The sequence below is a fragment of the Euleptes europaea genome, chromosome 13 (assembly GCF_029931775.1).
Source record: "Euleptes europaea isolate rEulEur1 chromosome 13, rEulEur1.hap1, whole genome shotgun sequence".
NCBI classification, from domain to species: Eukaryota; Metazoa; Chordata; class Lepidosauria; order Squamata; family Sphaerodactylidae; genus Euleptes; species Euleptes europaea.
In genome coordinates, this window is record NC_079324.1 from 49,124,262 (window position 1) to 49,389,471 (window position 265,210).

The 265,210-nt window shown below is 46.2% G+C and overlaps 4 protein-coding genes and 1 non-coding gene across 5 annotated transcripts; 2 read left to right on the plus strand and 3 right to left on the minus strand.

Moving 5' to 3' along the window:
• Positions 1-11,815: 11,815 nt before the first annotated feature.
• Positions 11,816-34,175, minus strand: HRK (harakiri, BCL2 interacting protein). Its single transcript, XM_056859845.1, has 2 exons — positions 33,841-34,175; positions 11,816-11,921 (listed from the first exon to the last, which is right to left on the minus strand). Exon 1 carries the CDS (start codon positions 34,173-34,175, stop codon positions 33,906-33,908), a length of 270 nt encoding a protein of 89 aa, XP_056715823.1. The 3' UTR covers positions 11,816-11,921; positions 33,841-33,905.
• Positions 34,176-45,089: 10,914 nt separating this feature from the next.
• On the plus strand, positions 45,090-147,235 carry FBXW8 (F-box and WD repeat domain containing 8). The gene is made up of 11 exons (XM_056859593.1): positions 45,090-45,422; positions 52,025-52,129; positions 60,510-60,674; positions 62,509-62,597; positions 88,023-88,180; positions 108,750-108,946; positions 110,778-110,987; positions 128,509-128,636; positions 141,545-141,718; positions 144,912-145,028; positions 147,087-147,235. Exons 1-11 carry the CDS (start codon positions 45,090-45,092, stop codon positions 147,229-147,231), a joined length of 1,821 nt encoding a protein of 606 aa, XP_056715571.1. The 3' UTR covers positions 147,232-147,235.
• On the plus strand, positions 56,729-56,800 carry TRNAV-GAC (transfer RNA valine (anticodon GAC)). The gene has a single exon. It is a non-coding gene; the product is annotated as a tRNA-Val (tRNA).
• A 3,049-nt stretch (positions 147,236-150,284) lies between the features above and the next one.
• Positions 150,285-188,229, minus strand: TESC (tescalcin). Its single transcript, XM_056859635.1, has 8 exons — positions 188,178-188,229; positions 163,737-163,806; positions 157,061-157,141; positions 156,020-156,159; positions 153,867-153,928; positions 153,662-153,769; positions 152,449-152,496; positions 150,285-150,433 (listed from the first exon to the last, which is right to left on the minus strand). The coding sequence occupies exons 1-8, from the start codon at positions 188,215-188,217 to the stop codon at positions 150,356-150,358; spliced, it is 627 nt and encodes a 208-aa protein (XP_056715613.1). The 5' UTR covers positions 188,218-188,229; the 3' UTR covers positions 150,285-150,355.
• A 30,014-nt stretch (positions 188,230-218,243) lies between these two features.
• Positions 218,244-251,524, minus strand: FBXO21 (F-box protein 21). The gene is made up of 12 exons (XM_056859485.1): positions 251,298-251,524; positions 238,946-239,081; positions 237,220-237,314; positions 233,492-233,613; positions 232,168-232,314; positions 231,192-231,331; positions 230,734-230,870; positions 229,346-229,522; positions 227,297-227,429; positions 225,510-225,700; positions 221,537-221,694; positions 218,244-218,422 (listed from the first exon to the last, which is right to left on the minus strand). The coding sequence occupies exons 1-12, from the start codon at positions 251,522-251,524 to the stop codon at positions 218,244-218,246; spliced, it is 1,842 nt and encodes a 613-aa protein (XP_056715463.1).
• Between the last annotated feature and the right edge of the window lie 13,686 nt (positions 251,525-265,210).

The following is a 265,210-nucleotide window of genomic DNA, read 5'->3' on the forward strand; positions in this document are numbered from 1 at the left end:
CTTTTCCTTGCTGCTCAAAGCGGTACACTGTGTTAAATTGTGGAACTCCCTGCCCCAGGATGTGGTGATGGCTGCCAACTTGGAAAGCTTTAAGAGGGGAGTAGACATGTTCATGGAGGAGAGGGGTATTCATGGCTACTAGTAGAAATGGAAACTAGTCATGATGCATACTTATTCTCTCTAGTATCAGAGGAACATGCGTATTATATTAGGTTCTGTTGTACACAGGCAGGATGGTGCTGATGCAGTCTTTTTGTTGGTGGTCTTCCTAGAGGCACCTGGTCGGCCACTGTGTGAACAGACTGCTGGACTTGCTGGATCCAGCATGGCCTTTCTTATGTTCTTATGTTACTGCTACTCAAAGCGGTAAATGTGCGTGTTCCCTCTGACTTTTATTATTTTGTTCTTTTGTTGTCAAAGTCTGTTCTCACTTCCTCTTTCACCTTTTCCTTTCAGTTTTAAACCTTTCCTCAGTTCTCATGCTCTCCTTTCTTCCTCTGATTTAAAGATGACCATATCATCTTAAAGGCAGAGAACAAAAGGAAGCAATCCTTCCACAGGACAACATGTGGATCTGTTGTAGAAAGGTGTAAATAAACAAAAACTCTGGTCAATGAAGAAAACAGAATTTTTAAAAACTCAGATGGATCCAGCTCCTCCCACACATCTTATCATGGAGAAGGTGCCTTGAAGGAGACACAGAGATCTGTGGTAATTTCAACCACAGTTTAAAAGATATACATAGGAAGGCACTTATACACATTCCTAGGTCATGTGAAGTTGAGCAGACCAAGAGGTTGAACGTGTAAAGTGGCTTGCGGTGAAGTGTTGCGTTTGGAGAGTTGCACACTCCCAGCCGGTTAGGTTGTACGTGGGCTGCTTTCTGGAAGCTTATCAGAAGCTTGTCCATGAATATAATTCCCTGTATGTCAGTGGTATTCATGATGTCTCTGTGCTGACATTTCAGAGGGGTGGCTGTGTTAATCTGCCACAGCAAAAGCAGCAGAGTTTTGTGGCACCTTAAAGGCAAGCGTGTATATTATGACAGAACCTTCTGTGGGCCAGAGCCCACTTCATTAGATGCATGAAGTGTTACCTTCTGTTGGCCAGTATATATGTATGTGTGTGTGTGTATACAGACACACCTGGTAGACAGAAGAGGAGGAAGATGCCCTTGCAAAGTGTGGCCAAGAAACCTTAGTACATGACAGAGTTTGTCATATTAGTCTGCTGAACATAAAAGGAAAGCAAGATACAGTCCAAAAAGGTCCAACGGAGGTGAACTTGCAGTCAGGCTTCACTTTTAAGCAACATTAAGCTGGAGTGTACACAGACACAGCTTGCTGTGGGGCTTGTGCACGTGCCCCCCTTTCCTCCCTCCCTTCTTGTGCAGAGAATACCAGTCAGAGCCCTGACTCTGCTTACACACAATGCATAAATGTCGGTGTGCAAGTTACCTGGAGTTAGTTCCCTTCCCACAAACACTCATGTGCAAACTGGGATGCTAAAGCAGACATTTAGGATGCTAGTTGGTCTGCATAACCAGCATGCATACATTGTGGATACGCAGAGTTAATTTCTCATCTGGGTTCCTCAGTGGTGTGTGTCCTGTATGAAGAGGGAAGTGCGAAGCATACAAACACACACACACATCAGATTTAAACAATCTGTTAAATGTGATGTCTGAATGCAGCCTGGGTATGAGCCACTCCCAAATGGCGATAAATTGGCAAAGCAAGGTGAACTGTATGTATACTTATCCCACTAACGGGGCACAATTACCTTCCGTAGTGAGCCAGCCAGTCCCTGCTGAGCCCAAGTACGGTGGTGTCAGATCTCCATCTGAATAGGTGTTAATGTTGTGCTATCTTCTGAGAAAACAGTGTTGTGTGCCAGGGCTTCATGTATTCCCTACCGTGGTCAGTAGTACTTATCAGAAACCCGTTGCTCCGTTATTAACCCATGGTGATGAAATCCCATTTTAAGTAAATGGTAACTTCCTTGGATTCAGGGAAAGTGTTTCCTGTTTAAGAGTTCCTAGCTGAATACTCAGGTCACTTACGGCTAATCCAGACATTACCCTTTGTAGCTGGGGAGCCACTTCCTTGATGAGAGCCAGTGTAAGAAGAAGAGTTGGTTTTTACATGCTGACTTTCTTCACCACTTAAGGCAGAATCAAACCGGCTTACAATCCCCTTCCCTTCCCCTCCCCACAACAGACACTCTGTGAGGTAGGTGGAGCTGAGGGAGCTCTAACAGAGCTGTAACTTACCCAAGGTCACCCAGCTGGTTTCATGTGTAGGAGTGGGGAAACCAATCCAGTTCACCAGATTAGCCTCCGCCGCTCATGCAGAGGAGTGGGGAATCAAACCTGGTTCTCCAGATCAGACTCCACCACTCCAAACCACCACCCCATGCTGTCGTGGTTACAGTGTCGGATTAGCGAGGTGGCGCCTGGGTTCAAATCCAGGGCCAAAGCATGGGGGGTAGTGGTAGGAATGGGTATGCTTTACCAGTGCTCAGTCCAAGGTGAGGCCATTACCATAATATGGACTATTTATGTCATTTCAGAGATAAAAAAAGATTCCCCCCTCTTTTGTTATGGATGAGGTTGTATATACAGCGTAGGATGAGTGCAGCAAGCTTGTCCCAGGCCCAAGAAATGATCCTCAAGCGCTGTTTAAACCCCTGCCACAGAGCTCAGTGGGTGGCTTTGGCATGTTACTGGCTGGCCTACCTTACAGGGTTGCTGTAACAATAAAAATGGAGGGAGGGGAGGTATATATGCCACCTTGGACCTGTTTGAGGAAGGGTAGATTTTAAAAAAAATACTTTTAACGTTAGTAAATTAATTCTCAGACTCCCCGCAATGCTGGTAACATCTTACAACTGTAGGCGATGGATTAATGATGAGGCTGTTTGTTTCCCAAACCAGTGTGGGGAAAAGATGAGTTGCTGTGAAGAGGCACAGCATTGGCTCTGAACGCTCAGAATCCTGGCTTTTAAAAAAACACAAGTATTGAGTCCTCATGGGTCTGGAGAGAGGTGTGAAAACATGCTGGCTCATGTTTACTAATGTTTTCAAATGCTCTAATAGATGCATGGACTCTTCCCACCCAAGTTATGTTGTCCATCACATACTCAATCTTTCCCTCGCCATAGTTTCTTTTAGCCCCCCTCAATCACAGTTGTTCAAAAACATTGAGGCCTAGATAAAGCATACACATTACAAACATTTATGCAAAATAAATACACTGACTGCTAGAATTTGTTCTCGGTTCAAGAAGTGTGTTTGTGCCATGACTTTTAAGAAAACTGTAATCTTCATTTGCATTGTCTTATCTAAATGCCAATAAAACCAGATTTATAAATTATTTTGTTTCCAGCCATATTTAAAGACTTAGACAAGGTCCAACAGAATTGCAAAACAAGGGTGGGGGAAGTAGATATCATTTGCCGAGTTCAGTCTGAATTTGTCTGTGACATTCTTTCCTTGGTGCAAAGTAATGGGTGACGTTGGCACTGGGATGGATTACAACCAGCCAGGGTACCAAGGAAAGGGCAAATTGAAGAAGAAGAAGAGTTGGTTTTTATATGCTGATTTTCTCTACTTTTTAAGGGGAATCAAGCCGGCTTACAATCTCCTTCCCTTCCTCTCCCTACAACAGGCACCTTGTGAGGTAGATGAGGCTGAGAGAGCTCGAAGAGAACTGACTAGCCCAAGGTCACCCAGCAGGCTTTACGTGTAGGAGTGGGGAAACCAACCCAGTTTACCAGATTAGAGTCCGCCATTCATGTGGACGAGTGGGGAATCAAGACCGCTTCTCCAGATTAGTCCACCGCTCTTAACCACTATACCATACATCTAAGCTTGAATGCGTGGCTGATCCAGCAAGCAACATGCATGTGAAACTGTGTGTCTATACAGTGCTGGTTTTCCTCAATCCGGTCACAGCAATTTGCTGAGGCAGGGGGAAATTTGCCACAGTGGATCTTATACACGTCGGAGAGAAAACACACACATGCACACAGAATGACAACTTTAATTTTTCTTTTTTTTAATAAAGTCATTATAAATATGTACAAAGTCTCCAGCATAGGAAGTTCTTTTACAAAAGGCTGAGAAAAAAAGCCCCATCAAATGGCAAATTGAAAGCTAAAAGGTTTTGTCGGCAGTAAGTCAGGAAGGACTTTTTGTATACCAGCTCCCACTGGGTGTGGAACTGAACAATCAGCGGGAGACTCCATGCATACCACATTTTTGCGTTTCTAACCTAAATAACTGCAGGAATAGCTCCTGTGTTTGTTGAATGTTCTCCAGTATGAGAATTCAAGAGCCCCAGCCAAGCCCAGAGTTTGCTTTCTCATGATGACTGAGAGCAACTTTACATGATACTGATTTACTATGTGGAAGTTGCTGTCCTAAACAGCACAAAATTTATGTATCGTAGCCCATCACAATGAGAAAGCATCATGTCTAGTAGATAGAGCAAAGGTGCCCATGGGCATCGTGGCACCTGCTGACACCTTTTCTGGTGCCTGCCAGGTGATTTTAGGAAGTAGGTGGAGCCAGGTAGGGCTTTTGCTCAGCAAGGCTTCTGATTGACTTGGAGATTTGATTGGCTGTGCAGATTGTTTAAAATGCTGTTTTGGCAGCAGCTGCTAGCGCAGCACAAGGAGCTACACTGTGTTACTGAGGTTAAGCTGTGGCCGCTATTTTGTGGCTGGCTCCACCTCCTGTGGAAGCCATTTTGTTGCTGTGCCCACCACGCCGTGTCGGAATTCCAGATGTGCCTGCGGGGTCAAAAAGGTTGGGGAAGAGAGACAGTTCAAATTGCTGCACTGCCGTGAAATGCACTGGATGGCCTCAGGGCAGTCATATTCTCTCAGACTGAGCTGCCTTATTGGGTTGTTGTGGGTTTACCGTATAAAGGGGGCATTCTGAACTTCTTGGAGGAAAGACCGAATATTTTTAAGTTCATCGTAAGACCCAGGGAGCAGTTTGCTCCATTCACTTGGAAGCTGCAATTGGCCATCTCCCCAGGTATTTACATTATGTACCTTTTTTTTTTTTAAGCCCCAATGGTCAGTAAGCATGAAAGGTATAACTAGCGATGTGCAGATTTTGTGCAATTTCCAAGCAATAAAAATGCATTGCATGAAGCTGCTCTCAAGACTTGAGGTCAGCAACTGGCAGCCTTGGGCCAAATCTAGCCCTGAGTGTTACCATTGCCTCCCAATGAGTAAAAGGGGAATGTGGATTCACAGTACCCTTGGTGGCAGGAATTGGCAGCAAGCCATGGGGTTACTGAGCATGAGTCCTCTTGTATCCCCACAGCCAGCTGAAGGGTTTTTTCTGGGCTTTTGGCCAGCGGGCATCCACAGGCATACCTCGATCGCCCCACCAATCATGGCCACCTGTGGCTCTGCTGCCCGTCCCACAATCCTACATCCCTTCCCTCCTCGAATTGTAACTACAGCCAAGGGAGCAGAGCTGGATTTGCTTGTGCTCCAGGGACGCCTGATGCCGAAGCACCTGTAAAAATCTGCTGCCAGCCCTTGGGGATATCAGAGCTGGCAGATCTAAAAGAAGCAAGGCAGAATCATGGTGGTATTGCAGGAGGCTCTGGGCTGGTGGGGGGGTGTCCCTGGGGGAGGCAGCAAATCCACTTGTGCACCTCTTTCTCCACTGTCTTCTACCCCTGGGAAATGGGAGATCGACCCAGTAACTCCGGTTTGCAGCTGGAGGCCTCAGCGGCTGCCTACCTGCACCACCCCCTCCCATGTTGATCCAGCATGATCCCCATAATCCCTTGTTTAAAGGAGCCCTCTGGTAGGTCAGCCGCTGACCAGGATCTTGGACATTTTCTTTGAAAACTAGCATTTGAGCCCTTGAATTAAAACCGTTTTCATTATCAACCATGACACATGTGATTGTGGTCGAGCCCCCACCCTTGCCAGTGTTCTGTAAATGCTTTTATAAAAGCGGGGGGGGGGGAGAGAGAGAAAGCCAGGAATTTGCTTTGATCTAGCCACCAATTGCAATTTCTTACTTTGGAAACACTTTTCTCAGAACTACTGCTGCAGTCTCCAGGCATCACATGCTCACAGATCTCATTTGATCTCAGATGCTAGGCAGACCTGACTAGTACCTTAGTTGGGAGCACTGCTACACAGGTATGCCCAGCTATCAGACAACATAACAGAACAATTGTCTGAGGATGAGTACAGTCCCTTCTACTACTTTAGAAAGCCCCAAGTTTGCCATATAATTTCTTACAGCATAATTGAGCAACGCGATGGTTGCAACCTGAAACTCCCAGAATGAATTAAATAATCACGGGTCAATGCTGTTAACTCCAATGCATTTCTGTTGAAGCTGCAGATATGATAATTACTCTAAAGAAGGTGGAAGTTGCTGTTAAATGAATGGGAACCTGCTCTCTGTACCCTCCCCCCCCATTGCAAAACAGCCCTCCAAATGAATGGTGGTCACTCAGTTCTACAGGTGCATTATTATGGGTACTCTCCTCCACTGATCTGGGCAGCTCCAGGACTCCTTGTGATCTATAGGTCTTCCTCCTCTCATCATATGCCTTGTCTATCATAGTTATGTAGTAGGAATCAAAATGCAGTCAGTCTGACCACCTTCTTTGTTGTGAATAGTTTTGCCTAAAGTGTTCAGTGGTTAGTCAGGGATTCAATAAGGTACACATGAAGCTGCCTTATACTGAATCAGACCCTTGGGCCATCGAAGTCAGTATTGTCTACTCAGACGGGCAGCGGCTCTCCAGGGTCTCAGGTTGAGGTCTTTCATTTCCCCTACTTGCCTAGTCCCTTTAACTGGAGATGCCGGGGATTGAACCTGGGACCTTCTGCATGCCAAGCAGAGGGTCTACCACTGAACCCAGCCCCTCCCCAGGGGTGGCGCGACTGTCCTCTTCAGCTTTGGAATGTAATACTAGCCAGGAAGGCAATATTCTCCAGCTACCAGGAAGAATCTGAAAGTTTGGAGCCTCTTTGCAGTTTGAATGGAGAGGGGATGGGGCAGATAGGGAGCTAACGTTTTCTAGATGGAGCTAGCTGTTATATGAAGTATCTGTGGGATTTGGAAGCTCCTTTTGGGGAGCGGAATTCGCACCTATGCTGCCTACTCGAAGACGGCTACTTGCCTCCGTTTGGTTCTGCTGGGATGTTTGTAAACTAAGCAGCTATGATAAAGATGCCATCATTTCCACTGCTGTCTCATCCAAAGGAAACTGCCTGTTAGGAATTTCTGACTGCTTGGGAAATTTGGGAGAGCAAATTACGATAATGAGAAGCGTCCCAAGGAGAAGACAGAAGCCTGGAATTGCCCTGTGTCCGCAAGCACAGAGAAGAGCGTTAGCAGAGTTCTTCCCTTGAATCTCCTAGAGCCACACCAGTTTCTTCTAGTGGCTTGGTACATGGGAGTGGGGCATGTAGTGTGTGCTTCAACAGCTGCTTTTAAAAAATTAATTAGATCTTTCTTCCAAAGTCACATTATGGAGTGCTGTGGGCAGACTATGATCTCATAACCTCTTCTGTCAGCTTGGGCATATGGCGTCTGCTGTAGCTCCTCAAGACGATGTCTTTGGGTTAAAGAACCTGGATTGTATGGCTCAGCTGCTCTGAAAACCTGGAGGGGCAGGGCAAGGATGTTGCAGCGAAGTACAACATGCAGCCCCACCGCCCGGCCCCCCAAATCCTACATTGCAACAGGAATGATGGGTGGAAGGGGTAGACAACGTGGACCCACATCTGTTGCAAGCACCAGCTTCAAAGGAAGCTGGTAGTTTTTCATTTCATTGTTTTTTTGGGTGTTTTTTTGGGGTGTTTTTGGGTGTTTTTTTGTTTTAAAGGAGATTGAACCTGGCACCTTCTGCATGCAAAGCAAATGCTCTACCACTGAGCCACAACCCTTTATCTTGTTTCATAGCTTTAGGTTGTCTCAGCGCTTCTGAAGGGCAAAAGTAGCCCTTTTCCTTCCCTAACAAGACATACTGTTTTTTTAAGGACATAAGCAACAACACCTTAAAGTCTTCTCAAAGGGTGGGGCACAGATTCTGGGATATGGAAGATCAATTAGAGCTTCCACCAAATTCTAGATCTCTTTCAGCTCATTAACGGAGTGATTATCAATAGATTAATTGCCTACATCTGTTTTTTTTAAAAAATACACATTGTGGTACCTTAATGTTGGTGTTTTCCTGAGGATCTTTGCCAGGCTGGAGCTTCTAAGTTGTTCAAAATATTGTCGAAGGCTTTCACGGTCAGAGTTCATTGGTTCTTGTAGGTTATCCGGGCTGTGTGACCGTGGCCTTGGTATTTTCTTTCCTGACGTTTCGCCAGCAGCTGTGGCAGGCAACTTCAGAGGAGTAACACTGAGTGTTACTCCTCTGAAGATGCCTGCCACAGCTGCTGGCGAAACGTCAGGAAAGAAAATACCAGCACCACGGTCACACAGCCCGGATAACCTACAAGAACCAACTTCTAAGTTGTTGATTTTTTTTAGAGAGATGGGCTTAATTCGGCACCTTTGCCTTTCATGGGGAAGATGTGCATTCCGTACACATATAAGCACGCTCAAGGAGAGGAAGAGGAGATCAGCTATTACTTGGGACATTAAAGTGGGCAGCTTGAGAACATAAGGAAAACCCTGCTGGATCGGACCAACAGGCTACTAGTCCAATATCCTGTTTTCCCAAGGTGGACAACCCCATGATCCAGAAGGCTGACCAACAGAGTCACAAGAGGCCAAAGCTTTCCTCTGTTGTTACCCCCTCCCCTCCTGCAACTGGTATTTCTTAATATTGTGCCTCTGAACATGGAGATTCCCTATAACCATGACGGCACAACAAACATGGCTAGACCAGGCCCATCTAGTGCCTTCTGTTACCAACAATGGCTAGTCTCCAAGATGCTCATGATCAGGGTATGAAGGCGCCAACTGGTATTCAAGGGGTACACTGCCCCTGAACATGGAGGATCTATCTGGTTTAATAGCAGCCGTACAAATGCTTTCTGAAAGCTCACAAGCAGGATGGGAAGGTCACAGCCATCTGCTCTTCTTCTCTCTCTTACACTCCTCTCCCCGGGCATCTGGTGTTTGCAGCTTCATGGCCATTTTTGTCTTCCGCCAATGTACACCTGCAGTGTTCCGCACCATATTGGTGAAGTAACGTAGAGATTGCATGCATGAGAATCGCAGCAACATTTCTTTCAGCAAACAGCCTCCAGGGATTATATTTGGAAGCATGCCAGCAAAGACTCAGTGCTCCGTTTGGGGACCTATTTTTTTTCTGGGGGGGAGAATGCTGGTGGGATTTACACCCACCATTCCTACTCTCCCTCTTCCCCAATACATCCCTCCCCCACTCCTGGCCAAAATATTCAAAATTCTGCCAAGAACAAAAGCAGGGTTCAGATGATGAAAACCAGGCACCTTAAGATGGCGACAAGAACAAAAAGGCCCTTTTCATGTTGCCAAGAGCGAGATATTAATTTATTCTGTGCCGTTTTACAAACAGCCCTGCCATTTGAAGTCCCAATCTGAAAAGCAGTTGCTATGGCTTGTTCATCCACAGCTTCATCCCGCACGCGGCGGAGATGTATTTCAAGTGTACTATTGGTCACACAATGGGGCTGGCCAAGGATTCACAAAAGGTTGCACACTCTCTGAAGCTGGCCCTTTTGTTCTCCTTGAGAACCCTTCCCTATTAGGAAGCGTTTGAAACCAAGACCAAGATACGATTCGACCTGTGGAACTGCACAGGATTTAAACACTGCAAACATTTGAAATTCAAGCCGCTGTAGATGGAGACTGTCCGCTGAACATATCTGCGCTACTGAAAAGCACAAGGCAGAGATAGGATGTTGTGACACCTGTTAAGGTTGGTGACACAAATGCCTTAAAATACAACCTCCTTTTAATTTTAATTTTTTTCCCCAAAGCTGGCTTGAGCAGCTATTTTCTGCTGCCTACAAGAAAATCAGTACAAAACCTTTCACTAAAAAAAATCACATCAGTATTCCCAGTATCATTGTTCCTGTGGAAGGCACCACATGTGGCAATGAATACATATTTGTGCAAGTGAAACTGGCCTTAGATCCATTACATAATTTCTGTCTGGATGTGTGTGTCCTGTGTTCGAATCCCATAGTAGCAATGTACAGGTTTCTTTCTAAGAGGGAAATACAAGGCCACATGGTGTGGAGGCTGGCTGAGGTTGCTCATGGTGAAGAAATGAACTCCCCCTATGCTCAGAGGTGCTCTTGAAATTCTACTACATTCTCCTAAGGTTACAAAGCTCAACACAACTGAAACATGGGCAGCAGGACTTGTTTTGGTTTACAGCCAGTGTGTCCACAGCGAACCTTTTAGAAATTCATCCTTAAGACTGACTTATCTGCACAGCGCAGATGTGAATGACTGTTTTTCTGTCATTTGGGAAAGAAGCAGTTTGCAGTGCAGCTTTCAAATGGGGAGATGCTAAAGGGGATGTCCGAAATAAGCCCACAATACCTTCCGAGACATACGTGCCACTTCGACCCTTGTGTTTCTAATCTACACCTTAAGCACTCAAAAGACCCGTGGTGCACAGAAATTAAAAGTCAGCCAGCCTCTGTTGACACCGAATAATAAAATCTGTCTTTCTGGAATGGCTGTTCCTATGGTTTACACTGCATCTTTTCATGTGCTCATACGGTAAAGTATCAGCTGAGCACACTGTGGATTTTGTACACTTGAAATGGTGACATTGTGGCTTCCGTCAGCCTTCGCATGGACCGCACTGGTCACTCCCATGCTAAAAGAAGAGCTCAGGCAAAGGAAACCTCTGTTTTCATAGTTTTTGGCGAAGAAGACCTTCCTCGCCATACATGAAACCAACCCTCATAACTCTTGTCTTCATCCAGAAAGGATTCCCATCTCCAGATACAATCGAAAAAAAATGGATTGGAATTGCCCTTGAGCCAATACGTGGGCTCACCTGACGGGGTGGGAAAGAATCCCTGCCCTTATTTCACTGCCCACTGGAAGTACAACCTAGGAGTTGAAGAGATGTTACGGAATAACTAGTAAGTGATCCTTCAACAAGCACCCTCAAATTGCACTTCATACAGCTTAGGGGCTAAGCTAAAATAAAGCTATTGAACGGTCAGAAAAGGATGGGAGTAATGACAAAAAGCAGCCTTCCCTTACCTATAAATATAAATTATCAAAATACGCATCTTCCAGTTCCACATTTTAGACAACGATCATTTTTAAAAAACCAAAACAAAATAGCACCAAGGAGACTCTTTAGCTCCAGGCAAATCTTGTTTGTAGCACCAGAAAACAAAAAGTCTAGATAACTCTTATTTTGCCCTCCCTGCACCTTTAGACTGAGATATGTACACGCCACCTCTCTATATATATAATATATATATATATACACACGCACATACACAGACTGCTTCTCCCCAGGGCTGAGCAAACCCCACCCCATGACCAGCTGATGCCCGTAGCAGCTCAAAGGAGCTCCCAGTCATGCCAAACTCAGTGCAATGCCCCTCTGCTATGGGGAAAGGGGAAGCAACACCCCACAGTCTAAGGGGAGCTGTGCGGGAGGGGACCACTAACCCAGCGACTCACGCCACTCAGACCTCTGCTGTACAAGGCATGCATGGATGGACGTTTGACCACGGGAGGGTTTACATTCTTCTTCTGTACAAAAGCACGTTTGGACGCCGGTCTCCTTTCCGCTTCTGGACCGTACTGCAGCTCCTTCCATCCGTGTTACACAGGGGTTTCTTCCAGCATCCTTCTGCCTCCTCTACCCCACTCTTCACATCTGCTGTTCAGGCGCGGTAATCCTGCAGGAACAGGGGGAACTTCCCAAGTACCTAGATCTTCCTTCAGCCTACGAAAGAAGAAGATGGGGAAAGTCTTGTTTAAAATTACATGCATGCAGGGCCGATGCCAGTCATTTTTGTACCCTAGCCAACCCTACGGGGTCGCCATAAGTCGGCTGCGACTTGACAGCACTTTACACACACAGAGGCAAGGCTAACTATTTGTGCCCCCCACCCCCATTGCTAACCAATTTTCAAAAACAGATGTCTTGTAGAAAACATAAAAGCACAAACCTTTTTATAAGATGTTATAATTAATTATATTCCATAGCTAGGGTTGCCAACCTCCAGGTAATAGCAGAAGATCTCCTGCTATTACAACTGATCTCCAGCCGATAGAGCTCAGTTCCCCTGGAGAAAATGGCCGCCCTGGCCATTGGACTCTATGACATTGAAGACTCTCCCCTTCCCAAACCCCTCCCTCCTCAGGTTCTGCCCCCAAAACCTCCCACCGATGGCGGACCTGGCAATCCTATCAATAGCGCTGTTGTGGTACTTATCTTAAAGTTAAAAATATAAATTGTCAGTTGCATTTTTTCCCAAGAAACGAATCTGTTTAAAACTGTGCCCCTCAGGCCAGTTCTGCGCCCCTCTGAGGTCTGCGCCCTAGGCGACCGCCGAGTTCGCCTTAATGGTAGCACTGTCCCTGCATGCAGGGCAAGAAGAATTCCAATTCCGTGATGGTAATGCCCTAAGCACCAAATGCACTGGAAAGCAACTGTTTGGCTCGTTCAGTATGCTACCAAGTACCAATCACTCCCTGGATCCTTAAATATTATTTCGGTATGGTGTAAAGAAGAAACAGTTGGAAATTGTGGTTTTAGATTTATTTATCAAATGGAACATTTCAAAAACACTTCCCCTAAGTTCAGGGTAGGGTTGCCAACCTCCAGGTACTAGCTGGAGAGGTCGTGCTATGACAACTGGTCTCCAGCTGATAGAGATCAGGGGAGGGGAAGGGAAGGTGATTGTAGGCCGGTTTGATTCTTCCTTAAATGGTAGAGTAAGTCGACATACAAAAACCAACTCTTCTTCTTCTTGGGGGGTGGGGGGATGAGATTGCATTACACTGACCCAACCAGCAGAAATTAACTAGATGAACAATGACTTCCCAGGACATCTGCCAGGGTATGGGGAAAACTAGAAGCTAGAGTAGCTCTAAAAGTAGGCTTGGGGTTGAGTCTGAGCCTTTCCGCGGGGCAAGAACAAGCAGGGACCTCTCCCCACAAGGGCTTAATCTGAGGCTCTGAGTCAACATGACCCCCTTGAAACCTCTCTGCCAATAAATTAATTTGGCCATCTTGGGCTGTGCAGCGCCATTACCAGAGTGCGCGTTGCCAGTATTTGACTCACTAATGGAACACGCTGGCAGCCAAACTCTGATCTCATTTGCAGCTCTCCGAATGGAGCCAGAAGCTGCAGCATCTCCCAACATCCCACTCCGGATCCACGGCAAGAAACCCACAGCCAAGCCTACTCTTTGAGTAGAGAGCTGGGGCCTATGTGTGGAGAAGGCACCAGACGACCACAGCTATCTAACGAAAGGAGCATCGTGCAGTCTGAAGCTTCCTTCAAAGCAGTATCTCTGCTTACCTGGGAGGACCTTTAACAAGGGAATAAAAAAAAAAACTTTTTAATTCATTTAATGGCATCAACAGGCAGGCAAGCAGCTCAGTACGACCTGATATTGGGCCTTAGCACCACGGCCCAATCCATATCTCATGAAGCTGATTTCTACTGAATGAGACCCTTGGTCCATCAAAGTCAGTGTTGTCTACTCAGACCACCAGCAGCTCTCCGGGGTCTCAGGCAGAGGTCTTTCATATCACCTACTTGCCTAGTCCCTTTTACAGGAGATGCCGGGGATTGAACCTGGGACCTTCTGCATGCCAAGCAGGTGCTCTGGAGAGCCGCTGCTCGTCTGAGTAGACATTACTGACTCTGATGGACCAAGGGTCTGATTCAGTAGAAGGCAGCTTCATGTGTTCATGTGTTCACTCCAGCGGTGTGTGTGGAAGAAACCCTGCAAAGCGGACAATAGGAGGACAGTGTCGTGTGGATGCTCTGAAAAACACCGCTCCAGCTGTGAGGGCTTGGCAGAGCAAAACGGCCTTAGATACAGTTTCATGTGAACATATGAAGCTGCCTTATACTGAATCAGACCCTTGGTCCATCAAAGTCAGTATGGTCTATTCTAACCGGCAGCTGCTCTCCAGGGTCTCAGGCAGGGGTCTTTCACATCGCCTTCTTGCCTAGTCCCTTTCCCTGGAGATGCCGGGGATTGAACCTGGGACCTTCTGCATGCCAAGCAGAGGCTCTGCCACTGAGCCACGGCCCCTCCCCTTTTGATGCTCACAATGATTTCAGTGAGTCCACATTTCCGCTCAAGAGGGCTGCCACAGGGCAGCATGAATCTTGGGCAATGAGAAAGTTTTCTTCTGCTCAGCCCCACCAGGGAGACACAACAAAACTTTGTTCTCGGTGGCAACAACTGAATCAAATGTAGCAGATGTGAGATTCGGGGCTTTTTTCTTTCTTTCTTAAAGCGTGCTCTGCTGTCTGTCGTGTAAAAACATTGCCCACTGCTGAGTCAGCTGGCCTGGTCCCATAGCTGGGGCATTGCCTCCGAGCCCTTAGCTTGTTTTTTTGGACTTCTGCACAGCTCAGTGGGAGATGCCTCCGGAAATCTTATCAGTCCAATTTGAATGCAGATAATTAACTCCGCCGAAAATTTTGACGGAGCATCTCAGCGTACGGCCGGGGAAGCTGATGGCGTGGGAAGTGACTGGCAGCGTCGTTGGCATGGGACCAGGCTGGTGGTGAGGCTGGCAGGGAAATGCAGGGTTTTAATTTAACACGCTGTGCCACATCTAGGCTGATGGAGCAAAATACAACCCGCGCTCCCATGCCAGGCTGGCACAGAACGAGCCTGGCTGGGCGTTTCAAGGTGATGTCAGATTGCATACTTAACAGCTGCAAACCGCGGAGTGCGCCCCCCCCTCCCCGCATACACCGAGTTTGCAAACCAGAGACATGACAAGCCCGGGAGTCAAGTCCCTGAGCTCCTGCAAAGGCGGGTGAGCTCCCAGATATTGAAAGGCTCTGCTAATGAGAAAGCGCAAGGAAAAAAACAGAATGAAAGAGTGCAAGGCTGTGTGTTTGCAAAACGGCACTTTTAATCTCTGAGCTAGGACGCTGCGGGGCGATTTCCCACATAATAGGCAACCTCACAGCGGCTCTCCGGCTCTCCTTTGTTGTCTGAATGCATGCATGACTGTTGTTGGGGCAAAGCAGAAAGCAAAAGAGGACAATTTTAAGCGGATCATACATTCGAGCCACTTCAGGTACAGCATTGGAGGGGGGGGGAACAATGTACAAAAAGTTCATCTGCATCAAACCAAAGATACATCAAGACCAGTGGTTCCCAAACCTTTTGGGCCACCGCCCCCTTGGCTCCACAAACTCAACCCCAGCACCCCCTACCCTATCCTATAAAAAGCATTATTCAAAATAGGGGTTTGCATGACTCACTAAAGAAGATCATAGCAATAAAATTTAAAAACAGTAACAATTAATTGCACATCTATTCAAAATAAAATAAAAACTTTTTAGTTGAAATGTATTCAACAAAACTGATGGACTTGATCCAGTGGAACCAGCTCTTCAAAGATTCTGAGAGTATCCACCAAATTTGCCAACATGGTGCCATAGCTTGATCTATTGTAACTCAGTGAATAACACAGTTGAAGGGGCCCACTTCTAACGCCCCCTTTCTGCCCCCTTGCCTCATAGTGCCCCCCTAGGTAAACCCACCACCCCTTCCAGGGGATGGGACTGCCCACTTTGGGAACCACTGATCTAGACTAACATCCTGCTTCCAACAGTGGACAGCAAAATGCTTCCAGGAAGCCCACAAATGAGATAGGAAGGCAACTGCCCTCCCCTGGTTTGCCCCCTCCCAGCAACATATTTTCAAGAGCAAACTAGATGAGAAGCTCAGAAAAACCTGGCTGGATCTTTCCAACATTTTCAAAAAGTACCTTGCAGGTATGGAAAAAGAAGAAAGAAGCATTTGTCCTTCCACCCCCTACATTGTTTGGGCGATTACAACTGATCTCTGCCCCACCACCTGATATTATTGACCCCGAGGAGATCAGTGAAAAAGCAGGCACCCACCTTTTACACATCCTTTTTTCCCCTTCCAAGACTAGTAGCAGTGCAGAAGGGTGGGTGGGTTTCGACGGAACGACTAAATGTCCTCTCACCTGTGGGTCCGTTGGCCCAATCTGAATCAGGTTTCTTTTTGAAAACACCAGGAAGATCCAAGTCACAGATCTCGGCGTTCGGTACAGCTTGACTCTCCGAAACCCTACTGTTCGATGCACACACACAAAAAGCCTCAAAAGGATCACTTTAGAAAATGACCTTGTGCTTTTCCAGTGTGCTTGCTGTTCAGTCAAATTAAATTGCTGCAAAGAATTCTAGCGATTGTTTTCCCTTCCCAGAGGGACCTGCTTTGAAAGGCAGAATGGATGGCTCTGGAGTTGGGGCTAAAGTTTAAATGAACGTAGATTGGGTTGGGGGGGAATCTTACTATCCTCACTCAAATTTGCTTACATTTATAAGTTCCCCATTATTCTCAGTTATGGACACTATTGGGTTAGGGCAGTGGTTCCCAAGCTTTTCGGGCCACCGCCCCCTTTGGTTCCTCAAGCTCAACCCCAGCGCCCCCTACCCTATGAAAAGCAGTATTCAAAATAAGGGTTTGCATGACTCACTAAAGAGGATAATAACAATAGAATTGTTGTTATTAATAAGAACAATAAAATAACAACAAAACGTCAAAGCAGTAACCATTAATTGCACATCTATTTAAACTTTTTAGTTGAAATTGATTCAACAAAATTGATGAACTTGATCTAGAGGAGCCGGCTCTTCAAAGCCTGGAAAAAAATTCTGATAGTTTCCATCAAATTTGCCAGCATGGTGCCACAGCTTGAACTACTGTAAATTAGTGAAAAACCTCTAGTGCCCCCCTGCTGCCCTCATGCCTCTTAGTGCCCCCCTAGATAATCCCACCGCCACCCAGGGGGTGGTACTGCCCACTTTGGGAACCACTGGGTTAGGGCATGATGAAGTACTAAATCTGGTTATGAAAAGGTGAATCTGCCAGGCTTTAGGCCTGCAAATACTACTTTGTCTGTTAATATACAGCAAGCAAAAATCATCAACAGGTGACCAGCCAGGGAAGCTTACAGAATCTAGGAAAGGATTGGACATCCCCCCAGTTGAACCTGAGACCATCATGTGCAAAATTCATACTGTACTACTGATCTTATGGCCACTTCCCTCCTCCTTTCTGACAACTTGTGCAGGTGGATCCATTCTGGGCCACATTCTAGCCTTTCCAAGATAAATCCTCAAACAATCCTTCTACTGCATCTTTTTCTTCCTTTGATCAAGCTGCACAAAGCATCATATCCAGTTTTGGCACATGATCTAATCTCTGAGCATTTCCCCAGGAACGGAATCGTCACGCCAACATGCATATGGTTACGTGACACACAGTTTTAGAACTGACCTACAACGCGGAGCGACCGCGCATCGTTCATCAACCCAAACGAAGCGAGAAAGAGATGGATGGCGGGGATGCGATAAGGCAGAGATGGAAGGAACGGCAGAGATTGTCACAGATGGTGAGGGAGGGGTGGGAGCCGGGCTGCGTGGGCCTTGTCTAGTTAATTATCCTAGTGTGCCGTTTTCATTTTCATCTGCATCCCAGACTTGGAAATTCACCAGAAGAGTTGGATGGCTTCATTCTCTCAGCGCGCAGCAGCCAAGACTCTGATTGCGCCTGGCGAAGCATCCTATCTGAGCACCTTCAACACCTCTCCAAGTTGTTTCAACGCATACGGAAACTTGCCTAAGGGACCCAGAAATTAGGGTCAATGAAAAGCCACACGTCGTGTTCTGTTAGGATGTGGACAGAATCGAACGGGTGCAGAGTAGACTGAAGAGGATGATCAGGGGCCTGGAGACCAAGCCCTATGAGGAACGGCCGAGGGAGTTGGGAATGTCTCGTCTGGAGAAGAGGAGGTTGGGGTGGGGGGGGAGACATGATTGCTCTCTTTAAGTATTTGAAGGGCTGTCATATAGAGGAGGGCAGGGAGCTGTTCCTGTTGGCAGCAGAGGATAGGACGGGCAACAATGGGTTTAAATTGCGGGTGGAAAGGTACCGGCTGGATATTAGGAAAACATTTTTTACAGTAAGAGTTGTTCGGCAGTGGAATCGGCTACCTAGGGAGGTGGTGAGCGCCCCTTCGCTGGGGGTCTTTAAGAAGACTGGACGAGCACTTGTCAGGGATGCTCTAGGCTGATCCTGCATTGAGCAGGGGGTTGGACTAGACGGCCTGTATGGCCCCTTCCAGCTCTATGATTCCATCTCCCTCTATGGCAAGGAGGGGATGCGGGTAACAGGGGAGGGGGTGACCTTAGTGGGGCCAGATTCCACATGACCTTGATTGAAATTTTAGGTATGCAAAAAGGAGACGCAAAGAGGAGGAGGGACAGGAGACTGGTGTGTGTGTTCATTGGTTAACGTATTGACCTCCCACTGTTCCTTCCATACAAGCAGGCTCAAGACAGCCCACAACCAGCATGAACCTTCAACAGGCCCCGAGGCAAAAATCAGTACCGAAAGACAATAGAAACTCACACACACACACACACACACACACACACACTGGAATAATCCAAGGACACTTTACAGACTAATTAAATTTGCATTGGACCCAACCAGTTTTTCTGTTGGCGGAGGGGTCCCCTCTGAGCAGCAAAAAAGGCTATGCTGGGGATCATGGGAACTTTGGGAGCAAAAGCCATGTGGGATGGAGATTGAAAAAGCTGGCTGGATCCAAGCCTTTATTCCAACATAAGCATGCATCAGGTGCGCGTGAAGTGACTAATGAAAGTTTATACTGGAATAAAAAATTTTAGTCTATAAGGTGCCACTTTTATTCTATTGGTACAGAGTTATCTGGAGTTATCCCCCTTCCCCATTTCTTGGACTGAAAACTGTCATGTCTGCCTTGGCCAGTTTAAGCACTGGTGGAAGAAAATGCGCACTTGAGACTTTTTTTTCTCCCTATTCCCCAGTGCTGTGTCCCCAATCTAGAAGAAGGAGAGCTGGTTTTTATATGCCGACTTTCTCTACCACTTAAGGGAGAATCAAATCAGCTTACAATCACCTTTCCTTCCCCTCCCTACAACAGACACCTTGTGAGGTAGGTAGGGCTGAGAGAGCTCTAAGAGAGCTGTGACTTGCCCAAGGTCACCCAGCTGGCTTCGTGTGTAGGAGCGGGGAAACAAATCCAGTTCACCAGATTAGCCTCCGCCGCTCATGTGGAGGAGTGGGGAATCAAACCCGGTTCTCCAGATCAGACTCCACCGCTTTTATCCACTACACCACGCTGGACATCTAGACATATCCTCCACCTGTGCTTGCTGTTTAAGGGCCAAATTATACATCTTGAGTTCAAATCATGGAACTCGAGCATCGTGTGCACTCTGGCCCTCAAAGCGATGATGGCCAGGAAAAGCACAACGTGCTTGGGCCTATTAACGTGCCTTCTTTCTTTTGAAAATGTACATACTACCTATCGAGAGCTGTTTGAGGGAGCTGTCAATTGTATATGATGAGGATGTGGAAACAAAAATTGGACGCAGGTTTTGGAGAGGGATACTAAGATGGAGTCAACTAGATGTCATAAAACCATAGCTCTAAACTGTGGAATGGATAAATACCTTTAGCAAGAAGAAGCCAAATTTTGTGAACGTACCAACAGAATACTATTTGTTCTGCGCCTAAGGTAATGAAGCCCAGGGTTGATCATACGTCCACTGGACTGGTTCAATCTCGTCAAAGCATTAACTTTATTAAATAACAAAAAGTAATTTTATCGTTAACAAGTTCAACCCTTATGCTAATTTCAAAAACAAATGAGTCACTGAGCAGCTATGAAATTCACTTTAAATAAAATGTAATGAACTGTAATAATGTTTAGGTATTTTCACTGACCAGTTCCTTTTGTTGGCTTTCATCTTGGAAAATCAAGGTCAGCCTACAGTTACAAAACATTTTTTTAAAATGAAATGAAAACGGATACAAAACAAAATAACAGCCAACCATTTCAAAAGCTCAGCTGCAGCCATTCTTCCTGCTTGTAGATCCCTGTAATTATTTATACTGATTTATTTGTTCAGATATTTACATATCTCTTTTCTCCCCAACGGGGACCCAAAGTAGCTTAAAACATCACTCTTCTGTTTTATTCTCACAACAACCCTTTGAGGTAGCCCCTTGAGGTAGCTCAGACTGAGAGCCACACAGCAAGCCTCCATGACGAAGTGGGGAATTGCATTCAAATCTCCCATACCTTCTCCAATGCTCTAACCACTCCACAATACTGCTAAGTGGCCAATAGGAGAGACTTTTCTAGGCTTACATGTTTGCTGCAGGGCTAGGCAGCAAGTAGCCCTCCCCTCTGCCCTTACTACCGAAATGACGCCACCATTAACACTTACAAGAATCTCTATACCTCTATGGTATCCGGTCACCACACCTAAAAAAGGATATTGCAGAGCTTGAGAAGGTGCAGGAAAGAGCAACCAAAATGATCAGGGGGCTACAGCAACTGCCCTATGAGGAGCGGTTAAAAACGCTTAGGGCTGTTTAGCTTGGAAAGAAGGCAGTTAAGGGGAGACATGATAGAGGCCTATAAAATTATGCATGGTTTGGAGAGAGTGGACAGGGAGAAGCTTTTTCCCCTCTATCATAATACTAGAATGCGGGGTCATCTGCTGAAGCTGGAGGGTGAGAGATTCAAAACAGATAAAAGGAAGTATTTCTTCACACAACGCAGAGTGAAACTGTGGAACTCCCTGCCCCAGGATGTGGTGATGGCTGCCAACTTGGAAGGCTTGAAGAGGGGAGTGGACATGTTCATGGAGGAGAGAGAGCTATTCATGGCTACTAGTAAAAATGGATACTAGTCATGATGCCTACCTATTCTCTCCAGGATCAGAGAAGCATGCCTATTATATTAGGTGCTGTGGAACACAGGCAGGATGGTGCTGCTGCACTCATCTTGTTTGTGGGCTTCCTAGAGGCACCTGGTTGGCCGCTGTGTGAACAGACTGCTGGACTTGATGGGCCTTGGTCTGATCCAGCATGGCTTTTCTTATGTTCTTATCTCTATATCTCTATAGTGACAATCTTGACGTAACAGAACATTTCACGATATCTGATGGTCCACTGAACAGTGTGCCAAGCCCATTAAAGTCTAAGTACTTAGGCGTTAGAAATGGCAACCCAAAGAAACCAGATTTTTTCAGTCCCTCAGGATATTGTATTTCTGACCACAAAGTCACTTCACACAAGCAAAAACGTCTTGCTGAAGGGACAAATAGCTCTTGATACTGCCAAACTGGAAAGCGTTGACTGATCAGATCCATTCTCTTGTAGCTTGAACTAATTTGTCCAATCGTTACAAACTGTATATGTCTTTTTCTGTGCCGACAGAGCATTAACTTCACAGTGTGGAGGTGTTCCTGGATGGGTCTATACCTAAGGCCTCTCGACCCCTTGACTGCTTCACTCCATCAACTCCCTGCTTTCTGTACGTGCCCATTTATTTTTGCATCTCCCCTTGAAAAACAATCCCCCCACAACGGGATCTGTATAATCTTTACTGTCCACTTCTGTATCTGGTGAAGTAGGCTCTTGCCTACTCCACAGTGTGGAGGTGTTCCTGGATGAGTCTATACCTAAGGCCTCTCGACCCCTTGTGACTGCTTCGCTCTATCAACTCCCTGCTTTCCGTACGTGCACATTTATTTTTGCATCTCCCCTTGAAAAACAATCCCCCCAGAACGGGATCCGTATAACCTTTACTGTCCACTTCTGTATCTGGTAAAGTAGGCTTTTGCCTACTTAAAAAAAAAAACTCCAGGAGGTTCTTAATCTTTAAAGTGTCACAAGGCATAATTCAGACATCACATCAAACCATGGTTAGAACCCCAATCGCGGTTAGATCAATTAGTAAATTCCATGTTACAGCAGCCTCTAGAGACAGTTTTCCCCGTCCAACTCAGACATCCTGCCAAACCATAATTAGCACAAAGCTATGGCTTGCAAACCCACTTCAAACCAGGGCTTAAGCGTCTAGTTTGCTGGCTGATTGCAAACCATGATATGTCAATTCAGACATCATGCCTCACCATAGTTAAGTGTTCTTAACCATGACTTATTGTTTTTACAGATTACCAGGGTATCTTTATAAAGGACAGTTTTCACATAGTTAAGTGTACTTAACCATGACTTGTTTTTACAGATTACCAGGGTATCTTTGTAATGGATGGTTTTTACTGATTACCAGGGTATCTTTATAATGGACGGTTTTCAAACGGCTCAGTTTAATTTCATGTCTTGTGTGACTTCAATGGACTTAAAAGGGCATAATTCTGCTTAGGATTGCACTGTGAGGCATACTTTTCTGTATGTAACTGTGTGTGCGGATCCACTTATCCACCCACGGCCTTGTTTACATGGCCGATGTAATCCAGACTAAATCCTCATTTACTCCAGACTCAAACTAGAAATGGACATCTGGCATTTATCAATCAAGTCAGCCTAACAACTCCCCACTGCTCTCTTTTTATTATGAAGCAACAGTCAAACCGTCAAGAAACCTGAGAAGTTCTCTCCAGGGTGGGTGAGCTCCCAAACGCCCCTTTTCAGAATAAAATACCCAATTTGTATTATGTGTTCTGTTTCCAGAGGAGCCAGTGAGTTTTTCTTTTTTAGTCAGTCATGGGGCCAGAGAAGGCAAGGAGGAAAGGACAGACATAGTAAGAACGAAGAAAAATAACTTGGGAAGCAGCGGGAGAGAAAACAACAGAGGCAGTGGGAAGGTGGCTAATAACATGCCAGCGCGGCGGGGAAACTCTGCGCAGATCTTCGCTGGGTTTCTGCGTCTTCAGCAAATACAGCCAATATATTGCAAACACCAACTCTGTGCTTGGCATCACCAGAGCTGGAAAGAAAATAAACAGAGTTTCTCAGGGTACCAAATTCCTCATCCCGTATTGGCCCCTTCCACAAGGGGTGGCTCAGTGGTAGAGCACCACTGAGTGGTAGAGCACCTGCTTGGCATACAGGTGCATACAGAAGGTCCCAGGTTCAATCCCCAGCATCTCCAGTTAAAGGGACTAGGTGATGTGAAGGACCTCTACCCGAGACCCTGGAGAGCCGCTGCCAGTCTGAGTAGACAGTACTGGCTTGGGTGGACCAAGGGTCTGATTCAGTATAAGGCAGCTTCATGTGTTCACAGTTGGGCCCTCCCCTTTTTGGCTGGAGGCAAGTCAACCACCATGGTAAAGCTAGGCGAATGGTCCCTATTTCATTTCTGCTTATATTTCTCTCGGTGGGTTCATTTCACTGCTTTTCACTGCTGGGGTTTGATTAAAAAAAACAAAAAAAAACACCATTGCTCATGAGTGTGTGAACGGTGTCAGTTGCGGAGGAAACAGAAGCCCCCACTGGGCCTAGGCCAAAGCAAACATTGCTAGTGGATTTCATTGAAAACAGCCTCCCAGTCCCAACTCATGCCCATCCCGGACGTAGCAGAATGACACCCTTCTAAACCCACTGGTGTCAATGGATTTAGAAGGGTGTATCGCTCCTTAGGATGGCACTGGACAACATGAGGCAGGCCATGGACAGAGAAAGGTCTTTCCTGCTAACTGAGTTGCTTGAAACGGAGGTGAATCATGAATTGGGACTCCCCCCCCAAAAAAAAACCCTACTCTTATATAGTACTAATATCCCCATCAGCCAGCGTGGTGTAGTGGTTAAGAGCGGTGGTTTGGAGTGGTAGACTCTGATCTGGAGAACCGAGTTTGATTCCCCACTCCTCCACATGAGCGGCGGAGGCTAATCTGGTGAACCAGGTTAGTTTCCCAGCCCTTCACATAAAGGCAGCTGGGTGACCTTGGGCTAGTCACAGCTCTGAGAGCTCTCTCAGCCCCACCTACCTCACGGGGTGTCTGTTGTGGGGAGGGGAAGGGGACTGTAAGCCGGTTTGATTCTTCCTTAAGTGGTAGAGAAAGTCGGTATAAAAACCAACTCCATCTTCTTCTCCAAACGTTCAACTGAGGATTAGTGAAGACTGGGCTTTGCTCATATTAATCTATATATCTAATAGCGACGTGTGGCTTCCATCTGTGGATATCAGATCCACAGACGCGGATGTGCCGCATATCAGGGCCACAAGGACACTAAACAGATCTTCCTACAAACTCACTCCCCGCCCCCCGGTTTACATAAAATATCTGAAATCTTTAAAAAAAAAAAAAAAACCTTTGGAGTTTAAATTCCTCCCAAATAAAGAAGCATCATCTGTGCATGCAGACATCTATTTTGATTCTAAAGAGCTGGAAATGGCAGACTCTTGGAGCCAATCTGGGCCCGGCTGCAGCAACGGGTGAAGCCGGGAACTGCTCCGGACCTGGCCGCTGTAGACGCCAGGAGTTGTTCTAGGTTTGGCTGCAGCGGCAGCAGATGCCAGAGCCACTCCAGGCTCGGAGCGGCTCCCAGACACCACCACCACTGCGGCTGAGCTCAAATGTGGGTGGTGGAGCCTCGAGTCACACCAGGGTTAGAGATGGGGGGATGGAATCCCCCCTGCAAGTCTCACGGGCTTTATAATGTATTATAACCTATAGTGCATTATAATGACTGGACTGATGGCCCTCTACCTTAAGTCTTGCAAGGAGGGATTATTAACACAAACCCCAAAGTAGTTGTTCCTAGTAGTTATAACTACTATGTTTGCACACGAGAATCTCCCATGACCAGAATGTGATTATATAACAGCACAGTCTTGCAACAGAAAACAAGGAACTCGCAGAGCAATCCTAAAATGTTCTACATGGAAATGAGCCCCATTTTATTCAGTGGGGCTGACTCCCAGGAAAGAGCTTGTAGGGTTGCAGCCTGGGTCGAATGAAAGGTCCCCTTTACTCCAGTATCCAGTTTCCAATAGTGGCTACCTAGATTTTTCTGGGAACCCAAAAAGCAGGGAACGAAAGCTAATCTGTTTTGAAAGACATTTCAACCACATATTGTAGCAGTGAGTTCCATTTGCTAATTATGTATAACTGTGCACAATTATAAGTGCATGATGCATTTTCTTTAGTCTATCAAGAATCTACACCAGTCAGTTTCATGGGATGACCCTAAATTGTAGTATTGTGAGAGAAAGGGGGGGATCTCTCTATTCACTTTCTCTAAAACAGTTCACAAAAAGTATTAGCCTACAACATGCTGTACCAACCCACATGACCCTACACCTGTTGTCCTCATTGACGGTGTGCCAACAATAAGAAAAAGAAAAATAATTAACTCCCTTCTGAGACTATGTCTGGTCACTTGGGGGCAATTCTGACTCACTATAGGTGACCATGCAAGTGGTCATTTACACAGCTGAAACCGTAACATCAACATACTTGCAATTGAAAGGAGCTGTAGGTCAGCGACTGAGCAGTCAGTTTGCATACAGAAGGTTCAAGGTTCAATCTCAGGTATCAGGAAATGGGAAAGCCCTTTTCTGTCTGAGACCCTGACAAGCCACTATTACGTCTAACTACTGTGGATCAATGGTCCGAGTCATTAAATTTATTTAACAAGAAAAGTGTGCTGGATGGATGGAACAGACAGGAGCTCATTCCTATAATCCTAACAAGTCCCTGGCAGTAAAAATTTATTGCTGGTTCGCGCCGCACCACTTGAGCCTCCATCAGCATTCTGCACACCATCCATCGCAACTGCTTAAAAAGTTCCAGCGGCATTGGCATGCAGAGGTTCGTTTCTCGTAAGTGTGGTAAAAGTACTGTTTGCATTTCCCTGGCCCACTTTCTAAACGTATTTGGGGGGCACCAGGAGAAGTGTCGGTGGGCTGTGACAGACTACACAGGCCCAAATGGAGCAGGGACTACCGGGGCATTGGCCGGGTCGGCCAGATAGACAAGAAGCGAGGGATCCTGTCAAGGGCTAACAGGGAGGGATGTCCTGGTTGGGCACATCTGGCCTGACATGGAATGTTGTTTACCGAATAGTATAAATACCCAGTAGCTTATCATCATATTGAGAGAGAGACCTGTTTTAGACTGTTACCATCTCTCTCCCATCTGCAGATGTACTTGTTTGTCTTTGTATGTTTAACTGTGATGTCTTTTTCTGAATATGCATTGTTTCTTTTATTAAAGCTGTATCCCTAAACTTCAGGGTTTCTCCGAGTCCATTCTTAAATACAATTAGGTTCAGCCTGGAGAAAACCCATCTCAACATGCACTCTGTAGGTCGCTGACCTCAGCTGCTCTAAGTGGGGATGAGAGGACCGGAGTGGGTCCAGGGAAACTCAGGAACAAGGCCCGCGGGGCAGAGTCAGATGCTGGGAAGGGCATTAAAGGCTGTGGTGTGGCACTCCTGGGGGTGGCCATGAGAGAAAAGGGGCTTTTGCCACTCTGTGGTGAAGTTAGCCCCAGCACCGCAGCGCTAATGAAGTTGGAATGCTGAAATGAGCAACGGAGTCTATGGCCATTTACGCAGGGTCAATTTTGATGCTTGCTCAAAACTCTTTTTTTAAATGCGACCTTTAAAATGCCTATGCACGGTCATGACGCAAAAGGAGAAATTCCACCACCCCACTTGCTTGCTCCTTTGTTCCTTCCACTAGCAACCTCCGTTTGCATAGCTAACGCGCGGCTATGATTCTGCATGCTTCCTTGAGGGGATTCTTCGAGGCAGGGGCGGAGCAAACACAAAAGGTCGCGTTAAAGGGGCTCTTAAGAAATGTGAAGCAGGTATGTGTCGGCTTTGCAGTCACTTCCTGAATGATGGTTCAGTGAGAAAAACTCAAAAAAAATATATGCAGGGCAATTCAGCCTGGAACGTGCTGCTAATTACCAAGCATAAATGGCCTGTATGATCCTTTCCTCACCGTGGAACTCCGCCCTCTTCCAAACCTACTACATCCATCTACACTCCAGGTGAGCAGGGAAACACCAAGCCCCAAAACACCTGCTCTAAGCCCTAACAGCTGACTAGAACGCACTTTTGATTTGTCTAGAAGTCTCCCTTTCACTATCTACCTTCTAAAGGGAACAGCCGTGGCAGCAACAAAGAGTCCTTAAAGACCCAAGAAATTCATTGCGGCATAAAGCAACATGAACTAGAGCCCAACTCTGTCAGATGCATGTCGTATTTTGCTTAGCAGGTGGTTTTTAAAGTTCCTGACACATACTCGTATATATTACACACGCCAGTATAGAAAGAACTGTAAACAGTAGAACCAAAAGATGACGAAATGCGAGAGGTATATTCTGTGACATTTCTATACACAGCTCAAATGGACGCAGGATAAGCATTGGAACCATTTGCAACAGCAGTAATTGGCGCTAACAAAGGCCATTTATGCAGGGCTGTTTCCCCGCAGTCACCCCCACCGAATGCTTCAGGGCTTCCTGTTGATTATGCATGCCTTTCCCAACCATCAGAGGTCACCTCGCACTGCCTGCACATTTATGTTCATTTTGCCCATGTATTCCTGATTCTGGCTAAAACAGCATCAACAAAACACAGGCAAAAATGAGCAGGGAGAGGCGACCTCTGACCATTGGGAATTGCATGCTTAATCAAAAGGAAGCCCCGAAGCAGTCAGCGGGGGTGGCCGCGGGTTAACAGCCCTGCATAAATGTCCATAATCACCCTTACATCTGTGCTATGCTTATTTAATACATGTAGAGAGGAACCCCCGCCCCTAAATGGTCCTGACTAAGTCCACAGCAAACAGAAACTAACTTCCTGACATATTCCAGTTCAGCAATTTCATGCCAAACTCTTCCTTGAATTGGCGTGTAGAATACCGGTGACTTCTAAGTCAGCTGCAAAGCAGCCTGGAAAATGGTTCCCGTCCCCAGTTTCTGAATGTATATGAACGGGAAAATAACATGTTATGCATCTTTATGTTTTGTTACGGTAATTAATTGTTTGTTATCTGATGTTCGTATCATATTTGGGTGTTTTACACCCGTGTGCTCTTTCGAAACAGAAAGGTGGGAAATAAGCAAACAAACAAACAAATAAATCCAATGCAGCGGGCTCTACTCCATAAAAGCTTTCACCGCAACCATTCTGTGAGTTTTCAGCTGCCACGAAGACTCTTTTGTTGTTTCTGTTCTACCTTCACAACATTCTCACTATTTGTGCATCTTAAATGCATCACGTATAAATAATAATAATAGTAATAATAACAATAATAAATCCCACAAAGGGCAAGCCCAAAAGACTTCAAACTGAGATACTGCTTTTTAGGACTCTCGATCCCTGCTGTTCAGACACACACAGTGCTTCAGCCTACACCTGCCTTGCAAAAATAAGCATGGTCTTCTGGCACCTTCAAGACAAACAGATTTATTGAAGCATGAGGTTTCGTAGGCAACAGAAGCAACTTATCCCTCGCTGGTCTACACAGCTGCCTTCCCACACAGAGCGCACGAGAACTCTGTGGGGGGAAGCGATCTGCCTTTTCCCAGGACACTTTTCATGCGCCAATTCATACACACACACACACACTCAGGAGAGAGGGAAGCTGCTACCTGGATCAAGACAGCCGAGAATCGCCCTAAGAGCTGGGGAACTTTCCGAAGCGTCCCCAAAGCGAGCCGTTCTGGGGAAAGCAATGCAAAAAGGAATCTCACGCCTGGTTTGCACCGATACCAACAGGAGCAGCAACCTTCCGCAGGCTTTGCCTTTCAGTGGATTAGCCCAAGAATTATATGAACACACAAAGCTGCTTTATGCTGGGTCAGATCAGTGATTCATGGAGCCCAGTAACTGTCAGCACTGACTGGCACTGGCTCTCTGGGCAGCAGGCATAGACTGGCCTTTCCCAACACCTGTTACCTGAGTTCTTTTGAACTGGAGGTGCCAGGGATTGAACCCAGGACCTTATGCATACAAAACATGTGCTCTGCTGCTGAGCCATGGGCTTAACGTCCAGTGACGGGGATGTCAGAGGCTGCCTTAGTACAAGACACAAAATCTATGTTATACCTTTTAGTCGCACTGACGAGGGCAAGGCACAACAAGTGCAAGCTAGTACAATGTTTTGTTATTGGGGAGGGGCCGTGGCTCAGTGGTAGAGCATCTGCTTGGCATGCAGAAGGTCCCAGGTTCAATCCCTGGCATCTCCAGTTAAAAGGACCAGGCAAGTAGGTGATGTGAAAGACCTCTGCCTGAGACCCTGGAGAGCCGCTGCCCGTCTGAGTAGACAATACTGACTTTGATGGACCAAGGGTCTGATTCAGTATAAGGCAGCTTCATGTATGTTCATGTATTATTGTTTTGGTCGGCTCTAATAAAAGGTACGGCATGGATTTTGTATCTTGTTCTGGATTTTGGGGGGGGGGCATCATGGCTGTTTACAACCTTTTCCTGCCTTATCAGAAGTCAGATGGCTAGTCCCGTCTAGCTAAGTATTGCCTGCTCTGACTGACAGCAGCTCTGAAGCAGAGAAGGGTCTTCCCCAGCGCTGGCTGGCCACAATCCTCCTAAATGACAGGGGACAGCAGGGACTGAATGCAGGACCTGTTCCTCGCAATGCACATGCCTACCATTGAGCTGAATCGTTTCAAAACACCGATCAACACAAGCAAGATGCCCATGTGGGGACACTGTTATTTGAAGACAACCCAAAGTTAGGGGAAAAGATCTTACTCTAGTTTTGCAGTGCCAGAGATCTTCACTCCAGCACATTTCTTGATGAAAGCCAAACAGCTTTCTACCAGACTGGTTTTGAAAAGGCCTGGTGTCAGAAGCTGGAGAAATGTAGCTTCAAGGCAATATTCTAACTCTGGTGAATTCAAGAAGGCTAATTTCTGGTGTCAATAAGGTTTCTGCCTTACCGTCTCCTGAGCACGCACAGCTCTCTGCTCTGTTCCTCTGTGCCACATTAAAGTATGGCGCTGGGTGCCAGAGGACACACCTGCCTGGGAGAGCTTGGGTACCACATTTACCTCCCGCCTCCTCTGCCAACGGAGCCAACTGGGAATTTGCACTTTAAAAAGGGCAGCCGCGGGCAGCCAAAATGGTTGGATCACACTCCTGGCTCTGGGTCGGGAAGCTTCCAGCGATGCCAGCTACTGACGGCAAGCGCTTGCATCTCTCCTCCAAAAGTGGCATCCACGATGGCCCCTCGCTGCAACTGGTTCCTTCCAACCCAAATGTGCCTCCTGTGTTCTTAAGATAGAAAATCAGGGGCAAGAAGGAACTCCTCGAAGGTGCCATCTTTGGGACACAAAGATGTCACCGATGCTCACACATGAAGCTGCCTCATACTGAATCAGACCCTTGGTCCATCGAAGTCAGTATTGTCTACTCAGACTGGCAGTGGCTCTCCAGGGTCTCAGGCACAGGTCTTTTGCATCACCTACTTGCCTAGTCCCTTTAACTGGAGATGCCGGGGATTGAACCTGGGGCCTTCTGAGTGCCAAGCAGAGGCTCTACCACTGAGCCACGGCCCCTCCCCATACCCAGCTTGGGATTCAGTCATTTCTCTTTGGTGGCAAGGGCTCTAAATGTAACTTCTGATGGCTACATCGCCCATGACAAAGTTAGCAAGTAAACGCCTGCACATTACATATACTGAAGATGCCCCATGAGCCCTGCATACATTCTATGTACATTATGGGGCTGCCTAAACTTACTGTGATGCGCTTGGCTGGAAGACCACCACCTTAGGGCAAAACCCTAAGCCTAAATCACAAAGAGTTTTATCTGGTTGTGATGGTCTAAGGGTTTTTCTCTCAGCATCTCCTACACATGGATGGAGTATCTCAGGTCCCTTCCTCTGTGCCCCACTGAAGTTTTGCACTGGCTGCCATGGGCTCGGCTGCCTGAGAGAACCTGCGCCCTCCTGCTCTGTGATTCACAAGCTTGAAAACAAATGTGTGGGGGGGGGGGAAAGGAGGGGAGAAAGGAAGGACTGTCCCTCGTGCATTTCACAAGATGTGAAGCGGCCCCAGAGACCCCTTCTGTAGGCACGCCAAAAAAGGTGCCGAAGATCACTTGGGCACTTCACCCCATCGCCTCTCTCCATCTACCCAGCGCTCCAGGCGGAAACTCAGGAACTGCCCCCTCCATGGGTACCCAGACCCACACTTTCTCCCTGGCTGCCCCTAACGCTTGGAAACTGCCTTCTGGAACTCCCTTCTCTCCCTCCTCATGCCTTCAAGAAGAGGAGGAGCTGGTTTTTATAATGCCGACTTTCTCTACCACTTAAGGGAGACTCAAACCGGCTTACAATCCCCTTCCCTTCCCCACAACAGACTCCCTGTGAGGTAGGTGAGGCTGAGAGAGAGTGACTTGCTCAAAGTCGCCCAGCTGGCGTCGTGCGGAGGAGTGGGGAAACCAACCCTGTTCACCAGATTAGAGCCCGCCACTCATGCAGAGGAGGGGGGAATCCAACCCGGCTCTCCAGAATAGACTCCACCGCTCCGAAGCACCGCTCTTAACCACTACGCCACGCTGTCTTCAGAAGTCACTTTGCCCGTCAACCGCAACCCCTTCGTCTCTTCATGCCCCCGCTGGATCTAAGCCTAAAGCCGTAGAGTAAATATTCTCCCCCCCCCCTTCATCCTCCTCCCTTCCCTTCGAAGCGAATTCGAGATTGCACGCTCCTCGGGGCAGAGACCGCTGCCGCTCCGCGCAGCGCCAGGCGCAAAGGCGGCTAAGAACGAGGATGCCGGGGATAGAAAAGAGCAAGAGTCCAGCAGCACCTTGTCAGCCTGTCTGCAGTAGTAGAAAAGAGCAAGAGCCCAGTAGCACCTTCAAGACTAACACAGCAGCACCTTCAAGACTAGCTCAAATATCTTCTGGCAGGGTGTGAGCTTTCGTGAACCGCAGCTCACTTCGAAGCGAATTCGAGACTGCACGCTCCTCGGGGCAGATACTGCTGCTGCTCTGCGCAGCGCCAGGCGCAACAGTGGCTAAGGATGATGATGATGGGGATAGAAAGGAGCAAGAGTCCAGGAGCACCTTCAAGACTAACACAAATATTTTCTGGCAGGGTATGAGCTTTCGTGAGCCACAGCTCACTTCTTCTTTAAGGTGCTACTGGACTCTTGCCCTTTTCTACTACTGCAGACAGACTAACACGGCTCCCCAGTGTGATGATGGTGATGATCTCCCGGGGGTCCCCTCGAGCTGGGGAGATCACCACCATCCTCCGAAGCACCGCTATTAACCACTACGCCACGCTGTCTTCAGAAGTCACTTTGCCCGTCAACCGCAACCCTTTAGTCTCTTCATGCCCCCGCTGGATCGCTGGATCGAAGCCTAAAGCCGTAGAGTAAATATTCTCCCCCCTCCCTTCATCCTCCTCTCTTCCCTTCGAAGTGAATTCGAGATTGCACGGTCCTCGGGGCAGAGACCGCTGCTGCTCTGCGCAGTGCCAGGCGCAACGGCGGCTAAGAACGAGGATGCCGGGGATAGAAAAGAGCAAGAGTCCAGCAGCACCTTGTTAGTCTGTCTGCAGTAGTAGAAAAGAGCAAGAGTCCAGGAGCACCTCCGCTCCTCGGGCAGAGACCGCTGCTGCTCTGCGCAGCGCCAGGCGCAACGGTGGCTAAGGATGATGATGATGATGGGGATAGATGATGACGGATAGATGATGATGGGGATAGAAAGGAGCAAGAGTCCAGGAGCACCTCTGCTCCTCGGGGCAGAGACCGCTGCTGCTCTGCGCAGCGCCAGGCGCAACGGTGGCTAAGGATGATGATGATGATGGGGATAGATGATGATGGATAGATGATGATGGGGATAGAAAGGAGCAAGAGTCCAGGAGCACCTCTGCTCCTCGGGGCAGAGACCGCTGCTGCTCTGCGCAGCGCCAGGCGCAACGGTGGCTAAGGATGATGATGATGGGGATAGATGATGATGGATAGATGATGATGGGGATAGAAAGGAGCAAGAGTCCAGTAGCACCTCTGCTCCTCGGGGCAGAGACCGCTGCTGCTCTGCGCAGCGCCAGGCGCAACGGTGGCTAAGGATGATGATGATGATGGGGATAGATGATGATGGATAGATGATGATGGGGATAGAAAGGAGCAAGAGTCCAGGAGCACCTCTGCTCCTCGGGGCAGAGACCGCTGCTGCTCTGCGCAGCGCCAGGCGCAACGGTGGCTAAGGATGATGATGATGATGGGGATAGATGATGATGGATAGATGATGATGGGGATAGAAAAGAGCAAGAGTCCAGGAGCACCTCTGCTCCTCGGGGCAGAGACCGCTGCTGCTCTGCGCAGCGCCAGGCGCAACGGTGGCTAAGGATGATGATGATGATGGGGATAGATGATGATGGATAGATGATGATGGGGATAGAAAAGAGCAAGAGTCCAGGAGCACCTCTGCTCCTCGGGGCAGAGACCGCTGCTGCTCTGCGCAGCGCCAGGCGCAACGGTGGCTAAGGATGATGATGATGATGGGGATAGATGATGATGGATAGATGATGGATAGATGATGATAGATGGATAGATGATGATGGATAGATAGATGATGGATAGATGATGATGGGGATAGAAAGGAGCAAGAGTCCAGGAGCACCTTCAAGACTAACGCGAATATTTTTTGGCAGGGTAGGAGCTTTCGTGAGCCGCTGGCTCACGAAAGCTCCTACCCTGCCAGAAAATATTCGCGTTAGTCTTGAAGGTGCTCCTGGACTCTTGCTCCTTTCTACTACTGCAGGCAGACTGACCCGGCTCCCCAGTGTGACGATCTCCCGGGGGGTCCCCTCGATCCCCCCCCCCTCTCACCTGCCGCCGGTGCCACTGACTCTCCGGGCCGCCCGTCGAGGCGCCGCCGCTCCGTCCGCCCGCCCCTACGCGCGCCCCCGGCGGCTCAGCCAGGCCAGGGCGGCCAGCAGCGCCAGGGAGGTGGCCAGGCCGGGTCCGGCGGCGGTCCGGCGGCGGCGCGGGGGGCGCGCGGCCCCGGCGGCCGTCCGGGCGTGCAGCTCATCGCCGATGGCCTTGAGGCGCGCCGCCGTGCGCTGCGCCGCCGAGCCGCGCGCCCGGCCCGGGTCGCCGCCGGGGAGAGCGGTGGCGCAGACGCACGCGGCCGGGGGGCGGCCGGGCAGGGCGCAGGGGCACATGGCCAGGACCCCCGACGCACCCGCCGGGCCGACGCCGCCGCCGCCGCCGCCTCCGGCCAGCCCAGCGCCGATCGCCAGCCCGCCGCCGACGCCGACGCCGCTTCGCCCAGCCGCCGCCGTCCGTCTGGCGCGGAGCGAGCCGCGCTCGGGCGTCACATGCTGGCTGAGATCATCCTCCCCGACGGGGCGGCCGCAAGACGGCGGCGAGGGAGGGAGGGAGAGAGGGGAGGGGGAAGGGGAAGGGGGAGAGAGGGGGAAGGGGGAGAGAGGGGGAAGGGGGAGAGAGGGGGAAGGGGGGGCTTAACTCTTTCGCCCCGGCCCTCGTCTCCCCCGCGGACACATGAAGCTGCCTTCTACTGAACCAGACTCTTGGTCCACCCCAGTCAGTATGGTCTACTCAGGCGGCTCTCCAGGGTCTCAGGCAGGGGTCTTTCGCATCACCTGCTTGCCCAGTCCCTTTAACTGCAGGTGCTGGGGATTGAACCTGGGACATTCGGCATGCCAAGCAGATGCTCTACCACTCTCCATGGCTGTCCAGGGTCTCAGGCAGGGGTCTTTCACATCACCGCCTTGCCGGGTCCCTTTAACTGGAGGTGCTGGGGATTGAACCTGGGACATTCAGCATGCCAAGCAGATGCTCTACCACTCTCCATGGCTCTCCAGGGTCTCAGGCAGGGGTCTTTCACATCACCGCCTTGCCTGGTCCCTTTAACTGGAGGTGCTGGGGATTGAACCTGGGACATTCGGCATGCCAAGCAGATGCTCTACCACTCTCCATGGCTGTCCAGGGTCTCAGGCAGGGGTCTTTCACATCACCGCCTTGCCTGGTCCCTTTAACTGGAGGTGCTGGGGATTGAACCTGGGACATTCAGCATGCCAAGCAGATGCTCTACCACTCTCCATGGCTCTCCAGGGTCTCAGGCAGGGGTCTTTCACATCACCGCCTTGCCTGGTCCCTTTAACTGGAGGTGCTGGGGATTGAACCTGGGACATTCGGCATGCCAAGCAGATGCTCTACCACTCTCCATGGCTCTCCAGGGTCTCAGGCAGGGGTCTTTCACATCACCGCCTTGCCTGGTCCTTTTAACTGGAGGTGCTGGGGATTGAACCTGGGACATTCGGCATACCAAGCAGATGCTCTACCACTCTCCATGGCTCTCCAGGGTCTCAGGCAGGGGTCTTTCACATCACCTACTTGCCTGGTCCCTTTAACTGCAGGTGCCGGGGATTGAACCTGGGACCGTCTGCATGCCAAGCAGAGGCTCTACCACTGAGCCACGGCCCCTCCACATATTATGAACACATGAAGCTGCCTTACACTGAACCAGACTCTTGGTCCAGCCAAGTCAGTATGGTCTACTCAGGCTCTCCAGGGTCTCCGGCAGGGGTCTTTCGCATCACCTACTTGCCTGGTCCCTTTAACTGCAGGTGCCGGGGATTGAACTTGGGACCGTCTGCATGCCAAGCAGAGGCTCTACCACTGAGCCACGGCCCCTCCACATATTATGAACACATGAAGCTGCCTTACACTGAACCAGACTCTTGGTCCAGCCAAGTCAGTATGGTCTACTCAGGCCCTCCAGGGTCTCCGGCAGGGGTCTTTCGCATCACCACCTTGCCTGGTCCCTTGAACTGCAGGTGCCGGGGATTGAACCTGGGACCGTCTGCATGCCAAGCAGAGGCTCTACCACTGAGCCACGGCCCCTCCACATATTATGAACACATGAAGCTGCCTTCTACTGAACCAGACTCTTGGTCCAGCCAAGTCAGTATGGTCTACTCAGGCCGGCAGCGGCTCTCCAGGGTCTCAGGCAGGGGTCTTTCCCATCACCCACTTGCCTGATCCCTTTAACTGCAGGTGCCGGGGATTGAACCTGGGACCTTCTGCGTGCCAAGCAGAGGCTCTAGCACGAGCCACGGCCCCTCCTCAATGAGTGAACCGTGAGAAAAACACATGAACGCATGAAGCTGCCTGATACTGAACCAGACCCCTGGTCCATCAAAGTCAGTCTTGTCTACTCAGACCGGCAGCGGCTCTCCAGGGTCTCAGGCAGGGGTCTTTCCCATCACCTACCTGCCTAGTCCCTTTAACTGGAGAGGCCAGGGGCTGAAGCTGGGACCCTCTGCGTGCCAAGCAGAGGCTCTACCACTGAGCCACAGCCACTCTCCATGGCTCTCCAGGGTCTCAGGCAGGGGTCTTTCACATCACCTACCTGCCTAGTCCCTTGAACTGCAGGTGCCGGGGATTGAACCTGGGACCGTCTGCATGCCAAGCAGAGGCTCTACCACTGAGCCACGGCCCCTCCACATATTATGAACACATGAAGCTGCCTTGTACTGAACCAGACTCTTGGTCCAGCCAAGTCAGTCTTGTCTACCCAGACCGGCAGCGGCTCTCCAGGGTCTCAGGCAGAGGTCTTTCACATCACCTACTCGCCTAGTCCCTTTCTCTGGAGATGCCGGGGATTGAACCTGGGACCTTCTGCGTGCCAAGCAGAAGCTCTACCACTGAGCCAGGGCCCCTCTCCACGGTCTCAAGCAGCGGTCTTTCACGTCACCTAGTCGCTTTAACTGGAGATGCGGGGGAATGAACCTGGGACCTTCTGCGTGCCAAGCAGGTGCTCTACCAGTGAGCCAGGGGCCCCTCCCCATGGCTCCCCAGGGTCTCAGGCAGGGGTCTTTCACTTCACCCACCCAGTCCCTTTGACTGGAGACGCTGGGGATGGGACCTGGGACCTCCTGGATGCCAAGCGGATGCTCTACCACTGGGCCACGCCCCCTCCCCGTGGCTCTCGGGGGTCTCAGGCAGGGGTCTTTCACATCACCTACTTGCCTAGTCCCTTTAACTGGAGATGCCGGGGATTGAACCTGGGGCCTTCTGCATGCCAAGCAGATGCTCTAGCACTGAGCCACGGCCCCTCCCGGGCCAAAGGAGGAGCCTCGGAGAGGGAGTTGGGTTGGGGTCTCCGCCGCCCCTCCCTGCCCCCCTCCCCCCCCCTCGGTTATGGGTGAGTCTGTTGCCGCAGCCCAAACAACAAAGCCTCTCGCGGTAACCAGGTAAACCAGGCTACACGTGACGCTGGGGATCCGTGTGATCCTGCTGCGGGAGGGATCCGGGCTGCCGCGCTGGGCAAGGAAAGGGGTGCGCTCTCCTCCGTTCCTCGCGCCTCAAATGAAACGCACCCCCCGTTTGGTTTAAGCCCAGGAAGGGGGAGGCAGATAACCCACAAGGCGCTGCTGGCTTTTGACGGCCAGAGCTGCCCTGCTAGATCAAGGGCAAGAGTCCAGTAGCACCTTAAAGACCAACAACAATATTTTCTGGCAGGGTATGAGCTTTCGTGAGCCACAGCTCACTTGTTCAGAAGAAGTGAGCTGTGGCTCACGAAAGCTCATACCCTGCCAGAAAATATTGTTGTTAGTCTTTAAGGTGCGACTGGACTCTTGCCCTTTTCTACTACTGCAGACAGACTAACACGGCTACCCACTGTGAATGATCTGCTAGATCAAATCGTTGGTTTATCTAGTCTAGGGTTGCCAGCCTCCAGGTACTAGCTGGAGATCGCCTGCTGGTACAACTAAACTCCAGCCCATAGAGATCAACTTGAGAAAATGGCAGCTCTGGCAATTGGACTCTATGGCATTGAAGTCCCTCCCCTCCTCAGGATCCGCCCCCAAAATCTCCAGGCATTTCCCAGTCTGGAGCTGGCAAACCTAATCTAGTCCAGCATCCATTTTCGCACAGTAGCTAACCAGTTGCTCCGAGGGCGACCAGAGAGGCGAAGGCCTTCCTCTGATGTTGCCTCCTTGCGCTGGTATTATTGTGAGGTTGACTACCTCTCTTTAGTCATCTTCGGTAATAGTCACTGATGGAATTTCTTCTCCATGAATCTGTCTAAACCGTTAAATTTTGCAGTTAAACTATGCATCTGGGGACAGACCCCAGAGTCACGTCTAGTGCTATATTCTTGTTTGTAGTGGTTATGAGCTGTGGACTCTGATTCTGGGGGACAGGGTTTGATTCTCCACTCCTCCACATGAGTGGCGGAGGCTAATCTGGTGAACCGGGTTGGTTTCCCCACTCCTACACACTTGAAGCCAGCTGGGTGACCTTGGGCTAGTCACACTCTCTCAGCCTCACCTACCTCACAGGGTGTCTGTTGTGGGAAAGGGAAGGTGACTGTAAGCCGGTTTGAGTCTCCCTTAAGTGGCAGAGAAAGTCGGCATATAAAAACCAACTTCTTCTTCTTCATGCCTGATACCAGGTACCCACATTTGGTAGAAGTATACCTATGCTCAGAAGGATCTCAGGGAAGAGAGGAGATAAATTACCGCCAAGTAAGGCCAGGAAACCCACTGCCCAAGAGATGTGTGTTACAGTAGAGCACAACAGAAAACCAGAGAGCCAGCATAGTGTAGCGGTTTGGGTGTCGGACTAGGATCTGGGAGACCCAGGTTCAAATGTCTACTCTGCCATGGAAACTTGCTGAGTGACCTTGGGGCAGTCACACTCTCAGCCTAACCTACCGCACAGGGTTGGTGTAAAAATAAAAGGGAGGATATAAGGAATGATATAAACTGCTTTGGGTCCCTATTAGGGAGAAAGGTGAGATATAAATAAATTAATTTTTAAAAAACCCAAGGTCCAATCAATGAATAAAAGACCACACCCACTGCACATGAATCTCTAAAGAGAGCCAATTACTTCACTGTCAATGAGCTAACCACCTTCAGCTTCTACTGAGTATAAGCTTGACAGTGTCAATCTAGCGGCGTCACACTGGACTCTTCATTTGCCCCACTGTTGAAATCTAAATGTATGTAATCTAAATGTACTCTTATCAGTACTCATGCAGCCTCTAACAAGGCAAATTTCACCCTGGGCCATTTTGCATCAGGAAAACAGCACAGGAGGAAGGCATAAGCCCCTTCTCTGGGTGTGCCATGGCCCTGATCCAAATTGTGCTCACACACACCTGGGAACTGAGTTCTCAGCACGAACATCTGGTCGCATGGACCCAGGGGAAGACTCCTTTTTGTAGCGCAGTTATTGATTTCAGTGGGTTTAGAGTGGAGTTTGTACAGGATTGCACTGTTACATGGCAGTCATTGTGGACTGCATTTTTTAGAAGAAGAGTTGGTTTTTATATGCTCTTTCTCTACCGCTTAAGGGAGACTCAAATCGGCTTACTATCACCTTCCCTTCCCATCCCCAAAACAGTCACCCTGTGAGGTGAGTGGGGCTGAGAGAGTGTGACTAGCCCAAGGTCACCCAGCTGGCTTCATGTGTTGGAGTGGGGAAACAAATCCAGTTCACCAGATTAGCCTCCGCTGCTCATGTGGAGGAGTGGGGAATCAAACCCGGTTCACCGGATCAGAATCCACCGCTCCAACATTTTTAATGTTCAGTTTGTGCAAGAAGGAATTGCTGGTGCATGACAGCATAGCATAGACCATATTCGAGGATGGGCGGGTCAGTTTGCAAGACCTGAGCGAGGCTGTTAACTATAGGAAGTTTTGGAGGACATTGATTCATAGGGTCGCCATGAGTTGGAAGCGACTTGGTGGCACTTAACACACACACACAGGTGAATGTGGCCTTGATGGAACCAATCTGTGATAGTTGTTGAGTTCTATGATACATATACATACGTATATGGGAAGTTGGGGTCAAAAGGCGAGCGCAAAAGGTGGCACACTGAAATACTAAGCTTAGTTACACCCTTCTAAATCCATTGCAGACAACAGGCTTAGAAGGGGGTATCTCTGTTTAGGATTGCACTGATAGTGTACTATGGACTCTGGCCCCTGAAACCTTATGCCAGGACACATTTATTCTTTTATTTATTTAATATTATCTAGCTCAGCTTTTGATCCAACAAGGACCCGTCCCCCAAGGAGAGTAACAGAAACATTGGTATGAAATATATTATAAAATAAATCTGGAGGGGAAACTGTGTTAGTGTCGCACCAAAAATAAACCACAATTTTTGTGGCATCTTAAAGACTAACACAATTTTATTCTCTTGTAATTCATGAACTAGAGCTGTTTTGTTCGTCTTCAAGTGGCCATAAGAGTCCTGTTTATTTTTGGCACGAAAGACAAACACAGCCATCTTGTGGAACGATTGCTAAGAGACACACTGCATATAGCTGTTTGTATTAAAACTCCCATCACTTTGAATAAACGGATTTGTAATCCTGGCAAGATAGAAGTGCTACTGGTGAATGGTAAAACTGACCCAGGATTTAAGGTGTCTCCTTTTCTGGGTGGGATTGCACTCCTGGTGAAGGAGCAAGTCTGTAGTTTGGGAGTATTGCTGGACTCAGACCTTCTGTTGGATAAACAGGTAGCACCGGTGTCTTCTACTAGCTTTAGCTGGTTAGCCAGCTGTGGCCTTTCTTGGACAAAAAAAGACATGGCCACTTTGGCGCAGGCCCCAGGAACATCTAGATTAGATCACTGCAATGTGTTCTACATGGGGCTGCCCTTCAATAATGTTTGGAAATTTCATTTGGTACAGAATGTTGCAACCTGGATGATGACTGGAAGAGGCTGTAGATACCATATTGCTCCAGTTTTGATCCATCTTCACTGGCTCCCAATTTGTTTCAGGTCCAACTCAAGGTGCTGGTGCTGACCTTGAAAGTCTTATGTAGCCGTTCTGGCAATTGGACTCTATGGCATTGAAGTCCTTCCCCTCTCTAAACCCTGCTCTCCTTAGGCTCCAACCCTAAAATCTCCAGGTATTTCCCAACCTGGAGCTGGCAACCCTACTTGTGAGTTAGGCTGGGTTGATAGAAAGTTACTGGAAGATCATCATATAATCTTTGTGGCTGAGGGAGGATATGAACCTAGGTGTGTCTGGCCAAAGTCCATCACTCTAGCTCCTACACCCGTGTTGGCAAACCTATGGCACGCGTGCTGGACTTGGCATGCCGAGCCCTCTCTGTGGGCACGCGTGGGTAAGTTGAGCAGCCATCGCGTCTGCCTTCCCTGGACTCCCAGCGCGGAGCAGTTCAAAGCCCCCCCCCCCCCCTGGACTCCTTGCCGCCCAGCTTTGGGGCTTTGAACAAATATTAAATGCCAAATGCAAACTTTTACCTTTCAATAAAAAGTTGTTTGTATCATTGAAAGCTCTGTTATTGTGTTTTTCTTTTAAGGCAAAAAATGTTAATAATGTATGTGTTGTTTTTTTCTAAACCAAAACCTCAGTATTCAGGTTAAATTGCCGTGTTGGCACTTTGTGATAAATAAGTGGGTTTTGGGTTGCAGTTTGGGCACTCGGTCTCTAAAAGGTTCGCCATCACTGTCCTACACCATACCAGCCACTAACCTAAAACTTTAAGATGTTTTAGGTTTCACTATAATTATCATTCCTCCAAATGGGCAGGCAGCCTAATCCCATGCAGGCTTATTTGGAAGTAATTTCTACCAAATTGCGCAGAATTTGCTGTCAAGTAAGAGTGCAACAAATTTCCAGTGCAATCCAGCACTGAGTAAGAACCTTCATCTTCACTGAAATTAGAGTTGCCCAGATAGAGAAACTCCTGAAGATTTTGGGGTGGAGATTGGGGATGTGGGTTGGAGAGGGGAGGGACCTAAACGGAATAATGCCGTTGAGCCCACTCTTCAAAGCAGCCATTTTCTCCAGGTGAAATTATTTCTCCAGTTTGGAGATCAGTTGTAATCCAAGATCTCCATTCCCAACCTGGAGGCTGTCAATCCTAATTGAAATCAATGGGTTTAGAAAGGTATAATTCTGTTCAGGGCTGCATGTTAGCCAGTCTAAACCCATGGATTGCGCTGATAGTGTACTAGTGGACTCTGGGCCATGAAACCTTATGCCAGAACACATTTATTGTGTTCTGACTGGAGTAACTGCACAGGATCTAGGGTTGTCAATTCTGTGTTGGGAAATTCCTGGAGATTTGGGGGTGGAGCCTGGGGAGGGAGGAGTTTGGGGAGGGGAGTGAGCTCATTCGAGATGCGATGCTATAGAGTCCACCCTCTGAAGCTGCCGTTCTCTGTAGGGGAACTAATCTCTGTAGTCTGGAGATCAGTTGTAATTAGGGTTGCCAACTCCGGATTGAGAAATACCTGGAGATTTTTGGGGCGGAGCCTGAGGAGGGCAGGGTTTGGGGAGAGACTTCAATGCCATAGAGTCCAATTGCCAAAGCGGTCCTTTTGGTCCAGGTGAACTGATCTTGATCGGCTGGAGATCAGATATAATAGCAGGAGATCTCCACCTACTACCTGGAAGTTAGCAACCCTAGTTGTACTTCCAGAACTCCAGGCTCCACCTGGAGGTTGGCAATCCTAATGCATTGTAAGTCAGTTGTGGCAAAAACAACCACCTTTTTTCACTTTTATTAGAAAAGTAGTCTTTGAACTGCCATATTGTATGTGTGTTAAGTGCCGTCAAGTCGCTTCCAACTCATGGCGACTCTATGAATCAGTGTCCTCCAAAATGTCCTAACTTTGACAGCCTTGCTCAGATCTTGCAAGCTGATGGCCGCGGCTTCCATGATTGAGTCAATCCATCTCTTGTTGGGTCTACCTCTTTTCCTGCTGCCCTCAACTTTTCCTAGCATGACTGTCTTTTCCAGTGACTACTGTCTTCTCATAATGTGACCAAAATACGACAGCCTTAGTTTAGTCATTTTAGCTTCTAGGGTCAGTTCAGGCTTGATTTGATCTATAACCGATTTTTTTGGCAGTCCACGGTATCCGTAACACTCTCCTCCAACACCACATTTCAAAGGAGTCTACTTTCTTCCTATCAGCTTTCTTCAATGTCCAGCTTTCACATCCATACATAATAATAGGGAATACAATAGCATTAATTGATCTTGGTGGCCAGTGGCACATTCTTACACATTAGCAGCAAATAAATTATTATTAATAACAAAACAACTACCATCATCACGATCCTCACTTAACAGTGATGAGAAGAAGAAGAGTTGGTTTTTATATCCCGACTATCTCTACCACTTAAGGGAGAATCATACCGGCTTACAATCACCTTCCCTTCCCCTCCCCACAACAGACACCCTGGGAGGTAGGTGGGGCTGAGAGAGCTCTGACAGAGCTGTGACTTGCCCAAGGTCATCCAGCTGGCTTTGTGTGTAAGAGTGTGTGTGTGTTAAGTGCCGTCAAGTCGCTTCCGACTCATGGCGACCCTATGAATGAAAGTCCTCCAAAATGTCCTATCTTTGACAGCCTTGTTCAGATCTTGCAAATTGAAGGATGTGGCTTCCTTTATTGAGTCAATCGAACTCTTGTTGGGTATTCCTCTTTTCCTGCTGCCCTCAACTTTTCCTAGCATCTGAAGAAGTATCTGAAGAAGTGAGCTGTGGCTCACGAAAGCTCATACCCTGCCAGAAAATATTTTTGTTAGTCTTTAAGATGCTACTGGACTCTTGCTCTTTTCTACTTTTTCCTAGCATGACGGTCTTTTCTAGTGACTCTTACTCTTTCCAGTGTAAGAGAGGGGAAACAAATCAAGTTCACCAGATTAGCGTCCGCCGCTCATGTGGAGGAGTGGGGTATCAAACTCGGTTCTCCAGATCAGACTCCACCGTTCTTAACCACGACACCATGCTGGCTCTCATAACAATAACAATTTCCTTTTTTTAATAACATTTTTTATTGTTTTTTATTACAGTAGTTTTCATCATTCATTAAGATAATTATATGATATAAACAATATTTCTCTAGTCTATATAACTAATTAATTCATATATTTACGTTGACTTCCCCTCTCTCCTCCTCTATCTTTTTGATAACTTTATTGTCACCTTTGCATTTAATTTCTAATTCAATACAATACTTCATATATAAATCGGATCACAATTCTTAAAATCTAAATCATTAATCTTAATAATGTTTCTACCTTAATCAATTGAATTAGAACAAAACATAACCTTCAATACTTCCCAATTTAAATTCATTTTGGCAATATATTGTCCACGCCTCCCATTCTCCCACAAATTCTGTATTCTCCTTTTGATTTGTGTGTGTGTGTTAAGTGCTGTCAAGTTGCTTCTGACTCATGGCGACCCTATGAATCAATGTCCTCCAAAATGTCCTGTCTTTGACAGCCTTGCTCATGTCTTGCAAATTGAAGGTTGTGGCTTCCTTTATTGCACTGGTTCCCAAGCGGGGGTCCGTGGACCCCCAGGGGTCTGCGAGAACTAAATTAAGGTCCGCGAAATAAAGTTATAAACCCATAATAAATTAATACTTTCAATTATAATAGAGAACTTTTAATTGAAAGTATTAATTTATTATGGGTTTATAACTTTGTTTCGCGGACCTTAATTTAGTTCTCACAGACCCCTGGGGGTCCACAGATAATTCAAATATATAATTCAAATATTATTAATTCAAATAATATTCAAATATTATTCTAAGTTTAATGTTTAACAAACAGTTATGATTAAAGTTTATTTTCAAATTATCGGAGTTTTTATTTTGAACCTTGGGGTCCCTGCACCGAACAAAAAAGCCCTAGTGGTCCCTGGTCAAAAAAAGGTTGGGAACCACTGCTTTATTGAGTCAGTCCATCTCTTGTTGGGTCTTCCTCTTCTCCTGCTGCCCTCGCCTTTTCCTAGCATTCCTTTTGATTTACTAACGCTGTAAGTTTAGCCATTTCTGCTAGTGCCAACATTTTATGTATCCAGTCCATTATAATAATATTCCGACTTAGACATTATTGGCAAGTTCTGAACCTCCGCAGGCGCCTCTGCGATTCGGCCTCGCCGATTGGCTGAGGCGGGCGTCGTCTCGCTGGCCTCCTCGCAGCGGCGGAACCCTAGAGCGGCGCCCGCGGTTTCCGTTCCGGAGCTCAATCTCGTCCGGACCGCGAGCCGGAAGCGGCCGGCTCCGTCCATCCGGGTTTTGTCGGCGTTGCCATGGTGGAGGGAGCGGCGGAGCTGGAGGCCTTCCGTCGCCGTTGGAGAGCGGAATTGTCTCGGAGCCGGAGGAGCGGCAGCGATGCCCGCCCGGGGAGGAAGAGGCGGCGGCCGCAGCCGGAGCCCGAAGGGGCAGCAGCCCCGGAGCCCGTGCAGGGGTGGGGCGGCTTTGGGGGGATCCCTCGTGGAGAGCCGGTCGCGGGGCCTTGCGTGCGCCCCTGTAGCCCCAGCGCGCTGGTCCCTGGGCCGCATCCCGCGCCTGGCCCCGGCTGCACCCATGACACCCCCGGAGAAGGGAAGGAAGACTTCCTGGGGCAGCTCATCCGGGACTTGGTATGGGAAAGAGGTGGGGTGGGACCCTCCTTAGTCCCAAACCTTGCTGCCTTTCCCCTCAACCCTCATCGAGTCTTGTCTTTCCAATGGAAGAAGTAGAATAAATTCCAGCGAAATATTGTCGAAGGCTTTCACGGTCAGAGTTCGTCGGTTCTTGTAGGTTATCCGGGCTGTGTGACTGTGGTCTTGGTATTTTCTTTCCTGACGTTTCGCCAGCAGCTGCGGCAGGCATCTTCGGAGGAGTAACACTGAAGGGCGGTGTCTCTCCGTGTCAAGTGTGTAGGAAGAGTAATATATAGTCAGAAAGGGGTTGGGTTTGAGCTGAATCATTGTCCTGCAAAAAGTATCAAAGGTAATGTGCTAATCATTGTCCTGTAAGTATCAAGATAATGTGCTAATGAGGGTGTGGTATGTTAATATGGAACCCTATTAATGTGGTTACTCCTCTGAAGATGCCTGCCACAGCTGCTGGCGAAACGTCAGGAAAGAAAATACCAAGACCACGGTTACACAGCCCGGATAACCCACAAGAATCCAGCGGAATAATTTTGTGCGGCGGCTAGAGTGAAAAATAGCCAAGCCTTTCACGGAGCTTAAGAGTCAGACAGGTTAGCTTCTCCAGGAGTGGCGCCCGCTCGGTCAAGTGCAGAAACGCAGTGTGCCTGTTGAAATCAGACAAGGAAGCACGGCCTAATTGGTTCTTGTAGGTTACCCGGGCTATGTGACCGTGGTCTTGGTATTTTCTTTCCTGACGCTTCGCCAGCAGCTGGCAGGCATCTTCGGAGGAGTCACACTGAAGGACAGTGTCTCTCAGTGTCAACTGTGTAGGAAGAGTAATATATAGTCAGAAAGGGGTTGGGTTTGAGCTGAATCATTGTCCTGCAAAAAGTATCAAAGGTAATGTGCTAACCATTGTCCTGTAAGTATCAAGATAATGTGCTAATGAGGGTGTGGTATGTTAATATGGAACCATTGTATCCTGAAGTGATCTGTTAATGTGTGAAATCCAAAGCTAATCTGCATGGCTCTTGTTGACTGTAGTCTTCGTTAGTCTGGAGGTTTTCAAGACAGGAAGCCAAGCCTTATTCCTCCTCTGAAGATGCCTGCCACAGCTGTTGGCGAAATGTCAGGAAAGAAAATACCAAGACGACGGTTACACAGCCCTACAAGAACCAATGAACTCTGACCGTGAAAGCCTTCGACAATATTTTGCACAACCTAATGTTTGAGATCTGCAGCCTACTTTGTGTCATTATTTTTTTTAAAAAAGTTTTTATTATTTTCAAATTGGTTTACAATCTTAAGTATTTTTCAGTTCACAAAATACATAATATAAACGGTTTCTATCTTATCTCTAAGCAAATATATATAATTAACTTCCCCTCTCCCCTACTCAGTCCATTTAATATCCATGTTTCTCTCTTTGTATTCAGTTCTAATTCATTATACTAAACCACATCTGTCAATCCTACATTACATTTTTAACTTTGATAGTTTAATTACTTCAAACAATTTGAATTAGATCAGTTCATATCCCTTAATATTTCCCAATTTAAATTCAGTTACACAATATGTTGTCCATGCCTCCCATTCTCCCAAAAATTCAGTATTTTCTTTTTGATTTATTAATGCAGTTAATTTTGCCATTTCAGCCAGTTCCATCATTTTGTCTATCCAGACGGTCTTATCTGGTGTCTCAGATGTTTTCCATTTCATTAACCAGTCTTGCTGCAGTGGTGGCATGTATCAAAAATGACCTCTGAGTCATAGCCTACTTTGTGTCATGAGTAGCTCAGACTGGCTTACAACATTTGAAAAGTGTTTTTTCTCCTTCTTTCCTCATGGCTGCAGATCTTCTTGCCAGTGCATTTGTATCGTTGGCTTTAAAAGGGTTTTGTACAATAGAAGCTGACAACACCGGGCTAAAGAATCTAAGCAGATTATAAAAAGACTTTTTATAAACTGTTTAGATTATTTAGACTGGTGTTGTCAGTTTCTGTTTTACACTGTTATCTACAACACTATATATTTTGCTTTTAAAAGGGTTTTGGGCAGGTTATGATGGAGAGATCCATCAGTGGATATTATCCATGATGATTAGAGGGAACCTCCACATCCAGAGGCGTCAGCTTCTGAATGCTAGTGCTAGAAGGGAGCATTAGAAGAAAGGCCTTTATGCTCAGTCTGTTGGCACTCTAAGGCAATAGGTTGGCCATTGTGTGAAACAGGGTGTCAAACAAAGATTAACCACTGGCCTGGTCCAGCAGGGCATTTCTTATGCTCTTAGCCTCTGCTGGTGAGTTTGGAATGGCAAAGGTCTCTAGGAGCAAGGAAACAGAGCCTTATCTGTGATAGCTGTTTACTTTGGAACACCTCCTTCAGTTAAATAAGGGTGTAAGACATCTTTCTGGAGAGCCATCCTTGACTGATACATTGCTGGATATGTGGGCAATTGGTTTTAGGATTGAGTGATGTTACAATCAAAAAAAGTTGGAAGTAATCTCTGGTTGCTGATGGCTTTATTGATCTATTTTTAAACATTTTAGTAATCTTTTAAATTATAACTTTATGTAAGCTGCTTTGAGCTCTAGGAAATGCGGTCTATATTTTTATTATTTTTATTTGCTGCATTTGAAACTTTTCTCCCCAGTGGGGATGCAGATTGGCTTATATTGTTATCCTCTCCTTCCTTTTATCTTCACAACAACCCTTTGAGGTAGTGTAGACAGAGTGTGCATGATAAGCCCATGGTCACTTAGCAAGGTTCCATGGTAGAGTGAGGATTCAAACCTGGGTCTCTCAGTTAAATGCTAGTAACCAATTAAACAGGTATGTGTATATCTGAATAAGACCATTGGTCCATCAAGGTCAGTATCATATGGTCAGTATCATATGGTCAGACTAGCAGCAGCTCTCCAAGGTCTCAAGCAGAGGTCTTTCACAGCACCTCCTACCTGACCCTTTTAACTGGAAGTGCCAGGGACTGAATTTGGGACCTTCTACATGCCAAACAGATGCTGTACCACTGAGCTGTGGCCCTTCCCCTAAGCAGTTACACTTTTCTAAATCCATTGAAATGCATGCACACTAAGTTACACAATGCGACACCAAGAGCATAACTGTTCTTAGGATTGCACAGGTAATGCATTTAAAATGATGGTGCCCAGAGACCAGGCCATGAAGCTTACAGGGTTGGCAACCTACTTCACAGTGAGGAAAGGATAAAGATGTAAAGAAGTCGAAATTTTGAAGCCACAGGGTGAAAATTGAGTTGGGGCGGTTGAATTGAGATTTTGGGAAAAATTAAAATGTATGCAGCACATACTACTTGTCAACCTGAACATATCTACTGCAGTAACAACATAAAATATACAATGTATAACTCATGTTAACACATTGTATTGTACTGCTTGGCATATTTAGGGGGTTTGAGTATAAATGCCTCTTGTTTTCTATAAGCAGAATTGTAAGTATGTGCAATACTAGAGAGAGAGAGAGGGCTGCAAACTGTTGTACCCAGTTCTACCTTAGCACGTGTAGCTTAACTTTTGTCATATCTGAGAAGGGGGGGGGGAATAAAAGTTGAAAAAATAAAACAAATTTTGTAGTCCACAAAAGTGAATGGTTATTTGATCAGAAGCAGTATCATACTGTCACAATAAAACTAGGGAGACATAGGCCAAAAAAAAAAAGTCCTCAGGAGGAGGAAAAAAGTTTGAAAAACTTTTATGTTACCCCTCTCCAGCCTTCACTTATCTAATAGTGAATTGCCATAGGTAATCTCTATGCCAAACCCCAAAATATACAAATTAAACACAGGTACTGTCCACAACGGTAGGTTTGCTATATTAGTTGAACACCTGTAGTGGCTATTTTTGAAGACTGTTTAATTCCTTCAAAGAGCATAAACTGAATTGCATTTGAAACTTTGGTACCCAAGATCCTGGGGTAGAAATACTTTCCCTTTGGGTTAAAGTAGTTCCAGTAAGTGAATAAGTCAGCAAAGAACTCTTTTGCAAAATGGGTTTGGTCATTATCTTAATACATTCATTTCACAACCCTTTCATCAGCTGTGTTCCAATCTAAGCACCCATTTTGCAATAGCACATATTCTTAGGCTGCATTCCTGAAAGGGGGGGCGAAGCTCCTTAGGAGCCAATGTGACCCTGCACGGGTGTAAGTGCCCATTTATCCCTGGATAATAGGCATTTATGCCAGCCTGGGGGCAAAAACACTGGTTCCGGGGAGCTGCAGAGCTGTGCCAGCCCCCACTGCCAGTGCAGCCATGTCAGCAGGGAATTCACAGAAGGGAATGGGGTGGTGGTGGAGCTGCCTTTAGGCAGCTCCTAACCCCTTTGGCCCTGGGAATGCCCCCTCTCGCAGCGGCGTTGCTGCGCCACCTTTTTGGTGGCATAACCCTGTTGAAGGCGATGGGGCATTGTCCTCCTTTCTGACTTTTTAAAAGAATTAAAATTCCTCTTCGACAGCCGGGAAGCCTCTGAGGAGGCAGCACAGCTGCGCTGCTTCCAGCCACCACGGATCTACCCCCCCCTTCAGGAATAGGCTGCCCATATCAGCCATTGGGTAACTCTCTTGCCTCTAGTTGTTATTGAACTCTTTGGTTGCTATGTTAAGGCTGCTCCGTAGGTTTGATAAGGTTGAATGTAAAAGGTTGTCCTTGGAGGCCTTCACTGTATGTGATCTAACGTTTGGTAGGTGGCACCAAGGCTATGGTGCCCAAGAAGATTTGTCTCTTCCTTAGTGATATTTTACTACGTCTATGAAACTATACTTTTTCAGGACCCTTAGTTCTAATGGAAATATTTATGCTTTCTCTGTTGTTGTTTTTCCAATTCATCTATTATTTCTATTGATTCTGATTATTTTGCTCAGTCTCTGCCAATCTTTGTATCTTTGTAGTTTTAGAACAATGGGCTTTAACTGTTTTGTTGAGTATTTGGACATTGTTCCAGTTCCTTTTTTTATTTATTTTTTACTTCATCTATACCCCACCTTTTCCCCCAGTGGGGACCTAAAGCATCTTACATTTTATCCCCACAACAATCCTGTGAGGTAGGTTAGGCTGAGAGTGTGTGACTGGCCTAAGACTGCAAGCATCCATGGCAGAGTGGGGGTGGGGTGGGGTTGAAAGATCTCCCACATCTTAGTCTGACACTCTACCCAGTATACCACACTGTTGAAAGGTGAGGAATATAATAGCATTGTTAAGAAATAGTGTGTGCCTGGAGGCTGGGTCACACTGTTATTTTCCTCCATGCGATTAATCAGCCTTCGTCAGGCATACTCATGTGGACAGTCAGGAAGTGCTATCCTGCTGCTGTGGATATGGCTGGCAATAATCCCCATAAATGCAGGTATCTGTCTTCCAGTATCCTTGATCATGAGAACAGATTTATGGCAAGTTTACATGCGATAATGTTCATTTGAAAGTAAAATTCATGTAGAAGATGAACAAGCCCCAAGTACCTTTCCTGCATGATTCTGCTTCAGTTTGGCGAAACCTTCAGTTAAAAGGCCAATGCATTTTATAAATGAAGTAGATTAAAAATAATCTTTGTAATTATCTGAAGGAGTTTTTTAAAAATCGTGGTACACATTTCTGTTGTGGCCCCTGTCTATCTAAAGCTCTAATTTATGCAGTTTAGGAAAAGCTTGTTACTCTTCTCCCTAGTTAATGACACTATTTTTTAAAAAAAGACACAGATTAAATTTCTGATGGCTGTAAATTAATCCATTTACAGAATGAGAGGCTCCATTAGTGCAGTGGCGTGTAAATGTGTGTCTCCAAGGAGTGGTTGGCGGTGTTTGTGTTTTGGATCCTGTCCATCAGATGTTCAAGAAAAGCTGGGGTTGGTTTAACAAGACTGCTTTCTTCGTTTTGTTGATGCGTTCTGTGGTCTGGCGGCAGATCTTGTGCCGCTCAAGGGTCCTAAACAGAGCTAGAGAGGGCCGCCTCTCATGTTAAAGGTTCTCTCCCTCTTGTACACTTTGGGTGTTCTGATTTATGGCCCTTTATAGGATGGGGAGGATGGTGTTATTTCCAGTCACATTATCTATAGGGAAGGCAATTACTTAGTCACCTGTTTTAGTCTCATATTCTCAAATGGACTTTCCTTGTTTTTGGGTCTTATGGCCAAATGAAAAGTGATGAGGCGTGGCCACATTCGTTTTTGTTTCTGTTTGGTTCTTGCACCATGGGTGGGGTCTAGCTTTTACAACAAAAGGTGAGCACGGATGAGGGAAGCTAAACATTTCTCTGCCTGACCTCTCCACGCTGCCATCACCCTAGGTAAGGGAACCTTATTTATGAAGGCATGTTTATGACACGTACTTTATAATTCATAGATCTCAGGTATACATTCAAACACAGCCTTGTGCTTGATGGATCAGCCAACTTCTTAATATTTTATTCATATTTGCTGTGTGCTGGCTTTTTAACAGCCCGGGGGGTGAAATGTAGGATCTTGTGTTTTATCCTCAGGGCAGGATGAGATGGAATGTGAAATATGTCAAATATTACGCTGCTAACCTCCATCACCAGAAGTCTGACCATCTCGGTTTCCCTTCTTGCTTCTTTTCAGAACGAAATAAATGAAGTTCCTTTCTTTGATGTTCAGCTGCCTTATGAACTGGCATTAAAAATCTTTTGGTTCCTTGGTCGGACGGAACTTGGAAGGTGTGCTCAGGTAAGCTTCGCTTGGCTCTTCCTGCAGCTTGGAAGTAGGTTACATTGAAGTCAGTGGGCCTTTAAAAGGTAGAGGAAGTCCCCTGTACCGTTACTGACCCATGGGATGATGTCACATCACGACGTTTACTAGGCAGACTGTGATTTTATGGAGTGATTTGCCATTGCTTTCCCCACTCATCTACCCTTTACACCCTTTACACTCATTTTACCAATCTCAGAAGGATGGAAGGCTAAGTCAACCTTGAGCTGGCTACCTGAAACCAACTTCTGTCAGGATTGAACTCGGGTTGTGAGCAGAGCTTTTGACTACAGTACTACAGCTTACCTTTCTGTGCCACCGGGCTCTCTCAATGAGTCTTAGTTCCCAGTAAATATGTATGAATTATTCTTGGGGAGGGGGTTCTTCTCTCACTGTAGGTGGCAGGATGTGTAGGGTCTGGTGTTAGAAGGCATGGGACAGTTCCACTGGAGCAGTTGTGGCTCTTAGATGGCTGGGGAGCCCAAGTTTTCCTTTTGTATTGAAGGAGAATGGAATTGTGTTAAGGGTGATGGAAATGTGTTGGCTAATGGCAGTCTCTTCTCAGACCAGCCAGCTTAACGCTGTTAAGCTTATACCTGGTATGAAATGTTCCATGAGTCCATGAGAATAGTGCTAGATGAGTAAAAAGGTAAGCAAGCTGGTGTCCTTCCTGAAAACTCCATACAATAAGGATACGTAAAGTTGAAGTAAAGTATGTTGTTAGGTTGAAAGTTTGGTGCAGTACTGAGTTGTCATTGTGTAACTGAGTTGTCTTTGTGTAATTGGTACAAACGTTCTGCAAGATCCTGATGTCAATTTTCCTGTGTATGCTTATGTTTTTGTCTGTAAAGTTGTTAGTATCTTGAACTCTTAGGAATAGATGCTTTCCTTGATCATGATGAGGATGCTTTGTACTTTCACTGGGAACTGTTGAGAGATGCTACAGTAAAATAACTGCTGAAAATACTAAGGGCACTTTCACACAGCCCAAATAATGTACTTTCAATCCACTTTCAGTGCACCTTAACAATCGTTTGCAAGTGGATTTTGCCAGTTCACACAGTAAAATCTACCTTCAGAGTGGATTGAGAGTGGATTGAAAGTGCATTATTTGGGCTGTGTGAAAGTGCAGTAAGTGTCACAGTGAAATATCTAGACACCAAGGTGACCTGGCACGTGGGGTTTCAACATATGTATGATGCTACCTTGTACTGAGTTGGACCATTGGCCTTAGAACTTAGTTTGGTCCATTGTGACAGGTAACTGCTCTCCAGAGTCTCTGGCAAGAAAAGGTTTTCCCCCATCTACTTCATGAGATTCTTTAACTGAAGGTTGTATAGGAAGCATCTCATATACCTTGTCTGTGTATCTGTGATAAAAGAGGAAGCAGGAATGGAGAGTTAATTAGAGGTGCCAGTTATTTATGTTCCTCTGAGAAGATGGGGTCTATTTAATATTGCATTAATGTGGGAAGGGGCTGTATTTCCTCATGGATGGCTTATTGCTTAGACTCACGAATTCCCTGTACTGGCTAGCAGTGCTTTTGGGGTGCCTTTCACACCTTGGTTAGTTCATCGTGATGCTTCCTTTATTTTTTGGAACAGCTTTATCCCCTGTGTTTAACACGAGGCAAAATGTGGGGTTCTGAAAGGGATCTTCAGAAGCTTTCCCTTGATATTTTGAGGCAGCAAAAAATCTTAGCAAAGTTCCAGGGTTTTACAAGGCTTTTTGAATCAGATGGATAGCCAAAGCTTTTAGTCCGCTTTTTAGAGCGATCGAGTAAAAAAGCGGGGTAATAAAAAAATAAAGACCTTTCTTCATTTTTTTCTTTGTGCTTTCGATTTTGAACGAAGGAAGACCTGTTAAATGGAATGCCCCATTTCTTTTCAACGCTATTGTTGTAAGAGGGTTTTTTCTGTTATTATTACTAGCGGTGGAGCACTTTGGGAGTTGGTGAAATTGCACCAGTTAGCGGAACTGGCATCATGAGCGATGTGAGTGCCTTGAGAGAGGGAGAGAGAGGGAGTCTGTTTCCTTAACGTCTTGCTGCCAAATGGGTGACTGGCTGACAGCAAAATAGCTTGACTGTGGAGCTGCTTGAGATGAAATCACTATGCAAAACCTCTTGGAGAAGTAGAACTTTACCCTGATTCCCTGTTGGTACCCCTCCTGTTACAGTTCCATTTTGCTTTCTGGTAACTTTATAAGAAGCAGGGCAAGGGTCAGGGGAACAGTTCTATAGTGCTTAAACATTGCAGGATCGCTCATGCCATATAAACCAGCAGGGTTAGCCCTGCCTTGAGACTGACTTGTAGACTTTTTCCCTATTTCTTTTATTTTACTTCATTCATGCCCTGCCGTCAGAGCCTATTCACAGTCCCCCTGGGATTCAGTATATGCTGCAGTTCAAACAGTTCTTGCTGTGGAGAAGGAAGAAGTTGTGTTTTGTATGCCGACTTGTTGTTTTTTGTATGGAGTTGTTTTTTGTATGCTGACTTTCTCTACCGCTTAAGGAAGAATCAAACCTTCCCCTCCCCTCCCCACAATAGACACCCTGTGAGGTAGGTGTGGCTGAGAGAGCTCTAAAAGAGCTGTGACTAGCCCAAGGTCACCCAGCTGGCTTCATGCGTAGGAGTGGAGGAACCAACCCATTTCACCAGAATTAGAGTCTGCCGCTAATGTGGAGGAGTGGGGAATCAAACCCTGTTCTCCAGATTAGACTCCACCGCTCCAAACCACTGCTCTTAACCACTTCACTACACACATTTATGGGTTATTGAAGGCAGGATTACCCATGGTGCTGGGGATCCAGGATCAGGTACCTCAAGCTGCTGGAAGAGGGTGGTTAGTCAGGTCTTCAGTTTTGCAGAAGGGGGATTAATCCTGCACCCACTTCACATGAAGGTTCCCATTGGAAAATCTCTCGAGTTGATATTTGAGGTAGGGGAAAAAAGCATTGGGCCTCTCCCCCTCTTCCCCACTTGGGTCTAAAAGTTGGGGGAAATTACACATGAGGGGGGAGAGTTAAAATCCCTTCTATAGAGCTGTGGTCCTGATTCATATCTCCCTCCAACCCCCCACACACATACAATTGCTTTTTGAGTTTGATTTACATATCAGACAATCTGGTTGTGAATTTCCAGCATAACTTGCAGCAATGCTGTTAACTGCTTGCTTTTAATGAACAGTAGGACAGTTAATGTATGATCATAATGAGTATGTAGCGTCCTGCTGTATCAGACCAAAAGGTTCACTTTACCCAGCATCCTATTTATCCTACTGGCCAAGCATGAAAAGAGTTTGCTTCCAGCTTCCCAATCTTGATATCTAAAGAATGAAGGCAGCCCCTACCAAAATCTCTGTGCCACAGAGGTATGTCTCCGTGCTGTAGTATACTAATTTAGGGAATGCAGCACTTGAGTATGGGGGGGAGGGGGGAAGTACCTTCTCCAATACAAATCTGCCTGTTTTCTGGGGCCTTTGTCAGAGGCCCTACTCAGGATTCCCCTGTCTTCTAAGGTTAGTTGGGTAGTGACCAGGGGGCACCTGCACTTTGTCTGTTGGGGCACCTGTTGGGGCACCTGCACTTTGTCTGTTGTGGGGAGGGGAAGGGGAAGGTGATTGTAAGCCGGTTTGATTCTCCCTTAAGTGGTAGAGAAAGTCGGCATCTAAAAGCCAGCTCTTCTTCTTCTTCCTTGGGGTTTGGCCGGTATAGAAATGTGATTTGCTATCCATAAGCGTTGCTATCAATAAGCTTATTAAGTAGCCGCCTGAAAAATAACAACGCTTCCTGTTGACTTTTTTCCCCCCTGAGCGTGCATTTGAGCATTTCAGCCAGCTTTCATTAGCCTTCAGCTACAGGGCGAGCGGTCTGTTGTCGGCACAACTAAAGCCATGGGTGCCATCTTCCCCTTCCTCCTTTAGGGGAGGGAGGGTGCCTTTGAAATCTTTTAGGCATTCAGTTGCTCACCTGTACGCTTAACTCACACAGCGACAGTAAATTTGGGCCGAGGCCAAAATGGCATGTGTGCATGCATGTGTCTGTCTGTGTGTGTTAATGGAGCTGCTCGCGGTGGTGCTGTAAAGCAGAGTGCTTGAGTCGCTTTTATTAGCGGTTCCTTGCAGCTGAGCCCCGCTCGGTGGAGCTTTTACTGGCCTCGGCTGTGCCAGTTTCTGGTGCATTAAGGGGAGGGGGTGGTGGAGTGTGTCTCGGTTTAGAGCCTCTTTTGGAAAATCCGTGTTTGGAAGCCAACAGGGCTAGAAGTAATCTGATTAAAATCACAGTGGGATAATTTTTAAAAAAATATCACGAATGTCGAAAGAACCTTTTGGAACCTCTTTAAAACACATCCAGGGGATTATGTATTTGTAAAGAACCGCTTTAAGTCAATCTTGGCGACTTTTCTATAGATGCTCTGTACCTTGGCAAGTCTGGGATGTATCTCTTCACCACCACCTTACCCGCCCCTCCCTGGTTCATAACTATGAAGAGTTGGCAAAGTTTCATTGTATTTACTTGTCTGTTTAGTTCAAAGGTCTCATTGCGCCAACTAAAAAACCGAGAGTGGAGGAAGGGGAGGGGCTGTGGCTCAATGGTAGAGCATCTGCTTGACATGCAGAAGGTCCCAGGTTCAATCCCTGGCATCTCCAGTTAAAGGGACCAGGCAAGTAGGTGATGTGAAAGACCTCTGCCTTAGACACTGGAGAGCTGCTGCCAGTCTGAGTAGACAATACTGGCTTTGATGGACCAAGGGTCTGAATCAGTATAAGGCAGCTTCATGTGTTCATGTGTGACGGTCTGCGTTGAATCCTGTAAAGCAGCTGCCTCTTGGCCTCTGCCAGTGTCTACGTAAAAAAAAAAAAAAAGGATTTAGAAGAAGGATTTAGTAGTAGAAGTAGAGTTGGTTTTTATATGCTGACTTTCTCTACCACTTAAGGAAGAATCAAACCAGCTTACAATCACCTTCCCTTCCTCTCCCCACAACAGACACCCTGTGAGGTAGGGGGGCTGTGAGAGCTCTAAGAGAGCTGTGACTATCCCAAGGTCACCCAGCAGGCTTCATGTGGAGGAGTGGGGAATCAAACCCAGTTCTCCAGATTAGAGTCCACCGATCCAAACCACCACTCTCAACCACTACACCATGATGGTGAATAGACTTTTGCAGCATTAAGAAGTTCCCTGCTGAAATAAGATGTAGAATTGGATAAAAACATCTTTCTGGCTTACCTGACCAACCCAGTTTGGCCTCTAGTCTGATGAGGGGGAATAACTGAAATTCATCTCTCTTTTTTAAAATGATAGCAATTGAAGGATAATTCAGGCCTAGTCTACACATGAGCAGAGTAGCTGGAAGCAAAAGCAAGTGTGAACAGGTACAGAGAAACCCTCTGCACCATTATTGTTGTACTAAATTTGGTTGCAGTTGTCAAGTCAAGTTTGCTCAAGCTTGCTGTAAAAGAATTTTAAAGAGGCAGAGCAGCAAATGTCTATTATTAAATCTCTTAATAGTGTGGACGCCAGCCAGCTTAAGCACTAACAAATAAAGTTAATAAAACAAAAAGATAATGAAGCTAAAAACAAAGTACAAATACTCCGCGAAGCGGAGCACTGGTACAACGCTGTTTTCAGCTCAACCAGAACCAGAAATCCTCCCAGTTGTCAAGATTTGCTTGCAAGTGAGCACATTTCAAATGGGCACACCAGTCACAGCTACATGGAACAAGTAAACAGCATGCATTCTTGTCTTCATTAGTCAAGATGCATTATGGGTAGATCCTGGGAATAGGCATACTTACGATGCTGTAAGCACTTACCAACCTGTTCCCGGACCTCAACCCATAATGCAGTCTGCTTCAAGGGGCCACGGTTGTGTGGTGTTCTGTACTTTGGAAGGACTGCATCTGTGTTCCATATTCAGAGGCAGGGCACTGCTCAGTTCCAGATGCTGGAGACAAACAGGGGAGGACTGTTGGTGAGCTTCCAAGTGGCATCCGGCTGGCCACTGCTGGAAACAGAATGCTGGACCTTGTGGTCTGATTCAGGAGAGGTTTTATATTCTTATCTCTACGGTACAGTGCATTTTGAGCGAGGGAACGGAAAGGCGGCCGGGGCATAGTTAACAGCGGGTGGGTATTGAGGCCGCGCCAGGGTTTGCTCTGGGGGCAGAATGAAGGGAGGCCGCGGGCTTTTCCTGCCTCCAGTTGCACTTGGCCTGTAGCCTCAGGGCGCTGTGCTTTCCCTCTCCAAAACAAGTGTTTAGCAGAGGCTGCCGACTGATTTTTCAGGCGCGCCTGCTGAACCGTCAGGGCCATAACTCGAGAAGTACAAGTGTGGCCAAAGCCGCACAAGGAAAGTGTCTGGAGTTTTACTCTGCTTGAGGCATTAGATTGGCAAATCAGACTGAGGAGCTGGTACCGAGGAAGCTTGGGAGGTTTTCCGTTGATGCAGCAATCTGAACTACGATCACAGTTGGTTTTTTTGTTTAAATAAACAAAACCAACACTGCAAAATAAGCAGTGCAAAAATCTGTTCAAAAAGCCTAGTACAAATGCCACTGTATCACTGACATACAATAGATGTACTAAATACACTAAACACATATGCTACTAAAACATTTAATACACAATGAATATACTATTACAGCAGTTGTTTAACAAATTTCTTCATGTATCCAATAAGGCAAACAAAGTTCGTAGCGATCATCGCTATGAACTTTGTTTGCCTTATTGGATACATGAAAAAATTTGTTAAACAACTGCTGTAATAGTATATTCATTGTGTGCTAATGTTATAGTAGCATATATGTTTAGTGAATTTAATACATTTATTGTATGTCAGTGTATTGGGCTTTTTGAATAAATTTTTGCACTGCTTATTTTGCAATGCTGCTAGTTTTGTTTAGGTATCTGTACAGCATAGAGTATTCTTGAGTTTGGTTGTAGTTTTTTTAAATAACATTTACAGAAGCAAAAAAATGCATATAAAATGCTCTGAGTGGATGAGCATACAGATACCCATGTTAGGTGCTGTGCTCCTGTTCTCCTTTTTGCATCAGTCTTGTTTCTAAGAGGGTTTTATCGGTTTCGTCAAATAAACCTTTGCTGGCTACTTGGTAGAGCTGACCGTTAAGGGCTCACTTGCGTATATTTTGAGGCTGATTTGGTTATGAAGAAAGCAGGTAGAACTTTACAGTCTCCTTTAATGCTAGAGCCCTGATCTGCAGGGGCCGTGGCTCAGTGGTAGAGTATTCTTGGCATGCAGAAGGTCCCAGGTTCAATGCCTGGCATCTCCAGTTAAAGGGTCTAGGCAAGTAGGTGATGTGAAAGACCTCTGCCTGAGACCATGGGGAGCTGCTAGTTTTATGCATAAGTACGGAGGGTTGGTGGAAGGGAATAGAGAAGATTCCTTTGATGTTTGGTGTCTTGGGCGGGTTTTGCTACCGCAGCGTGAAGTCCGCTGGTAAAAGATGTCATGGATATGCTAAATGTTATATAGTCATATTAGCAGCAAAATGGAAAGCAAAAGAGTGTCCTTCCAGAGAAGACTGGGAAAGCAAACTGCCAGAATATGCAATAATGGCAAAATTGACAAATTATGTGAACAAAAAACCAATGAAAGAATTCCAGGACAAATTAAAAGTATATTATTCACACTATTCTTTAAAAATCACTTTGACATTTTGTATTGAAAAAGTGTCAAAAAAGGAATTAAAACTCTAATTTTTAAAATTTGGGGAATATTTTTAGAAATATATAACAATTATTATTATTATGTAACTATTATTACTATTATTGCGAGTGGTTTTATCTATTATATTTTGCAATTCATTTTATAATATTGCTAAATTTTAAGATCATCTTTAATAAGTATTATGCAGAATACTTATGATTTAAGCGAAGATTAGCAGAATGATCACTGTTCATTATCATTATATCATATAGTGCTTATAACTACTAATGCTGTTTTATGATTTATTGCTTATAATATTATCTGTTATACTTTTGTCTTCTGATGTAATGAATGCAATTATAACTGCAGTCAAATTATCGGTTTTTAATTTTTCTTTTCCTTTTCTTCTTTCTCTGTATTCTGTTTTTATATTTATCTACAAAGAACAAAAAAAACAAATATGCTAAATGTTCTGAGAAAGAGATGAGCAGAATGTCTAAATTGGAATTCACCTTTGATTATTCTCTTATTGTTCTTGTGCCTGATACAACAGAAGATATGCGTGTTTGGAAGGGGAGGGGTTGCAGGTATTTCATCCTGTAGCAAAAATTAACACAGGAAGTTCAAATGAAGATTGATTGGCGCAATGTGATTATGTTGTCTCAACGATATTTATTATTCTCCTTTTAGGTGAGCAGAGCCTGGAAAGTACTTGCAGAAGACCAAGTCCTTTGGTTCCGGTTATGCCAACAGGAAGGCTACATGCTTGACAATCAGGTCTCTGACTCTCCTTGCTGGAAAGTGACTCTCCAAGAATGCCGTGCAAAGGAGCAGGCTTTAAGAACCAACTGGAAGGTATCTTTGCAGAATTCTCCCCCAGCCATAACCTTAAAGCGAAATGTGTAGCAATTACCTTTTGATCCACAGGTTACACAAAAAATGCTTGGTTACCAGGGACCACCTTGGCAAAACGTGCAGACCTTCTGACCGCAACCACTCACTTCTTCCTCAAAGTTACATGGGGTGAGCTACTTCTAATTCTGGTGGCCACGCTCAGATGCTGACGCCAATTCCCAACAGCCTCTTTATCGTATGTGCAGAGAGAACATAGAGATGAAATGGAACCTCCAGATTCAGAAGCAGTATTACCTCTAAATACTGTCTGAATGGTGCGAAGCAAACCGCACAGGGGAGCCATTTCATTTAGGCCATTCTTGTAGACTTCCAGGGAGCATCTGGGTGGCTGCTGTTGAGGAAAAACTGCTTTTTTAGAAGGTGGACTTTTGGTCTGATCCAACTTAACAAAGGACTGAAGATACAGTTCTCTAAGGAGCTGTAGGGAGTTATGTTAGAAGACTCCTGTTGGTTTGTTAGCTTCTTGGAGGCAATTGTTGGCCATTGGTAAACAGGCAGCTGATGAATAGCACAGCTGTATAAGGGCGCGGCAGACAGTTGCCTGCATACTCTAACCCAGCGATTCTCAACCAGGGTACCCTGGAACCCTAGGGTTTCACGAGAAATCACTAGAGGTTCCGGGAGAAATAGTGAAGAACAGGCTAATCATATGTAGGTGTTCCCTGAAACATGAATATTATTTCAAGGGTTCCGCAAGGGTAAAAAGGCTGAGAAACGCTGTTCTAACCTGTTGCTTCACTATGCTCCACATCATCTGGTAGAGTACAAAGAAGTGAGAGCAACAGTCATTGTTTTTACAGCATTAATGAGTAAAGTAGAAAGCCTGTGCGAATGGTGAATTATTGCCCTCCTCTCGTTGTGTTTGTGGGGTGATGGATCAGGTAAATGGCTGAACCACAAACTGGCATAAGTGAAGTTCGTTCCTACTGGGTTTTCAGAACCACGAAGTCCCGGCTAGTTTTACACACCAGTAGGCCTGCATTTGCCGCACAGTGTCGACAGGGAGCTCTAGCCAATCCCATTTCTGAAGCAATCATAGATATAATGCATGTGTTTTGCCATGTTCATGTTTTCACATTTCTTGCTAGCTGTGTGGGACTTCTCATCTTTTTTGGTTGGGGGGAGGGAGTAGAACTCCCAAGACCTGTGAAGGTGGTCCTGCCCATGCACTGAGATCATCACCTGACTTCCTGTTCCCAGTACCCCTACTTTTGGGACCTAACTGAGTGACTATCAGGAACTGACTGTTTCAGGTTGGATTATCTTGATCATAGAACACTTTCTCCGTATTTTCTTTGCATCCATTTCAGCAACCAGATGAAAGCCAGACTGTTCCCCGAGACTTTTGTTGGGAGGAAACTGCTGGCTGTTTCTCATCCTAATTTATACTGTTAATTTTAATCTGCTTTATTTTATTCATTTACAAAATTTGTATCCCACCTTTCTGCCTCTTCAAGGTCCACCAAGCGACTCACCATTTAAAACATAAATGACAAAATCACGTTTTAAAACGATTGAAATCAGCCTCCCTAACACATATCATTAAAACAATTTTTAAAATACATGCAAAATATTTTAAAAAGCAACTAAAACATTGGTTAGGAAGGAGGGATCATTGAGGGAATGCCAAACGAAACAAAATTTTTACTGAGCCACTGATTTACTTTTGCATGGAAGTCATCTTGGTAGAAGGGTACGGTTAGAAATATTTGGAATGATTTAATAAAATGGATGGATTACTGAACTAACCGTGCTGCTCTGGCTTCCTCTGCAGAATCGCATTGGTGCTGTGAACCAGCTGCAGTATGAACTTGGGAAAGTTCTGTGTGATGTACATTCTTGTGACGGAGTGGCTATTGCTGGGTAAGCATATGGTACTTATCTGTTGAGAGCATCTTTTCCTGTCTCCTACTGACAGCCTAATTGGAGACTGTGATGGCTTGTGGGCGAGACAGTAAACCGAAGGGAACTGACAGCCTAATTGAGGCTGTGGAGAAAGGGAACTTTCAGCCGAAGTTCCATGGCAGGGTTGGGATGAGGGCTGGACTTTGGTTCTGCAAAGGAATCCCAGGCCGGATTCTCAGATCAAGTAGGAATATATTTAGATGTCAATCCTGCCCAAAGTCCGAGGTTTTATTACCCCCCCTCCCCAATATTTTTGGTGCTATTGAAAGTGATGGTATTGACCCAGTTGTGCCGAGTTGTTTTCTGTTGCCCCAGAAGGTCAGACCAGAACCAGCGGGTTGAAATTAAATCAAAAGAGTTTACGTCTAGACATTAGGAAGAATTTTCTAACAGAGCAGTTCCTTGGTGGAACAGGCTTCCTCGGGAGGTGGTAAGCTCTCCTTCCCTGGAAGTTTTTAAACAGAGGCTAGATGGCCATCTGTCCACAATGCTGATTCTATGATGTTAGGCTGATGATGAGAGGGAGGGGATCTTGGCCATCTTCTGGGCATGGAGTATGGGTCATTGGGGGTGTGGGGGGGAGGTAGTTGTGAATTTCCTGCATTGTGCAGTGGGTTGGGCTAGATGACCCTGGTGGTCCCTTCAAACTCTATGATTCTATGACCTATAAAGGATCCGATGGTCTGGGACCATAATCTCCTTCCACATGTTTAAGATCATTGGTGCCTCAGCTGGTAGAGGTCAAGCAGATGATGACTGGGGGCAAGGCCTTCTGTGTGGTGGCATCTTGGTTGTGGAGTGCCTTCCACAATTGGTGTTGTGATTACATTTCTCTTTAATTTTTTACTACTGCCTATTGCTAGTTCTTACAATTTTGTTTGTTAATTACTGGTAAGAGTTCCTGTTCATTTTGAGGGTCTTTTCTAGTAGAAGTGTTACTTGGAAATAACTAAAAATAGCAAAATTCAGAGTAGATCTAGTAAACGAAACTACATTATGCACAGAATTCCTAGATCTGTTTGAACTGAATCTTGGCCACTAAAAGCGAGCCTGAAGAAGATTTTGTAGAGCTTTTCTGCAACTGCTGAAGTTTGGGCTTTAGAGTATGAGCTTCAGAGACTGATAAGGTTTTATTTTCTTATTTAGATATTTATACCCTGCTTTTCTCCCCAATGGCAACCTGAAATAGCTTACAGCAGCATTCTCTTCTCCCCCGTTTTATCCTTACAACAACTGTCTTGCGTGGTGGGATGGGCTAAGAGAGTGACTAGCCCAAGGTCACCCACTGAGCTTCCGTAAGACTGTGGGGTCTGAACCTGGGTCTCCCAGACCCTACTGTGGCATTCAAAACACTACACCACATTGGCTCTTACTACAGCCTCTGAGCAGCTTGCAAGCATGGTGTAGTGGTTAAGAGCAGCGGACTCTAATCTGGTGAATGGGGGTTGATTCCCCACTCCTACACATGAATGGCGGACTCTAATCTGGTGATCTGGGTTTGATTCCCCACTCCTACACATGAAGTCTGCTGGGTGACCTTGGGCTAGTCACTGTTCTCTCAGAACTCTCTCAGCTCCAGCTACCTCTCAAGGGTAAGGGAAGGTGATTGTAAGCCCTTTGAGACTCCTTAAAGGTAGAGAAAAGTGGGGTATAAAAACCAACTCTTCTTCTTCCTCTGGACTGAGATAAATCGGTAGGTTTCCACAACCTAATGGGTTGGATCCAGTACAAATTTCCACAGTAGAGCTCTTGCACAAACAGAAACTCAAGAAAAGGACTTATTTATTGTATTATGGTTTTGTTATATTGTATGTCGTTTTGATAATGTCAGCCGCCCTGAGCCCAGCCTTAAGTCTGGGGATAAAGGGTGGAATATAAATTGATAAATAAATAAAATAGTAGCCACTCATGCTAAGTCGAGCCTTGTATACCTCCTTGTGTTTTTGCTTGCACAAGTTTTTGTACAACCAATTTTGGGGCACTGTCCCATATAAGGAGGAAAGTGCTACTTATTGCTCAAGATCTTTCTGAAGAGGAATTGTGCAACATCCATTTCTATTTCTGCTTCTTGCATCCTTGCTCCATGCCAATGTCTCACAGCATTCCAGTGGCTAAATAGAGTAGCTTCTGAATAAATTGCATGTATTTCGGTTTGTACCAGTTCATTGTTGTTCTAGGGGCAACCCTCTTGCAGATGCACATTTTGTGGTTCTGGGTGCACATGCCAGGCAAGTCGAAAGAGAGAAACAGTATGGAGGTGTTTCTATGCTAATGCTAGAAGCCTCCAAGAAAAAATGGCGGAGTTAGAGTGCATGGTTTTAAGGGAAAACATAGATATAGTGAACATTACAGAAACTTTGTGGAGGGGAGAGAACCAGTGGGATACAGTCATCCCTGGTTACAAACTGTATAGAAATGACAGGGAAGGGCGTATTGGAGGGGGTGTTGCTATGTATATCAAGGAAGGCATAGTGTCTAATAAGCTAGAGACCATAAAAAGGGCAGACTCGTCCACAGAATCCTTATGGGTGACGATTCCAGGCCCCAAAGGAGATTTAGTACTGGGGACGTTCTATTGGCCCCCTGACCAGATGGCTCAGGGTGATCTTGAGATGGAGAATGAAATTAGGGAAGCATGTAAAGGTAATGAAGTAGTAATAATGGGAGACTTCAACTTCCCTCATATTGATTGGATAAATGTATGCTCCAGTCAAGCCAAAGAGATAAAATTTTTAGACATCCGAAATGACTGTGCCCTCGAACAGTTGGTCATAGACCCAACCAGAGGGGAGGCGATCCTGGATTTAATACTCTGTGGTGCTGCCAGTGACTTAGTGCGGGATGTGGATGTAGTTGAGCCAGTTGGCAATAGTGATCACAATGGCATCAAATTTAATTTATATGTAAGTGGGAAAGTTACTGGGAAATCTCACACAATTACCTTTGACTTTAAAAGAGGGAACTTCTCTAAAATGAGAAAAAAAGAGGAAGTTGAAAGGCACAGTTAGGAGTTGAAAAAGCTTGGGGGTTACTCAAGTCCACATTAGTAGAGGCTCAGCTAGCTTGTATACCGCAGGTCAGGAAAGGTAGTAATAAGTCCAAGAGGTCACCACCATGGCTAACGAATAAGGTGAAGGAAGCAATTAGAGAAAAAAAGTCTTCCTTCAGAGACTGGAAGGTTTGCCCAAACGAGACGAACAGAAGCAAACACAAACTTGCACAAAGGAAATGCAAGCAGACAATGAGAGATGCAAAAAAAGATTTTGAGGGGCATAATGTAAAACACATCAAAACAAACAATAAGAAATTCTTTAAGTATATTAGGAGTAGGAAACCAGCTAGGGAAGCAGTTGGACCATTGGATGACAATGGGAGTAAAGGAACTGTAAGGGAGGATAAAGCGATTGCTGAAAAACTAAATGAATTCTTTGGTTCTTGTAGGTTATCTGGGCTGTGTGACCGTGGTCTTGATATTTTCTTTCCTGACGTTTCGCCAGCAGCTGTGGCAGGCATCTTCAGAGGAGTAACACTGAAGGACAGTGTCTCTCTTCAGTGTTACTCCTCTGAAGATGCCTGCCACAGCTGCTGGCGAAACGTCAGGAAAGAAAATACCAAGACCACAGTCACACAGCCCGGATAACCTACAAGAACCAATGAACTCTGACCGTGAAAGCCTTTGACAATATTTTAAATGAATTCTTCTCATCTGTCTTCACTGTTGAAGATACAGGGCAGATTCCTTCTCCTGAACAGAGATTTTGGAGAGGGGAAAATGAGGAGCTGAGGCAAATAGTGGTAACAAGGCAGGAAGTCCTAGAACGTCTAGACAAACTGCAAACTAACCAGTTATAGGGACCAGACGGTATTCATCCTAGAGTTCTTCAAGAACTCAAATGGGAAATTGCTGAACTTCTAACAAAGATATGTAATATGTCCCTTCGATCAGCCTCTGTACCAGAGGACTGGAGAATGGCCAATGTAACACCCATTTATAAAAAAGGTTCCAGGGGGGACCCAGGAAATTACAGGCCAGTTAGCTTAACGTCTGTTCCGGGTAAATTAGTGGACAGCATTATTAAAGATAGAATTGTCAAGCATATAGAAGGGCAAGGTCTGCTGGGCAAAACCCAACGTGGCTTCTGTAAGGGTAGGTCCTGTCTCACTAACCTATTAGAGATTTTTGAAAGTGTCAATAAGCATGTGGACAGGAATGAGCCTGTGTATATTGACAAAGTCCCCCACCAAAGACTGCTAAGCAAACTTCATAGTCACGGGATAAGAGGACAAGTCCTCTTATGGATTGAGAGTTGGCTGAAAAATAGGAAACAGAGAGTAGGAATCAATGGTCAGTTCTCCCAATGGCGGGATGTGAGCAGTGGGGTGCCTCAGGGATCTGTGTTGGGACCGGTGCTTTTCAACCTGTTCATCAATGACCTGGAGTTGGGGTTAAACAGTGAAGTAGCCAAGTTTGCAGATGACACCAAATTATTTAGGGTGGTTAAAACAAAATCGGACTGTGAAGAGCTCCAGAAGGATCTCTGCATACTGGAAGAATGGGCATTAAAATGGCAAATGAGATTCAATGTAAGTGTAAAGTGATGCATATTGGGGCAAAAAATCCCAACTTCACATATACACTGATGGGATCTGTGCTGGCAGCGACAGACCAAGAAAGGGATCTTGGGGTGGTAGTGGATAGCTCAATGAAGATGTCAACCCAGTGTGCGGCTGCTGTAACAAAGGCAAATACAATGCTGGCTATAATTAGATGAGGAATAGAGAATAAAACTGCTGATATCATACTTCCCTTGTACAAATCTATGGTGAGACCACACTTGGAATACTGTGTACAGTTCTGGTCACCACATCTAAAAAAGGATATTACGGAGCTTGAGAAGGTGCAGAAAAGAGCAACCAAAATGATTAGGGGACTAGAGCAACTGTCCTATAGGGAGCGGTTAAGACGCTCAGGGGTGTTTAGCTTGGAAAGAAGGCGGCTGAGGGGAGACATGATAGAGGTCTATAAAATTATGCATGGTTTGGAGAGAGTGGACAGGGAGAAGTTTTTCTCCCTCTCCCATAATACTAGAACACGGGGTCATCTGCTAAAGCTGGAGGGCGAGAGATTCAAAACAGATAAAAGGAAGTATTTTTTCACACAACGCATAGTTAAATTGTGGAACTCCCTGCCCCAGGATGTGGTGATGGCTGCCAGCTTGGAGGGCTTTAAGAGGGGAGTGGACGTGTTCATGGAGGAGAGGGGTATTCATGGCTGTTAGTTAGAATGGATATTAGTCATGCTGCATACCTATTCTCTCTAGTATCAGAGGAGCATGCCTATTATTTTGGGTGTGGTGGAACACAGGCAGAATGGTGCTGCTGCATTTGTCTTGTTAGTGGCTTCCTAGAGGCACCTGGTTGGCCACTGTGTGAACAGACTGCTGGACTTGATGGGCCTTGGTCTGATCCAGCAGGGCCTTTCTTATGTTCTTACCTCACTGGGTGTCTGTTGTGGGGAGGGGAAGGTAAGGTGATTGTAAGCCAGTTTGATTCTTCCTTAAGTGGTAGAGAAAGTAAGAGCAGTGGTTTGGAGCGGTGGACTCTGATCTGGTGAAGCAGGTTTTGTTTCCCCGCTCCTCCACATGAGTGGCAGAAGCTAATCTGGTGAACTGGATTTGTTTCCCCACTCCTATACATGAAGCCAGCTGGGTGATCTTAGGCTAGTCACACTCTCTCAGCCTCATCTACCTCACAGGGTGTCTGTTGTGGGGTGGGGAAGGTGATTGTAAGCCGGTTTGATTCTTTCTTAAGTGGTAGAGAAAGTCAGCATATAAAAACCAACTCTTTGTCTTCTTTGCTCTGAGCTTCTTGTGGGTGGAATTCTTGCATCGCATTAATGTGTCTTGATGTGCGTGTGTATCCTGGAAGAATCTGCTTGCAATTGAATCTCTGAAGCCCAGCAGGCTTGGCTTTGGTTAGTATGTGGACGATAACCGGAAGCTGCACATCAGCTGCTCTGAGCACACTGGAAAAAGGGCAGGGTACCAATTAAATGAACACGTTTGGAGGGGAAGGTGTGAGGCCTTCCTAAGTGTGTACGAGATGAGAAGTGTGACACATACACTATGAGTGCTATTTTAAGCATAGGTGTGGGCAACCTGATTGATGAGCTGAGGAAAGAATAAGACAGCTCTGACCCCGGTGTGTACACACGAAACTGGGCTGCATCTAGCTACTTGTTCCTTGGTTGTGGTTTGAGCTTTTCAGGAGGCTTAGATGCCATTAAAGGCAGAGAGAGAGAACTTGCGAGTGACAGCAAGTGGAGCACTCCTAATCTGCTCTCCTTAGAAGTAAGACCCATTTTATTGACGGGGGCTTACTCCCAGGAAAAGTGTTCTTAGGATCACACTGTATGAGAGCAGTGGGAGTCCGGATCTGTTGGTTACATGAAGAAGGTGTTTCTCAGCTGTCTAAATGTAATGCCACTGAAATAACAGATCTCTTGGTTGGGGTGGGGTTAAAAAGTGTATTTTTGTTATAGATGGCCATCTGTAAAACAGTATTCATTGATGTTGTGTGAAAAGGTCTTTGTCGAGGTTGGGAAAGACCAGTCACTCTGGAAGTGTCCTTCTGGTCCCTAGGATTTTCAGCGTTTCCTGCAAGGCTGGCCTCTGAAAAAGTGATCCTGACATTGTGGAGTTAGAAATCTGAGTAATAGGGGTCTAATTATGCATCCCCCCGGCCATAAAATAATTTGTGTTTTACTAGAAAGGCTACTGATAGTCGTTATTATCACGATTAACTGGAGGAACGCGTGTTGCCGTGGAGGCAGATAAAGCTATGCGGGGCGTCTTTTTAGGCTTCTCGTAGGATTTATACTGTAGCCCCAGCGCTGCTGTTTTTCTGAATAAATGGGAGAGATTTCTGTGCTCCCGTGGAGACCTAGCCTCTTTCTTTTTAATCATTGCAGCGGCTCTGTTATTTGCAATGCAGAGTTGAAAAGGTTTATTCCAGCAGCCTTTCTGGTGCCATGAACCTTATTAACCTTGTTTCTACACTAAAAAGCTTGGGGTTTTTCGAGAATGGATGTCCCACGATAATCACTAATCTTCTTGGCCTGGCCTGGCATATATGGTGTGTTGAAACATGGTTGTGAGAGAGAGGGAGGGAGGATTTCCCTCCTCCCCTCCCGGTTTTTCAGCCCCATGGCTCTTCAGAAGCCACAACATTGAATAGAAGCAAGCGGTGATGTCATTGGGACTGTGAAATTGGCTCAGTCCTGCGATAAATCAATGTATGGCATTTTACGGCAACACTTCATTTTAATGATACGTTTTTGTAGAGTAGGATTAGAGTCAATTGTCTGTAAAAGATATATCCCCCTTTCCCCATTAATGCCAGATTCTTTGAGTGGCGGAGACGAAGGCTGCCGTGAAGTAAATTCGGAGAGTAGCTCTCTCTCTCTCCTCTTTTCTGCTGGATAAAATGTCAAGAATTGATTGTCTCCCGACTAAAAGCTAAGTTGGTATCGACTGTGCTTCTTCGAGGGCCTTAATTTGGTCTTGGTTCTCAAGCCGAACATCCTGTTACAGCTGTTTGTTCGCCTGGCCTCAGGTATTGCCGGCAGAGGCTTGTGTGGTGTTTTTGACACTCCGGAGCGGCAAAAACGTTAGCTGCCGCTCCAGCCTTGGTGATGAAATATCAATTTCCGAAGAAAATCAGCTCTTGGTGGGGGAGCTGCGCGCTGTTCGACGGCAGCTCCGCCCCTGCGAGGTTCCAAGTGCTTCTGAACACATGAAGCTGCCTTATACCAAATCAGACCTTTGATCCATCAAAGTCAGTACTGTCTACTCAGACTGGCAACGGCTCTCCAGGTAGAGGTATTTCACATCACCTACTTGCCTGGCCTATTAACTGGAGATACCGGGGATTGAACCTGAGACCTTCTGCATGCCGAGCAGATGCTCTGCCACTGAGCCACAGCCCCTTCTCTTTGGCCTTGGAAGATTAAACCTGATATTAACCAATCCCCATCCGTAACAGTAGCAGCCCCTATAGCCCAAGGTCATCCGAGCTTGGAAGCTAAGCAAGGTCGGTACTTGGAGGGGAGGCCCCCAAGCAAGACGGGGGCTGCTGTGCAGAGGGAGGCAACGGCACACTACCACTGCTCATCTCTTGCCATGAGGTGGAACTTCGCGGGGTCGCCATGAGTCACTTGCAACCTGACGGCACCCTTTACCTTTGCAGCCATGATGGGTTGCCTTAGCGTTTGGTGGGACGCATAAAATCAAACATGATGACAAATCCAGTCGTCTGCTTCAGCGCAAAAGCCAGTGACCTATAAAGAGGGAGCAGGTGCATTGCAATAAGGCAGTTTACAGAGGGGAGAGGGGTGACTGAGTCCAACTTGTCTGATCCAGCAGGGCTCCTCCGATGCAGCTGACAGATCCATCTAGTCCAGCATTCTGTTTGCCACATTGGTGGAACCAGATGCCCCCAGAAGGCTAACCAAGCAAGGTGCTAAGGCCAAATCTTCCCTTAGCTGCTGCCTACCCAGCTGCTGGCAGTCAAAGGTATACTGCCTTTTACCATGGGGGTTCCATTTATGCATAATGGCTAGTAGCCATTGGTTGACCTAGCCTCCATGAGTTTCTCTAGTTTCCTTTTTAAAGCCATCTAAGTTAGTGCCCTTGGATACGTTATATAGCAGTGAATTCTAAAGGTTGGTTGTACTTTGTGAATAGGTATTTTGTCTTTCTCGAGTCTACTACCCATCATTGTCATGGTCTGTACTCACGTTCTGTAAGCTCCCAGGGAAGAATCCCTTCTTTAGCTACCTGTTGTTCACCCCAGTCATTACCAGCATGGTGTAGTGGTTAGGAAGAAGAAAAAGAAGAGTTGGTTTTTATATGCCAACTTTCTCAACCACTTGAGGGAGACTCAGACAGGCGTACAATCACCTTCCCTTCCCCCCCTTCCCCTTATCTGGTGAACTGGATTTGTTTCCCCACTCCAACACATGAAGCCAGCTGGGTGACCTTGGGCTAGTCACACTCTCTCAGCCCCACTCACCTCACAGGGTGACTGTTTTGGGGATGGGAAGGGAAGGTGATAGTAAGCCGATTTGAGTCTCCCTTAAGCGGTAGAGAAAGTCAGCATGTAAAAACCAACTCTTCTTCTAAAAATGCAGTCCACAATGGCTGCCATGTAACAGTGCAATCCTATGCAGACTAACTCCACTCTAAACCCACTGAAATCAATAACTGCGCTACAAAAAGGAGTCTTCCCCTGGGTCCATGCGACCAGATGTTCGAGCTGAGAACTCAGTTCCCAGGTGTGTGAGAGCACAATTTGGAGCAGGGCCATGGCACACCCAGAGAAGGGGCTTATGCATTCCTCCTGTGCTGTTTTCCTGATGCAAAATGGCCCGGGGTGAAATTTGCCTTGTTGGAGGCTGCATGAGTACTGATAAGTGTACATTTAGATTTCCCCAGTGGGGCAAACGAAGAGTCCAGTGTGACGCCGCTAGATCGACACTGTCAAGCTTATGCTCAGTAGAAGCTGAAGGTGGTTAGCTCATTGACAGTGAAGTAATTGGCTCCCTTTAGAGATTCATGTGCAGTGGGTGTGGTCTTTTATTCATTGATTGGACCTTGGGTTTTTTAAAAATTAATTTATTTATATCTCACCTTTCTCCCTAATAGGGACCCAAAACAGTTTATATCATTCCTTATATCCTCCCTTTTATTTTTACATCAACCCTGTGCGGTAGGTTAGGCTGAGAGTGTGACTGGCCCAAAGTCACTCAGCAAGTTTCCATGGCAGAGTAGACATTTGAACCAGGGTCTCCCAGATCCTAGTCCGACACCCAAACCGCTACACTATGCTGGCTCTCTGGTTTTCTGTTGTGCTCTAACGTAACACACATCTCTTGGGCAGTGGGTTTCCTGGCCTTACTCGTCGGTGATTTATCTCCTCTCTTCCCTGAGATCCTTCTGAGCATAGGTATACTTCTACCAAATGTGGGTACCTGGTATCAGGCATGAAGAAGAAGAAGTTGGTTTTTATATGCCGACTTTTTCTGCCACTTAAGGGAGACTCAAACCGGCTTACAGTCACCTTCCCTTTCCCACAACAGGCCCTGTGAGGTAGGTGAGGCTGAGAGAGTGTGACTAGCCCAAGGTCACCCAGCTGGCTTCGTGTGCAGGAGTGGGGAAACAAATCCAGTTCACCAGATTAGCCTCCGCCGCTCATGTGGAGGAGTGGGGAATCAAAACTGGCTCTCCAGATCAGAGTCCACCGCTCTTAACCACCACACCAAGCTGGCTCTCCAATCTGGAGAACTGGGTTTGATTCCCCACTCCTCCACATGAGTGGCGGACTCTAATCTGGTGAACCTGGTTGGTTTCCCCACTCCTATGCATGAAGCCTGCTGGGTGACCTTGAGCTAGTCACACTCTCTCAGCCCCACCTACCTCACAAGGTGTCTGTTGTGGGAAGGGGAAGGGAAGACGATTGTAAGCTGGTTTGAGTCCCCTTAAAAGGTAGAGAAAGGCCGTATATAAAAACCAACTCCTATTCCTCCACCACTACTACCACCACTACCACTGCTTTGCCCCAGATGTGACAGTGGAACATGATTGAGGCACCAGAATAGAAATCAGAAAATATCCCTGAGAAGAACGCAAGAGTTTGACCAGAGAACCATCTAGCTCATCCCGTTTCCCACAGTAGCCAGCCAGATGGCTCCAGAAAGTCAACAGGCAGGCATGTGAAAGTAATAGCCCTTCCCCCTTATCTACAGTTCAAAGATATATGGTCTCTGAACTTGGAGATTCTATTGTCTTGCTTTCTAGCCATTGATAGCTCTGTGGAGTTGATTGATGTCCTTTTAAGGCTCTTATTTGTCTACCTTTATTTTCCCTAGGAGGCTAGTTCATCAAGAGTTGTTGCTAGCGTTGAAGCTCCATCGGCTCCACAATGGAGAGACTTGCATTAGATAAAAAATGAGCCAGTAACAGATTTTCTTTTTTTTTTTACATTTTTGTTTACATTTTTACACAGAAGCAGGAAAAGCGAGTGCGCAGGTATGCAACAGCGAAGAAAATTCTGTGCTAATTTTAGAACTTCTTGATGACAACAATAGGCCCCTGGGTGTATTACAAACTTTAGGTGCCTTGTTGTCTTAACAAACAGCAAAACCTACTATAATAATGAGCCTAAACAACCATTTACCTGATAGAAATGTGTGCCGGGGTGGAGGGCGGGGGAAAGACTATGTTCAGTATTGGCCTCTTTTTTCCCATTTGTTTTTCAAAATTCTGCTTTGTTTTTCATACTAGACAATAGCATTCCACAGTAATCGCAAAATTCAATACCAACATAATTGTATTGTTACAATCACACAAAGGTGCCGTCTACTGAGTCAGGGTATTGGTTTCTCAAGGGCCGAATTGTCTACTCTGACTGCAGTGCATCTCCAGGGTGCCAGGTCAAGGAGAGCCAGCGTGGCGTAGTGGTTAAGAGTGGAGGTTTGGAGTGGCGGCGTGGCGTAGTGGTTAAGAGTGGAGGCTTGGAGTGGCGGACTGTGATTTGGAGAGCCTGGTTTGATTCCCCACTCCTCCACATGAACGGCAGAGGCTAATCTGGTGAACTGGATTTGTTCCCCCACTCCTACACATGAAGCCAGCTGGGTGACCTTGGGCTAGTCACAGTTCTCTCAGCCTCACCAATCTCACAGGGTGTCTGTTGTTGGGGGGGGGGAGGGAAGGGAAGGTGATTGTAAGCCAGTTTGATTCTTCCTTAAGTGGTAGAGAAAGTCGGCATATAAAAACCAACTCTTTTTCTTAACTGGAGATGCTAGGGATTGAACCTGGGACTTCCTGCAGGCAGAGGTAGATGCTCTGTTACTGAACCATGGACCTTCCCCAATCCATAAAAGTAAAAAGGTAAAGGTCCCCTGTGGAAGCACTGAGTCATTCCTGACCCATGGGTGACGTCATATCCCGACGTTTACGAGGCGGTTTGCCAGTGCCTTCCCCAGTCATCTTCCCTTTAACCCCAGCAAGCCGGGTACTCATTTTACTGACCTAGGAAGGATGGAAGGCTGAGTCAACCTTGAGCCGGCTACCCGAAACCAACTTCCGTCGGGATTGAACACAGGTCGTGAGCAGATCTTGGACTGCAGTACTGCAGCTTACCACTCTGCGCCACGGGGCTCTTCCCCCAATCCATACCGCTTGACTTTCTTAATGTCAATCCAGGTCTTATATCAACCTCTCAGAAGTTGTATTGGCAGCAAAGACTAATTAGGCTGTAGGGATCTAGCAGTTGCCTGGTTCTTGTTGTTATTTTACCTTGGTGTAATATGGATCTCTTGCATTTTCATCCTGCCTATTCTACAAGGATCTTGCAGCGGCGTACACAGTTTCCCCTTCCTCTGTTTTGCCCACACGACGATACCGTGCAGTAAGTTAGGCCAAGGGCCAAGCCAGACGTTACGGCGTCCTCGGGGTCCATGCCATTTTAGAACTGACCTTTGCCATTTGAAGGTGCCGCAAGGGCCTGATCTTCATGAGGCCTGCAGCATGGCGGGACCAGGCAGTCTTGTTTCCCGCTCCCTGTGCCTTTTCAGGTGCTAAACCCGCAAAAAAATCCCAACTTCATATATATACTGAAGAGGTCTGTGCTGGCAGCGACAGACCTAGAAAGGGATCTTGGGGTGGTAGTGGATCGCTTGATGAAGATGTCAACCCAGTGTGCGGCTGCTGTTAAAAAGGCAAATTCCATTCTGGCCATAATTAGACGAGGAATAGAGAATAAAACTACTGATATCATACTGCCCTTGTACAAATCTATGGTGAGACCACACTTGGAATACTGCGTACAGTTCTGGTCACCACACCTCAAAAAGGGTATTGCAGAGCTTGAGAAGGTGCAGAAAAGAGCAACCAAAACGATTAGGGGACTAGAGCAGCTGCCCTATGAGGAGCGGTTAAAACGCTTAGGGCACTTTAGCCTGGAAAGAAGGCAGTTAAGGGAAGACATGATAGAGGTCTATAAAATTATGCATGGTTTGGAAAGAGTGGACAGGGAGAAGCTTTTCTCCCTCTCTCATAATACTATAATGTGGGGTTATCTGCTGGAGGGTGAGAGATTCAAAACAGATAAAACGAAGTATTTCTTCTCACAACACATAGTTTAATTTTGGAACTACCTCCCTCAGGATGTGGTGATGGCTTCCAACTTGGAAGACTTTAAGAGGGGAGTGGACATGTTCATGGAGGAGAGGAGTATTCATGGCTACTACCGTATATACTCTGGTATAAGCCGACCCGAGTATAAGCCGACCCCCCCAAATTTGAGGCCAGAAAAGGGAATTTCTTATTGACCCGCGTATAAGCTGAGGGTCAATAAGAAATTCCCTTTACCGGTAATGCTGCGCTCTAAAATGGCAGCCGCCATTTTAGAGCGCAGGGATGATCTCGCCCCTGCCCCAGGTCGCCCTCCCGCCGGCCTCCCGGGCCCTCCCGACCCACCCCGACCCCAGTGCCATCCAGGGGGGGAGGGGGAACAGCCCCTGAACCCCCTACTCACCAGGAGAGGCGGCGAATCGGCGGCGGCGTGGCCTTCCTGCCCCTGCAGGAGGCCCCTGCAGGCCGCTTCCGGCTGGAGGAAACCACGCGGGCCCGGCGGCGGTGACGGCGGTAAGTTCCCCCCTCCCTCCTCCCTCCCTTCTTCCCCCTCCCTCCTCTACCGTATTGACCCGGTAGTTAAAATGGATACTAGTCATGATGCATGCCTATTCTTTCCAGGATCAGAGGAACATGCTGAATATATTAGGTGCCTTGGAACACAGGCAGGATAATGCTGCTGCAGTCTTGTTTGTGGGCTTCCTAGAGGCACCTGGTTGGCCACTGTGTGAACAGACTGCTGGACTTGATGGGCCTTGGTCTGATCCAGCATGACTTTTCTTATGTTCTTAAGATGAAAGACAGCTGGAGAGTCTCAAGTGGGTAGAGATTTAGGGGGCAGGACAGATCCGCAAACCAGGTTCTTTATCAAAAACCAGGCGGTTTAAGGCAGACAAGAGTTTCAGCCCTCTCCCCCAAGACAGCAGCTGAAGAAGGAACCAGTGTAGCTCCCTCCCCCCCAACACGTCTGCCAGTTGTTTGGAAGCTGCCTGCGTATTCTACAATACTCCGTGTCCTTGGGGAGAGAGAAAAAAAAGCCCTTCCATTTTGAAGTGTCTTCTCTCTGAGCCAGAGCTGGCTTTGTATTGTTTTGAAACGGAGGCGCACGTGGCAGGAGGCGGCTGTCGCTTTAAGCCACTCGCCCGAGACATGTAATTGTAGAAAGGGGGTTGGTTGTGTACGGCATTGATTGGGAGTGAGGTAACCGCAAACACCGGGGCGTCTCAAATGAAAAGGAATCCGAGGCCTGACCCAGAAAACAAGCATCGTAACCGCGCGCGCGAAGTGTTATTGATAAACACACGCCTGCCAGATTGAATTCTCTGATGTCAGGCCATCAGCGCGGGGCTCTTCAGACAGGAGAGATGATAGCTGCCGCTCGTGCCCCGCGGCTCGAGTTGCCATCAATCAATCCTGCCATCTCACCATCTCCCAGTTTGGGTGACGAGGAACAGGGTCCGATCAGAGCTATTTTTTTCCCCTTCGTAGTCCAGATGCAGTTTTCTGAACAGTGGGCTCGAATATCCTTGCCATCTCTTACACATGTTAATTTAAACACCGTCTGCAAATCCAAAATTGCACATTAATTGGTATCGAACAACAGTGTGGGGTGTGTGTTTTAATCATGTCTTTTAAATGTGTTTAAGAAGAAGAAGAGTTGATTTTTATATGCCGACTTTCTCTACCACTTCAGGGAGACTCAAACTGGCTTACAGTCACAAGAAGAGTTGGTTTTTATATGCCGACTTTCTCTACCACTTCAGGGAGACTCAAACCGGCTTACAGTCACCTTCCCTTCCCCTCCCCACAACAGACACCCTGTGAGGTAGGTGGAACTGAGAGAGCTCTAAGAGAGCTGTGACTTGCCCAAGGTCACCCAGCTGGCTTCGTGTGGAGGAGTGGGGAAACAAATCCAGTTCACCAGATTAGCCTCCGCTGTTCATGTGGAGGAGTGGGGAATCAAACCCAGTTCTCCAGATCAGAGTCCACCGCTCCAAACCGCTGCTCTTAACCGCTACACCATGCTGGATGATGCTTATGTTTATTTAGCACATTGCAAGTATTTATAGCATTTCCAATACATTAGTAATCATTGCAAGATCTTTATGAGATGAATCAGGGTTGCCCCTTAGAGGTACTTTGCCACACAGAAGTGGGATGATACATGTGTCATTTCTCTGCCATCTTTGCATCAGCCAGTTCACGGCCAGGCCTATTGTTGCATCTACTGACTCTTAAATCTGAGCCTTTATTGTCTCGGGAACAAGAAATTAGTTGGCCTTTTTTGCTGGCAAAATCTCCCAAATATACTCTGACTTGGGTGCCAGTTGTAACATGGATCAGGCACAAGAAATATTTGACACATTATCTGATCAGCTTATGGATTGTTCTGACGTAGTTACTGTGATGGATGTTGATAGGGTCCTAGGATCTGTGAAGGCTACTACTTGTGGTCTGGATCCTTGTCCATCCTGATTGCTGAAGTCTTTTGAGGATGTAAATAAGTCATTTATGTCTGTCATAAATCAGTCACTGACTCAGGGCACCTTCCCTAGGCCACTGGCCCCTGCTTTAAAAAATCATCCCTGCAGAAAAGTGATGTTAATAAATATCACCTTGGCACTAAATTGCCCTTTATGGGAAAGGTCATTGAGACAATGGTGACAGATCAGCACCAGGCTGCCTTGGGTAACTCATGTGCTCTGGACCCATTTCAGTCTAGCTTGTGACCAGGTGATGGAACAAAAGACAGCACTGGTGGCTTTCATTGCTGATTTCCATCTGAATGTAGACAAAGGTTAAATTGTGCAACTCTCTACCCCAGGATGTGGTGATGGCTGCCAACTTGGAAGTCTTTAAGAGAGGTCATGTTCATGGAGGATAGGGCTGACAATGGCTACTAGTCAAAATGAATGCTAGTCATGATGCATACCTATTTTCTCCAGTATTAGAGGAGCATGTTTATTAAGTGCTGTGGAACGCAGGCAGGAGAATGCTGTTGCAGTCATCTTGCTTGTGGGCTTCCTAGAGTCACCTGGTTGGCACTGTGTGAACAGACTGCTGGACTTGATGGGCCTTGGTCTGATCCAGCATGGCTTTTCTTATGTTCTTAAGGTCCATGCCTCTTTGTTGCTCTGCTCACGACCAGAGTTTGATCCCAATGGAAGTCTGTTTCAGGTAGCCTGCTCAAGGTTGACTCAGCCTTTCAATGGCAACGGCAAACCACCCCCTAAACATAGTCTGCCTAGTAAACGTCATGATGTGATGTCGCCCCATGGGTCAGTAATGACCTGGTGCTTGCTCCTTTACCTTGACACTTGACCATACTGTCTTGTATAAACGTTTTGAGGCAGAAGTAGTATTGGGGGATGTGCTTTGGATTGGTTTGAACAATTCCGTATGGACCTGGCTCAAAGGTTTGCCATTGGAAACCAGTTGGCACCAGTATGGGATTTGTCCTGTGGGATTCCGCAGAGTGCGGTCTTTCTCCTCCCATGCTATTCAATCTCTATTTAAAGTCCTTAGGAGACATTATTCATGGTTTTGGAATTGGGTGCCATCAGCATACTAACAACACCCAGCTCTCTATGTCTCTATCCAAATCTCCTAGGCATACTATAGAATCTGGAACCACAACTTGACTGCTGTGGTTAAATGGCAGAGAGGGAACAAACAAACTAAACTCTGACAAGTTGGAGGTAGTGCTGCTTGGGAAGCCTGAGGTCTTGAAGGACTTGGTGCTTTCCAGTTTTGATGGGGGTCCAGCTGACTGTTGCTTACTCGGTCAAGATCCTAGTGGTTACACTGGATCCAGCATTACTGCTGAAGAAGTAAATTAATGCAGCTGTAAAAAATGGCTTCTTCAAACTTGTGTGTGTGTGTAAAGTGCCTTCAAGTCACAGCCGACTTATGGCGACCCCTTTTGGGGTTTTCATGGCAAGAGACTAACGGAAGTGGTTTGCCAGTGCCTTCCTCTGTATAGCAACCCTGGACTTCCTTGGTGGTCTCCCATCCAAATACTAACCAGGGCCGACCCTGCTTAGCTTCTGAGATCTGTCGAGATCAGGCTAGCCTGGCCCATCCAGGTCAGGTCTTCAAACTTAGTATAGCCTAGAGGATGGACCTCTACCTTGACTCGGCTGATCTGGCTGACTGGATCCACACCATGGTAACATGGAGACTAGAATAGTGTAATGCACTCTGTATAGGTCACCCCTCGGAATCAACTCGGAAACTCCAGTAAGGGCAGAATACTGCAGCAAAGTTATTATCAGAGTTAGATGGTACATGCATATTATGTCCATTCTGCAGTCACTCCATTGGCTGCCGGTTAGTTACATTTCAAGGCCATCACATATGAAGCCCGTCATGGCCTCATGTCTGCAGGACCATCTTTCCTCTGCCCCACAATAGCTTTGCTCATCTGAACAGCACTTTCTAGAGGTGCCACCAACCTTCAAATGGGTAAGACGCACAACTTCTTGGACGAGTGCTTTCTCTGTAGAGACCCCTCCACCTTATGGAAAGGTCTACCTGAGGAGGTCAGGAAGGCTCCCACACTTATGGCTTTCTGCAAACTATATAAAACAGAGCTGTTCAGGAGGGCATTCTTATAAAGGAGTTGGGCTGCGTTGTAATGGAATGATTCAGGATGAAGTTTCAATGGAGAGAACGGGACAGTGGAGTTACTGAGGATTTTAAATTGAAATTGGTGTGTTGGAAATTGCTGTAATTTTAATTACTGTTGGAAATTGCCTTGAGCCTGACTTGGTCGGGAAAGGGTGGGATAGAAGCCAAATAAACAAATACTTGTGTAATGCCGTTTCTTGCGTTGCTTAATATGTCACGTTTAATGCTTATGCCTTGTTTCAGATTTTTGAAATCCTTGTCCTGTTGTGCTGTTTGTCTCTTCATCCTATTGATTGTGCAGACTTACATGATGTAATCTGCCTTGTGTCTCAGTGAGAAAGGTGGACTATTAATAACGTAAATAAAATGTTTCTTTTTCAGGATGTGAAAAACTATCTTCAGGTGTGTGTCTCCAGTTCTTATTTCTTTCAGAATAAAGTGTGTCAGCTATCGGACATTTAAGAAATACTGATTTAGAAGGACTATAAATTGAAACATCTCTGGGGGCAGTAAACCAGATTAGACCGCAATTGATCCATTACTAGATAACCTGCTGCTTGTTTGCTGCAGATTCGTAGCATAGGATGAGTATATGTGATAGAGATCTCAAAATTGCCGCTGTGAGGGATCGTACCCCACCTCCCCCTTTTCCAGCCCTGATCCAAATAGCACTGTGCCTCACTTCTGGCGGTTACTCAAATTGTAAAATTGCGGCAGACCCCCTCACAGTTCCCCCGTCGTCCCATCTGGTTTTACCCCGAAGCTGGAGAACCGGTTCGATTCTGAATGCATCAACCCATTTCTCCGTGGAACACAACTTCAAAGATTCCTATCTCATCTCTTGCTTTTCGTAATCTGTGAATCTAGATTACGTGTGAGAGAAACGGGCTCACACTAAAAATTGCTCTCATCTCCCCACGTTTACACAAAGACTTAAATTTCTCCTCTTCTTCCCCCTTCTTTCTCCCCCCCCCCATTGATAGGTCACCTTTATCAGGGGAGAAAGCAGATGACATCACCGGTTCACACAGGTCAGGTTACAAAATGTGTGCGAGGGGTCGAATTGCCTGACATGACAAGTGTATTCACTCCTCCCCTACCTAGTGAAAAGGATCCTCTCAGGTGAAACCACAGAGAGAAACATGAGAGCAGGGCTCTTTGTTCCGGCTCCCTCACTTCTTGGCCTGGTCATTAAGCTATTGGTTTACCAAGGGCTTTTCACCCCATGTTCTCTTGGCCAGGGCATTCCCCAGGCCCCCAGATTTACAGCGAATCACTTAATATTGTGAGCCTAGATTTCATGGCTGGCATGAAATTAGCATCCTATTCAGTTTGAGATAGCAAATGGCACTATTCCCCCTTGGAGGGGGTGGGGGACACAGAAATCTCTTAACAATGTCAGCTGGCTCTGCTGCCAGGCCTTTGGAAAACCTTGACTACGGTTGCATATCTGATTATTTTCACAGCCTATAAAGAAAGTTATTTTTGAATGCTAAAAGGCTTTGCGCAGCTACCTCTGACACATGATCAACTGCATTATTATTAGTTGCAGTTGGAAGGCTTTAAGAGGGGAGTGGACATGTTCATGGAGGAGAGGGGTATTCATGGCTACTAGTAAAAATGGATAGTAGTCATGATGCATACCTGTTCTCTCCGGATCAGAGGAGCATGCCTATTAGGTGCTGTGGAACACAGGCAGGATAATACTGCTGCAGTCATCTTGTTTGTGGGCTGCCTAGAGGCACCTGGTTGGCCACTGTATGAACAGACTGCTGGACTTGATGGGCCTTGGTCTGATCCAGCATGGCTTTTCTTATGTACTCTGCTGTCAGTTTTATTTTTTAATTATGGTTCTAAAATTAAAAATTTTTATCGTTATTATCATTATTGCTGTTAGGTTGTGGTGCACCGTCAGGGTACTTAGAAAGTTACTTAAAGAGCCTTACTGTGCAATCCTATATTTACCACTGTGCTTACACCGAAATAAGTATGCTATCTTGTACTATGTTAGGTTAGGAACTATGGTTTTAATTATATGTTTTGCTCCTATATTTGTATGTCTCTTTATTGTTGTGACTGTAAGCTGCCCTGCCAAGAAAGGGTGGGGTATAAATCGAATGAAATAAATAAAATAAGCTTTCAAGCTTAGAGAGTAACATGGGCTATACAGAAAGTCTTTGTTTCCAAGGCCTGTGCAATTTCTTATATGCTTCTGATTTCCCGCTTCCTTATTTTTTCTCTCTCTCGCTTTTCTCCCCTTTCCCCAGTTACAATATATGCTCATTGGTTCATCCAACAATAAAACGAAGAAGCAATAACATAATGTAATAAACACAAAGAACTTCGAAGAGGAGGGGGTGCTTTGGGAGAAGCCTTTCATTACTTAATTCCTGCACTGCCTGCTAGGAAAAATAATTGATTTGTTTCTTCCTACTATATTTAGAGCATGTTTCTTCGGAAACCTGCTGCTGCCATACCAACACCTTTGGAAAGGTAGTCAGCCATCCTGGGGCTTCTGTGGGCTGTGCATCTTGTACCTGGTGGTTGTGTTTTGCGGTTTCAATTGGGTGCAGCGATCCTTGGTTTCTTTCATTAGCCACTGCAGGTATCTTGGAAATAAATTTAGGCCCCCTTCCTGATGTGGCAAAGAAAAAAAAAAAACAACTGAATTCATTTCAGTGATTTATATCCAGCCCTTCGACCCTGCTGGCCTTCCTGGCTTAACCTCCTCATTGCGTGAAGGAGTGACAGCCTTAATAAACAAGCTTGGAGATCATTTCCAAAATTCTTTATTAGTCCTTGGAGATCAGAAAGTTGCAGTGATGTGTCCTACTTGATGCTGGCCTCGTGCTTGCATGCTCAGGTAATTTAAGTATCCACATTTCTGGGATCGTGTTGCAGAGTGCGAGGACAGCCTCTAATGTCAAACCCCCAAACTGGCATTGCATCCCCACAAAAATCCCCAGTTTGGTGTAGTGGTTAAGAGCGGTGGTTTGAAGTGGTGGACTCTAATCTGGAGAACTGGGTTTGATTCCCCACTCCTCCACATGAGTGGCAGACTAATCTGGTGAACCGGGTTGGTTTCCCCAGTCCTACACTGGGAAAGGACACCAGCTGGGTGTCCCTGGGCTAGTCACAGCTCTCTTTGAGCTCTCTCAGCCCCACCTTCCTCCCAGGGTGTCTGTTGTGAGGAGGGGAAGGGTAGGTGATTGTAAGCCGGTTTGATTCTTCCTTAAGTGGTAGAGAAAGTCAGCATATAAAACCAACTCTTCTTGTTGTTGTTGTTCATGGTTGAGTTCCTAATTCATATTGCTATTGAACAAAACGGGAAAGCAGTTTCTGCCAAAGCAGTGTTTTTTGAATCTGTGCAGCCAATCAAATCTCCAGCAGCCACCCAGAAGCCCTGCAGGGCAAAAGTCCCACCTGGCCCTGCCCGCTTTCTGAAAACACTTGGCGGGTGCCATGAAAGGTGTCGGCATGTGCCAAGGCGGAGACACTTGGCATGGACTATGATTGGCTTGCTGAGCCCAGTGGTTTGATTCCATGCAAGGTAGTGGCGTAAGAAGACATGACTTGGGCATTCTGTCCACTTGGAATAAGTTATATCTAATTATGGATTATGAAATCATGCATGCTTGCGTTTATTTTAGAGCTTTGGACCCCAATAGTTAATACTGTTGTGCACAGTGTTAGCATTTTCTTACCTTTTTGTCTGCACACAGTCGAGTCTGTATAAGAGAGATGCATCCACCAATTTTCTGGGCCACTTCATAAGTCTGGCTCTAACCTACAAACTCACATGCCATGATAGCATTTTTTACTTTTAAGTTGCCAGAGCATACCCTGTTCTTCCAAAACTGTGTTTACTCTGTGCTAAAAAAAACTCTAAGGAAAACAGTTGGTTCAAGAACTTTACTGATTGATTGTTATAGCAAGCATATCATATCTCTAACTCTGAACTGGGCCATAGAGTGTGGATCAATAAATCTGCAAAATGGAGCTAGGGATAGATGGGGAGGGATCTCTCTACAAACCTAAAAGAAGTCCCTGGTTTGCAGAAAAATCTGAAATCTAAAAAAAAAAATACATCAGGGGTTTAAAACTCCCACAAATTATAGGAACAATGCCTGTAGCTTTAAGAAAAGAACGTCCTCTGAGTTATTAGTGGCCATATTGGAAGTTGCTAGGCCACCAGAACAATGTTGTTGAGCGTTGTAAGTGTTGGTTTCGGCAAAGCTGTGGATAGAGCTCCTAGAGGCCAAAACAGTACTAGAAAAGATCCCATCCCTTGATGGAACAGGACTTACTGGGGACAAGCCCAGTGGGGACCACTGGAGACTCACAACCTGCACAACTGGGCCCGGCCCTGCTGCTGGCAGCCCCACTGTAGCTATAACTCAGTCAGACTTTCCCAGGGACAGCCTGCCATGGGGGAAGGAAAGAGGGAAAGTTGAAGTCAGCAGGATGGATAAAGGCTGTTGACTGGGGTGGAGAAGAGGAAGCAGGAAAAGGGGGAGAGGGTAGGGAAAGAAGAAATAGTGGGGAACGGAGGATACAGGGGGAAATGAGATGCCCTCAAGTTTCTGCTTGTTTTTCTGTCTAACCTAAACTCGCCTTCCCCCTATGTAAAACCATAGTATTGTATCCTATAATTGAGAGTTCTTATCTGGCCTGCGAGCCAGCCGAGGCAACCACCCCCCTCCCCAATCTGGGCTAGCAAGGAATGGCCCTGCCCGGCACAACCAAGTGACATTTATATCTAGCCCTCATAACAACTGAGTTTGACACCCCTGCTTTATAATCTCTGTAGCCCCCTCTGAATTTTTTGAAGATTGTCAGCAAGTACGAACATGTAAGGAAATCCCCACCAGTTTGCTTATTGGCACAGTAATATTGAAGTTGGGTTTTCTGTCCATATGCTGTCCGACCTCTTCCTATCTTCCCCGGTCAACCAAGGATGAGGCAACCTCACGTACTTGACTTATCTTTCCGGGAGCAAGACATTTGCAAAAGATCGCTGTGTGTCCGCAGTGGTGCCATGGACCAAAGGAGAAAATCCTCTGTGAAGATCGCTTAGTTTTGTGGGCATTTGTCAGCTTGGTGTGCCTTCCTTGCAGTTGTACTTTGCACGCCCGCTAATTAGACAGGCATCAACATTGGGGGCCAAAGGCTTACTAACAATGCAACAGTGATAGCTGAGTCTTAATTGGCTGAGTGTAATTGTCATTAGGCAATGATAAGGACATCTGGGGCTCTGGAGAGAGATCAGCCTCCCATTTCCCCAGATTGATTTTGGCTTAGCCAGACCAATTTTTTTTTTTGCCGCTTTCCAATTTTTTTTTAATCCCCAGGAAGTCGCCAGCCTCTTCAGCACTACTTCCACAGGACAGCGCCCAAGCTCCATTCCACCTGCTGCAGTCAGCCTGGCCGAAGCAGGTCCTTTGTTTTTGTTCTGTGTCGCGCTCTCTGTCCTGCAAAGTTGGCTCTCTCTGTCCCGCAAAGTTGGCTCGGTTGGAACTGGAAGCATGAGAGATTACTGCTCGCCACTGTTTCCTTTCAGAAGTCAGCTGTGAAACCTCCCCTTTTCAGAAACCAGCTTGGAGGCGCAGAAGGGGCCAAGGCCAGCCTTAGCAACAGAATCCCTCTCCCCAGCTGCGCCATTTAGTTGGAGGCTGAACGAGGCATCTTGTTGGATCCCTGGAAAGATGGACGTTCAGGGCTTCTTGTTCTGAGGCTTCTGAGGGAGAAGGGAGCAAGAAGAGAAGGGAAGGGAGTGTAGGAACTGCCTGTTGCCTGTTGAACACTTGAATAAAGTTTATGGCTGCAAACCTGCCCTTCTTTGGTGCGTACTTGCAAGAGATGGAAGGTCACCCCTTCCCAATCTTGCTGTAGCCCTCTGCCTTGGCCGTACAAGTGGGCCGACCTAACCCCAAATGAGACCCGGCAGCTACGCAGATACTTAAAACCATTAATCAAAACACACAGACTCATGAACAGGGAGGAGGGCTAATAAGTGTTTGTGGGAATGCCAACCAAAACAAAAAAGTCTTTTATTACTCATATGTTTCATAAAATGCTGTATAAACAAAACTGAGTATGGTTGGATATAATGTTATACTAGTGAAGTAAGCAATAGATAATAATTTTAAAAAACAAGTTAGCATTAATGTTAAAATTAATAGAATATGCAGTGAAGGCAAGTATTATGCTATTATTAAAATATCAATATAGAGTGAATGAGCAAGTAAAAAAATAAGAAGAACTATTATCAAGAGGCTAGCAACTTGACAACACAGTTTATATGTAAAGTCATTGTGAACACATGAAGCTGCCTTATACTGAATCAGACCCTTGGTCCATCAAAGTCAGTATTGTCTACTCAGACCGGCAGCGGCTCTCCAGGGTCTCAGGCAGAGGTCTTTCACATCACCTACCTGCCTAGTCCCTTCAACTGGAGATGCTGGGGATTGAACCTGGGACCGTCTGCATGCCAAGCAGATGCTCTACCACTGAGCCGCACCTACCTTATCTGATTTTTGTATGACCACCAAGAACCTGTTTCTTTTTTTATGTATGGTTTTGTATTTTCAATTTTTTTTTGTATTTTTTGTTTCTGTTTCTATTTTTATTGAAATGAAATAATTTTTTTAAGTCTTCCCTTGCTGGCAGAAGAGAACAATAGAGGGTGACACACAAATCTCCCTGGGGAGAGAGATCTAAAGTTCAAGTGCCACAACTGAAAAGGCCTTTTCTTGGGTTGCTGTATGCTTTGGTCTTCTACTGTGCTGGTCTGTGGCCATAAGAATCAATTCATCCATTTGGTCTTCTATAGAGACCTTACTTCATGTTTTCTGCTATCCAGAAGATGGCAGGTGGCTACGCTGGGAGTATGGTCTTTTCACTGGCAGCGCTGTGGTTGTGGAATTCCCTCCGTCAGAAAGCCCCCTTGGCTTGTGTGCCATGTAGATGGTGGGTTAAAAGATTTATTTCAGAGAAGTTTGACAGTTCCTTGATGCCTACTGGGCTCTGAGGTTTCTCTCTCTTTATGCTGGCTGTTCTTTGTTTTGGTCTGTTTAATAGCTTTTAGTAAGATTCTGGTTTTATGGTTTTAAGCTTCTTGTAAAAAGGCCACTTTGTGGATTAAAAACTAACATGTGTACATATTTAATAAATACCCGCTCTGTAGAAAGCAGAGGAGAATAGAATGGGGTAGCATCATATTAAACATGATTCCTAGGGCAGAAACAGAGAGCGACTATATTCCTGGCCATAAATCCTGGGTGAGCAATATAGGTGTGCCTTCCCTGATTTCCTTGACAAATGTACCTAGTGTAGCCTTAGTGCATGTGAGCACAGCCACTGGTGTGAGTAAACGAAGGGAGAATATGACTTTGTTTGCTGAGAGGGCTCGTTGATGTATTGGAGAAACAGTGGATCAAAACCAAACGACTGTCCTACTTTTGTGACCAGATAGTCCAATCTCTCTCTGGTTTCCCTCCCCCCCCCCCCAAAAAAAAACCCTCCTGCAGTTCTTGAAAAGAGTTTCTGCTTTCTCTTCCAGGTACACGTCGGGGGATGTGAAGTTGTGGGACACACGCACCTGGGACTACACAGCCCCTGTCCTAGAACCAGATCATGTTTTGGCTGAGCCTGGATCTCGGCCACACGCCTCCTTTGTGAGGATAAACAGCTCGCTGGCAGTGGCAGCTTACGAGGACGGTAAGTAACAGCAACTCTTTCCTAATATTTTTTAAAAGCTTTTTGAAAATGAAGCAGCTGTGCCCAGGGTGCCTTTTTTTTTTTTTTTTTGGTGCGAACGGCTCTAATCCTCTCTGTACACACACGTGCCTTTATGTGGAAAAGTTGGCCAATAACCCTTGGTGCGTTAGGCGGCCTTGGAATACAGCGCCCATTAAAGCTGCTGTTTAATTCCTCCTGGAGCTGCCGCTTGGGGTAACAGTGCCAGGCCGTGGCCCAGCCAAGCTTGTCTTGAGCAAACAATTTGTTTCAGCCTGGTTTTTCTTGAGAGGCAGCGAGGCAGGCTTGGGAGACAAAGAGCAAACCAGATACCGCCTGATGAATGCAAATCCCACTCCTTCTGTCGTCTTCCCCTCTGTGCGTGCAGAGAAGATGTGGCAAATTAGAGGGTATGAGAGCTGTGATCTGCTTTGACTCTGTGGATTAGCCAGGTAGAGGGGCCAGTCTACACGGGAAATGGTTGCTCTTGACCAAAACATACAGTGAAACCAGAAATACTAACTCAGGTAGATACTGAATCTGAGAATTGGAATTTGAGTTTGGTGCGAATACCGTAATTTCTGTGGAATCTTGAGCCCCTTTGCTTGCCTTATTTTGGTCTCTTTTTGTTTTTTAAACAGTGAGTTTTGTTGCCAGAAATAATGTGGCCATCTGTTTAGCTGTATTTGAGATGGCTTTTCAAAATTTGTTGTTCTAATAGTTTGTCATGTGTGTGAACGTATAAAGTTCTTTACAACTGGTCTTACTCAGGTCTTCACAGTGCCCCGGCTAAATGATCTTAATTTACATTTTATAGTTTTGGAGCAAAAAATCAAGAGCTTTGCCTGTGTCATCTATAAAGTTTATCTCTCTAGTACCTGGCATTAAATTTTATGGCACACATGGCCTGGCCTGACGAAGTGACATTTATGTCATATCTGGCCCTTGTAACAAATGAGTTCAACACCCCTGCTCTAAAAGACTATACTGATTACACTTCATAGAGTTGTTAAGTTTTACTGGGAGAAAGTATGCAAATACTCTTAGCCCACTTCAGAAACTAGTTGAGGGGTATCTTGAGGAGTGAATGGGGGGGAGGAAGTTGGTCAATACCTCTGCCTCCCCCCCCCCCCAAAAATCATCTTCCTTACAAGTTGATTTGCTTCTAGGATGGCTACCATTGGAGCCAGGGGTACCTTTTATCAGAGAGCCAGATATGGCACACGGGCTTTTGGTTGCTGACTTCTGAAAGGCCACATACATTCTGAGCTATGCAAGCGTGCAAGATTACTGAGCTCTGCGGATAGATTGGTAGCTTCCTGCTAACACTGTCTTAAGCCTCAACAGTTTGGCGCTGTAGCACAATTGTGTTTTATATCGGGATACTGAGGGTTCAGAGCTGGGAGAGCAGGAAGCTCTCATCTAAACCTCAATGGGACAGCCGAGGAGAAGGATATTTTTTTAACCTCCCCTCCACCTATGAGAGGCAGGGAGGATGGATGTCTCATGCCCTATAAGTTTTTGGGAGCTTGAGCAGAGTAATCTTTCCCTTTCCCTGACATTCCACATTCCACATCTTTGCAGAATAATGAACCTGCTCAGTTCTCTGTAGACTGTTTTTGTGGGCGTTTTGTTTCTTTTTCTTTGTAAGATTGTGTGTGTGTGTGTGTGATTCTGGCAACACCCAAGCATTCAGCAAACACTATCTTATCTGTGGGTGTTTCTGTTTTGCTGCCTTCCTGATAGATGCTTGACCACAAGTGTCAATATCTGAGGGGATATGGTGAGGGGTCTGCAAGGAACTTGAGAGACTGCCACCCCCCAGTCTCCTCCAAGATTAAATAATAATAATAATAAGAGTTGGGTTTTTTACGCCAACTTTCTCTACCACTTAAGGAAGACTCAAACCAGCTTACAATCACCTTCCCTTTTCCTCCCCACCACAGACACGCTGTGAGGTAGGTGAGGCTGAGAGAGCTTGACTTGCCCAAGGTCACTTAGCTGGCTTTGTGTGTAGGAGTGGGGAAACAAATCCGGTTCACCAGATTAGCCTCCGCCGCTCAAGTGGAGGAATGGGGAATCAAATCTGGTTCTCCAGATCAGAGTCCACCACTCCAAACCACTGCTCGTAACCACTACACCACACTGGCTCTGGGGCTTCTCTGGAGCTTAAGCAAACCAGTTTCCCCCATAACTTATAACATTCCGTGCTTCCTTCAGCATGCTCAGTCCTCATCAGGTCAGTTGGAGGGGACTGAGAAGGGTTGTGTTTGACGTGGTGGAAAAGACCGTCAGGTTGCTGCCGACTTAGGCGACCCTGTAGGGTCTTCAGGGAAAAAGACAGAAGTGGTTTGCCATTGCCTGCCCTCTACATAGCTACTCTGGACCTTCTTGGTGGTCTCCCATCCAAGTACTAACCGTGTCTAACCCTGCTTAGCTTCCAAGCTCTGATGAACTCCGGCTATTCAGGTTGCGCTACCTATCTATGCACCCTTCCTTCCCCCCTGTTTCCCCCTTAACTTTTAAAAACAATTAGGAAAAAAAGATGTGTCCCAGGTGCTTCCATTGAAGGCCAGTATTTCTAATGCTTTGATATTTTGTATGTGAACAAAAGGGGAATACTAGAGTGCTTTATTATTGAGCCACAAGCAAGACTATTAGGCAAATGGTAGCTGAATTGACCTCAAATACTTTTTTTTATGGAAAGGGCATAAAAACCTTAAACCAGTTGGGATACTGTTTGTGCCCTTAAATCAGAATAGATTGGCAATATAATAGACTGCTTTCAGGAAGGGGAGACGTGTCCTTTCTTTCCTCTCTCTCTCTTTCTCTCTCTCTCTCTCTTAAATGATTATTCTGGCTCGTAAACTTCTTCATTGTCTGTCTGACATTTGCAGAGGCAGTAATGACTCCATTGTTCCCAGCCGCTGTGATCTTCCAACTGCTTGTTTTGAGTCGCTAGTTAAAACTGAACCCAGCAGTTCTTTTTAAACTCCCCCCCCCTTTTCGCTGTCCAAGCAATCGAGTCTTCCGTGAGTCTCTTTAATGGAGTACGTGTATTAATTTTATTTTCTCGTCTTTGGCTGCAGTTTTGAGTAGCTTAGCTGAAACTGCAAAGCTTTCATCTGCAATTTTTTTTTGCCGGGGGGGGGGGGCTTCAAATAATTTATGTATATGGCATCCTCCTGCTGGCTGATGTTGTGGGACTATGCATGTAAATTCTACAATCCTTTAATAAAAAAGCTGAAAGTCTGCAGTGATAAACTGGTAACGTTCTTCTTCATGCATGTTTGAAACTATAAATCGTGGGTGTATTTTTGCTTGTTCTTTTTTTTGGTGGGGGGGGCCTCACAGATTACACAGTTTATGGCTGCATTCAGATATCCCATTAAGACTTCTCTGCAGTGGGCATAGGCACACATCTGACTTCCTGTCAGGCTTATGCATATGCCCCACTGTTACCCTCTCCTTTCACATGTGGAAAATCTCTTTTAAAATTTAGCCCCTGACTATCTGTGATGTACAAATCTAGATATGCAAGTTAACCTGAGAGCCAGCGTGGTGTAGTGGTTAAGTACGGTGGTTTGGCGCAGTGGACTCTGATCTTGAGAACCGGGTTTGATTCACCACTCCTCCACATGAGTAGCAGATGCTAATCTGGTGCACTTGGTTGGTTTCCCCACTCCCACACATGAAGCCAGCTGGGTGACCTTGGGCTAGTCACAGCTCTCTTAGAGCTCTCTCCGCCCCACCTGCCTCACAGGGTTTCTATTGTGGGGAGGGGAAGGGAAGGTGACTGTGAGCCGGTTTGGGTCTTCCTTAAGTGGTAGAGAAAGTCGGCATATAAAAACCAACTCTTCTTCTTCATCCCACCACCACCACTAAAAGGCAGGATTCTAAGCCTAGATGAAAATCTGGTTAAGAATCCCAGTTTGTCTTAATTTTTCCCCTATCTTGGTTGCTGTGATTGCCTTAACTCTCCTATAGCTGTAAAAAGCAGTTTACCGATTTTTTGTATTCGAGTGTAATAGAACCCAGTTGAGTGAAAGGGGGGTTTGGGTATGTTTTTTTATAGTGGTACTTTTGACATGGATTTCAGCTTTAATGTGAAAACAACTATGAAACAAGAATGGCCGTAGCTCAGTGGTAGAGCCTCTGCTTGGCATGCGGAAGGTCCCAGGTTCAGTCCCCGGCATCTCCAGTTTAAAGGAACCAGGCAAGTAGCTGATGTGAAAGACCTCTGCCTGAGACACTTGAGAGCCGCTGCCGGTCTGAGTAGACAATACTGACGTTAATGAACCAAGGATCTGATTCAGTATAAGACAGTTTCATGTGTGTTCAATGATTTGGCACAGGAGGGCAGCTAGACAGAGAAGATGTGTGCAGTCTCTCATGACTTCCAAAGTTAATTTGTCTGGGGTCTTACAGACCTCGATCCCTTACTTGTGTATTTTTTATTTCAATTCAAAAATCTCCTGAAGTTATGAATGAGAGTGGAATGGACTTACTGAGTGGATTTCACCTCCTTATTGTAAAGTAGCAATTGTTAAGAATTTTCACCATTTAGGGGTCATTTTCATCCTAGCCTCTTGGATGTGCAGTTTTCCCTCCCTGTCCAGCTCACTCTTTTTGAGGTCTTAACAACCCCAAATTCTCGAAACACATTGCCTTGATTATTGCAGGAGAACGTGTGAAGGTACAAAGCAGAAGATTGTGGGAAAGTTTGCCCAATTATCATAAAAGGTGTAGAAACAAAGTTTTGGATTCAGCTTTCCAAAGCAGTCACTGAGACACCAGTATCTTCAAGAAACACATTTCTGTCTGTAGATCCGCTGGATGTGAAAGAAACTCTTAACAATCCAGTAACTCATGTGCATCACCTTGTACATATCCTTCATGTAGGAGCTGGTTCACACAGCAACTAAGCCACCGTGGTGTAAGAGTGGTGGTTTGGAGCGGTGGACTCTGATCTGGAGAACCGGGTTTGATTCCCCACTCCTCCACATGAGCGGCAAAGGCTGACCTGGTGAACTGGATTTGTTTCCCCATTCCTACACCCGAAGCCATCTGGGTGACCTTGGGCTAGTCACACTCTCTCGGCCCCACCTACCTCACAGGGTGTCTGTTGTGGGGAAGGGAAGGTGATTGTAAGCCGGTTTGATTCTCCCTTAAGTGGTAGAGAAAGTTGGCATATAAAAACCAACTCTTCTTCTTTTTCTTCTTCCTCCTCTTCTTCCTTTTCCTCTTCTTCTTTCTCTTCCTTTTCTTCTTCCTCTTCCTCCTCCTCTTCTTCTTCCTCCTCCTCTTCTTCCTTCTCTTCCTCCTCCTCCTCCTGAGAGCTTCATGTCCTGTGGATGCAACAGAATGCTGCTTAGGTGTCTTCTGCTCATGTGGCTTTCTGGAAAGCTCAGAAAGAGGCAAGATCCATTTGCCTGTGACAGCCGGTCCACACATTGCATATCAACAAGCCTGGGTTTGACACAATGTGCACTCAGCAGTAGCCCTGAGACTCTGATGAGAATATGAAAGCCCTTATATGATGCAGGTGTTTTCTCCTGTGTGTCACATTTGCATCTTAAAAAGTTGAATTTATGCTTTCTAAAAAGTAATAATCCATGCTATATAAAGAGGCTGAAAGGATAGGACAACTGCCTTCCAATATATAATGTTGCAGGCCTCCTGCCATTTGGCACCCAAATATATGTAACCACCTTCTTCCTACAATACCTGCTAAATGTTCATCCAGATATAACAGCGACACCAACTGCCCTAAGTTCGGCCATCCCTTGCAGGTGGTTTGTAGCCATGAACATCCCCCTTCCTTTTTAATGGAGGGAGCATCCTTGCATGTGTGCACCTTTTGACTTTGGTTCCTCCCTTTGATAGTAACAGAGGAGTTCTCACGTGTAGGAATTCTGTATACGCATAGTTAAATTGTGGAACGACGCATAGCTAAATTGTGGAACTCCCTGCCCCAGGATGTGGTGATGGATGCCAACTTGGAAGGCTTTAAAAGGGGAGTGGACATGTTCATGGAGGACAGGGGTAACCATGGCTATTAGTCAAAATGGATACTGGTCATGATGCATACCCATTATCTCCAGGATCAGAGGAGCATTCCTATTATATTAGGCGCTTTGGAACACAGGCAGGACAATGCTGCTGCAGTCGTCTTGTTTGTGGGCTTCCTAGAGGCACCTGGTTGGCCACTGTGTGAACAAACTGCTGGACTTGATGGGCCTTGGTCTGATCCAGCCTGGCCTTTCTTATGTTCTTATGTTCACTTGTATACAGACCAGTGGGCATGCCCTGCTCAGCATCAAGGGGTTAGAATCTCAGAGCTATGCAATGCACAAGAATGAATGTCAATATATACAGTGCAGGGAAGGAGAGAATGTTAAATCAATTTTTCAAGTTATAGTTTGGGAGATTTTAGTACTTGGCTCCCTCTTTCTTGGGGCGGGGGGAGATGTATTTGCGACCCACGCGGCGAAGCCATCTGGTACCATTAGGCGGTAGCGCTGGGGGGGCTGCTCTTCTCTCAGCAAAGTCATTGACATAACACAGTTTTCTCCCAATTCAGCAGAGCTCAAGTGTGGTGCCCTCGGCATCCAGTCTCTGCTGAGGAGCTGGCAGGCAGCTTCTGCCCCTTCTCTGCCTGCCTTGTCGCCTTCTCCATCTTCCAACTGAGCAAAGATTTCTGGGGATTGCCCCCAGGTTCTGCTTATACCTTTGCTGTTTCTTTCAGTATAACAGTGCAAATCCTGGAACTGATACACTTGAGGGAATTTTGAAGCCAACAAGAAGGCCCGGTTACTCCCTCTCCTTTGGGGAGGGAAGGGCTAGAAATGTCACAAAATCAGCGTCAGTAGTATTTGTAGCAGTCCAAAAGGGCAAGAGTCCAGTAGCACCTTAAAGACTAACAACATTTCTGGCAGGGTATGAGCTTTCGTCAGTCACAGCTCACTTCTTCAGATACAGCTAGAATTCTACTGCTACAGACAGACTGACATGGCTACCCATCATGATCTCTTTCTATTGAAAATTACAGAGCACTGTCCATGGTAACCTCCATCTTGGCTGGATCTTGCTTCAGCTTAGAGTCTCCACCTCCCAGAACAACTGCTTTTCCTGGGACCGAGGGGAAGGAGGAGCCCACCGGATACTTCCTCCCTCAAGCCTGGGCCCACATCTCACTAACAGCCCCTGCCTAAAGACATTTAAGATCTACCGGTTCAAAGTGTGCCTTGGGTTGCTGTAAGCTGCTTTGAGGGCAAATGTTTTGAGCCAAAAAAGCAGGATAAAAAGACAGAGCACTTTACAGCCAGGACTGCATCGAGGTTAAGGGGGTGGTAACCCGTGGCGCAGAGTGGTAAGCTGCAGTACTGCAGTCCAAGCTCTGCTCACGACCTGAGTTCAATCCCAACCAAAGTCGGTTTCAGGTAGCCAGCTCAAGGTCGACTCAGCCTTCCATCCTTTCGAGGTCGGTAGAATGAGTAACCAGCTTGCTGGGGGTAAAGGGAAGATGACTGGGGAAGGCACTGGCAAACCACCCTGTACAATAAAGTCTGCCTAGGAAACGTTTGGATGTGACGTCACCCTATGGGTCAGGAATGACCTGGTGCTTGCACAGGGGACCTTTACCCCAGGGGAGGGCATTGTTCCCCAATTTCATAATCTTGTTTTATTGCATCATTGGTTGTGTGCATGATAGTGTCGTCTTTCCATTCTCTAATTTTATAACGCTGCCTTAATGCATTGTTTGTATGCATTATACTGTTTTTATTATACATGCAGTCCCTCTTGCTTGCCCTGGCCTAGATAGCCCAGGCTAGCCCAATCTCAGCAGATCTCAGCAGCTAAGCAGGGTCGGCCCTGGCTAGCATCTGGATGGGAGACCTCCAAGGAAGCCCACCTCCGAACATCTCTTGCCTTGAAAAACCCTACGGGGTCACAGTGAGTCAGCTGTTACTTGACGGCACCTTCCACCCTTCCGCCTTGAGTCACGGATTCATGAGTCATTAAATAAATAAATGGTTGGGTACTTTCCAGGGCCTGTTGCCCAGCAGAGGGTCCATCATTTGATGGCAATGTCGGGTCAATCTCCCTTTTCCCAATGGAAGAGGTGCCTGGCAGCAGCAAAGGAAGCAGACTGCAAGAGAATCACACACTCTGAAACTGTCTCCACCAGGCTCAACCCTCACATTGTGAAAAGGAAGATAATCCCGAAGTTCTTTGCAATAGTTGCAGGATCCTCAGGGGAGAGTCATGGAGGAACCCAGTCTCTTCTGCTCTTCTTGGTCAGGCTAAAAGGAGTGTGCTGTGCTCTGTGACCCAGCAGGCTTCACGTGGAGGAGTGGGGAATTGAACCCGGTTCTCCAGATTAGAGTCCGCCGCTTTTAACTGCCACGCTGGGGGGTGAGAGAGCAAAGGGAGGTACAGTGGGGAGAGGGAGAGGTGCAGTGTTGCTCAGAGGAGTGGCCGTGATCGGCAGAGGAGGAAGCTGCAGTGGAGAGGCACTGTGGACCCCTAGACATCTGCTTGGGGTCTTGTTAGCCCCATTTGATGGTGGGAGAAGCATACGGGTGACATACAGGTTTCCCCCACATCATGCCTTGTTAGTATGACCACGACAGGGTCAGACTTGTTTAGCTTCAGAAGGTGAATATTGTCAGGTGCCTGAAGACCATTCTCTGGGCTTACTCTTTGTTACTGACTATAGGGGGTCATTAGTTCGACTATCATAAAGAACGAAAGCCTCTTCCCTTGTCTCCCCCACCCCCATCAACATCTAATGAGTAAAAATAGGGCATGACCTGAAGTGGGATATTTCCTGCCGCCACCCAATGAAGTATGGCTAAGAGACCTGAGCTGCAATCAGGAATCCTCCAGTTTGACTGGGTGCCATGAACTAGTTAGATCGCATCATGTGACCCCTCTCTGCTGTGCCCATCTGTAGTGGGGACCATAAAAGGTATCAGTAAAGCTTTTAACACGGGAGTGTATGTGAAGTGTTTTGAATGCTCTCCAGCCCTATATCAATGCTAAGCATCATCATTATTATTAAGTACTGGAGGGTGAGGCTAGAGATATGAAGGCCTGGGAAAAGAAACAGGGAAATTTGAGGTGGGGGGAGGAATCTGGGTTTTTCCCAATCATTTCAATTTTTATTGAATTTTTAGAAGAAAAAAATCCTATGAACTATTTTCTCTTTTGGGATGAATGAAATACTTTTAAAGACAAGTTGTTATTCACTCGAAATTCGCTCAGAATGTATAGTATAAAGATTTTATGTAAGAATCTACAGCATTAAAAATGATTGTTCTTATGTATATTATATACTGTATATATACAATATACTTGTGTATAGTATAGACACACACCATATTCTCAAAGATATGTTCATGGTTTAAATGTTCATACGTTGTGTGATTGATGATACAATATTGAATTCTGTGAGGATGGGGAAAGGGAAGGAATAAATAGTTTAATAAATAAAAATAAACTTTATCTCTGTATCCAAATGTTCTTTTAGGCGTACCGTGACTGTATACAGCTGTTTTTGTCCAAATAATACTTTCCTTTGTTTTCACCCAAAGTTGTTTTCTCTTTTCAGCCTCCCCTCCTTCCTTTACCTATCAGCTGGCAAAAACTAAGATAGATGTGCTAAGGTAGCATAAGATGTTTCAATCTGCAACTTGTACGTTCTTTTACTCTCTCATATTGAGCATATTGGCAATTTTTCTTTCATGTGTATTTCTAAATTTCTGTAAAATGCAAAATAGTATAATTTTGTATGTTAAGTACATGGTTCACTTTATGTTGTTAAAGCTGTAAACTAGGTTTGATGAGAAAACCGTGTCTCCAGAGGAGACGCAGGCTTCAGTGACATCACATATTTTTACATGTTGAACAATAGGCAGGGGAGAAAGACACAGAGTTTGCTGTGGCAGCCAAACATCTATGTGATATGATAACCATCTTCAAGAACATGAAGGGCTGTCATGTAGAGGATGGTGCAGAGTTGTTTTCTGTTGCCCCAGAAGGTCAGACCAGAATCAACGGGTTGAAATTAAATCAAAAGAGTTTCCATCCAAACAGTTAGAGTGGTTTCTCAGTGGAACAGGTTTCTTCAGGAGGTGGTAAGCTCTCCTTCCCTGGAGGTTTTTAAGAAGAGGCTAGATGGCCATCTATCAGCAATGCTGATTCTATGACCTCCAAGCAGATGATGAAAGGGAGGGGACCTTGGCCATCTTCTGGGCATGGAGTATGGGACACTGGGGGTGTTGGGGTGGTAGTTGTGAATTTCCTGCATTGTGCAGGGGGTTGGACTAGATGACCCTGGCGGCCCCTTCCAACTCTATTATTCTATCTCTTCCAACTTCCCACACTGAAATTTTATGAACATTTTCATGGGCTTCCATAAGTGCCTCTCGTATTTTCCTTAAAAAAACCCTCTTAAACCTCTTCCCTACTGAAGGCTCTTCTGACAGTTTTAGTGGCCCCTTGCGGTACCTTCTCTAACAATGCTTCTTGAAATACCCCAGAATGGGCTGCTTCTTCCTCCGCTGCTCATGCCTCAATTTTCCTGCGATCATCCTGATATGAACCACAGAATTGGGGTGGGGGGATCAGATGCTCTGCAAAAGCAGCGGGAAGTCTTCTGGGCCAATCCCACTCCTCCGTGCCCACCCTCATCCTACACCTGGGAGGCCAACGGGATTTGGCAGCCGAATCCACAGTTGTGATGTTTGAATTCCGACTCACTGGCCTCCTATTTCTTCTGCCTTGTTTCCCATTGTCAGCGCTGGCAGCCTTCCAGTTTGGATTTTTTTTTACCCGCTAATTGCCTTGCACGTTGCCTTACCAAAATGAATCAAATCAAAATGCTTTTCCTCGAGCATTAGATAAAGCAGGGGAAGGGTTTCTGGGTAATGAGCAGATGCTGCTAATGCAGGGGCCGTGGGGGCCTTGCCAGGGCTCCATCTGCTCCATGCTTGCCTGGCTCTGGCGCGCAGCCACGGCTTTGTGGGGGGACTGTTTGTTTTAACCCGCTGCCCTCTCCAGCTCTGATTTGCGCCACAGAAAGTTTTTTTTGTGTCGCAGCGGGGGATGCAAGAGGAAGTCGCTGCCCCTGTTTGTGCCTGTGCTCATCTGAACAAAGGCAGGCCTCTTCGTGGACTCCTGTAAGGATTACTAGAGAGTAGGTAGGGTGCTGCTGCCTTAGCAACCATGCATGAACATGTTGGCTCATGTGCTTTCAAAGAGGAGTCTAGGTACATGATAGCTGGGGGAATATTGATTACCTACCTTCCTTGCCATAGTGGTTAAGGTGTTGGACGAGGACCTGGGAAACTCAGGTTCATATCCCCACTCGCGCCATGGAAGTTTGCGGGGTGACCTTGGGCCAGTCACACATTCTCATCCCTGACCCTGGTAAGTATTTGCATGGGAGACCTCCAAGGAATACCAGGGTGACGCGGAAGCAGGCAATAGCAAACCACCTCCAAATGTCTCTTGCCTTGAAAACCCTACATGGTCGCCGTAAGTCAGCTGTAGGGAAGAACAAGGGGGAAAAACACCTTCCTTACCAGGGATAGAAGCATCCTAGGATACAAGTTCTATGGAAATATGACAACAACAATAATAGCATTTATATAGCCCTTTGAGTATTTGAGAGCCAGAGTGGTGTAGGGTGAGAAGGTTGGATCTCAACTGGAGACACCTGGCTACAGATCCCAACTAAGATACCAAGTTTGCCGAATGACCTGCAGCCAGTTGCTCTCCATCAGCCAACCTCACAGGGTTGGGAAGGGAGAAGGGCAGGATAAAAATGAAATAACATTGTAATCATTACAACAGGCCTGCAGGGTAGGCCACTTGTATCACCCCCATATTGGCCAAAACCATGAAAGTTTGGCTTGCCAAAAGCCACTTTAGTTTGTGGCAGAAGTGAGATTTAACCAAGGGCCTCTGTGGCTGCAGTGAAGTCTCTTAGCCATTACACTGCAGCGGTGTTCCACAGACAGGGGGGCCGTCGAGGCGGGATGCAGCATTGAAAAGCTTCAAGCTTTATCAAAGAAACGATCACCTTTGGGGATCGAGGGCATAAACAATATGGAGACATTTAAACCATGCGAAAACATATTTTACATCCCCATAACTTTGTTCTACACAAGCATGTCTTTCTCTTGCTGCACGAAACTGTCTGTCTCCCTCTCCTTGGCAACAGAAATGAACTGCCGCTCGTCTCTAGAAAAGCCATGTCCTTTATGTGTGTCCAAAACATGGTTTACCAAAGATCTTGGGTTGGATCCAGACTAAAGTTTTCACCAGTGGAACGGAACTTTCCTACCTCTTTCCACAAATTGCAGTTCAGTGATCTTCATGAAATGCTACTTGGGGGTGGGGAGGTGAGGGGTGGAAGATAGGCGAAGCCGATGAACAAGATGAGGGAGTGTGCGGAGGGAAGGGGGAAGGCTTGATTTAGTGTGAAGCTGGTAAGCACTCCCCGGTGCAACATCGCATGGGTTCAGGGTCTCTTTTAAATTGTGCTTTGCATTACAACACAATACCTACAAGGCATACCGGTGCTTGATGTGCCAAACTAAGCACGCATAGTTGTTTTGCGGGGGGTTGTGGCACAGTTTAAATGAGACGCCGAGCCCATGCAAAGTTGCAAAGGGAAGCTGTTCGTCTTGGCAGGATCTCATTTAAGTCATGCCCCAAATGCCCATACTTGCATCAAGCAAGCCTCATCATTACCTCTAAAACCCTCCATGGTCTTGCTCCCCCTTATCAAACACCCACTTTCAAGGTATAGATTGACCAAAAACCAGCAAAAGAAAGCTAAAACGTTGGCTCTGTCATAAGGTAGACGTTTTATTTGTACCCCACCTTAATCCCCAGTGGGGGAAACCGAGCAGTTTACATTGTTCTCCTCTCCTCCACTTTATCCTCATAGTAACTCTGTGAGGTAAGTAAGGATGAGAATGGGTGACTGGTCTATGGTCACCCAGCAAGCTTCCACAACAGAGTGAGTATTCAAACCTGGGTTTTCCAGGTTCTGGTCTGACCACTAGAGAGCCCCGTGGCGCAGAGTGTTAAGCTGCAGCACTGCAGTCAAAAGCTCTGCTCACGGCCTGAGTTCGATCCCGACGGAAGTCAGTTTCAGGTAGCCGGCTCAAGGTTGACTCCGCCTTCCATCCTTCCAAGGTCGGTAAAATGAGTACCCAGCTTGCTTGGGGTAAAGTGTAGACTGCTGGGGAAGGCAATGGCAAACCAACCCGTAAACGTAGTCTGCCTCGTAAACGTCGGGATGTGACATCACCCCATGGGTCAGTAATGACCCAGAGCTTGCACAAGGGACTACCTTTACCTTTAATCTGACCACTACACCGTACTGCCTCCCCCTTTGGGGGCTGCGTTCTGGGTTTTAAGTGGTTGGCTTTCTGCAGGAAAGCAGGCCTCAATCTGTTGTTCACAGCACTCTCCTAAAAGCGTTAGCTTGTTTTTAGAGTGCCTGGGTTGGCAGCGGCTGTTCTGTCTTTTATTCCCCATTCCAAAACCAGTTTAGCTGTTATTTACCTTTCAAACAATTAATGTAATTACTGCTACGGCTCAAAGTAAATTTAGGAAACTCTGCTCCGAGTGCCTTACGACTCCACTGGGGCAGTTTTAGTTGGGACTTCTGCTCTTTGATGGAAGCCTAATTGCAGTTTTGGCTCTGTTCACTCGGAGAGGCGGCTAATTGTTTAGGCAAATAGCAGATTAATTTAAATATGCATTGCTAATAAAAACCAAAATGGTCTCTCGTTCGGTTTTTGCTCCCAGGACGAGGAACATAAATATTCTGAGGGAGCACCATCAGATAGCTCTTGAGATGGCTGGCGTTCTTTCACAGAACGCTAGTGCATTCTAGGCACAGAAATAATTGTTCTTTTTCTTTTTTTCTGCAAAAGTGCACATAAATATACGTTTAAATTCATTTTGATACAATTTCATTAACGCACTTTGTCTTTGCTTCTTTTGGGATGGAAGAGACGCGTTTGCAAGCTGCGTAGCTTTCTGCTGGGACTTGGTACAACTTTTCAGGAACGAGGTCCACAGTTCAGAGGAAGAAATGGCTTTTCCAGGTCTGATCTTTCTTGTCATTCTGTATTGGAGTGACACAAAAGAGGGAGGGCAGGATGCAGCCAGGCATCCTACCTCTGTACCAAACTCTGTTGCTGGACAAGAGCCCCTACCTCCATCGACAGGGCCATCGCAGGAGGGAGGGAAGCAGCCCCGCTCAGTGGTAGTGGCTCAGTGGTAGAGCATCTGCTTGGCAGGCAGAAGGTCCCAGGCTCAATCCCCAGCATCTCCAGTTAAAGGGTCTGGGCAAGTAGGTGATGTGAAAGACCCCTGCCTGAGACCCTGGAGAGTTGCTGCTGGTCTGAGTAGACAATACTGACTTTGATGGGCCAAGGGTCTGATTCAGTAGAAGGCAGCTTCATGTGTTCATCCCCTGTTGCTGGTTCTCCATAGTAACTGGTTGGCCTCTGTGTGAGACAGGATGCTGTACTAGATGGACCCATGGTCTGATCCAGCAGGGCTCTTCTTATGTTCTTACCTCTTCGTTGTCTCTGGATCTGTCTCCCGTTGAGGAGCTCTTCCTCCAGCTTCCAACTTTCATTGATGGGGCTACAGGCTGGGATGTGAGGGCAGTCTGGCTGTGGCATCTGTCATCCCACTGATCACCAGTGTTGATTGGGCTGATCTGGCTGGCTAGGCGGGTGTCTCCTCCCTCCCTCACCGCTCCATGTGTGTCCTCCCGAAGCTGCGTGCTCGGTGGAAGAGGACGACCATGCCAGACAGAAGAAGTGTACCATTCTTGGGTCAAGAGTATATGATGGGGCTATAGGAGGGGGACAGGAAGCAACCACTGTGCTCGACTGAGATTCCCGCCCCCTCTCTAAGAAGTGAGTTTGGGTTTGGATCCAACCAGCTTTTCTGCTTATGAAAAGGAAAGAAAGAGACCCCTTTGACTATGCTGGGAATCATTGGAGCCAGCGTGGTGTAGTGGTTAAGAGCAGTGGTTTGGAGCGGTGGACTCAGATCTGGAGAACCGGGTTTGATTCCCCACTCCTCCGCATGAGCGGCAGAGGCTAATATGGTGAGCTGGATTTGTTTCCTCACTCCTACACACAAAGCCAGCTGGGGTGACCTTGGGCAAGTCACGCTCTCTCAGCCCCACCTCCCTCACAGGGTGTCTGTTGTGGGGAGGGGAAGGGAAGGCAGTTGTAAGCCGGTCTGAGTCTCCCTTAGGTGGTAGAGAAAGTTGGCATATAAAAACCAACTCTCCGTCTTCTTCTTCTTGGACCTGCACGTGGAAAGGGGGCTGCAGTAAAGAGGAGACCTGGGAGCAATTCAGCCACGAAGCTGGCTGGATCCAACCCTTTGATTGCCATTTGCGTGTGGGTTTTTTATTTTTATTTCCGTAAGCCTCTTCTGAATGGCTGAAAAGTAGGATAAAAACACAGCGAGACAGCCAGAGAACTCAACGTTATGACAAGTGAGTGGCTGCTGGCCGAAGCGGTGGCCTTGGACTCCTCTCTTTTCTCTGATGTATGAACATAATCCTTTGTCGCTTATGGCCATTAGTCGTTGCAACAAATAACAAACGTAGACATACGGAAGAATGATTGTGAAATTATTTTAAAAGCGCACAATAGAGACGTCCTTCCAGGGAGGCAGAAGGTTTTTTCACTTGTGATTCTGAATTAGCTTGTGCGGTTTACGGTGGCAGGCCGGAGATATTTGTGTCAACTCCGTTTGCCTGCCGCTGCAAATGCTCTTATTCTATAGGTGCCGCTGCAAATGCTCTTATTCTATAGGTGGTAAAGTTATTGCAGAGGTTACGGCTCAGTTGGCTCAACTCCCAATAAGAGAACAACGCAGAGAGAAATTTGTCTTGAGGGGCCTTTAAGAAGTAAACAGTATTCACTTAGAAATTTATACCCTGCTATTCTCCCCAGTGGGGACCCAAAGCAGCTTATAACATCATTCTTCCATCCTCAATTTTATCCTCACTACTGATCTATAAGACAGGTTGGGCTGAGAGTGTGGAGCTGGTCCAGGGTCACCTGGCAAGCATCTGTGTCAGAATGGAGCTTCAGACCTGGCTCTCCCAGGTCCTAGTCTGACACTAACCACTATCCATGCTGGCTCTCAGTATAAAATAGAATCATAGAGTTGGAAGGGACCACCAGGGTCATCTAGTCCAACCCCCTGCACAGTGTAGGAAATTCCAAACTACCTCCCACCCCCCACCCCCAGTGACCCCTACTCCATGCCCAGAAGACGGCCAAGATGCCTTCCCTCTCATAATCTGCTTAAGGTCATAGAATCAGCATTGCTGACAGATGGCCATCTAGCCTCTGCTTAAAAACCTCCAGGGAAGGAGCGCTTACCACCTCCCGAGGAAGCCTGTTCCACTGAGGAACGCTCTAACTGTTAGAAAATTCTTCCTAATGTCTAGACGGAAACTCTTTTCATTTGATTTCAACCCGTTGCTTCTGGTCTGACCTTCTGGGGCAACAGAAAACAACTCAGCACCCTCCTCCATATGACAGCCCTTCAAGTGCTTGATGATGGTTATCATATCCCCTCTCAGTCTTCTCCTCTTCAGGCTAAACATACCCAGCTCCTTCAACCTTTCCTCATAGGACTTGGTCTCCAGACCCCTCACCATCTTTGTTGTCCTCCTCTCCACGACAACCCAAGACACCTATAAAGTGACTGATATCTAACAGAACCTTAGGGTGTTCCCCATCAAACAGTGTTGATGGCATCATTAACCTAGTAAATGCTTTCCTTACTTCTGTAGTAACTGTTAGTGGTAACATCTTTGTGTTGTGATTCTCTGCCCCAGCTTCAATTTGCAGTCTTTTGCTTGTAAGATTGGACAAACATAGTTCAATGATGACACGTCATGAGTTTGGGATTACTACACATTACCTGAAAAGGTGGAGGAATGAGTCATAGGGCACTTATTTTCAGTAGCAGTCATAACATGGGAAACCACGAAGGAAGTCCAGGGTCGCGACACAGAGGCAGGCTAGTGGAAACTCCCTCTGAACGTCTCTTGCCTTGAAAACCCGATGGGGTTGCTATAAGTCGGCTTCAACCTGACGGCACTTTCCACCACCACATAAAATGTAGTTCCACCCTTAGGGGAAGGTGGTGATTATCCTACTCTTAATGCAAATTTAAGGTAAAAACTTGTGCCAAAATAATCCAGATTTCTATGCCAAGGAATCCTGTGACCTGTGTATATCATACAAATGGAGTAATTCTGCATGTATTTGTTTGTACATAGCATTATGTTCTGCTTCTGCTAGTCATGGGCAAGGGCAAGCAGCCATGCAAAGAACTGGAAATCTTCTTCATCTGCATTGACATCATCTAGCTTGACTTCCACACAGGCATTACCTGTGGCAGCCATAAGGGCTGGAAGCTTGATTATTCCAAACAAAATTGATTCTCAGGAAGCTATGAAGCCTGTAGCCTATGCTATATCTTCACTTTGATAGAATCCAGGCATAAATATATGGTGCTGACTGCATCCCTGTTTCAGGCTTGAACACATGAAGCTGCTTTATACTGAGTCAGACCCTTGGTCCATCAAAGTCAGTATTGTCTACTCAATTAATTCTTTGCATCTGTGTTCACTGTGGGAAGTGTGGGGGGCACATATGCCCATGGCACAGGAACATGACTTTATGCATGGGAATTTTACCCTGGATTCGATGCTCCCTTGACCCACGCTTTTCTAATCTGAATTCTCAAAATCCTATGCATAGTGGTTGTTTGCCTTGAAGAAAGTCCTGGAGAATCAGGGGTAAGTTTTTATGCTGCAGAATCACCAGCACAAATCCAGAGCATCTGAGTCCCTGCCCTGAGTCCCTGGTGGTTTGGAGTGGTGGAGTCTGATCTGGAGAACCGGGTTTGATTCCCTACTCCTCCACATGAGCTGGGTGACCTTGGGCAAGTCACACTCTCTCAGGGTGTCTGTGTTGTGGGGAGGGGAAGGGAAAGTGACTGTAAGCAGGTTTGGGTCTCCCTCAAGTGGTAGAGAAAGTCGGCATATAAAAAACAACTCTTCTTCTGCCCCTTGAAAACGCAGCTTTGCAAAGGGATGTACTAAAAGGAATGACAGGATTACTCAGACCGGCAGCAGCTCTCCAGGGTCTCAGGCAGAGGTCTTTCTCATCACCTACCTGCCTAGTCCCTTTAACTGGAGATGCCGGGGATTGAACCTGGGACCTTCTGCATGCCAAGCAGATGCTCTACCACTGAGCCACAGCCCCCCCCCCCAAGGCTTGATGGGGTGGTAGCTTTGGGCACTGATCCGAAAAGTTGGGTGTCTTTTTATTCTAGCCTCGCATCCCTCGGCTCAGTGGAGGAATTCAGTTCTGCGACACACATAGGTCCTGGTGATTTTCAAGGCTGTTCCTTGATTCCTTTATTCTTTGCTTCTTTTCCCCAGAATGCAAGTGCTGTAATCTAACACCTACAGCAATTAAACTGTGAGCTTGTCAGCTTCTAGCACCACAAGCTGCCAAGACTAGGTCTTAAGATCTTGAACACGATCTCCATAATACCTTTTATTAGGACCAATGTGCGAGAGCTTTCAATTTCACTAGAACCCTTCATTGGGCTGGTTGTTATTAAAAAATGCTTGAAAAGGTCTTGACCTGGGAATCTGCTTATCTCCTCTTATTTATTTTTTAAATTGTAAAAGCTAGCCTGAAGAAGAGTTCTGATGAGCTGGAAAGCTTGCGCCATACTTTGTGTCATTTCGGTTGGTCCTAATAAAAGGCATTCTGTGGATTTTTGTTTCTTGTCCTTAATTCTTTTGCTTCCGTTCCTCCCATATTTCCCCATCCTCAGTCTTCTCGCTCTTCCCCCTCCTTTTAGTGCAAGAGCTTAGTGTAAAATATCTCGCCTCTGCCTGCCAACTCCATAGTGCAGGCGGAAGTTATACATATGGAAGTTTGCAAATCACCCGGGATGCATTCTTTCACATAGCTACAGCAGAGCGGGTGAGTCCTGCTGTGTTCAGCAGGGCCTACTTGCAAGTAAATTTTCGTGGACTGTATGATATTTCCTTTTTTACACCTTTCGATGGCAACAAAACCCTCATGAAACTTGAGAATATTAATCAGATTTCCTGAGCGGTCTTTGCAGTGTCGGTTAGGCAGACTGTTATCACTGAAGGCATTCACTCTGCCAGTATTATGTACAGCTAGCATTCTCTTAAAATATAAGCATAGCAACCTCTCTGCCAACTTCTACATGTGCTTAGTTATTTACTAAAAGATACAGGCCGATTTCCAACCATTCCTAAAGCAGTGTATGCGCTAAACAAAAATCAGAGGGTTGGTAAAAAACCTAATAATACAAAGGATAACAATGGGTTACATACAAAAAATTAAAGCCTTAATACCTTGTAAATCATAAAACGTTCCAATAGAACCAGACGCGTTTCAGCCAGCAGGCCTTCCTCAGTGGTAGAAATTATTCAAATACACACCATAAAGTACACCATAAAGTACATCATGGAAATTTTTATGAATTACAATGTATTAAAACTTTGTTATGTTTTTTTTATATAACCCATTGTTATTCTGTCTATTATTAGTTTTTTTGTCTGCCTTCTTGGTTACCTGTTGTTTCTGGGTTGAAGTTCTGGGTTGAAGTTATTTCTTCCTCTTTCTGTTTAGGTTACATAAAGAGAGTCATTAAAAAAAATTAATGACCATGAAATAGTGATTCCGGCCATGATAATAAGGCTAGCAATCACAACCTAATTAAAAAAAGGTTCGTGTGAATAAGCTACAAGTTTTGGAGGAGAAGGGTATAAACCTGATAAATCAATGAGAATATTTTCAGACACTTTGGTAGGAGGAGTTCTTGGGGAGGGCACCTGCAAGGCCCTCCCGCGTGACCTCTTTATGTTCTAGAACTCAAAACTGGGTTTCATTTGCTGGAACTGGGGTGGCAGGATGTGTGGTCAGTGGTTAGAGCCAGTGTGGTGGAGTGGTTAAGAGCAGCGAACTCTAATCTGGAGAACCGAGTTGGTTTCCCCACTCTCCACATGAAGCTTGCTGGGTGACCTTGGGCTAGTCACAGTTCTCTCAGAACTCTCTCAGCCCCAGCTACCTCACAAGGTGTCTGTTGTGGGGAGAGGAAGGCAATCGTAAGCCGGTTTGAGACTCCTTAAAGACAGAGAAAATCGGGGTATAAAAAAACCCCTCTTCTTCATAGCTCACTTCTTGTGGCACCAAATTCCACAAGTTAATTTTTTGTTGTAGTTGCATGAAAAACTTCTTTTTTCATGTGCCCTGAAGTTATTGCCGATCAGCTTTATTGGATTGGTTCAGAGTTGTGGTGGACGCTCTTGTTGTTCATCTTGGTTTGACAGAACCGGCTCTACCTCAACTGGGTTTTGCGTTAAGCAGCACAAGTAAGACGTTTCTGTTCTCCCTCTTTCTTTTGCGGCATGCAGGGACGGTCAAGGTGTGGAGCCTGATGATTGGTCGGGAGCCCATCCATCATTACCAGCACAATCAAAAGATACACGCCGTGGCCCTTTCACCTGAGGGGGCAACTGTAGCAACGGCATCCGCCTTCCACATCAAAGTGGAAAGTGCCAACGACAAGGGGTACTGGGAGACCGTTGCAGACTTTGAACTCCAAAAACTGGTGAGTTTCTCCGTCGTCCCTGGCACACGCTGCATCCTGCAGCATCACATCAAAGGCCAGGGGGGTATGGTAATTCCTGTGTCTGTCATTGTCCATCACAAATATTGGTAGCTTGGTCAGAATATGAAGCACAAGTTTCTAGCCCTCATGGCTGCACTGGAGAGTTCTTCATATTTGTTGGCATTCTAAAATGTAGTTGGGATTTAGTTGAGGGGGGACATAATGGTGGGGGACAGGTTTCTGCCTCAAAGCAGGACCATCCCCTGTGCCCGCACCCCCACAAATTGCCCTGTGCAATCCAGACAGCATGGCACAAGCTATTGCTCAGCTCCTGTTCGCATTGATGGGGCCTGTCCTGGAGAACCTCCCAATGCAGGGGTCCCCAGTGTGGTACCCGTGAGCGCCACTGTGCCTGCCATCTCCTTTTCTGGGGCCCACCAAGTGTTTTTAGGAAGTGCATGGGGCCACATAAGGCTTTCTAAAATGTTGGTTTGGCAGCAGCTTCCACCACAACACAAGGATCTGCACTGTCTAACTGAAGTCAAGTCCTTCTCCTGTCACTCCACTCTTGAGAGCCACTTAAGTTGGAGGAAGGCTTCAAACTTTGCTCAGCGAAGTGGTGGGATAGGGGCAGGGTCCACCACCCAGCTTCTAGCTCCTGACTGTCTAGCTGGCCCTGTACCTTAGACTTGGGCAAGGGCCATAGCTCAGTGGTAGAGCATCTGCTTGGCATGCAGAAGGTCCCAGGTTCAATCCCCGGCATCCCCAGTTAAAGGGACTAGGCAAGTAGGTGATGTGAAAGACCTCTGCCTGAGACCCTGGAGAGCCGCTGCCGGTCTGAGCAGACAATACTGAGTTTGATGGACCAAGGGTCTGATTCAGTATAAGGCAGCTTCATGTGTGTTCAGACTTGCTATACATTCCCACAGGGAAAATTCCTAGCTTTGCTGGCAGCCAAAAGGACAAGAGACACACAGACCTGGGAGGAAAGAAAGGCAAATGAAAAAAAAACCAAGGCAAGAAAATGTCCAGACAAGGAAGCATTAGGGTAGAAAGCTAGCCTTGGTCGTAGTGCTTTAATGTAGTGATCAGAGTAAAGGGGGGAAGAAATCAGGTAGATGGGGCATGTGAGTTCCCCAAGCTGGCTGCCATGAGCTTTGTAGAAAGCAGATTGTGAATATTTTAATAAATTAAAAAACAACAGCAGCAGCAGCATAAGAAGATCCTTGCTGGATCAGACCAATGGCCCATCAAGTCCAGAATTCTGTTCACACAGTGGCCAAGCCACCCTTCTCTTCCAAAGTGATCATAGGGGGCAGGGATGATGGTGGAGGTAGGTAGGATAGACCCCCAAAACTAAGCCGCACAACATGGGGAATGGGTGCTAAGTCACCTTCTACACATTGAACCAGAGAGTACGGAGCTGGCTGCACCGCGTGATTGTGAGGCTCTGCAATGTAGTGGTAGAAGAAGAAGAGTTGGTTTTTATATGCCGACTTTCTCTACCACTTAAGGATGACTCAAACCGACTTACAGTCGCCTTCCCTTCCCCTTTCCACAACAGACACCCTGTGAGGTAGGTGGGGCTGAGAGAGCTCTAAGAGAACTGTGACTAGCCCAAGGTCACCCAGCTGGCTTCGTGTGTAGGAGTGGGGAAACAAATCCAGTTCACCAGATTAACCTCCACCGCTCATGTGGAGGAGTGGGGAATCAAACCCGGTTCTCCAGATCAGAGTCCACCACTCCAAACCACCGCTCTTAACCACTACACCATGCTGGCTAGATCAAGTCAAACCTCTTGCAGTATCTGAAACTATCTAAACTCTTGCAGGTCAACTCGCTTAACCTGGTCCCCAAAGTTACATGCTGTCCTGTAGCAGTCGCCGCCGCCGATGAGGCCGTTTACCTTCTGAAGGCAGGAGAACCCGCAAAAGTTCTGCATTCTGTCTACGGCCAGCCTGTCACGTGTCTGGACGTCTCAGCCAATGAGGCGGCGTTTGGAGTCAAAGGCTTCAGCTGGCTGATCAACGAAACCAACAAGGTACTTAAGCATTGCGTTCCATTGAATACTAAAATGGAGGGCCTTTGGCCCATTGAGGGTTATTTTTTTGTCACAAATGCCCTACAAGTGTTGAGTATCGTTGTGTTCTAAGGAAGAGCTTAGGGTGAGATGGTATCAGTTAGGAACAGGGATGTTACCACCTGCTCCCCCCACCTCTAGGAATTCGTCTTTTGATGGGAGGGTAGATCTATTGTTAGATATCATGGGTTTTAATTCTCGTGCAGTCTTCATGGTTTGCTATTGCAGGGAGGGGGGAAGGGTGAAATTGTAAGCCCCTTTGAGTCCACTTTGAGGACCATTATGTGTGTGTAAAGTGCCGTCAAGTCGCAGCGACTTATGGTGACCCCTTTTTGGGGGGTTTCATGGCAAGAGACTAACAGAGGTGGTTTGCCAGTGCCTTCCTCTGCACAGCAACCCTGGACTTCCTTGGTGATCTCCCATCCAAATACTCACCAGGGCTGAACCTGCTTAGCTTCTGAGATCTGACGAGATCAGGCTAGCCTGGGCCATCCAGGTCAGGGCGAGGACCATTATACATAAATAAAAAAAGTTTTGCACATCAAGTCAAGTCATTTATTTGCAGTCATAGACCATCAAACAAATTGAGTTTACATTACTGAATAATATAAAGTGAAAGTACAAAATACAATTAAAAATTTAAATGCTTAAAATGTAAAAAAAAATGCAGAGGTACATAGCTAATTAATATCAAAGAGAACAAAAGCTGTATATTATTAAAATTGGTATGCTTAATAATAGCAAAAGCTTGGTAAAATAAGTCTATCAGAAATAAGTCTACTCATTCTCAGTTTCTTCGGCTACTGTATAGACTCTGAGATTCTGAATCCTCTCTTTAGAAAGGATCTGCTTATCAGGAACAGGACCATGTTATATCTGTCCAAAATTACAAATCCTGAACATCGCAGAGCCTTTATGCTTCTTTGGCATAACACCCTGCCTTCCAGGTTCATAGATGGGATATATAATAAACGCCCATTAGAAGCACATAGATGCATGTGCAAACAGGATGCTCTTGAAACCACCGAACACGTGCTATTTGAGTGTAAATTATATGATCATATCTGCACAGGTTCATCTCTGAGAAAACAACGTCTAGCGCTCCTATCAGACACAATAGCTAACTTATTTGCTAGCATGGCCAGATTTGCTTGGTTAGCAATGAAAATAAGGCAAAGATCACTTAAGTCTATACAGTTTTGCACATCGTCATCCTAACAGCTCTGCAAGGCAACTCGACCAAATTCTCTTCCCGTAAGGAGGGAGCGTCACCTGTTTCTCTGGTGTCTTTTGAAAAGTGTTCGGAATCCTTCAACCTGTTTGCACCCACCCAAGGGTTACATTCATAAGTCCGTGACCTGCCAGCTTTACATTTTAATTTACCAGAAGTTGCGCATGGACCTGAGCATTCGGATTGGGCAATCCTCCAGGGTTCATTTGTTGTTTTCTCCAGGAGAGTGGCAAACTGCAGAAGTGTGAGAGCTCAGGGAAGAACCCCACCTTGTCGAAGCTCCCAGATGCAGGCGGCGCGAGATCCATAAGACAGGGAAAGAAGGGGGGGAGGAGGCAGCAGCTCTGCAGTATAGACAGTAGCCAGGAAGACCACACTGTCAACCAGTTGTCTTGAGAGGCCAGCTGATGAATAAGCAGCTACTTGTGAGTAAACACCTGCTGCACTAAGGACAGCTCTGCTCACGGGCAAGGCAGCAGATCAAGATGGTTGGCATGGCCATGCAGCCACCTATGTGTGAAGTGTAAAGTGCCATGAAGTGTCAAGCAACTTAGGGTTTTCAAGGCAAGAGATGAACAGAGGTGGTTTCCCATTGCCTGCTTCTGTGTAGCGACCCTGAACTTCCTTGGTGGTCTCCCATCCAAGTTCTAAAAGAAGAAGAAGAAGAGTTGGTTTTTATATGCCAACTGTCTCTACAAACTGGCTCACAATCACCTTTCCTTCCCCTCCCCACAACAGATACCCTGTGAGGTAGGTGGGGATGAGAGAGTGTGACTAGCCCAAGGTCACCCAGCTGGCATCATGTTTAGGAGTGGGGAAACAAATCCAGTTCACCAGATCAGCCTCCGCCGCTCTAGTAACCTTCCTTTGGCCACAAACCAGAAAGCCAGCTATTACCCCCCCCCCCAACAGCAATGCCCCAGTCACTAAGAAAGGCCAGGGCTATGTTAATAGACTGTATACATGCAACAGCAAAGTTCTCTGTCCAATCCAATATACGATACAAAAAGCTCCAACAGACTTGGACCACAGACTCTTCCATATAGAAGCCATAATGACCAAGGGGGAGAAACGGCTCTACAGAACCGCATATTTAGAAGGAACAAAGGATGGCCCCGTTGCCAAGATGAACACGTCTCCTTGCTTCACTGAGGCTCAGCAGAGGGAGTTAGGCGTTTTTTGGTTTTGTTTTGTTTTTTTGTACAGCAATAGGCCTCTAGAGGGAACTCTTTGCCTTTCTGTAGCGAACTTTAAATATTCTGCTTGCTGTATCTTCTTTCTGAGATGCTTTTTAAAAGCACCAAGACTCCTCAGTACTGGCCACATACTGAATGTGTCGCTTAATTTAGATGCATCGAATGCTTGGAGGAATTTAGAAGCCGGTTATAACCAGCAGCAGCGCATGGCTGCCCAGAGGATCCCCAGCTGCCTCTTCTTGCAACGCCCAGGGCTGCTTCACACATTGCAGGTGAACGAAATATGTGTGTGCACACTCGCATGTGCACACACATGTATTTGAAGCCACAACTTTCTCCTCAGGGAGCTGCCATCTACAGTCTTGAGGAAACTTAACAAGTAGCCGTATCAATAAACATGCAGTCCCCAGTGGAGCAAATAGGGGTTCCCTGGGGCATTTGGGAAAATTGGCGGTTGGGGGGGTGTTCCTACGCTCTTGCTCCTGATTAGAACTGGGCCTCCATGTGTCGGGGAGGCACGGAACTACCAGAACACCTGTGTGACCTGACCAGGGATATACTCAGGTAGAGTGGGGACCCTGACCTCCATTCCTGGGATGCTGCTAGGATCAAGGTAAATGTCAAAATCAAATAACCTCTGCTGCAATGCAGAAATACTATATCAAGAAACAGCACAAAGGCTCAAAGTTGCAGTACGATATTTTAATATAACTAACTACGCTATACATATCCTACAATGCTATGAACTACATACTCTACACTATAAGTATCCTACAGTGCTATATACTACACACATCCAAATAAGTATCAAGTACTATACAAAATTAATTGTCCCAAAGAACGTCATATACAGTAAGGCTATCAAAGTCCATCCAATAGGACAGGGGTGGGGAACCTTCGGCCCGCGGGCCATTTGGCTGTTGCCCGGGGAGTCTTCTGCGGAAGCCGCCATTGCTGCTGCAGGGCCGCCTGTATATATGTGAGGGGTGAGGGAGATGCCGCAGAGGCGTCTTCCCAATCGCGCCCGGCTGCTCGTGCAGCCTGGTGCTTGCTTGCTTCCTTCCTTGTTTGCTTCTTTGTTAGCTTGGGGTGGGGGGGAGCCGTGGAGGCGACTTCCTAATCACGCCCAGCTGCTCGTGCAGCCGGGTGCTTGTTTGCTTGTTTGGGGGGGGGCGGGGGAAAAGCCACCGTCTTCCCAATCGTGCCCAGCTGCTCGTGCAGCCAGGTGCTTGCTTCCTTCCTTCCCTGCTTGCTTCCTTGTTTGCTTGGGGGTGGGGGGGAGCCGCAGAGGTGACTTCCCAGTTGCGCCTGGCTGCTCATGCATCTGGGTGCTTGCTTGCTTCCTTGCTTCCTTGCTTTGCGGGGGGGGGGGGGGAGAAACCGCGGAGGTGACTTCCCAATCGTGCCTGGCTGCTTGTGCAGCCGGGTGCTTGCTTGCTTGCTTGCTAGGGGGGGCGGGGGAGAAGCTACAGCGGTTTCTCCCCATTGTGCTTGCATAAGTGTGTGTGTGGGGAGAAGCTGGGGAGGTTTGCGTGTGTGTGTGTGTGTGTGTGTGTGTGTGTGGGAGAAGCCGGGAAACCCTCTTTCTCTCCCTCTCTCTCTTTCCTTCCTTTCCTTCCTTCCTTCTTTCCCTCCGTCCCTCCCCTTCCTTCGCTGCATAGCCTCTGCTAGCGTTGCCAACCTCCAGATGGTGGCTGGAGACTTGGCAACCCTAGCCTCCCCCCCCCCGCAGGAGATCTATGCCTGCTATGGCCCCCGAATGATGTTATAAATATGCAAATGGCCCTTGGCAGGAAAAAGGTTCCCCACCCCTGCAATAGGATATTCAGAAGTACATCAACTGATGCACTGGAAAAGATGCCAATATAGCAATACCAACAAGTACGTGTCCTCTAGATTGTGTACACATTTCGTTCCTGGCTTCTTCAGCTTTTTGGTTATTAATAGCAAATTGGATTTGTGTAGTATATAGCATTGTAGGATACTTACAGTGTAGAGTGTATAGTTCATAGTATTGTAGGATACGTATAGTGTAGAGTAGTTAGTTATATTAAAATATTATACTGCAACTTTGAGCCTTCGTGCTGTTTCTTGATATAGGATCAAGGTAAAAGCAAGGTAGTAAGATCATCTCCAACCTGTGGACTTTAAGGCTCAAGTCTCTTTGTGCCTTTGAGCTCACAACTGCAGTGCTTTAGTGCCTATCGCAGATTGCTGTAGATCATCATTCCTTCTGCTGTGTAATGTTTAGGTCTCCTTATTGCACAAACATTCCCCCTGCACTTGTACAGGGGAAGCAGCATTTTCAATATAGTCCTCTGTGAAAATATTCTTTTTTAAAAAATAAGGAGTTTTTTTTTATTTACTTAATTTATACCCCACCTTTCTCCCCAGTGGGGGACCTTAAAACAGCTTCCATCATTCTCCTCTCCTCCATTTTATCCTCACAACAACACTGTGAGGGAGGTTAGGCTGAGACCGTGTGACTGGCCTAAGGTTACCCAGCAAGCTTCCATGGCAAAGTAGGGATTCAAACCCAGGGATTCAAACTCACAACCTCCCTGATTGTAGTCTGATACTCTCACCACTATACCACACTGGCTTTCACCAATATCAGGGAAGGTTGTGAGATATAGTGGTCGCTAGAAGCTTTATATGGCTTTAAAACAGAACACTGGATTTAGATGGCCCTTAAACCAGAAAAACTGAGCTGCTTATTAGGCTTTTTAAAATAAGGCATTTGTGACAGATTCAGGTAAACTGTTGTACCTGCTAGTTCTACCTGTACAGGGGGGGAAATCCTACATTAAGTGACCCTGGGCAGAACTGCAGACCACAGCCACCATGCATTCTTTCCCCATCAGGCTTGCATTTTGCATAATGAATTATGTTGTTTAATTTTTTTTAAAAAAAACATTGTATAAATGAGTGTGCTCAGAGCACTTTGCATGCATTATGTCGATAATACTTATTTCCAATCTGTAAGATAGATCACGATGGGGTAAGCCGTGTCAGTCTGTCTGTAGCAGTAGAAAAGAGCAAGAGTCCAGTAGCACCTTAAAGACTAACAAAAATTTCTGGCAGGGTATGAGCTTCCGTGAGTCACAGCTCACTTCTTCAGAATCCAATCTGTAAAATGGACTGGCGTTATCCCTTTATTAAAGGATCAGCATTGCTGGGCACCTCCTGAGGCCCCTGACCTAGCAGAGGGCTAACCAAAGACTTTTGGCCTATTTCCTCTCCAGGACTGGGAGACCGCCCCAAAAGCAATGTCGCAGGGGGGCGGCCTCTGCAATCATCAGAGCGAGGGGCTCGAAAGTGTGCAGAGGCATGGTCCGTTGTTCCCTTCTCCCAGCTGATGTGTTTGTGTGGGAGGGGGTGCATGTGCATGAGGAAGCAGCCTATTTGGGGCAGTGAAGAGCATCTTCTTGTGGGCTCCCCCACCCCCCCCATCTGGAGCTGGCCCTGTACGGAGAAGTGGGGACACTGAGGATAGGTGTGGGGGGAGGGGAAGAAAAAATAGGTAGTTTTGCCAAGGCCAACCAGTGGGGTATGATGACTGAGCAGAGATTTGAACTCGCAACTTCTTGCAGCACTCCGATACATCAGCTCTGGGGAAGCAGGGAATGTTCCTCTCTGCATTCAGCTTCATACAGAAGGACATGAAGAAAATGGAACTTGGTGGATAGAGAGGTGTCCTGAATCTGGCTTTGAGTTCCATATCTGCTATGGCTGTCTGCAAGTTGCTTTCCCCCCCCCTTGCCTTCATTTCCTCAGCAGTGAAAAAAATTGAATTTTGTGTATGTTATGATTCTGCAGAAGCGTGCCTGCCTGATTCCATGCTGGATGCAGAATCCAGCTGCTGAGAATCTCACATTTCATGTTTTGGTTTTGGTTTTGTTTCTGGTTTTTTTTGTTTTTGTTTTTTGTGAAATCTCAACAACCGGAGAGGGGGTGGCTGGATAAAATTGCCATTGAGGGTGGAGAGAAATGGGGCTTCCCTGCCCTTCCCTGTGAAATCAAAGATACTCAAAACAATAACATTTGCAAAACAAACAGGGTCAAAGAGGAGCAATTCTGTTCAGGTGTTCTATTTGCCTGGTTGATGCAGGTTGCAAAATTCAGCAGCTGCTTTTTGCTTCATTTTTATTTTTATTTTTTTGCCACAACGATTTGGATTACCCAGGAACATCATTTGATATTGTGGAGCGCACAGATCTCTGACAACAGAGGCTTACTTCAGAGGGAAATGATAAGGAACTCAAAGCTCTTAAAAATGGAAAAAACTCTATCCCGTAATCACAAACAGCCTAATGATGCACCATCAACATTGTAAATGCCTCTTGCTTGATCACTCTTGGAGTTTCCATTGGTGCACCACTTAACTATGGTATACCCTGAGTGGCATGGGGTGTCTTGGGAGGTGGAAAAGCGAGCTACTCTTTTAATGCCTCTGCTCTTCGTGCCTTGCTATGCAAGCCCTCATCTTCCTTCCAACAGGCTGTAGATCAGAAGACCAAAGGGCAGGGTTCGAGCCCCTAACAAAACTGGAAGGGGACAATCTGCTCACCACTCCCGTTCGGCGCGTGCGGGCTAATCACCTAATGTAGTTGCGAAGTCTTCGGCGCGCGTTGGCAGATGGTCTCGAGCAGCGCAGCAGCATGTATTCTAATCAGGGAGATGGGGCCGAAGGAGCCCAGACGGCTGGGATGTGTTTGACAAGGACGCGGGCTCGCCTGGCATCGCCGGCCCGGCTGACATCACGCCGGAAACTAATTACTAATGTCTATTACGATAATTATTCCCCAGACGTGAAAGGACTTTGCATTGGTTGATTACTCTGGTCAGAAGCTGGTGATCTTTCAGTAGATGAGCCTTTTGATATCAGAGACGTATTGGTGTGTTTTGGCTGTGTTGGGGAAGGGGATGGAAGCTTCCGTTCGCTCAGCAAGTCATGTTGCATTTTGTGTTTTCTGGAGCCAAGAGTCTACAGACTGTTGGCAAAAGTTTCATATCAGCTGGAGCACATTCAGACTAATTCCGTTCTTTGCTTCTTCGGTATGATACAATCACAGAGCCATTCCATACTAAGGCTGTTTACCAAATAATTTTTAGTTGTCTTATCTGCCTTTTAACTCATTAGTCAGTTAATTAAACTTGTTTGCGGAATACCAGATCAGCTGTAGATGCCCTTGGGAGGACTTGACACTTAACTAAAGGAGATCCTGGGTTGTCAAAAGGAGCATTCTCATATTTTGTTTTTCATGCCCTGTAACAGTCATGTTACAGTAACGGAGCATTGTTCGGCATGTGCACCTATACTGTGGCAGAACTTACCTGGCACCGAGATCTGACATCATCAATACGTGCCTCCATACCACATGTTTGTTTATTTATTTGTTTATTTATTTAGACTTGTATCCCTTCCTCATTCCCTGGCCAAGGCCGGGCTCAGGTCAGTCAACAACAAATCAACAAAGGTTTACCCAGAAGTACATGAAGAGGACATGCAGCCTCAGCCTGGGGTTGGAGAGTTTGGGGATTGATCAGGCCAGCTCAGGTCCTGAGAAGAAGGAATCAAAGCCAGGAGCTGGGAGATGGTGAAGGAGCTGAGCCAACAGGAGTGATGCCTCCCTAGCCTGGCAGAGACCTAACAGTATCAAGAACACCTTAGAGAAACCTTAACCCCAACCGTCTCCTTAACAGCCAGAGGGAGAGTGCACGATTAGAGGCTGTCTCACCCATAGGGTTGCCAGCTCTGGGCTGGGAAATACCTGGAGATTTTGGGGGTAGAGCCTGGAGAGGGAAGGATTTTGGGGAGGAGCGGGACCTCAGCAGGGTATAATGCCATAGAGTCCACCCTCCAAAGCAGCCATATTCTCCAGGAAAAATGGATCGTCTGGAGATCATTAGTAATAGAGGGAGATCTCCAAGTGCCACTTGGAGGTTGGCAACCCTACTCGCCCATCTCCCTGAAAGCCTGAATGTCCCCCATTCTGATGCTTTTAAAAGAGGGGGAAACAGACCGGTGGGGGTGAAATAACCAAGGCACAGGGCTCAGGTAGACCCCATGATAACCGGAAGTTGGTTTCAGGTAGCCGGCTCAAGGTTGACTCCGCCTTCCATCTTTCTGAGGTTGGTAAAATGAGTACTCAGTTTGCTGGGAGTAACGTGTAGACAACTGGGGAAGGCACTGGCAAACCACCCCGTAAACATAGTCTTTCTAGTAAATGTCGGGATGTGATGTCACCCCATGGGTCAGTAATGACCCTGTGCTTTACCTTTTAAAAGAGGGTAGCCCCCCCCCCCCAAATGCTGGCTGTATCCAGTATTTGTTTGTTTGTTTGTTTGTTTTCCTCTCTCTTTTGCCTCATGGAACAATTAACTAAAACTTCAGTTGCTTGCTCTGCTCAACCTGCAAACCTAATTTATATGTTTATAGTTTTCGCTTTCTCATGGATGAAATACCGGCACACTTTGCCCTACAAAGAATGTTATGTTATCATCTTAAATATATGCTGAAGATTGACAGATACACCGACCGAGAAAGTGGGAAACTACTATTGGTCCTAATAGGATGAGTGGAAGAGGGGGCTGTAATTAAAAAAAAAAAAACATTTTAGGCATTAGAGTTCTTTGTGGTTCCCACTGGCCGCAATATACAAGATCTGTCAGACAAAACGGGGGCTTGGCAATCTAACCTAAAATTATTTTAATTTGTGGTTTTTAGCTAATATTTATCTAAGAATTATATATCCCATAATTTATCTAAGAATTATATATTCCATAGTTTCAGGTATTGTATCTTTTTAAACTCCATCTTGTAATTGATATGAACATTTTAATGACTTTGCTGTATTAATAATAAATCTGAATCTGTGGTTCCCACTGAGAAGCATATTGGGATCCAAAAAGATCCAGATAATTTTTATTCAGATATAACCATGATTTCATATTCAGATATAAACTATTCTAATTTACCTACGATGGCTAAACGGAACCTCTGTTTCAGAGGTCATATGTCTTTGGGCTCCTTTGTAGTTTTTCTAGCTACTGGTTTTGTTCCTGTATCGAGATTTTAAGCATCAAATGTGGCCTGTTCGTTTTCAACAATTAGCATAGTATGGAGAGAATTCCAGATTCAATGTCATTAACAAAAACAAAAAACCTTTCTAGGTTTTCAGCTTTATTTAACCATGCATCTAAGTCAATTATTTGAAAACAGTACACCAGAGCACACGTGTGTGCTGTGTAAAATAAATACTTTAAAAATTTCCATGAGCCCAGAGTATCTACCCGCTTCCTGCATCTCTGCATGAGTCATTGCTGAGGCCTCGCCTCCTTCCTCTGCTAAATGGGGCGGAGTAATTCTGCACTGGAATATTGTTGGATGGAATGTAACTGGATTGGGAGCAACTGGATGATCCAGAAAGATAGAAAAACCCAACTGTTGGGTCTCTGCATGAGTCTCTGATCTGTTCTGGTAGAAAGCCCAGTGACTCCTGCAGAGGCACATGAGTGTGGACTCTTCATAAGACTTGATAAAAAGAATTGGGGAGTGCAAGAATTAAGAGTGCCTCCAACTTGTGGTCCAAATAAACAAGAATCTCATCTGTCAGAAATCTAGGAAACAATTATTCAGGTATGACATCCAGATTTGTTGATTATAAAATAAAATCATGCAGACACATGCCAGCTATTTGCCTACAGGTGTGCTCCTATTAAGCATGCAGGTGTACATCCAGTCCATATCTATTTACTTCTTAATATCACTTAGTTTTTTCCGGTAGCTGAATGTATTTGGTTTGTGCCAATCTTGACTGGAGCAGATTTCATTTTTTATTTGGACCCCTTTTCTACCGTGCCAGCTTAGTTGGAAAAGAGACAAAGTAAGTGGCCCTTGGAACAACCCCTTGACAGATGGTGCTAGGCCCGTTCAGTCTTATGAATCCTTACAAGGTGAATTTGGAGTTCTTTGTCAAGTCCCTTTGCATCTAACATTTTCACCCAACAACTCTGAATACTGAGGAGCATTCTAGGACCTCCAGAGCCAACCTACCTTTATCTGCCTCTCTGTCTTCAGCTCTCCCTCTCCCCCTCCAATGCCCCCAGCAGCCTCTACCTAGGAAACCTGTGGCCCAGTTGTATGGTGCTGGCTGCTGGGCCAGGCCCACTTGCATGGTAGGGAATGCTCAAGGATCTGTCCCCTCCTCAGACTCTACTACAAAATCTCCAGGAATTTTCCAGCCTGAAGCTGGCAACCCTCATCAGACCTAGCCCCAATGAGTCTTCCCTCAAACGTCAAAATAGGCCTAGAAAGAACCCTGCCCCTCCTTTTTTACTCACAGAAACCCAGCCTGAAATACTGAATTGCCTAGCAACAGCCACTGTGGGAATCTGTGGCTTAAAGCTACAGGGCTCCCTTTATTATTATTATTTGGGGGGGGGGAGTTAAATCCCCCAATGTGTTGTATTTTTATTTTTTTAGATTTCACATTTTTCTGCAAATCTGGGGCCCTTCTCGGGTTTGTAGAAAGATCTGTCTTGCTCATTTACATCTCCAGTCCCCGGAGTTAAATATCCAAAGATTTGGCGACTTCACTATTAGAATATTAGATAATAGCAACAACAACAACAACAACAACAAAAGATTTTAGTGTGATAGTGCTGTCTCTTTTAGGCCCAATTCTAAAGCACTTTCAGCATGAGTTTAGGACTAGTTAGTGGATATTCTCCAAGGCCTGGAGTATTTTATTTCTTTGCCTAGTGTACAATAAAAAAAAGAAACTTTGAAAATTACACCCTTGGTGACCGACAAACCCAATGGGCTACATTTCTGTCCAGAACATAGCAGCTGTTTACCAGATAAACTGAAGAAAGAGCCCGAGGCTATGGGTTTGAGATGAGTACAGGAGGCTCAGATTGGTTGCATCAAGAGACCCCTCTTGTCTCAATGCATAATAAAACAGGTTGCCCATTTTCTTTTCCTTTCTTGTCTTTTCCTTTTAGAGTCTGGAGGAATTACCCATCATGGATAATTTAAGTCTAGGCAATCCTTAAAGGAAGTAGGACCAGATCAGTCTTGAAGATGACCACAAAAACATTTTCTCCCCACCCCTGGCTAGCCCTATCTCAACAGATCTTGGAAGCTAAGCAGGGCCAACCCTGGTTAGTAACTGGATGGGAGGCCACCAAGGAATTCCAGGGTTCCTGTGCAGAGGAAGGCACTAGCAAACCGCCTGTGTTAGTCTCTTGCCTTAAAAACAGGAAACATTACCTGAATCTCTGATGTATTAAGTTATCAGCTTCCAGATACTCATGTGTTAAAACTTTTCTTGTTGATCACGAGAGCTAGAAACGTTCTCCACTTTTCAAAATAAAGTTCAGGTTCACAGGGTTATGTTTTGAGGCCCCATGGCACTGTGTTACGGGTTTAGTTTTAGTTTGGAGAAGGCCCATGTGGATCTTCATCCAAAAAACCAACTAAAAAGCATCTCCCAACAAAACCATCGGAGGAAGACAGTGAACATCAAGAAGAGGAAGATAAAATTGGACAAGCGGCAGCTTTGGACACTGCGTTGTAAACACTGGAAATGGAAACAGTAGAAATGCTGTTGGTCAACATTAATGGACTAAATTCTCCCATCAAGAGAAGAAAAACCTTTCATAAACTACACAGACTTTCTAAAGATATTGTTGCGTCCCTTTGTTCTTTCATTGCGTTATCTTTGGTTTGCACGTGTTAGGGTGAAACCATGCGAAATGTTGGCGATCAGTGGACAAAATTCCTAATTGGAAGACCCAACCTGGATCAAGATTGTGGTGTAAGGAGAGGAAGTGTTTTACTGTTTCTTCCTGTAGTTCTTTTTTTCCCTGAGCTCACACTCTGCCATGTTTCCTTGAGCAGAGCAAATAGCAAAGTCTGGGGGCCTCAGTTAAAAATCCTTCCCCCTGACTTCAGAAGAAACAACAGAAACTAAGCTCGAGACACATTCACGGATCTTCCATCACTTCCACCTGGTTTGATTCAGAGATCAGCACCTCAAACTGACAATTCAGTTCCTTGGACGCTCACCGAACTCACAAAAGCAAGACCCTTTGCTCGCTTTGCGCTCTTCCGCCTTGTCCCGACCTGGCGCGAGAGAACAACCGCGGTGTTTGGTAGATGGGCAAAGGCTCCCTCTCCCATTTGTCTTTGTCCACAGGTTAAACGAGTCGGGTGACCTCCTTTCTGCCTCCAGCAGACATCTGCCCACATCCCAACCTTGTCGGGTTTGGCAGTTCTCCTGGGTTGGCAGGCTGCTCTCAGGAAAGGTCCATGGCAGAAACAGCAGGGGTTGCAGGTGCTCTGGCAGGCTTTGCCACTGCAGCCCGGGCACTGTCTGCGCGCATGATGTCTGGCTCAACTCGGAGATGACAGCTTTCTGCCGATTGCTTTGACTCTCTTCATACAAAAAAAATTGAAAGGAGACAAATCTTTTTTTAAAAAAAAAAAATTCCCCACTCATTTATATGGCAAGGTTAGGTACTTGGAAGAGGGTGTTTTGTTTTGGGGTTTTTTGCATTCCCGGTGGCTACGGAGTTAGAAACGTGTGTGGCTTCAGCTTGTTTCCCCAGCCCGCCTCTTTGAGCATTGCACAGGTATGCTCGACACCTGAGAGAGATCTTGAGTGGGCATGTGTGCGTGCGCACCGGCGCTGATGGAAAGTAACCTCTGGGATGGCATGAAAGTCAATTTTCTGCATGTTCCTAGATGAGGTAGCATTCCCCATGCTGCATGCTGACTTCTCCCTGGAAGCAGGTTGCAAGATTTTCAGTCTGGCTGGCTGCTTGTCAAGGAATTACATCATATCGGAGTAAACTGCTTTTAAATCAAACATCCATTATTCATGCATATTAACTGCTTTATGTTTCTCTCCCCCCCTTTTTTTCATTCCACACCTCCCTCCCTTCCCACTCCCACCTCCCCCACATTGGCTCTTCTGTGTAGATTTACTCTTTTCTCAGCCCCCATGTCCAATTCCTATTCCCCCCCCATAGATCTTCCAAATCTTAGCTCATCTGTAAATTTATTATCGAACGCATGCACTTTCTCTCTTTCTCTCTCTGACTCCCTGCTGGTGTTCATGTGCTGACTGTGCATTCGTTACTCGCCAGGCATCCTGGGATAATGCTGGTGCTCAGCATCAGCTGTGCAGTAGCCGCACTAAACCGCCGCTTTCAGTTGCCATCCTAAAGCCAGCATGGTGTAGTGTTTAAGAGTGGTGGTTTGGAGTGGGGGACTCTCATCTGGAGAACTGGGTTCGATTCCCCACTCCTCCACATGAGTGGCGAACGCTAATCTGGGGAACTGGGTTAGTTTCCCCACCCCTACACATGAAGCCAGCTGGGTGACCTTGGGCTAGTCACAGTTCTCTTAGAGCTCTCAGCCCCACCTACCTCACAGGGTGTCTGTTGTGGGGAGGGGAAGGGTAGGTGATCGTAAGCCGGCTTGATTCTTCCTTAAGTGGTGGAGAATGTCGGCATATAAAAACCCACTCTTCTTCAACTTCAACTTTGCCATTGTGAATACTGAGAGAAGTCACACTGGCAGCCATTGTGACTTGTTTATTTGTGCTTGTATCCTGCTTTTCAACACAAGTGTTCTCAGGGTGGTTTCTATTTAAGTGTTTAAAACAATAAAGGGATGTCCTCTGACTGAGATGGGTGCAGGCGTGATGGGGGGAACTGGCTTCTTCCTGCCATCCCTGTGATGGCTCAATCACAGTGTGATTGAGAGCCGGCGTGGTGTACTGGTTAAGAGCAGCGGACTCAGATCTGGAGAAGCGTGTTGGTTCCCCACTCCACATGAGTGTGTGTGTGTAAAGTGCCGTCAAGTCGCAGCCGACTTATGGTGACCCCTTTTTGGGGTTTTCATGGCAAGAGACTAACAGAGGTGGTTTGCCAGTGCCTTCCTCTGCACAGCAACCCTGGTATTCCTTGGTGGTCTTCCATCCAAATGCTAACCAGGGCTGACCCTGCTTAGCTTCTGAGATCTGACGAGATCAGGCTAGCCTGGGCCATCCAGGTCAGGGTGATGTCTAACACGTTCAAACCAAATTAGTGTCCCCCATATGAGTGGGAGACACTAATTTGGTGAACTGAATTTGTTTCCCCACTCCACACAAAGCCAGCTGGGTGACCTTGGGCTAGTCACACTCTCTCAGCCCCACCTACCTCACACGGTGTCTGTTGTGGGGAGAGGAAGGGAAGGTGATTGTAAGCCGGTTTGATTCTCCCTTAAGTAGTAGAGAAAGTCGGTATAAAAAAGCCAGCTCTCCTCCTTCTTCTTCCTGGTTTTGACCCTGAAGGTCTGGGTCCTTTATTCAAATCAAGAAGCACCTTGGAGATTGAATCCTACCTTAGACTGATGACCAGCAGCTCTTCTTCTTCAATATTGTCTACTCTGGCTGGTAGCAACTCTCCAACGTCTCCGGCAGAGAAAGGTCTTTTCTCACACCAGCTACCTGCGACCTTTCATCTGGAGGCGCCAGGGGTTGAACCCGGGTCTTTGTGCATTCAAAGCATGTAAGCTTTGGGGCTTCTCATAATTCTCCCATATGTACCTCTCCATGTCCCTATGGACACTGTTTTCTGTGTTTTTGTCCTTTGCTTGATAAAGAACAAAGAAAAGGTATATAGCTGAGTCCTTAAAGGGATGGGGCCCACTCTTTGGAACTTCCTGCCAAGAGATCTGTTCTTTCATGGTATGCTTTTTGATGCCAGTGGAAACTGTAACTGTTCCTTCAGCCTTTTGTTAACTAATTTATTAAGTTTTCTGGGTTGGCTTTAGCTGTTTGGACTGGCTTGGTATTAAGAATAGTTCTATTTAATTTTTGCTTTTGTGCATTTGGTAGGTACATTGCATGTACCCAGTATCTCATATTTGGTGGGGTGTTCTACCATGAAGCATGGAGGTTCCATTTAACTATGAGCGCGCGCGCACACACACACACACACACACACACACACACACAGCTGCCTTATACTGAATCAGATCATTGGTCCATCAAGGTCAGTATTGCCTATTCAGACTGACAGCAGCTGTTCTCCAGACTCACATCATTTACTCCCTGGTCCTTTCAACTGGAGTTGCCAGGGATTGAACCTGAGACCTTCTGCACGCAAACCAGATGTAAGCCACAGCCCCCCTATCATTATGGCAAAAGTCATTATCCTTGAAATTCAAGTGCTTCTTGAATTTGGCCAAATAGTTTTTTTTTTTTTTTTTTTTTTAAAGGAAAAAGAAAACCCTCTCCGAGCGAAATCTGAAATCTTGGAAAACTGCTTGCGGAAAGGATCCCTTAATATTATATTAATATAATATTAAAATTAGGTGAAATGGACCAGAGGTATAAGGCAGCTTCTTTTGTTAGGGGACAGGGCCATAGCTCCATGGTGGAGCATGTGCAGAACAGAACAGCCAGGTTTAATCCCAAGCATCTCGAGAGCCAGTGTGGTGTAGTAGTTTGGAGTGGTGGACTCTAATCTGGAGAACTGGGTTGGGTTCCCCACCCCTACACATGAAGACCTTTGGGTAGTCACAGTTCTCTTAGAGCTCTCTCAGCCTCACCTACCTCACAGGGTGTCTGTTGTGGGGAGGGGGAGGGAAGGGAAGTCGGTTTGATGCTTCCTTCAGTGGTAGAGGAAGTTGGCATATGAAAATCAACTCTTCTTCCTCTTCCTCCTTCTCCTCCCCCTCCTCCCCCTCTTCCTCCTGGGTCAAACATGTTGCCATCTTGGGAAGCACTCTGCATTTGGGCTCTCGGCCGCACACAGCTTCCAAACACCCTTCTTAACAACCAGGCCACAGTGGCTGCAGAAGCGCGCTGGAAGGGACCGCTTTGTGGTAGTCGGTGGATTCCAACATGTTGACCAGATTGCTGTCTCCCACCCCCACCCCAAAATTAGTCTGGCCTTTCCCTTCTGCCTGTTCTTTCATCAGGTACCCCCCCCCATACACACACACCCATCTGTCTAAGGCCACTGGCCACCAGTTGCCCAACGTGTGCCGTGAAGAGGTGGAATTAGACTAATGGGTTGCCTGAACAAAAGGGAGAGTGGGGCCATGAATAATTGAGTGGTCTCTTCTGTAGCAACCAGCGAAAATGAAGTCCCATTTGCTCAGCCTTATTAAAAGAGCAAACTGAGGGGGTGAGACAGTAAAGGTCGTTGAGGGACTTGTAACATGGAAAAGAATCGCCTGCGAAATGGATGCTGCTTTCTCCTCCTCCTCCCCCTCCCTTTCCTGGTCTCTGAGGTCTTTAACTAAACGTCACGGTGAAGGCAGTCTTAAGGTATCTTGGGCTTGTTGAATTATTCAGCTCTCAGGGAGATCTCTGGACTCCCATCCAGCGACGTTCGATTCCTGATTGCCGAAAAGTGTAAATAGGGAGCGCTTGCCTTTGTTTGGCGCGTGTGTTTGACAAGGCGTCGTTGCCTGCGGAGCCCGTAATCCTGGAGCCGGTGCTTTCCGATTCACCTGCCTTTATCCTCTCCAGCGTGGTGTAGTGGTTATGAGTGGTGGTTTGGAGCAGTAGAGTCTGATCTGGAGAACCGGGTTTGATTCCCCACTCCTCCACATGAGTGGTGGAGGCTAATCTGGTGAACTGGATTGGTTTCCCCACTCCTCCACATGAAGCCAGCTGGGTGACCTTGGGCAAGTTACAGTTCTGTTAGAGCTCTCTAATCCCCACCTACCTCACAAGGTGCCTGTTGTGGGGAGGGGAAGGCAATTGTAAGCCACTTTGGAACTCCTTAAAGGTAGAGAAAATCAGGGTATAAAAACCAACTCTTCTTTTTATTGACTTTTTTGAGTTAAATGAGATGCAGCAGTATGACTTCTGTTCCAGAACTCAATGGAAGCAGGGACATGAGTTATTAAAAAAAATGAAAACACTGAACGGTTGAGGAGACCCACAGACAACCATCTGGTGGCACTCTCAAGGGTACAACCAACACCTGGTTTACGCTCTTGGTTAACCTTGTCCTTTGCTGGGCCTCTTCTGCCTTCCAGATCCTCCTCTATGACCTGGAAACCGGACGGTGCATCACACAGCTCGGCAGCTCCTTGGGCGACTTCTCCTGCGTCAACCTCCAGGATAGCCCTCCTTGCATGTTGGTGACCGGAAATAAGGACAGGAGGTAGGTCTGTGCGGGATAAGTGTTAAGGAGATCTCTGCTGGATTGGACCCAATGATAATTTAGTCTGGCATCCCCTGTTTCCTGCTGTGGCCAGCTGTGGCTTTTATGAAGCCCTTCCCCCAGCAGGGGCAAGAAGGCAACAGCACTCCCCCAGCGTTGTTGCGTTGCCCCCCCTGCTAAGCAACTGGTGTTCAAAGAGAAACTGCCTCTGAACACACAGGCGTGAAGCTGCCTTATACTGAATCAGACCATCAGTCCATCACAGTCAGTATTATCTACTCTGACTGGCAGCTACTGTCCAGAGTCTCAGGCAGAGGTCTTTCAGCCAGTGTGGTGTAGTGGTTAAGAGCAGTGGTTTGGAGCGGTGGACTCTGATCTGGAGAATTGGGTTTGATTCCCTACTCCTCCACATGAGTGGCGGATGCTAATCTGGTGAACTGAGTTGGTTTCCTACACATGAAGTCAGCTGAGTGACCTTGGGCTAGTCACACTCTCTCAGCCCCCACCTACCTCACAGGGTGTCTGTTGTGGGGAGGGGAAGGCGATTGTAAGCTGGTTTGATTCTTCCTTAAGTGGTAGAGAAAGTCAGCATATAAAAACCAACTCTTCTTCTTCCTCTTCCTCCTCTTCTTCTTCTTCCTCCTCCTCCTCTCTGGTCCTTTTAACTCAAAGATGGAGATGGATGGTGTCAAACTCATTTGTTTTGAGGGCCAGATATGACATAAATGTCACTTGGTCGGGCCATACCTCTCCAGGTCGAGGGGCGGGGGCAGCCTGCCTCAGCTGGCAAGCTCACAGCAGGCTCACCAGCCCAGATCAAGAGCTCACAACGGGCTCGCCAGCCCAAATCAGTACTGGGGGTGGTGGCTGCCTCAGCTGGCTTGCGGGCCGGATCAGAGGTTCTAAGGCTCCAGATCTGGCCCGCGGGCCGTATGTTTGACACCTCTGTTTTAACCAGAGATGCCGGGGATTGAACCTGGGTCCTTCTGCAGGCAAGACAGAGGCTCTTCCAGTGAGCCAGAGCCCCCTCCCCCCAAACGTGAGAGGTGCCACTTAGCCTTCATGTTCAGTAGCCATTGCTGTTCCTGTTCTCCACGATCTTGTCCGTTTCCACCTTCGAAGCCAGCTTGTAACAAACATCGGGTCCGCCCCACCCAGAGTTTAGGAAGGAAGAAGGGGAAGCTTCTTTGCCAGCCCCCTGCCGCACCACTCAGTGCAAAAATGTGCTCGATGCCGCAAGCGGGGTCTTTGCAAACTTTCAGAACCTGAGTATTAGGTAATGGTTGGATGGCATACCCTGCTTTGTTTTTAAAAGCTCAACGTGAAGAATCCTGCTCCGTTCTTTTTTTCAAAAACACAAAAAAACAAACCATTTGGTGGACACAGTTGGTGAACAGCCCAGCGAGGGCTCTTGGAATATCTTCCTCTTTCCCGCCGCCACTCGCAAAATGAGCTTGGCATATGAAACCTCACTTCCTGATACCAAAGAAGAAAAATAACCTAAAGGGGGAGATGTGCGTGGAGGGAATCTCACAGGCCAAAATAGTTCTGCTTGCCAACTCCTGACAAGATTGTGTGTGCTATGGTGTCCCTTAGGTGACAAAAGAAGAGAGAATTTTTCACGTAAACAGATTCCAGATTCTGTTTAGCTGATTAGCAGCCTTCTCTTTATCTCTTTGGCTTGGCCAGTCATATTTCCCCCTCTCCCCCCCCCCCGCTTCCATTCGGTGTCTGTTGGCAAATGTGAACGCACTGGGAGTCATCAGTATGAAAGGATTAAAGTGCTTAAAAATACCCCTTTGAGTCCAATTTTTAGATTGGGGGGGGGGGCTCTTTATTGAAATGATCCAAAGTATCGCCCCCAGGAGATGGATGGTGGTGCCAAAAGGCCAATATCCAATAACTCCCTTTCACACACCCCTTCTCCTCCCACCCTCCCTAAAAAATTACTGGTGCATCTGACTGCAGGTGGCAATGTGTCGGGGTGCAGGCTTCAGATCACAAGGCTTGTTGCTGCCAAATGTCAAAGCCTCAAGTCTGCCAGGGCAGCAGCTTGCAAAAAAACTTTTTCCCCCAGTCTCTTCTTTGTCAATGAACGTGCAACCTAAGGGAGTTGCAAAGAGCATGAGTACATTTCTGTCCCTGTTATTGTAGCCAGAGAATCTGAGTCTTAGGCCTGATTTACACGTACAGGAGAATGGAGCAGCTTCAGCTTGCTGGCCGGGGAGCACAGAGGGGCACGTTGTGGAATCGGGGCGGGGCCATGGCTCAGTGGTAGAGCATCTGTTTGGCATGCAGAAGGTCCCAGGTTCAATCCCTGGCATCTCCAGTTAAAGGGACTAGGCAAGTAGGTGATGTGCAAGACCTCTGCCTGAGACCCTGGAGAGCCACTGCCAGTCTGAGTAGACAATACTGACTTTGATGGACCAAGGGTCTGATTCAGTAGAAGCCCGCTTCATGTGTTCATGTGTCTCTTGACATTAAAATACATTGCAAGCAGAAAAACCAGCAAAAAGGCATAAAATCTTTCTTCCTTCTGTGCTTGTCTTCTATTTGTGCGGGCTTGTGTGTTTTTAAATATGAAGGAATTTTTGAAGCTGAAGTCCACCCCTGCAATCTGAAGTGGTCGGTCCCTGCTGCCATTTCATTCCCACCTCCCTGTCCCATGTCTGTGAGCCAGACCATCATCTCCTCCTCCCCCACCCCACCCCAGCTGTGAATCTGACCCATCTTCACAACTATCTCCCACCCACATGGACACATGAAGCTGCCTTATATCAAATCAGACCATTGGCCCATCAAGGGCTGTTTAGCTTGGAAAGAAGGTGGTTAAGGGGAGACATGATAGCGGTCTATAAAATTATGCATGGTATGGAGTGGACAGGGACATGCTTTTCTCCCTCTCTCATAATACACGGGGTCATCTGCTGAAGCTGTCACAGTCTCTGACATATTACAGCACATAAACCATGGTATTTTGTTGTACATATGCAGAATTATTCACTATAAAACTAAAAGCTACACAGTTATATAATTGAAGGTGTATTTACTTTTAAAAAGAAGGAACTAAAGCCTGTGGTTTCATTAAGCTTATGTTTCTGAAATACACTGACAGATGGCAGGAGAAATGTTCCTTTAGCCTATATCAAATGGAGAAATGTTCCTTTAGCCCAGGGGTGGGGCACCTTTTTCCTGCCAAGGGCCATTCGCACATTAATAACATCTTTCGGGGGCCACACCAGGTGTAGATCTCCCGGTGGGGGGGAGAGGCTAGGGTTGCCAGGTCTCCAGCCACCACCTGGAGGTTGGCAACCCCAGGGGAGGCCAGCCAGAGAAGGCCTGCAGGGCGCCCCCCTCCCCCCTCCCAGGTGGGAGGGCAGCCAGCGGTGGGCCCCAGAAAACGAGGCGCCAGGGGGGCGCAGCCCACAGTCGATTGGCAAGGGAGGAAGGAAAACAGAGAAAGAGGAAAAGGGAGGGAGGGAGAAAGAAATGGAGAGAGGGGGAGAAAGAAAGAAAAGGACGGAGGGAAAGAAAAAAAAGGACGGAGGTAGACAAAGAAAGAGACAGAAAAAGAGGGAGGAAGAGAGGGAGAGAAAGGAGAAAGAGTGACAGAAAAAGAGGAAGAAAAGAGAGAAAAGCCTCCCCCACACACACACACACCCGCGCATGCCGGCCTGCGCGACCGGGCCCCAGCCACCCCACCTCCCCCGCCCACACACACACACCCAGCGGCGCACAGAGCACCAAGCAACCGGGCCCCAGTCTCCATGCACTCCCCCCCAGAGTCCATAAAAGCCCCCCCCCCCCAGCCAAATCGGCTCCCGCATGCATGCTCTGCCGCCGGGAGCCGCCGGCCTCTTCCCGCCCCCCACTGCTCAACAGTCAACAGGCAGCGAGAGGGGCTTACAATGTGCCGCAGCGTTCCTGCACGCCACAGCTGTAGGGGGCAGCCTTGGGGGAAGCGTCCCTCCCCTCTCGCCGACCAACAACCGACAGTCGGTGAGAGGAGGTCCAAAGGGCGCTACAAGGGCGCTGTAAGCCGTGGCCCCAGGAACACCCTCGGGGAGGGCCACCCTGCACCCCGCCTCCGCGGCAGGGTTCCCGGAGCTCCCGGGGGCCACAAAAAATGTCCTCGGGGGCCGCATACGGCCCCCGGGCCTGAGGTTCCCCACCCCTGCTTTAGCCCATATCAAAAGGCTTAACAGTGAAGAGCTCTACTAGCCTTTTAGTGAAAAGCTTCATCACCTTTTTTAATGAAGAAGCAAAAGCCCTCTTCATATCTTATCGGCAATAAACAGTCTTCTTGCCCGTCCAATGCCATAAACTGTTTTTCTACCCTTTTTAATGGCATTACCGTACTTGTTTTTTTACCCCTTTAATGGCATTATGAGTCTTTCAACCCTCCCAGTGCCATTATAAGTCTTTTCACCCTTCCAATGACATTATAGGTTCTCCACCCTCCAAGCCACAAGGCTTGTCAATGCGAATTATTGCAATGTAAGCATATAATTGTGTTTTTTAGTTTAAGCTTGTAACTATAATACTATTGCTTCACAAATGAATGTAATGAATGCGTATTATGCTGGAGATGAGAATGGTGTTAAAATTGAGTATATAGAGTGCTCACAAAGCTATAAAACTGATTGTTTATAGTTTAGTAAAATTGACTAAAAGGGGCGGAAGTCCATATAAGGCATGGGTGAAGGACTTTTCAGTCCTAGGAAAAAGGATTCCTCAACCTAAGAAAAAGGATTCTTCAACTTAATGGAGGAGAACTTCTCAGCTAGCTTTGTTCTGAGTCAGCATTTTTAAGGGGTTTGAAACAGTATAAATACAGGCACAGTAAGACTAGAATATCAGACCTCAATCAGAGTGTCTGGAGGGCGAGAGATTCAAAACTGATGAAGTATTTCTTCACACAATGCATAGTTAAATTGTGGAACTCCCTGCCCCAGGATGTGGTTATGGCTGCCAACTTGGAAGGCTTTAAAAGGGGAGTGGACATGTTCATGGAGGACAGGGGTAACCATGGCTATTAGTCAAAATGGATACTAGTCATGATGCATACCTATTATCTCCAGGAACACAGGCAGGACAATGCTGCTGCAGTCCTCTTCCTTATGGGCTTCCTAGAGGCACCTGGTTGGCCACTGTGTGAACAGAAAACTGGGCTTGATGGACTTTGGTCTGATCCAGCATGGCTTTTCTTATGTTCCTATGTTCTAAGGTCAGTATTGTCTACTCAGACTGGAGGCTCTCCAGAGTCTCAGGCAACTGGTTGGCCACTGTGTGAACAGACTACTGGTCTTGATGGACTTTGGTCTGATCCAGCATGGCTTTTCTTATGTTCCTATGTTCTAAGGTCAGTATCGTCTACTCAGACTGGAGGCTCTCCAGAGTCTCAGGCAGAGGTCTTTCCCATCCCCTATTACCGGATATTTTTAAACTGGAGGTGACAGGGATTGAACTTGGGACATTCTGCGTGCCAAGCAGATACTCCACCACTGAGCCATGGCCCCTCCCCTAAGTCACGACAATACCATATCAAAGCTATTTCGTTCCTGGTTCTTGAAGAGAGGGGCAGCCAGGGTGGCCTTCTGGTGCTCTCTGCCCCACGTTTGAAAACTATACAGGGGGCAAGGAACCTGGCAGAGCACTGGACGCTCTGTCCCTCGTACATCAGATGCCCTGCTGAGCTCTTTGCTGGCTTCCAAGGGCCAAGGTAGATGTGATGGGGGCAGCTGTTCACATCCCTGTTCCATGAATGTATACGGCAATGGTGTGTGTTACATGAAAAGGGGCACGTGGTTGAGGAGGGGGAGCTTCAACCTCCCCTCACCCCGCTGTTACCTTACTGTACTCAGTTTGAATCACTTTTCTCACAGCCAAATTCTGATACCGGAAGCAAGCCAAGCCATGGTGAAAAGTGCTTTAAGCAGCGGAATGTAGCAAGGAAGGGGAGGTGGAAGGTTTTAACCCCCTGTACACTTGCTTTTGTGGTGTGTTTTTTTAAAAAGGACCCTCCACCTCACACTTGATACATGAAGAAGAAGAAGAGTTGGTTTTTATATGCCGACTTTCTCTACCACTTAAGGAAGAATCAAACCGGCTTACAATCACCTTCCCTTCCCCTCCCCACAACAGACACCTTGTGAGGTAGGTGGGGCTGTGAGAGTGTGACTAGCGCAAGGTCACCCAGCTAGCTTCATGTGGAGGAGTGGGGAAACCAACCACCAGATTAGCCTCCACTGCTCATGTTGAGGAGTGGGGAATCAAACCCAGTTCTCCAGATCAGAGTCCACCACTCCAAACCACTGCTCTTAACAATTACACCATTCTGGCTCCCCATGCTCAGCTTCATCCTGAGTTTCACTGGACATTGTTCATAGACTATATGCTGGTCTTCATAGATATGAGGACTAGTAACTTCAAAACAATAATAATAGAGTGGTATCAGTAGGAGGGGTTCAGTTGCCATTAGCCGGCCTCATCCCCTTCTCCCCCCAATTAAACCGCTCCGTTGTGCAAATTCACAGGAGGGACTGTGGCTCAGTGGTAGAGCATTTGTTTGGCATGCAGAAGGTCCCAGGTTCAATCCCCAGCATCTCCAGTTAAAGGGACTAGGCAAGTGGGTGATGTGAAAGACCTCTGCCTGAGACCCTGGAGAGCCACTGCCGGTCTGAGTAGACATTACTGACTTTGATGGACCAAGGGTCTGATTCAATGGAAGGCAGTTTCATGCGTGCATGTGTGCTAAGCTTAGCTCAGGATCCCGCGTTCTTCTCCGGACGCTAAATTTCACTCTCGTGGTCTTGGGCGTGACGAAGAATTGACGCAATGTAGTTAGCAGGCCTGTGCAGGTTCTCGGGCTCGTAAGATTTTTCACGCCGACTCCTAGCATCTTTGTTTTCCTCGGGCACGGATGCCTGGAAGCCAGGTCCCCGCTAATGAAACCACCAAGCCACAGCCAGGGCTCGCGGAATCAGAGGCAGCCTGATTACCATACCTGGCACCGGCAGGCAGAACGCCAGGCGGCGTGTTGTCAGGGAGCGGGCTCGGAAGCGTTTGGCTTTTTTTTGCCCAGCGCAGGGTTCCGCCGAGCCCCCCACTTTGTCAGAGGAAGAGGGGAGCCGGGCTTTGTTTACTCCATCTGTGAACGTTCCGACAAGCGGCTCGGAGGCATTGGGAGAGCCCCAGCCCGAGTGTGCTCCCTTCCCCGTTCCAGCCTGTCAGATGGATTTTGCCCGGCTGGAGTCTTTGTCGTCTTTTTTTGTTTTAATTGTCAGGATGGAGCTGTTTGCAGGCTCCTACGGAGCAGTTTCATTAGAGAAGGGGAAAGGGGGGAGGCGGGAGGGAGGCTCTTTTTCTTTTTTTTGGGAACAGCCTCCGGATCAGAGCAGGAATCCTAAACAATGGAAGTTCTGGCACAGCAAACTTCCTCCTCTGCAGGCCTCAATCCACTTGGGTATCAGGCTTCTGCCATCAGTCCTTTCTCGAGGATTAGCCAGCAGGCTTTTGATTTTTTTTTTTCCAGCGGACCTCTGTGGTGGTTCCCACTTGTCTCTCCGGATTGTGTTTTCTTTGTGTTTTGTGGTTTTAATCGCCTGCGTTTTGGATTATGAAACTTCAGCGGCCCCTCCTGTGCATGTGAGCTCTCTCTCCCTCATACCCAGGGCTCGAGACGGGGCATTCAAAGGTGTGGATTGCACTGCCCTTTAGAGCACACGCCACTGAAGGACTTGGTCAACTCCAGCAGAGCTGAATAGGCTGAGTTCACGCACTCTACAGAGCCTGTGCATATATTCTTTTAAAAACAAAACTACATAGACCAGCAGTCTGATTACTACCCTGTCACTCTTCTTAGATAAAGGTCTTCCCAAAACCTATATGCGAGACCTTTCAATTGGATATGCCGGGAACTGAATCAGCAGCTTTCTGCATGCAAGGCACGTGGTCTGTTACAGAGCCGCAGGTAGGGGATGTGTTGACCACTGGTGCTCACTAGAGCATCAGGGGGGAAATGGGGTGTGTGCAGTATTCTGATGCTACAACGTCACTTCTGGTGCGATCCCAGAAGTAGGGTCAGCGTGACACTCCAGGGTTCTCCAACACGAGAGCTTTGGGAGAATCCTAAAGTGCTGCATTGACGCAATGACCTCACTTCTGGGGTCACTCCGGAAGTGATGTTGCAGCTTCAGAACACGGCAAATTTACATGTCCCTGCCACTGTCCTCCCCCCACTGGCAACCCTAGCCAACTGACAACCGTACCCACAGGTTCTCCGATATGAAGTCAGAGGACTGGTTCTTCTCAGTGCTGTCTTGTCTGATTGGCCATGGCTGTCCAGGGTCTCACCCAGAGAAAGGACTTCCCTAAGACCTGTTACCTGAGATCCTTGAATCCTTGCTGGAGATGTCAAGGAATGAACCTTGGACTTTCTGGATGTAGCACACATGCTAAGCCACTGAAGCAGAGGCTCTCTACACATAAAGGAATAATAATAATAATAATAATAATAATAATTTTATTAGATTTTTAGGCTTCTGTATCCCAACAATTCAGGCTCGGAGCGGCATACAACGTTATGATACATTTTAAAACCAGTACAATATATAATTTTTTAAAAATATTTTTATTAAAAATTTAAACAATTACATACACGTACCATACAGTTTTGACATTCTTCCAGGGAACTCAGTAAATAATTATAAGTAAATCAGAAATAATCAGAGAACGCTCGTTTAAATCGTACAGTGGATTTGGCTTAAAATACCAGTACAATGTTTAATTTAAGCTGAAATTAATTAAAATTGACAGCACCCTTCGTTTATGACATCCAATAGAAGAAGAAGAGGGGGAAGGGAGGCCAGCAGGGTAGCAACTGTTGCTGTCCCCAACCATACACTTCGTGGAACAACTCCCATTTTGCAGGCCCTGCAGAATTGATTTAAGTCCCGCAGGGCCTGGATCTCACTAGGGAGAGCGTTCCACCAGGTTGGGGCCAAAGTCGAGAAGTTTGGGGCCAGAGTCGAGAAGTTTGGGTCCAGAGTCGAGAAGATTGGGTCCAGCATTGAGAGCAACCGGTCATCTTACAAGGACTGGATCCTCCACCACTGGCTTAGTGCTAAATTTGCTCAGCCAGTAGTGCAGAGACCCTCTTCTGAATTGACATCCTTTCTGAATCGACCGGGCCCTTTCAGATTTATTTTTCAGATTTCTTATGCTTCACGGGCTGGTGGGGGACTAAATCCATGCATGTCCAGCGCTGCTACTCTGGTGCCTCCCCAAAGGGCTACTTCACATCATGCCAAGAAATGTGCGAGCCGAAGTACATGTGCCCCCAGTAGCGAGTCAGCGTGATCCCGTTTTGCATAATATATTCTGCAGTTATTTGCTAGTCTACATAATTTATTCTGCTAGCAGCCCCCTCTTCCCTACCTGCTGGGAATGTTATTCAGCGACCCCTCTGGCTTCTGAGTTTTTGCCAGCTCCCTTTCAAGTATATCTCTGCAGCTCTAAGGGCTGGAACCCACCATTTTAAATAAAGTAAAAGCTGAGATTATTAGGAAGTTGCCTTCTGAAGCCAAGATCACAGTCTGTGTGGGTGTCTGTATGTGTGTGTCTGTGTGTGTGTGTGGGTGTCCTCCGGTAGAATCACAGCAGACACACAACACTGGACCCGCAAATGCATCTTGCATATGGGTGAAATCACAAGCCTTTGCTATGGGGCAGCGACTCACCCTGCAAAAACGTGTTCCTTGACCTCAGGAGTGAGCTGGGCTATGTCACATTCGCCTTGCCCAAGCAGCCGCAAGAGCCTGGTATGGCTGGGGTCACATCGTGGCCACAGGCTACACAGTATCGGCTCTCCATACCACTGAAGCCTCCACATTGTGCTTTTTGAAGAGGGCCCTGTGTGGAAAATGGCCCTGGGGTTCCATTCTGTGTTGCCAGCCGTGGGGCAATCAGGTTCCTTCTTCCCTGAAACAAATGGGTCCGAAGGAGGAGGAGGAGTTGGTTTTTACATGCCGACAGTCTCTACCACTTAAGGAAGAACCAAACCGGCTTACAATCACCTTCCCTTCCCCACAACAAACACCTTGTGAGGAAGGTGGGACGGAGAGAGCTCTAAGACAGCTGTGACTAGCCCAAGGTCACCCAGCTGGCTTCATGTGGAGGAGTGGGGAACCAAACCTGGTTCTCCAGATTAGAGTCCACCGCTCCTGACCACCACTTTTAACCACTACACCACACTACGCAAATGGGTTGTGAAGACCACCAGCTCAGGTGGCTTTGGGGGGGGAAAGATTATACCCTGTTCGTCGACAGTTGGCCTGTTGATGACTACTTAGCCATAAATAGAACCTCCATGTTAAGAGGCAGTGTTCTGATGAGTACCTGGTTGGGAGTGAGGGATAACACGAAGAAGGCGAGGATTTTGCTTTACTGTCCTGCTCCAGAGCTTCTTTGGAGGCCTCTGATCAGCCATCATTGGAGTTCTGGGCTAGATTGGTTGTCAGTCAGTGCATAGTTCTGTTCTTATTGTTATAAATAAGGACTTGCTTTTTGTACATAGTGAAATACTATGGAATCTGCATTAAGAGGCCACATCCTGCACTCCTGTGCACTGTTTCAGCGTCTGCAGAGGCTTCTTGCCCTGTTGAGTGTAATTTACAAATACGCTCATGATTAATCCTCAGAGGGCTCTCTGCTTTCGAAACAGCCCATTGCATGAAATCATATATATTGATTTCCCTTTTTGATAAAGCCAACTCATCCATCCACATAGAAGCTGCGATTGACTTTTCACAACACAGACGGGCTCCGTCGCCAAGCCCAGGAGGTTAACGGCTTATGAGTCAGACCCCAAAATGATGAGGTTAGTCTTTGAGAGATTTTAATGATCTGGGTTCGGGGCTTTAACGTTATCAGTTTATGGAATTCGCCGCCCTTGAGATGTGAATGCCAGTCACTGGCTGAGATGCATGTCTTAAACCTATGTACATGTGTCTTAATTTCTGGCATTGCAACTTACAATGCTTTGGGCCTGTCCAGTTATTTGGCCTTATTTTACATTTCATCTTTGAGGATGCTTACGTACTTTTAAACTATTTGCTGGGTCTCCTGGAGAAAACGGACCCTCCAAGGGTCTGATTCAGTATAAAGCAGCTTCATGTGTATATGTTCAGTTTAAGTATAAAGCAGTTTCATGTGTTCATATGTTCAGCCCAAGTATAAAGCAGCTTCATGTGTCCAAGTATAAAGCAGCTTCATGTGTTCATGTGTTCAGTCCCAGTATAAAGCAGTTTCATGTGTCCAAGTATAAAGCAGCTTCATGTGTTCATGTGTTCAATCCAAGTATAAAGCAGCTTCATGTGTTCATGTGTTCAGCCCAAGTATAAAGCAGCTTCATGTGTCCAAGTATAAAGCAGCTTCATGTGTTCATGTGTTCAGTCCCAGTATAAAGCAGTTTCATGTGTCCACGTATAAAGCAGCTTCATGTGTTCATGTGTTCAATCCAAGTATAAAGCAGTTTCATGTGTCCAAGTATAAAGCAGCTTCATGTGTTCATGTGTTCAATCCAAGTATAAAGCAGCTTCATGTGTTCATGTGTTCAATCCAAGTATAAAGCAGCTTCATGTGTTCATGTGTTCAATCCAAGTATAAAGCAGCTTCATGTGTTCATGTGTTCAATCCAAGTATAAAGCAGTTTCATGTGTCCAAGTATAAAGCAGCTTCATGTGTTCAATCCAAGTATAAAGCAGTTTCATGTGTCCAAGTATAAAGTAGCTTCATGTGTTCAGCCCAAGTATAAAGCAGCTTCCTGTGTCCAAGTATAAAGCAGCTTCATGTGTTCATGTGTTCAGTCCAAGTATAAAGCAGTTTCATGTGTCCAAGTATAAAGCAGCTTCATGTGTTCATGTGTTCAATCCAAGTATAAAGCAGCTTCATGTGTTCATGTGTTCAGCCCAAGTATAAAGCAGCTTCATGTGTTCATGTGTTCAATTCAAGTATAAAGCAGCTTCATGTGTCCAAGTATAAAGCAGCTTCATGTGTTCAATTCAAGATGACATACATGGCATTCCCAAGAGGCCTCCCACCCAGGTACTTGACCCGACTCACACTTGTGTAGCTTCAGCAAGATCCAGCATGGCGCAGTGGTTAAGAGCGGCAGACTCTAATCTGGAGAACCGGGTTCAATTCTCCACTCCTCCACATGAAACCTGCTGAATGACCTTGGGCTAGTCACAGTTCTCTCTGAACACTCTCAGCCCCACCTACCTTACAAGGTGTCTGTTGTGGGGAGGGGAAGGGAAGGAGATTGTAAGCTGGTTTGAGACTCCTTAAAGGCAGAGAAAATTGAGGTATAAAAACCATTTCTTTTTCTTCAGTGTGGTGTAGTGGTTAAGAGCAGTGGTTTGGAGTGGTGGACTTTGATCTTGAGACCCAGGTTTGATTCCCCACTCCTACACATGAGCGGTGGAGGCTAATCTGGTGAACTGGATCCCCCCCGCTCCTACACATGAAGCCAGCTGGGTGACCTTGGGCTAATCACACTCTTTCAGCCCCACCTACCTCACAGGGTGTCTGTTGGGGGGGGAGGGGAAGGTGATTGTAAGCTGGTTTGGTTCTTCCTTAAGTGGTAGAGAAAGTTGGCATATACAAACCAACTCTTCCTCCTCCTCATACCTGGAGAGTGTTAAGCTTGCCATCTGTGTTGGGGTCATTGACTGAGCTAAAGACATCTTTGATGTGTTTCCTAGCAGATCACTCCACAGCATGGAGGGGGGGGAATCATCTCTTGATGTGGGAGAAAAGCAGGACATTGTGAGTGATGTGTTGTGCAAAATCCCCCTGTCCCAGCATGCGGGGGTTGGAAATTTATCCTTTCCCTGTTCTCATTTCAGAGTGAGGGTATATGACCTCCGTAGAAGCGACCCTGTCTGCTCACTCTACGGCCACCAGCTAGGCATCTCAGCAGTGCAGATGGACGACTGGAAGGTTGTCAGCGGAGGAGAAGATGGGCTGGTCTGTGTGTGGGACCAGCGGATGGGCACCAAACTCTGGGAAATGCATGCTAGGTGAGGACAACCATCTGAATTTTTCTCTTGTTTGCCTAATTGTGACTTTTTGGCTTTGAAACGGGAAAGGGCCATGATTCAGTGCTAGAGCATAACCTGCGTGCAGAAGATTCCAGGTCCAATCCCTGGCCTTTCTACCTGGGTGTAGGGGGTTACAGTGTCTGATGAGGACCAGGGAGAGTCAGGTTCTTCAAATCTCCACTCTCATGGAAACTTGCACAGCGATGTTGATGGAAAGTGCTGTCAAGTCGCAGCTGAGTTATGGCGACCCCGTAGGGTTTACAAGGCAAGACACATTCAGAGGTGGTTTGCCATTGCCTGCCTCTGCGTAGCAACTCTGGACTTCCTTGGTGATCTCCCATCCAATACTAAGCAGGGTCAACTCTGCTTAGTTTCCAAGATCTGATGAGATCGGGCTAGCCTGGCCTATCCAGGTGACTCTGGGCCAATCACTCTGTCTCAGCCTAATCTACCACCCAGGATGGTGGTCGTAATGAAAGAGGGAAGAATAATTGAGTTCTCATTCTGAGGCGGAGGGCATCTTGAAGACAGATGGGTGATTCCTTTCTGGTTCTAAGGTAGGCAGAAACTAGTAAAAAACTTTCCCCACTTCCTGTTTCCTGCCTGGAATCGCCCTTTGTCCCCAGTTTCCTTCCTGCCTCGCTAGGGTAAGGCAGCCACTGAGGTTGCTCCCAGAGAGCTGCAGTCAGTCAGAGCAGACAGGACTGAGTTAGAAGGATCTGTTGTCCGATTCAGTTTAAAACGGCTTCTTGCAAGGATGGGATAACTTCTCTTTGTGGTCACATCACAGTTCTTGACCAGATTAACATGAAACACTGTTGGTGTGACCTGCCAGTCAGAGCAAGACCATTCTGGACTAGATACACCGAGTCAGACTTTTGGTCCGCGGCAGCTTCCTATGTTTGTGGTGCCATCGATACATAAACCAGAGTAAACTGAGGAAGGGGGCAGCAGAGAGGTGCTGAAAGGAAAGCTGTATATTTTGCCTTTCTAGCCCAACTCTCTAACATCCCGCTGCAATCCAGCCACACTCCACTGGGTGGTGCTCAAGGCAGCTTTCCTCGAAATTTCCTTGAAGCTAGGAAAAGAACCGTTTGGCTCAGAGGAAGCCGAGCGTCCCATTCTGCTCCCACACTTTTAATGGGCGCTGGACATTGAGAGGAAGAACCTGGAAAGCTTGTCCCCAAATGTGATGGAGCGCCAGAATTTGGATCAGAAGCTCCCCCACCCTGGGCAGCTTTTGTGTTACATAACATAAGAAAGGCCACGCTCGATCATACCAAGGTCCATCAAGTCCAGCAGTCTGTTCACACAGTGGCCAACCAGGGGCCTCGAGGAAGCCCTAAACAAGACGACTGGAGTGGCATTGTCCTGCCTGTGTTCCACAGCTCCTAATATAATAGGCATCCTTCTCTGATCCTGTAGAAAATAGGTATGCATCATGACTAGTATCCATTTTTACTAATTGCCATGAATAGCCCTCTCCTCCATGAACATGTGTTTATTTAAACCCGAAACTTGTTGATGGATGCAGAGTTTCCTGCAGAAGTCCTCACGCTGTTTTTAGGCTTCTGCTCACGTGTTTTCCAATTCTTGCTGATTGCATTTGTTAGCAATTATAAGGGGGGTGGTAGGAACGGTATGAAGCAGCCTTATGCTTGGGTAGACCACTGGTGTCTCTAGCCCACAACTGCTCAGCCTAAACGGCAGCAGCAATTGTTTTCCGGAGTCACCAGTAGGGAACACTACCCCACACCCGTTGCTGGGGCTTTCGGCATGCAAAGCAGACGCTTCCCCACCAAGCCACAGCTCCTCCCCACTCCACATGATGCATGCTTTTCCTTTAAATGTTTTATTAGATATGTCCTTAATGTCGCTGCCGCAGGAGGCAGAGCCAGCCACAAAATGATTGCCACAGCTTAACTTCAGTAACGCAGTACAAATCCTTGTGCCATAATGGCAGCTGCTGCCAAAACAACATTTTTTAAAAATCTGGACAGCCAATGAAACCTCCAATAGTCAATCAGAATCCTTGCTGGGCAAAACCCCTACCTGGCCCAACCCACTTCCTAAAAACACTTGGCAGGCACCAGAAAAGGTGTTGGCGGGCTCTGTGGCACCCATAGGCACCATGTTGAGAACCCCTGACCGATGGAAATGACTTTTACCTCTCTAATGCTGTACAACTTCTAAGTGTTATTGTGATGTACAAGTCGCACGTAACTCAGATGCACAGAGTGCAATGAGTAATGAGCAGTCTGGAGGATATTGATGAATAACCTGCCAAATAGTCAAGGCAAAATTGCCAGCTGCTCTTTGCATAGTGATTGTCTTAACCTTTGCATTGAAACTTCTTGGATCTTATACCTGGTTATTCTGTGCAAATGTAGCACTGATTACTATCCATTGTGTTATTGATCAATCAGTAGACTTGAACAGCTGTCATTTTAATGTCTGCAGAAGGCTTTTTGATCTACAAAGTAAATTGTGAAGCTTGCATACTTTGTGTAGACATTTTTAACTGTTAAGTTGGGGGGGTGGCTCAGTGGTAGAGCATCTGCTTGGCATGCAGAAGGTCCCAGGTTCAGTTCCCACCATCTCCAGTTAAAGGGACTAGGCAAGTAGGTGATGTGAAAGACCTCTGCCTGAGATCCTGGAATAGAAAAGAGCAAGAGTCCAGTAGCATCTTAAAGACTAACACAATTTCTGGCAGGGTAAGAGCTTTCATGAGCCACAGCTCACTTCTTCACATACCATCGTGATCTGGGACCCTGGAGAGCTGCTGTCTGTCTGAGTAGACAATACTTACTTTGATGGACCGAGGGTCTGATTCAGTATAAGGCAGTTTCATGTGTTCATGTATTCAATCTACCCCTTCCAAAGTCCTTTTGTAGGAGAGGGGCTGCGGCTTAGTGGTAGAGCATCTATTTGGCATTCAGAAGGTCCTAGGTTCAATCCCTGGCATCTCCAGTTAAAGGGATGATGCAAGTAGGTGATGTGAAAGACCTCTGCCTAAGATCTTGGAGAGCTGCTGCCGGTCTGCATAGACAATACTGACTTTGATGGACCAACGCAGTACAAGGCAGCTTCATGTGTTCAGTATAAGGCAGGTTCATGTGTTCAAGTTTTTTTGCACAAATGCCACCAGAACTCCCCTCTACCTTTCTTTTAGGCACCCTGTACGACACATCTGGTTCAACAGCCATAGCCTCATCACTGCCAACATTCCCAACGAGAAGACGCCCCGTGGTGCCAGCATCATGGACGATGACCTGACAGCTCACCGCAGGTAAGAGCCAGCGGGATGCTTCTGAACATGGGTGAGAGGAAAAAGACTCTGGAACAGGAGAGAGGGCGATGCCGCTGGGCATGGAAGGAAGAGGAGCACATGGTGGATAAAGCTTCTGAAGCACGGCAGTCCATTAAAAGTCTCGGCTGTAGCAGGCAGATGTGTTTTGGTAGTAAAACTAGCAGTGACTCTTAAGTTTCATAATGACCTGGTTTGGAATCCAGATTTGTCCAGCTCATACATAGTGAGTAAATTCTGAGTTGAGCCCCATCACTAAGCAAAAGTAACCCCAGTGAAACTCCCATAGTGTATCACTTTAGCTTTTAAAACCCAATTCAACTGAATAAAGCACCAGAGAAAGCCAGCATGGTGTAGTGGTTAAGAGCGGTGGTTTGGATCGGCGGACACTAATCTGGTGAACTGGGTTGATTTCCCCACTCCTCCACATGAAGCCAGCTGGGTGACCTTGGGCTAGTCACAGCTCTCTTTGAGCTCTCTCAGCCCCACCTACCCCACAGGGTGTCTGTTGTGGGGAGGGGAAGGGAAGGTGATGGTAAGCCAGTTTGATTCTTCCTTAAGTGGCAGAGAAAGTCGGCATATAAAAACCAACTCTTCGTCACATCTCGCAGCACCAACTGTTCCTCATCCTTGTCTTATAGGTTGAGTATCCCTTATCCGGAATGTTTGGGACTATTAGTGTTCCACATTTCGGATCTTTCTGTATTTTGGAATATTTGCCTATGTGTGTATGTTAGGTGTCGTGAAGTCACTTCCGACTCGTGGTGACCCTATGAATCCAAGTCCTCCAAAATGTCCTATCTTTGACAGCCTTGCTCAGTTCTTGCAAACTGAGGGCTGTGGTTTCCTTTATTGAGTCAATCCATCTCTTGTTGGGTCTTCCTCTTTTCCTGCTGCCCTCAACTTTTCCTAGCATGACTGTCTTTTCCAGTGACTCTTGTCTTCTCATAATGTGACAAAAGTACGACAGCTTCAGTTTAGTCATTTTAGCTTCTAGGGTCAGTTCAGTTTGCCTATACATAATGAGATATCTTGGGGATGGGACCCAAGTATAAACACGAAATTCTCTCTCTCTCTCTCTCACACACACACACACACATGTTATATACATGTTTTATATACGCTTTATACACATAGCCTGAATTTAATTTTAAACAGTATTTTACAAATAATTTTGTGTACATTGAACCATCAGTGGTGCTGCTGAAGGCCCGTGAGTCAGCTCAAAACATCTGGTTTTCAGGTCATTCCAGTTTTTGGATGGCCAGTTAAGGGATACTCATTCAACCTGTAGAGGTTTTATACTTTCTCACTCAGAATGTAAGCTGCCTAATGTGAGAATGCGGGCACTTAAAGAAGTTGTAGGCACATCTTCTTGATGATAACCTGGAGGGTGGCCTGAATGTGGGCATATCTTTCCACCTCTTTTGAGAGGCCCAATGGTTGCCATTTTGTCTGGAATGAGTCAGGTAGAAGAAGAGTTGGTTTTTATATGCCGACTTTCTCTACCATTTAAGGGAGAATCAAACCGGCTTACAATCACCTTCCCTTCCCCTCCCCACAACAGATACCATGTCAGGTAGGTGGGGCTGAGAGAGTGTGACTAGCCCAAGGTCACCCAACTGGCTTCATGTGTAGGAGTGGGGAAACCAACCCAGTCCATCAGATTAGAGTCTGCCACTCATGGGGAGGTGTGGGGAATCGAACCCGGTTCTCCAGATCGGAGTCCACCTCTCCAAACCACCACTCTTAACCACTACACCATGCTGGTAGTTGAGTGTAGTGGTGAAATTGTTGGATTAGGACTTCGTTCACCCACGTTCAAATCCCCGCTGCGCTGTGAAGCTAGTTGGGTGACCTTGGACCAGTCATACCCTCTCAGTCTAACCCACCTCACAGAGGTACTGTGAGGATAAAATGGAGACAGGGAGATCAAGGTACGCCATCCCGAGCTTTATGTGAGAAGAGCAGGTTAACAATGTACACATGCTGTGGCACGTGACCGATCTGGGGCTTCTTTTTCTCTCTGTCTCTGGGCAGACACCGAGGAATCATCTACGCCTATGAGTTCTCTGTGGACCAGCTAGCCGTGGAGAGCATCCTTCCCATCTGCCGCTCCTCTTACAACGAAACGGTTGGCTACAACTACAACATTGGCCTGGCTGTCCCCTACGACAACATCTAGGCAGCGGGTCACCCTCCATCAATTGGAAAAGTCGTGCTGCAGGGCTACGGCCTGGTGCAGAATGTGGAGACCAGGGGAAGGTGGCCTGCGCGGGAGGTGCTGAATCCCCCTGAAACGTGTCCCAAAGCAGGGAAGGGGCCAAAGGAGGAGAATGGACAGGGACCAGCCCCAGGCGCCCGCCAGGCAGCTGAGAAGGCGAGGCTGTGCGGAGCCCAGGGCTGGCCCAGCGGCATCCAACAAGAGGCGCTGGCCCAAGGCAAGGAAGAGCAGCAGTCGTCAACTTGGAGTGCCAGGGAGGCTGACCTTTTCCCCCTGGGCCCGGAAAATATCTGTGGATCAAGTATTTAGTGGAGAGAAGGGGGCTGAAACCACAACCAGCAGGGGGTGGGGAGACACAGAGGAAGGAGCCATGCAAAGGGGGGGGGGAAGGACCCGTCTCCTAAGAGCAGAAGAAACAGAACTTTCACAAAGACCCTCACAAGCGAGTCTGACTACAGTACTCTTCAAGGTACACATGGAACAAATGTGTAAACAAGCAGACTTTTTTTTCTGGACAGGTTTCAATGAAAACATCCTTGTTGTGTAAGAAAGCATGGTTCACTAAAGGGTCAGTTGCGCTTTAGGAAATCTCCAAGCCCCACGCCCTTCATTAAACTGTAAGCTTCACGTCAGGAGCCTCGAGGGGATGTCTGCCGGAGTGGGGCTTGAACCTGGCCGTCTCTTTAGCTTCTTGTGGTCTATCCTGCGTTGTGGAGGGGGTTGAGCTAAATGACCCTCTAGGTGCCTTCCAGCTCTACGTTTCTGTGTATAGGAGCTGGTCGAATGCTTAGAAACCCTAACAGAGGAAGCCGCTTCACTGCCTTGTGTGGGAAGGGATTTTTTTTTTTAAACGTTGCGGCTCTTCAGACGTCCAGCTCAACCTCTAAGCCCCTGTTGCTGGCTCTCCGGAGTCACTGGTTGGCCAGCGTGTGAGAGAGGATGCTGGACCACTGGTCTGATCCAGTGGGGTTCTTCTTATGTTCTTATGAGTAAAGACTGAAGTAGGGTGAACTTGCCCACTCATCTACAGGAGCTGAACCACACCCAGACGTGTCATTCAATTGCAAAAGGTTTTGGGGGGGTTGTCCCTCTGCCCACCATGCATAATTTCTCCAGTTACCCCACTTCCCACCATGTTAAGTCCCAGTAAGAAAGGAAAGTGTTATTCTTGCCTCCCCCCCCTTTCCTTGTGGGGGAGCACAGACTTCCCTTTCCTCTAGCATTACCCTTCCCCACCCCCTCCCCCATGGCATTGCGTAACTTGAGCGTAAGTCACCACATAAATGCAATGAAGTCTTGAAAAACCAGCCTGTGTTGTTAAATGCAAGAGTCTCTTTGGGCACGCATTTATGACCAGCTTCTTTGTTTCTCTCTGCACGGTTCTGAAAATGCAAAACCACAGAGAAGCAAACACAAGCCATGCCTGCTGTCTCTTTCTCCCTCCCCACCCCCTACCGCTGACTGAGAACCTACAGTAACACAGGCCGTCTTCTGGGCTTCTGCTTCCTGTTTCTCAACCAAAGCCATTCCAGGTGGAAGGTTGCAAAAACTTGCTATGTGTTTCACACTGCAGTGAAAAATGAAGGCTGTTTGCAGAAGCCCAAAGTGCCAAAGTCCACTCCCTTTTCCAGTAATGTGTTGTTGCTGATCTGTGCAACTCTCGGCCACTAGCCAAAGCAATTCATAATGGCGTAACGTTTGCAGTTGCGCTCCAGAAAGATACTTGGCAAGAAGGGCCTCTTAAGCCTAAAGGAGCCTTTAATCTCAGCAACAGGAAAAGGGCAGCCACTATTTGAAGGGCTGTCACTTAGAAGAGGGCAGGAAGCTGTCCCTGTTGGCAGCAGAGCATAACCCAATAATGGGTTAAAATTGAAGGCAGAAAGGTCCCGGCTGGACATTAGGAAAAATTTTTTTTACAGTAAGAGTTGTTTGACAGTGGAATCAGCTACCTAGGGAGGTGGTGAGCTCCCCTTCTCTGGCAGTCCTTAAGCAGAGGCTGGACAAACACGTGTCAGGGATGCTGAAGGTGGATCCTGCATTGAGCAGGAGGGTTGGACTAGATGGCCTGTAGGGCCCTTTCCAACTCTATGATTCTGTGATACTGTTAAAGGTACTATAGGGCCACATTGAGTATTAGACTTTATTATTTATTAATCAGTATATCCCACCTTTCCCTTGTGGTTCAAGGAGGTTTACAATTCAAAATTAAAAGTAGGCATAATACAGTAAAATCATCACCACCCAAGGCAGAACCTGCAGTTCCAACCACCGTAAAAGCCCTAAGACATAGAATAGGCTTTCGGCGCCTCTTGAAAACTTCTGCACGCGCACACACCCCTCCTCAAGGAGCCCGCTCCGGAAGATGGGAGCAATTAGTGAAAACAACAAGCTGTACTAGATACCAAGCGCTCAGCCTTAAGCAGGGCGCCAGTCATAAGGGGACAACCAGAAGACCGCGGTGTACAGGAAGATATGTAGGGAGACAGCCCTTTAGATACATGGGTCCTAGTGCCATGAAGGGCATTAAAGGACCCTGTGAGGTCGCATACCTGTGAGGCAAAAGATTAGGTAAAGGTAGTTCCCTGTGCAAGCACCGGATCATTACTGACCCATGGGGTGACATCACATCCCAACATTTCCTAGGCAGACTATGTTTACAGGCAGACTATGTTTCACATCCTGACATTTCCTAGGCAGACTATGTTTGCCACTGTCTTCCCCAGGCTTCTTCACCAGTCGTCTTCACTTTACCCCCAGTAAGCTGGGTTCTTGCTACAAGATTACAGGAAGAATAAACAGGCCACTGCCAAGAACTAAAAACAATCCTACTTTATTGTATGTGCCACTGATGCATCATAAATATGAACACATCCAAGGTATGTGGGGGGAATATCTGCAAAGCTAGGCTAGAAGTCTCAGGCTCATAAAATTCCCCCCAGCCAACAGCACAAACTTCACACCAAGCAACCGCTTCATATCTCTGCAGCACTGGGAGGGGCCAGTTTCCACCCGTCTACCCGTATCGACCACCTGACGTTCTGTCCCGGGTCGCTCCAAAGGCACCTCCATCGCAGCTTCTCTTTGGTTAGTGGCAAGGCGCAATTGGCTCCATGGTGAGGAAGCGGACGTGCATCTTGGTCTCGATGTCGATTCCGTCCCAGATCTGTCATCGGAGGGGGCAAGAGGAGATTCGGGTTGGAGATTACATAATAACCGGGAAGGGGGCGGGCAGAGGTCCTTACCTTAAGGAGAGCCCAAAGAAAATTAGACATTAGGAAGAATTTTCTAACAGCAGTTCCTCAGTGGAACAGGCTTCCTCGGGAGGTGGTAAGTTCTTCCCTGGAGGTTTTTAAACAGGCTGGATGGCCATCTGTCAGCAATGCTGATTCTATGACCTTAGGCAGATGAGGAGAGGAAGGGCATCTTGGCCATCTGGGCATGGAGTAGGGGTCGCTGGTGGTCTGTGGGGGGAGGTAGTTGTGAATTTCCTGCATTGTGCAGGGGGTTTGACTAGAGGTCCCTGGTGGTCCCTTCCAACTCTTATGATTCTAAAATCTAGAGTGGGTTGCAAATAATCTGGTACTGGTTAATGAGGAAGTGCATTCCTGAGTGCTCGTGGCAGTCCTGGGTGTTATTCTCAAAGCAGCTGTTGCCTTCTACCTAACATGGAAGTTGTTTCTACCTCCAGGATTCCAGAAAAGCACATTCCTCTTTTGCCACCCCAGCTCTACACTGCAGAGAAGCATCCCCAAAAGTTCCCCATTTGCACGGTCACCACAAATAGGTTGTTCGAGGGGGTGGGAGGATTGTGTACTGAAAGCAGGATTACCAAAGGGGGACACCTCTGCAAATATCCTTGCACCCTACAGGCACGCCTCGTTTTATTGCACGTTGCTGTAGTGGGCTTCACAGATATTGCATTTTCGAGCAAGTCTACCGGCACCATTTTTCCAACAGCATGTGCTCACTTCATGTCTCTGTGTCACATTTTGGTAATTGTCGCAAAATTTCAAACTTTTCCATTATTATTACACTACATTTTTTAGACATAATGCTATTGCACATGTAATAGACTACAGTACAGTGTAAACGTAAATTTTATATGCACTGGGAAACCAGAACATTTGTGTGATTCACTTTATTGCGATATTTGCTTTATTATAGTGGTCTGGAACCGAACCTGCAATATCTCCAAGGTATGCATGTCGCTGATGAACATTAGAAGGGTGGTGGTAAAGAAACAGTTATATTTAAAAACGAAATGACAGCAAGCTACATGTTTTTAAAACATTGCAGAAAATGCACTTACAGCCCCAGCCTCTCAATTTTGACTCTGAACATTGGTAAAGCTTTTCAAAGGCAGTATTTTATAGCCCCATTTCTTTTGCAATCCATGTCTTCTAAAAATTCAAGAACTGGCAGGAAAAGTAGATAAGTCGGTGGTTTGCCATTGCCTTCCTCCATGGTATTCCGCGGTGGTCTCCCATCCAATTACTAACCAGGGCTGACCCTGCTTAGCTTCCGAGATCTGACGAGATCCTGCTATACCATGCTGCCTTCCCTCCCATGTGGAATTAATTACCAGCAGACATTGTGCACTGGACAAGATGTCCCACGGGTTTGAGCCAGCAGGGCTGCTCTTATTCCGAGTGTGTGCTTTTATATAGATTTTAATTTCTACACACTCAAAAACTGAATTTGTGTCAGTCCCTCAGACCATTTTCGAAGGCTTATTCAGTGTTTCAGCACCCACCCAGTTCCAGATTTCGGAGGGCCCTAGACCCTCTATGGCCAAGGCCTTTCTTCCCTCCCTCTGCCCATGGACTAGTGCCCCTGCTCAACCCTCCTTCTGCACCCATCAACCCACATGCTTGCGCATCCTTCCCCCACTTCCTCATAAGCCCTATCACTGCCCATGTTCACAGATACCTGCCCCGCCCACATCCTTTCCCTGATTATTCTGAGCAGTGCATAGGACGAGGAGCATGGATGACCAAGTTCTTGCAGGCAAGTAGGGTGAGGAAGGGCATGCAGACCAGCAGCAGTGGACCCCACTGGAAACTGTGGGGCTTCAGCTGCTGCCCCACCTCCAGGTATACCGACGCCGGCCATGACCATATTGCCCCACATGGCAAGACATTCTGCCCTGCAGAGAAAACACAAGGCTCTGGCTCTAACCTTAAGGAAGTCTTCAAATGTGATTCCCTCATACACCTGGTCCGGCTCCTGAAATGAGAAGAGAGGACAAGAGTTCCCCTTAGCCAATGGTTTGTTTAAAACTTGTGGCGTGAACCTCCCGTGAAAAGAGGTCCCAGTTTGGATCAGGTCCTGGTGATGGATAATAAGGGAGGGGGTAAATATGTACATGAACATGCACCTGAAACATCTGCATTTTCTGAAGCCCCAGAGTTTTGGGGGTGAGAGAGATACATGTGGAACTCTGGACCCCGCCGCCATCCCATTTCATGGAAGCCCAGCTGGTCATTTTCATTGGGCTGCTTTATTATATGCTAATCTTAGCTATTCTCCATGCAGTTTAGGGATACATCTATGGTTCTCCCCAGCCCCCCCCCATTTTATTCAGACAACAACCCTATGAGGCAGGTCAGAATGAGTATATGTAACCGTTACTCAGTAGGCAACATGACTCAGCCATGGAGTCTCCTTGGCCCAACCTGCCTGCTGCATCAGAGTAACTAGCATTCCTCCCCAACTACTATGGGGCCAATACCTATGTACAAATTAACAAGTACACCCCCACCCCTTGGTAGGACTGTATCACATTTGTATCTCACCACTGCTGCAAGGATAAGAGACGAGGGCATTACTTTCTGGACCAAATCCATCACCAGCCTCTACACCACACTGACTTGGACCCAAGAAGGGATTCTATTCCCAACCCTATTCTCTGATCTTAAACCCAGATCTCCCACCTTTTCTCAAGTTCTGCCCCAGCTACAGAGAAGAATAATAATTGGTTTTTATACCCCGCTTTTCTCTACCTTAAGAAGTCTCAAAGTGGCATACAATCGCCTTTCCCTCCCCACAACAGGCACCTTGTGAGGTAGGTGAGGCTGAGAGAGTTCTCAGAGAACTGTGACTAGCCCAAGGTCACCCAGCAGGCTGCATGTGGAGGAACGGGGAATCAAACCTGGTTCTCCAGATGAGAGTCCACTGCTCATGTGGAGGAGCAGGGAATCAAACCCAGTTCTCCAGATTAGAGTCCGTCACTCTTAACCACGACTCCACGCTGACAAGCTGGTTAGTACCTTACAGTCTACAAAGTGGGATCAATTTTGGGCTGACGTACTGAGATTGAAGCACAGAGGTCAACAGTCTCCCCAGCAACTGAACCAGGGAGACCCTCTGCTTTAGGGGGCACCACTCTTACCATTTGCCCCATGCAGATGCTGGCGGCCTCCATCATGGCTCCGTCGGCGATGGACCTCACCGACTCCTTATCCAGGTGGGGGTTCCCTGAGAGCAGCTCCTGCACCACCTGGTCGAGAGAAGCAAGGGCAGTTGGACTGAGCGGCGGCTGCCGCTCACCAAAGCGAAGATAGGAAAGGGGGTGCCAAAAAAAGAAGATACGTTACTTTTCTGTATTCCTGCAGGGTGATCTTCCCATCGCTGTCTGCATCATACATGTGAAAGAGGACTGGAAGATATAAGATAAAAGATGGCAACAGGGTCAGAGGGCTCTCCTTTGCTTCAGACCACAGCTTGTAACCTTCATTTGCCATTCTCTCGAAACTAATACATGAGCACTATTGAATAGCAAGTTAAGTCTAGAGGGAGAGCAGAGTTAGTCTTCTACAAGACACCTTTATTGCAACAGTGGGATAGCCCGGGATTGGCCAATCTTGTCAAGTCGACCCGGATTAGTCCTTGGATGGGAGACCACCAAGGAATGCCAGGGTTGCTGTGCAGAGGACGGCAATGGCAAACCGCCTCCGAACGTCTCTTGCCTTGAAAACCCTACGGGGTTGACATAAGTTGGTTGTGACTTGATGGCAAGACCAAAAAAAAAAAAAAGATTTTTGTGGGATGAAGCCCACTTTGACAGGTTCAGGTTCAAGCCCGGCATGTAACTAGACAAAACACTGCTAGATCTGCGACTGGATCTTTTATAAGGGCCACGGAAGCTTGAGGAAAGGCCTTCCCCAGTCGAGACCTTGGCCATAGTAGAGGGTGAAAACCCTCCCGCTGCACAGTTTCACCAATCAAAAATGAGGAAGAGGCAGTGTAGGATTGGGTGCCCCATGCAACAGGACTGGAGCTCTGCAACCAGCAGTCCAATTCCAAGCATGATTCAGAAGGCAATCTGAACTGAGTAGGAGGTCCCACAAAAATGACTCCCAAGTGGAACTCTTTGTCTAATGAGACCCACTCTCTGTGGGATCTGGTTCAGTTCCACAGGGCGTCAGACAGAGATGTTCCACCAGGCCAATGCTTGAGGGCAGCAATGGTTTTCCATCGGCAGCTGGCCTCCCTTCCCCCTTTTCCCTCTCCCTTTCCCAGTCCCCTTTTCCGGCCATCTTTTCCCCAGCTGTTCCCTCCCTTTCTCCCTTGTGTTTCCTTTCTTGTGTTGGATCTTGTTATCCATCTCCTTCCCCCAGGCATGACATCTAACATCTAATAAAATGGTTGAGTGACAACCACCGAAATGACATCACTCCTTGTAGAAATTAACATGGTATCATTATAGATATGCTGTTATATTCAGTGTTATTTGTTTTAATTGGTTTTTTAAAAATGTTATACATGTATATTATAATGTTAGCCAACCTAAGCCAGGGGAGGGCAGGATACAAATTTTAAAATTACTTTTATTATTATTATTATAAGTAAGCATGAGTAGTATTGCACATTTTACACATGTGAAAAAGGGGCCTCCGCAGTGCCACTTAGGAATAATAATAAGCACTTCAGTCCTGTACCAGACAGACAAACAGGTGCTTGAGCTGTGAGACTTGATGATTTTAATCATGGGTTTTTTAAGTGGACCATTTAATTAGAAAAGTCACTGGAAGAGAAGCCCATTTTGTTCACCGAAAGATGCTCTTGCTTTAACAAAGGATTACATATCCCAGCCTCGTCATTAAGGAGTTAGAAATCATAGGTAGCCATGATGGTCTATAGGAAGAAATATTCAAATCCAGCAGAAGGGTCATACTTTGCTAGGTTCAACTAAAACTTCATCAAGTACAGTCGCTTTCAAGTTGCCCAAACTCTTCTTCAGGCTGCATGTGCAGCACTTCAAAACTGGAAGGGGGGTGTCATTTGCACCAGTGTAAAAGCTTATAGGATCCAACCTTATCTTCCAAGCCTTAAGTAACCAATCTTATCAAATGTCACTTTTTTCCATTTTTAGCATTAACCATACTTGCGGCAACTGTCATCTCCAAAAAAAGCATTTCTCTTGTTATTTCATGCAAGAGGGGATCTTAATAAGGTGACGCTTACAGCTTTTCAAAGCATTTTGTAAAAAATTACAGTCTGCCTTCCAATTAATTGAGACACCTTATTTGCCAACCAAATCGTTAATTGATCAGTCAACTAAAGCTGAAATCCCGGTTAAAAGCCAGCTAACCAGCTAGAAGTCTTTTCCTTGGTAGGCAGGAGTGTATGTATTGGAACAGACGTGGTGGAGGACCACCTTTCTTTACACCAGCCAGCCACCTTACTAGAAAAGGTTACCACAGACCCAGGAATGTCAGGGGCTGAAAAGGCAGCACATTCAACTCACATTTCAGCTTCTGTTTGCGGAAGCGATCCAGCTGCTCTTCATCCATATTCATCTCGATGGGTCGGAAATTGGACATGATAGTCAGGAAGTCCTCAAAATTGATCTCATCAGCCAACCCTTCAGATGCCTCTCGAAGGTTCCTAGAGACAAGGCAACGATAGTTAGAGCTGGTCATAAACACTCTGCCCAGAGAGCCAGCATGGTGTAGTGGTTAAGAACAGTGGATGCTAATCTGGAGAACTGGGTTTGATTCCCCACAACTCCACATGAGCGGCGGAGGCTAATCTGGCGAACTAGATTTGTTTCCCCACTCCTACACACAAAGCCAGCTGGGTGACCTTGGGCAAGTTACAGCTCTGTTACAGCTCTCAGCCCCACCTACCTCACAGGGTGTATGTTGTGGGGAGGGAAAGGGAAGGTGATTGTAAGCCGGTTTGAGTCTCCCTTAAGTGGTAGAAAAGTCGGCATATAAAAACCAACTCTTCTTCTTTGAAATGGCACAGAGATTTGCACACGTTCAAACAGAGATGGAGAAAGAGGAGTGTCTCTACACCTGCTGACTAAACTGGTGGAAGTCCCAAAGAGGGACAGAGAAGAAGAAGAAGAAGATTTGGTTTTTATATGCCGACTTTCTCTGCCACTTATGGAAGAATCAAACTGGCTTACAATCGCCTTCTCTTCCCCTCCCCTCAACAGACACCCTGTGAAGTAGGTGGGGCGGAGAGAGCTCTAAGAGCGCTGTGACTAGCCTAAGGTCACCCAGCTGGCTTCATGTGGAGGAGTAGGGAAACAAATCCAGTTCGCCAGATCAGCCTCCACCGCTCATGTGGAGGAGAGGGGACTCAAACCCGGTTCTCCAGATCAGGGTCCACTGCTCCAAACCACCGCTCTTAACCACTACACCATCCTGGCTCTCGAAAGAGTAAATGAATGCACAGGGACAAGGAGGTGGGCCCACAGAGGGAAACTTGCCAAAGGGCCCTCCAAAACCAGGAGCTGACACTGCCCTCCCCCAATACTTTGAAGCCCTCACGACTTTACCTCTTGTCAAAAAAGGCATGGACGATTTTGGCCCTGAGGGGGTTGAACTCCAGATCCGGGATGCGATCAAAGTGCTCCTTGCTGTAGAAAAGAAAGAACAAAAGGTGGTGAGGCTCGCATCCAAAGACAAAACAGCAGGCTCACGAACAATGGTGCCGAGGTCTCTCGTGGTCAGTTACACAGGTGTATGAGAGCAAGATTCGAGTCCATTAGCACCTTAGAGACCAGCACAATTTCCAGGGTATAAGCTTTCAAGAGCTAAAGCTCCCTTTGTCAGATCTGACAAGTGACCTTTGACTCTTGAAAGCTTATACCCAAAAATCTTGTTGGTTTCTAAGGTGCTAATGGACTCGAATCTTGTTTGCTACAGCAGACTAACATGGCTACCCCCTTGACACACCTGTATGAGGCAACAAGAATCATTCTTTAATGCAATTTCTTCTGAAGTAGTCCTACTTAGTTTAGTTGTGTATTTATGCTCTGCTTTTCTCCCCGAAGGGGAGCCAAACCTCCCCATTCTCCCCTCCTCTAGTTTATCCCGTCAACAACCATTCCCATTAGGCAGGCTAGTCAGAGAGAAAGAGAGCGACTAGCCCAAGGTTGCCCACCAAGGTTCCATGGCAGAGTTAGGATTCGAACCTGCATCTCCCCTTCTGACACCACTAAACCGTGCGCACTCTCTTTTAACTGAGTGGGATTTACAAATAAGGTTGGCCACAAGCAATAGGGTTGCCAACCTCCAGGTACTTGCTGGAGATCTGTTATTACAACTGATCTCCAGCCGATAGAAATCAGTTCACCCGGAAAAAATGGCCGCTTTGGCCATTGGACTCTATGGCATTGAAGTCCCGCCCCTCCCCAAACTCCACCCTCTGCAGGCTCCACCCCAAAATCCTCCCACCGGTGGTGAAGAGCCACCTGGCAACCCTAACAAGCAAGCTAGGAAAACTTTAAGAAGGGGTCAAAACTGGGCCCCGAGAAAGGAATTGGGGCTTGGCTGGGCCCTGAGAAAGGAAACCTCTTTTGTTTGGAAGAGTTAGAGGAACTAGTATTCAAAATACACTTCTATAGGTTTGGTATCTATAAGAGGGGCTTAGAAGAGGCTTTGTCCCATGGGGATTATGGCTTAGTGGTAGCTTTTGCATGCAGGAGGTTCGAGGTTCAGATCCCAACACCCCAAGTTAAAGCATCTCAGGTACCAGGTGTGGGGAAAGACCTTTCTCTGGCTGTAACACTGGGCTAGTCGGACCATTAACAGGATTCTGCTTCATACGCCTGTTGTTATTGCGCTAATTAAATTTGTTTATATAAAAACACATTTAGCATTGTTCACTATGGGATTCAACTGCTTGGGAAGCCGCGAGTTGATATGCATTGTTAACTGTGCCTTCCCTCTTTTAAAATAATCAGGGTTATGTTTGTTTTACAACACTGAGAAACGTTTATGGAGCGATGTGCTGTTTTATGCGTAACCCTTATGGCTGGTTGTGGCATTGTACTGAATTAACAGGACTTCAAGCTGATTGCAGGTAGGACTTAAGCATGAGTCTATGTCACACATTGTTGCCACTTAGGGAGAATAGAATTCAGCTCCCTAAAGAAAAGGTAGAATGCCAGAGATGCTGAAAAAAAAATGTGTTCAAAGAAAATTATTGCAGATTTGTTTCACCCAAGGGCAAAATAACCGAAACGGGGGATTATGGAGTTGAAATGGCAGGCTGCAAAATTCATAGATACTTCTAGTGGGGAAATGGGAAGACCTCGCCTCTGGTTCACAGGCATTGACAGAAAGGCTCCATGCAGAGCAGAGTCTATTTCACACGTTGTTGCCACTTAGGGATAGCTTGAAGTGTGGTTAAGCATTAGCTACTAGGGTTGCCAGGTCCCTCTTCTCCACCGGCGGGAGGTTTTTGGGGCACAGACTGAGGAGGGCAGGGTTTGGGGAGGGGAGGGACTCCAATGCCATTTTCTCCCAGGGAACTGATCTCTTATCGGCTGGAGATCAGTTGGAATAGCAGGAGATCTCCAGCTAGTACCTGAAGGTTGGCAACCCTAACTGAATGCCTCTTTTCAGCTAGCCTGGCATTTCTGGGCTGTTTGTCCTGGGAAGGGTAGGATGATGCAAACAGCCTCCCGCCATCCTTCCATGCAGGGTGTCTCCCACCATTAAGCAATGCTCCTTGGTCACTGCTGTGACTCTGCGTGACTCCAATTGCCCAGCACCTGGAGAAAGGTCAGCCTGCAATTCTGGCTGAGCAGGAGAAGAAAAACACCAAGACACAAAGGAAAATAATTCCTGACCAGCAATTAAATTTAATACAGAGGTAGCATTCTGGGACCAGGATTTTAAACCAAAATCTTGTTGTTTAAAAACATATCCATCACAATTTTCATCCTGCCCTTCCTATAAGGAGAATAAGAGTTGGTTTTTACATGCCGACTTTCTCTACCACTTAAGGGCGACTCAACCCGGCTTACAGTCACCTTCCCTTCCCCTCTCCACAACAGACACCCTGTGAGGTAGGTGGGTAACTCACCCAAGGTCACCCAGCTGGCTTCCCGTCTAGGAGTGGGGAAACAAATCTAGTTCACCAGATTAGCCTCCACCGCTCATGTGGAAGAGGGGGGAATCAAACCCGGTTCTCCAGATCAGAATGCAAGATGCCATGATAGTTCTCCTTCCTCCTGCTTTAGCCTCACAACAGCCCTGGGAGGTAGTTTAGGCTGCGAGTGCCTGACTGGCCAAAGGCCATCCATGCCAAGGAGGGAATTTGAACTTGGGCCTGCCCAGTCCTTGTCTAACCACTAGACAACTGGTGACGATGCATACCCAGCCATTTTAATTCGGAATCCTGTAGCCGTTTCTGCAGTTATTTTCACACTGCTCGTCCAATATGGACTGTATCAAATCAGTCCAATATGGACTGATTCAAAACAGATAAAAGGAAGGCTTTAAGAGGGGAGTGGACATGTTCACGGAGGAGAGGGGTATTCATGGCTACTAGTCAAAATGGATACTAGTCATGATGCATACCTATTCTCTCCAGTATCAGAGAAGCATACCTATTATATTAGGTGCTGAGGAACACAGGCAGGATGGTGCTGCTGCAGTCGTCTTGTTTGGGGGCTTCCTAGAGGCACCTGGTTGGCCACTGTGTGGACAGACTGCTGGACTTGATGGGCCTTGGTCTGATCCAGCAGGGCTGTTCTTATGTTCTTATCACAGACCAAATGGGATCGGAGACATAATATTGCTAACAAGATTTTGTGTATATGGAATCACTGGATTTGAATAGTATGGTAATGATACAATTTATGTTTAAAGAAGGGACATTTGTTTGAAACTTTTGCCCCATCTGCTTAAGTGTACATTACATTCAAGTAGCCAAGCAGCTCCCCCTCCCAGAAAGCCTACAAACAGGGCATAGAGGCCAAACCTCAATCTCAAAACACCGTAAAAATAAGCCACTGGTGCAGCGGTTAGAGTGCTGGGTGGCGAGATCTGGGTTCCAGTCAGCACTTGGCTGTGTGACACACTGGGTGACCCTGGGCCAGTTGCTTAGCATAACCACTACAGCGTGCTGGCTCTACATTACCTACTACCTAACCCTTTTAACTGGAGATGTGGGGGATTGAACCTGCAACCTTCTGCATACAAATCAAAAGTTTTCCCAAAGCTTGTTGACGATCAATATGGTAAGTGCATTTCCTACAGCAGATTGACTCAGATTGTGATGTTTATCTGGACTTCCCTTTTGCTTTTGGTTCATATGCTTTGGTCTCCTGCAAATTCCACTCCTGCAGGTGGAATCCCATACATAATTTGCTCACCCAGAGTATGGATTCACAAGAAACTCAGCTTCCGCTTCAGAATAACAGGAAAACAGGAAGCTGCCCTTCTACCGTCCAAGATGCCTTTCCTCATTTCTCAGAGTGAGACATTTTGCACGGATAAAGACCTGTATTTTGGATGGTTTGCCTCAGAACAGCCACCCCTGCAAGAAACTCATCCCCTAAGAGAACAAAATCTCATTAAGGAGAAAACAGACAGAAGCTGCTGATTGTCTAGCAAGATATTATCTGGCTGGAAAACCAGCCGCTCCGGTCCAAGAACATCCAAGCTTGGCTCAGGACCAATCTTCTCATTGTGACCATCACACAGAGGCTGGTTGTTGAAACCTCCTACACAGAGTAGTTGTTCCACATGGTGGGCATAACACAGAGAGGAGAGTCAAGCTCTGGCCCGTCTGGTAACAACATGGAAACTTTCCATATTATGACCACATCTTGAGATGCTTCATGGACGGCTGGCTGAATGCCCCAGTTCTAAAGTAATTTGGAGATGGGTACAGTTTCTTGAGAACCCTGGCTGCTTTTTTTTTTTTTTAAGAGATCCTTGGGGATATAAAGAAGAGCCCTGTGGTGCAGAATGGTAAGCTGCAGAGCTGCAGTCCAAGCTCTGCTCATGACCTGAGTTCGATCCTGACAGAAGTCAGTTTCAGGTAGCCAGCTCAAAGTTGACTCAGCCTTCCAACCTTCTGAGGTTTGTAAAGGCTTCGTCTGGAAGTGGTAAGTACTCCTTCCCTGGAGGTTTTTAAGCAGTCAGCAATGCTAATTCTATGACCTTAGGCAGTTCATGAGAGGGAGGGCATCTTGGCCATCTTCTGGGAATGGAGTAGGGGCCACTGTGGGTGTAGGGGGGAGGTAGTTGTGAATTTCCTGCATTGTGCAGGGGGTTGGACTAGATGACCCTGGTGGTCCCTTCCAACTCTATGATTCCATGAAAGTGAGTACCCAGTGTAGATGACTGGGAAAGGCACTGGCAAACCACCCCTTAAACATAGCCTGCCTAGTAAATGTCGTGATGTGATGTGACATCACCCCATGGTCAGTAATGACCAGGTGCTTGCACAGGGGACTACACAGGGGACTTGCACAGAGGTCAGCTTGATCTTTTTCCTAGGTGGCTGCTGTGGTGGAGGTTTTTCCTCTCCTTTACAACCAGCTTGCTCTTCTTCTAACAGCCATCTGGGTTCTGGGGTAAGGGTGTGAAGAAGGGGAGGGTCGTCGGTGAGGACAGTCCCTTCACCCCCATCTCTGGCATGCGGCCTGCAGCTCACCTGTCATCCACTCCCGGTGGGATTGGCTGTTTCAAGGTGGGAGCCACCAGACAACCACAATTCCTAACGAGCAATGGGCTTGCTCATTTTCCTGGCACATAGGGCAGGTGCCACATTGGGGGACAGTTCCTATTAGAGCCATGGGTGGCGTGTCGGAGAACCGCTTGTGGCTCCCGAGCCACTGCGTAGCATTGCTAAAGGATAGTGAGCCCATCCTATTCTGCTGGTCTAAATAACAACAGAGAGAAGAGCTCTAGACTCTCGACATCTGCAGCACTCAGTTGTATGAAATTCAACCCGGTAGCATATCTGGCTCCAGGACCTGGAAGCGGAGAGCATGTAACGAGAGAATTAAATAAAAGCGTTAAGAGGTCTGAGGCTTTAGGGCTCTTAACTTGGCTGGCACCAGACTGGTAGAAAGAGGACTAATTCTTCTATCAGCATATAAAAGTAATGGGTCTGTGCTCTTGTTCAGATATCGAATGTAGAGCAGGGGCCCCCAGCGGGGTCCTAGGGTTGCCAGGTCCCTCTTCGGCACTGGCCGGAGGTTTTTGGGGCGGAGCCTGAGGAGGGTGGGGTTTGGGTAGGAGAGGGACTTCAATGCCATAGAGTCCAATCGCCAAAGCAGCTATTTTCTCCAGGTGAACTGATCTCAATCAGCTGGAGATCAGTTGTAATAGCGGGAGATCTCCAGCTAGTACCTGGAGGTTGGCAACCCTACGTGGCACCCATGGGCAACACCTTTCTTGGCACCCACCAAGTATTTTTAGAAAGTGGGTGGGGCTCTTGCCTAGCAAGGCTTCTGAATTGTCACTGAAGATGCGATTGGCTACGCAGATTTAAATACCGTTTTTTCCCCAGAGGCAGCTGCCTCCGCAGTGTTTGTTTTATTCTCTCTCGCCTCTTTTCCCCCCAGTGTATTTTTAAATTACCCCTCTTCTCCTAGCCGTGTTGTGACTGCACCCATCAACCTGTGTCAGAATTCCAAATATGCTCACAGGCTCAGAAAGGTTGGAGAACCCTGATGGAGAGGCATTTGTGTGCTATTTTGCAAAGGGCGGGGGGGAAATAAGTATACAGGCTCTATTTTTAAAAAATTCCTCTGCAATACACATGACCACATCTGCTCATTTCGCAGAGACCCATTTTAAGTGCCTTCTACAAAGAAAAATCAGAATTGTAAGAAGTTGGAGCAGGGGCTTCTGAAATTCCGCAGAGCCTTCCTTGTAGAGATCTCCCAGTATTCATCTTCGTAAGGGTTATTTCTCATTTGGCAGGAGATGTCCCTGATACAGTTCCAACTGCATGCAACCAAGAGCGGTCCAGCATATCCCATTCTGTAACCACAGATGCAGCCGGCCAACTCAATGGAACCTGACTTGACTTTGCAACACAGATCAAGATCTGCATTCCCAAAGCACAGGCTGCAAGATTGCTGCAACAACAGAATAATAGCCAAATTATTTTTATTTCCCATATAATATCAGATGTGTGACATGTTCCCTGATTTAAAAAAAAAAAGCAATTCAGAAAGGAAAAGGAATGGAATATCCTACCGAATGGTTGGCTGATCCCCACTTAGCTGTTTGAATCTTCGGTGGAGGTGCTCGATTTGATCTGAAGTGACTACCAAAAGAAGGAAGACAAGCCATCGGTCAGGAATCTCTCTTCAAACCAGCAACCAAGGATGCAATGTGATGTAAAAGCTCTGCTTTATCTAGATCTGGCACACAGCAGTATCAACTAGTAGAGCAATGTGGTTGGCAGGGATTTGATGAAATCTCTCTCTCCCCACCACTGGCACTGGAATCCTTTGCAGAGTTCCTCCAGTGGATTTGGTGAAATCAATGGATTTCAAATGGAGTAACTCTGCGTAAGATTGCACTGCAAATCTCATTCAAAAGAAAACCAGCCTGAAATGGACGTGATGCTGGAGAGAGTCTGCCTTACAAAGCTGCTGTTTCCTCGGGAGAACCAACCTCTGTAGTCTTGGGATCAGTTCTAATACTGAATCAACTCCAGGCCTTACGTGGAGTCTGTGCCCCCTTTGCCTAGGGTTTGATCTGCAGCTACCTGGGCTCAGGATTTTTTTTTCTTGGTTGTTGCTCCTGTGTTTGTGTAACAGTGTCCTGAAAGAGATTAGGAAGACATCTACCTTCCTGGCTTTTGGGCAAGGCAGCAAAACAGCTCACTCTAAAAACTTTGGGAGCAGTTCAACAGTCTTGCTAAATAAATGTTTTCTGTCTAACAGGGTCTTCCTATATTAGTGTTCTTTTTAATGAGGTTTTAATGTGTCCAAATAGTTCCTGTGTATTGTTACTGGTTCTTACCTGCTTGAGTCTTAAATATGTTGGGAGAAAGGCAGGCTTATAAATATTTTAAATAAATAAACAAACCACCATTTGCGATGGCACCCAATTCAGATGCCCCAGCAATGTTACCTCCTGGAAAGTCACAGAAGACCAGACAAAGAGGGAATGTGTGAGCCAGAAGACTCCAGGATCACCAAACACCAAAGGGATCTCCTGGGTCCCTGAGTTGAGCTTCTCCAGATCTTAAAAAAGAATCCCACCTAAAAATTGGGCATCACAAAAAACTGCCCCTCCCCCACTTCATACTGCCACATAAACCAGTTCAATTTCAGCTGCAGTCAGTCAACCAAGTAAGCAAGATTGTGCAAATAGCGAACACACTAAATGATGTGGTTGTGTTTGCTTTTTTTCCCTCCTTGGCATGAGCACAATGCAAGCAAAAAAAAAAAAAATCTGTTCTTTATCCATCGCTGATAACTTGATAACGCCTTTCGTCAATATTGGTGGGTATTTGTTAAGTACCAGCCTCCAGCAGATACGGCTGCTCCCAATACAGATGGGAACGTCTGACGATATCAGTGTTAAAGAAAACAAGCACACCCCGAATGCCCGCAGCCACCTATTGCCACAGATTTCAGGCAAATGCTTGCCTCTGAAAAAGTGGAGAAGTGCACCAGGCGTGGAATTGGGGCAGCTCAGTTCTGTGTACAACCTGACAGCTTCTTTCTCTTGGCAGCGCCAATGAGAGTAGCATCATCTTCAAAAGCCAGCTAAGTAAAATGACTGACACATATTAAGAGGGCAAAGGTTGACTCAGGACAGGAATGCCGCTCTACTGCATGCCACATAAAACCTGTGCAACACCCATGATCGCAGTGCTAACCCATCATCTGCGCTGGATGGTATTCTGCAGGAAGCATCACAACTGCCTCCCCTACAATACAGGCCAGAGAAATCCCATAGAAGTTGATTTCCCAACATTCTGCCGAATTGCCATGATGATCTCTCTTGCTTTTATCCCATCCCTCTCCCAAGAAGCACAGGATGAAATTTTAACAACATAAAAAAGGCCGTACGGGATCAGACCAAGGCCCATCAAGTCCAGCAGTCTGTTCACGCAGAGGCCAACCAGGTGCCTCTAGGAAGCCCACAAAAAAAGACAACTGCAGCAGCATTATCCTGCCTGTTTTCCACAGCACCCAATATAATAGGCATGCTCCTCTGATCCTGTAGAGAATAGGTATGCATCATGACTAGTATCCATTTTGACTAGTAGCCATGAATACCCCTCTGCGGCTAATTTCTGTAGGGTTTGGGGCGTTGACCTACTTCCTCTTCAAAATGGCACTAGCATCTCCCCCTCCTGTAGTTCAGACTGGACGAATTAACAGTATGCTACTATTTTAAGTTTAATTTCATCTCCTAGAGACCCAGTCCACCTTTAGAAATCCCTAACAAATTGAGACCTTTAAAGCTGAAAAGAGAACGTTTGAAAAGTCTTGTGCATACTGAAGAACACATGATGGTCTTTCTGATGTCCAAGAGTGTGGGAGCCATGCACTCCTACAAACAAAGCTGTGCTTATGGAATGTGGCATGGGGGCTGCCAAAGGAGGTCAGAAATGATGAAAATCACCCCCCTTGGCACAAATGAAGTGCCTTTCTGTATATACACGGGTAGGTTTGCATCCAAGCCAACAACTGTTGGAGGGATTAAGGTGTTTGTTGTGTTTTTGTTACAGTCTTGCAATGGCTTAAAAGGAATTGGGTACCTTTAAAAAAAAAGGTATAAAAAAATAGATTCCTTTTAAATGTGGTGTTGGAGGAGAGCGTTACGGATACCGTGGACTGGCAAAAAAACAAATCAGTGGGTTATAGATCAAATCAAGCCTGAACTGACCCTAGAAGCTAAAATGACTAAACTGAGGCTATCATATGTTGGTCACATCATGAGACAAGAGTCACTGGAAAAGACAGTCATGCTAGGAAAAGTTGAGGGCAGCAGGAAAAGAGGAAGACCCAACAAGAGATGGACTGACTCAATAAAGGAAGCCACTGCCTTCAATTTGCAAGATCTGAGCAAGGCTGTCAAAGATAGGACATTTTGGAGGACTTTCATTCATAGGGTCGCCATGAGTCGGAAGCCACTTGACAGCACTTAACACACACACACACACACAAAAAGTAAACCCATTTTTCCCTCACAGCACTTCTGGATGTTTCGCTTTCCCCCCCCCCCGACCCCCGCCGCTCCCATGGCAAACAGCTTTGTTTATGGATCTCTAGAAGCCTCCAGACTGCCCTGAGGTTTACCACACGACCGATCAATCCTTATGTAAAAGTATTTTCCCATTAGGGTTATACCTGGCCAAAATCTTACTGACTCAGCAGAATTTGATCCTTCTGCTCAATTGGCAGCAGAGCTGGATTTAGGCACAAGGAAGTAAACTACAATGTAGGGCCTTAGTTAATGGGGATGGTGGTAGAAAGTGCCATCAAGTCGCAGCCGACATATGGCAACCCTGCAAGGTTTTCAAGGCAAGAGAGGAACAGAGGTGGTTTTCCATGGCCTGCCTCTGCATAGCAACCCCAGGCTTCCTTGATGGTCTCCCATCCAAGTACTAACCAGGGCTGACCAACTTAACTTCTGAGATCGGATGAGATCGGGCTAGCCTGGGCCATCCAGATCAGATTATAAGGGCCTTCTAAAAACCAAAACATTACTAACAACTACTAAATTGCCAGTTGTGGGGGTAATGCTATGGGGCCTTTTAAATCTGACATAGTTTAGGGTCTCAGCATGTCTCAATCCAGCCTTTGTTAGCCGAACGAGAGCACATGAAGCCAGGAGGGAAAAAATAATTCAACCATTATTTCTTTTGCTTTCCAGATAGGGCATTTAACTTTAAAAAGATATAGGACATGCTGCTAATATTCAAAAGCTCCTTATCCTTTCATTGCTTAAAAAAAACTTACTTCCTTTGTGGCTACTTACTGCCTTATACATGCACACAAAAACCTCCTTAGTGGCTACTGCATTATACATGTACACACATTAGGGATGCCAGGTCCCTCTTTGCCACCGGCGGGACGTTTTTGGGGGCAGACCCTGAGGAGGGTGGGGTTTTGGGAGGGACTTCAATGCCATAGAGTCCAATTGCCAAAGCGGCCATTTTCTCCAGGGGAACTGATCTCTATCAGGAGATCTCCAGCTACTACCTGGAGGTTGGCAACCCTAACACACAAAGGTCCTTAAAAATCTCTTTTGCTTAAAGAAAGGATACTGTACACATGCTCAGAGACCTAAAATGCTAAAATAATTCTGGATGGAAAAAAGGCGCTAACCTTTTCCCAGAAGCAACAGAAAAGATCCATCAGCTGCAATGGGGGGGAAAAAACACACCAAAGCGCCAGTTTTATAAACTCAAAGCTATCTTGAAATCCATGATGCGTTTCAAAACCCAGCCTCTATCAAGGGAAAACTTCTCCAAAAATAACATAATGCAGTTTGATATTCTAATTTATTCTAGATGTTCTTCCCAACTACACCAACAAAGATACGGCAAGTCACCAAATGAGCAGTGCGGAGGCTGTTCTACTTTGAAAAAGGCTTGGGGTGAAACATGTCTCAGGAATGGAAGAATTCTTTTGTCCACAGGGCTGGTACTCTGGCATTTCCTTCGGACACCCTACTCCTCCACCTAAGAGATGAAACCCTGGCCATCTCCTATAAATAATAGATCCCCTCCCGAACCAGTCAGTCACCGGAGCCTTTTCTTTGCTCAGCTAGGAATCTAACTCTTTTCTGGTGCCGTTTTCCTGCTCAGCACCAACAGGCACCAGTGTGAACACCTGTCTTTCTGTTTAGGACTTAAAACTACATAGGGGGGAGGTTTATTTTGAGGGAAATGGTATGAGGAACCGGGAACAAATCCACTTCCCCAACACGGCAGCCATCATTTTGCTTTCTTAGTAGCTAAGCTTTGCATCGCCCTGACCTGAATGGTCCAGGCTAGCCTGATCTCGTCAGATATCAGAAGCTAAGCAGGGTCAGCCCTGGTTGGTATTTGGATGGGAGACCACCAAGGAAGTCCAGGCTTGCAATGCAGAGGAAGGCACTGGCAAACTACCTCTGTTAGTCTCTTGCCATGAAAACCCTCAAAAAGGGATCGCCATAAGTCGGCTGCGACTAGATGGCACTTTACACACACACACACTTTGCATCTAGAGATTCAAGCACAAATCACAAGCATCATTTGTGATTTGGGCTTCCGCCTCCCACTGCCACAACCATCTCCCCCGCCCCCTGTGAAAAAAAATTCTGGTCCTCTGAAAAGGACAAGGTGATGTCTTGCTAAACAGTGACTTCCTGTTTTTAGCATCAATTCCCTGAAGTTTATAAGACTTTGTTTTTGAAGGGAAGCTGCCTAAATTTCCAGATGTTCATTTCTATGGCAACCATGATATCAGCCGGTGAAAATGAATGTCAGAAGGTCAGTTGATGTCAAGGAAGGTCTAGAAAGCAAAATGTAGGGTCACCGTTTCCTTCCTTGTGTAATTGTATGAAGGAAGGAGAACTCGCAGCCAACTAGGCGGAGTGTTTGAGATAGCACTGCAGCAGGAGAAACCATGCAGGAGTTAAAAGGATTAAACCTCTTATTTCCTTCCTGCACACCTGGGAGTTTCCAGTGCTTTGAGATCAAGTTTTAGTCACTAGGGTTGCCAGGTCCCTCTTCGCCACTGGCGGGACGTTTTAGGGGCAGACCCTGAGGAGGGTGGGGTTTGGGGAGGGACTTCAATGCCATAGAGTCCAATTGCCAAAGTGGCCATTTTCTCCAGGGGAACTGATCTCTATCAGCTGGAGATCAGTTGTAACAGCAGGAGATTGTAAGCCAGTTTGATTCTCCTTAAAAAGGTAGAGAAAATCGGCATATAAAAACCAACTCTTCTTTAAGCCAGAGGAAGGCTTCAGATGTGGCTGAGCGGAGGGGCTGGAAGGCACGGTCTCAGAGCCCTTGCCTCATGGACACAGCTTTCCAGGCAATGCCTCCTACACCCAATCACCCTTTTCTTTTTTTTATAACATTTTATTAGTTTGTAACAATACATAACACAATATAAACTGCATACAATCCCATTCACATACAGATTGGGCTTTTTCCAGGGTTGGTACTTAACATTTTAACAAGACCATAAAGAACCATCTTATTTTTTACATTGTTATTTGGTATTTCTAGATTCACGCTGAGCAATATAATAGCTGTTTATCCTTTCTGCTATAAACTATGTTTTTTTAACATATCATTTATTTTCTCTAGTCTCTATTACAGCATACTGGTATCTGCATTTATAACTTCAGATTTGCGTATTCAAAATAACACGTCCAATTCTTTCGGACCGATCACCCCTTTCAACACATGACAAGTTCTGCACAGCCTTGGGCAGCTTTGAATCCTTTGCAAAGTTTTTAGCCAAAGTTTCTAGTCCTTTTTTTCTTCATTGCCAGTCTCGGGTTTCCAGTCGCTTCAAGATCATGTCTGCTTCTTTGCGATTGTTAAGGATATTTTTATTGCGGCATCTCTATTTTTAAAACCGTCGAAGGCTGCGTGATTCTATTCAGTTTATTTTAGTGCTCACGGGCGTTTCAACGGATGCTGTGAGCCGCCTCAGAGGTTTAAAGCGGAAAGCAGGGAATAAAGTGTGTTTTTAAACGAAATCAATGAATAAATAGACTGGGGGAAGGCAAGGGGTTGCTTACGTTCCACCCCAAGAAGGAACACGGCAATCGCCTCCTGTTGCTTTCCTCTCTACGCCTGCAAAGCCACCATCCGTTCCAACCATCTGCCCTGCGTCTGGGGGAGGCGGTTACAAGACAGGCAGGAAAACCTGTACGGAAGCTGTTTACCGGGGAGGAGAAACACTTTCCTCGGAAAGAGCGTGGCCTTTGCCAGCCAGACTGCTCCCTCCGTGGCGCCCGGCCACGGTACGATCACTCGTCCGAGGATGATGCGGAAGGCACCTGGATCGTACAAGGAGCACAGGAAGCTTAGGGCTGCCAGCCTCCAGGTACTAACAAAAAACTACTCAATTACACTGTTAATAAGTACTGGCAGGAAGAAAACAGGGCAGGCAATTATATCCAAAACATATATTCAAAAAAGGTGCAAGACGTCAAACAACTGTGCTATACATAAAGACCATCACAAGAATACAATTATATACAAAGCTATTCACAATGTGAAAGCAATATTGAATCAGGCACGATGGCTACCTTCCAACGAAACAAAGTCCAATATCAAGTTTCAAGAATCAACGTCTGCTGGGACACCTCTTGCTGCTCCAAAGAAGGTGACAGAGGGGACGCTATCCCGGATATTTGTAGCGCTTTCACCAATTACCTTTGGCTTCGCCAGCCTAAAATATTATTCTTCCTGCCAGCCTCCAGGTACTATTTATATGCTACCGTGTCTAATATAATACACACTCATAAATACAACTGTATGAATGGTTCATTTTGTGTATCAAACATACAGAACCATCTCTAGGATGGTAGTGAATAGAAACAGTTCAATTCATTTGTGAATGTTACCCTTCGTGGGAACCAACCTGTATCCAGCACTTTGTAATTTATTATCAAGATGTCCAATATAAGAGGAAAATGCTTGAAGGACTGATGAAGAATTCAAATCGCAAATAATTTGAAACGGCCTTATCCTCCATGAAGTTATTCCTCCTGAATTAATATCTATTACATCTGCTTACTTACCTGCATGAGATGAATACAGAAGATTGATGTGCATATTTTGAGAGAGACTGCACCTTTGAATTGAACTGTTTCTATTCACTACCATCCTAGAGATGGTTCTGTATGTTTGATACAACTGTATGAATGGCTCATTTTGTGTATTTATGAGTGCGTATTATATTAGACACGGTAGCATATAAATAGTTTTTGCACTTATAAGTATTCTTCGCTCCTGTACTGATTTTCTAATCTCTCGATACTAGTACAGTGGTGTCTATTTTCTCCCCCCCAGCCCCCAGGTACTAGCTGGAGATGTCCTCTTATTGCAACTGATCTCCAGCCGACAGAGATCAGCTCACCTGGAGAAAATGGGTGCTTGGGCAATTGGACTCTATGGCATTAAAGTCCCTCCCCTCCCCAAATCCCGCCCTCCTCAGGCTCCACCCCCCAAAAAACCTGTCGGCGGCGAAGAGGGACCTGGCAACCCTAAGGAAGCTAGAAGGATCCATTGCCACAATTATGTTGTTAATCCCAGTGTGGAAGCAGCATGGAATCTGCTGCTTATTCACAAGAACCTGAGGGAGAACATTTCTGAAATTTAAAATCACAAGTATCTAGTCCTTATGGTAGAAGAGAAAAACCAATGCGCACATTGGTCCTGTTTCCTTCATTCTTAGAAATAAACAGAGAGGGAGAGTGCACAGAGGACAGTGATTAGAGGAAAAGGTTTCTCCATTCAGGGTAGGGTTGCCAGCTCTGGGTTGGGAAATTCCTGCAGATTTGGGGGTTGGAGCCTGGGGAGAGTGGGGTTGGGGAAGAGACCGCAGGGTATAGTGCCATGGAGCCCCACCCGCCAAAGCAGTCATTTTCTCCAGAGGAACTGACCTCTGAAGTCTGGAGATCAGTTGTACTTCAGGCAAGTCCTACTTCACAAGGTTGTTGTGAGACTAAGTCAGAGAATGGGAGAACAATGTATACCACTCCATGGTTCATTGGAAGAAGGACATTTATTGTTGTTTTTTTTTTTTTAAAGATGCACTAAATAAATAAATATAATTCTTCCAGCTACAGAAGGTGGGAATTTGTACTGTGGAATTTCAGGGTTTATGGAACGTCGGTCTTTGCAATCTTGCAGGGAACAAAATCTCGCCTTTTGGCTTGGGTGTTGCCAGAATCTAGCTCTCGTTGAGCTGCTCTATTATTAGGGTTGCCAACTTCCAGGTACTGAGAGAACAAAATAGACACCACTGTACAAGTATCAAGGGATTTGGAAATCAGTACAGGAGTGAAGCCAATTTAAACAAAGTGCAAAATTCTTTATAAGCTACCACATATAGTTCAAAACAAGACAAGACAAAATGTACATCAAAACCCACAAAATTCCATAGATACATATGTACAGAAGTTGTTTAACAAAGTTGTCTCAATTGTGAATACAAAATCTTCTTATTGAAGGCAAGTATCAGGTGGTGCGCTAGACATCATCATGATCTCTAGCGCACCACCTGATATTTGCCTTCAATAAGAAGATTTTGTACTCACAATTGAGGCAACTTTGTTAAACAACTTCTGTACATATGTATATATGGAATTTTGTGGGGTTTGATGTACATTTTGTCTTGTCTTGTTTTGAACTATATGTGGTAGCTTATAAAGAATTTTGCACTTTGTTTAAATTGGCTTCGGTCCTGTACTGATTTCCAACTTCCAGGTACTAGCTGGAGATCTACTGCTTTTACAAATGATCTCCAGCTGATAGAGATCAGTTCACCTGGAGAAAATAGCCACTTTGGCAATTGGACTCTATGGCATTGAAGTCCCTCCCCTCCCAAAACCCTGCCCTCCTCAGGCTCCGCCCCAAAAAACTCCAGGTATTTCCTAACCCAGAGCTGGCAACCTTATCTATTATGCCCATTGCACAGTGGGGGAAGCACAATTTGGGGAGACACCTTGAGATGCCACATTTAGCCATGGCGGGGTGGAGCCATCTCTGAGTTGCTCACATTTCCCTCCCTGCTCTGGCGTCTTGAGCCAGACAGCAAATGAAAGCGACAGAGGCTCCCGTCTCCACTTCTCCAGCATTGCAATTGAATCGAACGCTTGGCTAACAGAGCCTACATATGCGCAAAGCGCAGCCATCTCCAGCTGTAGCCAAATGTGCCCTTCATTAATCTCTAAATGCAGTGCTCATGTTCATATATTCACAGTGGAACATTCAGTCCCTTTTGAAAAGTCAATAAAAAGCAACAACAAAAAGGGTGGGGGGAACTCAACCAGAAAAGTACGTGGAGCCTCAAAGGTTGAGCTGGAAACTATTATCTTTAACAAAATAATCCTATTTATTATATGGTATACACATAGGGTTGCCAACCTCCAGCTACTAGCTGGAAATTCCTGCTATTACAGCTGTTCTCCAGCCAATAGAGATCATGTTAACCTGGAGAAAATGTCTGCTTTGGCAACTGGACTCTATGGCACTGAAGTCCCTCTCCTCTTCAGGCTCTACCCCAAAAACCTCCCTGCCCGTGGCGAAGAAGGACCTGGCTATGTACACAAGCTTGTTAAAAACACAGGGCCTGGAATACAGGCTACATCAACCAATCAATGCAAGTTTTATTTTGATACAATATCTGAATAAAAATCAAAGTTAGGTTAAAATAATAAAATAAAATAATAAAAGTTGACGATTCTGGGAGGGATGATTTGAAGAAGAGGATGAAAGATCTTCTATGGGGAAAAGGTTTTCGATTATCCGTTTACGAATCCCACTAGACCGGAGGCAAAATTTGGCTACTTGAATGGCTATACCCCGGGAGGAGTCTGCTAAGTCCAACCACCAAAGGGTATACAGATGTTTTTATATGTATTCCAGGCCTTTTGAAAAGTCCCCTTTGGATTCTCATCCCGTCTAACATTGGTAGACATCTAGGGATTCTGGCGTTTCAGCCCCAGATTATGCCTATAAATCCAAACGCAGTCACTACCCCCAGCAAGGACAATTAAATCAATTCAGCCATTACTTGACTTAATCATTACCTGATTAACAGCTTCCCAGCACGTTTTAAAAAAACACCACAAAATGCCAGTTTGGTAATAGCTTGGTTTCTCCTATTTGCGACCAAACAGCTGGTTGAGTTCCCCCCACCCTCATTTGTGATCTCGCTGCTGCCTCTGAGTTTATGAATGCTTGCACATATATCCCGAACCTGGCCTGATTCATTCAAAATCATCACATTTACTTTGGCCCTTAGGGAAGGAGGAGCCCAAAGTAATAGATTTGGTGGCATAGGTGATTCAAAAGAGGAAAAAAGTTAACATGAAAAGCAGAGGAGGGGAAAGATAATTGAATTTTTAACTTTAATTCCTCTTCCATAATCTACGGAATGGCTTAGATGTATGCTGAATATCTTTCTCATTTGTGTATGAAATAAAATCATGCCACGTTTCATGAAGGTCTGATATATGGGCTTGCCTACCCATTTCAAGGTGAAATTAAGTCTTGAAGATTAGAAGCTTGAGAAGGAAAAAAGCAGTGATTGTCCGAATGGAGAAATTAGTGGCACACTGTGAGTTAATAATAATAGCCTTAGTTGATGCAAGAATTTGGTTATGCAGGGGGGAATACACTGGCATGAATGCCATTAAAAATAGGATTATATCATGCACTACCCACTTAGCTTTTAGCTAACTTTAAAATGCCAGTCAATAGACTGCCCTACTTATCTTCCCTTGTTGTTAAAATAGTCCTTACATTTCCCTCCACAGTCTGGTCCCATAATGCAATGCTTAAAGGGTAGATTTTGCTTTCCCCAGACAGCTACAAAGGCTGGGATTTGGACACAGAGCTATAAATAGCCATAGAAGTCCTTCTGGAAAAAGGAACTGGTTTTCCACTCTCCCTTCCAATGCAGAACTTGCCCAAGTTTGAGCCAGAGAGAGTACTAGCGACAGGGAGATGCCAGTCTGCTCCAGACAGAACTGTCATCAATAGGGTTGCCAACCTCCAGGTAGTAGCTGGAGATCTCCTGCTATTACAACTGATCTCCAGCCGATAGAGATCAGTTCCCCTGGAGAAAATGGCCACTTTGGCAATTGGACTCTATGGCATTGAAGTCCCTCCCCGAACCCCACCCTCCCCAGGCTCCACCCTAAAAACCTCCCAATGGTGTCAAAGAAGGACCTGGCAACCCTAGCCATCAATGGTGGCTTTCCATTTTTTACTAGAAGTTCTTGTCTTTTTTCTGTGATCTGGGAACAGAGAGACCCTTTTGCTTAGGGTCATCATATATACATAGCCTGGTGTTGTGCCTTACACAATGGAAGTTCCTAGGACAACCCTGTAACAGAGTCTGTTTCCTTGTCGGGATAGAGTACTGGAGGCTTATGAACTTTATAGTGATAGTGTATAGTTGTCTCTTTACAGATATACAAACCGAGCCTGGGAGGTGTTTAAGGAGGGGAGGGAGCAGGTAAGCACCCAGATAGTCTGTAAAGCAAGGTGAACATCCCCCAGAACAATACAGCATGCCCCTGGAGCCCTCTAAGGCTCTCCCCTCTAGACAGAATAGAATCATAGAGTTGGAAGGGGCCATACAGGCCATCTAGTTCAACCCCTTGCTTAATGCAGAATCAGCCTAGAGCATCCCTGACAAGTGGTTGTCCAGCCTCTGCTTAAAGACTGCCAGTGAGGGGGAGCTCACCACCTCCCTAGGAAGCCCATTCCACTGTCGAACAACTCTTACTGTAATTTTTTTTTACAAATATCCAGCCAGTACCTTTTCGCCTGCAACTTAAACCCATCACTGCGAGTCCTATCCTCTGCGGATAGGACAAACAGCTCCCTTCCTTCCTCTAAGTGACAGTCCTTCAAATACTTAAAGAGAAAATCTTGCCCCCCTCAACCTCCTCTTTTCCAAACTAAACTGTCCCAAGTCCCTCAGCCTTTCCTCATAGGGCTTGGTCTCCAGGCCCCCAATCCCCCTCCTCGCTCTCCTCTGCACCCACTCCAATCAGCTTCCTTGTGATCTATATCATAACTCCCTCAAAAGCCATTGAACAAGTATCTGCCGCTTGCTCTAAAAAAAATCAAGTGACCATCAGTGACCATTGTGAATATACAAAAGTTTGTCATTTCTCCACTGGATGCCATGCAATGGGCACACGGTCTAGCGGTGCAGTCTGATTCAGCATCGCCCCAGTTCTGAGCCCTCTGAAACTCAGAATGGAGACTCCATGCTGGGTGTCTGCCATCCCAGGAGGTGAAAGCATATTCTATGCATTCTTCCCATCATGAATATTCAGCAAAGCATATTCCCGAGGGGTTTTTTTTTTATCATGAATGTGCAAATTTTAAACCATATTTATGCCAGAAAATGAAGATAGCTTGGCAGTCCCGGGAAAGCACAAAGAAGAAATCTAACCAACTAAAAGAGAAATTGCTATTTAAGAAGCTTTTCCTTGGCATCTTTGCGATGCAACCAGCACAACCTTGTCTCAGTGAAACGTGCTTTGTTCCCAAAGGAAGAGGATTAAAATAAATGTCAAAAGAAAAAAAATAAAGCTGAGCCAACCATTCTTTAAACAAACAAACCAAAAAAAGGCTCAAACGTGCCTCCAGAACAGGGCCTTGAGGAGGCAGCATCCAATAGAAAGACGGAATGGTTCTGAACATCTTCAGCTTCCTGGGAACATTTCCTCCAAGTCCCAGCTATGGCAACAAGGCCTCTGTTGGATTACTGAGTGTTGCCATAACTGCTTCTGGCTCCCTTCTGAGACTGGAAGCAGGCGATTTTTTTTCCAGAGAGTTGACGGTGGTTTGAAAGAGGAAACTGCTATTCATAGCATGTACATTCTCACCTCTGCTAAACAGGTTTGGCAGGTTCCAAAGAACAGATGACACCAGCATCAGACTGGTGGTCTATCCTAGCCCGGTGTGGCTACTATGACTGGCAGCAGGTCTCCGTGGTGTTTTGCTCAGTTTTGCAACTTGGGGTCCATTTAGTGGGTGTGGAGGAAAACCGTCCACCCAAGATGCTAGGGACTGAACCTTAGACCTTTGTGGAGGGGCTGTGGGTCAGTGGTAGAGCATCTGAGCAGCATAAAGTTGTCAGCTCTGGGTTGGGAAATACCTGGAGATTTTGGGGGTAGAGCCTGAGGAGGGCAGGGTTTTGAGAGGGACTTCAATTCCGTAGAGTCCAATTGCCAAAGCGGCCATTTTCTTCAGGGGAACTGATTTCTATTGCCTGGAAATCAGTTGTAATAGCGGGAGATCTCCAGCCACCACCTGAAAGTTGGCAACTCTAGCATGGCATGCAGAAGGTCCCAGGTTCAATCCCTGGCAGCTGCAGTTAAAAGCATCAAGGTGATATGAAAGACCTCTGCCTCAGGCCTTGGAGAGTCACTGCCAGTCCATGTAGACAATATTGACTTTGACGGACCAAGGATCTGATTCAGTATTAGGCAGCTTCATGTGTGTGTCTGATCTCTGGCATGGATAACAGACACTCTATGAACGGTATTAGGCACCTTTGGACCTCACCTAGAGTATTGTGTTTAGTTTTGGGCACCCCAAAACTCATCTGCCTCAACAGAACAACAGTGTCCAGATCACGTGAAGTGATGGTATCGCTTTACTCTGCTCTGGTTACACCTCACCTAGAGTACTGTGTTCAGTTTTGGGCACCACAGTTTAAGAAGGATGTAGACAAGCTGGAACGTGGCCAGATGAGGGCAACAAGGATGGTGAGGGGTCTGGAGACCAAGTCCTATGAGGAAAGGTTGAAGGAGCTGGGTATGTTTAGCCTGAAGAGGAGAAGACTGAGAGGGGATATGATAACCATCAAGTACTTGAAGGGCTGTTATACAGAGGATGAGGCCGAGTTCTTTTCTGTTGCCCCAGAAGGTTGGACCAGAACCAACAAGTTAAAATTAAATCAAAAGAGTTTCCATCTAGATATTACGAAGAATTTTCTAACAGTTAGAGTGGTTCCTCAGAGGAACAGGCTTCCTCGGGAGGTGGTAAGCTCTCCTTCCCTGGAGGTTTCTAAGCAGAGGCTAGATGGCCATCTGTCAGCAATGCTGATCCTATAACCTTAGGCAGATTATGAGAGGCATCTTGGCCATTTTCTGGGCATGGAGTAGGGTCACTGGGGGTGTGGGGGGTAGGTAGTTGTGAATTTCCTGCATTGAGCAGGGGGTTGGACTAGATGACCCTGGTGGTCCCTTCCAACTCTATGATTCTATGGTACAGGCCTTCTGGTTTTTAATCAGAGATAAAGTCTGTGTGACCAGACAAAGCCACTTCACAGAGGGCTTTTAACTGTCTTGAATACTCTTTTCTCTATGTCTCTCTCACTCTCTCCAAGTCTTTGATGAACGATCATTGGATGGATGGCTTATGGTTTTGTATGAGTCTCTCATCCCACCCTGGCACAGTGGCTCTCCTAGTCATGCATGCAAAACCAGCACAGCCAGAAGAGTAGGTGAAAATGTAACACTAGTCTCGTGGGCCAAGCTTACTGGCAATTAGTTAATCCTCTCCAGAGAAAGAAGGAAAGGGGGCGTGTGGCTAATATATTCCTCTTCAGCCTGATTTCAGCTCCTGGGGAAGGGAGAAACCCAGCAGGAAGGTCTTTGCAATTAAATGCCATTTAGGAAAGATCCAAATGGCGCACAGCAATTGTTTACCAGCAGGCAAAAACAAAAAGTTATTTCTAACTCCTCTTTCCCCCAATCAGCAACACTTTACCTGTAAAAAGAAACAGCAGTAAATACAAGAGGGGAGCCCTTTGCATTTTGAGGACACCACTAACATAATGCGGACTAATGAAGCAGGGTTATAAAGAGCCCGACTGCTGCTCCGTCTAGCCCAGGGGTCTATATCCTATGGCTACAAAGCCAAATGTGAGTCAGTATGGAAGAAAGATAAAAATGATATCTTTAACGTAAGCTCTTAACTTGGAGGGGCAGGTGGGATGCTAAAGAAGCAAACAAGCGAAGGGAACAGCAGGACAGATTTTTTTCAATGAGACTAAAGTGCAGTCAAAAGCTCTGTTCACGACCTGGGTTCGATCCCAACAGAAGTTGGTTTCAGTAGCTCAAGGCTCAAGGTGGACTCAGCCTTCCATCCTTCCGAGGTTGGTGAAATGAGGACCCAGCTTGCTGGGGGTAAAGGGAAGATGACTGGGGAAGGCACTGGCAAACCACCCCGCAAACAAAGTCTGCCTTGGAAAGGTTGGGATGTGACGTCACCCCATGGGCAGAGCCATCTTAACTCATGGGCAGACTGGGCAGTTGCCCAGGGGCAGTTGCCCATGAGCATTGGGGCTCCATGCTAATCTATTTATGTTGTGAGCTGCTGTTAAGGAATAAATACTATACTAAACTATAAATATTTGTTATTGGAAGTGCCAATAAATATATATTTAATATTATCGACCATTTACATTTGTATTCCTGTGAATGGTTGTGCAGGTAGGGGCCCCAGGGCACTGCTTTGCCCGGGGGTCTATAATACTGTTAAAACGGCCCTGCCCATGGGTCAGGAATGATCCAGTGCTTGCACAGGGGACCTTTACCTTTTTAAAGGGCTCCTTAGAGAGGGACATAGCAGAGGCTACCAGCATGGCGTAGTAGTGAAGAGCGGCGGACTCTAATCTGGAGTACCGGGTTCGATTCCCCACTCCTCCACATGAAGCCTGCTGGGTGACCTTGGGCCAGTCACAGTTCTCTCAGGACTCTCTCTGCCCACGGGGAGGCAGGCAATGGCAAACCACCTCCCAATGTTTCTTGCCTTGAAAACCCTACAGGATTGCCATAAATCACACACACAACAGTTACTAGTAACCCAAGCGCCAGCCATGTGCAGATTTACACCAGTGAACTAAAACAATTGTGCAGAGTTCTCCTGTGTATGTTTATAACATATTGTGAGACCTCGTATCTGCCACTTCCTAATAAAGGACTGCAAAAACTTTGTGGATTATCAATCAACCTGTCAATCATCACTAACATTCAGGGGTATCGTTTCAGTTCGGCAAACAGGCTTTCTTATACGGGCTCTCTGTGGATTTCTGGGGCTGAATTCTGACCAAGTTTTGGCTTTTTAATTGTAAAAGGTTGCTGACCCCTGCCTGTGACCATCTGCTCCAACGGGCAGTGGCTTGCCAGGAACCCTGCTCTTCCTCATTCCTGTTTGCCAGAGGTGCTTTCGGTAGAGTTGTCAAGGGACGAAACTGCAACCTTCTTCATGTAACTAAGTGCTGAACCACATGTCTCATATAAGACAATCCCCCACTTGCAGCTCATGATCTTACCTGGTTACAGCAAAATGAACACATGAAGCTGCCTTGTACCGAACCAGACCCTTGGTCCATCAAAGTCAGTATTGTCTACTCAGACCGGCAGCGGCTCTCCAGGGTCTCAGGCAGAGGTCTTGCCCATCACCTATTTGGCTACGATAAGCAGGGTTGCCAACCTCCAGGTGGTAGCTGGAGATCTCCTGATATTACAACTGATCTCCAGCCGACAGAGATCAGTTCACCTGGAGAAAATGGCCGCTTTGGCAATTGGACTCTGTGGCATTGAAATCCCTCCCCTCCCGAAACCCCACATTCCTCAGGCTCTGCCCCCAAACCTCCCGCCGGTGATGAAGATGGACCTGGCAACCCTAAAGATAGGGTTGCCAACCTCCAGGTGGAACCTGAAGCTCTCCAGGAATTATAATTTATCTCCAGACTACAGAGATAAGTTTTCCCTGGAGAAAATGGCTGCTTTGGAGGGTGGATTGTATGGCATTATGCCCCACTGGGGTCCCTCTCCTACCAAACCCCACCCTCCCCAGGTTCTACCAACCTCCAAATCTCCAGGAATTGCCCAAGCCAGAGTTGGCAACTCTAGCTAGGGACCAAGCACCAATGGCTCACAGTTTGGCTGACTGCCTGACCCACACTTCTGCAAAATGTGTAAAACAGGAAGGCATTTCGATAAAGGGAAGAGGCCTGTGGCTTTAATGTCTGCAGGAAAATACATAATTAGGCAATTTCCATTACATATTTTATTGTACATTTATACGGTTCTTGTACATGGTTTTCCAACTTTGTGTTCCAGCGCAATTACGCAATTTTTATTGCACTGGTCACCAATTTTGTAACCCTTTTTTCTATACACTGTTTGCTGTATGTATTACACTGTTGTTTTTAACGCTGTTTGCCAATTTTTGCTATCCTGCTTTGTGGTAAGAATTATACTGCCATTTTTCCCTCTAAATCTGTAATCTAGTTAAGGCAGGATTTATATTTATGATACTGTTTTTATTGCACTGTTTTTGAACAGTGTGACCCTCCTTGAGTTTTAGGACCAGGATGTGCGGTGCACTGACTCGGGCAGGACAGAAGGATCTTTCCTAGCATCTGTTACCTAAGAACATTTGACTTAAAGATGCCAGGAGTTCAACTGGTGACCTTATGCGAGAAGGAAGGAGAAGAGTTGGTTTTTATATGCCAACTTTCTCTACCACTTAAGGGAGACTCAAACCGGCTTCCAATCACCTTCCCTTCCCCTCCCCACAACAGACACCCTGCGAGGTAGGTGGGGCCGAGAGAGAGTGACTTGCCCAAGGTCACCCAGCTGGCTTCGTGTGTAGGAGTGGGGAAACAAATCCAGTTCACCAGCTTAGCCTCCGCCGCTCATGTGGAGGAGAGGGGAATCAAACCCAGTTCTCCAGATCAGAGTCCACCGCTCCAAAACCACCACTCTTAACCACTACACCACGCTGGCTCGTCTACTAAATCATTGGCCCGCCAGTTTCTTTTGGGACAGGAAACTCTTTGGTTATGCAATCTTAGCAACATAGTTCACTCTGGACTGCTATAATTACTGTGCAGGTTGCTAAATTGTGGAAACCTACTGTATTTGCAAGCTCTTGACTATACTCCCTAACCCTATAATTTTACTTAAAAAAAACCTTTGTTACGTTTTTTTCAAAACACTGTTAATACAAATACAAACAACAAACCCTCCTCCAGCTAAACTAAATGATCAGGGCTGCACACCTTTTCTAGCAGACACAACCACTGAGTAGTGTTATAGATATGTATAATCTTATTACTGTAGACTTTGCCGCCAGAAACAGCTCCTTAGCCAAACCTCAGCTATTCACAATTGGTACAGCCCATTCACGCAACTGGTTTCCCCCCCAAAGCATCATGTATATGGGAGTACAGCTGAACAGAGAAAGGTTATAGCAGGTTGTATGTGTATGTGTGTGTGCCGCCAAGTCATAGCTGAATTATGGCAACCCTCATAGGGGGTTTCAAGGCAAGAGATGCTTGGAGGTAGTTTGCCATTGCCTGTCTCCCCGTTCTGATAGAGAGTTCTGAGAGAACTGTGACTGGCCCAAGGTCACCCAGCAGGCTTTATGTGGAGGAGTGGGGAATCGAACCCGGTTCTCCAGATTAGAGTCCACCGCTCTTAACCACTGCACCACGCTACTCCATATGATTTGCGATAAACCGCCTTCAATTGTACTGCTGCAGTCATAGGGTTGCCAACATCCAGTCGGGGCCTGGTCATCTGCCAGAATCACAGTTGATCTCCAGACAACCAAGATCAGTTCCCCTGGAGAAAACGGCTGCTTTGGAGGGTGGTCTTTATAGCATTACACCCCCCTCCTCTCCCCAAACCACACCCTCGTCAAGCTCCACCCCCAAATCTCCAAAACGTTCCCAGTATGGAGTTGGCATCCCCAAACCTGCTGTCAGCTAAGTGAGATGCCAGGACGTCTCGCAACAACCCTACGAGGTAGGACAAGCTGGGAAAGGGTACCCAGTCCAAGGCGCCCAAATAGCTTTGTAGCTAGGGATCTGGATCCACATATTCCTAGTTCAAGCCCAACATTTTGTCCACACTGGCTCTCAAGCTAGGTTTTACAGGAGCGGAGGCGCTCTGGTCTGTTTTCATACATCCGCTTGCCATCTTTTGGGGCTGCTGATAAACAAACACCAACACGAACTGAGCCGCAAAGCTCCAACATCTGCTCTTGCACAAAAGGCTTGTTCCAGTCAGTGGAAATTGCTCCAGCTATTAAAAGAAAATAGCCCCGTGCTTAACTCTGATACGCTTCCAGTTGCCTGACCTCCGAGGGAGGTCCTGCTCCATTTTTGGAGGTTCAGAGTACGCTCGCTGGAGGAATGTTTTATCTCCATTTCACAGAAGAGGAAAAGCTAGATAAAGTAATTGACGCTCACATACCAACACGCTTCACGGGACAGATGGGGGCCGGGAGGCTATTTACTTATACAGGGGAAAGTGAAAACTGGTTAATGTAGGGTATGGACTTACTCTGCTCCCTGGTGACCAAACCCTTTGGAAACGACTGCTGAACTTTCTACTTGTGCAGAATTCATCTGGAAGTCTGTTGACCAGTCAGCATTACAGGGATGACATCTTGCCCATGTTTTTTTTATTATTATTATTTAAAAATTACACTAGCAACATATTTGTGTTTGTGATTCATAAGTTCTAGGTTATCATCTACAGAGCCCTCAAAGATCTGGCTCCAAAGTACTTTAAGGACCACAGACTCACACATGAACACACACATGAAGCTGCCTTATACTGAACCAGACCCTTGGTCCATCAAAGTCAGTATTGTCTACCCAGACCGGCAGCGGCTCTCCAGGGTCTCAGGCAGAGGTCTTTCCCATCACCTACTTGCCTGGTCCCTTTAACTGGAGATGCCGGGGATTGAACCTGGGACCTTCTGCATGCCAAGCAGATGCTCTGCCACTGAGCCACAGCCCCTCTCTGCTCCTATATAAATCTGCCCACCATGGAAATTCCACCTGTAAAGCTCTGACCTGCACACCCTCACCTTCAGAGGCAAAACAGCTGAACACCAGCGACAGGGCCTTTTCAGCTATGGCACCTCAACTGTTAAAGTCCCTCCCAACACTGATCCACCTGGCACCAAGCCCACAAGTGCTAGGCAAGATGACTTTTTTTTACATGTCCCAGGACTTTCATCGATCTGTATTTTCCTGCCCTCTGACCCTCGGTTATTTAGATAATTTTACCCAGTTTTTCTCCCCAATAGGGATTCAAAAGTGGCTCACAACCTTCCCTCCTCCATTTTATCATCACAACAACCCTGTGAGCTGAAAGCGAATGACGGTCCCAAGATTATCCATGGAGTCCCACGGCAGAATGGGGATTCTGGGTCATCCAGTCTCTAGTCCAGTACTCGAATCCTTACAGTCCAGGGGTCCCCAACCTTTTTGGGCCTATGGGCACCTTTGCAATTCTGACAAAGGGTGGTGGGCGGCAGCCACAAAACGGCCACCATAAGAGACAGAGCCACACACAGAGGAAGCACAAGTGCAACGGATAAGAGCCGTAAGAGATAATAAAACCTCTGAAAAAATGTTTTAATCTGCCCGGCCAATCAGATCTGCAATGGCCCATAAGAAGCCCCAACTGGCCTCACCCACTTTCTAAAAAAGCTTGGCGGGCACCAGGAAAGGTGCCAGTGGGTGCCATGTTGGGGACCCCTGCCCCACACCATGCTGGCTTTCTGTTTGCTATAGCTATTCAAACATGTTTTATTTTCTAGTCTGATATTAGTTTTGAGTTCTGATGTCACATTGCTGGTTTCATGATGGGTGGGGGGTATTTGTACTGTATTTTTAACTTGTTTTGATTTTTTATGGTGGGTGGCTTCCCAAAGAGCTGTGGCTGAGAGTGTGGAATAAGAATATTTCCTATTAATTTAGAATCAAGGTTTTCTCCTATCTGCCCCGCCTCCACTGCGTATTCTGTTTGGAGATCACCTGCTTTGCATGCAGAAGGTCACGAATGCTAACCTGGGCCTCTCCAGGTAAAGAATGCCAGGTCACAGGTGTAGGGAAGGATCTTTCTCTGCTGGAGACCCTGGAAACACAGCTGCCAGTCAGAGCAGACAGTAAAGGGGTGTGTTCACCAATGGTCTCAGGCAGGGGTGTCAAACCCAATTGTTGGGAGGGCTGGATATGACATAAACGTCACTTGGTCGGGCTGGGCCATGCCTCTACAGCCCAGATTGAGTGTGTGTGTGTGTGGGGGGGGGTGGCTGCGCTGGCTGGCTGGGGGCCGGATAAGTGCCCTCAAGGGGCTAGATCTGGCCCTCGGGCCTTATGTTTGACCCCCTGGTCTAAGGCCCGTTTGCATGTTTCTGCAGAACTGCTGAAACAGACTGCTGGAGAGATTGAACTACAAGCCCGGGCGCCCTTGGCTTAGTTCTTGCCTCTGCACAGAATTTTCTTTTCTTTTGCCATCAAGTCATAGCCGATTTACGGCAACCCATAGGGTTTTCAAGGCAAGAGACTACCACAGTATGGGGAGGGGGCCGTGGCTCAGTGGCAGAGCATCTCCTTGGCATGCAGAAGGCCCCAGGTTCAATTCCTGGCATCTCCAGTCTAAAGGGACTAGGCAAGTAGGTGATGTGAAAGACCTCCGCCTGAAACCCTGGAGAGCCGCTGCCGGTCTGGGTAGACAAGACTGACTTTGATGGACCAAGGGTCTGGTTCAGTATAAGGCAGCTTCATGTGTTCAGAGGTGGCTTGCCGTTGCCTGCCTCCGAATAGCAACCCTGGTCTCCCATCCAAGTACTAACCAGGGCTAAGGTAAGGTAAAGGTAAAGGTCCCCTGTGCAAGCACCGGGTCATTCCTGACCCATGGGGAGACGTCACATCCCCACGTTTTCTAGGCAGACTTTGTTTGCGGGGTGGTTTGCCAGTGCCTTCCCCAGTCACCTTCCCTTTACCCCCAGCAAGCTGGGTACTCATTTGACCGACCTCGGAAGGATGGAAGGCTGAGTCGACCTTGAGCCGGCTACCTGAAACCGACTTCCGTCGGGATCGAACTCAGGTTGTGAGCAGAGCTTTTGACTGCAGTACTGCAGCTTAACACTCTGCGCCACGGGGCTCCTTGCTTAATTTCGAGACATGGCGAGACCAGGCTAGCCTGGGCTATCCAAGTCACGACACTAAATTTACTAGATGCGCATAAATTGGACAGAAAGTGTGCTCTAGCGTTGGACAGGAGAGACCCAAATCCCCCCTATGCCATGAAGCTGATGAGGTGAGAGTCTTATTGAGGGCTACCAACCTCCAGGTGGGGCCTGGAGCTCTCCTGGAATTACAACTCTCCTCCAGATTACAGAGATCAATTTCCCTGTAAGAAATGGCAGTTTTGGAAGGTGTACTCTCTATGGCAACACATGCCTGCTGAACACCCCCCACCCCCGCAAGCACTGCCCCCAAGTCTCCAGGAATTTCCCAAGATGGAGTTAGCAACCCTGGCCCAGTGACTTCCATCAGCCTAACCTACCTCACAGAGTTGTTGTGCAGATGAGATAAAGGATGCAAGATGTCGTGGTTCCGCTGTACAGTGCATTAGTCAGGCCGCACCTGGAGTATTGTGTGCAGTTCTGGAGGCCTCACTTATAAAAGGATGCGGACAGAATGGAACGGGTGCCGAGGAGAGCAATCCCCCCCAATGGTAACCACCTAACCAACCTACTTTACAGGGCTTTCCTAAGGATTATAATACATTATATTAATTTGAAGTACTTTTCACACAAGTCCTTAGTATCACAGTAGACAAAATGCTGGTAACTGGACTTTTTAATGGAGAAAATGGCTTGCAAAAGTCCAGCTTGATGGGGAAAAGCCAAGGCAGTTCACAACTTCTGCCCTCCAGGCCAACCAAGAAGCCCTTGAAAGTCCCCTTCGGAAGGGCTGTGGCTCAGTGGTAGAGCATCTGCTTGGCACACAGAAGGTCCCAGGTTCAATCCCCGGCACCTCCAGTTAAAGGGACTAGGCAGGTAGGTGATGGGAAAGACCTCTGCCCGAGACCCTGGAGAGCCACTGCCGGTTGGAGTAGACAATACTGACTTTGATGGACCAAGGGTCTGATTCAGTAGAAGGCAGCTTCATGTTTTCATGCGTTCCTTTTTAGGGGAGGGGCTGTAGCTCAGTGGTAGAGCCTCTGCTCGGCATGCAGAAGGTCCCAGGTTCAATCCCCGGCACCTCCAGTTAAAGGGACTAGCCATGTAGGTGATGTGACAGACCTCTGCCTGAGACCCTGGAGAGCCGCGGCTGGTCCGAGTAGACAATACTGACTTTAATGGAACAAGGGTCTGATACAGTATAAGGCAGCTTCATGCGTTCATGTATTCAAAGCGGTAACCACAGGTCTGCGGGCAGAAAGGTTAAGAAAACTGCAAGCCTCCTCTCTAAACTTCCTCCCCCCGCCCAACTGGAGGAGAATCCGCTGAATGTCACTCATCCCTTTCCACATTTCAAAAGCTTCCACGGAGCTGCCAAAAGGTAAAGCAACTGCAGAGGAGGGACGGAGGGGAAGAAAACACAAGGGTTTCCCAAGCTGTTCAGCTTCCAACCCAACGCGGGCGTCTCAAGCCAGGAAGGGAGAGCCCCACAGCAATACTGATCCTATGACGCCTGCTATTCACATTGACATACTGTTAACATTTACATACTAATGCTTGTCTGAATTCACTCTCCTCTACTTAAAGACAGATGGATTCACATTCTAGCTGTATCTGAAGAAGTGAGCTGTGGCTTACGAAAGTTCATACCCTGCCAGAAAATATTCTTGTTAGTCTTTAAGGTGCTCCTGGACTCTTGCCCTTTTCTACTACTGCAGACAGACCAACAGGGCTACCCACTGTGAATTATGATCCTATGACCTTAGGCAGATCATGAGAGGGAGGGCATCTTGGCCATCTTCTGGGCAAGGAGTAGGGGTCACTGGGGTGTGTGTGTGTGTGTGTGTGTGGGTTGGGCTAGATGACCTTGGCGGTCCCTTCCGACTCTAGGATGCTATGCAACCAGGAGCTTGGGCAGATCCCTCCCGAAAGTCAAACGCCCAGAGCGGCGTACTCACAGCCGGTCTTGTCCGCCAGCGCCTGGATCTCCTCCGACATGGAGTGGTAGGAGCCCATCGCCTCGTCCGGAGCCGCTTGCAGGGGGGGTCCCGTCCAGTCGGGGCCTGGCCGGCAGGGGGCGGGCAAGTGCAGGGCCGGGGGGGTCCGTCCACATAGGAGAGCGGCAGGCAGGCAGGCAGGCAGGCGGGCGGCGCACCGGCGGAGCCAGGGCAGGCGGCGGCTCAGCTGCACCGGCCAGACTTCGGTGCGGTGGCTGAGTTTAAATCTGCTGGAGGAAGCGTCCGCCGCTCGCCGGCGGAGGCTCCCTCCGGGTCCAAGAGTCCTCCAAGTTCCGCTCCTCTTCTCAGAACACCTGCAGCTGCCTTCTACTGAGTCAGACCCGTGGTCCATCCAAGTCAGTATTGTCTACTCAGACATTACAGGGAATACATCTTGCCCATGTTTTTTTTTTTTTTTAATTTAAAAATGACACTAGCAACATATTTGTGTTTGTGATTCATAAGTTCTAGGTTATCATCTACAGAGCCCTCAAAGATCTGGCTCCAAAGTACTTTAAGGACCACAGACTCACACATGAACGCACCCATGAAGCTGCCTTATGCTGAATCAGATCCTTGGTCCATCCAAGTCAGTATTGTCTACTCAGACATTACAGGGAATACATCTTGCCCATGTTTTTTTTTTTTTTTAATTTCAAAATTACACTAGCAACATATTTGTGCAGAATTCATCTGGAAGTCTGTTGACCAGTCAGCATTACAGGGATGACATCTTGCCCATATTTTTTTTTTAAATTTAAAAATTGCACTAGCAACATATTTGTGTTTGTGATTCATAGGTTCTAGGTTATCATCTACAGAGCCCTCAAGGATCTGGCTCCAAAGTACTTTAAGGACCACAGACTCACACATGAACGCACCCATGAAGCTGCCTTATACTGAATCAGATCCTTGGCCCATCCAAGTCAGTATTGTCTACTCAGACATTACAGGGAATACATCTTGCCCATGTTTTTTTTTTAATTAATTTATTTAAAAATTACACTAGCAACATATTTGTGTTTGTGATTCATAAGTTCTAGGTTATCATCTACAGAGCCCTCAAAGATCTGGCTCCAAAGTACTTTAAGGACCACAGACTCACACATGAAGCTGCCTTATGCTGAATCAGATCCTTGGTCCATCCAAGTCAGTATTGTCTACTCAGACATTACAGGGAATACGTCTTGCCCATGTTTTTTTTTAATTTAAAAATTACACTAGCAACATATTTGTGCAGAATTCATCTGGAAGTCTGTTGACCAGTCAGCATTACAGGGATGACATCTTGCCCATGTTTTTTTTTTAATTTAAAAATTACATTAGCTACATATTTGTGTTTGTGATTCATAAGTTCTAGGTTATCATCTACAGAGCCCTCAAAGATCTGGCTCCAAAGTACTTTAAGGACCACAGACTCACACATGAACGCACCCATGAAGCTGCCTTATGCTGAATCAGATCCTTGGTCCATCCAAGTCAGTATTGTCTACTCAGACATTACAGGGAATACATCTTGCCCATGTTTTTTTTTTTTTTAATTTCAAAATTACACTAGCAACATATTTGTGCAGAATTCATCTGGAAGTCTGTTGACCAGTCAGCATTACAGGGATGACATCTTGCCCATATTTTTTTTTTAAATTTAAAAATTGCACTAGCAACATATTTGTGTTTGTGATTCATAGGTTCTAGGTTATCATCTACAGAGCCCTCAAGGATCTGGCTCCAAAGTACTTTAAGGACCACAGACTCACACATGAACGCACCCATGAAGCTGCCTTATACTGAATCAGATCCTTGGCCCATCCAAGTCAGTATTGTCTACTCAGACATTACAGGGAATACATCTTGCCCATGTTTTTTTTTTAATTTATTTATTTAAAAATTACACTAGCAACATATTTGTGTTTGTGATTCATAAGTTCTAGGTTATCATCTACAGAGCCCTCAAAGATCTGGCTCCAAAGTACTTTAAGGACCACAGACTCACACATGAAGCTGCCTTATGCTGAATCAGATCCTTGGTCCATCCAAGTCAGTATTGTCTACTCAGACATTACAGGGAATACGTCTTGCCCATGTTTTTTTTTAATTTAAAAATTACACTAGCAACATATTTGTGCAGAATTCATCTGGAAGTCTGTTGACCAGTCAGCATTACAGGGATGACATCTTGCCCATGTTTTTTTTTTAATTTAAAAATTACATTAGCTACATATTTGTGTTTGTGATTCATAAGTTCTAGGTTATCATCTACAGAGCCCTCAAAGATCTGGCTCCAAAGTACTTTAAGGACCACAGACTCACACATGAACGCACCCATGAAGCTGCCTTATGCTGAATCAGATCCTTGGTCCATCCAAGTCAGTATTGTCTACTCAGACATTACAGGGAATACATCTTGCCCATGTTTTTTTTTTTTTTATTTCAAAATTACACTAGCAACATATTTGTGCAGAATTCATCTGGAAGTCTGTTGACCAGTCAGCATTACAGGGATGACATCTTGCCCATATTTTTTTTTAAATTTAAAAATTGCACTAGCAACATATTTGTGTTTGTGATTCATAGGTTCTAGGTTATCATCTACAGAGCCCTCAAGGATCTGGCTCCAAAGTACTTTAAGGACCACAGACTCACACATGAACGCACCCATGAAGCTGCCTTATACTGAATCAGATCCTTGGCCCATCCAAGTCAGTATTGTCTACTCAGACATTACAGGGAATACATCTTGCCCATGTTTTTTTTTTAATTTATTTATTTAAAAATTACACTAGCAACATATTTGTGTTTGTGATTCATAAGTTCTAGGTTATCATCTACAGAGCCCTCAAAGATCTGGCTCCAAAGTACTTTAAGGACCACAGACTCACACATGAAGCTGCCTTATGCTGAATCAGATCCTTGGTCCATCCAAGTCAGTATTGTCTACTCAGACATTACAGGGAATACGTCTTGCCCATGTTTTTTTTTAATTTAAAAATTACACTAGCAACATATTTGTGCAGAATTCATCTGGAAGTCTGTTGACCAGTCAGCATTACAGGGATGACATCTTGCCCATGTTTTTTTTTAATTTAAAAATTACATTAGCTACATATTTGTGTTTGTGATTCATAAGTTCTAGGTTATCATCTACAGAGCCCTCAAAGATCTGGCTCCAAAGTACTTTAAGGACCACAGACTCACACATGAACGCACCCATGAAGCTGCCTTATGCTGAATCAGATCCTTGGTCCATCCAAGTCAGTATTGTCTACTCAGACATTACAGGGAATACATCTTGCCCATGTTTTTTTTTTTTTAATTTCAAAATTACACTAGCAACATATTTGTGCAGAATTCATCTGGAAGTCTGTTGACCAGTCAGCATTACAGGGATGACATCTTGCCCATATTTTTTTTTTAAATTTAAAAATTGCACTAGCAACATATTTGTGTTTGTGATTCATAGGTTCTAGGTTATCATCTACAGAGCCCTCAAGGATCTGGCTCCAAAGCACTTTAAGGACCACAGACTCACACATGAACGCACCCATGAAGCTGCCTTATACTGAATCAGATCCTTGGCCCATCCAAGTCAGTATTGTCTACTCAGACATTACAGGGAATACATCTTGCCCATGTTTTTTTTTAATTTATTTATTTAAAAATTACACTAGCAACATATTTGTGTTTGTGATTCATAAGTTCTAGGTTATCATCTACAGAGCCCTCAAAGATCTGGCTCCAAAGTACTTTAAGGACCACAGACTCACACATGAAGCTGCCTTATGCTGAATCAGATCCTTGGTCCATCCAAGTCAGTATTGTCTACTCAGACATTACAGGGAATACGTCTTGCCCATGTTTTTTTTTAATTTAAAAATTACACTAGCAACATATTTGTGCAGAATTCATCTGGAAGTCTGTTGACCAGTCAGCATTACAGGGATGATATCTTGCCCATGTTTTTTTTTTAATTTAAAAATTACATTAGCTACATATTTGTGTTTGTGATTCATAAGTTCTAGGTTATCATCTACAGAGCCCTCAAAGATCTGGCTCCAAAGTACTTTAAGGACCACAGACTCACACATGAACGCACCCATGAAGCTGCCTTATGCTGAATCAGATCCTTGGTCCATCCAAGTCAGTATTGTCTACTCAGACATTACAGGGAATACATCTTGCCCATGTTTTTTTTTTTTTTAATTTCAAAATTACACTAGCAACATATTTGTGCAGAATTCATCTGGAAGTCTGTTGACCAGTCAGCATTACAGGGATGACATCTTGCACATATTTTTTTTTTAAATTTAAAAATTGCACTAGCAACATATTTGTGTTTGTGATTCATAGGTTCTAGGTTATCATCTACAGAGCCCTCAAGGATCTGGCTCCAAAGCACTTTAAGGACCACAGACTCACACATGAACGCACACATGAAGCTGCCTTATACTGAATCAGATCCTTGGTCCATCCAAGTCAGTATTGTCTACTCAGACATTACAGGGAATACATCTTGCCCATGTTTTTTTTTAATTTATTTATTTAAAAATTACACTAGCAACATATTTGTGTTTGTGATTCATAAGTTCTAGGTTATCATCTACAGAGCCCTCAAAGATCTGGCTCCAAAGTACTTTAAGGACCACAGACTCACACATGAAGCTGCCTTATGCTGAATCAGATCCTTGGTCCATCCAAGTCAGTATTGTCTACTCAGACATTACAGGGAATACGTCTTGCCCATGTTTTTTTTTTTTTTATTTAAAAATTACACTAGCAACATATTTGTGCAGAATTCATCTGGAAGTCTGTTGACCAGTCAGCATTATAGGGATGACATCTTGCCCATGTTTTTTTTTTTAATTTAAAAATTGCACTAGCAACATATTTGTGTTTGTGATTCATAGGTTCTAGGTTATCATCTACAGAGCCCTCAAGGATCTGGCTCCAAAGCACTTTAAGGACCACAGACTCACACATGAACACACACATGAAGCTGCCTTATACTGAATCAGACCCTTGGTCCATCCAAGTCAATATTGTCTACCCAGACCGGCAGCGGCTCTCCAGGATCTCGGGCAGAGGTCTTTCCCATCACCTACCTGCCTGGTCCCTTGAACTGGAGATGCCGGGGATTGAACCTGGGGCCTTCTGCATGCCAAGCAGATGCTCTACCACTGAGCCACGGCAATGGGAAAGGCAGTGCGCTGTAGTGGTTAGAGGGTTCGAATCCCCACGCAGCCGTGAAGCTCGTTGGGCCAGCCTGGGCTAACTCACAGGTAGGGTTGCCAGGTTCCCCCTTTGCCACCCGCAAAGGTTTTGGGGACAGACTCTGAGGAGGGTGGGGTTTGGGGAGGGGAAGGACTTCAATGCCATAGAGTCCAATGTCCAAAGCGGCCTTTTTCTCCAGGGGAACTGATCTCTATCGGCTGGAGATCAGTTGTAGTAGCAGGAGCTCTCCAGCTAGTGCCTGGAGGTCGGCAACCCTAACAGGGTTTCACTTTGAACCTGGAACAAACACACAAACAAGCCTCAACCTCTCTCGGAGGGGTGTGCCCCGCAAAGACTGGATATTGCAAGGGAGTGTTCAGTTCTCAAGCAGCAGTGTCTTTTAGTGGTTGCTTTCATTCATTCAAAGATGTTTTAATCTCCCTGTGGCTGTTGTCCCCCTCAGGATTGAACAATGAGTTCGACCTATCTAGCTTTTTGTAAAGTATAAGATTCTCCTCAGCTGGCAGGGCTAGAATACCTTTTAAAACTAAGAAGCAGATTTACTGCTTTACCAGCCTTCAGAGTTAAGTGTGATACCCGTGAGGGTCGCTGGTCAGCTTATTGGTAAGCTAGAACTGATGCCATTTTTTGTATTTTAAGTATAAATGCTGAGCTCTTTCCGCGATTGTTGTTTCCTTCATGTAATGTTTTTCTTTCAGAGGTCTTTGCACCCGTAGAAATATTGTTCCTTAACAAACAAATGCACAACTGATGAAGCAAGTTTGCGAAACGTACACAGACTCCGGAAGTGGCGTTTTGTTGTTCGTTACTCTTCACATTCATATTTATTTCATATGGACCTTCTATGATTGATTTTGGAGCCTTGGAATCTGATTATTTAGATTGAAGAACTGGAAAAGCAACTGTGTTGCCAGGAGGAACTGTTGGTGAATGTTAACCAGCTTTATTGGACAGTTATTTGGTGAATTTCAACCAGTTTTCTGTTGGACTCCTCAATTTATTTTAGGCTGATATTTACTTCAAGCCATATATATATTGTTTTTGCATTAAATTAGTTATAGAACTTGTCTCTCTGCATTTGGTTGTTTATTAGTTTAATTCTAAAAACTGTAAGAATTGTATTGCATACTATTAATTATATGAGCTGTGGTGCTGTTTATTCTCCCTAAGTGCCTGGAGGTTGGCAGCCCTACTCACAGGGTCACCGTGACAGCAAAACTGGGGAAACACCTGCACTGCTCTTGAGGACCTTGGAAGCCAGAGTCAGGACTGAACAGACATGGGGGAATAATCTTTGGAGTTGACCAAAAGTCTTCATCAGCGCAAAAAAAAAATAAAAAAATAAGGTGGATGGGGGAGGGGGTGAAGAGAAAAATCACCTCTGTTGGCAAATTGCTGCAGATTTGGGGTGGATTACAGGATTATGTAGATTTAGTTAAAACATGAAGTCAGGGATACATTAAAGCAAGGATTTGAAACTGCTTAGGCTTGCAATGTACAAAACGTCCTCCACCCTTTCCCTTTCTTGTTTTGCTTAACATCCACTTTGAGGAACAGCTCTGTGGAAGCCTGAAGCTTGCTCCCTAATCTCCTTAAAGGAACTATTCTACTTTTCCGTTCTTTTTTCTTTTACTTTCTTTCTCTTTTGGCCTCCATGGTAACACACTCCTAATTTAGGAAGCTATACTGACTTCCACACATCATCAGCACATCTTAACCACTGGGGAATGCAAGGCTTTCTCCTTGTCCCACTCTACAAACTGCCAAGGGAGGGTACAGCAACAAGAAAAAGCATCACAGCAGCATTCAGCACCTGAGAATTAGGCAAAAGAACGAATGAATGTGAGCGGGTGTCTTGAAAGTATTTTAAAAGTGTGTCTACTGTATTTGTCAGGTTAAAACCTCGTCAACCACTGGAAAGGAAAGATCCCTCCATTAACTCACAGAGGGAGGAAGGATGTACTCTGCCCTCTTTGATGTTCATTATGAATTAATCATCCTGGATCCTGTCCTTTTCCCAGACAGTGTAAGAGGGCAGGGTGGGAGAGGAGTAAATAATTCTCTAGGGACAGGAACCAGGAAATAGGGACCCTCTCTAATAAACGTTAGAACGGCTTTAAGATGGGGTGGGACTATGGCTCATTGGCAAGTCATCTACCTTGCATGCAGAAGGTCCCTGGTTCAATCCCTGGCATCGCCTGTAAAATGTAGTGGGTGGGTGATGCGAAACCCAGAGAGCCATGCCGGTCACAGGGGACCCTACTCACACTCACGGACCAAAGAGCTGACTGATAACGCCCTTCTGTGTGTGTGTGTTGAAATGCATGCGGCTGGAGGAGATGCCTCAGCAAAAACAAAAAAAATTGTAGCCCCGTAAAGACTAATGACGGCAGACAAATATGTCTGCCCCAGTGGATCCCGTGTCCTTTTAAGGTGCCTCCGGACTCCCTTTTTGTTTCTCCCTCCAGTGCAATTTGCTGCACAGTTAAAAAAAAATTAATCTCTTGCTGTCTTTCATGATCCCCAAAGTGCTTATTTCACAATTTTACGGCATAGGCACATTTTGGGATTGTGGGCTGATAACTGATGGTTGGTTCTTCTTCTTCTTTAATTACTGCTGAATATGCACAAAGGAGTTAGCTGTTTAACCACACACACATACGCACAACGTGCTGGGGCGTGCAAAAAAGAGAGGTGGGAAAACCTTGAGGTTTTCTCTGTCGGGACTGCACAAGATTTATTTATTTTTATTTACTTTTATTTATACCCACCTTTATCCCGAGTGAAATGCATCCTTCTCCTCTCCACTATATTATCCTCACAACAGCCCTGCGAGGTAGGTGAGGCTAAACGTGTGTGACTAGACCAAGGTCACCCAGCAAGCTTTCATGGAGGAGCTGGGATTCAAACCTGGTCCTAGCCCGGCACTCTAACCACTACACCATGTTGGCACTATGTTACACATCAACATCAGGCTCAAACCAGGACAACCAGATGTGGATCAGGGCTGGACGATGATGTTCTTCAGGCCAGGTTCCTCAAAGTCAGCTGGGGCTTGAGGTGTACCAGGCACTTAGAACCCGATGGACCACCGATGGACCACCGAATGAAGCCAAGAGGCAGTCGGTTCAGGACAGATCAAAACAAAGCATTTCTCTCACACAAAATGCACAGTTAAATCATGGAACTCACTGCCACAAGGTGATTGCAATAACCAGTGACTTAGATGGCTAGAAAAAGGGATCAAATATCTATTACGAGGAACCATGATAGCTAGGCTTGCCAACCCCCAGAGGTGGCTGGAGATCTCCTGGGATTACAACTGATCTCCAGGTGACAGAGATCAGTTCACCTGGAGAAAATGGCCACTTTGGAAGGTGGACTGTATGGTATTATTCCCCATTGAAGTCCCTCCCCAAACCCCACCCCTTTTAGGCTCCACTCCCAAAATCTCTAGGTATTTCCCAATCAGGAGCTGGCAACCCTATTTATGGTATATGCCAGTGTTCTGCGTATCTATGCAAGACTATTTTAATGAGACCTAGCCTAATCAGGTTATTTTGAAATTAAACTTTAATTCAGTGATTGTTTTATTGGCTGGGAAATACAGGGTTTAGGGTTGCCAGGTCCCTCTTCGCCACCGGCGGGAGGTTTTGGGGGCGGAGCCTGAGAAGGGTGGGGTTTAGGGAGGGGAGGGACTTCAATGCCATAGAGTCCAATTGCCAAAGCAGCCATTTTCTCCAGGTGATCTGATCTCTATCGGCTGGAGATCAGCTGTAATAGCAGGAGGTCTCCAGCTATTACCTGGAGGTCGGCAACCCTAACAGGGTTTCACTTTGAACCTGGAACAAACACACAAACAAGCCTCAACCTCTCTCGGAGGGGTGTGCCCCGCAAAGACTGGATATTGCAAGGGAGTGTTCAGTTCTCAAGCAGCAGTGTCTTTTAGTGGTTGCTTTCATTCATTCAAAGATGTTTTAATCTCCCTGTGGCTGTTTAAAGTAATGCCCCCCCTGACAGGTGAGTCCCAGTGACTGCCAGGAGGGACCAGAAAAGAAGGACTGTCCCTGGTAAATAGGGACAGCTGGTCTGTGCACACTCTTCTTTTCATCACTGGGTTGTTTGCTTTGTTATTCAAGAACTGAAGTTACCGTCAGGAGTTATTTCTACCTAATGAGGCCTGGGAGTCTTTCTGCTGAGTCTCATCAAGGGTAATCAGATTTAGATCTCAGTAACCCACAGGCTGAGTGTAATGGAGAACGGGGCCCAGAGGATCTGCTGATGGGAGTTTAGACTGTGTACAGGGGAGTCTGGTCGTAAATAATGTCTGGCTGGCCCAGGGTTTGCCACGGCTCTCCGTACAGGGTACATCTGGCAACACTTTAACAAAAATCTAAACAAAGACTCATCCGTCAAGGCACAGAAACCAGTAGCTAACCAGGACAGAATTTCCCCCCAGGAGATTCTTGATTTCTGAATGATTTTGTATCACCCAAATAATGTTTTAGCTATTCTGAATGCTACCTTTTTTAAAAAATTGTTTATTGTTGGAGGTATTTTAAGTGGGAGTATGAAGCAGGCAGCAGGAAAAGAGGAAGACCCAACAAGAGATGGATTGACTCAATAAAGGAAGCCACAACCTTCAATTTGCAAGATCTGAGCAAGGCTGTCAAAGATAGGACCTTTTGGAGGACTTTCATTCATAGGGTCGCCATGAGTCGGAAGCGACTTGACGGCACTTAACACACACACACACACACACGCACGAAGGAATACCAGTAACTTCACTGGGGTTTAATCATGCCATAGGGTCCACCTTCCAAAGCAGCCATTTTCTCCAGGCGAACTGATCTCTGTCGCCTGGAGATCAGTTCTAAAAGCGGGAGATCTCCATCCACCACCTGGAGGTTGGCAGCATTAACCACAGAAATCAGCATTAGCCTGGAGAAAATGGCCGCTTTGGCAATTGGACTCTATGGCATTGAAGTCCCTCCCCTCCCCAAACCCTGTTCTCCACAGGCTCTGCCTCCAAAACCTCCCTCCGGTGGCGAAGAGAGACCTGGCAACTCTATCGTCACTACTTGGTTTTCAATAACATTTAATATGGAGGATAGGAATAGATACAAGTTTTTGAAAACCAGCATGCCTTAGTGCCTGATGTTGGCCTTGATAGAGAACAGCCTTCGAGATGCCACTCAGAGAGACCTTGCCCAGCACCAAGACTTGCACCCCTTCCCAAAACAAAAAGATCTATAGCAAAGTTCTTCTGGCTGGAGAGCCAATGTGATGTAGTGGTTAGGAGTGGTGGACTCTAATCTGGAGAACGGGTTTGTTTCCGCACGCCTCCACATGAAGCCAGGTGGGCAACTTTGGGCTAGTCACAGTTCTCTTAGAGCTCTCTTAGCCTCACCTACCTCACAAGGTGTCTGTTGTGGGGAGAGGAAGGGAAGGAGATTGTAAGCCAGTTTGATTCTTCTTAAATGGTTGAGAAGATCTGCATATAAACCCCAACTCTTCTCCTTCTCCTTCTCTATTAATGGAGAGTATTCACCAGTCACATAAGGGGAACAGAGATGATAAAAGGGGTATTAAGGACAACATTAAAAGCAATGACCTTTGCTATTTGGCACCAACAGTCTTGCTCCATTAATTTACTAATGGACTCTTTACACAGGTTGGATTTGGGGTCCTCATCCTGCTTATCAGTCACAAGCCATCGGTTCTTGTAGGTTATCCGGGCTGTGTGACCGTGGTCTTGGTATTTTCTTTCCTGACATTTTGCCAGCAGCTGTGGCAGGCATCTTCAGAGGAGTAACCATATTAATATGGTTCCATATTAACATACCCCACCCTCATTAGCACATTATCTTGATACTTACAGGACAATGATTAGCACATTACCTTTGATACTTTTTACAGGACAATGATTCAACTCACCCCTTTCTGACTATATATTACTCTTCCTACACACTTGACACTGAGAGACACTGTCCTTCAGTGTTACTCCTCTGAAGATGCCTGCCACAGCTGCTGGCGAAACGTCAGGAAAGAAAATACCAAGACCACGGTCACCCAGCCCGGATAACCTACAAGAACCAATGAACTCTGACCGTGAAAGCCTTCGTCAACATTTTAGTCACAAGCCAGTTGCAGATTCTCAATTCCCACGTGCCTAGTGCTCAGTTCAGCTTCAATCTTTTCCCCTGCGCCGTTTTCCTGATCTGAAACAGTAGGAAGGTTGCTATTTGACCCACTGGGGTATACTTTATTTATCACACACTACCCTCCTGTGAACACTTGCCTGGGAGTAAGCCCCACCTGAGTAGCATGGCTTAGGGTTGCGCTCAGAATTTTTTGACCTTGCCTCTTGATCCTGGGCACGAGCTCCAGCACGGCACACGAACATTTTGAAAACGATATGAATCAACGCAAAACAAAATTGCCCAGCAGGGTACTATTCAACAGAATAATATTAGTCAACAGCCAAACACGAGACAGTCATCATCCACAATGTTATGTGGGCCCACGCAGTGTAAAATTCCCGTTGACTAATTATTGACAAAGGCTACAATCCTGGGGGGCAGGGAGGATCTCCATAGGAGCAGTGGTGGACCTACATTTTTGGGGCCCTGAAGCTTGAACTGTTATGGGGGGCCCTTCGCAACTGGCAACAACAGGGCAACATCTAACAAGGTCCAAAGGGCTTTGCTGCCCTTGCAAGGCTCAAATGGGGGAGAACAGGGTGGTGGGGTGGAGTCCTTGAAAATGGGCCATGTAGGCTGTGAATAGATCCTGTCGAGCCCAGTGAGCCCTTACAGCTGGGGGTTCGAGCACAGCAAGCCCCCGAGAAAATTGTGAAATTTGACCAATGACAGGGACATTTTGAGGCCACATGAAATGGGTATTAGAGCATATTCTAAAGTCAATATTAAGTACTTCAGCCCTTCGGCTTATGATTCTATGCACTTAAAAAACTCCATCGATTTTGTTGAGAAATTAACTCATTAAAAAAAGTTGCTTCAGGGGGCCCCTCCAGGATTAGGGGCCCTGAAGCTTAAGCTTCATTAGTTTCACAGTAGATCCACCTCTGCATAGGAGCCAGTGTGCAAAGGGGTAGGCACGTTAGTCTGTTGTAGCAAAATCAAACAAAACCTTAAAGGCTGACGGGATTTAATTTGGTATGAGATTTGGCATAAAGGTTGCTACTAGTGTGGTGTAATGGTTAAGAGCGGTGGACTCTAATTTAGTGAACCGGGTTAGTTTGGAGCAGTGGATTCTAATCTGGAGAACCGGGTTTGATTCCTCCACATGAGTGTCAGATGCTAATCTGGTGAACCGGGCTAGTTTCCCCACTCCTCCACACGAAGCCTGCTGGGTGACCCTGGGCTAGTCACAGTTCTCTCCGGGTATAAATTTTGTAAACAAATGAACAAAAGTGGGAATTGCCCTCATGCCCTCTGAAGATTTAAGAATGGGGTTGCCGGCTCCAAATTGGGAAACACCTGGAGGTTTTGAGGGTGGAGCCAGAGGAGGGTGGGTTTGGGGGAGGAGAGGGACTTCAATGGGGTATAGTGCCAAGGCGGCCGTTCCCTCCAGGTGAACTCATCTCTGTCGCCTGGAGATCAGTTGTAATCTCAGGAGATCTCCAGCCACCGCCCAAAGGTTGGCAACAGTGTTTAAGAAGCAGAACGAGCAAGGGTGCTCATTTTAGAGAGGGTAAGGGTTGTCAGGTCCCTCTTCGCCACCAGTGGGAGGTTTTTGGGGCGGAGCCTGAGGAAGGAGGGGCTTGGGGAGGGGCTTCAATGCCATAGAGTCCAATTGCCAAAGCGGCCATTTTCTCCAGGTGAACTGACCTCTATCGGCTGGAGATCAGCTGTAATAGCAGGAGATCTCCAGCTAGTACCTGGAGGTTGGCAACCCTAGAGAGGGTAGCCCTTGCATTGGGAACTCCTCCCCTCTTCTGTCGGCTGGCTGCTCTGTGCTCTTATGGTCATGGGAAGTGTGAACACTTCAAGAGCTTCAAGAAGGGACCAGATGATCAAACTTCCACAGCCAAGAATTCTTCCCTTGTGATTAATTTCTTGGCCTTTTGCCTGGCTGTTTGGAGGAAATTCTGGTACATATTGTTGTTAATGGAGAAGATTTAAAATACAGCTCCCCTGCCACCAAAAAACAGCTACTGAAGTCTTAACACAAATGCCATTTATTGTTACGGAAGGCAGCGGAGGAGGCAATTCAGTGGTTGTGCACAGGCAGCACTGTCCTAGGTGTTCCAACCAGAGCCTCTCCCAAAAGGCCAAGTCACTCACTCATCCAGTAACAGAAGGATATAGCAAATGGTTACAGATAGGTCTAGGATAATCTGGCATGAATTTTAATGTGTGACCCTGGCCCAGCCACACTGGCCAGCTATATGTCTTCTGGAAGACCTCTATGCAAGGCATGACGGTCATAGCCTCTCCCTACTGCTGCCTTCCTGGCAATTGGGGTATTCACAGGTACAATGCTTCTGAACATGGAGGTTCCATTAAGCCATCATGGCCAATAGCCATTGATGGAACCCTCCTCCATACGTTTCTCTAACCACCCAAGCTAGCAGCCATTGCTACATCCTGAGGCAGTGAACTCCATGGGTTAATTATGCATTGTGTGATGAAGCAGCGGCTAACTCACGATTCACACACAGGACCACAACATCCACTGGGGGGGGGGGGAGCCCTGCAAGGAAGGTGACAGGAATTAATTTAGATATTTATACTGCTCTTTTCTCCCCAATGGGGACCAAAAGCAGCCTGCATCATCATTTTCCCCTTCACCATTTTATCCTCACCCCACCCAGGAGGTAGGTTAGGCTGTGAATGAATGGATAGCCCCAGATTGTCCAGCGAGCATCATGGACAAATGGAGGAGTCAGACCTGGCTCTCCCAAATCCTAGTCTAAGTACTGTGCTGGAGACCTAGAAAATCAGTGAACGGATATGCGGTTCAAAATATTGTCGAAGGCTTTCACGGTCAGAGTTCATCGGTTCTTGTAGGTTATCCGGGCTGTGTGACCGTGGTCTTGGTATTTTCTTTCCTGACGTTTCGCCCACAGCTGTGGCAGGCATCTTCAGAGGAGTAACACTGAAGAGACACTGTCCTTCAGTGTTACTCCTCTGAAGATGCCTGCTGCAGCTGTGGGCGAAATGTCAGGAAAGAAAATACCAAGACCACGGTCACACAGCCCGGATAACCCACAAGAACCGATGGATATGCGGTTGTTTTGTTTTCTGCATTCTCAGGCAATCCCATTGACTTCAATGGACTTAGAAGGATGCAACTCTGCTTAGGATTGCACTGATAGTTATTTATTTGTTTAGATTTCTAGCCCACCCTCAATTCCTGGACAGGACAGGCTCAGGGCGGGCTGCAGCAGTGAGGGGGACGAAGAGGTTCATCACAACAGACATGTTTCGAATTAGCTTCCATCTTCCTGGCAAAGCATTCACCTTGCTATACAGCCAGTTTGCTCTTGCAAAACTGCTCTAGAACGTAAAATTCTCACCTAAACATACAGCTTTATAGTTCCAGATGGGTCAATGGATTTTCAAGAAGCCAAGAAACTAGTTGCAAACACCTGGAAAACCCAGTGCTTCAGAGCAAAGCATCTGTTGGCAACTGTCTTCAGAATAAGAGTTTGCATGGCAAAGCCTTCTCATATTACCAACCATTTCTATAGCATGCTTGATGTGTAATAATTTACATATCTGATCAATTTAGTAATTCATCTCGTTGTCCCCATATTAACAGATGTTGTTCCTCACATTTCAGTCCCTCTCAGGAATTCGGGGTGGTATATGAAGAAGAGTTGGTTTTTAGATGCCGACTTTCTCTGCCACTTAAGGGAGACTCAAACCGGCTTACAATCACCTTCCCTTCCCCTCCCCACAACAGACACCATGTGAGGTAGGTGGGGCTGAGAGAGCTGTGACTAACCCAAGGTCACCCAGCTGGCCTTTGTGTAGGAGCGGGGAAATCAACCTGGTACACCAGATTAGTGTCCAACGCTCATGTGGAGGAATCAAACCCGGTTCTCCAGATTAGAGTCCACTGCTCCAAACCACTACATCACGCTGGCTCTATGTAGATAGAAGGTTCCCATTTCCCCCAGCCCACAAACACTTTGTGCCTGTGAACCAGGTCAGGCTAGAGTTGGCAATCCTAAAACCTCTTTTGATGGTCTTGTAACTGAATTTGCTGAAAAAAAGCAGAAGGGAAAGACTATGTATGACTTTTACAACAACCTGAAGACAATTTTCCATGCTGAGCAAACATAGTCTTTAATTTTGTACTTTTGGAAAGAGGATAGATACTTCGGGTAGAAGGAGTTCTATATTCTACAAATTAAGCCAATCATTTGTATTGTGTCTGTTTTTGAGACACAAAACCTTAATGTACTGCTGTGTTAAATTCTGGTGTCCAATCTAGAAGGGTTAAAAAAAATTATATAAGTGTCTATCTTTTTGCCATCTGAGAACCCGGTGACATTGACAGTGAGAAGGAAATGAGGGCTGCTCAAATGAACATTCGCCCCCAGGGCCTCTTGGAATCTGAAAAAGGCTATTGCCCCTTTCATTCATACCTGTCATCACTCATTTTGTCTTTCAACAGCTCTTTCAAATCCCGTTATGCATGTTGAATTTTGCCAAGGTTAGCTAAGCTCACAGGGACCCTTTGTCAGGAGAGCAAAACAAACACAATGGAGACTTCACTGTTTAACAAGTGACAATTTATTTCACTCATCCCCAACTGTCAAAAAACATCCTGGCCAAAACAAGTCATGCATTTTGAAAGCGACCGAGCACTTAGCTCACTCCTAAATCCTTCAGAAGATGGGGCCGCACTAGCGACCATCAGAAAGCACTATTGTAGAATCATAGAGTTGGAAGGGACCACCAGGGTCATATAGTCCAACTCCCTGCATAATGCAGGAAATTCGCAACTACCTCCCCACGCACAGTGCCCAGAAGATGGCCAAGATGCCCTCCCTCTCATGACCTGCCTAAGGTCACAGAATCAGCATTGCTGACAGATGGTCATCTAACCCCTTCTTAAAAACCTCCAGGGAAGGAGAGCTCACCACCTCCCGAGGAAGCCTGTTCCACTGAGGAACAGCTCTGTTAGAAAGTTCTTCCTAATGTCTAGATGGATACTCTTTTGATTTAATTTCAACCCATTGGTTCTGGTCCAACCTTCTGGGGAAAGAGAAAACAACTCGGCACCCTTCTCTATACGTGTGTGTGTGTTTGTGTGTCTGTGTGTGTGAAGTGCCGTCAAGTTGAAGCCGACTTATGGCGACCCCTTTTGGGGTTTTCATGGGAAGAGACTAACAGAGGTGGTTTGCCAGTGCCTTCCTCTGCACAGCAACCCTGGACTTCCTTGGTGGTCTCCCATCCAAATACTAACCAGGGCTGACCCTGCTTAGCTTCTGAGATCTGACGAGATCAGACAGCCCTTCAAGTACTTGAAGATGGTTATCATATCCCCTCTCAAGTCTTCTCCTCTTCAGGCTAAACATACCCAGCTCCTTCAACCTTTCATCATTGGACTTGGTCTCCAGACCCCTCACCATCTTTGTTGCCCTCATCTAGACAAGTTCCAGCTTGTCTACATCTTTCTTAAATTGTGGTGCCCAAAACTGAACACAGTACTCCAATACTATGCGTATTACAATCTATAATGCCGTAAATATGTTGTAAACTCAGTCATGCTGCAGTCAGTCTAAAGCATCCTGCTATAATGCACTTCAGCTGCTGAAAAACACAGAAGTCATTCATGCATGGGAGCTTTACCTGAGGTTTGTTGCTGGCTGGACCCACACTTTCCTGTTGGGAATCTCTGCACCAGCAGTCTCCAAGCTCGAATCAAGTCCCGCCCCTTTAAATGCTGCTTTGTAACTGGCTTACTTCACAGTGCTCACAGTGAGAGAAAACTCCCCTCCAACTAGGGTTGTAGGTACTAGCTGGAGATCTCCTGCTATTACAACTGATCTCCAGCCAATAGAGATCAAATCACCTGGAGAAAATGGCAGCTTTAGCAATTGGACTCTATGGCATTGAAGTCCCTCCCCTCCCCAAACCTTGCCCTCCTCAGGCTCCGCCCCTGAAACCTCCCATCAGTTGCCAAGAGGGACCTGGCAACCCTACCCCCAACCCAATTGCCACATTAAAAAAAAAGCATTTTAAGAACAACAACATAAACAATCTGAAAGGGGGGGGAGAAATCCAAGCCTCGGTTAAAAAAAAAACTTTTCTTCTGCTCAGAAAGAGCTCCGAGGAAGCAGGAAGTATTTCAATCCCCGCTTCTGAGCATGCTGCTTTGTAATTGGCTGTAAGAGAAACCAAGCTTGCGTGTCCCGCACTTTGCCTTATGCATGGGGATTTCACCCGGGCTTTGCTCAGGGAAGATTGGAAGAGTCGGGTTAACAGAGGGATGGAAAGACCCGGACATTGTGAGGGCTGGCAGCGAGGTCATCTCTAATGGACGGAAAACTCATGCATAATTCCAAGGAACAACTGAGACAAACCAGGGGCAGTACCCATGCATAAATGACTAGTGATACCACCTTTCTTTCCTGTACCACGCGCATGATGTGATCACCTCCCAACACACCCCTTCCTACCCATGAGACAGCCAGCTGTTACCAGGATATTCCAGTCCAGTAGCAGCATTTGCCCCCTTTTTTCCGACTTGCAGTTTGTATTCATATCAAAGAATTTGTAATAATTTAGCCCTGATGTCACGCTTTTAAGAATGCCAAGGTGAATTCACTAGGACGGAGTGCTGAAAAATAGCACCAGAAAGGATCTACGGTGGCCACTCATACAGTCAGGGACCATAGCAGTAGCTTTCTTCGCTGTTCATCAACTGCTGCTGCTACTTGAACACCTGCCAAGTTGGCTGGTGTCAAAAGAAACGGATTGCAGAAACAATGCAGTCCATTGCACACCAATTAGAAAAAGAATACTGGGGGAAAAGATCAGTGCTGAGTCATAAAAATCCTCTTTTAGACAAGATGTGCCCAGGCTGCATCTCATTCTGAACACTGGCAAGGCAAGCGCAAGTTGGAGGGGGGATGGAAGGAAATCTTGTTCTGCTTCATGGTTTTGCAATCTGCTAAAGACATGAGTGGGATGGAGAGAATCGGGCACATTGGAAACATCACAGGCCAAATCTTTCTGCTCTGAAAGTAACTTTGAGCCATTCGGAGCAGGTGGTAGGTGGGTCTGTTTAGTCAGTGGAAGGGGCCGTGGCTCAGTGGTAGAGCATCTAGCTTGGTATGCAGAAGGTCCCAGGTTCAATCCCCGGCACCTCCAGTTAAAGGGACTAGGCAGGTAGGTGATGTGAAAGACCCCTGCCTGAGACCCTGGAGAGCCGCTGCTGGTCTCAGTAGACAATACTGACTTTGATGGACCAAGGGTCTGATTCAGTAGAAGGCAGCTTCATGTGTTCATGTGAAGGGGGCAAGGCATTCTAGTCATGCTTAGAGAAAACTCCGCACTTTGCGGCCCTATTCCAGACTGAGAGGCAGGGTGGTGTTGGTGTTCGACTGTTTAAAGGGCCTCTTTTTCCTACTGGGCTGTGTTAACATCATTTTTCTTCTAACTTTGGGGGGGGGGCTCAGATTATGATTGTAATCTTTTCATTAACAATCAGAATTTAACACAGCAGCACATTAAGAAGAAAGAGTTGGTTTTTATACCCCGCTTTTCTCTACCTAAGGAGTCTCAAAGCGGCTTACAATCGCCTTCCCTTCCTCTCCCCACAACAGACACCTTGTAAGGCAGGTGACGCTGAGAGAGTCTGAAGAGAACTGAGACTAGCCCAAGGACACCCAGCTGGCTTCATGTGCAGAAGTGGGGAATCAATCCTGGTTCTCCAGCTTAGAGTCCGCTGCACCTAACCACTACATCACCTTTTAGGAAAGTCAAAACTTAAAATTCTCTAAAGTTGCCCTGCCAAGGCCTCCTTCTGGCTCAACCATCCTCTCATCATAGCTCACCCTCATGCCAAACCATAACCAGGTTCTGATAACGGATGTACCTCAATTTGCTCCAAGAAGAAATGATAATGTTTTTATCCACGAAGACAGTTTCAGAGGGTAGCCGTATTGGTCCGCAGTAGAACAGCTAGACTCGAATCCAGTAACACCTTAGAGACCAACTAAATTTTCGGGGAGTAAGCTTTCAAAAACCAAAGCTGAAAGCTCCCTTCTTCGGATATGAGTGGAATGGCCATTCTGACTCATATCTGATGAAAGGACCTTTGGCTCTCAAAAGCGTATACCCCCGAAATCTTGTTGGTCTCTAAGGGGTTACTGGACTCAAGTGTAGATGCAGTTACTCCCTTTGGCAGACCTGATGGAGGATTAGTGGCTGAGTGCGAAAGAGTTTGACCACACCTCACGGGGTGGCTCCTATGACCCTTGGAGCACCTTGGAGGAAGGCCAGGAGACAATCAATATCACATTTGACGGAGCAGCCGGAGGCCAGATAAAATTGCTTCAGGAGCCAGATCAGGCCAAACGGGCTTCCAACTGGGTATCCCTAATCTAAATTGATAAAGTCATCACAGGTGACGGACCAATGAGCCTTGGGTAGGGCTGCCAACCTCCAGGTGGGGCCTGGAGATCTCTCAGAATGACGACTGATTTCCAAATTAGAGATCAATTCCCTTGGAGGAAATGGCTGCTTTGGAGGGTGGACAGTACTGCATTGTACCCTGCTGAGGTCTCTCCCCTCCCCAAACCTCACCCTCCCCAGGCTCCACCCTTAAAATCTCCAGGAATTTCCGGCAGTTGGCTTGGGAGGGGCATCTTGCAGGACAGGAGACACCCAAACACGGCTCTGCCTTTGGATAACTGCGTCAATGTTTCGCTTTACTTTTGCACGCATCTCTCGGCCCTCCCGGCATCAAAACATAGCATATTTTAAAAGCTACCTTGCTCACAACAACATCCCCAGACTAGTAATAAGAAAATTGATTATACAGTCAAAAACACCTAAGCCTGCCCACAAAGGATCTCGCCTGGCTGCCGTCCTTAATAGAATGATAGACTGATTAAAAAAAAATGCAAGGCAATGTGTCTGCTAGGCTGCCTTTAATGGCAGCTTCGTCTGGTGATGTTTTGATGGGGGCAGGAGCGAGGAAGTATGTTGTTGACTTGATCTGTCAAGACATGCAAGCAATCTTTCATTTTCTGCATCCAGATGCCGCCTTCTTTCCTTTTTTTGGGGGGGGGGCTTTTTTATCTTATCTCTGCACAGACACTTGCTCCATGCTCACTTCCTCATGTTGCCTTTTACTATCATTAGACTCCTGTCCTGCAGGCTCCCAACACATGAAGCTGCCTTCTACTGAATCAGACCCATGGTCCATCAAAGTCAGTACTGTCTACTCAGACTCCAGGGTCTCAGGCAGAGAGGTCTTTCCCATCACCTACCTGCCTAGTCCCTTTAACTGGAGATGCCGGGGATTGAATCTGGCACCTTCTGCATGCCAAGCAGAGGCTCTACCACTGAGCTACGGCCCCTTCCCTAACTTTGCATGTTGGGTAGGAAAACACATTTGATCAGAGCCAAGCAATAACCTCTTTTGTCAGTTTGTTTGCCGGAATAATTTTCTTTAAAAAAAAAGTAGGAGCTTATTCTCCTTTGGGGGAGGGATTTTTGTAACGGGATACTGCCCTGACCTGGATGACCCAGGTTAGCCTGACCTCGTCAGATCTCAGAAGCGAAGCAGGGTCAGCCCTGCTTAGTATTTGGATGGGAGACCACCAAGGAAGTCCAGGGTTGCTATACAGAGGAAGGCACTGGCAAACCACCTCTGTTAGTCTCTTGCCTTGAAAATCCCTTAAGGGGTAGCCGTAAGTCGGGTGCGACTTGAAGGCACTTTACACACACACACACTGCACAAACAGGGATATGTCACATACAAGTTTCCTCGAAAGAACCTATGTAAAAATCTGGGACTTTTGAAACAAAATGCTTGTTCACAAAATTCAGTAACATACTTATGCACAGTTAGACTTTGGGAGAGCTATAAAGACCAATCTAGATATTATATGTACTTCTGAGATTTTTCTCCAGTTTAGTTTTATAAAATACAGCTGTTGGGCTGCAATGTGAAAACTTTTAAATGGTAGCCCAGGGTGAGGAGGGTGGTTTGTTTCTTCATTCAAATATTTTTAATCCCACTTGGTAGGGTTGCCAACTGCCAGGTAGTAGCAGGAGATCTCCTACTAATTAAACTGATCTCCAGCCGATAGAGATCAGATCACCTGGAGAAAAATGGCCACTTTGGCAATTGAACTCTATGGCATTGAAGTCCCTCCCCTCCCCAAACCCTCCCCTCCTCAGGCTCCGCCCCCAAAAATCTCCTGCCGGTGGCGAAGAAGGACCTGGCAACCCTACCACTTGGGCAGGGGACAATGGTGGGAAATTATGGCAGCTGAATGTGAGCTGAGCTACTGTTTCTCCTCTGCTTACAGGTAGTTAGCTTAGGCATGGCCAGAGGCGTGAGCTGAAGGGCAAGAACCAAAGGTCTCTTGGCCCTTGATTCTTAGCCCAGAGCTTGCAACCAGAGACACTCGGGCAGGCAGGCTTACAGAGCCAGTACAAGCCCAGGATGTAGGGTAGTGTATTGTTTTGTTTTAGTGGACTGTTCCCCCCCCCCCATTCTGTTTGGTTATTTAAATTGTATTTTGCAATTGGTTCTCGTAGGTTATCCGGGCTGTGTAACCGTGGTCTTGGTATTTTCTTTCCTGACGTTTCGCCAGCAGCTGTGGCCGGCATCTTCAGAGGAGTAACACTGAAGGACAGTGTCTCTCAGTGTCAAGTGTGTAGGAAGAGTAATATATAGTCAGAAAGGGGTTGGGTTTCAGCTAAATCATTGTCCTGCAAAAAGTAACAAAGGTAATGTGCTAACCATTGTCCTGTAAGTATCAAGATAATGTGCTAATGAGGGTGTGGTATGTACTGGCTCACTTGACACTGAGAGACACTGTCCTTCAGTGTTACTCCTCTGAAGATGCCGGCCACAGCTGCTGGTGAAACGTCAGGAAAGAAAATACCAAGACCACGGTTACACAGCCCGGATAACCTACGAGAACCAATGAACTCTGACCATGAAAGCCTTCGACAATATTTTGTATTTTGCAAGCTGCTTTGAGTCCCTTTCCCCTATTTGGAAGACAAGCAGGATAAAATACTGAAATAAATCACTATCTCAAAAAGGACGATCAAGACCACTGACAGTCATGTAAGGTCAATTAAAATGGACATTGTTTGTAAAAGCCTGCAACGCGCAACACAAACCAGCGAGCAGCGCCTGCAAGAGCCCATTTAAACAATATAACCCTAACAAACAAGGACCTGTTTTCCCAGGTAAAATGATCCCTCAGGCTTTTGATATTTTTAAACCAGAGAACCCAGGATTTATTCAGCTGGCCCAGGTCTCAAGTTGCTAGACCCTAATGAGGTGCTGCTAACCTCTGCCACCTTTTATTCTACTCTTTCCCAAATACGCTTTGCTCTCTGCGGCCGCCAACCAGCTAGAATTCGAACTTCAACCTGTCAGTAGGCAACCAGACTCTCTGTAAAGGGAAACCCCCCAGAATTTCCTTCTTTATTCAGCTAACATGGAGGTATTTCTCAGCTAAACAGGCGTTAGCTCACTGCTTCTCTCTTATAAGCATGAGCCAAGGCATGAGGCTTTTTTTCCTGGATGCAGGGACCCACTGACTCGTTTCAGGAAGAAGATATTTTTATATCGAAGAATATAACATAGAACTGATACACAAGAAATAAAAAGTACACAGTTGAACAGCATCTGGCCTAAGGGAAAAATCAAATAGGTGTCAACACATATCCTCTTCCCCTAAATCTGCAATTTAGCTCTGTGATGATTAATAAATAGGCAGAGATAATGTAATGGTTCCAGTTTTATAGCTCAATAAATAATTGATAAATAATGGTTCCAGTTTTATAGCCCAATAATCTCTTAGTTACTTTTTTCTCCATCTGGCTGGGTTCTCTCTCTTCAGACCACGTGCCTGAGCTTGACTACTCTCTCTTTTGAATAGTTGCTTCTCCCCAACTCAAGGCAAAGAATAGCTGTCCCCCTTCTTAAAGGGAGAGATTCTTTTTCCCAAAAAGCATCTTGCAAAAAACATGCCAAGGTAGGAAAAAGGAGACAGAGTTCTCCATTGCCTATGTGAACATGCTGGAGTCCCGACTTTCTTTTCCACACCAATCCTCCTATGAAGGGTGAGGCCAACCATTTTTTTTTAATTGAGAGCTACTTCTAATTAAAAATATCCTGAGCTGCCAACCCCCTCATATATATTAACAAGTTTTATTCTGTCCTAGAAACAAAAGATGGACCAAGAAGAGCGCCAGAAATCAAGCTCTCAGCTGAGCAGCACAGAGAGAAAGAAACCCCATGTGAAATACAAGTTCTTAAGAAGGCCAGGGCAGATTCTTTTCATCAACCGGTCCTGGTCTTCTAGGCTAGGCCATTCATGGCTACTCTGCGGCAGCTGGCACGCTAGCTTCCCCTAGTATGGTGGCTCTTTGGCGTACACAATGCTTAGCAGAACGAGGCGCTCACATGAACACATCAAAATCCATCAAAATCAGTATTGTCTGCTCAGACCGGCAGCGGCTCTCCAGGGTCTCAGGCAGAGGACTTTCACATCACCTACTTGCCTAGCCCCTTTAGCTGGAGATGCCGGGGATTGAACCTGGGACCTTCTGCATGCAAAGCAGATACTCTACCACTGACCCACGCCCCCTCCCCAAGGGGCTCTATATATTTTTTAGAAATTATTATGCTTCATTTTGAACTGAAAAGGAGAAAACCTCTCCCTCCCCTCGTCTCTCTTGCCGGCTTGGTTTGATTAGCTCATGACTGCAGTCAGGGAGCCTCTAGCTAATCACAAGGAGCAGCATCCTTAGATCTCCTTCAAAGCCATGACAGGCACATTTTGCCCATCCAAGCTGTTTTGCAAAGCCTCGTAATTGTCCTCCAAAACCAACTGGGGCGAGTCACGCGTCTCATACTCTTACCTAGACAGTGACAATTAGACAAAATTATCACTTTACCAACAGACAAACACAGCTAGACACTGGGTGATAACCCCCCCCCCCCCCGGGTTTTTACTGACCAGAGAAAGATGTACGTGCTGTGTTATTGCCCCTTCTAGGAGAATAAATGTTAGACCTAAAATGCAGCTCTCGGACCATACCCTTCGATCGTTTATAGATGAAAACAGGGACATACATGAATGGTCACTAATTCTCATAGAAGCAATGTAGACCAAGGCCACCTTTGAACATCATTTCACTTTTCAGAAAGCTCTATTTAGTCTGGTATATTTTTACTTTGCAATAACCCCTTCCCCATGGGGATGCTCCTGAATTTCGCAGACCCATTTAAGTTTTGACTTGAGAATTCTGCATTCTGTTCTCATTTTTCCTTTTGCAAAAAGAACCTGGGAGTTTTTTAAACTTTCATGGCGTTTTTTTGTTTTTGTTTTTTTTCTTATGCACATTTCCTCCCACTACATTTATGCGATTTCAAACCTTATTTTGGTGTCAGTTGAAACAAATGGGAACACTAGCAATGAAAACGGGTGAAGTGAAAACATTGTTATATCTGTTGGGAATGAAAAATAAATTAAAAATGGCATATCTGTACACCCACTGTCCCTCACCCCACAATGCAAAAGCCAGGGAAAATAGCATGGTGTTACTTTGCAAATGGATCTCACAGTATGTTTAGAAGCAGGTCCCACTTCAAAAAGCTGAAAAGTGGTAGGCAGAGGGCATTCAGTCATGAGGTATTCCTGCTCTCCTTGGGAAAACCACTGCACGTAATCTTTGCAAGGTGGTAAATGTGCAATAAAACAGTCATCATCCTACAGAAAAGATAAAAACCAAAAAACTGAAACAGTGAATACAGTACGTGACAAGAGCTATAAATCAATAAAAGAGGAGAAAACATGCCAACACCATCAATCAAGAGCATCAATAAATTAACCTTGAATGACAGCAAATAAAAACATTTCCCAATGACACCTAGAACTCAAAAGAGGAGACGCCAGGCTGATGGGAATTCCAATTTTGAGGCACGGAGAAAGACCCATCTCTAAAGCGGGGCATGTCATTCAAGCAGGCCCTCTGACGATGTGTTGATCTGAGTTTGGTCATTCTTCAGCATTTCCCAGAACTGCTTCAGGCTTCTTATCTCTCCTGTGGTCGTCAGAGGACATTTTTTCTCCTTCTTCCCAAAGGTGTTGCTTTGAAGGAGTATACAGATGTACAACATTCCCAACACCACTGTCAAAAAATCTCTGAACTAGAGATGCTGGGAATTGAACCTGGTTGGGGGGGGGGGGACTTCTGCACGTAAGGCAGGTGCTCCTCCACTGAGTTACAAAACCCCACCCCACCACCATTAACACCTGCTTGGTTATTGTATTCATTTCCACTTTTGTCCGGCATCAGAGTATTTGGGGCAGGGCAACCTTGGTTAAAGAAATAGGATTAAAAATTAGGAGATGGAGCGCAGAGCTCTACCCCAGCTGAAATGACCCTATGCAGTGCATTGTAGTGCCTGAGGTTACGAATGCATCAAGGATGCTTGGATAGATTTATCCTTGGTCTGATCTAGCAACCCTCTTCTCATGTTCCTACCTTTAATCAGGCAGGTAGTCTGTAGTAGCAGAACAAAATCTGAGTCCAGTAGCACCTTAAAAGATCAACACCATTTCCCAGGGTATAAGCTTTAAAAAAATCTTTATTAAGTAAATTTAAACACATTAGACCAGGGATGGGCAGAAGGTACACCTAGCAGATTCCTGGCCAGTTTCTGGTCGATTGCATAATGCCTATTGGTTGCTGGGATTCTTTCAAGGAATGCTGGAGTAGGTAGACCCCCTCAGGGATCTTCTATTCCCCCCCCCCATTATTTCAGCCCTAATAACGAGCATTTTAATCATTTCCAGATTTCAATAACTTGCGGCCATTGTACTGGATGAAAAACAACAACACAATTTGGAATCACTGTAAAAAAATCAGGGCTTAATTTGTCCCAGGTCTCAACCCTAGAATGTTAAGCAGTGATTAAGAAGAAAACCTCTGGGCGCGTGGGAAGTTCATTCCCCTCCCCAGAGAATAATCACAGACAATCCCCTAGCCGTCTGTGATTCAGCATCAGAGCTTGAAATAAGGGAATGTATTCTGGGCAGTCCTGAAGACAAGACTTTTTTAAAAACAGAAGTAATGATTGTGCACAAGTCCAACTTATACAATACAAAAGCCAGGTACACTGCACTAACTTTGAACACTCATGTGCATTATTACCTTGCAGCTGTTCCAATTTGATAGACTGGCCAAAACAAGAGTTCCATTGGGACAGTGAAAAGAAGGTTAAGTTCTTTTGCTCTGCAGTACCAAGATTAATTCTATTAATATAGATATATAAAACGTCCAAAAGACAGACACAGGTGTAGATTAGGCTGCAAGAGTCCCCTTTGTTTCCCTGTCAGACTGCCTGAATAAACAGAACCGATTTCAAAAACAGTTGAAGTGCATACATACAGTTTATATGACAGATTAAACATTTTATTCTAGAGATGTCTTCAGAACAAGAGGACCCCACGCTCAAAACTCTCCTTAAAATAGCTCTTTTATGTGTGTTCAAAACTGCATAATGAATATTAGCTTTACAAATTCTATTTTTTTAAAATACCATAACGTGTGTATATTTATACATATATAGCACCTTTCATGTAAGGACTTCTAAGTGCATTAATAGCAACGCCGAGATCACCGTGGGAGGAAGGGGACTGCAGATCAGACTACTGGTAGCACAGAGAGAAGAAAAAAGCAGCTCGGGACCGAAGTCAGGTGAATAGTGCAAGGGCTGAGAATTGGTATCTGGCGTTCTACCCCTAAGGAACCAAACGCAAACAAGGCCTGGGTTACGTGTGCAGAAGAATGAAGTGACAGAATGAGACACCATTTGAGGGATCCTCCTCTGTGTCAAAACCCCCTGCAAGCAGAAAACTAGCTTATCAGGGAGAAAAGGCCTAACACATCCTGGTCTCCTGCTGAACTAATTTTTTTTTATTTAATTCACTTGTACCCCCACTTTTCTCCCTAATGGGGTCCCAAAGCGGTTTACACCATTCTCCACTCCTCTATCCTCACAACAACCCTGTGAGGTATGTCAAGCTGAGAGAATGTGTCTGGTCACCCAGCAAGCTTCCATGGCACATGGGGATTTGAAGCCGGGTCTCCCAGTTACTAGTCCAACTCTCTTAACCACTGCACCACACTGGCTTACTACTTGCAAAGAACTTTTTTTTTTTTAACCCAAGTGAATTTTCAATCATGGGATTCCCCCACCTAATGACTCAAGTGGTACAGCCCAATCCACCCACTCAGTGCTCTGTTATTTCATTCTCCTGCCTTCGTAGCTCTAGAGCTGAAGTTTGAGGCAGGCAGATTGTTCCCTCATGTCCTCAGGTAGCAGCATCCCTCCCAACAGAGAGGGAACGGCCAGGCTATGAATATTGCTAGACTAATTTCACCCTTGAAAAGGTAGGAGATGCAGATTCTAAATACATGTTGCACAAATTGCATAGGATCTCACAATTCTGCAGTTGAGGCCTCTGAAATTCAGAGTGAGGCTGGAATTCTTTGCACGGGTACCAGGGGGTAAGCTCCACTGACCACAGTAGGGCTTACTTCTGAGGAGACATGCATAAAATCATGTTGCACACATAAATTGATGCTCTCGCTCTCCCCCCCCCCCCACTTCCTATTTGCATCCTCAGTTTTCCTTCCTTTGCCTCTCTCGGGGCTGATTTGAGCAATGCGTCACCTACCCAGATATGTAAAACTGATGTAAATTTCAGCAGCCATTGTTATCAGCTGCGACTGCATGAATATTTTCACCAGAAAAAAAAGACGCAGAAGATGGCTGCAGGCCACACTACCGTGACCCAAACATTGTAACTGTACCAGCAGGCACCCACACATCTGGTGGACAGGCAGAATGACCTGCAGACACGAGAAATGTGATGCCTGAATAAACCCCTCTATGCCATCAGCTTCAAGTCAGCCAACAGAGACACAGACGTTTACAAGGAAAAGTGCTTGCTAAGTATTATGAAAATATGGCATACACATCAAACCTGTCTAAAAAAAACTGGCTTCACTGTTCTTCAAAATTAAAATTCATCTTTGTCGTATTCTTCACAATGTGATAATTATAACTTGCACTGATAGTGGCATTAAGAAGATAATCCGGTGGTCAATCAATGGATTGAGGACCTTAGAACTCTTAGCGATATTTGAACACATGGCATATGGACGGCAATTGCGTACGGACTTATTTTTAGACATTTAGAAACCATTTATAGAAATTTATGTGTAGCTCCATCAACACTTTTTTAAATATTTTGCTCTTTATGTATCTTTTTAAAAAGTTTTTTTTGGAAGAAATAAAAAAGGGAGAAAAAGATAATCCAGGGAACACTGCTGGCTGCCTACTTAACAGAGGCCAATTTAGAAATTACTCTTCTACGCTTTTGCATTATATGTTTAAAACACTTAACAGAGCATTGAAGGATGCTGGCAGCCATTTCCTTCCTGTATGCCCAGATCCCATTCCTGTAACGTTTCAGTCAAGTGACCCAGATTTTTTGAACAGTCCCCAATATAGCAAACTTTAGACATTAAAATTTCCTTCTGCCCAAGGATTATGTTTGGAAGAGACAGAAAGCGGGATTTTCAGTTTTAACAAGCAAGCCTGCTACTTAGAGTGCAACCCTAAACAGTTATATCCTTCTAAGACCATAGCAAGCTTAGAAGGGAATAACTCTGTTTAGGATTACATTGTTAATGTCATACCAGACAACATTGCTCTTTTGAGTAGACAATGGCAGACAGAAGAGGGAAATGCCCAGTTTGCCTCTTACCAAGGAACTTCTGCAAAACCGACCTAAGTAAAGGGAAAATGGAAAGAAGGATTTAAAACATACAACGGGATCACAAACATGGCATCATCACTATATCTTGCTGGCAATCAAAAAACAAAATCCAGACTCAAAAGCCCTACGAGGAAGAGGAAACTTGACGTTATTTCCTGTTCCCTGTGAACTTCCTGTCCATATGCAGATTACGCTGTTCATCTGATGTAGTGGAAAAGAGTTCCTCTTGGCAGGTCTCATCAAGGTCTTTGGGCAAGAAAGTTTTCAGCATCACTCCCAAAACTTTGGCACTGGACTGCTGGCTACAATAATGATCAAAGAAATGGGTGGGGGGGATCAGTTTTGGGAAAGATTTGTGTTATTTCAAAAGGACCTTGGACCTTAACTACTGTGTGCAAACCCCAGATCGTTAAACTAGCGCAAGTGTGATCGAGGGTGGGCATTTTCAGTCTCTGGGCAATATCCCAGAAGTCAATAACGAGAGCCAGACGTGACAAAAGCAACTAGATTGTTCGTATGGCGATAGTTTGGGGCAAGGGACATCCTTTCCAGGCAATTCATGCGACCCGCATTCTTTCATTTGTGTTGGCGTGACGCAGCTGAGTGGTTACCAGAAGAGATGCTTCACCTCTAGTTACAAAGCGAAGCACAATTCCTGATTAGGCCAGAGAACAGCCATGGAAAGTCGCTTCCCGCAAGGTCATTCTCGTGGCTGCTTTGTGAAGGCATCATCTGCCCTCGTGAAAAGATAAAAAAGCTCATTCCTTTTTCTCGTTGTGTATCTTTTGGACAGCTGCACGTGTAAGCTCCATATCCTCAGGGTATCGGATCTCCAGTTCTGCGTTTGCCACATAGTGCGTGCCAGAAAACTCCATGAAGTAGCGGCCGATGTCTGGGTGAGGGATTTCACCAGGCTCTGTGTTATGTTCCAGGTTTTCTGGGGGGGAAAAGAGGAAAGAATTACTGTATCCATGACCTACTAGAAAGAAATGGTTGGTGTCTGATACTATTCAGAGTGTCCACTGTCATTCAGTATTCAAGGTACTCAAGAAGAAAGGATCTACTCACCAGAGTTAACATGGTGCTGTGAAGGCCTAGTGAAAGAAAGACACGGACCGACAGACACAGACACACAGACACAGAGTGCTCAGTGGAACAGGCTTCCTCGGGAGGTGGTAAGCTCTCCTTCCCTGGAGGTTTTTAAGCAGAGGCTAGATGGCCATCTGTCAGCAATGCTGATTCTAGGACCTTAGGCAGCTCATAAGAGGGAGGGCATCTTGGCCATCTTCTGGGCATGGAGTAGGGGTCACTGGAGGTGTCGGTGGGGGAGGTAGTTGTGAATTTCCTGCAATGTGCAGGAGGTTGGACTAGATGACCCTGGGGTCCCTTCCAACTCTATGATTCTATGATCTTTACAAATAGGAGCTGTGCAGCAGCCCTGCAGTGCAGGTGAAGGACAAGAGCAAACCCTTTTGTTGTGTGTGCCACTGGTCCAGGAAGACACTGTTTGCAAGCAACCCCCAGGACCATAAAACTCCGGGTCCTCATGCAGCAGCAGTAAAAGCACGACACACAAAATAAAGGCTCACAAAATAGTGGGGCAGTGGCAGAAGCCCCACTGTCTTGCTACTTATTCGTGTTCCTGGATGAGCAAGAGAGGACTGGGTTTACAGGAGAGGAAACGGCTGCTGAAGAACTTGACAAAACAAAGAAGTTTTTAAAAATTTGTGAACTGATATGGTTGTGGATGTGTGTGAGCATGTAAGGTAGGCTACACTGAATAGTCACTGCCACATGGCAAGTACCATATAAATGGATGAGCTACCTGCAGGACATATCACATGGGGCAATTCCCTGGTACAAAATGTTGTGCATTGAAAGCTTCTAAAATAAGAACTCCACATAGTGAGACACAAATATGCTTTCTTCTACACAACTCCTCCTCCCAAAAAACCCCCCAACTGAGGCACAGGGAACTACCTAAGGGACCTAGACAATAAAGATCCTGGATTTAATAAAGATTGTGCAGTGTATGGACACAGGCACCCCAACACACCCGTTCATAGAAAGACGGAAATCTGTAGCTCTCCCTCGAAATGGGCAGCATGACATACATTTCCAAATGATTAACCTGCTCCCACTCTATTTAGAAAAAGAAAATATGGCACACTCGTCACCGAAGAAACCCTGTTTAAAAGAACAGCCTAGAAATGGAACAATTTAACACATAACAGCAATTTTAACACCTCACAGTTAAGACGCAGGGTGTGAAGTTTACACCTCCTAGTATAGGGCTGTACTCCAGCACAGAGCAAACAAAATGGGGGGCGGGGGACTACAACCACAACAGGATGTTAACTGGAGGGGCTTCTATTACCCTTTGACACACTCTAATCAACCTGGGAAAGGGTGTGTTTTTTGTTTTGAAGGGATGCCATGTTAATGAGGGAACTAGCTTGTTCTCTGTTGCTCCAGAGACTAGGACACAGAGTAATGGATTTAAACTAAGAAAAAAACGATTCCACCTAAACATTAGGAAGAACGTTCTGATGGTGAGGGCGGTTCGATGGTGGAATGCGCTGCCTTGGGGCGGGGGGAGTGGAGTCCCCGTCTTTGGAGGTCTTTAAGTAGAGGTTGGATGGCCATTTGTCGGGAGCGCTTTGATTGTGGGATCCTGCATGGGGTTGGAGTGGTTGGCCCTTGTGGTCTCTTCTAACCTTGTGTGATTTTGTGATTTTGTGATTTGGGGGGGGGGGCAGTAGATTTCCTGTAGTACCTAGATATGCGGACCTATGCTCACCAAATGCTTTCCTTTACTAGTATTTACTTGTAAGTGGTTTCATTTACTGGTCTAAATATTAATAAGCTGAACCAGGAGTAAACAATTCAGATGGCAGTGTTACCTAGTGGTTATAGTGTCAGACTAGGATCGAGGCGACCCAGGTTCAAATCCCAACCCTGCGACAGAAGTCTGCATTGGAGACCTTGGGCTAGTCGCATATTCTCAGCCTGACCTACCTCACAGGGTTGTTCTAAAGATAAAACGGAGAAGAGGACAGTGATAGAAGGTGCTTTGGATCCCTAACAGGGGAGAAAAGTGGTGTATGAATGAAGTAAATGGGAATGGCAGCAGCAAGGCAGGGAAGATCCCAAGGCAAGCAGCAATGGCTTCCAGGTGACCCTTTAGCACAAACCACTATAGCCAAAGAGCTGATGATGAGCCAAGGAAAACACCCCACACAGGTACAACTGAAACATAATGGTGTTTCTGCAAGAGCAATCGGAAGCAGCCGGCTTCCTACGAGGCTAAAAGGGGCCATTCTGATGCAAGCCCGGCCCAGTTCCTGTAATACAGGCGGTACCATGTGTTCCCAAGGACACGATTTTGACTACGTCATTCAGAATCGGAGGCCAAAAGTGGTAAACAGAATCGGAGGGGGGAAAGAACTGCTTCCACCAGCAACTTGTGCTGTGTTACACTCCACCCTCTAGTGGAAAACCCCAGTATTACTGATCAAAGTAATTCTTGCAAGTCCTGTTACAGTCCTATATTATCTTCAACGAGCAACGAGACAGGCCTTACATAGTACGACAACCTAATTATATACCACATACACAAGCATCAATGGTTTCTATCAACAAACTTCAAAAATCTGCACAAGGGAGTAGATGTACCGAGTCCTTGGTGCTCAGACAATACTTGCAACCAAAGTTACTTGTCGAAGGCTTTCACGGTCAGAGTTCATCGGTTCTTGTAGGTTATCCGGGCTGTGTAACTGTGGTCTTGGTATTTTCTTTCCTGACGTTTCACCAGCAGCTGTGGCAGTCATCTTCAGAGGAGTAACACTGAAGGACACTGTCCTTCAGTATTACTCCTCTGAAGATGTCTGCCACAGCTGCTGGCGAAACGTCAGGAAAGAAAATACCAAGACCACAGTTACACAGCCCGGATAACCTACAAGAACCAAAGTTACTTGTGCGTTTTAAACCCTCTCAAGACCCTTTCGCAGGGGGGTCTTGACTGAGAACATCCAACATGCTACGTGCTTACCTTGTGCAGCGTATCGGCAAGATCCATCTTCCACCAATACATTGTAGAAAGGTTGGTGGGGGCCATGAGGCAAGCTATGGACGTTCATGTTTCGAATCCACTCATGCCCCATCATGCAGGCTGGGTCCCAGCCGTAGATCACACAGTTATAGCCGTATCTGATTGGAAGAACAGAGAGAAAGAGCACAAAATTCAACCAACGGTTGAATCGGAGACCCTCTTAGGCGGTACGAGAGCTGCACACGCTGGGTGGAGAAATCAAAAGGGGCGGCACTGAGAACACAGATGGTTGAAATCAGTGATGCGGTAGGAAATCTTTCTGATGCTATATTTTTCCGTAGAAAGTTTTCCATCCCACATATATAGTCTTGCAGCACAACATCCCAGACAACTGCAGATAATCAGTCATGTTGGAGGGGCTAAATGTGGGATATGACGTACAGACAAATTTCAGTGCTTGAATGATGTATTTGTCTTCTTCTGCTAATGTTATTTAAATTTGGCTAATACAGCTTAAATATTTATTTTATTTATTTAAATCTGAATTGGAACCGGAAAAACCCACATCATTGGTTGAAATGAATAAACATGACATGGTATTACGTTGACGGGGCAGCTAGCAGCTTCACTGCGCGGGCACCTTGGTGCATACGTTGGCTCTTTAATGAGTTGGGGAAAGCGCCACGTGTGTCCTGCAACACCAAACATGACAGAGAAATGGTCAGCCTCCAAACCCACTAAGCATTTCAATGGATATGTGTACGTCTTAGGCCCAAGTCTCCACATGCAGCAGAGGTGAGACGGCAGAATGGATTTCACATCAGACTTCAAATGGGAGAATGCACTTTCGAATGCTCCTCTACGTGAAAAACCTCCCCACAAGTAGAAAACCAGCACACCAGGGAACAGGTTGGGCTAAACCCTCTTAGGGCTGTTTAGTTTGGCAAGAAGGTGGTTAAAGGGTGACATGACAGAAGCCTATAAAAGTATGCATGGTATGGAGAGAGTAGACAGGGAGAAGCTTTTCTCCCTCTCTCACAATACTAGAATGCGGGGACATCTGCTGAAGATGGAGGGGAAGAGATTCAAAACTGATAAAAGAAAGTATTTCTTCACACAACGCATAGTTAAATTGTGGAACTCCCTGCCCCAGGATGTGGTGATGGATGCCAACTTGGAAGGCTTTAAGAGGGGAGTGGACATGCTCATGGAGGATAGGGCTATCCATGGCTGCTAGTAAAAATGGATACTAGTCATGATGCATACCTGTTCTCTCCAGGATCAGAGGAGCAGACCTATTATATTAGGTCCTGTGGAACACAGGCAGGATAATGCTGCTGCAGTCGTCTTGTTTGGGGGCTTCGTAGAGGCACCTGGTTGGCCACTGTGTGAACAGACTGCTGGACTTGACGGACCTTGGTCTGATCCAGCAGGGCATTTTTTATGTCCCTGATATTCTAGAGTTTGGTTTTTTTTTTTAAAAAAAAATTGCCTGGAGATTTTAAAGGGTTATTTCCCTTCAAAAATAATGGTACCCCCTCTCACTGTTATGGTCCGAAAGTGGGGAGAAAGCAGACAGTATCACTTCAGGCTGCACATCGGGGTTCTGCTGCAGAGGGAGACCCAGCCAGGGACTGGGTGAAATTTCGTGTCCTGAGCCGACTAAGAATAACGTCGTCAAATCAGAAATTGAACAGTGTTCTTAGACAGCTAATTTTATCCCTCTTCTTATGGCGCACAGATGGGTGAAAGCTGCAGGAAACTGTCATCTCCCCACCACCCCCAACACCACAAGGCTAGCTGCTTGTATACTGTTTGCATCACAATGAAGGGTCTCCTTTGTGTTAATCCACTTTAAAAAAGGTAAAGGGAGTCCCCTGTGCAAGCACTGGGTCATTACTGACCCATGAGGTGACGTCACATCCCGATCTTTACTAGGCGGACTGTGTTTACGGGGTGATTTGCCATTGCCTTCCCCAGTCATCTTCCCTTTACCCCCAGCAAGCTGGGTATTTTATCGACCTTGGGAGGATGGAAGGCTGGGTCAGCCTTGAGCCGGCTACCTGAAACCAACTTCCGTCGAGATCGAACTCAGATAGTGAGCAGAGCTTGGACTGCAGTACTGCAGCTTACCACTCTGTGCCATGAGGCACTTTTTCATTCACTTTAGTTATGCTTATTTCATCCATACCAGATTGTATGTATGGAGCAGTTTTCAACTCCTGAAATTAGCTGGACCCTACAGAAAGCATGCTCCTAATACAATAACCAAACAACAGAGACTTAAGAGTATTTTTTTTTACATAAAACTTCCACAACATGAGAGTTGAAGTGCAGTGATGCAAGAGGGCAGGGTTTTTTCCCCATGAATATGCACCCCTTGCTTAGTGAACACCCGGCTTGTGGGTAAATGTGTGAGCGCTGAATCCACAGCGAAATCTGTGAGCAAATCCACTGTGCTTGAAGTGACGTCAGGCAACATCTAGTCAAGATGTTGGATCTGACACTGCTTACTGTTTATCAAAACAGTTTCCATCCCAACCTTCCATCCCAATGTACACCCCCAGGGTGGATTATAAGAGTTTTAGATCAATCCACAGCTATTAAAACATTCACACCACAAAAATACACACACACACTATTTCCACCCCATATCTATCTATATAAAAATCTAGCAGCCAGCTAACAAGATAACAAAGAAGCCAGCAATATCAGATACAATATAAAACCATTACTTCATGCCAAGAACACGACAGCCGGCCAGCAACAAATGCACTACTTATACATTCAAGGCTCTGTCAAAGAGGATCATAATCTCTAATTTATTCATTTAGCTCATTTACTGCGCATTCCTGAGCCACGCTGGCGGCCAGGACGAAAGTCCTCTGGAGGCTGGTGAAGACCTACGCCGGTGCAAGGGCCCACAGCACTGGCATCCGGGCAGAGTACACTGGCGTTTGTGGCAGCAAAGCCGGTGTGAAGGCCCAGACGATAGTCGCCGGCCGCGGCAGCACCACGCCAGGAAGCCAACAGAGCCTTCCGCCGGTGTCTGGACGCTGGCAAAGGCCATGGTGTTCCTTGGGCGACATGGTGCCGTCCTGGGGGCGGGGCCACCTTTAGGCGGCCTCCTAAGCTGTTACAGCTCAGGAACGCCCCCTTTTTTGGGCCGAGATACGCCACCTTTTAGATGGTGTATCTCCTGTGCAACCCTATGAGGGTTGCATGGATTTTTTATGCCGGGCAGAGGTTTCAGCAGGGCTGAAACCTCCTTAGGAGGCAGTGCCACTGCATTGCCTCCTAAGCCCGGCGCAGGCATCCCCCTCAGGAATGCACAGTGAGAGCTCACTTTACGGCTACAAAAAGCAACCAAGAAGGCTTAAATAATTTTTTAAAAACACAGACATATCAAACTGGTATTAAAAGGTAGATGTACAAAACCAAGAAAAGACTCAGAATCAAAAGACTAAAATGCTTCATTAGAAACAACTTAAAAGCAGTACAAATAGAACACAACAATAGAAGTCATGTAAAAAGAAGAAGAGTTGGTTTTTATATGTTGACTTTCTCTACCACTTAAGGAGGAATCAAACCGTCTTACAATCATCTGCCCTCCCCCTTCCCACAACAGACACCCTATGAGGTAGGTGGGGCTGAGAGAGCTCTAAGAGAGCTGTGACTAGCCCAAGGTCACCCAGCTGGCTTCATGTGTAGGAGTGGGGAAACCCACCCAGTTCACCAGATTAGCGTCTGCTGCTCATGTGGAGGAATGGGGAATCAAACCCGGTTCTCCAGATCAGAGTCCACCGCTCCAAACCACCGCTCTTAACCACTACACCAAGCTGGCTTAGTGTATGCGATTTTCAATAATGTCCCCCTGGAAACCCTGCTCTAGCTTTTTCCTGAAAACCTTCTAATCAGTGAAATTAATTAGTTCTTCGACTGGGGAATGAGAAGAAGGATGAGATGGACTCACCTCTTGTGCTTCATAACCAGGCCAACAGAATAGCAGACATCTTTGTGCTTCTCATCGGAGTGGAGCTTCACGTCGGGCCCCACTTCCTCTTTCCGCCGTTCAATGTGTTCCAACGTATGCTGGACTAAATAGCCCACCGCCCCATGCTGGGAAGGGTCCAAGGCTTGAATGTGCTGCAGAATGTCCAGAACCTTTGGTACAAGGAAGCAAAAATATGGCGCTGCTGTAAACAGCTACAGTCCAGTTAAAAACTCACCTGATTATGCCCCGTTCCAACTTCGAAGATCTTTGTTCTCAACAGGGAATGATAGCCTTGCTCTGCCCATTCTCCAGAGGACTAAGTGATGAAGTCCTATAATCTCCACGCGAGAGCAGCCCTGTTCTACTGTACACTAGTAGCAACGGAGCTATCATTAGAAGTGAGGGAGCATTCTAATAGCCTTCCCAACTGGAAGTCACAGCTATTATGGCATGGGACTAGTAGGTGGGGCTTATTTGAAAATAATCCGTTCGTTTATTTAATTACTTCACTTATAGCCTACCTTCTTCCCCAGAGGGCCCCCAAAGCAGCTTACGCTATTCTCCATTTTATCCTTACAACAACTCTGTGAGGTGGGTTAGGCCAAGAGTACGTGACTGGCCCAAGATCAATTGGCAGAGTGGGGATTTGAACCTGGATCTCCCAGACCCTAGTCCAACACCCTGGGATGGACAAGCAAGTGAACCTGGTCACAAACCAAGCTGCTAAACGAAGTCCTAACATAGTTGATGCGATTCTTTTTCTCTTCGTTTTATAACAGCTGTTTATCGTTATAGCCCCAGGTCCATAGAGCCTGGCTGATGCACAGAATCATCTTTCATTTTATAGCACAGGGGTCCACAGATGGGCCTAGAACAGAGAGAGCTTTTTAATGTTCATAAATATTTCTCCTGTTAAGTATCTGCAGAGGGGAAAAAGGATATTGCCATCTACACATAGCTGGTATCGATCTCTGAAGTGTAATGAACACACTTTTAAAAGTGGTCGTAAAATTATGGGAAGCTGTTAGTAATCGGAATCAATGGCGTAGGATTAATTGGTTTGTCTTTTTTTCTAAAAATGGGGGGTGGGGAGAAAGGGGGAGGCTGATAAACTGGATTAGATTCCAATCAAACCTGCAACACACCCCTGGTTTAAAGTTCTGTTACAGAACAGAAGATGCTGGTTCAGAGAACCAGGGCTATTATTAATAACTGAAGTACTAGGTTGAGTCTAGGGTGGGGAGTATGGTTTAAGGCATGGCTTAAGCTCCTCAGAGAAAAGGGAAGTAGTGGGAGGCAAAGCTTGTTGGTTTGGTTCTGAGGTAACACCAAACCACGTTTGGCACTAAGCGAATGGACTGGGAAGTCGGGGATCATGCAATCCCTTTTCCACCCCTGAACACCACGGACGAACTAATTCCCTGATTTGTGGCAAACCCCACCTGGTGTTCATTATCGTTTGTGCATGCCCAGCAAATGAGGACTGCACACTAGAAACAAACCACAGTTGGCCATCCTTGTTTGCAGGGCCAACACACAACATGGTTTCCTTGCACACATGACAACAAACTAAGGTCTGCCACCATCCAGGAAAAAGTAATCATCATGTAGTGTGAGCCTGGAGCTCTTTCTAGGCTCCTGCAGGTAGCATCAAGCCAGGGAGTCCTGTGGAGAGAAGCCTTAATCTAATCCTTATACATGGACCGCAACCTATTCTTGGCCCTTGGGATAAATCGGCATAAATGCAGATGTACAAATTGAAGTACCTTTTCTGGCCAAATTCCTAGGTGGAAGTACAGTCTTGCTTGGAGCATTAGATGCTGCACATTGTCTGGATACATGGCCAGGTACAGATCCAATGAGTCTCTCAAGAGCTGGTAGGACTGATCAGTGCTTTCCCTATCAACAGAAACATTCAGGTTCAATGGTTCTTGTAGGTTATCCGGGCTGTGTAACCGTGGTCTTGGAATTTTCTTTCCTGACGAGGTTCAAGTTAACCATTTCACATACATTCATTATCATAGCCTTTAAGACACTACATTCCAACAAAAAAATTTTTTTGCTCAGGAGTTACAGTTTTTGTGAAGATTCCTTTTCTCATTCACAAAAAGGAAGCACCAGCAAACGTTCAGGAGAAAGTAGCACATACTGGACTGCGTCTGGACTTGACTGCCTCTCTGGATAGTCCTCTTAGTTGCAAAACAAACAGCCCTAACTCCACAGGCACAAAGATGCTGATGCTGCCAAACCACCCCAGAGCAACAGTCCTGAGCTATCACAATTTCTTGCGCAGCTTTGTAAGGGATGCTCAAACCTCACCTATCCTCTCTGTCCTAGGAGTGACTCTTACTGACCTGTACCCTGGTATGCACTAATTTATTTATGCATGCTTATATCTTGCTTTTCTTCCACTTTGGAACTCAAGCTGGCTTATATAGGATTCCCAGGTCGCATCCACACACCTGGCCGGTCCAGACCTGCTTAGCATGGACCTTCTTTGGGACCTTCAGACAACCGCTGGGGTTTTGCATGCATGAATGCTCTCAGGAATTTTTTTTTAATGTGGAAGCGTCCAATCATGAAAGTTCCCTCTGCAGCGGCTCAGATTTTTCACACACAGCTTTACTACCTCACTGAATATCAGGCTCCAGTGTCTCCTACTTCATGTGACCCTAATGGGCACCAGGATGCTGCATGTCTCCTCCTAGTTCTATAAGGCTCATTTCCCAGACAAAGAAGAACATAGTAACCTTAATTTAAGGCCTGTGAGCAGCACCAATAGCATTTAAAACTCTTTCCAGCCTGGGAATGAGTGCTAAGGGCTCTATTGCCATTGCTTCTCCTAGAGGGCTTGAACAGGCAAACAGTGCCCCAGGCACCCTTTTGGGCCGCAAATGTCCTAGTGAGGTCTTACGAGATTGTGCATGTTGCTTCTCCAAGCCTTAAAAAGGAGGAGGAATTGGTTTTTATATGCTGACTTTCTCTACCTTTTAAGTAGAATCAAACCGGCTTACGATCTCCTTCCCTTCCTCTCCTCACAACAAACACCCTGTGAGGTAGGTGGGGCTGAGAGAGTTCAGAGAATTGTGACTAGCCCAAGGTCACCCAGCTGGCTTCATGTGGAGGAGTGGGGAATCAAACCCGGTTCTCCAGATTAGAGTCCACCACTCTCAACCACTACACCCCGCTGGCTTTCGAGGCAACACATACACACCCCTCTGCAGTGGAATCTTCAGCAGTCCTTAGCAGCCTGAAGAAAAACTCTGCAGTAGTTGAAAGGAGATCCTGCCACTTGCCTAGATGAGGCCAGCTTAGCTGAAACTGCTGAGGCTGAGTCAGGCCATCGGCTTACCTTGCTCACCCGTGACTCCAGTGCCTTAGTAGAGGTTCTAGGACAGGGGTGGGGAACCTTTTTTCTGCCAAGGGCCATTTGGATATTTATAACATCATTTGCGGGCGATACAAAATTATCAACTTAAAAATTAGCCGGCCAATACGTTTCTCCATGGCCTGGGTGGGAAAGGGTTAACACAATTTCTTGGGCGGTCCTAGCAGCTCCATAGCTAATGACTCTTCTGCAAGGGGGGAAAAAGGTTCCTTTTCTCAACAAAACAAACTCACATCTGCCTTGAATAGAGGTTATTCCTGTCTGCAGGAGGGTACGGATCACCAGTCTTAGATCTTTCTGAGCTAGAGATCTGCCAGGACCCACGAAGGGCCAGACCAAATGATTTTGCGGGCCTTAAACAGCCCCCGGGCCTGACGTTCCCCACCCCTGTTCAAGGGCCTGAACCTGGCACCTTGGCGACTCTTACCGTTTCCCGATGTTCAGCAAGTTGCCCACCATTCGCTGCAAAACTTCCTTTGCCGTTGCCACACCGTAGAACTCCCCTGTCACGTGGTGCCCAATCAGGTACTCGCATTCCTTCACATTGAGCTGTTTGCCCCTCCCAAAAGCATCTATGTAAGTGTAGTCAAAGATGTCCGTGCTTCTGAATGAAAGGCCGAGGAAACAGGAACTTAAGGGCAAGGCTTCACAAGGCAGAACACAATTTTCACTCTGTTTTTACAAAACAATGGCATTCAAGGGCACAGAAGCGGATGAAGCCGCCAAGCGGGGTGGCTGGTCCTTCTAGATCAGGGTTGTCTTCTCTGACTGACAACTCTCAAGGGGTCAGCAGAGAAAGGCCTTTTCCAAGACCTGCTGTGCAAAATGTTTCAACCTGTAGACTTATTTATATCCTGCTCTTCTCCCCAAAGGGGACCCATGCAGAAGGCCAGATCCAAACACCCAAAGATCTAAATAAAATAAACAGTTACTGCAATATAGTCGCTGGGAATGCTGGACCGGGATCAGAGAGACACTGCTCAACTTTGAAGCTCATTGGGTGACTTCGGGCCAATTGCTTTCTCTGCATACGGCTGCGGGATTCTGCTTCGCTTGGTGCAAAGTGTGGCAGAAATCCAAATCGCCTCAGCTTGGGACTACACACAATACCTGCTGGTTGATGAGTGCCTGCAGCACTGCAACCACGGTTCCCGGACCTGAATGACATCACTGAAACCATCCCTTAATTGGGTCCTTCATGACCAGCCCCGGCTAATCGTAATGCCATTTAGAAGGCCCTCAATGGCCAATTCGGAAAATGGATGGGCACTTTGCGCGCAAACGTCGGTCACCAGCAATTATTTTGCGCGTAAGAGTAAAATGAAGCCATTTGTTTTTAAAGGGAAAAAAATCTATAAAAATTATGAAGAGTCAAGAGGGGTCTACGAGCAAACGCCGTTATCTTTTACCCTCTGGAAATTTACTGCTATTCATTACAGACAGCTGTCCTCTTGCAATCTTGCAACACCAACAAAAAAACCCTCCCCAGTGAATTTATAACCTTTTATGCATGTGTTGGCCGACTCTTTAGCGGCTAGCGAGACCATCCTGCAATATCACTGATGTCCGGCTTCGACATGGCAAATAATAGGATGTTTTAATCGAATGCAATCATCTTTCTTTTGTAGCTTGGGGGGGGACCTAACCATTACTTCATCATTTGGCAGTGGGGGAAACTAGAAAGCAGCAACACAAGATGTTGAAACATTTTGCTGCCTGCGATAGCTGCTGCTCTCACTCTCTTGCCAGTTTGGAGATCAGCTTCCCGGTGGGGGAATAAAATGGCTTTGGACAGCAGGAACTTTAAAAGCTTACCCTTCTGTCCCTTGGCACCATCTGAGCAAGAAGTGACTGGGAAAGTTGACAGGCTCCAACCTGACTCCCAGCTGCCTGGCAATGGTCAAATAAAGCACAGACAAGCTGATCGGGATTCCGGTCCGGTGGATCAAAACCTGAAAAGAGATGCTTAGAACAATGTGAAGCTTAAAAGTCCGAGGGCTCTTTGATCTGTGATTTTAAAGGAGGGAGGGGGGAAAGGAGACCAGTTTATAGTCATGAAATACAAAAGACCCCCCATTTTTAGGAACATTAAACCAAAAAGACTCAGAGACCCGCTAGTAAATATGCAGAAAGATATCACAGAACAGGTGACAGCAATCTGTCTCTTTAAGGCATCGGTCCAAGCTGACATAAGCCGCACATTTGTACAGGAGAACGAGTTAAACGGGAAACTCTTTTCTTTGGTCAGAGTTATTCAGCAGAGATCTGCTTACCTGGTGAATGTATGAATTCAGAGAATTGTAATAATCCACCTCGTTCCCTTTGTATTTCAGTTGTTCATACAGGACGTAGTTCATGGCATCCAGAACTTGCCTCTGAAACTCCACCTCAGAGACTTCCTGAGAGACTTCTCCTGAAACATCACACAATTAAACACAAAAATCAAAAAAACGCCTTATAATCACCTTCCCTTTCCCTCCCCACAACAGACACCCTGTGAGGTAGGTGAGGCTGAGAGAGCTGTGACTAGCACAAAGTCACCCAGCTGGATTCAAAAAAATCAAAAACATAAAACAAAACCCTGACCAAAAACAAGAATCTTGTCTTATTTTATAATTGGCCAACTTTCTGCTCACACTGTCTCCATTAAGAACTCACACCAAGTCACAGTTTTTGTTCACAACACTTTGGACTCCAAACAAAGATCTGGGCTTTAAAGCAGGATCTACTGTCTCAAGAAGAAGAAGAGTTGGTTTTTATATGCCAACTTTCTCTGCCACTTAAGGAAGAATCAAACTGGCTTACAATCACCTTCCCCTCCCCTCCCCGCAACAGACACCCTGTGAGGTAGGTAGGGCTGAGAGAGTGTGACTAGCCCAAGGTCACCCAGCTGGCTTCATGTGGAAGGGTGGGGAAACATATCCAGTTCACTAGATTAGCCTCCGCCACTCATGTGGAGGAGCAGGGAATCGAACCCGGTTCTCTAGATTAGAATCCTACGCTCTTAACCACTACCCCAGGAGCAGACTTAGGTGGTTTGGCAAGTGGAAATAGTAGAATTCAAGGGATCTTAATGAAAGAGAACCAGAGCTTAAATAAGAATAAGAAGTTCAAGAACTTAGAAGTGCAAAAAGTGCTTCTTCTCCTTCTTCTTCGTCGCCCTCAGTACATTACCAATATAACATCTAGTCCTAACTTATATGGAGCTTTTTCACTGAGTTGCAGAAGAAGGAATGATAAAACCAATACCTGCTTTTGAGGTCACGCTGGGATGCCGAGGGTGTTTAGACTTCAGAAATGTACGAACTTTAGCAGCAATATCATCAATCTGGGCCTGAACAGTCTCAAGGCAAATGTCTGACAAAGGGTTACAGTACTGATCGATTAATACAGCGCCTAGAAAAAGACAGCAGGCACACACACAAAAAAAACCCCCATGATTTTGGCTTGTTAAAACGTCACACCCATTAAGACTGCTTTTCAATAAAAACTTTTACTTTAGCATCCAAAAAGATACCAGCATTACTGATTTTGATACTGTATGTGTGATATGGATACATGTTGTAGATTTTGCTCTTTTCACCATCTTGTCCCTTTAAAAAGCATTGGATATTTCTTCTCTGTAGCTCATCTTTCTACCCTAGATACTGAGTTGGGTATTTGAAGCTGCGTGTCTCCAATTTAGACCTACATGGTAACCATTAAGCTGTGGTAGCTCTCAGGTATCATCTTCTGTGGGTGTAATTTTGGCCTCCACTATGGCAAGGCCTTTTCAGTAGTTGTCCCAATGCCATAAAAATATCCTCCCACCTACTTGGCTCCCTCATTTGCCATTTCAAAGACGCTGAGGAAAACGTTATGCCAAGCATTAGAGAGGAAGGCCTCTGCTGATTTCAGGTAATCGGTGTATAACAGTGTTCAGTTGGTTTAATTTTACTGTTTCAGCAGATGACTATATTATTCCTAACCTGCAAAGCTTTTTGAAAACTGACACCATGAGGTGGCAGGAACATTTATTTTTAAAAGGTCAAGAAGTTAAATAAATAGATTCAATTGACATTATGATTAGGGATGCCATCTCTGGGTTGGGAAATACCTGGAGATTTCTGGGGCGGAGCCTGAGGAGGGCAGGGTTTGGGAGGGACTTCAATGCACTATAATGCCATAGAATCCACCTTTCAAAGTGGCCATTTTCTCCAGGCGAACTGATCTCTATCAGCTGGAGATCAGTTGTCATCCCAGGAGATCTCCAGCCAGTACCTGGAGGTTGCCAACCTTAACTATGATGGAGACAGACCGACAAAGCAAACTGATAAATATATTTGGCTTAGCAACTAGATAAGAACAGAAGGAAACTATTTCATCAACAATATCTGAGAACAAAGGAGAGGGAACAGGATAGGTTTTTTTCTCCCTTAAAAATGAATACAGGTTGGAGGCCAAGCCCTCAATAAAGGGTTTATTGAAATGTATTTCGCTCATCAAATCCAGATATAAGAAACACCCCCCAGCCCGGACTCCACACACAAGGATTCCTCTTTATTTTACTTATCTCCATCAGGTCACTGCTAACCTTCCAAGAAGGACTGTTCATCTGCTGGGCGTTGAAGATATGCCTTCAGTTTTTTTAAAATATTTTGTTGCCGCAGGAAGTAGAGAATTTTCTTTGCATAGTACTTCCAGGTCAGGCCTTTCCTACAAAGCATAAATAACCATTGGGATGAACAATCACTTGGGAAAATATCATGGAAGAATGGAATGGAAAGAGGCAAACTGAAAACTCTGGATCAACTTCTGTAAAAACATCTAATTAGGCACTACAAGAGTAACACAGAAGCTATAGTTGGGTATCTAAAAGGGCAAAGCAGAATCTTAATAAAATAGTTCAGCTCTACTGCTTAAAACACACACACAATCAATAATTTTAGACTCTAAAACATGAGCTCATCTATGAGACAGGGACAGAAAATTGCAGTGTAATTAAAATGTCCTCATGGTGGTTTTTTCCTATTAATTTTATTAAATTTCAGCATGCACCAGAACACTGTCACAAACAGGAAAGAGACAAATCTTTGAATGCAGGGTTTTTTTTAATCCCACTCTCTTCCTCTCTCTGCCAGTAAGAATTAATATCTGCAGTTACCACAATGTGCAAAGAAATTGCATGTGGATCATCCAGAACTGAAAAAGAAAAGGTATAATAAAAACCATTACCCCCCCCATACCATGCAAAGGATCTACATCCCAAAAAACAACACGGCTACCATGCATTCCTGAGCCATGCTGGCGGCCTTTGGAGGCCAGCGAAGGGCTGCTCCAGTGCAAGGGCGTAAAGTGCCGGCGTCCGGGCAGCATACACCAACGTTTGTGGCCCCAGCACCGGCGTGAAGGCCCAGACGCTGGTCACTGCAGCGCCGGGCCGTGACGCCGTCGGAGCCTTCTGCTGGCGTCCAGACGCTGGCAAAGGCCACGGTGGGGTCCCGGGAGGCGTTCCCGGGCTATCACGGTGCCGGCCTGGGGCCAGGGCCTCCGTTATGGCTTGGGAACGCCCCTTTTTTTGTTGAGATACGCCACATCTCTCCCGTGCAACCCTATGCGGGTTGCACAGATTTTTGGCACCGGGCGGAGGTTTTGGTGGGGCAGGCATTCCCGTCAGGAATGCATGGCTTAACATGCTCTACAAAAAGAAAAAATGCCTCCGCAACCCTCTCAGGAGGACCATTCCATACTGTTGGTTCTATAAGCAATACTACCCTTGCTGAGGATGACAAGGAGCAGATTGATTGTAGGGGGGTACAGCATAGACTATCCAATGAACATAACTGATCCGTAAGAAATGTGGTCCATTAGATACGGGGACAGTAGACCATAAAGGGCTTTAAAGGTAAGAACCAGCATCTTAAATTGGGCCCACTGGTTTCTGTCCCCTCTGGCAAGCGATCAAATTCTGCAACCTGTCATCCTCCAGTCAATCAGGATGCGCAGTAGGAACAGATATTTTGTCAGGACATCTTCCAGGGAAGTGATTTAGTGTAATGATAGTGAATGGCAAAGACCACAACATAATCAGGGGATAATTAGCATATATTTCTGCTTAATAAGGATGTGTGTGGCAAAGGCTCAAATGGCACTAACCAGAAACCTCATCAATACGAAGTGTTAAGCTGCAGCTGCAGCAGATTTGGAAGACAAAACACAAGGCAACTGTTACCAAACAAGTCTCGGCATGGTCTGAGAGCAGACACTTTAGCTCAAAGAAAAAGCTCTGCAAGCAACCCCCCCTCCAAGTCTTTTAAGATAAAAAAGGCCATCCATATAAACCATTACTTAGGACTTTCTTTAAAACCAATAAAGAGCAGAACTACTCATTCAGGGGAGATCCACAATCTGGGCCTCTGCAGATCAGTAGCAAACACTGAGAGTAGGTGTCGTGAGTTAGCCTGAACTCTCCTCGGAAGAAGAGGAGGAAGGAGTGGCAGAGCAGGGTGATGCACCGGTGGAAGTCTTACCAGGGCAACTGGACCATAGGTCTGAACCAGCAAAGACGACAGATGTAGAAGAAGGTGGTACATATTGGTAAGGAGCAGAGGAACAGAGAAGGTTATCACCTCCAGACCCGCCCAGCCCGGTTAGCCGTCAAATATCAAAGGTTCGGCTCAGTTTGCAGGAGAGGTGTCGCGAGATTGCAGGGAATTGGTCGTAGGTATTTGCAGGAGCCGACACCAGCGAGTGATGCAGAACAGCTGGCCCGGGAAGGGAGTGAGGAGGAACAGCCATAAATCTTAGGCTGGCCAGTCAGTCAGTGTGGGAACAACTTTGCTAATTACTACAAGCTCTGCTGCTCGTGCTGAGATCTCTGCGCACAGTATTATCTTGCTTAGGTGCCAGCTACCAGCTCTTGCCCTTCTGGTGTCCATGCAGAACCTGGGAGGACCGAGCCTAGACCTTGACACAAAGGAACTCGTACTGGTGAGTGAACCTGTTCCTTGTTTAGAGTGCTGCCTTGGTTACGCACTCAGTCCACCCACACTACCGGGAAGAGTAAACCGCGACAGGCTCTGCTCCCCTCAGTACTCTCCATTGCTGGGAGTGGAGTCAGAGGCCAAGCACCTCAGCCTGGTCCCTGCCTGTACGCAACAGTAGGGTGCGATTTGAAGCCGAACAAGAAGAGTTGGTTTTCATACCCCACTTTTCTTGCCGAATGGAGTCTCAAAGCGGCTTACAATCACCTTCCTCTCCTCTTCCCACAACAGACTCGTGAGGTAGGTGGGGCTGAGAGAGTTTGGAGAGAACGGTGACTAGCCCAAGGTCACCCAGCAGGCTTCATGTGGAGGAGTGGGGAAACCAACCCGGTTCACCAGATTAGTGTCTGCCGCTCTTAACCGCTATACCACGCTGGCTCTCATGGGAGGTAAATAAGTCTTCAGCTCTTGCCACTTACAGTCCTCTTCTACCACAAGCCACTGTTCCTTGCAAGATAGCAAACATGCACCTGGGATCCAGATGGGGGGGAGTTAGCCCCCTCTCTTGCGTCCACTGCTTCAAAGCACAGCCTTCCACCCCTTTGCAACACAGTGGAGACCTGAGCTCCCAGGCTACTGTCTCCAACACACACATCATTCCAACCAAACAACTGACATGGGCAGCAAGTTCACCAGACAAGACAGCCTCATCAACATTACTGTTTTTCATTCACAACAATGGATGTTCTGTCACCTGAAGCTTAAACTCAAAATATGGGGGCTGCTGAGGGACAGCGGCCAAGAAAATTAACTGGTGATATGGCGGGTCAGATTATCTTGGGGGGGGGGTTGGTACAGAGGCATCTCCAATCCAGGAGACTGCCGCTTCAGATCTCACTGACAAACTAAGTGGTTTAGTTCTTTGCCCCAGCGTGGTGTAGTGGTTAAGAGCGGTGGACTCTGATCTGGAGAACCAGGTTTGATTCCCCACTGCTCCATATGAGCGGCGGATGCTAATCTGGTGAACTGGATTAGTTTCCCCACTCCTACACATGAAGCCAGCTGGGTGACCTTGGGCTAGCCACAGCTCTCTTAGAGCTCTCTCAGCCCCACTGACCTCACAGGGTGTCTGTTGTGGGGAGGGGAAGGTGATTGTAAGTCGGTTTGAGTCTGCCTTAAGTGGTAAAGAAAGTTGGTATATAAAAACCAACTCTGTCTTTCTGCCTTAGTCCTCCACAGTTTCAAGCACATGTTTACAAACAAAAGCCAAAACCTTGAAAATGCCCAAGAATCTGTGAAAAAGTGATCCCCTCTTTCTAGCTCTTTGGCTCAGCCTCACCTTCCTTCCATGTTAAGGATGGACATCAGTTCATCCTCAAAGAAGTTACTTGGGCACTCCAGACTCTCAATGTCGCTGAAGCCATCGCAGGGAACCTGGAAAAAGAACGTAAAGTCATCTCATTGCTAAGGAGTTTCAAAGTCCTTCAAAAGGAAATTTTTCTCTTTTTTTAAAGAATATTTTATTAACATTTTCAAACAAAAAGATAACAAACAAACATATACATACGCTCACATCTTTACCATTTACACTTACTTCAGGGGTCAGTTTATATCTGAAACATTACTCTGTTAATATGATATCTATTTAAAAATTCTATTTTGCTCTAAATATGTCTTGCAATTAACTTTTTCCCTTTCTCTATTAAATTTTAATCTACATTTTCCAGTTAACGTATTCTAAATAACATTCCCATTTCTTCTGTGACTCTTCAATTATTCTTTCCATTAGCATGTTAGTTAGTCTATCCATCACCACAAATTCTTCCATTTTTTGTTGCCACTTTTCTAGATCTGGGATAGTTTCTTGTTTCCATGATGTTGCCAGCACTATTCATGCCGTCGTCGTCAGATAACGAAATAGTTCTCTATGGTTGTTTTCCAAGTTTTCCGGGGTTTGTTTTTTTTTGCACAAAAGGAAAATTTTCAAACTCAGTTTACTATATGGTTTTAAAAGAGAGCCTCCATCTCTCTTTTGGCTCTGATGTAGCACAACTATGTTATTAAAGGGCAACAACAGAAGATGTAAGAATCAGGATCCGAATTCTTTCCACACAAAACACCAAAAAAGTGCCACTTTGTTTTTAGCTGGGGCTGTCTCAGAGGCCATTTTTAAGAACAAATTTACCCTCAACACTAAGAATGAATAGAATTTTACTGACAAATATTCACTGTTAAAAATACACAATCAAATGGACAAGAACATATAACAGAGGAATACTTATATATAATTTTGTGAACTTGTTATTTCTTCTTAAGAACAGTCTCTGATGAACAGCAATGCAGGCCAGACTGAGTTGTCACTTTTCCTGGAAAGAATTTTGCTACGCACTTGCTGAAATGTTGTTATCTACTGGAACGAAGGCTTGGATCCAATAGTATTATAATTTTTATTTTTACATTTTAAACTCATCCTTCCTCTAAAGCACCGAAGGGTAAGGGTAAGGGTACAAATCTCTCTATTTTATCCTTAAAACAACTTTCTGAGGTGGAGCAGGAAGAGTGAAAGAGTGACAGGCACAAAGTGAGGTTCATGGGTGAATGGGGATTTGACATTGGAGCTTCTCACAACAACCCTGTGAAGTAGGGTAGACAGAGAAAGTAACTGCCCTAAGGTTGCGCTTTATGGTTGAATGGGGATCTGAACCCAGGTCTTCACTGTCCTAGACCAGTATTATAACCATTACATCATATTATAACCATTATACAACATACAAAAAAAGCTCATTCCATCTCCTGCTACAGTTTCCTAAAGTTCTTGAAGGTCAGGGGACCCTACTGAATGATGGAGGATGCAGCACAGGCGAGGGATAGCAGGAACTGGCAGACACCAGAATTGGCAAAAAAGGGAACCTGCTGCAAACTTTGTGTTTTCCACTTGTTCTGTTGCTCCAGTGGACCCAAATTACCGAAACACCAAACCTCCAAAGAAGCAGAAGGAAAGACAAAAAGTAAGGCAAGATAGACTGGTACACAGACTGTGGTCAGAACAAACAAGAAAATCTTACATGTTCTGAAAAGAACCTTTTGGAGAACGACGCTACAATTCTTCTTGCTTCCAAGCCAGCTTTGTGTCGTTCTTTATATTCTTCCAGCCAATTGATGCTCTCTGTCTGGTTGTAGTATTTCATTAGCAATGGCCACCTACATACAAGGCAAATAAAGCACAATGGTTAGCAGTTGGGTCTTCCTGTAGTTGATGAAAACATGGACAAGCTAAGCTGCTGAGCCCCCAGGTTCATTCCTTCTCCATATAATTAATTTATAGAGGAACGATAAAAGGTTGTCCCATTTTTAAAAAAGGTATTAAAGTAGAAGAGAACGTTTTCAGAACTGGCTGTTGACCTTGTGTAAATGACTTCAGAAACTGTTTATGCTTTCATGTAGCAGAGCAAAGCAATTCTTCAAGAAACCAAACAGATACTCGCTAACTAGACCAAGCACCCACAAGGAATTTGGGTACAACCAGCCTGGAATATAATTCACCCAGTTTAGTTCTTTTTCTCCTACCAGCAAAAAAAGGCAGATTTTAGGTGTTTCTTTATTTGAAATAGAGCAAAGCCTAAAGCCCATTAAAAGGGCAGATTAGTTTTGTGTTTTTATTTATGGTCATTTGACCAGCAGATAAAAAATGTTAAATGAAAACGGCAGATAAAAAGGGCTGCTGTGATCCAGACACGTACTAGCAACTTTCACATTAGTTCTAGGAGAACAAAATCAATCCACCCTAAAATGAGTAGACATCTTTTGCTATTTCCTTCTCAAACAAAGAAATAAACTGTTTAGCTACAACCTACTGTCCTAATCATCACAAGATTTCTCACATTCAAATGCTCAGATACACAATAGTAAATATAAACAGCCGCCTAAATGTGACTGTTAGAAATCACCGATGTATGAATGGAAAAAGGGACACAGATACATATTTTGTAGTTCTACTTATAAAAGTAACTAGAACCTAAACAAAAGACCTGTTCACAAGGTCCAGGGAATGCATATACAATCCATGTATGGTTGCACTTCATTTTTCCTTTTATACACACACACACACAGACAGTGCATTCTTGAGAGGAATGCCTGCACCGGGTTTAGGAGGCAATGCGGCTGCGCTGCCTCCAAAGGTGGTTTCGACAGGGCCAAAACCTAAAAGGTGGCGTATCTCGCCAAAAATAAAAAGGGGTGTTCCCGGGCCTAAAGGTGGTCCCGCCTCCAGCCCGGCGCTGGAACGCCCCGGGAACGCCTCCCGGGACACCAACGCAGCCTTTGACAGCATTTGGATGCCACCGGAAGGCCGCATTGGCGTCCCGGGCTGGCACTGCCGCGGCAGAACCCTGCGTCCAGGTCTGCCTGCTGGCGTTTGGCCCACTAAGGCCGGCATTAGCTGGCCGGACGCCGGCGCAGGGGGCCTGGATGCCAGCATGGCGCCTTCCTGAGGGCTTTCGCCCTCAGATCTCAGGAATGTGCTGTAAGTATCTCTCATGTTACATTCAACATATGTGCAGGTGAACATGTTACTCAAGCCCTATATTAATCCAAATACTGATCCCCAGTTTCATTTGCAAAGTGAACACGCATTGGCTCTTTCTTACAGATTGTGCATGTCCATACAGGATGTCCATGTGTCCACTGTAACATGAACAGGGCAGTGTCTGTAACTGATGACAGGGACCCACTACCCTTACAGAAAAATACTGGGGGAGGAGGAACAATATCTCACTTGCCAGCGGTGGCCAAGGGATGCATGTGAGTTCTGTCCTCATACTACTAGGGAATATTCTCAGCAGGTCAGGGCTCAGAATTGGAAAGGTTTTGGGGGGAGAGATAGGCTTGGAGATGCACCCTCTGCAACTCCCTGCCCCAAAGGCCCCTTTCCCCTGCTACAAGTTTGAAAAAAAATACAAGTAACAGCTGGGACAAGGGCCTACCATTCATTACTGCCAGGAAACCTAGGCGGTAGCTGCTTGTTCTCTGTTTCCCGTGCGCATCGGGCATAGGGGCATGCCAACAGCTGCTCTCTGTGGCACTGAACCCAGACCTATCTTTGATTTCTGAGGGAAACGGAGTACAAAAAAATAATCCAAAAGTGGCCTGTAATTCTGCATTGCTACTTGCTGTGTCCCTGGTGCCTTGGAAGCTCCGGTGACATCGGAGGATTAATGGTGCACCTGCTTATCTATTCAAAAGAATGAAGGTTTTTTGGAAAGAAATCTCTATGTAATATCTCTGGGAAGAAGCCTTCTGGACAGCAATTGTAAGCTTCCTCCCTGAGCAAAAATGATAATACTGGAACTATCCAAGGTATGGACATGGGCCTTGCGCGTCACCATTTTAACGACAGACTACTAAATTCGCTTGCAACATGAGGGAAAAATAAAGGTCATTATTTAAAGAAATTATGGACTGCCTTTCTGTCACAATGGGGAATCTGAGGCAATTGACAATGTAAAATTATATCAGCAATTAAACAGTGCAGCAATGAAGCACCGCCAGCGTATCAATAAAAGACCGGAGGCACAGAGGAAAAGCACCCCAGGGGTGGTGCGTTAGACCCGGCTTCACAACGCCACAGAACATCCAGGCACTAAAAATCAGCAGTTAAAGGTAACGGCCAGTTCTGCGAGTCATACATATTTTTACTAACTGGTGTTTGAGCCACTGAAATGATTCACCACCACAAAGCATTTGAGGAACTTGTGCATGCGACACTTTAACGGTAATAGGGGGAAAAATAAGAGCTATTTTTTAAACATAGTTCTCAGAAAATATTTTTTTAAGAGTTGAAGGTGGTTTAGTCTACTACTTTTCCTGCCCTGTTTTTCTGAGTTTTGAACATAAAATCTTATATGCAGAGCTGGGCAGCACTGCCTCTCATTGCTTGCAGATTCTCCAAAAATAAATGAATGAACTAGATGTGATGGTGGAAAATCTGTAAATGTATCTCCTGCAGGTGAAGTGTAAACAGAAGCCATCGTAAGAACACTGCATAACTGGGAGCAAGGCTGTAGCATAGGGGACGAAGGATAACCATTACCACCCTGATTACTTTCCCCTAAACGTAATTCTCTCCCAGTGGATCACAGGCAGGATGCTGCTGCTTGTTTGTGGGCTTCCCAGAGGCACCTGTTTGGCCGCTGTGTGAACAGACTGCTGGACTTGATGGGCCTTGGTCTGATCCAGCATAGCTTTTCTTATGTCCTTATGCTGTAAGTCCTGTGATGGTCATTTATTTCTCCTGTGAGGCAAAGAGCAGCTGTGGAGAGGCAACTGAGGTTAGGAGTGTGGCACGGGGAGAGATGTTTTCTCCCTTCCTGCCATACCAGGACACTTGAGTCCTCCCCCAAACTACTGTTTATTTAGTAATAAATCCATCCATGGATCATTTGGCGTCAAATCTAGTTTGGTCCAGAAGGCTCCAACGATGAAGGGGGAAGAGGTGGTCAATGGTCAGAAACCTGAGTTCAGATCAACTGTATAAATGCTTGAGTGCAATAACACACAAGTAGGACTGCCACAAAATGGAAGAAATCCTAATCAAATCAACCATGTCTGCATACAATAAAACAACACTTAGGGGGGTAACACTTTCGTCACTTTTAGATGATGCATGCCTATGTCATGCAGATGGCTTCTTAGAAGAGGCACTCCTGTGTGAGACAAGGGGGAATGCCTATTCTTATATTCTTATTCTTACCCACCCTGAGCCCAGCCTTGGCTGGGAAAGAGGGCGGGATATAAATCCAAAGAATAAATAAATAAATATGGAACCTGACACCCCCAATATATTTGATCGTCATAGCCCTGTGTGTAAGAATTTGTTGGCAAGACTCAGAAAAATGGGGCAGGAAAAGTAGCAGATTGTGCGCTGGGCCCTCTGCTTTCATGAATATCAGCAGGAGACTGTATAAAAATAGGAAGCCATCTTAAGTGATCATGGATCGTACAAACAAAATGTAAACCTACACCTTTGGGTCCTATGGACACTGTAGCATAATTTGCAACTAATGCCTAGGATACACATTCAGGGGACTGAGGTGGTGGTGAGGGGGGAAGAGTCAAAAAGTGGTAGGATGAATTGTACCATGTTAGGCTGCTGCTGGGGGGAAATAGTTTTGTTTTTAATGCTCCATTGTGTAAAATGCTCCCTGTAACAAGAAGAAGCCAGGAAGGAAGGCAGCAGGACATAGCCTGATCTCGTTAGATCTTGGAAGCTGAGCAGGATCAGCCCTGGTTAGTATTTGGATGGGAGACCACCAAGGAATACCAGGGTTGCTATGCAGAGGCAGGCACAGGCAACCCACCTCTATAAGTCTCTTGCCTTGAAAACCCCATAAGGGGTCACCATAAGTTGGCTGCGACTTGATGGCATCTTGGCCATCTTCTGGGCATGGAGTAGGGGTCACTGGGGTGTGATTCTATTATTCTATGAACAGGAGGGGCATGGGCTAAGCTATTTTATTTATTTAGTCCTACTGATTGCAACCTGTCTACCTGATAGTTAGCTTTTTTACTTGCAAGGAGTCTATTTTTATGTAAAGGAGCATTCAAAAAAGGCACTTCAGACATGCAGTTTGCCACTTTAAGACTCTACCACCTTGTTCAGCTGCACACGTAGGCCAATTTTCAGTCCTGAAAATAAACCATGCAACACATGTGTCATCTGGATGGGATGCTTCATCCAGAGCACCAGGAACAAATCACAAATGCACAAATTCACATCAGTGTCACAGCGATGCCACATTGAAAGTGCTGCAATCAAATGCAACAGCATGAACTTTTTGGAACAGGGTGCCATCTGTCAACAGGACTTGGACATAAAATACGTCACCATTGGAGAGCAAAGCAAAACTTGCGGGCGTTCATGTGAGCGCACGCACACCAGCGACGATAAGAACTGGACAGATATATGTGAATTTCTGATCTGGGCCTGTTATTCATAACAGGCAAAGTTCATCTACAACCTGGCTGTGCCCTTGTCTTGGCAGAGGAAGAGAAGTTGTAGCGTTTTCTCCAACTGCCAGCTGGCTTGCAAAATTCAGAATGAACAGTTCAAAGGAAGAGAATACTCTCTCCCCACCTGCAAAAAGAGGTGACTGAACAATGGACAGTTCACCAGTTCAGAAAACTGTAACTCTGGGTTGCTTTCCAGACTCGCTTTCCAATTCAAGGCTTGGCATTATCTTGTCAGCAACCAATTTGGATCTTAAAAAGATTCAGATCCAGCAGCGAGGACCATTGTGGATGGTGATAATAGATGCCTGCCTTCCAAAAGCAGCTGATTCTTTGATCACTGAACTTTTGGCAGAAATGGAGACATTGACCCTGTTATTCTGGGCCAGACTCCATCTTGAGTAATTGCCTTAAAAATCCCCACTGCAATTACGGTTGGAGGGGTTGTTCTTTACTCACTGCCCTAAAATAAACAGTTGCAGTAATATTGTAGCAGGGCACAGCCAGGTTCCAGCAGAGGGTCATTTGACTCACATTTGCATGTATAAGAATAAATTCAACCATCGTAACAAAGGCACAGCATGACAACGTGATGAAAGCAAGAAGGTACAAGCAGGTACAAAGAACTTCTATCATTTAGTTTTAAAAAGCTGTATTTTTTTTGTCTTGGCTGTAGCTGACTAGTAGGCTCAGTGGGTTTATAGCAGCTTTATTTTTTAAATCCCACTGTGGTCCAGTCTTTAACATCCTCCTTTGGTCTTCCATCCTGCAGGTACTGCTACTGAAGATAAAAGAAGAGGTTTGAGGCTCAGAAAAAGACCAATTAGATTTATTCCCCTACTATAATCACTGACATGAAGAGAAGGATTTGTTCTATAGCAGTGTTTCTCAACATTTTTTGCTCCATTCCCCACTTTCACCATTGTTCAGAATATAATTACCCCCCTCCCAAGTTAGTCTAACTCAAAAAAACAAACTAGTTTTACAGATTGTACATAATCTACAGGACATCACACTTTGCTGAACAGTGGTCCCAATTCCCCCCTGGAACCCTAAATCCCCCCCGGGCGTAATCCCCCCCTTGTTGAAAACCCATGTTCTATAGCAGTGATGGCGAACCTTTTAGAGACTGAGTGCCCAAACTGCAACCCCAAACCCTCTTATATATCGCAAAGTGCCAACACGGCAATTTAACCTGAAGAATCCCCCTGAAGGAACCATGCAAAATAACAGTGGCGGGTTAGCTATGCACATGCTAATGGTTATGCAAACAGGAACAAAGGAGCAGGCGAGTGGGAGGGGTGGAATTTCTCCTTTTGCTTCGAGACCGTGAATAGGCAGTTTTAAATTCGCATTTTAAAAAAGAGCTTTTAGTGAACATCAAAACTGACCATGCATAAATGGCCAGGGTATCTGTTGTGGGGAGGGGAAGGTGATTGAAAGCCGGTTTGATTCTTCCTTAAGTGGTAGAGAAAGTCGGCATATAAAAACCAACTCTTCTTCAAAGTGAAACTTGATATTTGTAACTGAACCATCAGGGAAAGAGGTAAATGATTGGGGGAGAGACACCTGGCAACCCTAAGGCAAATATATGAAGCAAAACCTGCTCTATATTCAGAGGGTTCCGTCTGAAAAAAAACTCTGCAAGGGGGCTTATTGTTGAGTTCTGAGGATCTGGATGGGGAAAATGTGCATCTGAATGGCAAATCCAATGCAAAACCTCCCATTCATAAATGGCCAATAACCCCCCATGCAGAGTTTTGAATCAAACATTGCTTTCCCCACCCCCCACCCCGAGCCCCGACCTCCTCCTCGCCGCCCGCCTTGGCGCTGCCGGCCCTCGAGCGCGCATTCAAAACCCGGCCGCGCTGTGAGGGGAGGGGGAGGGTGGCGCTTTACCTCACACACCATCTCTCTTGTGTGTGTGTGTGGGGGGGGAATAAACCAGAAATGGGGCGGTGAGGAGAGGCTTCGTGGTCGACCTTTGGTGGGGGTGGAGCCTCCTCTGCCGGCACGCGGGTAAGTGGCTCGGGACGGGACCGAAAGTCCAGGCGGGCGAGGCAGCGACGGATGGAAGCGGTGGAGAGAGAGCCAGCCCGCTTCCCGAGGGACGGGGCGAGGAACCGGCAAGCCAGCAGCCAGGAAAAGACGGAGCGCAGAGACGCGGCGGCGCGCTGCCGCACCCCAGCTGCAGCCCCGCCGCCCGGTCGCGCCTGCGCCAGTCAGAGGACTTGGCTGGGGGCGTGGGGAGGAGGGCAGGATGTTTCAGCCCTCCCTCTAGTCCCGCCCCCAAGACCTTATTAGGGCTGAAACATCCTGCCCTCCTCCCCACGCCCCCAGCCAAGTCCTCTGACTGGCGCAGGCGCGACCGGGCGGCGGGGCTACAGCTGGGGTGCGGCAGCGCGCCGCCGCGTCTCTGCGCTCCGTCTTTTCCTGGCTGCTGGCTTGCCGGTTCCTCGCCCCGTCCCTCGGGAAGCGGGCTGGCTCTCTCTCCACCGCTTCCATCCGTCGCTGCCTCGCCCGCCTGGACTTTCGGTCCCGTCCCGAGCCACTTACCCGCGTGCCGGCAGAGAGGGCTACGCGTGCCAGGTCGGGCACGCGTGCCATAGGTTCGCCAACACGGTTCTATAGGGTAGATTACGTTTTGAAAACATTCTAATATTTCAGTTTCATTTTTCCTTTGTGAAAATCAGTTTCTTGTTCCTCAAGCTGAATGTCCCCAGCTAATATTAATGCATCTTCAACATCTCTCTCTCTCTATCTAGGGGTGACCCTGTGTGGCTTCCAAGACTGGAAAAAATCAAGCTAGCCTGGGCTATCCATGCCAGGGCAATGCAAGAATAGGAATAAGCAATCCAAACAAGGCCAACCAATGACACTAAAAAGAAAATGGCCACATCAGCTTATTCCTACAACTTGGTCACTGGCAAAAGGCCGATTAGCAGCAATTCACATGGTACAAGATTATCTGTACATTATCTGGTTAGCTTTATTATTTCTGAACATCATTACATGTTATCCGCTGCACGGTTTTGTTCAAACAACAAGCCATATTGTTTGGCCAACTCATGAGTATTAAGTAACAGAACAGCCAGATAAATCGGAGTGAGTACAACTTACAATGAGATGCGGTTATCACCAGAAGCCAATGGGCATTATGAGAAGACAAGAGTCTCTGGAAAAGACCGTCATGCTAGGAAAAGTTGAGGGCAGCAGGAAAAGAGGAAGACCCAACAAGAGATGGATTGACTCAATCAAGGAAGCCACCTGAGCAAGGTTGTCAAACAGAGGACATATTCGAAGACTTTGATTCATAGGGTTGCCATGAGTTAGAAGCTACTTGATGGCACTTAATAAACACAAGTACGTATGTGGCTGACCCAAGGTCATCCAGCAGCTTCCGTGGCAGGGTTGTGATTTGAACCTGGGTCTCACATGAACACATGAGGCTGCCTTATACTGAATCAGACCCTTGGTCCATCAAAGTCAGTGTGGTCTACTCAGACCGGCCGTGGCTCTCCAGGGTCTCAGGCAGGGGTCTTTCACATCACCTACCTGCCTAGTCCCTTTAACTGGAGATGCCGGAGATTGAACCTGGAACCTTCTGCATGCCAAGCAGATGCTCTACCACTGAGCCATGGCCCTACAATCACCTTCCCTTCCCCGCAACAGACAACCCCCAAGGCAGGCAGGGCCGAGAGAGCTGTGACCAGCCCAAGGTCACCCAGCTGGCCCCATGTGTAGGAGCGGGGAAACAAATCCAGTTCACCAGACCAGCCTCCGCCGCTGATGTGGAGGAGCGGGGAATCAAACACCAGATCAGAGCCCACCGCTCCAAACCACCGCTCCTAACCACCACACCATGCCGGCTCCAAGCAGGAAGGCTGCAGGGAGGGCATGATCCCCTCCCCCTCCTCTAACAGGCAAGCAAGAGCTGACTGGCAAGGGAACAGTTAAGGGGGGCGGGATTGCCTGTGCAACATGTGATCCAGCTGACAGGTCTGGGCAAAGCCCCAGAAGCATCCCGGATGTTGGGATCTCCCAGATCCCAGTCCAATATTCTAACCACAACACACGACCTCTCTTTGACACAAAGTCTCAGACTCTATCCTTGCGACTGCCGCTTAAAGCCACTGCCAGCCAGAGTACACAGCACTGAGCAAGAAGGGTCAAGACAGAAAGGAGATGAACATTTTATTTGTTTAGAAGTACATTTTTTAATCTGGCCCTTCCTCCGAGGCGCTCAGGATGGCCCACCTGCTTCACCTCCTTCTCCCCTTTATCCTCATAACAACCCTATGAGGTAGGTTAGGCTAACAGAAAACAACAGGCCTGACATCGCCCAGTAAGTTTAATGGGAAACGGGGATTTTAATCCGGGTTGCCCTGGCGCCACACTCCAACCACTACCCGCCCCAAGTTCCTTGAAGGAAGAATGTTTTTTAATGCATTAAATAACTAAAATAAGATCTTTGGGCCTGAGAGATGCGAGGAAATCTTGGATGCACCCAAGTGGCTCTGGGCAGTCCCACCGTACTAGACTCCAGCTGATGCTCTCTGCTCATGATCAGGGGTACCACCCCCAGTAAGCTTCCATTGCAGAGTTGGGATTTGAACCTGGGTCTCCCAGATCCTAGTCCAATATTCTAACCACCATACACGACCTCTCTTTGACCACAAAATCTCAGACCCTGTCCTTGCAACTGCCACTTAAAGCTACTGTCAGCCGGAGTACTGCTCTCTGCTCATGCTCAGGGGTACCACCTCCACTGCAGAGTTGGGATTTGAACCTGGGTCTCCCAGATCCTAGTCCAATATTCTCACCACCATACATTGGGTTTCCAGCTCTGGGTTGGGAAATACCTGGAGATTTGTGATGTGGAGCCTGAGGAGGGTGGGGTTTGGGGGGGGGGGTCTAGGGACTTCAATGCCATTGAGTCCAAATGGTTTAATATCTAGAATAACCGTTTGTGCTTGGATTTGAATTGTGCATTCTGTGGATTGGATTTGAATTGTGCATTAGGATATAGAATCTGTGGATTGACATATACTGCACCTCCACTGAGGATACTACAGTTCAAGTGGCAATCTACGTGTGGACATTAAACCACTCTGCTGAGAATATCTGATTTTTGTGACCGGTATACAGTGGACTTGTTATGTAATTTATGTACAGTTATTGGATCCTTTCTGTATTTTGGTTGTATTTGTCATAACATTACTTTGTTATGCAAAAATCATTATAGATTTTTTTGCATACTTTTGGTGTAATTTTTGTAAGCGTGGTATACGTTTTCCTATACCACCTGGAGGTTGGCAACCTTAGTCATACACGACCTCTCTTTGACCACAAAGTCTCAGACCCTGTCCTTGCAAATGCCACTTAAAGCCAAGACAGCTGCAGTACTGCTCTGGGCTCATGCTCAGGGCCACCACCCCCAGCAGGGTTCCATTGCAGAGTTGGGATTTGAACCTGGGTCTCCCAGATCCTACTCCAATATTCTAAACACCATACATAGGCATGCAACTCCAGGTTGGGAAATACCTGGAGATTTATTATATTTACGTAGGAGCTTGGTCTCCCAATAATTGAACGGTGTGCTGATGAAGCCGCCAACGCGGCTGTGAAAACGTTAAGTTAATCCGGACTGCGTTTCAATCCGATTTCGACCAATTCTACCGTCTTCTCCATGAATTTCCACGTATGAAGTCGTTTGGGACTCATAATTACGTTTAAGAAGGCGTTATTGAAGACTCCTTAGGAGCTACGTATATGTGTTTCTCTTTGTACATATAGTAATGTCTGTTGTTCTGTTTCACTTTTGCACGTTTTGTCATTTCCACTAAATTGTGTTTGCATTCTATGAGTTGTTTTTGGTACTCATTTTTTCTCCAATTCCCCTTAGTACCAAGTGCCTTTTTTCTCCAGCACCACCTGGAGGTTGGCAACCCTACCTGGAGATCAGCTGTAGTAGCGGGAGACCTCCAGCCACCACCTGGAGGGTCAATAAACACGATGTGTACTGATAAAAGGTATGCAATCCTAAAGGAAATAATACTCAGTACACAACCACTGTTAATTACAAATATTCTACTGTAATTATGATATGAACATCAATGTGTATACAAGTTACCAACTTTTCACATTCAATTAACCTAACTTTGGTTATAAGTTCAGTTCACGGTGATCCTGAAATCAGAAAACACTGTTGGTAATAAGCGGAGCGTTCCGGAGAGATGGTCTATATATGTTTTCAAGCAAAATTAGCCCTGTTGTGATGAAAGGATGCACACAGAGTTGCGATCAGCTGGTTGGTGCTGGCCAATCACGTAGCTGGAATCCCGCCTGCTGGATCGGCTAGTTAGCCTGAATCTCCTATCTGCTGTATCAGCTAGCGTGGACTTATAAATGACTGGAGACCTCCAGCCACCACCTGGAGGTTGGCAACCCTAACCATACACAACCTCTCTTTTTTTATAACGTTTTTGTTGTTTTTTATATTACAGTAGTTTCCATCATTCACTAAGATAATTATATGATATAAACAATATTTCTGTATTCTATATAACTAATTAATTCATATATTTACGTTGACTTCCCCTCTCTCCTCCTCTATCTTTTGATAACTTTATTGTCACCTTTGCATTTAATTTCTTTTTTATAACATTTTATAACGTTTTTGTTGTTTTTTATATTACAGTAGTTTCCATCATTCATTAAGATAATTATATGATATAAACAATATTTCTGTATCCTATATAACTAATTAATTGATATATTTACGCTGACTTCCCCTCTCTCCTCCTCTATCTTTTGATAACTTTATTGCCACCTTTGCATTTAATTTCTTTTTTATAACATTTTTGTTGTTTTTTATATTACAGTAGTTTCCATCATTCATTAAGATAATTATATGATATAAACAATATTTCTGTATCCTATATAACTAATTAATTCATATATTTACGTTGACTTCCCCTCTCTCCTCCTCTATCTTTTGATAACTTTATTGCCACCTTTGCATTTAATTTCTTTTTTATAACATTTTTGTTGTTTTTTAGATTACAGTAGTTTCTATCATTCATTAAGATAATTATATGATATAAACAATATTTCTGTATCCTATATAACTAATTAATTCATATATTTACGTTGACTTCCCCTCTCTCCTCCTCTATCTTTTGATAACTTTATTGCCACCTTCGCATTTAATTGCTAATTCAAATACACGACCTCTCTTTGACCACCAAGTCTCAGACCCCGTCCTTGCAAATGCCACTGCCGGCCGGAGTCGCGCTCAATGCGCATGCGCGGGGGGCCTCCCCTCTCGCCCTCGGCCCCGCCCAGAGGCGCCGCGCCGCAGCCCCCCCCCCGCCGCCGCAGGCCCCGCCCCTCAAGCCCCCCCTCCCCCACCTGAGTCGGAACTGCTCCCGCCAGACCTTCCCGCGGGGCTGGCAGGCGTCCCTGAGGCGGCGGCAGGTGGCGGCCAGGCGGCCCACGTCGGCGGCGCTCAGCGCCCCGCAGCAGGCGATGAGCTCCAGCAGCTCCCCCGGCAGCGCCGTCAGGCTCAGCGGGGCCGGGCCGGGCCGCTCTGCCTCCAGGCCGGCCTCCCGCGGCGGGCCCGGCGACGGCGCCGCCATCTTGGCTGTTGCCCTGAGTGACCTCTCAGGGAGCGTCTCCCAAAAGGCAGCGCGCGGCGGCGGCGGTGGCGGCGGCGGCTTCGTCAGGGAGCGTCTGCAAAAGGCCTTTCCCTCTGAGAGGCGCACAACGCGACGCCAAAGGCAGATGACGGTCGGGCAAGGGGGAAAAGGGCTGCAAATCCCAGCTGGGGCTGTGGGAGCTCAGGGGGCTGGTTTTTTTTTTTTGGGGGGGGGGTGTCCTGAGTTCAGCTCTACCCATAAATCCTCTACATGTTCTTGCCCCCATTCATTCTCGGTCTGACCTACCTCGTAGGGTTGCTGCGGTGGGGGTGCAGGGGAGGAAAGAGGCCACTTGATCCATGTAAGCCACCCTGAGCTCATAAGAACATAAAAAAGGCCATGCTGGGTCAGACCTAGGTCCATCAAGTCCAGCAGTCTGTTCACACAGCGGCCAACCAGGTGCCTCCAGGAAGCCCCCAAACAAGACGGCTGCAGCAGCAGCATCCTGCTTGTGTTCCACAGCACCCAAGCTCCTTGAATGAAGTGCCACATAAGAAAGTGTGTAAAGCAGGAGGATGAGCTGTGGCTCGGTGGTAGAGCATCTGCTTGGCATGCAGCAGGTCCCAGGTTCAATCCCCGGCATCTCCAGTTAAAGGGACGAGGCGAGTAGGCGATGTGAAAGACATCAGCCTGTGACCTTGGACAGTTGCTGCCAGTCTGAGTAGACAATACTGACTTTTGGACAAGGGTCTGATTCAGTATAAGGCAGCTTCATGTGTTCAAAGTGCTGTCAAGTCACAGACGACTTATGGTGGCCCCTTATGAGGTTCTCAAGGCAAGAGACTTAACAGAGGTGGTTTGCCGTTGCCTTTCTCTGCATAGCAACCCTTGGATTCCTTGGTGGTCTCCCATCCAAATACTAACCAGGGCTGGCCCTGCTTAGCTTTCAAGATCTGATGAGATCGGGCTATACCATGCTGCCTTCCTCACATAAGAATAGAAATAAATAAACTAGGTTGTCACTTTTGCATGAACCAATAGATATCACATCCTGGTTTGGGGGAAGATAGGCAAATTCAGGAGGAAAAACTAGCACCAGTACTTCAATAGAGCCTCCATGGTCAAAAGCATTTTTGTTGTTGCATTTGCTGTAGGCCTACATACATGACTTTAAAAAGCATCCTTGCAATAGCTTGCGAGGTAAGTTCGACTGAGGGACAACAACTGGGGCAAAGGCACCTAGTGAATTTCATGGCTGAATGGAGATTAGGGCCTAGGAAATCCCAATAGCATTCTGACACCTTAACTACATAACCACCCTATAAAGTTGCCAACCTCCAGGTAGGGCCCAAAGATCTCCCAGAATTACAACTCCTCTCCAGACTGCAGAGATGAGTTCCCCTGTGGAAAAAAAAAGGCTACTTTGGAGGGGGTCTCGGGCTTGTGATCTTCCCTGAGATTTAACCCACCCAGAGGAAATGCAAGCTTGAAGATGACAATTCTGGTAACTCGCGCAAAATAATGTCAACAAAACCTTTCGCGAGCAGAGGACCAGACTAAGGTTGTTACCGCACTAGGTATTCCCAGCGATGTATCAAGAGTTTGGAAATGTTATAGAAAACATCGCTTTTAAAAGGGTTTTTGTATGCCACGGCTAAAAAATGGTTGGAAGACGTCTTCACAGCTAAAGGGGCCAAACAAAGTGCGAACAGTATTTTTTATAACAGTTTCAAACTCTTAATACATCGGTGGGAAAACATAGAAGGTGTGAACAGTATTTTTTATAACATTTTCAAACTCTTAATACATCTCTGGGAATACTGAACAGCCTTCGTGGCCGTGGCAGATGTATGGGAGAGTTAGGTCTCTTGCCAAATCCGTAAAGAGCCAGATGTAATTTCCCTTTTATGTGATGGATGCCTATCGAAGAGTTATTGTCCTCCTGAACACGTGTTTGCTTGGCTTTGTTTTCTCAGGGTTCTTTGGCCCTCCTGCCCTGTAGGGTTTCATTGAAAAAATCCATGGGTGAGAATGAACAAACGTATGTCCTTTCAGCTTGTAAAGGTCACCTACTGATCTAAGAGCATATATTCCTCAGTCTTGTTTCTTGCTTCTCCATTGTATCTTACTTCATCCCTTCTCCTTGAACTCCTTTGGAATTGGCATTGGGAGGGGGGAGCAGCATTACTATTGGGCTACTATCAGCTTTTACCAGCAGCTTTTAGCTAACACTTCATGGACATTGGGTACAATGGTGGATGTCAACCGATGTATTGTTGTGAAATTGCTGTCTGGGCACTGCAAATGTGTCTGGTTGCTCTGGGTTTGTCTCAAGTGGCGCTTGCTGAGAGTCAGGCCCTTGAAAAACTGTGTTAATGCACTTAATGGCTGTGGGTGCTTCAATAGGAATTAGTTGTTAGAAGATGGTCTCCTTATCCTCCCCCCGCCCCCCGATCTTAGGAGCGCTTGGAGAAGTTGAGACCCCCTCCTAGGTGAGGGAAGGAGGACAGGTATGTCAGCATTTTATTTATTTCATGTATACCCTCTTCTCCTAGCTGAGGGAAGGACAGCAGGTGTGTTAAAAAAGGTAAAGGTTGTCCCCCAGAAAAGAGTTTTGTCTTGCCATTTTCTGATCCATTCAGCTTATAACCCCTTCGATTAATTCCTCACAAAATGTGTATACCCATAATCCCTTATGTTATACAGAAGAGTTCCCTGTCAGACACACAGAGGTTCCAGATCTGATTAATTACACTGGATACAACATCCAGTAATACTCTGAGGTCTAGGGTCTACCTAGCTCTCTCTCTCCCCTTCTTTTTCTCTCTACTGTTTACAATCCAAGGGGAGAGCCTGGCTGTCCCCCCCCACCCCCCGCGTTGGCCAAGCCCCTGTGTGCCAAATTTTAAGCAGCATCTGTTCTGATTTTAAATTGTTTTAATTGAGACTTGTTGTTTCAGTTAAAATGGTATAGATTGAATGTTTTATTATATTTATGATATATTATTGTTGTTATCTGCTCTGAGCCTGGCCTTGGCCGGGATAGATGGCAAGATATAAATCTAAGGAATAAATAAAAGAGGCTGTAAACTTGAACCTAAGCTGTAGTACCTCTGACTGTAGGTGGGGGCTCGCACATTTGGATGTGGCTATATGTGTGTATGTAAAGTGACGTCAAGTTGCTGCCGACTTTGGGTTGCCAACCTCCAGCTTTATTTATGAAGCTCTCCCAGAAATACAGCTGATCTCCAGACTTCATAGATGGCTTATTTATTTAAAATTTAAGATATTTATTCCACTTCTCCTGGAGCAAATGGCTGCTTTGGAAGGTGGATTATATGGCATTATACCCTGACAAGGTCCCTCCCCTTCCTAAACCCTCCCCTCCCAGGCTCCACCCTCAGATCTCCAGGTGTTTCCAAACCTGGAGTTGGCAACCCTATAAGGCAACCCCCTAGGGTTTTCAAGGCAAGAGACGAACCTCTGTTCTCCATCACCTGCCTCTGCATAGTGACCCTGGACTTCCTTGGTGGTCTCCCATACAAATACTAACCAGGGCTGACCCTGCTTAGCTTCTGAGGTCTGACAAGATTGGGCTAGCCTGGGCCATCCAGGTCAGGGCATGGCTATACACAGGGAAGGAAAACCCCCCCAACAAGAATGATGCACTCTAATCTGGAGAACCAGGTTTGATTTCCCCGCTCCTCCACATGAGCGACGGACTCTAATCTGGTGACCCGGGTTGGTTTCCCCACTTCTACACATGAAGTCATCTGGGTGACCTTGGGCTAGTCACAGCTTTCTTAGAGCTCTCTCAGCCTCACCTACCTCTCAGGGTGTCTGTTGTGGGGAGAGGAAGGGAAGGTGATTGTAAGCCAGTTTGATTCTCCTTAAAAGGTAGAGAAAATTGGCATATAAGAACCAACTCTTCTTCTACTTGCATTTTCAGTAATCCCTTACTTGCTATGTCATGTGATCAGTCTGATGTGCTTCTTTGACTTAACCTGGCTTGTCACAGTGGCCTGGAGGTATGCTCTTATTCTTACCTTCCAAGCCCTCTTAGTTTGTTTTTATTAATGACAATCCCAAGAATCTCCCCAGGGTCCTGTTCTCTTCCTCTGTCTCCTTCCTCTTGGCCTTCTTGTTTGTGTTTTTAGTGGCGAGTTTCATAAACTGCACTCCTGCTTTATGTAACTAAGTCAACCCTCTCCTCCCAAAAAAAGCTGCCCTGTGAGGGAATGCAAAGCTGGTTTAAAAGTCTGTGGTGCAGGGAGGATTTATCCTGTTAGACATGCAAAGGTCTAGGTTCAACTCTAATTAAAGGATCTCCTGGTATTTCCAATGTGTGTGAGTGTTAAGTGCCGTCAAGTCACTTCCGACTCATGGCAACCCTATGATTTCAATGTCCTCCAAAACATCCTATCTGTACAGCCTTGCTCAGGTCTTGCAAACTGAGGACTGTTGCTGCCTTTCTAGAGTCAATCCATCTCTTGTTGGGTCTTCCCCTTTTCCTGCTGCCTTCAGCTTTTCCTAGCATGATTGTCTTTTCCAGTGACTCTTGTCTTAATGTGACCAAAGTGTGATAGCCTCAGTTTAGTCATTTTAGCTTCTAGGGTCAGTTCAGGCTTGATTTGATCTGTAATCCACTGATTTGTTTTTTTGGTGGTCCAGGGTATCCGTAACACTCTCTTCCAACACCACATTTCAAAGGAATCTACTTTCTTCCTATCAGCTTTTTTCATTGTCCAGCTTTCATACCCATACATAGTAATAGGGAATATGATGGCATGAACTAACTAGATCTTGGTTGCCGGTGACACATCCTTACACTTAAGAATCTTTCCTAGCTCCTTCATGGCTGCCCTTCACAGTCTTAACTCTCCTTCTGATTTCTTGGCTGCCGTCTCCCTTTTGGTTAATGATGGAGCCAAGGAATAGAAAGTCTGGAACAATTTCAATTTCCTCATTGTCAATCGTAAAGTGGAGTAATTCTCCTGTAGTCATTACTTTTGTATGTCCAATAAAAAGGTGCTGCCAGTGACCAATCACAGCTTGATACCCTGAAGAGTTGCTACGTTAGAGTAGGCAGTACTGAACTAGATGATAGACTGGTGATAGACCAAATAATACGTGTACACCTAAGTTCTAAAAAGACAAAATCAAAACAACACAATGGATTCGGTTCACTTTTTTTTTTAATTGATTGCAATGCGAACAGGCATAAGTATTTTATTCCATAAAATAAGAAGATCCGAACTATACAGAAGGAGGTGCATGCTTTAGAACAGTGTGGATACCTTGCAAACAAGAGCAGGAATCAGTCCATGAGAGATGCCGAGCACATTGTACGAATGGCAAAGACTTGGCAGCATCGAGAGCTCAGAGGTAGGGGAATGTTAATGTTTCCGACTGCTTAAAGCACTGATATGATCAAATACGACCCCCAGCTGCCCGCCCGCCCACCCTCCAAAGAAACATACATTTGTGCAGTGTTTATAGACATTACAAAATGAATCAGGCTGCCCCATCCACATCAGCAAGTGCGACTCGCGATCCTCTCACCAATTTTTGAATTATGGCAGTGACTTGAAAAGAAAAGAAGGCACAGTGACACAAAGGGGAATGAGCCAAAAGGGTGAGGGGGTGGGGAAATGGGGAGATGTTCGCAGGAAAGAACCCACAGCTGTCAGATGCTCGGGAGACCTCTGGTCATTCAAGACAGCCCTCATTCATGGCATATTACTGCCCTACAGAGGCAAAAGCAAAATCATAATAATAACAATAATGCTGTCATTCGATCTGTAACCCCATTACAGCATGTTTAAATTGATCTGCTGAAGCCAATGGGAAGGATTAGCAGTGGGTCTGTATGCAGAGATGCATGGTTGTTTTTATGTGGCAACCTGGGCTAAGGTTATACCTGTTTAAATGTACATCATCTCTGCACTGGAACATGTGGCAAATCTGTCTAATACGGTATGCTAATGGTGAGTTGTAATACTAGCATTCCATCACTAGGTGTCACTATACTGCTCCCTGCATAGCTAACAAGGATTACAGCGGCACCTTGTGGTAACATGTCAGTATTAGTTTCTGGAACAAAGATATTACATGAACACAGCTGGTCTCTCATGCATCCTTTGTGGTAGAGGAACTTCTTTTGACTATTTTATTTCATGCAGAGAAACAAACGGGGCGGGGAGATATCAGGCCAGTAGAGCCTCACAAGAGGACCTTCACGGGAAAGGGAGTAATCAAATATGTGGTTGATCACCATTTCAAGAAGAAAAACCAATAAGCAAAGCCAGTACTGTGCAATTAAATTATAAATATAAATTATTCTCAATGTTGTTTGATTATCTTTATTGTGGAAAACTATTCTACAATGAAGCATTTGTTTCTTATCCTTGCATTCCACTGACAGAAGAGATCTGAGCTTGAAAAAAATGTCCTTGGTAAAGATAATCAATATGCACCAGGAGCTATTTATTAAACAACAATTTCATGGTGCTTTTTGCTGGCTACTGATGAGACTGTCTTTTGGCAAACACTTTTCCAGCCACAAAGGTTGGAAGACAAGAAACCAGTATGAAATAATATAAGAAAGATAAACACAATGGGTCTTTGCATAAACTCACCATAAACCAGTTTATGTGCAGATTTTTTTTGTTTTGTTTTAAGTAGCCCAAACTCATGATAGCCTAACAGGGTTAAAAAAAACCAAACCCTTCATGCAGTTGCCTGCATCTGGCAACTTTTAGAGGACCATTCTGATGTAATAAATTATATGAATGACATCACAGTGTGGCGGCATTGTGGTTTTTTTTTTTGCAAGGCAGCAGACTGAGTGCATTGTTTGACCACAAGGGCAGAAATATCGAATTTGTGTTGAATTAGACGGTGGAGTATTCCAAGCTGTTCACAAGTTACAGCGAACTCAAGCACCATCCATGCGCAGAGTACACTCGATTGCTCTTTGTATGTGCATCCAGTAATTCTCATGTTACAGTCAACACAGGTACAGCTGAACGTGTGATTGAAACCTTACGTTTATCCAGGTACTGGACCCTAGTTTCATTCATAAACCAACAAATGTTGGCTGTTTCGTACAAACAGTTCTGTACGCATACAGGCAGGATGTACATGTGTACACTGTAACGTGAACAGGGATGCAACCTCACCGCGTCAGAATATTCCAAATGATTCCATCACTTTGTAATTAAAAAAATTCCAAAAACACCCAATACTGGTTTTGCTGCTTCTGTTACCAGTTGGGTATATAAACCCAACCAGAGTTTGTCGTTTCTCTGGCGTCCGCATCAGCAACGCATTCCATCACAAAGGCACTTGCCCAGAGAGGCTATTAGGGAAAACACACCTGACTGGGGCTTTTGAGGAGATCACACCACCATTTCAAACCCTTGGCCAAATGGCCGACCTGCAAGGCCCCCGACAGCTTCTAAGGTGGGTTGAAAGGAATCCATACCTGGTCCAGCACAACATTTAAATCCCAGAGCTTCAACATCATCTCCAGTTTCTGTGCTGAAATGCTTACGTTTTGGAGATCACCAACAAAAGCCTTTGAAAGGACAGTGAAGGGGAGGATGCACTTATTTAAGGCTCATTTAATTTTAATAGTCAACCCTTTTACCACTCATTTGCTTCTGGGTTTACCACTGGAAGTAGTCTCACCAGTGGAGGCTCTACACTCCCCCAGTGGAGGCTTAGCATCCTGTTTTGTTTCTCGTCAAAGGTCCATCTGTGTTTTATGGATAATGTGGACATCCTAGCATTTGAAACCATTACAATGGACACTCATCATTCACGAGGGGATACATTCTTGGGATCATTGCAAATAGTGAAACCCACAAATACGGGGAAGCAGCAGTCTACTACCTCACCAATGCAAAGTGACCAAATTTCCTGCCAAATTTAACAAAGCATTTATGATGATGATAGCATGGTGGGCGTAAAAACAGGCTGAAGACTGCATCACATGATTGGACTACAGACCACAAATAAATGAAATTGTGAGTTATGAATCCATGAATGGCAAGGGTCAACAGTAATTCTGTCCTCCCAGAAAGCAATTGGTGAGTAAAGTGTCCTATCAGAGTATACGTAACTCATTGCAGGGAAGTCTAGAAGAGCAGTTTCCAGCATGTAGGACAGGAAGTTTGGTACATCATCCTTCAGTGTAGGAAGGGGGGGATGCAAAAGGAAGCAGATAACTGAAAACGGGATCATTTTGGTATGTTGAAGCAAAGCAGTCACCATGGAAATCAGGTGTCGTTTCTGTGAAACCAAGTGGTATGTAATATATCACTGTTTATCGATGTACAAAAATGGGTGGGACTCCTTCCTAATAAAGAATCCATTTGGCTCTGGATATGTGTGAGGTCCTTAAGAGCATATAGCTGATGCCTTGACCACTGACAAAAATTCAGGTAACAAAAGACTGGGTCAGTAGGAGTCCCATGGAAATTTCCTTTCTTTTTATTGGCAGGAAGATGTTTGGGTAACAAAAGAAAGAGCCCTTCTGCTCAGGAAGTAATATTTATAAGCCTTCCTTTTGCTATTGGAGGTGGGACCTTTCCAAGATAACTTTTGCCTGCCTACAAAAGGAGCTGGGACTTATCCTTCAATTGAACCTTTTTCAGTCTCATCCTATTTTGTTTTATTGTTTGTAGTCAATGGTTATCAGTTGCAGAAGATCACATTTAACATCTTTCACAGTTTCATCCAGCCTGGAGTACGAAAAGGAGAAGGATTCACTGGAGAAAGAAATGTTCTTTATCATCCCATTCCGATTACTCTTTCTTTATTTGGCACACAGTCCCATTTTGATTTACAAGGCAAACCTCAAGAAATGGGAACCTCGATGAGAAGATGGACATTTGGCCAATGAATTTGCTGGCCTGAGTATAGAAGACTCAATGAAATCTCCAGGCAGCACTGCAAAAAACATGCATTTGGAAGAAGCTGCATGCATTATTCCATATATCTATAGATAGTTATTGTATACATTATAGTGGAACTGTATTTTGAATTCTACCAATATGAAGCCAAATTGCATTTGCTAGAGGTGGTCTGGGTTCAGAGATCTTGGACATCTTGAGGAAGAAGAAAGTGTTATCGCTAAAACTGAGGTTAAAATATACAGTAGAGTATTATGTTTTATGGGATTGGTATATTTCAATGCTTCAATTTATGATTCCTGAACTTCCTCATATTTTTGCCACAACAGATGCAACCTTTCGAGTTTCATGGATCTCTTCATCCTGTACATGGGAAGAATTCATGTAACCTACAATTTCACCCCCGAAGGTCAGTGATTAATAATAAAAAAATCACTGGATGTATTTGTAGCTTATGGGGCTTTTTCAAGTGACCAAACACCCTTGGCTGTAGGTCTGGTTTCTGTTCTGCATTAGTTCTTGGCCCCAGGCACATGCATGGGAATAATAATAATAATTAAGTGCCTTCAACTCGCAACTGAATTATGGTGACTCCTCACGGGGTTTCCAAGACAAGAGATGAGCAGAGGCGGTATGCTATTGCCTGCCTCTGCACAGCAACCCTGATCTTCCTTGGTGGTCTCTTGTCCGAGTACTAACCACAACCAACACTGTTTGGATTTTGAGCTCTGACGAGTCAGTGTGTTGCTACAGGGGACAAGAGTTAGACCTCCCCAATTAAATAACAGCATAACAACCCCCATACTTGAGTGTTACAATGCGAGAGCATTCAGCCTTTAAGCAATTTAAAGGGGCTGTGGCTTGGTTTGGGAAATACCTGGAGATTTTTGGGGTGGAGCCTGAGGAGGGTGGGATTTGGGGAGGGGAGGGACTTCAATGCCATAGAGTCCAATTGCCAAAGCAGCCATTTTCTTCAGGGGAACTGATCTCTATTGGCTGGAGATCAGTTGTAATAGCAGGGGATCTCCAGCTAGTACCTGGAGGTTGGCAACTCTACTTCCTGGGCAAAAGCCCCACCTGCCCACTCACTTTCTGAAAGCACTTAATGGGCAGCATGTTGGGGATCCCTGAACTAGATGAACCACTGCTCAGGTCTAGCAAGACTCTTCTCCTGCTCCTAAGATCCTGACCACTGGACATATGATACATATCATAATAGACTAAGAGGCTGAAATGGTGCAACCTTCAAGAACCTTGTAGTTGAATTGGATGGACAGCATTCTGATGCTTCTCTTTCGGGCCTGCTGCCTGTGCTACAGTTTTCCTACATGGAGAACATTCTATGCAGGGGAAAGGCACAAAACCCACAATTAATGATGGAAAGGCACAAAACCCACAATTAAAAACCCATGCATCAACAGACACACATAATGGTTTCACACCCGTCCCTTTTACATAAAATTGTATTCCACATAGGGAAAAAAACACATGTGAAGCGCCAGAGGACTAGTCTTCAGCATGGTGGAGTGCTCTTTCTAATGTACATCCCTGAACAATCTGGGAAGCACAATAGCAGGAAGACTCCACCCTCTTACACTGCCCACCTGCTATTCTTCCTACACACGTAACATACCAAAACAGAATCTGATTGGTTAATGAAATTATACTGCTTGTGGAGAATGGTGGACAGGGCTAGATCTACATAGCGGATTGAGGTTAGAGGCTTGGGGGAGGTGGTGGTAAGAATGGATTGTACCATTTCAGACTGCAGGTTGAGAAATCATACGTTTTAACATGACCCTAAGGAGAAATCTTCCTTTAAAGCAGAAAACCGGAACACCAGCGACAGGAGACGAGCCAGAATCTCTGTCCCTTATGTATTAGCTCTCTTGCTGGAGGGAGACTTCTAAAAAGAGGAGCATTCCAAAATGGTAACCCCTCATTGGAGGTTTGGTGCTGGCCATTTTATCATCTCAGGACTCTACCTCTTTATTTCATTGCTTGTATAAACCAGGCTTAACTCAGGAAACTTCCAGGCTCTCTAACCTGAAGATCCTCTCTAACCTCTTTCCCTGATTTACTCGAACTGGCTTTTATATGACAGTTTCAGCACACTGTCTTATGCATATAATTTCAGAGGGTAGCCATGTTGGTCTGCCATAGAACAGCTAGATTTGAGTCCAGTAGCACCTTAGAGACCAATAAGATTTTAAGTGTAAGCTTTCGAAAGTCAAAGCTCTCTTCGTCAGATGCGTGTTTGACAAAGGGAGCTTTGACTCTCGAAAGCTTATACCACAAAAATCTTGTTGGTCTCTGTCTTATGCACGTGATGCTTGTTAGGTTGGAGAAGACAGCAGCTTTCATTTAAGAGTGAGAACGGTCCACTGGAAAGTTGATTAAAGAGTGGCAAATAGGTTCAGCCAAATAAAATTTGTGATGGGGATGTCTTTGTCTGAAGGAGCATTTGATAGTGTGGGCCCCAACATGCAACATATGAAGTGGTACAGAGTTGTCACTCAGAGAGAATTCATCCTTTTAATTCCTGTAATACTGAGCCAGGAACGTGGCAAAAAAGCAGCTGTGAAGCGTAACCAAGACCAAATTTCCAAAAACCTTTTCAAGTCACAGATCTGTATCTTGGCCATTTCTTTTGTGTTTGCGTCAAATTAAGGATATTCTTAGATCTGAACGTAATGGGCCCAGATCGGATATCTCTGGTGACTCTGACACCCGGGGACTGTTTCATGCACTGTAGAGCCAAACGTGAGCTTGCCTCTGAGCATATACTCACCAAGATGCAGGAGCTGAACATGGCATCCTGACAAGTGTGCCCGTCACAAGCACATCTTTGTCATTTTTACACATCACAGGGTTCCCCCCCCAATGTATACTTAAAACATCAAACGTTTTAATCTAAAAAGAATGATGTGCAAAGCGACCCAAAAAAGAGTGAGATTAGGTAAGAGAAGGAGCAATCCTAAACTGGTCTAGTCAGAAGCAAGTCCCATTGTAGGTAACGGGACACTCCTAGGAAAGTGTCCTTAGGACTGCAGTGGGAGTTACTGGCAGCTTGGGAAACTATTAGCAGGGCAGTTCATGAATGGGGTGATTTTCCCAGCAGCTCCCTTGACCTTAAGCTGTGGTTCCATACAAGCAGCCCTTTGGCATCAGCGGATACTTTTTGCCTTGCAGACGAGGTAAAGACATCTTGTGGAGCTAAAGGGGTAGACATCTCCCGAGTCACAGCAGAATCTTCTGACAACATGCCATTCCCAGCAATGTCCTTTGAGGCCTGGTCACAGCATTACAGTCGGCAGTCCCGAGCTAAGTGTTCAGACCTGTACCAAAACCAGCCTGTTTTGGCTAGGTGAGGTTGCCATATTGCTGGTTGGCGTTTAAAGGAAATGGAGGACCACTGATTTCCCCACAGCCAACAAAGTTCTCGAATTTTGTCCCTATGTCCAAATATCTTTGTATTTTTGTGCCTAAAAGTTGGCAATGTCAGAAAAAAAGAGACCGTCAAATAAGAACAAATATCATTTGTTAGGTTGAAAGATTTTACCTGCTTGTAATGAAAACCTTCTATAAATAATTATAAGCTACTCATTATAGCACCCTGCCATGTTCAGAGCAGCCAGGAGGGGGCAGGAGTAGAGGGTGTATTTATTTCAGTATCAGGTCTTTTATGCAAGGCTGTTTCCCTCGTGGTCACCCTTCCAACAACTTCGAGTCTTTGTTTTGATTAGGCATGCTTTTTCTGACCGTCAGAGGGCACCTTGCTCTTCCCCTGTGCTTCCCCACATTTTGCCTGCAATTTCAAATTCGAGATAAAACAGGTCCCTGAAAATTCGAGGAAAACGCGGGGAAATGCAGGGGGAGAGTGAGGCGACCTCTGACGGTCGGAAACGGCATGCATAATCAAAACAAAGATCTGAAGTCGTTGGAGGGGTGACGGCGAGTGAAACAGCCATGCATAAAAGACCTTAATAAAACAGTCATCTTGAGAAATGCTCCATGAGCTGGGAGAAACCACGGTTGCACTGATCAGATGGATGGACCTTAGAGCCTCACCACTTTTGAGGAACTCCTGCAGCCACGGATTAAAAAATAAACAGATATTTTCTGATTCTAAAAACAAGCTCTCATTCTTTAAACAGAAGCTGTTGGGTAACAAATGCAAAATCCTGTTTTTTCCACACAATTCTTAGGTGGGGGGGAAATCAGTGCTCTGGACGGGGTGCTAAATGCCCTGGCTGCAGCCCTGACTGAGATACACTGACGAGGGCTGAGATCTCAGGAGATAACTGGGGAAGGAGGAGAAGGCAGGTGCGATGGTGAATGTTAAAAACAGTGCAAACAGAACACAGCATGCTGTCACAGGTGAAACCGTTACCTGTTTGACACAGACTGATCCGGCCCTCTGGTGGACCGAGAAATCTGTGCAGGACAAAGCTGTTGGAGCAGCCGTCCACCACCTTCCCTCTCAGCCCACCCCCCCTCTCCCCCAGCCCACCCGATTTCAGAGAAAACAACAGGGAAGGAAAAACAGGGCCCGCTGGCTGAAGCAGATCATGCTGGGCCAAGCTTTCGGCAAACGAGGGCGGTTTTCTGCCTTTCTCTTCTGCTTCCTGGACAGAAACCGAACTCGAGCCTCCGACCCAAACCCAAACCCCGGCCCCGAAACACCGAAAGACGCATATGATCGCGAAGGTGGCGATTTCATGCAGCGGCAGCAGCGGCCTCGTCGTCCACAAGAGGAAGGAGTAGG

Coding starts and splice junctions, on each gene's coding strand:
- FBXW8 (XM_056859593.1), top strand. CDS start 45,090: ATGGTGGAGGGAGCGGCGGAGCTGGAGGCCTTCCGTCGCCGTTGGAGA. Junction 45,423..52,024: donor GGCAGCTCATCCGGGACTTG/GTATGGGAAAGA, acceptor GCTTCTTTTCAG/AACGAAATAAATGAAGTTCC. Junction 62,598..88,022: donor GACGGAGTGGCTATTGCTGG/GTAAGCATATGG, acceptor TTTCTCTTCCAG/GTACACGTCGGGGGATGTGA.
- HRK (XM_056859845.1), bottom strand. CDS start 34,175: ATGTGCCCCTGCGCCCTGCCCGGCCGCCCCCCGGCCGCGTGCGTCTGC.
- TESC (XM_056859635.1), bottom strand. CDS start 188,217: ATGTCGGAGGAGATCCAGGCGCTGGCGGACAAGACCGGCT. Junction 152,497..153,661: donor GCATCTGCATGGGGCAAATG/GTAAGAGTGGTG, acceptor TTCTCATTTCAG/GAGCCGGACCAGGTGTATGA. Junction 150,434..152,448: donor CATTTGAAGACTTCCTTAAG/GTTAGAGCCAGA, acceptor CTCCGATGACAG/ATCTGGGACGGAATCGACAT.
- FBXO21 (XM_056859485.1), bottom strand. CDS start 251,524: ATGGCGGCGCCGTCGCCGGGCCCGCCGCGGGAGGCCGGCCTGGAGGCA. Junction 230,871..231,191: donor TGAATTCATACATTCACCAG/GTAAGCAGATCT, acceptor ATCTCTTTTCAG/GTTTTGATCCACCGGACCGG. Junction 225,701..227,296: donor TAGGAATTTGGCCAGAAAAG/GTACTTCAATTT, acceptor CTTGTACCAAAG/GTTCTGGACATTCTGCAGCA.